This window comes from Crinia signifera, chromosome 3, assembly GCF_055691185.1.
Source record: "Crinia signifera chromosome 3, ASM5569118v1, whole genome shotgun sequence".
NCBI lineage: Eukaryota > Metazoa > Chordata > Amphibia > Anura > Myobatrachidae > Crinia > Crinia signifera.
The window spans coordinates 214,534,479-214,822,836 of NC_139219.1; the positions used below are offsets into that span (position 1 = coordinate 214,534,479).

At 43.6% G+C, this 288,358-nt stretch overlaps 1 protein-coding gene and 2 long non-coding RNA genes across 4 annotated transcripts; 2 read left to right on the forward strand and 1 right to left on the reverse strand.

Annotated features, from left to right (window-relative positions):
- The first annotated feature begins 52,965 nt into the window (after positions 1–52,965).
- Positions 52,966–115,631, forward strand: LOC146062644 (uncharacterized). 2 transcript variants are annotated; one of them, XR_014471440.1, is made up of 4 exons: positions 52,966–53,079; positions 62,109–62,230; positions 68,027–68,079; positions 115,181–115,631. It is a non-coding gene; the product is annotated as an uncharacterized LOC146062644 (long non-coding RNA). The 2 variants fall into 2 exon arrangements; XR_014471441.1 differs by lacking the exons at positions 68,027–68,079; positions 115,181–115,631 and adding an exon at positions 62,346–63,363.
- A 17,059-nt stretch (positions 115,632–132,690) lies between these two features.
- Positions 132,691–159,402, reverse strand: LOC146062645 (uncharacterized). The gene is made up of 3 exons (XR_014471442.1): positions 159,258–159,402; positions 133,802–133,858; positions 132,691–133,452 (listed from the first exon to the last, which is right to left on the reverse strand). It is a non-coding gene; the product is annotated as an uncharacterized LOC146062645 (long non-coding RNA).
- A 5,545-nt stretch (positions 159,403–164,947) lies between these two features.
- Positions 164,948–200,687, forward strand: EPHB3 (EPH receptor B3). Its single transcript, XM_083177384.1, has 16 exons — positions 164,948–165,489; positions 188,115–188,179; positions 188,587–189,259; positions 189,432–189,587; positions 190,924–191,253; positions 191,405–191,529; positions 191,798–191,960; positions 192,683–192,788; positions 193,138–193,193; positions 194,827–194,949; positions 195,143–195,390; positions 196,742–196,957; positions 198,353–198,502; positions 198,599–198,792; positions 198,975–199,130; positions 199,459–200,687. Exons 1-16 carry the CDS (start codon positions 165,393–165,395, stop codon positions 199,565–199,567), a joined length of 2,967 nt encoding a protein of 988 aa, XP_083033510.1. The 5' UTR covers positions 164,948–165,392; the 3' UTR covers positions 199,568–200,687.
- Positions 200,688–288,358: the final 87,671 nt, after the last annotated feature.

The following is a 288,358-nucleotide window of genomic DNA, read 5'->3' on the forward strand; positions in this document are numbered from 1 at the left end:
CTCCCACACTCAGTGGCTGCCCCACTGTTTGGTAGAGATGCCCGGTGCATGTGCTTTACAGATCTCCAGACCTCAGAGACTGTTGCAGGCAGGATCGGTGAGGGGAGCGGCACTGGCAGAGAGCGGTGAATTTTTAATTAATTATGGCACAGTAAGTAATGTAATGTCTCCACGCAATGTCTCCATGTAATGTAATGTCTCCATGTAATGTCTCCACGTACTCAGCGCCTGTAATTACACACCCTAGAAACTGTACCATTGAAAGTATAGAAATGGAGGTGTGGCCACGTCCCTTTCTAATTTTGTACCAATTTCTGACCCTCAGATGTTGGAAGGTATGTCATAGGTGCTAAATCTCCGATGTGGAATTCATCAACACATACAAGTTATCAACTCAGGAGCGTTGTGTTTCAAACAACAACACCACACCTGATTTCATTGCCATTATTGAGTATCAATGCAAACACATTCTAACATTATGGTGGAATCTATAACGAATTACAATCTTAGGTCTTTGGCACAGCATACTGTAAGATGACATTTTTCAGCAATTTTGGAAATAAAAAACCCCCAAGGTTTTCCCAGGCAACGCCGGGCGGGTCAGCTAGTTGTTAATATTTTTGAGAAACCGTCTAGTCTTCATAATTGTTCAGCCAGCGCTGGCACATCATCCTTTTTTTTTATATGTATAGGACTCTTACATTTGTATCATCAATGTTGCAATGCAGGAATATATCACCTGTGGTGGACTCGTTGCAGCTCTAAGTGAACCCCAGATTCTGGTGCGCTGTGACAACAATTAAAAACATAAGATACAATATAAACTTAAGCATCAATAGACAACAGAAAAAGAGAGCTAAGGATTCGGGTTGTGTAATCTTTTATAGAGGTGAGGTCTCTTGAATCATGCAAGAAAGCAAGTTCTCAAAAGTCAGAGCTGCTTAGCTAAAAGCTTGACCCCAAAATGAATTAAGAGATATTCTGATGCCACTATAGCTGAGTACACATGGGGCGGACAAGGTGGCTACTTCAATATATATACACTTGCCGATTGGCCACTCAATATGTCCTCCTGATCTGATGTCACAGCTGGGCGGGCATTTGAATTTACAGGACCAGTTGTGACATCAGTCCCTGCAGTAAGTATACGGCTGGTCAGAAGACCACATGTATACAGAGGCATATATATATTCATTTATTTATTTATGAACCGTTTCTTATATAGCCCATACATATTCCGCAGCGCTTTACAGAGTATAGTTGAACATCCACATCGGTCCCTGCCCCAGTGGAGCTTACAATCTATATTACCTACCACATGTACATGCACACCAGGGGTTAAAGTGAGGAGGAATGGGGTGGAACTGAGTTCCACTACGTCTAATGGTAGGGGGAACTGAGTTCCACCTCTACCACAGTCCTGAACAGTAATTCCAACAGAAAAGCCTGTCTCAGCGGCTTCTTCTTCTGGCACGGTGTATGTAATGTAAAGATAAACTGCCCATTATGTGTATAAGGGGCATTGCTGTGTGATTTAATATGAATCACGGGCACTACATGCGGTGTAATGTGTATACAATTGTGCTACTGTGTTTTGTCATTTTAATTGGAGTTGCTATTGTGTGACCACACCCCTTCCTTGTGGGACCATTATAGCTTTATGGGTGGTAGGGCACAAATTCCCTGGCACTGGTCTATGCTCTGCCTAATGGGGTTGGGGGTTGGTATTAGGGGAAGGGAGTTCCACCATCTCTCCAGGACCACTTTAAGCCCTGATGCACACACAAACATTCTAGGGTTAACCTAACAGTATATATTTTTTTTGGACTGTGGGAGGAAACCAGAGTACCCGGAGGAAACCCACGCAAATACGGGGAGAATATACAAACCCTGCACAGTTAGAGGCATTTTTGGGAATAGAACCCATGAGCTCAGTGCTGTGAGGCAGTAATGCTAACCATTACACCATCTGTACTGCCCCGTTTCTTATATAGATACAGATAGTGGTAGATGCTCAAATAGTTCAATAATACTATTCAGGTGCATGCAAGGGAGGGGTTAATACTTAGTAAGTAACAAGACATTGGTTCCCCAGCACACTGAATAGTATTAGTAACCAATCTTGAACACTACATGATAATAGAATTCAGAGATATTGGTTACATATACCTCCGCAGGTGTATGACATGCCCCCAAGCCGCGTCAAGGCTTCTCTGTATATTGGGGGTCCATAGCGCTATATCTAGGAGCAGGGTGTGGCACCCCAAAAACTATCATAAGCTAGGAAGCCCAGTGCGGCACGCCAATGAGATACTATAGTGTTAATAATTAGTGATAGGAAGCCAAAGCTATATATAAAGAGAGAGGGAGAAAATAAAAAATGGAATGCAATTAAAATAAGAAAAAGATAGTGTTAGTGAGGGAAAAGTGTTAATAGAATGTAAGGGCATGCCGCACTAAAGCCACCCAGCCCAACCAGTCCAGGGGCACCGCACCCCACACCACTGTTACCATAAATTGGGTCTAAAATTAACCAGCAAGGAGCCACATGATAATGGCTCCTTACTTGGTATATCTGAACTAAGAGATACCTACCTTGGAGCAATCCCAGACTACTCCATGTGGCATATCAGGACCTGCATCTCCGCCTAATACAAGCTCCTCTCTGCCTCTAACAATATACATACAGATAGTGGTAGATGCTCAAATTAGTTCAGTAACACTATTCAGGTGCATGCAAGGGAGGGGTTAATACTGAGTAAGTAACAAGACATTGGTTCCCCCAGTACACTGAATAGTATTAGTAACCGATCTTGAACACTACATGATAATAGAATTCAGAGATATTGGTTACATATACCTGCGCAGGTGTATGACATGCCCCCAAGCCGCGTCAAGGCTTCTCTGTATATTGGGGGTCCCTAGCGCTATATCTAGGTGCAGGGTGTGGCACCCCAAAAACTATCATAAGCTTTATCTATCATAAGTTTCTTATATCGGGCAGCATATTCCGTTCTATATATCTTCAGCCGTCACTCGAATGTGGATTGAAAGGTGTACTGTGTCTATGAAGACAGTCAATAGGTCGACATAGAAAAAAGGTTGACATGTTGAATAAGTCGACACAAGAAAAAAGGTTCACTTAGCAAATGTCAACACTTAAATTTGTCGACATGTGTTTTCCCCATTTTTGTGTCAATGTCCACATTGAACCGGAAATTAGTGTTAAGCATACACTCGCATGGCTCGCGGTTCAGGACAAATTGTAGTCCACATGTTGTCCTTTTGATTGTGTCGACCTTTTGACCATATCAACCTTTTACATGTTGACCTTCGGCCTGTGTCAACCTATTACTGTCTACCTAGACCCCGTAGACCAGCATTTTTCAACTACTGCGTTGTAGCACACTATTGTGCCTTGAGCTGTTCTCACCTGTGCCACCAGAGCTAGAGATGTCCACACCAGTTTACAGCCACCCCCACTAGTTCGTGTAATTCACTGGTCTCTTGTTTTCATATGAATGCCAAAGTATTTTATTTTTGTTACCTGTGGGCACCAACATGATTGTTTTTTGTTTTTTTGCATATGGTGCCAATGGGCTTGTTTTTTTTTTCTTGTAGGAGCCAATGGGTTTTTTGTTTGGTGTACTGTGTGTTAAAAAAGGTTGAAAATCACTGCAGTAGACATTTCAACCACTTTCCATCCTTCTCAGTATGCCTGTGAATAAAGTTGTTCACCCATCGGCATGATTTACCTGGATCTAATGGGGTAAATTTACTAAAGGAAATTTGTAAAAAATAGGTGTATTTGTATCCAGAAATACACTTATTTTTGACATTTACTATCCCGAAAATACGGCAATTCGTATTCATATTGATAGCACATCAATACGACTACGAATTGCCATATTTTTGGGATGGTAAATGTCAAAAATGAGTGTATTTCTGGATACAAATACACCTATTTTTATACAAATTTCCTTTAGTAAATTTACCCCAATATGTCAGAGAAGGAATCAAGGTTCGTTTGTAGGTTTTGTTTATAAAACTTGAAGGGTTATAGGGCAGGATTCATGACACATTGCATTATGTGTTTCATTCATAGGGCCTTATAAGACATATTTAATATTGTTGACATTATATTGTCATCCAATGTGTTATTTACTGACACGAAAATTACAAAATAAAATGATGAAATTTGTTTGTCTCTCTTACCAGTGACTAATCAGCAATGAACAGAAATAATTGTTAAACCGTGCAGAAATCCAATCTTTAGAAAAGTTCTGTTGGATAAACCAGGTTTAGTTATCCCAAAAATGATAAGTGAAGGAGAAATATTGCAACAATAAGCTATAAAATACCAGACAAGAAAAATGTAGCTCTCCCGAGACTTGGAGAGGTCAGCAAATTACTTTGAAATCCCCAAAGTTATACGGAGAGCTGAGTCATTAGCAGAAGCCATTGCACCATAAATCCTTATGAAAGAATATAAAACTGTCAAACTGTTGAAACTATTGCATTGAAACAAATAGCTCCATATACATCTGTTTTCTTAATTAGCATAACTGACATTTCTGCTAATTAGGGAGAAATACAAAGGGCTTGAGAAAATTCAGCATGCAAAGGAATGTGTTTTGCCTTACATTTGTGTGGAGTAAGTTACCGTGGCAATAGGGTTGGAATAAGTAAGGATTTCCTGTTTATTTATTTATTATCCTTCATTTTTATGGCGCCACAAGGGATCCGTAGCGTCCAATTACAGAGTACATAAACAAATGAGCAAAACAGTGACTTACAGTTGATTACAATAGAGGACAAATACAGGGAACATGCACATAGCTGTATCAGCAGGCGACACTGAAGTATCAGGGTAGCAGAAATGCCACTGGTTTTTGTGCCATTTAAGATAGTTAAAGTAAAGGCCCATACACACTGGGCGACTTTCAGCTGAAAGCCTCTCAAAATAGCAAGTTTGAGCGTCTTTCAGCTCAAAGCAGCCCAGTGTGTTCGGCCCGGCGATGAGTGGTGATGCGCGCTCCCGCATCATCGCCGGGAAAGCCGCTTATCTGCTGGTATTACCAGCAGATGAGCAGCTTTGAGGACGGCTTTGCATAGCACTGCACTATGCAAAGCTGTCCGCCGTCCACTGACCACACTGGGCAGGTGGAAAGCCGCTCAGTGTATATGCACTGGTATGCAGCCGTCATTGCTGTCCATACACCATGGGCATAATCACACCGGTGTGTATGGACCTTAAGAGAAGGAAAAGCACATGAGAGAAGTGGGCCCTGCTTGTAAGAGCTTACATTCTAAAGCTGTTAATATTCAGCATGAGTTATAAGGCCAGATGTACTAAGCTTGAAAAGTGATAAAATGGAGAGTGATAAACCACCAAAGAATCAGCTCCTACCTGTCATTTTTTACACAGCCTGTAGCATGATCGGTAGGAGCTGATTGGCTGGTGGTTTATCACTCTCCATTTTATCGCTTTTCAAGCTTAGTATATCTGGCCCATAATGTTATGCACATAGCGATGTGTGTAGGGCAACCTAGCTATGCTAGGTCAGGCATTGTTGCGCCACTGTCGCTCAGCACACAGCGCTGACAGCCTACACACAGAGCGAGCTGTAAGCTCTGTGTGCTGAGCAAGCTGACAGTTCCAGTGTTCTCTGGTGGCGACTAGTGAGATTGAGGGACACTGCCCACCAATCTCGGCCAGCAACCGCATCAGCCAGTGTGTACGCACCTTTAGCTTTGGGTTCTACTGTAGAAGATGCTGTTGTGGAGTATAAGTATTATTATTATTTATTAACAGTTTCTTATATAGCGCACACATATTCCGCAGCGCTTTACAGAGAATATTTAAACACTCACATCAGTCCCTGCCCCATTAGAGCTTACCATCTATATTCCCAACCACATGTACATGCACACACAGACATTCTAGTGTTAATTTTTGTTGGAAGCCAATTAACCTACCTGTATATCTTTGGATTGTGGAGGAAACCGGAGTAAACTCACGCAAACACGGGGAGAATATACAAACTCTGCACAGTTAGTGCCATGGTGGGGATCGTATCCGGACTGATCGTAGACTGACTCACGATAGACAGTCATATGGTCGTCCACTAATGGTTGACAGTCAAAAAGTCGACAGGGTCAAAAGGTAGTCAGTCAAAAGGTCAACAGGGTTTAAAGGTCGACAAACAATAGGTCGACATGGTCAAAAGATCGCCGTGGAAAAGGTCATCATAAAACAGTTAGACATGCATTTATTTACACATTTTTCAGCCGACATGTGCTGACCGCGGTATTTCATGCCCTACCATCCACTAGGGCGTGGTGTTAGAATAAAATAGTGTGCCGAGCGCAGCGAGCCATGTGAGGGGACATGGTACACTTAGACAGTGTTCATGTCGACCTATGTCAACATAGACACCCTAAAAACATTAAAAACTCATGTCGACCTTTTTCCATGTCGACCACATGACAGTCTATCATGAGTCAGTCTATGGGCCTTATTTTGGTTCATTCTTTCTGACAAAATACTTCTTAGATGGACAAAACCATGTGCACTGCAGGGGGGCAGATGTAACATGTGCAGAGAGAATTAGATTTGGGTGAGTAATTTTGTTTCTGTGCAGGGAAAATACTGGCTGCTTTATTTTTACACTGCAATATAGATCTCACTTTGAAGTAAAACCCCACCCAAATCTAATTCTATCTGCACATGTTATATCTGCCCCACCTGCAGTGCACATGGTTTTGCCCATCTAAGAAGGATTTTGTCAGAAAGAATGAACCAAAATAAGGCCCTATGTTTTATACCATAACATTGGGAATGGAACCCATGGCCTCAGCGCTGTGAGGCAGTAATGCTAACCATTGCACCGTCCGTGCTGCCCCATAAGCATGTCTGTCAGCATTTGGCACTATCGGGAAAATCCTAGATTGCCGATGTCTGATCTATTTCATGAACGCTTTCCAAGCATTTTCTGTTAAGAAATCATGGGGCAGATGTATGATCCGTCGTTATGGGGGAGAAGGGGTATCAGCGCACGTTATGTGCACTGATACCGCTTCTCCCCCATGTATGATCGTGCCGGGATGCGGTAATGGACAGGGGCGCTATGCGCCCCTGTCCATATCGGCGCTGCTATCAAAATGATAGCAGGCCGAATGTATGAACGGTCAGCATCGCTGACCGTTCCGCACGAAGCCGGGTTTGGCTTCGCTAGCATCAGGCTGGCGAAGCCCTATCTAAACAGCAGGGACAGCGCTGTCCCTGCTGTTAGGTCTGGGCTGCGCTGGGGATCTCGCGTGAACAGCGAGATCCCACGCATGCCCAGTGCGGCCGGCCGGGGGACAGGAGATAGCGCATCAGTATTAACTGATGCGCTATCTCCAGAAAGGGACATCGCTGAAGGGGGGAGTTAACGCTCCCCCGCTTCGGCAGACAAGATGTTAATACATCTTGTCGATGTCCCTTCCTGCTTCGCCTCGCTATTGAGGCCAAGCAGGAAGTATCATAGCGGCGCGATAAGCGCTGCTATGATAAATCTGCCCCCATGGTCTTTATAAGCTGATCGTTTACTACACCCACCATGTATATGTGTGTAATACAACTCAGTAGTACATGTCAAGTGCAATTGAACTGTAAGAAGATCCCTTTAGGGGGAGATCATCAGCATTTTGTATAATTATGTTTGCAGTTGTATTGCGCTAAGACTATTTTTCAAAAGGAGTTAAATGTATCCATTACATAGACAGTATGCAGTTTAACATCAATTTACTGTATTTTGATTCTTTAATAGAAGAATTAGAAACAGTTAAGTCGGACTAAATAGCTGTTACACAGGTGTCTATAATGTACACACACATATATATGACAATGAGAAAATCCTGGGTTTTCTCTGACTACTTGAACATGATTGAAGTTTGCTAAGCAGCTGGTTTCTCAGCTCTACATTGATAATCCACCTGTAAATGTTTGAAATAAATTTTATAGACGTTTCTTTTGAAGTAAACTTTCAAAAGGATTGAAAGCATCAATTACGGCAACAAAAACATTAAAGACAGATTTGCTACATGCAATATAGATAAAAAATATGCCTCAAATATGCCTTGAAATAAACAGTGATTATAGTGCAAATATATGCTCTGAAGTCTGTATTTCATTTATAGCCTGGATTTCTATATTTATGTAGTCACTATGGAGACATTACTCTTAAAGTAGAAATGAACTCCAAATTCATAAACTTCTGTCTCAACGTACATCTTTGTTCCTATTAAAAGTGGTTCCAAGGTCAAAAGTGACCAGATTATTTTAAAAATGGCCTAAAAATAGGCAAAGTTAGGGGCTTATTCAGAATAGACCACTAGATAGAGAATTTTTAAATCGAGCGATTATCGAACGTGCATGCACAAGGGAAATTAGTGACATAAAATACATACCTGTATGGATCGTAAACGTAATCCTCTTGAAGTTTGACTGAAAGGAAGCTGACATTTAGGCGTGGTAACCTGATGTTATCTGGGTGTGTCTGAAAATATCAAGGCATGCCCAGGTGGTCTTTAGGAGAGTCTGTGATGCCAGTGTAGTAGGATGGGTCATTTTTGTTTCTTGCCGATAGAATTCTAATAGGGTAGAAAAGTTGCCTCATTGGGTCAGTAAAATTGGTTCATATCTTCACTGGGAAGCAGAGGCATGAAGGTTGGAAATTTTTGTAAAAAATTGCAATGTTTTACGAGGCATTGTTTTTTTTCGCTGTTTCTTTCTTTAGTAGAATTATTTGTGCTCTGAATAAGAGGCAAAACCACTCTTATCTGATTGTACTGACATGTGTTCAGCCCTTTACCCACATTTTGATGTTAGAATGTGGCCCAGAACCCACCACGCAGAGTTTGCTCCACATTTTGTTCCATTTGTTTTTAATATATATATATTTTATTAACATAACATTTTTATTATAAATTAACCATAGCCCTACCTATTCCCATGCCATCTATCACTAACAGCCACTATTACAGAGGAAACTGTCTCTTTGGGCCTTATTCTGGTCTGTGCGTACTTTCCTGAATTCTTACGGATGGCGTTTTTTAGCTGTCTGCGCATGCGTGGGCAACGCTATGCACATGTGCCAAGCATGGTCTCCGTACTTGTTCTCACTAATACCGTACAGAAATGTGCACCGCAATCACTCGGGAAATATGGGCGTATTATGGGCGTCATTCGGAAGTACACAGGGGCGTAGTTTCAAAGTGGGCTAAACTAGGCGTAAACATGGGCGTACACGAGGGAGTGCACTAATTATGGTACACGTACATTCGGACAGCACACCGAATGCACGCGAACCAAAAGGCTAGAAATATGGAGGTTATTCATGTTACAACATTCCCTTTCACACCATCAGAAGGCGCACACTTTGCTGTGCCATGCATTTTCAACCAACATATTCTTTCAATTTGACATACATGTGTCAGACTACATGATTTCATGATCAATTGTTCTTACATATAATACTTAATTAGTGTTTAGGTGTTAAATGTATTCGAGATATTTGTGTTTACAAAGTTGTGTGGTGAGGTAATATTATTGTTACATAATTGTAGATCATTATGGATATTCGGGACTTCACTGGGCGGCCGTCTATTGTACGTATGGATTCATCTAATGAGACTCATTTTTTGGTAAGAGCATTCTTTGCATAGGTGTTCCATTTTTTTTTATCATTTCATTGTAGGTTGCTGAAGCAATGATGGACTTCATGGCTAATAGCCTAAGGGCACTTGTGGCTCAACCCGCTCGTCGCCCAAGGAGGCCAGGACGTGCAAGAATCTTTCTCACACGGGTGACACTCTTTGGGATGCCGGATGATGAGGTACTTACTAGGTACCGGTTACCCCCACATGTCATTCTAGATATACTCTCTTTAATTGAGAGTGATCTAGAACCTCTTCATGGGCTCACAACGGCAATTCCGCCTCACACTCAGCTGCTGGCAGTCTTGCATTTCTGCGCCTCCTGATCATTCCAACAAGTAGTGGCAGTACTTGCTGGAATATCCCAGCCTGCTTTCAGCAGAATCCTGAGGCGTGTGACGTCAGCCATGTTTAGGCGCAAGGGGCACTTCATGGCCATGTCTTTTGCCCAAGAGACCCTTCACAGAAGCCAGCAGGCATTCCATCAAATTGCTGGCTTCCTTAATGTGATAGGGGCTGTGGATGGCACCCATGTACCATTTGTGCCTCCATCACGAAGTGAGAAGATCTATTGGAACCGAAAATTGTTCCACTCACTCAACGTGATGGTGGTATGTGGCCCATCCATGGAAATTCTCGCCTTCAACTCGAAGTTTCCCGGAAGTGCCCATGACTCTCATGTTATCCGACAAACCGGGATTTGGCAGAGACTCCAAGAGCTTGAAGGCCGTGATGCGTGGGTTCTGGGTGACTCCGGTTACCCATGTACACCCTGGCTGCTTACGCCGTACAGCTCCCCAGCACCAGGCCCACAGGAGGCATTCAATAGGGCGCATGTTACCACCAGGCAAGTGGTGGAGCGCTCAATTGGCCTGTTAAAGGGTCGATTTAGAGTGCTCCATTGGACTGGTGGTGACTTACAGTATGCGCCTGAAATGGTGTCGAGGATTGTGGGCTTGTGTGTATTTTTTCCCAACATAGCTGTGCGGCGTGAGATACCCTTTGATGAGTGGGAGGTTCCTTCTGAGCCGCAAGATCCTCCCCTGCGCCCATTCCGCGCCCTGGAAAGCCGTCGTGGATACCAGCTGCGGGACTCTGTTGCCCAAAGATTCTTCAGGTACATTTTTGAATGTTGCACAGACCAACCCAATTTCTGATCAATTACACCCATCAAGGTGGAAAATTATGTCAATTTTGTGTCCTCCAAATTTAAAATTAGCCAGCATGGCCTCTTAATGCCAATATCAATAGCACTACGTATTCTGTTTAAGGTGTATTGGTTTAAGACCAATATTGCAGGTCACACTTATACCTTGTACATACTTGAAAATGTATTTTATGTTACCAATATTGTAGCTGAGCTTATCATCCATGTCTGGTGAGTAGATTGATTTTCATACTTTTTTCACCATGTATGTGTGGGATGTGGTGGTGATTATTTTATTTGTAGATGTAATATTTATTATCACGTATATACATATTTTGTTGGGTGTTTATTTTTAAATATATTTGAAGTAGGAGCTAGGCAGGCAGGCAGGTAACCAGCTTTGGTGTATTAGGTGTCCAATATAATGGTGTAGTCAGGAGAACTGCTAGTATGTGTATGTGTTTTTTCTCATAAATGTACGCATACACATAAATGCATACAGTAATTAATGCGAACTACAGCTATGCGATGCCAAGCTATAGCACGCGTTGCTTGGCGGTGCGATGTTTTCGCCGATTGTTGGGCGCATACACAATGTTCATGTCAATATGGATAATAAAGTTAATACCAAATAGTGAACTTAACAACCAATCACAGGACATGATTATTTTTCATGCGCCATTCCTAAAATGGCTTCATACCAGAGAGCACAAGCGTTCAGTACCGCGGAGCTGCTGTCACTTGTGGCTGTAATGGAGAGGAGGCTGGGGCGTGCAGGCCCCTTCATTACTAATAGAGACAAGCGCCGGGCGTACCTTGCTGCCCGGCGCAGGATACTCGCCCGCACCAATGTGCGGAGGACCGTCGCCCAGTTAGAGCGGCGATGGTCCGACCTGCGGAGGCGGCAGCCGGAGCTGCTACAGCAGTTGAGGCGCCGAATCGAACGCTGTAAGTTTTTTCGCAATTCATTCATCATTAACATTAAATCCTTTCTTTTTAACATTAGTAACACATTTATTAACATGAGGTACAGTGGGTGTTGATGAATGAGAAATGGCATATACTATATGTGTGATACTTCCTCTATCACATGCATTAATGTGTATATGATATGTACTTGTTATAGTAATTAGAATGACAAATGACACTCAACCATTTTGTTTGCTTAACCCACAGCGCGGGAAAGAGCCAGACAGGCCCGTGAGGAGGCCTAGGAGGAGGCCCGTGAGGAGGGCCATGAGGAGGCCCAGGAGGTGGCCCCGGAGGTGGCCCAGGAGGTGGAGGTAGAAGTGGAGGGCCAAGTGGAGGTGGAGGAGGAGGAGGCGGGACAGGTGGAGATGGAGGAGGAGGAGGATAAGGGCCGCCATGAGGCGGAATGCCTCACCTCCACTCCCCTACACACACCCCTCCCCCTAGCCACTCACCAACCTCCCCTTTCTACCTTCCTTCCCCCCCCAAAACCAAGAGCAGGAGGTGGTGCCCCTACCCGTGGCCGACTTTCCACCACCTCCCAACGTGGAGGATGTTGAGATAGTGGAGCTGCCAGGCAGAGGTAAGTAGACGTAATGCATCATTACTGACTTAGGTACAGCTTGTTATGTCGCACAGCTGATTACATTTTGCTTTAATATAGTAAAGACTAGTCCAAACAATTGGATAACAACAGACACACTTTGGGGTTATAGGGCCATGCTGCAAACGTGGAATCTGGAGGCTCATGTAGGTGATGAGTGTTTATTTATGGAGGGTCTTTGTATAGAAGCACCAATAAAACATAAATGGAGTGTGGCCAGGCCTGATTTATAATGGAGTCACAAGTGGGCAGTTCCCCTGGGCCCCCCTCTAGCCAGTGGTCCCGTGTTGTTGCCATGTATTTTTGAAAGCTATTATGTAGGATGGATTGACCTTAGAAATTGTTTGGTGTATGGAAGCGGATTAGTGCTGCACTTTCACCTATCTGGCAATGTGACAAGGAATCATGAAGTAAGGGGTAGAGGGACTAGCCTAGCCTTTTAATGTGGTATCTATCTATCTATCTATCTATCTATCTATCTATCTATCTATCTATTCTATCTATGTATCTATGTATATATCTATCTATTATATCTATCTATTCTATCTATCTATGTATCTATGTATATATCTATCTATTCTATCTATCTGTCATGCAGTTTAGCTATTAAGCAGTGACATGCAGGTATATATGTATGGCAAAATGTGGCATGTTCTAGTGGATGTAGCTTTCTAGTAGATTGGTGAGTGTTAAGGCAGGAGAAGTGTGAGTGAGGCTCAAGTGTTGTTGTGATTTTGATACATACATTGGCATTTTTATCAGTCACATATCCTGTATTGTAAGCCACTGTGTGTGTGTGTGGCACCATCATATTTTTTTCCATTAGAAACAGTATTGCCTATGTAATTGTTTGTATGTATGATTTATCATGCTGTAGGTACTTAGGATTGACTGTACAAGGTCTACCTGAATAGCATAATTAATGTTGAACCCCCTTTAACATGCCCACAGATGACCAGAGGGAAGAAGGCGAGGGTGTGAGAGGGGCCCTCTTAAGGCTACGGCAGCACCTCCTAATAATGGCAGCAGATGTGCAGGACCTCTGCGACCTCCTGCTCTGAAGTGTTTTTTTTTCTTTTTTGTTATTTGTATGTAAATAAATTTTGTCCTGAAAGTTAGAAGTGGTCTGTGTGTTATTGTATTATTTTACAGTAGAAGTATAAATATAAGTATATAGGTATAAATAGTGCTGTTTCTTTATGTAAGGTGCAAAAGGTATATAACTGTATATAGATGGGTTTATTCCATACAAGTGGTTGAAAGTGAAGGGTAATGTAAAGATGTACATAGTGTGTTGATGTGTACTGTATGTGTGTTTGCATGTGAAGAATAATTGATGATGTAATATGCATACTTAACACATGGGCGTAAAGGGGCAAGAAGGAATGTTTTGAACTTAGTATGATGTATGGGTTAATCTAAAGTGGTAGTAAAGTGTTTAATTATCAATTTGATAAATAATAGATGACCAATAAAAACAATCCCTTTTTAATGAGGTTGCCTAATTGCATAAGTGGGCCATGTAACAGATTTCGGTGTTCAGATAATATTGTTGAATTGTGCGTAAATACACTGCATCGGTGCGTACAGGCAGGTTCCCGTCCGTTCTGACGCGGTAAGACCGTGCATACGCTGTAAGACCGTGCAGACGCTGTAAAACCATGCAGAAAGGTTGGGATGTCGTCCGTAAACACGCCCTCTTCTTAAAGAGTGAGTCCGTCCGAATGCGGAGGACCGGTGGGCGTTTTTTCGTACGATGTCTGCACAGCGTGGCGTGCGGACCTCTCCGAAATAAAGCGGAAATATACGCACCAACCAGAATAAGGGCCTTTGTGACTGTCAAAATAACAATGAGCAATGGATGAAAGCTTCCCTTGCATCACAGCCTAATGGGCCCCATACATCAGCAATTAATTGTGACAATCCTGAGATCTGGAGAGGATTGCCACAATTAATTGCTGATGTGTGGACTCCCCCTTTTGGCAATCCCAATCAAAAATTAATAGGGATCACTAATAGATTGCTTAATCAGGTTTTTAAACATCCTTAATAATCTGGTATTATCTGCAGATCTTTTTTTATATGTGTGGGCATTCCCAATTCGTCGTCTTCATCTATTTACATTATGAACAGCTGAAATGACAATCGATTGGACAATTTCCAGATATGAAGATGCAATCTTTAGATGGAAAAATCTGCCGATCACTGAAATAAATCTGTAATGTGTGGGCAAGTCAAATAGATTGTAGAATCCATTTATCTGGCCAAAAAATCCCTGGATCTGAAAATCCATTAATTGTGATTGCTGATGTATGGGGCCCATTAGGCTACAGGTGACACTTTTGTAATGAGCGTGACCAAACATTATACTGCAACAGTGTTATAGGGAAAGGTGGAGAGTTCCCAGTTTCTTTATTTATTTTTACCCAACATCTTTTCTTTCAGCTCCTGGTTCAGTACATTCTTAAGAATTGGTGTAATTTTTCCCATATTAAAATGTGGGTACTGTCGATCAGTTTATTTTACATTGGTTACTGCGATGCTCTCTGTGTTATATATCATGGCGTATGTTTCTTTCTACATTATATTGCAGTCACTGTGATGCTGTGAAACCCCACACACACACACACACACTTCTGCAAAATGCCGCAATTCGTAAGTGTGTATAACACCATTTTAGCCACGTCCCCTCCCTGCAAGCACGTAAATGCCCGTGATTATCTCTCGATCATGCCCGCTTCACTAGGGTGCATAGTAAATAGTGATAGGCCTTTGAGAAAAATTGTACATTAAAATATAGCACCAGATAGTAATAATAGTAGTAATAATAGTAATAATATTTAAGATTTTTTTGGCAATAACAGCGACATCTACACTAAAATACCTTTTTTGAAACCGGAATATAAATCCTTCAAAACTTTAATGATCATGTCCCAGTGAAGAGTTCCGAGCCTGATGAGACCTGGGCACTGGCATATTAGCAACAGTCCACAGGAATACCATTTTTCTTAATTAAATGATACATGTTAAAATGACTCATACTCTTGCTTTTCCATAATGCACTGAAACACATCATGCAGCAGTTTGTTCTCCTGAATAGCCAGAGACTGTCCTGAGATGTCTTTTTCTCACTAATGAATTGCATCATAAAATGCATTTCTGCCAGTACACGGTCCTTCTCCAGCTCCTTTGAGACACAAACTACGCTAGAAAAACAGATACCTGCAAGGCAGACACTGATTTCCAAGGATTTCCTATGTGCTTCTATATGATTGTGAAATATCCTACGATTGTGAAATATCCTACAGCCTCCCTCCCTCCCTGGTCTAACGCTAACCCACCCTGCATACGTATGTGCGGAATGCCCACTGTAAGGAGTCCGGTGTCACCATCCTCATAAATGTTCTCATTCCATTAAATGCTATAATCGCATTTTGGATAAGACAGCCTGCAATGATCCTAGTGTTAGGCATAAAAACTTATCACAAGCAGAATGCAAAGCACTGAAAAAATTGGGTGCTTATGACAACCTTATCATCAGGCTGGCAGACAAGGGGGTGCCGTGGTAGTTCTTGACCTTGATTTCTACAAACAAGACATCTATAAACAACTTGCGGATACCACTGTATATCGTAAACTCAAGTCAAGTCAAGTCAAGTCAATTTTATTGTCATCAACAGCGGGAGAAGAACTCTCACTGCAGACGAAATTGTGTAGTACATAAATACCAGTACAGTAAAAGCAATATCCGTATAATACATATAAAAAGGGAAGAAAAATACTTAAGGGATACATAAAATCAAACATCACTTCAAACATTCAACATACGCACTGCTGATGGAAGGAAACTGTTGTGCAAGCGGCTAGTACGTGCCCTCATGGTTCTGAACCTTTTTAGCGAAGGTAATTGCTCGAATGAACTAAAAAACGGGTGACTGGAATCGGCTAAAATATTTTTAGAACTCAACAGTGATCCGACCGAATGTTTCAAGAGGGAATTGGCTGTCATTTTACAAACGGCAGTATCTGATAACATCATTCCCCAACATTGCATGGATGCGCTAAAGGTCACCACTCCCATCATTCCACTCCTATACACCCTCCCTAAGCTCCATAAAAATGCCACCTCTCCCCCAGGATGACCGATCATCTCGGCCCGTGGTTCCTTATACCACTCTATCTCTCAGTACCTTGATGTTTTTTTACAACCGGTTATCCAAGAACAAGCCTCTGATCTAAAGGACACGACCAACTTCATCCTTAAACTGCAATCATTGCCACCACTACCACCAGACAGCATTTTTTGCAGCCTCGACATGGTGAATCTATACACCAATATTCCCAACGGTCGGGGGTTGTCAGCAATGCGTAAACTCATCACCTGCAGCAATAAATACACTGGACCAGATGTGTACTTTTATTTAGAGTTACTTGAGTTGACACTCACGCGCAATTATTTTCTTTTCAATAGGGAGTTCTTTCTGCAGTTAAAGGGATGCACAATGGGCAGTTGCATCGCCCCTACCTATGCCAACGCATTCATGTTTGAAATAGAAAAAGATCTGCTCCTGTCAAATCCACTTATCTCAGAACATCTACCCTATATCTACGCTATATAGATGATGTCTTCCTGATCTGGACTGGCAGATTTGCTGCACTCCACCATCATTAATCTAATTACGTCCAATGTCAATATCAAACTTACATCTTGCTGCAATACGTCAACCATCAATTACCTGGATGTAGGTGTCACGATAACTAATCATGGTATTTCAACAACCCTCCATCATAAGCCCACTGACAGCAACACTTTGCTGGCAGCGGCAAGTCATCACCCTTTTCTCAATTACTGTGCGCACGACATATCTGTAGCTCAGAAGAAGAGACCCTCATCCGAATGGATCAGATGATGCGTCCTGATGACGTCATCACCCGCCGCTGGCGCTGCACCACGCTGGACCTGCTGTCTGTGTTCACGGGGGTGGGAAGTCTTTATAGGTCTTTATAGGTAAGTGTCTGCATTTTTATTTTTGTACTCTGAAGAAGGAATATTAAAATTCCCAAACTAGCTAGCACCTTCAAGTTGTCTATGGTGTCAGCTTTTGTTGGGGGGGGGGGGGGCGGCACCACTCACAGCATAAAAAGAGACTCAGAGACTGTAGTCACTTAACGTTTCAATTCATATTTCAGAATTTTCATCAGAATTATACAGAACATAACAAAGGTACATACTTTTATCCCTACACCATCACCTCAGGTGCGTGAATCTGATGGTGTGTACACACGGTACTTTTTGCCTTCCGATGTTGACGATATAGTCAACATCGGATCGGAATCGGATGCAGATCGCAAGTGTTTTAACCCTTCAGATCCCGATCCAATTCCGATGCGCGTTCACGCATCGCAAGGCAGAAAGTCTTGTCTGCCTTGACTATATAGTGCAGATCTGCACTATATAGTCAGACTTGTATGCAAACCGGATGTGCCTTCAGATACTATCCACGATCCGATCTGATCGGATCGTGGATAGTATCTGAAGGCACATCTGACCGTGTGTACACACCATAACTCCCGCAGCGTGTGTCGCTCTGTTGCCTACGTCACACTGCTGGGACTGAATGGTTGCTAAGCAACCAACATAAACTAAAAGTGCAAATAAATATATATTAAAGTGATAAAATGGCAAGGGCTGGTATCAGGTTTCTTATATCAACATATATATCTTATAAGCAGTTGAACCTGTAACAGTCATCAATTAATAGTACATTTACAAGAAGCAGTTGTTTAATTTTTCTTTCTTGAACTTTAAAAGTTCTCGTTTGTACACACTGAGCTGTTTCTCCAATTTGGCAATCCATTCAATTTGTTCATCCTTACTTAATGCTGTCAGGTGTTTTGAATCCAATAGGATGATTTTCTGTTTAGTAATTAGTGATTCCCTTTTTGCTTGTTCAATAACTAACAGCATACAGTCAAATGAACATTTATTTAGAATCCCCACCATTTTAACAGAACAGGGGGTCATATCGTCCTATTGCTGGACAATTTTTCATGCGGAAACCGTGTGGGATCATCTTTGAGCGGTAATAATCACTTTAGCATATGCTGTGTAACTGAAAATCTATTTCACGTTTTTTAAATGCAACAAATCCCTATAAATAATGTCCAAAGCCACTGATTCTGATAGTTCCTCTAGACATTCTTTTTCCAAAATGCTCTCAGCATCGGTGTCCGTATAACTGAAAATATCTCCTGCTTGAAATAACGCAGGATTAACCGGAATGTCCGCATCCATGTTGCCTGCCATGCTGATGGTAGTAAATCAAATTGCACACATTGTCCACTTCACTGTATAACGTGTCTCACCAGTGTTCAGTGATGTATTTGTGATGTGCAGGTAAACCGTCAAAAAGTGATGTATAGTTCAATGCTGGGTGCCTTGTCAGTGGCGGGTACTACAAACAGGAATCCATGGAGGACCATCACTCCCAACGCATGATGCAACCTTCACCGGTGCCCTTACAGCTTGCAAGTAAGCATTTCATAAGACGAGCGGGTATGGCACTCGGCTCCTAACTGTACAATAAACGACAGTACACTGTCAGTATATCAACGTTTCAGTGTTTTAATTGGCACTATCAACAGGGTACAAAATACATAAAACAAACCAACCTTAAATAGCATCACCCATGTGCAAGCGGCATTCAGGCGCCTCCCCCCGCTTGACGGCCAGGGATGACGTCACTGACATGTAGCTAATCGTGATTACATTGCAGCAGCACCTGTCTAGCTGATCAAATTTAACTATTAAACCTGTAGGTAAATATGACTATTTTATACAAATAGTGTGGTCTCACCAATGCCTTGTAAAGAGGTGCTATCACATTGCCATCCCTTGCATCCATTTCCCTTTTAATGAATGCCAGTATACAGTTTGCTTTTGCTGCTGCACTTGCACAGTGTGCACTATTGCCCAATTATTCATCTATGATGACCCCAAGTCCTTTTCTACAGTAGAATTCCCTATAATAACTCCATTTAGCCTATAAGTAGCATGAATTACTTTAAATTTTTAATGTTAAACTGCATTTTACACCTTTCCACCTACCGTTCCAGATTAATTAAATTACTTTGTAGTGTATCCACATTCTCTTCTGAGTTAATTTCCTTACTCAATTTAGTGTTATCCGCAAATATTGCAATTTTACTCACTATGTTACTTCCTAAATCATTAATGAATATATTAAACAAGGTGGGTCCCAATAGTGAACCTTGTGGGACTCCACTTTGGACCTTACCCCAGCTGGAATATATGCCATTTAACACCACTCTCTGTCCCAGATTGTGCAACCAGTTTCTTAACCCCAAGTTACCTAGTTTTATTAATAACCTTTTATGAGGCACCATGTCAAAAGCTTTACGAAATGAAGAAGTATTACATCAACAGATTTCCCTAAGTCCACCCCCTACTGACTTCCTCATAGAAGCTAATTGAATTAGTCTGACATGATCTACTTTTGATGTACCCATGCTGAGCCTTACTTATCACCTTCTCCTGTTCTAAGACATTTTGGATACTATATCTTATTATTCCTTCTTATATTTTCCCCACAATGGATGTAAAGCTGACCGGTCTATAATTTTCAGGGTTAGTTTTGCTACCTTTCTACCATATTGGTACTATGTTAGCTATTCACCAGTCCCTTCGTACCATCCCCAAGTTTATTGATTTATCAAATATCAGATATAACAGTAGTGCTATGGCAGAACTCAATTATTTAAGTATCCTAGGGTGTATAACATCCGGGCTAGTAGATTTGGTACTATTTAAGTTCTGTAGTCTATTTTTGACTATTTCCTCACTCAAACATACAGTTTGGGAGCAATCAAGCTGAGCATTTAGGGCCTTATTCTGGTTCACTCCTTCTGGCAAATTCCTTCTTAGATGGATAAAACCATGTGCACTGCAGGGGGCAGATGTAACATGTGCAGATAGAATTAGATTTGGGTGAGTTATTTTATTTCTATGCAGGGAAAATACTAACTGCTTTATTTTTACGCTGCAATATAGATCTCACTTTGAAGTAAAACCCCACCCAAATCTAACTCTCTCTGCACAATTAACATCTACCTCACCTGCATTGCACATGGTTTTGTCCAGATAAGAATGGATTTTCCAGAAGGATTGAACCAGAATAAGGCCCTGTATCTGTGGGAGATTCTTCCCTTGTAAATACTGAAGCAAAAACAATCATTGAATAATTCTGCTTTCTCTTTTCCTTCTATTACCAGGGTACCCTGCTTATTTTTAGTGGGCCAATATTTTCCTTCCTTAACCGTTTCCTGTTTATAAAACTGTAGAACTTTTAGATATTAGATTTGCTATCTGTAATTATTTAGCCACCTTGATTGTATTTTTACATTTCTTATTACATTCTTTATATGCTGCAGTTGATTCAGGTTTCCCATCTTGTTTAAACGCTTTGAATAGCCTCCTTTTTTTAGCCATTTCAAATTTAACTTTGCTGTTAAGCCACATAGGTTTCCTTTTGACATTTCGGGTGACATTTAATGAGATGCGAAAATGTGATTTGTGCGATTTTTAGTCAAACAACGGCCGAAATTGCACTTTTTTCCCCCTAATTCACAAATCGCAGTTTTTGCCGCGAAATCGCACATTCTAAAAGTGCGATTTTTAGTAACGCCGGAACTCGCATCCAGATTTTTTTCCATTGAAAAGTATACAAATCGCATATTTAATGAGATGCGAATTCGGGAAAATGTGTCTAAAAATCACCATACATGCAGACCACGTTCTGACAGGCGAATTGGCCAGAACCCTGCACAGATCATTGATATCTGTGCATGGTCCTGTCTTAAAAAATGTGTAAAAGTTTTTTTTATCTTTAAATGCCATGGGGTCCCCCCTCCTGAGCATAACCAGCCCTGGGCTCATTGAGCCGGACCTGGTTCCAAAAAGCATAGGGGTTACTTTCATCCTATTAAATGTCACCCTTGTTCTTTTATTTACCATAGGACTATATGTATCAGTGCCCTCCTGCAGTATTTTTTTTTAAGTTTGCCACCTTTTAGTAGTATCCATACCTCTAAATAATTCCTTCCAGTTTATATCCTTTAAGGACTCCTCAAACTTACCAAAGTTTGCTTTTGTAGGGGGCCCTGAGGAAGCAGACATCTATGTTGCAGAGCTGGGTTCTGGGTGCAGGGTATGGCTGGGAGCACACCAACACAAGTCAGTGAAGAGGAGCCAAGCGACCTGGGATGCCGTCGGAAGGAGATAGGCTGCTGCCTGTTGGATGTTGAGTGGACGGCAGACGAGAAGAGTGGGCGGGGTGGCACCGGAAGTGGAACAGGGAGGAAGCTGGTGCTGCTGTGCTGTCCTACAGGTTTACAATGACAGCCAGACGCAGCACAGCCAGCACCAACAACAGGCCTGCAGCAGGGTCAGCAGAGCAGGGAGAGAGCCTCTCCTACCTTGCTGTTGGGGGTACTTGATGATCGATGTTGAGAACCACTGAACCAGACAATATTTTCAATGATTTTTACATTTTTAAGACAGGACGGGACATTACAAATCTTTATATAATCTAGGGTGTTTCCTTTATGTCGCTGAAGATTCGCTCTTCCAAACGTCATCAGCAACATTCTCTGTCATTGGTACACACAGTAAATGCGTGTCTATGTACTTGCAGATGCCAGATCCCCGCTGGGTGCCTGTCACTAACAAGGTCATTCTAGGTACATATCGCCTAGTGAGTAACCAATGTGGCAGTCCACCCCAGAGGTGTCCCTGTGCCCTCAAAGAAGGTCAATTGCAGCTAATGCTGCTCAGAGAAAGAACTGCATTTTTACAGAAACAGCAGGGCTGTGAGGGGTTAACAGACAGCTAGTGTCCCAGCTCCCCTGCACTTGTGACAGGAAGCTGAGAGGTCAGAGGTGATCCCAGCAGCAAGGTGAGAGGGAGGAAGTGTGCAGAGAGTGAGAAGACGTGCTGGGAGCAGGCTGAGACTCAGGCAGAGAGAGGAGAAGTAGAAAGCCCAGCAGCGTGTGTGCAGTGAATGGAGAAGCTGTTCCCCTGTCCTGCACTGAAGAGGAGATCAGGTGCTGCTGATAGGTGCCAGGCAGAGTGAGACCCAAAGAGGAGTGAGAGACCCAGAGAGGAGAGTGAGACCCAGAGAGGAGTGAGAGACCCTGAAGAGTCATGACCAGCAGGAGCTGGCATCTGCAGCTGAGAGTTAAGGTACAGGAGCACCCCTACCCCCAGGCTGGCCTGCACCCCACATTGGCCCACTTTACCCAGCTATTGAAGTGGCTCTCCACTGCATAGGGGACAACTGTTATTGGGGTGCTGATCACCCTGCGACATTAGCAGCCCAGAGACACCTGCAACACCCCTCTGGCTGCATGCCAGATTTGCCACCACTGCCAAGCCTATATCTACAGCCTTCGTTGTATGTCTAGCAGGGGGTTGCCCTAGGTAACGGGAACCCGCCTGTACCCTATTGAAGGGATTGTTAATTTGCTCTGCCATGCTCGTAGTCAGTGTGCACACTAAGTTAAGTCCTAATTCAAAGTGAGGATATATGTCGACGTGGGACCATTATGTTGACACGTGACTGTGTATGTTGATTCATTTGCCAATAGATTATATTGAGGTTTCTGAGCCATTTAAATTGATTGCTAGATAGAATGATTATTGTTTGATTGTATGCTTTACTGTAGATGTTTGTTCATTGAGTATTTCTTCTTGTCATTTGTCATTGAGATATTGCAGCGGTCAATCCGTGTGTTAGTAAATAAATTACTGTCGCTGCTAATCGTGGTAGAGTTGTCTTTTGTGGGTCCCTTGGGTTGTGCCGTTCCCTGCCACAGGTTCCCCAGCAGAAGCCGCGAAGAATCCAGAAGCCGCCGCCGTCACCAGCTCCAGATTAAGGTACGCCATCTTGCACCACACCGTACAGGGGCACTGTCACACTTGGCGTCTACGAACAGGATTGCACAAGACCCCTGTGAACGGCAAGATGTGGCGATCGCAGTACATAGAACCGCTGGAGATGCGAAGAACCGCCACTCCACCAGCCCAAGCCAATCAGAACTCGATTGGGGCCATCATCGAAGCGATGACCGAAATGACCAGGATGATCCGTGAGATGCGTCAGGAATGGGCGGAGGATGAAAAGGAAAGACAGCAACGTGAAGGTGGCAGAAGGCATAGATGGCAACAGAATCGCCAATGGAGGTCGGAATGACTACACCGTGACCGAGCCGATGTATGCCCACAGACTGTGAGATGGCATGGGAGAAGAGGTCCACCGGCAGTGTTCCAGAACACGTCAAGAGCATCCGGTGTAACGCAGATGACTGATAGGCCGCGAACCGGCCCAAGAAGGATCACAGGTCGTGTCCTGTGGTTTGATGTGCCACGCGGATATGGATACATTAGACGTGCAGACAACGGGCGTAGCGTCTATGTCCATTACACCGCCATACAGAACGAAGACCCCCAGAATTGCTTTCGGAGCCTGAGCGATGGTGAAGCCGTCGAATTCGAATTAACAAGCGGGAAGAAAGGCACCAAGGCCGCAAAAGTGATGGGGCCGAATGGAACGCCGGTGCTACGCAACAGACATGCCCCAGAACAACAGTGGCAATACCCGCACCGTAAAGAGCCTCTACCATACCACCAATACACCGGAAGTACAGCTGAACTGAGAGAGGTCAAGCTAGAAAAAGAAAGAGTGAACAGCAACCCTCCTCGACCAGGACAGATGCCCCGCCCACCAGAACCTGAGATCACGAGGGCAAGTGAGAAACCGGTCATGTGGAGTGAGGTAGTCCACCAGAAGCAGCAAGCAGCGACTAGGCCTCTTGCAGAGCCAACCAGAGAGTACGTGCCTAGAATGGATGATGCCGATTATCGGGTGGCGAACCTAGGGCCAAGAATGGTAGACCAGCAGAGAAGCCCCGAGACCGTGGTTCACATGGCTGTGACACAGACAGTGGAGCCGTCAGCAGCAGAACCAGTTGTGCCACTGCCTGAATCCAAGGCCAAGGTAGAAGCACCAGAGAGAGAAGACAAGGCCAAGATCTGTTTCATCGGTGGGAAGCCGGTAACAAGTGGTGAATATACGACCATCTCAGGAGAGGAATTCGCCCTCAGAATCCAGCAGGCGATACAGAGGTCGAAGAGGCAAGATCGAGAGGTGAGACATGCCTAAAGATGCGTACATCGTGAGAGTGGGCGCCATCCATTGACAGCCTTGGAGAAGCTGGACCGCGGAGGGATGGAGGTCCTGTGGCAGAGGGATGGTTGACCTGGGGAGCCCACATTAGATATCAGGTGGCAGGAAGGTAGTGATGCTTATAGTTGTTATTGAATGTATAATTGATCACACCTGTTTTCGTTTAGCGTTTGAATGTTGTCATGGACATTGACAGGACTTTGTCAAGAACTTATTGGTCCGGGTAAGTTGCCTGCGGACAGGCAAATTTCCAGCAGGGAGGTGTGTGGCAGTCCACCCCAGAGGTGTCCCTGTGCCCTCAAAGAAGGTCAATTGCAGCTAATGCTGCTCAGAGAAAGAACTGCATTTTTACAGAAACAGCAGGGCTGTGAGGGGTTAACAGACAGCTAGTGTCCCAGCTCCCCTGCACTTGTGACAGGAAGCTGAGAGGTCAGAGGTGATCCCAGCAGCAAGGTGAGAGGGAGGAAGTGTGCAGAGAGTGAGAAGACGTGCTGGGAGCAGGCTGAGACTCAGGCAGAGAGAGGAGAAGTAGAAAGCCCAGCAGCGTGTGTGCAGTGAATGGAGAAGCTGTTCCCCTGTCCTGCACTGAAGAGGAGATCAGGTGCTGCTGATAGGTGCCAGGCAGAGTGAGACCCAAAGAGGAGTGAGAGACCCAGAGAGGAGTGAGAGACCCTGAAGAGTCATGACCAGCAGGAGCTGGCATCTGCAGCTGAGAGTTAAGGTACAGGAGCACCCCTACCCCCAGGCTGGCCTGCACCCCACATTGGCCCACTTTACCCAGCTATTGAAGTGGCTCTCCACTGCATAGGGGACAACTGTTATTGGGGTGCTGATCACCCTGCGACATTAGCAGCCCAGAGACACCTGCAACACCCCTCTGGCTGCATGCCAGATTTGCCACCACTGCCAAGCCTATATCTACAGCCTTCGTTGTATGTCTAGCAGGGGGTTGCCCTAGGTAACGGGAACCCGCCTGTACCCTATTGAAGGGATTGTTAATTTGCTCTGCCATGCTCGTAGTCAGTGTGCACACTAAGTTAAGTCCTAATTCAAAGTGAGGATATATGTCGACGTGGGACCATTATGTTGACACGTGACTGTGTATGTTGATTCATTTGCCAATAGATTATATTGAGGTTTCTGAGCCATTTAAATTGATTGCTAGATAGAATGATTATTGTTTGATTGTATGCTTTACTGTAGATGTTTGTTCATTGAGTATTTCTTCTTGTCATTTGTCATTGAGATATTGCAGCGGTCAATCCGTGTGTTAGTAAATAAATTACTGTCGCTGCTAATCGTGGTAGAGTTGTCTTTTGTGGGTCCCTTGGGTTGTGCCGTTCCCTGCCACAGGTTCCCCAGCAGAAGCCGCGAAGAATCCAGAAGCCGCCGCCGTCACCAGCTCCAGATTAAGGTACGCCATCTTGCACCACACCGTACAGGGGCACTGTCACACCAACATTCATTTTTAATCCATTGTTACAGTATGTGCTACAGTATGTGGGATTCTTCCATTCATTATTTAAGGGTATTTTCACAAAACCACACATAAGATCAGTCATTTTGCATTGATATCCAATTCAATCTCAGAAACACACACAGATCTAATCCCACATCATACACAGGGTTCATCACACATGTACAATATTGATGAAGCGTTCATACAATGTATTTCCCTCCCGTTCATCCGCATTCCCCCCCCCCCCCCCCGCACCGCCAGCAGCATAAATTATAAAACAGATTGAAGAAGACTATATACCTGAGGAGGTTATATCTGTCAGAAGCAGGGTGTTTGATGTTTCTGTACTAAAGACTGGCTGTGAAGACACTAGACAAGTGGTATGTTAAAGACATGCAGGTTTAATGTAATGTAATGGAACGCTGAATATAGAAAAACCAGCAGGAGAGTAGAAACTAAAATAACCCAAGGAAATGTCAAACTCTAAGCAGGGGTGCAGAATCTAATCAGTCAGTGGTGTTCACCAGTGTACCCCGCAAGGGGTTTTGGACTTAGGCTGGAACAATTGGGTGGTGACTATGCGGAATTATTCAGACCTGATCGGTGTTGCGTGAAATTTGCAAAGCATTGATTAGTGAAAGACCGCCAAAACATACGACATACGGATCATAACGTGTGTGCACAAGGCCAAACAGTGACAAAAAATCAGCGATTACTCTATTCCAGGCATGTCCAAAGACCGGCCCAGGGGCCAATTGCGGCCCGTGCTGTCATTTCAAGCGGCCTGCAGCCGCTTGAAATGGGTGGAGAAGTGGGTGGAGCATCAGATGCGGGACACACAGCACTAAAGGGGGGGCCCAGCGAGCGTGCCTTTACCTTACTGTCTGCAGCAGTGAGGAGTTGCCGGCCACCACATTGAGATGTGTTTGGCATATTTTATGTGAGTATGCATCCAACCCCTGCAGCTGCAATTGTATATCACCCTCCTCCGCAATCACAGTAAAAGCAGTGTGCGGGGAGGGGGGGGGGGGGGGCAGCAAGGGGGAAGCTTGCTCCCGTAACATGCAGAGTGGAGGAGGGCGGCAGTAGGAGCCCAAGCATCTCCTTTCCTTGCAGTTCCTGCTTTGCCACTCCATCCTCTGGCTCACACAAGGGGTGGGAAACATACAGAGAAGGGAGGGGGCAGACAGGGGGGCATACAGTCAGTGGGGGCAGTGATGGACATTCAGAGAAGGGGGACAGGCTGTGGGGGATTCAGTATTGAATCCCGGCGGTCGGGATCCCGGCGTACAGAATCCCGACGCCGGAATCCCGACAGCCGAAATGCCGACAAGGGGGGGACGTGGATCGCCCCCCCTTGCGGGCTCGCTGCGCTCGCAACGCAGCGGGCCCGGTGCCTCGCTACGCTCGGCACACTAATTTATTCTCCCTCCAGGGGTGTCGTGGACACCCCAGGAGGGACAATGTGTCGGCATTTCGACTGTCGGGATTCCGGCGTCGGGATTCTGTACGCCGGGATCCCGACCGCCGGGATATTAACTGCATCCCGCTGTGGGACATAGTGAATGGGAGTCATACAGTGAATGGGAGTCATACAGTGAATGGGGGCTGATTGGGGGACATACAGTGAAGGAGGGTCAGGCTTTGGGACATACAGTGAATGGAGGGTCAGGCTTTGGGACATACAGTGAGTGGAGGCAGTGATGGACATTCAGAGAAGGGGGGACAGGCTGGGAGACAGAGTGAATGGGTGCAGAGTGGGGAACATACAGTGAATGGTGGACATACAGTGAAGGAGGAGCAGGCTGGGGGACTTACAGAGAAAGATGGTCAGGCAAGAGAATATACAGTAAAGGGGGCAGAGTGGGGGACATACAGTGAATGGGGGCAGGCTGGAGGAAATACAGAGAAGAGGGGGCAGTCTAGGGAATATACAGTGAAGGGGCATGCTGGGGGACATAAAGTGAATGGGGGCAGAGTGGGGGACCATTCAGATTAATGATTCAAAGAATGTCAGGCTGAATGGTTGGCGCGCCACATTTTCACCTCACCAAAACTGACCCTCGTCGCAAAAATTTTGGACACCGCTACTCTTTTCACAATCCCCTTGCAACTTGATTAACAGGAATTTGTCATTTTGGGGTGCCCAGGTGCCCAAATCCTGTCCCTCACCAGATAACTGTGACCTATAAACACAATGCACTTAATTTTATATTTTTCTGAATTTCTCGATAAGAAGCATTTGGCCTAGGGGTGCCTTGAAAATATTTCGATGCTCTAGGGCAGTGGTTCCCAACCTGGGGTACTAGTACCCCTGGGGGTACTTTGCAGACCTGTTAGGGGTACTTGAAAATAATATTAGAAATGGTGGAAGAATAAAAAGAAGTCTCCCGATGGTGGAAGAAATCTCCCATTGCCATTAGACAAACCACGTTGCGTCACTTCCGGTTCCGTCAGCAGCATCACTAGCATCTCCTCCTGCTTTTGCCTGACCAGCAATCCACTGGGAGCTACCCACGGCTGCCCTCAGACATCAGCGATATGACCCGGGTGGAGGAAACAGTGGCTTTAACTCTACAGGCGTTAGGGGAAACCCGGACACAGCCAGTGGCCAGACACAGAGGGAACGGATTCCTGACCGCACACTGCTCCTCCGCTACTCCTTAATATAAGTGCACACATACCGCTCACTTCCACTCCAGTCAGAAGTTCTGTGTATATTTCAAATTGAGAGGAGGGGTACTCATAAATTTAAAGCCTAATCAAGGGGTACGGAAGAGAAAAAAGGTTGGGAACCACTGCTCTAGGGCGTCGTGATTCAAAAAAGTTAGGGAATCATTGCACTAAGCTTCAAAAGTGATAAAATGCAGAGTGATAAACAACGAACCAATCAGCTCCAGTCTGACATTTTTCAAACACAGTCTGTGACAAGGTAGGTAGGAGCTGATTGGCTGGCTATTTATCACTCTCTATTTTATCACTTTTGAAGGTTAGTGCATCTGGCCCTGTATTACTGCCAGGGAGAGGCCAGAGCGAAATGCAGTAAGAAGCCCATAGACTTCTATTGAGCAGCCCACCAGTTTCAAGCTGCAGAATATATTGCATTTCAGATCATGGTACATATGGGAAATGCGGTCAAATTCCAGAAACTACTTTTTTCAGGATTTGGCTGCAATTTCCCTTTAGTGCAATACCAAACCCTGCTAAATAACTTGTATTTTCATCACTAGATGCAGTATCAGGAGGCCAGTTAGCATGAATTATATTATCTCATTGTAGAGCAATGTGATTTTAATTTATTTTTCTGAAATACCCCTGCTAGGAGTTTTTTTTTTAAATTATACAGTAACTACCTATTGTAATAAATTTGTTCATTAACAGTACTGTACTTTATTCAAGCATTGTGCTATTTTAGTTAGTCAGTAGATGGCACTGTATAACCTATTTTGCATGCTAAATGCACATGAATGCGTATTTCAGGGATGAGTGCATAACATTTAAATACAGAACTTTTTACACTTAATAAAAAAAGATGCTAACATATAATTTAACTACATATAGTATCCTGACAATAGAAAAAAATTAAACCTAGTGGTTGCCCAAAAGATATTGGGCCAGATTCTCTAAGGCCCATACACACTTTCAGATTTTCAGCTGAAAATCACTCAAAACAGCCGTTTTGAGCGATTTTACGCTTAAAGTCTGCTAGTGTGTTTGGTCCACCGATGCCCGACTAGCAATGATGCGCGATCCCGCATCATCGCTAGTAAAGTAGGGTGCCTGCTGGTTTTACCAGCAGGTCTGGCGATGATGGCTCATATTTGAGCCATCATCGCCAGGTGTGTATGGCAGCCGGGCTGAAAGATCAGAGACTTTCAGCCCAGCTGACCGGCCGCTCCCGCCCGCACCCCCATGATGCATATACTCACCCTGACGCCGTGCCCACGGCACTGCCGCTCATCTGCTCTGCTGCGTTTCCCCAGCCAGGCCACACAGGCTGGTGCCTGGCGGAGCGCCCCACCCCCGTCACAATGCCCCGCCCCCAGCTGGCTTCTCTGCTCCACAGTGGGGAGCATATAAACTCCACTTGCCACCAATGCGTTTTTTAAGCCAGTAATATATAGATTGGTGGCACATGCCAGCAATCTATATATTACTGGTACCACTGGGCACCAATGTATATATATATATAAGCCAGTAATATATACATTGCTGGCACATGCCAGCAATGTATATGATACTGGCACCACTGGGCACCAATACTATTTACAATAACCGAGTAATTATACATTGCTGGCACATGCCAGAAATGTATATATCACTGGCACCAATGTGTTTTTTAAGCCAGTAATATATAGATTGCTGGCACATTGCTGGCACATGCCAGAAATGTATATATCACTGGCACCACTGTGCACCAATGTGTTTTTTAAGCCAGTAATATATAGATTGCTGGCACATGCCAGCAATCTATATATTACTGGTAACACTGGGCACCAATGTATAGTATATAAGCCAGTAATATATACATTGCTGGCACATTTCAGCAATGTATATATCACTGGCACCACTGGGCACCAATGTTATTTATAACCCAGTAATATATACATTGCTTGAACATGCCACCAATGTTTATATTACTGACACCACTGCCCACCAATGCATATTTATAAGCCAGGCCAACATTGCACAGTATATGTTACCGCCGCCACTGGCCACCAATGGCGGTAACGTGTACACATAACTCCCCCTTGGCAACGAGCACTTTACTACCCCATGGCATTAAGCAAGAAGGCTCTGGCATGAAGATGCTGGCATTGCGCAAGAAACCCCTAGCAATTAACAAGCAGTACTAATGTGGCATAATATGTAATGGCCAGTAATGGGCATTATGGTGTTTTGAATAATATTTAATGGGCATCACAGTGTGTGACAATATGTGTAATAGGCATTATGGTATGTGATTACAATAAAATAAAATGAAACCACCTATAGTTGGGCCAACTATGTGAATACAATAAGATTTCTATACGTACGTATAATTCCTGTGTTCGATACTGGTAGATTATTCAAAAGAAGGGAAGCTTATTCCTCGTACATGAAATTAAAACAAATATAGACAAAAAGACCTTATAGTGTAGTAGGTCAAGACAAATAAAAGTTCAATAAAAGTTCATCAAGGGTAGGGAGGGGTCCCCTATGAGATATGGGTCCATCTTGTTACGATTCTTATGGTACCACATTCAGTGTTCTATTATTACAACGGAAGTTTACTTAGGAAGGATGCAGGTGAAACAGATAAAGGTATCTTTACATGCAGATGAATACATTCAGATGCTCACATAAAAGCTTACTTTCACATGCAGGGGATCCTTTTTTGTTGTCCTCGGTCCGTAGTGTTAAAAAATATATAGGCTCAATGTAATAAAAAATATATATAGGCTCAAGTAATAAAAAATGAAGTTAATGATATATAAAAGTACAAAACAATACAGCACAGGTGGAAATAAGGAAATAGAAAAAACACTGGGAGTGATGGAATACACAAAAAGCCCGGGTGTTGTGCTCACCAGTAAGATCCAATGCAGTTGTGGTAGTTGCTCCAATATTTGGCAAAAAAATATACACCAACGCGTTTCAACACAGAGTGTCTTTTTCAAGGTGATATATGCACATGGCATGGTGTCTCCTTTTATAGGCCATGTAAGATAACGAGAGGAAGTGGGAGTGGTAGTGGTAGTACCCGGAAGTGGGCTAAAAAGGCTATATACGCTTTATATAAATATAATTCTGACCACGGGGAGCAGAGGGATATAGCGTATGAACTTACTGTGACAACGGTGGACCTGTAATCTAACTGCATAAGTTAGTATGCATTGGGGTGAGGAAAATGCGGCATTCTTGCATTCTATAGTATTGGAACGCATGCCGCTACTATGGAATGCAATAATGCCGCGGATCCCTCACCCCAATGCATACTAACTTATGCAATTAGATTACAGGTCCACCATTGTCACACTAAATTCACATTATATCCCTCTGCTCCCCGTGGTCAGAATTATATTTATATATATAGCGTATATAGCCTTTTTAGCCCACTTCCTCCCCTCCCTACCCTTGATGAACTTTATTGAACTTTTGGTTTTATTTTATTGTAATCTCTGTATCTTTTGGATGTGATTGGTGACATATCCTGTATCACCACCACGGTTGCTGCCTAAGGCGCAGTGTCACCTGTCAATTGTCTTGTATTATGGTATGTGACTTAGTGGGCATCACAGTGTATAGCATTTTGTGTAGTAGCTATCGCAGTGTAGGGCATAACATGTAATGGGCATTACGATGTGTGGCATAATGTGTAAATGGCATTACGGTGTGCAAAATCAAGAATAGACTTTTAGCAAATATTTTTTAAAAACATGATATGGCGGGGCAAGAGGCAGGCGGTGGGTGGGCCACTGTTAGGGAATCTCTCAAAACAAAGGTGGTAACCCTAATTTTATTATGGCAATAGAGTATACACTGTTGGCGCAGGTGAACGGAATTCTCCCTACATGCACGGTTGCAAATACAATCATAGCCGTGCACATGGGCAGGATTTCCCTGATCTCTGGGCTCTGAATATATGCAGCCCAGCGATCAGTTTTCAATCAGGCATCAAGAAAAGAAATGCGCTGCTCCCACCCTTGGAATTCAAACCCAGCCCATTATGTAAATAGCCTTTTATATGAAAGATTTTCAACAAAGTCTTTCACCTCCTGAAAATCTCTTGCACTTTGGGAAAATAGCTCAGTGTGTATGCACTACTTTGGTGATAGATATATCTATCAGACATTTTGGCAAAGTCTTTTGAAATGAAAATTTTCTAGTGTGTATGGGCCTTAAGGCCCATACACATTTGACGATTTTCGGCTGAAAATCGCCCAGTGTGTATGCACCAGAGATTGCCGACTAGCGATGATGCGCGTTCCCGCATCATCCCTAGGAAAGTGGTTCATCTGCTGGTTTTACCAGCAGATGTGGCAATGATGGATGGTTTTTCATCCATCATCGCCATGTGTGTACGCTGCGCCGGGCTGAAAGATTAACCACTTTCAGCCCGGCAGACCGCCCCGCTGCCCCCCCCCCCCCGCCCCCTCACCTGTCATACTCACCCTGCAGGATTGGTCCGCGCTGCCCCTTGCTCCCCGCCGTCCGCTGCACTTGTCCTCCTGGGTCCCAGCTCTGCTGCCCGGATACACTGACTGACACGCTGACACCCCGCCCCCCTACACCCTGCTCCCTCCGCCTCCCTCTGTCCTGCTCCACACGGAGCACCACTGTCCACCAATATTTTCCTTTTTAAGCTAGTAATATATACATTGCTGGCATATGCCAGCAATGTATATATTGATGGCACCACTGGGCACCAATGAGATCTTTAAACCAGTTATATATACATTGCTGGCATGTGCCAGCAATGTATATATTACTGGCACCACTGGGCACCAATGAGATCCTTACGCCAGTAATATATAGATTGCTGGCATGTGCCAGTAATGTATATATTACTGGCACCACTGGGCACCAATGAGATCTTTAAGCCAGTAATATATACATTGCTGGCATGTGCCAGCAATGTATATATTACTGGCACCAATGAGTTTCATAAGCCAGTAAAATATATATTTCTGGCACGTGCCAGCAATGTATATATCACTGGCACCACTGGGCATCAATGACATTCTTAAGCCAGTAATATATAGATTGCTGGCATATGGCAGCAATGTATATACTACTGGCACCACTACCCACCAATGATTATTTACTGAATTTATTAGCCAGTAATATATACCCGGCTGTCTCAGAGCAGGTCCATCCTTCTGTGACACGGCTATTTCAACTGACACTCCGGCTCGCGACTCCTGAGCCAATCGGAGCTAGCGGCCAGGCAACCAATCAGGCGGTGCCACGCCGCGAGATTCGATTAGCTTGCGAGTCACGAGCCGGCACATCATTTCAAATAACTGCGCCGAGGACAGATAGACTTGTTCTGAGACATCTGGGTTTCCCACCGCTCTGCCCCGGCTGTCTCCTTTAACATGGAGTGCAGTGCACAGAGTAACTTTCCCTGGCAAAGAGCATGAAACCCCTTGCAAAGAGCATGTAACCCCTGGCAAAGATAAAGAAAGCCCTAGCTAGCAGCGTAGGGTGGGGTTTACATTAGTTCTGAATCAGGCCCCAAGAACAGAAATGCATTAAATACGATGGCCTCTGCTCCCGCCATTGGAATTCAAACCCAGCCCATTATGTAAATCGCCTTTTAATGAAAGATTTTCAGCAAAGTCTTTCACCTCCTGAAAATCTTTTGCTCTTTGGGAAAATAGCTCAGTGTGTACGCACTGACGATCCGACGATCCAGGCCAATGAATCGGATGAAAACTGGCCAAATTGGATGAGTTTTGACATCTGATGCACGGCCACATGCGCATTGGATCCAGAAATCAACATTTTTGTGCCTAGGGGCGGGCTGAGCCCTAAATCCGCCCACGTCAGATGCCAATACACTGCTCTGAGAAGTCAGAGCAGTGTATGGGCACCTTTCGATTTGCAGTTGTGTAGAAGTGAAAGATGTGAATGGTAAAACCATCACTTAAAACGCATTTAGCGGGTTATTCTGATTCACTCGGAAAGGCACAATCACTCTCTAATGGACAAAACCATGTGCACTGCAGGTGGGGCTGATGTAAGATGGGCAGAGAGAGTTAGATTTGGGTGGGGGTGTACTTCAAACTGATATCTATAGTGCAGTGTAAAAATAAAGCAACAAGTATTTACTCTGCACAGAAACAATAAAACACCCAAATCTAAAGGCCCCCATACATTAGGCCGACTTGTCCTAAGGACAAGTCGGCCTAAAGTTTGCCCCCGACTTCCACTTAGCTCCCCCCCCCGCAGCTCCTTATATGATTTGGCACTTGATGTGCCATTTTTCACATTGGATCGATTTATCCCGTATAAATCTGGGGGGAGCTGGGGGAGCTTACAGGCGGGGTGGCGTCAGGTGGCAGTATCCGGTCCAGCTGCATGGGTAGTGGGCTAGCAGCAGGACTGGAGAGGTAGCGGCAGGACTGGAGAGGTAGCGGCAGGCGGGGAGTGGGGACCGCATAACAGAGTCCGTGTAGCGGCGGGAGAATTGGAAACATCCTATTCAAAAGACTGAGCTCTCGGCCAATCAGCGGCTGCGCAGTCTTTTGAATAGGATGTTTCCTATTCTCCCGCTCGCCGCTACCCAGACTCTGTTATGCGGTCCCCGCTCCCTGCCTGCCGCTACCTCTACAATCCTGACGCTAGCCCACTACCCCTGCAGCTGGACCGGACCCCGCTCTCTACCACCTCTCCTGCCGCTAGCTCACTACCCCTTCTGCATATCCCACGGACCGGACCCTGCTCTCCGGTCTCTGGTCCCCGCTCCCCCGGACCTGCTCCCTGACGGCTGCACATAAGATTGATCTTATGTGCAGACCGTCCGACATCACGATCTGATCCGATGCTCATGGGACCGTTCATCGGATCAGATCGGATGTCATACCCTACGCGATTTGGGCAATTTCACCCAATTTCTCTGCCCAATACTCCAGAATCGGGGGAATTGGGCCCAAATTGCGTAGTGTATGGGGGCCTTAACTCTCTCTGCACATGTTACATCAGCCCCTCCTGCAGGGCATATGGTTTTGTCCATTAGAAGGTGATTGTTCCTTTCTGAGTGAATCAGAATAACCCCCTTAGTGTGTTGTTGAAGTACTATTTAGAAATGTAATTAACTATCACTTATTTCATCTAGCTATCTATCAATCTATTTATATTCATTTATTCAACGTAAATGCAATATTGGCCCACTATGTAATCTTCTAACAATTCATTTATTCTAAAAGACGCTGGGAGAAATTTACTACGATGTTTATTCTACTTCACATGTGATGTTGCTATGGGCAACCAATCACAATATACTTCTCATTTATTTAGCACCCTCTACATAGTAGACAGGGTCTGATTAGTTGCCCATAGCAATATCACATGTGAAGTAGAATTACACGGTACTCTTTACTTAGAAGGGCGCCCATCATGGCCATCTCGGGCATTGAATGCACTAAAAAATCGGGTGAGATGCGACCGACAAGATGCCCGTGATTTCCCATAGGGAACAATGTTAAATGGCTCAATTGACCCGATTTTCCTGTTCAATGCCTCAATTGACCCGATTTTTCCTTAGAAACAATGTTAAATGGGCCAAATAGGCACCCTAAAGTGTGAAATGGCCCCCCTAATTGTTAACGCCACCCCACAATCAACGTCAACCCGAAGCGTGGCGAGCGCAGCAAGCCCGCGAGGGGCGGCGGTACGCGTCCTACGACCTTTTCATACCCCCACTATCCACGTCGGCGTGGAGTTGAGAATAGAAAGTGTGGCGAGCGCAGCGAGCCACCGAGCCCGAAGCGTGGCGAGTGCAGCGGATACCTTCACAGGTATCCGCGTCCCCTCGCGGGCTTCACAGCTGTCCGCGTCCCCTCGCGGGGCTCGCTGCGCTCGCCACGCTTCGGGCTCGGTGGCTCGCTGCGCTCGCCACACTTTCTATTCTCAACTCCACGCCGACGTGGATAGTGGGGGTATGAAAAGGTCGTAGGACGCGTACCGCCGCCCCTCGCGTACCGCTGCGCTCGCCACGCTTCGGGTTCACGTTGATCGTGGGGTGGCGTTAACAATTGTGGGGGCCATTTCACACTTCAGGGTGCCTATTTGGCCTCTGTGGGCCATTTAACATTGTTTCCTATGGAAAAATCGGGTCAATTGAGGCATTGAACAGGAAAATCGGGTCAATTGAGACATTTAACATTGTTCCCTATGGGAAATCGCGGGCATCGCGTCGGTCGCATCGCACCCGATTTTTTAGTGCATTCAATGCCCGAGATTTTTTACTAACGATGCCCACGATCAAAATCGTGGGCGCCGTTCTAAGTAAAGAGTACCGAATAACACATGTAGTATATTTCCCCCACTGTGTTTAACAAAACAAGCGAATGGGATATGGACCACTTACCTACCTTATATCATGTATATCATTATCTTATATACACATAAATATGTCTATTGAGATAGAAGATATAGCCATGATACCTGATCATTCTTTAATCATATTGACATAGCAAAGACAGGCAGCGAGGGTTTCCATCTTACATAAATGCACTTTAAACATTTATAATCTAATTGTTATGCCTGAGCTGCTTTTCATTCAGATACATGAGCCCGATTCAGTGCTGGCATTTATCTTTTCTAACACCTTTAAGCCATAAATGACCTGTAACTTAGGAAAACAACATAGTAAACTATCAAACCTATCTACATACATCTGTCAACAAACAAATCACGTAGCACATAATTTCCATGAGCGGAAAATTTGCTATCTCTACTGACATACATTTTCTTTTTGTAAAAACACAACTGAGGGAGTTTTATGAAAGTATAGATAAGAAATGCAGGATAAAAACTGGAGTTGGTTTGAGAATTCTTTAATCATGACTAAAATACACAAATATTTCCACTCTTTTCCTCAATAATGATTTCATTCCTCTTTCATAAATGTCCATCATTGAGTTATTTTATAGATTGAGTATATTACATTATACATTATATGACCATTATAGGCATATTTACTAAATGTTGATTATTTTTATTTCTTTGTTGAGTAATTTTAACTTGATGTTGTGTTTTTAGGTTAACCCCTTCCCGACGGGGCGTTTTTTGTTAACTTTTTTTTTTTTTTCCTCCTCGTGTTCAAATAAGCGTAACTTTTTTAATTTTCCGGCTATATAGACACATGAGGGCTTTTTTTTTGTGGGACAAGTTGTACTTTTTAATGGTACCATTTACTATACCGTATAATATTCTGGGGAATCAGGAAATAATTCAATGTGGGGTAAAAAGGAAAAAAAAACGCAATAACACAATTTTGCGCTGGTTACGTTTTTTTTGGAATTCATAGTTTGTTTAAAATGATGGGTTATCTTTATTCTATGGGTCGTTACGATTCCGGTGATACCAAACTTATATAGTTTTCGTTACGTTTTACCACTAAAAAAAAAATAGAAAATTTTACGGTTTTTCTAATTTGCGTCGCGTCGCCATGTTCTGCGGCTTATAACTTTTTTATTTTTCCACCTACGGACCTGGGTGAGGGCTCATTTTTTGCGGGCTGAAGTGTACTTTTTAATTAATACCATTATGGGATATGGGCGACTTTCTGATCTCTTTTAGTTACTTTTTTTTGGGTAGGCGATGCGACCAAAAAACGTAGTTTTGGCGTTGGGAATTTTTTTCCGTTTACGCCTTTAACCGTGCGGGATAACTAATGTTATATTTTAATAGATCGGACTTTTAGGAACGCGGCGATACCAAATATGTTTATTTTTTTTATTTTTTATTTATTTTTATTTGTGAAATGGGGAAAGGGGGGTGATTTGAACTTTTAATATTTTTTATTTTTTTTTTTACTTTATTTTTATTTTTTTTTTTACTTTTACTACAAGGCCCCCTAGTGTACTTGACCACTAGGGGGTGCGATCGCCTGTACTAGGTTCAGCCATAGAGCTCTATGGCTGAACATAGTGATTTTCAGCACTTCCTATTACATCCTGCCTCAGGCAGGATGTAATAGGAATGCTGACATGGCCAGCACAGGGGTCTACATTAGACCCCTGGCTGCCATGGCAAATGATCGGCACCCTCCGATCTCGCCGCGGGGGGCCCCGATCGGCGCCCCCCCCCCTCTGATCAGCTATTAAAGCACTGCGGGCGCTTTGCCCGCGGTGCTTAAAGGGTTAAACGGCCACGATCGGCGAACTCGCCGCTCGTGGCCGTGAGAGCAGGTACCTGGCTGTAATATACAGCCATTACCTGCTCTCTTTCAAGCCAGCTCACTCCGTGAGCTGGCTTGATTCCCCCGCAACCGACATATGACGTACATGTACGTCATATGTCGGGAAGGGGTTAAAGGGCATTATACACTAGGCCAGGGGTCCTCAAACTATTTTGCCCTGGGACCCCACCAGACAATACAATAGGGTACTTGTGTATTTGCAGGGCGCCCAATTTACATACGTATGGCACCATAGGAAAATCGCATTGCATGCAATTTTGCGGTGCTATGCGATGCGATTTTTAGTACACCACTGCCTGTGGATCGGATCACATCGCATGCCATTTGCGGTGCGATGCGATTTTTCATTGTATAAGCACCCATGCGATGAGATGTGATGGTACTTCATTTTAAAAGAACCCATGCACAACCCCACTATACACGTCATCCCGAAGCGTGGCGAGCGCACGCGGTTACGCGTCCTCCCGAGCGTTTAATACCCCCACTATCCACGTCGACGTAGAGATCATTTTATAAAGTGTGGCGAGCGGATGCGGAATACATGTAAAGTAAGCCGCGGGGCTCGCTGCGCTCGCCACGCTTCGGGCTGACGTGTATAGTGGGGTTGTGACAAGGATAGTGGGGGTATGAAAAGGTCGGGAGGACGCGTAACCGCGTCCCCTTGCGGGGCTCGCTACTCTCGCCACACTTTGGGATGACGTGGATAGTGGGGGTGTGCATGGGTGCTTTTAATATGAAGTACCATCACATCTCATCGCATGGGTGCTTATACAATGAAAAATCGCATCGCATGCGATGCGATCCATGGGCAGTGGTGCACTAAAAATTAACTAAGTGAAATCGCATTGCATCACACCGCAAAATTGCATGCGATGCAATGCGATTTCACTATGCAGAATAGCCCACTAAGCAAATAGCTTAGTGGGCGCCCTGCAAATACACAAGTACCAAAAATAGTTTCAGGACCCCAGCAAGTTACTGCAGAAGGTCATCACACGTGTAGTCAGCAGACAGCACATACATGGCAGCATTGTGGAGGCACAACATGATGGGAGGAGTCTAAAATAACTAAACAGACTTTATTATTATTTACAGTTTCTTATATAATATGTGCTTCTTGCACTAATAATAGGATACTGGGTACATACATCTCTTTGGTTACGGGTGTTTTTGTGAATTTATTTGAAGTGAACACAATGAGGTGTACTACTGACTGACACTAACAAAGCAATTGTCTTTTGGTATGCCTATTGCACATTAGACAATGATAGCAAACGTCTGGCTGCTATGCAGATTTGTGCCTTAGAGCAATGTTAGCAACTACCCTCCACTGAGAAGCAGGATAATATGTAACAAAACAATGCTAGAGAAGTAGGCACTAACGTAGATGAATGCATTTGTTAGTATGAAAGTACAGTCTGACTATCTATTACAACAGCCAGCAAGGAAAGACAATCCAGGTAAACCGTCAAAAAAGCACTAGCACAAACTTGTGTGCTGACAACAGCATAATCTATATACAAACAAGCTGGCTATTTGAGGTGTGTTCTGCTGTGTGCTGCTTGGAAGGGTGATAATTCAGTTATGTATTCCAACACATGTTGAAATATTATGGTGGCATGCCAAGTCACTAGTGGCAGAGTCCTGTTTAACCCTTTGAGTGCCGAGGGAATTGATCAAAATAGGTGTGAAAATTGCAACACAAACCTTTTTATTAACCCTTTGAGTGCCAACATTGCTGTGGGAGATCCTCAAAATATCCATTAAAAATGCCAGTTCCTCTCACAGCGAATTTCAGTGTGTGACGATATATCCAGACATTACTGTGAGTGACAAGATGAGCAATAATTGTAATATATTTTTAAATATTTGCAACTACAAGTACAATGAGCTGGATCTGCTGTGAGTAATATGTGCTTCTTGCTTACATATAAAAATAAAATATTGCATGCAATGGGCAGGATGTAACGCAGCCCGAGTTCGGTGGCTGTGCAGTTTGCCGGTCCAACTCCAGACATTTTAAAAAAAGCGACAATTACTTACAATAACATGGTTTTGCAAGTGATTGTCCCTTTTAGAAACATCCGTGTTCCTCTGGCAACCTGCAACATGGCCACCAAACTTGGGCGACATTACATCCTATTCAATATGTTTAAATAAATCTGCATAACCATAGTTCATATAATAACAAGTTTATTACTTAAATCTAAGCAAAAATTGTATATGTGTAAAAACTGATAAGGGTTTTGCTTAATAAAGTTTTGCTTCTCTTCTATTTTGAAACACAATGCCATCTCTGGATGATGTTATGTTTGCTAGTTCTGGGAAAAAAAAGGTGAAAAAACTGTTTTCTTCCTGCTTTCTCCCACAATGCAGTGCTTTCATGGGTCCCTCAGCCTCTTTTTGGGTATATGAGGGAAGGCGCATATGAGCTGGCCATCAAAGTATGTTAGTCTTCTGCATTTGTGAAAGATGGCATAAACAGCCAACCACTGGACAAGTTTCTTATTGCTGGTACTGTTCTTCAACACAAGATCTGTCCTGAAATGTCTTTTCATATAAATTCAAGCAGGATAATGACAGCAAAAAATGCAGATGTTATATTGCTAAGTGCACCTTTAACATCTGTGTTTACACTAGGCATTTTCCAGCAGCATCCGCAATGTAGGGCAACTATCAGAAGCAAAGGATAACTAATTGATTATTGGAACTAGATCCCCAAATTCTTCACAGACTACAGAATGGTCCATCATTTTATTTGAAAAAGTTTAGAGGCAGAAAGAAAATATTCAGCTAATTCTGGGAGAGCATATTTGAGATGTATAAATACAATACATTTTCTACATTTTACTTAATAATTGTAGGAAAAGAAATTTTTTTTCAGGTTTCATTATATTTGATATATAAATTAATATATTATTATTATTATTATTATTATTAGTAGTAGTAGTAGTAGTAGTAGTAGTAGTAATATGGCAGAGTTGAAAGAGGGTGAAACTGGTTCACTGGTCACATTAAGGCCCTACGGCAGGGCTGGGCAACACCGGCCCTCCAGATGTTAGTGAACTACACATCCCAGCATGCCTTGCATCAGTTTCAGCATGGCCACATAGCAAAACTAATGCAAAGCATACTGGGATGTGTAGTTCACTAACATCTGGAGGGCCGGTGTTGCCCAGCCCTGCCCTACGGTAATCAGGAACAAGACATCTGACTAACAGATCACTCCATTTGATTACAGTACTGTACACCCAGCCTGGAGAGTAGTAAAGCTGCTTTTCTGTGACAAATCCCTGTATTCTGCCCAGTTTCTGTAACTTTAACTTTAAATTGATCCCGTGTATTATTTTAATACTCTATTAATGCAATCATTGAAAGACTGGGTCAATTAGTGTGGAATGCTTGATTAACGACTGATAAAAAGAAAGTACATAATTACTTGCCTAATCTCCTCAATTTGTTACTACTTCTCAGTTGTTACACGCATTCTGCTCAGTACTACAGATGGATAAAAGCCCAGAATCTTTTTTGTGCCGATTTGCAGCCAAATTTGTCAATTGTGCAGATAAATCACACTCTGTGTAGGGTATATTTACTAAACAGCGGATTTATAGATTAAGTGGAGATGTTGCCAGAGCAGCCAATCTCAATCCCGCATTTTAGTAAATATAGCCAGGGAGACAGCAGTTTGCTCTTATTCACCCTCTTATAAATAGCAAATTTACCAAATTCAGGTGATTTTAAGGATTTCAAGCGCTCAGTAATTTTGCATAAATCACGAAACAATGTGTGCGTTCCCGATCGATCGGAACAACCAATCCCTTAAATCGTTCCGTGTATATCAATGATAACGATGCCGATGTGCATAACCGCCACTTGTTAAGAGAGGTCTATAATCTTTTATGCAGAAAGATCATGGACCAATCTTTTTTAATGTGTTCAAATTTTTTTATGTGTATGCACGATGAACGATTTGGTAAAGCTGATTGACTGGCTCCCACTCCCCTACATCATTGTTAAAGATCAATCGTTCAGGTGAAATTGTTTGTACAGTCATTCACTATTTGACACCAAATCATTTGTCCAGGAGTTCTGAGAAAATTGTTAATGAGCTTGGATCATTTGCCAAATCTTTCCGTGTGTATGCACCTTAAGGAAAGTAAGGAAAAGCCCTAAAACTGTGAGCATTATAGTTGCATACAAACAAATAAATTGATGGCAGTGGTGGGAATCAAACTCATGGACCTCAGTGCTGTGAGGCAGTAATGCTAACCATTACATCGACCTTCAGCATAGTTAGGGGGAAATTTACTTAGATGTGTATTCTACTTCACATGTGATGTTGCTACGGGCAACCAATCAGATCCTGTCTACTGTTAGAGGGTGCTAAATAAATAAGTAGATTCTGATAGTTTGCCCATAGCAACATCACATGTGAAGTAGAATACACATCTTAGTAAATTTCCCTGAGTGTCTTGTTATGAATTGCACTTTTGTATTGCAATTTTATGTTTCAACAATCTATAATTTATTTGTTGCAGAACATTTATTTGTTCTAGGTTAAATGTAACTTGTTTGTACGGTATTTACAGTATTGTTCTTATGAGCGTTGTGTAGGTAGCAGACTAAAGGGGCTATTCATTATTGTCTGCTTACAATGATTTCAGGGAAATATTATATTACAATTACATGTAATTGTAATAATCATTTTCCTTCACTCATGAGCCTGACCTCATACATTTTTATGAAATTCTGGGGAACCAAGACTCTGTAACCGTGTAAGAGAATCCGTGGCAATCACATAGTAATATGCTTGTGTTTACTAAGCAGCAACTTTGAAACATGGCAATGGGCAAACATTTGAAAAAAAAAACTTTTATTCAGAAACAAAAGTTCCACAAAACATCACATCTATTAAAAATTAAAATAAGGGGCATTCCTGAAATCGATGCATGCCCGAAGTGCGGTAGTTCGGGGGCAACATTCAAGCATTGTATGTGGGATTGCCCTTTCATATCCCGCTTTTGGAAACAAGTGCGGGATTCTCTATGACCTACCTATTAAACAGCCTTCCTTTGACGGCGGAGTGGGCCTTGCTGGGTGTGTTCCCTCCCAATACACCAATACTACCCGACAGTAAAAAAGTAATGCTTATAATCTCGGCAGTGGCCCGCAAATGCATCCTACATCAGTGGATTCATGCGGACCCTCCAACCGTACAACTGTTTAGGGCAAAACTTTTCCATGTCTTTCATATGGAGTGGGTGGAGACATCCTTACAAAAGGAAGAACGCACAGAGAAACTTTTCCAAATATGGGAGGGCTTTATTGACTCCTTATCAAATGATTTGAAAATAAAGATACATAAATGTTTTAGGTCCACACAATGGTACGAGACTAGGAATCTCTTACGGAATGCCCCGATTGACCTTCCAGCGACATAGCCGTCTCACGGTTCGGTGGCCCTTTTTCCGTGTTCGCCTACTCCTTTGTTATCTGTCTGTTTAGCAAAGTTGGATAAGAAATATTATTATTCAATGTACATTGATTCCATATTGTATTATTGGAACTCATACAACAGCATTTTGATGATTGTAATACTTTAATGCTCAATCCTTAATAAAAATATTTGGTAAAAAAAAAAAAAAAAAAATAAGTACTGTTGTTGTTATATTATGCCCCATGAAATCTGTGCCGCTAAATGGCAGTGGTAGATACTGATTAAGATTCTAATGATCTGCCTTATTTGTTTATAAAGTGATATTTACATTTCACTGAGAATTTCACTGGGTCCTGGCAAATTCACTATTATTTTCTCCTAAAGTGCCTCATTGTGCTGAGCACCACCCACTGTAAAACACACAGCAGGAACCTTAAATAAACAGCAGCACATGCTGCTGCAGGAGATCCTGTGTGATGCAAAACAGAAAGATAAGAGCACAAAGCAGGATATGACATTTTTATAATGCAGCATTGTGTGGTGTGGCTATGTCTATATCACTATGTGTTCCTTGCCTTTAACCCATTCTTGCTCACAGCAGTACTTGTGTGCTTCATTATTACTGAGAGATTCTTGCTCACAGCAGTACTTGTGTGCTTCGTTATTACTGAGAGATAGAAAAAACTAAAGGGTCTATAGAGTATTGGAACACAAATCTGTCGATACGTCTTCTCATTCCCCTTATTTACTAAGCCATCCATACTGGTAAGAGCCACCACAAGGTGTCACCAGTACAGCTTTTACTGGAGTTTTCTAGAGAGCGTATTAGCAATGGACAGTGTGGGGGTCAGTATGGTGATAGCTGGGAGTCAGGGCCACATAAAAATTGTGTATTGTTCAAATAAAGCATTTATATTATTATTCTAAACAAATACACAATAATATATATATAATGTTTTATATTTGTTATTTATATTTTTTTATATTAATTGAAAATCAATTTTACATAGATTTTTATATATATTTTCAATTTTATATAGATTGAAAATCAATCTGGGAGGGCAAGTTCCTCTATCACATGTGTGACCTAGAAAATTCAGGTGTAGTGTGCAGACATTCACTGAAGACAGGCTGGCAAAGTAATAAGACTCCGTTTACCACTGACAGACAGTACTGCCTAGGAGCCTAGTATCACCTTTGTAGATAACTGGGACTAAACTAGATTTTTGCACTATTTATTTATTTACATTCTTATATAGCGCAGCATATTATGTTGTGCTTTACAATTGGAAACAACAGTGATTAAACAAACTGGGTAGAAACAAACTGACATAGAGGTAGGAGGGCCCTGCTCGCAAGCTTACACTAGAAAAATCTACATAATCAATGGGGCATAATTAACCCCTTCAGTGGTGGGTTTTTTTTGGTGAGGGGGAGCGCTCCCCACTGGGTGAGTTTTTTATGGGGAGAGCTACCTTAAAAAAAAACCACCACGGCCTCCCTGGGTCCGGCCAGCGCCGCTGAACTGTCAATCAGCGGCTGCCCGGACCTGCGCACCCGCACCCGTCCCTGTCCTTCAATAGAAAACCTGGAGGCGAGGAGGGAGCAGGGGGGAGAAGGAGGCGCGGCGCAGGGGAGGGATCAGTGATTGAACTCAGCAGCGCTGCCCGGCTCTAAACAGTGGCAATCCCGAGAAATTTCCGGGTATGCCAGACTGGACACTGAGACACAGCCAGGAAAATTCTCGGGATTGCCACTGAAGGGGTTAATAGGCCCATGGGTCAGGTGTAGTTACACCACCATACAATATCATAACTTGTAGTTTACATGAAGTGAGTGCAGTATGTTACCCCAAGAGTAAGATGAATGGGTTATAATTATGGTTTTGTTGTTTAAGCATTTTAAAATATATATTTTATGTTTTGGTCGGGCTTTGTAATACAACCCATCCTGCAAACAGACTTACAGTACATGACTAATACAGTGCATCCCCAGTCTATGAGGCACAGTAAATAAAACAGTAACTGAGAACTTCTTCCTGAGTAACTGCATGAAGTAGAGATCACACAGTTCCATGTTTTGGCTTTGGTTCTAATTCATCATTGTATTTTGATTTTGGCAAAATCACCCTCAAGTGTGTTGATTTGATTACATTTTTGGTTTGCATTTAATATAAATTCATTAAAAAATCATAATGAAAGAGAAACCAAAACAGCTAAAATCGTGTAATCTTTGAAATTCAAAATTCAGATATAAATTCTGAATTCTGAATTGCAGGAAGATCGGAACCGGGACTCGGTTTTGATCAGTGTGCATACACAAATTCTGTATGACCTTCTAGAGAACCGAACCATACATTTTAAGCGTTAGCCAGTACTGGCAGAAAAGTACTAGGCAAATTTGAGAAATGATTGTTCCCCAGTAATAATTTTGCCCAGATTGGGGAATTTCTCCTACAATGATGCAGGAGGACAAACATGGCAATCTTATGATTTACTGACCAATAGCCTCCTCTCCTTTTACTTTACAAAGAGAAGCAACAGTGGCAAAAAGATGGGTAGTGTCTAGAACCCCTTCAGTTTTGACAATTTTCCCATCATGCCCTGGGTCCACGTATACCTGGAGGGGGAATATAAATCTGCGAGCGTAGCGAGCCGGCGAGGGTACAATGCAGCCAAAATAAAACAAAATAACCAACACCTACGTGAATTACAGATAAAATTAAAAACGTTGTGAGGGCATCTAACAACTTCCGCCCTCACTGAACATCACATCCCGTAATCCAAACTGGGAAGGGAATTTAGACTCTACCGTGGTAGATGTTGTAATAGCACCACAAAGGTCTAGTTACATTCATATACAGGTAAAAGACAGTTAACAATCATCTTTTTTTAATTTTTATTTTACCTAATTGTGGGGACTTATAAAAGTTAAAAACTGTTTTGTATCCAAGGGTTGGGATCGTTTGGTCTACAGTATGTTGGTCGACAAGTATTAGGTCAACACCACTAGGTCGACATGGGGAAAGGTTGACATGGGGAAAGGTTGACATGGGTCTAGGTCGACAGGACATTAGGTCGGCACAAGCATTAGGTCGACAGTCAAAAGGTCGACATGGGGTTTTTCACTGTTTTTGACTCGCATCGCTCCCTTCGCTTGTGATGCTTCGGGAACTATTTCATTCTCCCACCACGCCCTAGTGGATGGTAGGGCATGAAATAACGCCTGTCGGCACATGTCGGCTCAAAAAACAGTGAAAAACCCCATGTTGACCTTTTGACTGTCGACCTAGACACTGTCGACCTAATGCTTGTGTCGACCTAATGACCTGTCAACCTAGACCCATGTCAACCTTGACCCATGTCAACCTAGAACCATGTGGACCTATCCCCACGTCGACCTAATGGTGTCAACCTAATGCTTGTCGACCAACATACTGTAGACCAAATGACTATATCCTGTATCCAAGATTTTAGATCTAAAAATTAAAGGGGCATACACACGGGGCGATTTCAGCCCCATTTCTAAGCAATCTGACTATTTTGCTTAGAAATGGAGCAGTGATCACTCTGTGTTCATGCCCTGTAGCGCTGGTGATGCACGGTCCTATGAATTGCTATCGCCCTCAGGAAAAGCCAGTGCTTGCATTGGCTTTCCCTATATCGCGGGTTTTGCCTATTAAAAATAGGCAAAGCCCCGCTTAGCATGAACATTCAGCACAGAGCATCGCGGGACACCCATGATTCATGCTGAGCGATCATGCTGAAGAGCACTGCTTAGCTAAATAGCTGGGTCGCCCCATGTGTACAGATACAGATGGAGCACCTCCCAGCCAACGCTGGGAATCATCAGATTCCCTTAGCTGGTGACCGCCGGTGGAGTGGAGCTCCATCTGACAGGGTGGCTCAAGAGTCTCACACACTCGCGCGTCCCAGTCATTTGGATGCGGGAAACGGAATCCAGGGGGCTACGGTGAAGTGGCGGGGAGATGGTGTAGAGCTCCATCAGAATGCGGCATGTGAGCGTCTCGTGCATGCATGCCCTCTTGCGGCGGATGTTGGTTGGCAATTCGATTGCCAGGAACAGCTCTAATGAGAGCTGCACCATCTGCATATTGCTTATTTGCTTCAAAATCTCTCATGTTTCACTGTTTAAAACATAACTCCAAGCATTGCAATGCTGCACATCCCACCACTTATTGGGAAGATGCTGGCATAAATACTGAAGATATGTACCAAGAAATAAGCAAGGGACAGCCCTTCCAATGAGAGATGTCCTTTGATATAGCATACCCTCCAACATTTGAAGGGCAGAAATCGGTACACATACGGAAAGGGGGCGTGGCCATGACTAGAGGAGGTCACGCCCCCTTTTCGAATGTATGCTGCCCATTTTTTCAGATATATGTGTTTAAAATTAAAATCGTGCAATATAAAGATATCAGCATACTGAGCAGCCTCTCCTCCGCTTAGCACCTCCCCGCTGCCCCGTGTGCCGGCCATAACACAGCAGCATGATAATGGAACATGGCGCGAGCACACTTACTAGTATTCACGCCTAGTATTCTCCCCCAGCAGCCGCACAGTCCTCTCCCCGGCCCGGCTGCTGCCCTTCTCCTCCTCATCTCGTGCTGCTGCTGTCGCCAGTGACTGCGGTACCATTAGCAGCCGCCGAGCCAGATGATGCGCTCAGCGCTGACGCCTCTCCCGCTGTCCCACTCAGCCATGTGCGTCCTATGATTGGCCGGGTATGGGTCACGTGTGCGGCGGCGGACAGCTGCTGCGGCTGATTGCGGTCGGTGCAGCTGCCTGCTCCCTGCTTCGCTGTCCGGGCTTCCTCGCTCGGCCTCCTCTCCTCCTTACCCGCCGCAGCATGGGAGACAAGGTGAGCCTGTGCCCGTGATTGCCAAAAACCGGTACATTCGGTACACTTTGATTTAACCGGTACAGACTGTGAAAAAACGGTACTGTACCGGCTAAGTCGGTACAGTTGGAGGGTATGATATAGGATACTTCTGGGTTTAGGACCTGGGAGCTGTTTATCCACATGCACAGTGTGATGCAGTGGCCGCAGGGGGTGCTGGGAAGGATCGGATTGTATCCCTCTCGGGGAGTTGCATCAAGAAGCCCATGGCATTTTCCACCAACTGCAAGCTTGGCAAATATGAGAAATGTGGTAAAACCCATGAAAACTGGATTTTCAGGGGTTTTATTGCATTTTAAGCTTTAGTACATTCTGCCAATTAAGTGTAAAGCCTGGTGAGCTTTACACTTAATGCTTTAAGTCTTCTTATCTAAATATAGCCCTAAGACAGGTTACCAAGAACTGAACAACTGGATTGTCAGGTGCACTGCATACCTGCTTTACTGTTGTTACTGTATAATAATGTACAGTATCTTAGAAGGTGATTAGCAGAACTTATTTCAGTTACAATATATTATGTAGCACTTTATAGAGCCTATTCAGTATTTTACCAGTCCCTGCCAACTTGGAGCATACCACAAAAGCACACATACACAGGTTAATATTTCTCAGCAGCCATTTTGTTTTTAGAGTGTGGGAAGAATCCAGAGCACTCTAAGGAAAGTCATGCAAAACGGAAAGAAGTACAGAACATACACACACCAATCTCCTCGTTGGAATAAAAAACCATGAGCTCTGCACAGCGTGGCAGCAATGCTAACTACTGTGCCACTGCCAAGTTACAGTTTTCAGTCTTTGTTGTATTTCTTCTCACATAGCGGGGCGCTCTGCTTACAGTGAAGTGCCAGATGTTGGTAATGAATCTGTTCTCCCCCTACAGTGAGTGCCAAGGCTAGTAAATTAGATCACATTTTTTCCTTATAAAAGTTCAGGGGTGTAGTAAATAATGTCAGGAGTTCTTCTTTATCAGAGGCACTATATTTTTCCATTATTATAATTTCATACTGATCTGGATATGAAAATGGTAGTAAATCTGAATGTGACAAGATTATAGTGCTGGAACTTTTTGGGAGTGACTATTCCCAGTGGGTTGCTGGCTAAAATTAAGAAATTGTTTAAAGGTGTCGATTTTCACAGTAATCCTCCAAGGAATGTGTCTTTCATTCTACAGGATGTAATCTGTACTTCTGAAAATTGACTTTATGTGCTTAAGGCTTTATGGCTAGAAGTGCTAAGGCTGTTTCATGAATCCAAAGTTCCATGTAACTTTAGCATACTTGCTTCGCTGGCCCTGGCAGTGCAAAACCACCAGCCATCCTAAGTGACCGGACGGTTACTCAAATGACCGATGTTCATGCAAAATGATCAGATGCTGCTTCCTCAGACACAGCAGATCACAGAAGCCAGAAAGAGGCGACTATTTACATATAACACCTTCTCCGGTATTCGTATACTGTATTTGACCACAACTGCCGGTGCTACTGCGTCCATCTCTGAATTTAGCCTATAATGACAATTTGGGCTCCTGGGAGAAGAAGAACACATTTCTTCTTCTCCCAGTATCCCAGTACCTCTATTAGGTAACTATCCATAAAACACCTACTTACCATATATAACTATACAATAAATAAACAATAAATGTGTCCCCAGGGGTGTTGTATTGGAAACATATTCCTGGAGACCTGCGTATGCATAGAAGACTCAATAGTACTTCAATGCCAGAGTCTACTGCAATGCCTGGAAAAGAGGGGGTCCAATCAGAGCCTGCACACAGGTGCCCTCCTTTCTTGAAGTTAATCTGCACTGCTGATCACTACACGTGCTTCAGTCTACATGTAGATCAGAGCTGTAGGCATTTTAGTACCCTGTGACATAAAAAACCTTGGTACCATTCCTTCCTCATGGGAAAGGTGTGTGGTTGTACCCAGCTCTCCCAGAGATTATGGGATTCCCACAGGCTCTTCTCCCCACACTTATCCCTATATACAACCTGAATCCCCCTGAACCCCACATACAGCCTTCATCTCCCACCTATCTTCCACCTGTACCCACATATACAGTCTAGCATGGGAGACACAAATATTACTCCTCCTTCATCCACAGCATTATTGTCCCCTGTATCCCCGTATACAGCCTTTAACTTTCTCCTGTACACCATATATTTGGAAATAGTGAAAATTTGAAGCGCTTTGTATGGATAAGTTAAAATAATGTGCTTGCCTGCGAAAACAATGGGTTAAACAATAAAAAAGAGTTTGCTCAAAATAATGTTTACAGCCCTTTTAGGGGGGTTAAGGTTGGGTGTATGTTGGTGGCTTCGGGGATCACGCACTGGTGCACAGGCCTACACTGTCCCTACAATACCTTTGCCTTCATTTGCGGGGCTTGGTGAGGCACTGGCAGATCTTCTTTGCGTCTCCATCTCCCGAGCTCCATCTTCCGTCAGGTCACTGAAACCGGAAGTTCGGACGGTGTGTTTCCGGCTGTTTGCGGCACGCTGTCAGAGGTGTTCAACCAACGCGTTTCGAGTCTTCACTCTTTTTCAAGGATCACTGCACCTGCGCCTGCATCACACCTGCACCCCATATTGCAGCCTGCATTCCACTATGCCCACATATTCAAAGGAAAAAAGATATCAAGTACCTATTGGGGCGCTGATTGTCGAGCTGCAGTACAATGAGCCGGGGTGTCAATACCATACAACAATAAAACAAGTGATGGGGGTGACTGCCCTAGGAAATATTTGTAATAATGTTACAAGTATAAAAAACACAATTTTATGTAATAAGTATAATAAAATATAAAAACAAAGTATAAAACAATGATGCAACAAATTGTTAGGTGTAGGTGACTGCGTTACTCCACTGAATAAGACAGGTTATAGACTCAGCCTCTTATATATCATCATATATAAATATATTCACCCATGGGTCCTTGGATCTAGTTGGGAATGTGTGTCCGTTCCTAGTGGTGCCTCACTGTACAAGTGTACCTCTGAGACGAATGAATGAAGACTTTTTGATTCGGCTTTATGGAGATGGTATCCTCTTAGGCTTTTTGTGGCCGACAGTCTCCTGGATGATATAGAATGTTTGTCCCAAATTATTCTGCAATGATATTGAGGCTGGTCCGGTCACAACTGAGGGTGAGGTAGTGTCCCAGGATGGTGGATTGGAGTGGGTAGGCAGGGTGTTGCTTGTAGGGACTGCCTACCCAGCAGTTTGGAATGATATATTTGCTTCTATCCCGTTGTCACACATAATCTGGACAATCCATTGATACATCTATGATTTTAGGGGCAGTGGTGCAGTGTAAGTTGAAGATCTTGAACAATCACCTATTAAGATAATTTACATATCTTATGCTGTATAATAAATCAGGGCTAATATATTGCCATGAAATACTCCGTTTGTATGTTTTATGTGTTGTTTTGTCCTTTATAAGTAAAAGATCATTTCTAACCAAACATTAATAAAAGTTAAGTTTTAATATATGTAAGAGTTGCCACAACAACAATGGTTGTCTGTTGTCTCCATACTCCTTTAGGATTGATCCTGGAAGAGATTACAAAGGCAATTATGATGTATGATCTCTCCTCTCTGGGCTTAATGCAGATAGTTCTCAGGAGACCCTCCTTAACTTTGGATACCAGTAAAAGGGTAAGTTATAAGCAGGTGCGCTACAACTTTTTGGCTGGGGGTGAAGATATAATTTGAATTTGACATCCCTAAAGCTCTGAATGTAACTGGCAGACCACCTGCCTAATGATATGGATACAGTATCTATCTATTTCCCACGGTTAGAAATGGGGGTGGTCAGGGGGTGCCGCAAGGTAATTGGGTGGGAGCAGAGAAGGAAGAGTCGGGTAACATATAACAAGGGATGTGAGAAGGGCACAGGGATAGTCCCAGAAGAGGGGGCAGCTGGGTACAGGGAGGAGGAGTAGGGAACTGGAGGCATGTGGAGATGGCCTGTGGGGAGGGAGAAGGTTTGGCAGAAAGGGCATTATGTCCATTTTGACACTGATCATATTAACTGTAGATGGCGGATGCACTGTGCCCCATGACCCAGTACTTTGACTGTTGTGCCCCATGACCCAGTACTTTGACTGGCACCTCTCAAACATTTTTGAGAGGTGCGAGCCTCCCCCTTGCTCCCCCCTATTCCATGCTTATGGTTATAATTATACCAGCATTGCCTTACTTGATGGCAACCCTTACAATACTCAATATACAAAGCTGTAAGGTGCCACATTGGAATTTTGTAAAATAAATGGGAGCGTTTTAAGATACAGTACTGAATGTTGCGCTTAAGGAGGAGACCTCAATCTTTATAACAACATCCGATTGCTAAAGCTAATGTAAATAAAGCATTTAAAACCATAAAAGTTGATGTACTTGCTACTGATTTGTAGGGATGTGCACCGGCCACATTTCGCGTTTTGGGTTTTGAGTTATGATTGCCTTCAGGTTTTGGGTTCTAATGGGTTTTGCCAAAACACCCCCTAAACCTTTTGTTTTTTGTTTTTTGGGTTCTTCTTTTTTTTTTAAGCATAAAAAGCTATTATTGACCTCAATAACATTAATTTCCACTAATTTCCAGTCTATTCTGAACACCTCACACCACACAATATTGTTTTTAGGGCAAAAGGTTGCACCAAAGTAGCTGGATGACTAAGCGACACAAGTGGGCGGCAGAAACACTAGACTGATACGGCACACTTAATAGCACCCCTGGACCAATACAGCACACTTGGCAGCACCCCATGAATTATTGTGGCAGACTTGGCTCACCCCAGGATTTATACGGCAGACTTGGCTTACCCCAGGAATTATACGGCACAGATGGTGGCACCCCTGACCTGATACAGCACACTTGGAGGCACACATGGAACTATACGGTACAGATGGCAGAACCCCCGGACTGATACAGCACACATGGAATTATAGGGCACACATGGTGACACTCCTGCAGTAAAAAGAAAAAAAACTTTTTTATTCTTGAACTAAAAATGGCAGCACCCCTGGATTGATACGGCAGATTTAGCAGCACCCCATGAATTATACAGCACACTTGGCTCACCCCTGAAATTATACGGCACACTTAGCATCACCCCTGGACTGGTACGGCACACTTGGCAGCACCACATGAATTATACGGCAGACTTGGCTCACCCCTGTAATTATACGGCACAGATGGCGGCACCTCTAGATTGATACGGGACACATGGGGGAACTCATGGAATTATACGGCACACATGCAAGCACCCCTTTAAATATAGCATCACCCCTGGACTGATACGGCACACTTAGCATCACCCCATGAATTATACAGCTGACTGGGCAGCAACCCATGAATTATATGACATACTTGGCTCACCCCAGGAATTATGCGTCACACATGCGGGCACCCCTGACCTGATACAGCACACATGGAATTATATGGCACAGATGACTGCACCCCTGGACTGATACGGCACAATTTGCGGGAGACATGGAATTATACCGCAGCCATGGTGACACTCTTGCATTAAAAAAAAGAGCAGCACACCTGGAATTATACGGCAGAGTTAGCAACACCCCTTGAATTATACGGCACTCTTGGCTCACCCCTGGACTGATACAGCACATTTAACAGCCCTTGCAGTAAAAATAAAAAAAAACACTTTTTATTAAAAAAAAAAAGGGCAGCTCCCCTGGTCTGATACAGGACACATGGGGGCACCCCTGGACTGATGCGGGACACATGGGGGCACCCATATAATTATATGCCACACATGGGGACACCCCTGCACTGATACGGGACATATGCGGACACCACTGGACTGATATGGGACACATGTGGGCACCCCTGGTCTGATATGGGACACATAGGGGCACCCCTGGAATTATACAGCACACATGCAGGCACCCCTGGACTGATACGGGACACATGGGGTCACCCATAGAATTATACAGCACACATGGGGCACCTATGGAATTATACGGCACACATGCGGGAACCCCTGGACTTATATGGGACACATGCGGGCACCCCTGGACTGATATGGGACACTGGGCAGCACAGCTGGACTGATACCGGGCAGCCCTGCAGTAAAAATAAAAAACTTTTTTTCAGAGAGCCCCTTATCCCCCACAGCAGTCCCATATAGCAGCCCCCCTAGTGGTGCCACAGAATAGTACCTTTAGTAGTTTCCCCTTATCTTATTCCACAGTAGTTCTCCCTTAGTAGTTATTTCCTGGCTGCTCAGTAGTTACCCCTTAGTAGTTGTACCTGGCCGCTCAGTAGTTGCCCCTTAATAGTTGGACCCTGGCCGCTCAATAGTTCCCCCTTTAGATCGTCCCCGCTCCAGCAGCCCCTTTAGTTCCCCCTTTATTGTGTCACCACCCCCCCCACCTCCCACCCCCCACCTTGCAGCCCCCATGTGTTCTCCCCCTCTGCAGACAGCGCGGGCACATCCATGCTGTCTGACATTCACTTGCCGAATGAAGATGGCGCCGGAGCCGGGACTTATATAGCGATCCAGTCTCGCGAGAATCCGACTCGGGATGATGACATTTTAGCCTCGTTTTGGACTCGGAAAGATGTCGGGAACCGGCGAACTCCTCGGATCCGGCCTCGGATAAGGTAAGTTCGGGGGGGGGGGGGGAGGGGGGTCGGATCTCTAGGATTCAAACCCGCTCATCTCTACTGATTTGTAATGTCATCATGGTAATGTGATGGGGCCTATGGGTCAGATTCAGATCCCATGAATTCGGTATGAATTCAGCCCCTTCCCCGATGTTTGGGGTCTGGGCATGCTTAAGCCCCGTGAGCAAATAGTTTCACACTTGCCGAACCTCTCGCTCCAGAAAGGGAGGGAAGTGGGCTGGGAGGGAGAGTCCCCATAATATGTGTTGATGCCAACTTTGGGAGGGGGGGGCTGATTTCACATGACGCCAGCGCCCACCATGAATTCAGAGATCAGTGGCGATCTGAAAAGTAAGTATCAACTTACTTTTCAGATCAAAGGCTTCAGAAATCATTTGATGGTGAGAGACCATAGAATGATTTCTCCTCTGTTCGGCTGCATGGAAGGGGATGTGTAAGTGTGCACATCCCCTCACATGCAAATGTGGGCCCATCCAAGTGGCAAGCCCAGCACCAAGGTAAGTTGCTAGGCTGCCCCCAGCCCCCGTCCACGAGGTGAATGGGTGTCACACACAGTCATCCATTCACCTCCTCCCTGCCTCTGCTGCTGTCTGCAGAGTACAGCAGACAGCAGTGGAGGCTGTGTGTGCCCCCCTCTCCATGTTGACTGCAGAACTTCCCCCATTGCCCTTAAGGGGAGCCGGGTCGGATGACCCTGCGTTCCCATTTACACTGCCCTCTACTTATGTCCTGCCTGTGTTCTAACCTGGTCAGGACCTGGGTTGAAGTCCCATGTAATGGGACAAGGGTTAACCCCTTTTACACCGCCGTTGCCCTGGGTCCACGGAGGAAAAACCCGGGTTTTTGCGGCGGTGTAACTTTATATATAAAATGGAGTTGGATTTTATCAACATATCGGGGACACTTCAGACAGACAGATGAAAATCCAAATAATTTTTAACATTCATTTATGAAAGGTAACAAAAATGATTTCTCATTGCAAACAGATTATTGAATAAAATACAAGTATGATTCAATAATACTGATGTATAAAGTATAATACTGATGTATACAAATGATTCATTTAATTTAATAATACTGTATATCAGTATTAGAAATTAAATGAAGTACTGCAGACCATCAAATCTAATGCCACTAAATCATGAATATATGAAGTGATACATACAGTTATAGTGAATTGGTAACATAAAACAGAACAAGCATACGGCCGTCAGAAGTATTTAGACTAAAGTGTTTAAGACTTTTGACATGCAACAGGATAGTTATAAAAAAATATATAATATAAACGTTCCAATACCAGTCAACTGTCACTCAATTGATTTAATATACAAAATGTTTCTGATATAAATCAGAAAGCATAGGGTGAGTGTCAAAATAAATTAAATACATTGTATAAGTCAGCTTGTATTTGATAGAAGGGGTCCCAAAGGCGATTGTACTTGCAAATTTCAGAAAATTATTCTGCTAATTTATTTGTAGAGGGTAAATGTTTACATACATTGTACATATATTCTCCTTTGCAAGGACATATTCTACATAGTGAAATTGGATTTACAATTTTAAAAGCGTTTAATATAGACAGTAACAGATAGATCCAAGACAGATTGGACATAGACCTTACAGCAAGGATGGGGAACCTTTGGTCCTCCAGCTGTTGTGGAACTACACATCCCAGCATGCCTTGTTACAGTTTTGCTATGTGGCCATGCTACAACTGTTGCAGGGAATGCTGGGATGTGTATTTCAACAATAGCTGGGGGGGCCGAAAGTTCCCCATTCCTGCCTTACATGGAAGCTTCCCGGGAGGCTGACGCACCTATGGGGCCACCGCTACTGTCTCTCACACAAGCAATCTTTGCCTGTACCCAACACTGCAAATACTCATATAAGTCTGGCGCCAATCTAAACCATTTGTGACCTCTGTTAAAGAGGAACGAGTGGATGCTACCTGGGGATGTAACAAATTCTGGGGTGTTTCTGGGCTGCACTGGGAAGGGTTGTGGATATTTGTGATATTCAGGGGATTATGTTAATGAGTTATTTGTCTGCTTGATGGAGGTTTTAGGGACTGTGTTCAGTCTCAGTGGGGGGTGGTGGGTGGGATATTATTTGAAATGTGGAGGTTTGTGGTTTGTCACATCATCTGAAAGGTCTGGGGGCTGCTAGACTGCAAAGTGTATTGAAACCAACAGTTCCACACAGGTGTAGTGATGGAATAATCCCACCTAATTTGGTGTTGGTTCCGCCTACATTTCATTTGGTGCTGCCCATGTGAGGCCACTTCTAGAAATGTTTCTATTGCCACTACTGGTTCCCAATCTGCCCATGAGATAAATAGACAGAAAATATAATTATTTGTGTGAAATATTGTAGAACCTTTGCTTTAACGCACTTTTTTCACATGTAAAATACTACACTTTTGCAGTGAGATGTAATACATCGGACTGCCGGAAGAACTGGCACTCATGCCTTTAAGAAAATGTCAGATTTAACCGCAACCTGTACCTTCAGGGCTCGGACCGTTTTACTTCCCGTCGTAAGGGGCTTTCAAGATCTCTTTACCACTCTTGAGAGGATTTTTTGTAGTTTATAGAAACCACAGATATTTCTGAGAGATTTTTTTTATTATTGTTTGCAAACCACTATAATCAAATATCCTGAACATCTATTAAAATATTGCCATTTCCAAATATTAAATCTGACCTTGATTATTGGAACTGTCGCTTTAACTCCTGGCTGGGTCTGCTCATAGCAGTCAAGACAAATATGCTACTACGTGTGCTCTGTTTTCTATACATGCTCCCTATATGGATTCCTCCATCTGTGGTAACATTTTTACACCGCTACACTATATAATTTATTTGGCAGATGAATATCCTGGAATCCAACTGCGCACATTACTAAGATCAACTCAGGGTGGAGGCCTGGATATCCCCACCTCTAAAATATAGCATCTAGCTGCTAGGCTAGCTCAGTGTATACTCAGGAGCTGGCAAGCTTCTATATGCTTTATAATACATCAATCTCAAATTAACATAATAGAATATTTATTAATACAATCTATAAAAAAAAAGCGTCTATTCCTGCACACATTCAATTAATATCAGCAAATACTGCACGTGTAAACATGAATAAATAATTGTCAATATGATTATATCAAGGCAGGACGTGCAAAGTACCTATAATTTGGCACACAAGTGTATATGTGAGTAGTATTCGATTGCAATAGCATACCAATGTGACTAGTACCCCTTTCACACTTGCAAAAATATCCCAGGTTTTTTCACATGAACGCGCATCAACCCGAGATTTAGCTCAGTGTGAAAGGGTCTTGAAAGAAGATCCCGGGATGAGCATCCCGGGATTTCTACCCAGGTCCTGATATCATCCAATATCGATCCGGGATGCGGTCAGTGTGAATGGTCCGTACCCTGGATTGGGTACACGGGACTTTAAAAAAGTTGTTGAATGGAGCTTTCTTGGGCTCACAAATGCTGATGTCATCTTTCAGAGCCCTGGAGTCCATTTCTAATGACATGCATATGTATTTGCAGGGATTTCCCGGGATCAGTGTGAATGGGGCTGTCCCGGGTCGATCCCAGGTCTGAGTGCAGTGTGAAAGGGTACATTCCCAGGTAGAGTCCTGGGAAGCATCCAGGAGCACATTTCCAGGTATGACCTGGCTCTGCGAGTGTGAAAGGGGTATAGGGTGGCCAATCCTGGGATCGGGATCAGCGGGATCCCGGGATTTGGCCCCAAAACGCCGGGATTTCAATCCCGGGATTGGACTATCCAATACCGGGATTTTGGGATTAGAATGCGCATGCGCAGTCTAATGCTGGGCAGCGTCTGAGAACTCAGACGCTGCCTGGCTTCTCCCATACCCGGCAGTGCAGCACTGCGTAGCGTGATGAGGTCAGAGGTCACGCAGCGCAGGGCACAGCCGCACATCCCTCCCACCCGCCCACTCAGCAACCTGGCTCCTGGCTGCACCAGGTTCCCGGCAGCCCACTCAGCAACCTGGCTCCGCAAATGTAAGTAAATATGCGGATGGCCAGGGTGTTATTTATTATTAGAGAAGCCAATCCCGGGATTGAGCATTTTTCAATCCCGGGATTGAAAAAATGCCCCAGGAATGGCATTCCTAAATGTGACGTGGATAGTTGAAAGTGCTCTTAATTCCACTGTGTCCTTACTCAAAGGAAATGGTTTAGGAGGATATGGAGGGATTTAGGCCCTCATTCTGTTGCAAATGGACGGGGCCGAATTAGGCCCCATTCCAATGTTTGGGAATCTGCGCATGTACATAGTATATTATGTGCATGTGCAGGTCCCCTTTGTGAATGGCTTTAGCTACTTGCATAGTCGCCAAGCTGTTACCAAGGATTTTGGATGCCCGGGGGCGGATGGTGGGGACTGAAGCCGACAATGGCAACGCCCAGTGGCATCTCTGTTGCTGATCCTCACATTTTTTTTCCAAGTCAACCAGAATCGCTGCCTGAATCTTGAGTCTCAGGCAGGTCACATACATCTTCCCTTGGTCGAGATGGTACTCATTGAGAAATCTAGTCTGCAAACACCAGGCAGTCCCTAGAGAGTATTGCTGATGTGCGTCTCTTTCCAATTATTAGCGGCAACCACAGCTGGTGTTATTGGTGGTATTGCCGCACAATCCCTCCTGTCGGGCCATATAATTTTCGCCCCCTCCCCCGTTAGCGAGACCGCAGTTTAAATGATCAATATGCAAACAGATCTCTGGAATCGCTGACTATAAATTTTCAGGGATCGGCGCATGAGTCTGAATTTGTCCCTGAGTCTGAGTTCAGTATATCAATGCAGAAGACTGATGACTGAGTATGAATTCTGTCTATCAATGCAGAAGACTGATGTCAGAGTATGAATGCTGTATTGCAATGCAGGATACTGAGTCTGAGTGCTGTATAACAATGCAGGACACTGATGCCCAAGTCTGAAGTCTGTAAGCAATGAGGAGACAAGTAACTGGATCAGGTGTTGAAGAAAAACATAATCTAGAGCCAGGAGACTGATCTCTAAAGAGAAAAGTATTTCTGGCAATAAGAACAGTGCAAGTTCAGTATTAAATAGGGCACTCTAGGACCTATAAACTGAGCGAATAGGTGAACAAGATTACAGGAATCTCAGTGCAGTCAGGTGAGAACAACCAAGATGGTGGCATCCATGTTCTGCAAGTGCAGGGAATGTACAGGAGCTAATGTTGGTAGGCAAGTACAATTCTCAGGAATGCCACCTGCAGCTAGGAGGAATAGTGTGAGAACATAGTCGACAGCCATGCTCTTCGATCCCGATCCAATGGGATTCACTCAAACATCAAGCCAAGGCGTTTGTGGATGTGCCCAATCCAGAAAGGGGGCTTGGCCATAGGTGATGGGGCATGTTCTTGGGTGGGTGGGCATGACCTTGTATCAAGAACCTGTTTTGGGATTTTTGGCAGCTGGGCAGCCCCTTGTTCACCTTCTAGATGCCTTTGCGGAACAGAGCAAAGCAGTGGGTGATCAAAAGCTATCCTTGGCCCACAGGGCACCACGACCCACTGGAGTAACAGTAAGACAGTGTCCAAATAATGGGCAATTGGAAAGTATGATTTAAGTATCCACCTCTGTACTTGCAGCGAATTGTATCCTCATTGGGCCGTCCCTCTACACTAAATAGGCCACACAAAAAAAAATCATAGTACCCCCTATTAGAGAACTAAGAAATCATAGTGATACGAGTATTCATAATGCTCACATTTGACAAATCGCAATGTTTCCTTTTCAGAGTTTTATAATAACAATAGTTAATCATGTGATGTGTGGGCAAACAAACCAATGAATGTAAATTTACCCCCAGGACTATTAGTGAATACCTCTATCTACGTATTTATTAGGTTTTCTCTACAAAGTTAAAATGGGCCTCAAAACAGATAAGATTAACCAAACAACATATTGTGTGTACACGATACACTTTTCAGCCCTGTCACTATTCACTCTTAAGTACTACTCTTGTGTTTTCTTAGTGATTGCACATCCTGACAGAATGACATGACATGGATAGAGAGGAATCCTTGAGCCTGTTACAGCACAATGCATTGAGGGAGTGGAGATGAAGCAAATTCTTACTTAATCCTCCTGGTCACAGGTAACATATTAGCAGCTGTAGAGCAGATGAAGTATATTCTGCTGGTCAGAAACACGGCTATGTGTAGAATGGTTTGGTATACGCATTAGTGTCTTACATATATTTTTATTTTCAGATGGTTGCTGATGAAGATTGGACAGGTGCTCATCATTATGCCCCTTTTACAGGTGGCCTAATTGCAGGTCTATGAAGGAGAAAATGATGCAACTCTTATTGGCAGACAGCTATTCACCAACATGCCGATTTGTTTACCTATGAAACCAGCCCTACTTGTGTTCATTGTTTAATAGCCACCATCATTAATGTACGCTTGCATGAGGCCCATCTCTGGTACAAGAATCCAACTGAAAACAGATTTATATTGCATATCTGTGTGAGGACATATCTGCATAGTCCAAATTTCCATCCACATGCCCTTATCAGAGCTGGATTATATCCTAGTAGGGCCCTAGCATACCTCCCAGCATGACCCATTCCAGGAGGGATAAAATACTCTGTTCCTGGACTTCCCTTTTACTGTATGATTGCCATCACCTGTGGCGTAACACCTTTCTTATCAATTAACTAGTTCAACACAGGAAACGGCATCATTAAACAAGATGAAAGTCAAATAATAGAACAAGTTGTCTCTCTTTGAATTGGTCATGGTGGGAGGTTACCCTTAATCATACATTCATAGGTGGGTTAGGGTCAGGCTGGGGGGATGGTGGGAGTAGAGTGAGAGTTAGGCTGCTGGTGCAATGGAGGGTTAGGTTGAGAGGTAGTGGGAGGGGTGCCGGAGGACTTCCCGACAATCAAGATTCCGATGGTCGGAATCCTAACTGTCAGGAGACCGACAGTTGGGGTTCAAGACCCCCCATAGAGGGAGAATAGAATAGGTGGCGAGCTCAGTGAGCCCGCAAGGGGCTTGAATGTGCTCACCCTCCTGTCGGGATTCTGATGTCAGAGAAATGACCGTGAGAATCCCGACTGTCAGTGATTTATACCATATCCAGTGGGTGAGGGTTAGGTTACTAACAGAAAACCTGTCGGGATTCTCTGTATCGGGATTCCGGGGTCGGTGTTTTGACAGCCAGAATCCCTACCACTGGGAATTCATTTGTATCCCATTCCAGGCACCCTATTAGCCAGAAGCAAGGCCCATGGACAGCCACGGTGCCCCTTCCCAAGAGTACTCGGGATCTGTAGCATGCGCAGTACAAAACACGTGAGATCTGCCTATGAAACGGACTTACATTCAGTTATGCATCAGTCCCAGAGCCATTTATTTTCATTGCATTGTACTATAACAGAGCTGCTCTTTGTATAGAGCTACATGTAATGTAGACAGGGGAGCAGACATGTTTATACACCAGCATTATGTATACAGGCAATGCAGTCACAAAATGGTGCTGGCAAGTTAAAGCAAAGCATTCAGCATTCTAGTAGTCAGTAAATAAAAAGTAAACTGAAAGCGGTCAAGCCCTGTATCAGGAATGTAAAGACAACCTATACAGAAATCCCATATCAGGTGCAGAGTGAAGCAAACAGTAGACCATGTGCGTTCAGTAGCTAGTATATTATTGAGCAAGGTAAGAAGTTTCTAGAGGCCCCAGAGATACCAGATCTATTAACCTATAGTCTGAATGTGATGGTGTTATGCTCCTAGGAACACAGATATAATTATACATGTTCTCTTCCATATAACAGAAACTTGTATTTCAGCATAATCTGTTTTGTAGAGAAAGAAGTGTTTGAACAAGGGGACATGACCTAGGTTTGGATGGGAGGGGGAGGTAACGTCAGAATATTACATTATACAAGGTCTTTTGGATGAATGGAATAGCCTCCCAGCAAAGTTAGTCTACTCAGACGTTTTTATGTAGACGAAGCTTGTGTTTGCCATTGCTCAGTAATACCTTCTGTTGAGCTGTGCTGTCAGAACCATCAGAGCAATGAAAACAGGACTCTGAGGAGTAAGAGGAGATTATCCGGCTGCCTAGAAAATGTGGGTGGAGCTGGGGAGATGCCAGAACTGGAGAAGGAAAATGAGAAGGAGGAAAGTAGTTAGAACTTGAAAGTCATGTTTATCGCTTTGATATTCTCACCCCGGGGCAAAAGGTATTTAGAAATAGGGGAGAATTGGATTTAAAGACAAATATATCTAGTTGACAGAAAGCTGACAATGTGTAATGCACTGCGGCCTTTGTAGTTAATCTGAAGAGGTAACTGCAACACAATAATCACACACGTTTCTAGAATAGACTGCAGACAGAGTTCCCTTATGATAATAAAAGTATTGATATATGACAAATATACTCTGGATTACATACAATTATATTTTGACAAATATACTCTGGATTACATACAATTATATTTGAAAATTAAAATACTTATATCTTATATATATTAAAAAAAACTGTTTTCATTGGAAATAAGAATGTTCATATTCCGACTGTCATCCTGCACTGGATGATTCAGGAGAACTAAGGATCATTCATAAGGAAAGATGATACTTTTTATGATAATACACACACACACAGGTACAGTGTAGGGATGGCCATCGACTATCGATATTCCCAAAACATTGATGAGTGAGACCTAATGCTCGATGTTTGCACATCGATAGTGGAGGGTCGAATAGTTTTATGCCATCGATGGGTGACTTACGATGGTAAAGTTCGGTGGCAGTGTGCGCAGTGTTGCATCCAGCGGCGTCGCTGTGGGCGGGATGCCCCCCCCGGGAGGTGCGCGCATGAACAGAAGAAACTCAAACTGGATAGATGACTAGTTAAAGTTTCTTCTGTGCATGCGCGCATATCCCGTCCGGGCAGGCCGCCCGCAGCGATGTTGCGGCCCATCCCGTTGCTCTTTGCATGCGCGGCGAAGTTATATCAGAAACCATCAATGGTAAGTGGTAGAATGTTTTATAGCCATCGATGGTTCCTGCTTTAAAAATGCATCAATGGCAACCATCGTTGGGGGATGTGCCAATGGCCATCCCTAGTACTATGCCATTTTCTTATGGCCCGTACTTTTTTTTAGGTCTCCAACAGCCCATTGTAAGGAAAGGGGATGTGGCCATGCTTCAGGGCCGGAATAAGGGGGGGGGGGGGCAAAGGGGGTCAGTACCCCTGGGCCACCCTCTATATATCTTTTTTTTTTTAAAGCTAAAAGATTTTGTGCATGGGAGTTGGGTAGGGCTGCAGCTTCACATATCTGGCATTGTGACAATGATTAATGGTGCTGAGCATCGGAACCCAAGGCACACTGATTGCACAAGTGTGCAGTGCATTACTAGAAGTTGACTAAGTCCCAAGAGATTTTGCACAAGAGGTCAGAGGCTGAGCGGCTTGTGCTGAGCTCTGCTTGGTGAAGCTCATCATATGCTTCTCATGCCCATGGAGGACAGCAGCAGCAGCTGCCTCGTCATGGGAGGGATTTAATCAGAGGCAGCGCTGAGCATGTCAGGGCTCCTACAGAGTAAGGTAGAGAGGGACAAACACAGGCTTTTCATGTGGTATTTTTTATACTGTATATATTTATTTATTAACAGTTTCTTATATAGCGCACACATATTCCGCAGCGCTTTACAGAGAATATTTGAACATGCCCCAGTGGAGCTTACAATCTATATTCCCTACCACATGTACACACATACACAGACAGTCTAGGGTTAATTTGTTGGGAGCCAATTAGCGTACCAGTATATTTTTGGATTGTGGAGGAAACCAGAGTACCTGGAGGAAAACCACTCAAGTACGGGGAGAATATACAAACTCCGCAAAGTTAGGGCCATGGTGGGAATCAAACCGATGACCTCAGCTCTGTGAGGCAGTAATGCTAACCATTACACCGTCCGTACTGCCCCAAACATATATATTTATGTTTATATTTATTCCGCCCCTGTAGTTACCCATTGACCAAGTTTATATTGCTTTTACTCTGTGTTTTGACAGTGTAATATTCTCCCGTACAGTTTGCGGCCAGTAATGACAAGTGGGAGGGGTCCCCTGTCTAAAGTGACCCGGGCCCCTCTAAGGCTTAATCCAGCCCTGCTATGCTCCCTTTACCCATGGCCACACCCCCTTTCCAAATTTGTACCGGTTTTTGCTCTTCGGAGGTTGGAGGGTATGCACATGCAGATGCTAAAACTGGGCCTATGAGTGAGTTTACGCCTAGTTTTTGGAAATATAAATCAAATGTATTTCTAACTGCATCAAGCTCTTAATGCACTAAATGGCCAATGCCTCTCCAGAATAACACACACTCGCCTAGAACAAGTGTTATTTTATCTAGGTGTGGCATAATCAGGTGGGGACTCCATCAATTATAATAAGATAATTGGATGAACTGGGCGCTGTATACTGCAGAAGTATATAGGGTATCAAGCTGATACTGAAAATACATGAAATAACATGAATACAGTGCATTGCGGGGGAGGCTAGGGCTCATACTCAAAAACATTCTTGGTGAGTACCATGTAAAAGCCAATATTGTAAGAATCCCAAGTAAAATTAAAGCTGACTAGATAAATGTCCTAATGCACTGAGAGCCAATTCAAACTGTCAAAACAATGCAAGTTAAAAGAGTAATTAGGTATAGCCAAGCCCCTGGCGTGTAACAGCTCCTTCACGTGAGTGCTTAGCACCTGCGTGAGATCTGCTGCATTTTGTGCTTCATATAACACACACACAGCAGAAGATGGAAATCTTTCACCTCTATGCGGTTATAGACACCTAGAAGGCTGGCCACATGAATGTACCGATTTTTACACCAATATGCAAAACATTTTTCTTGCAGACTGAGATTATTATGGGGAATTTCCCTGCATTCCCAGAGGGCACACAGAATGTTCCTCACTACAGGAACGTGTGCTCTGAGACAGCTTCATGCTATTGGGAATTCAACGCATTTTGTACTTTCCAGTTGCACTTTACCATGTAATAACCACAGTGCTAAAATCCCATTACGCTCATTATTAATAGACAGAAAGCTAAACCAAGCTGAATTTGTGAATAAATGAATGGAGATGAAGGCACTAGATAGGCGTTTAAGGAGGTTGATTATAAAATGAAATTAAGTGAGGGTACGCACTGAGACAATATCAGCCAAAATCAGAATGACACATCGGGTATATGATTCAGTGTGTATGTGCGATATAGGTGGACCCACAGTCACATGTGTTATCATCTGGTTGGCTATAGTGCATGTAGGGATGGCCATTGGTGTAGTCGCCATTCATGGTGGCCATCGATAGTAACAAACTATGTGATAAATGACAATCGATAGTTTTACCTATCGATGGTCATCCATTTTCTTTGACTGAATGATCCGTGGGCCAATCAGAATGTTAGGGGCAGGGCTTCAGGGTTGTCAGGGGTGGAGATATGCTCTGTGCGCTGGTACCTTGAAAAAAATAAAAACATCGGTTTTGCTGTTCCATCGATGGAGGAAAACCATCTGGTTCTCCCCCATCGATGGCAAATGTATTCGACATCCATCATAAACCATTGCTGATTTCAAATCAGCAATAGTCACTGGCCTTCCCTAACTGCATGGCCAACCAAGATATATCACATGCAACCTGGTGTATTCTAATGAAGGACGGAACAATGCTCTTTATGTTATTCCAGTCATTACACTGTTCTGATGTTTACCCTGGATCCGATATGTCTGAGTACACACTGCACAGTGTGTACCAAGCTTTAGGCTGTTCTGGGTATAGAAACACATGGAAGCCTAGACAGATAGAAAACGAGAATTGTGAAAAAAAAATGAAATGATTCTGTTTCCTATTATTTATTTTGTTCACAGCTTATTTAGAGCGTCTGCTGTTTGAAAAATGGAATTGAACAGAATAATAGAGTGTAAGTGGAAAAGAAGATTGAACAATGTTAGAAGGAATAATAAAGTAGGACATATGCACAGGATTTGAAGCTAGAGGTTTACCAGCGCTATTTACAATTTTATGATTGTCTTGGCTGGCATTTCCTAGCACACATTCCTAAGAAAGTATGTTTTATTTTAGTAAAATGCCACAATTCTAAGGACATATTGGATTCCAATGCTGGAATACCCATTGTGTACTTAATAGATAATCTGATCTAGGGTATGCTTATTATAGTAATTAGTAAGTAGGCTTTGTGCTATAGACAAATTTATAATAATCTCATACATATAACACAACTAGATGTATAAGTCTTGCAAAATGCTATCTGTCCTAAACTTGTATGTACAAAAAATTGCCCAAGAAAGATAAAGAGTGAGCTTAGGAATGTAAGGCACACCACAAAATAAATAATACACATTTAAATCATAATATTAGAAACATGTGGACACAAGTATATTGCCAGACAAAAAAAAATCAAATACAAATAATGGCTAAACAAAGAAATGTGAATCTACCAAGACACATAAAAACATTAAGGAGGACGAACCAAATACTGTCCTGGCCTGCTAGTGAGACATGGTGCTTCCATGGAGACTACAACTTTATAAGTGGAAGAAGGGGAAAGAGATGTTCCCCAGAAGATGAAGCTTCGATCAGCCAGCAGCGTTATTGGCTGGGAGAGTTTAATTTCCTCTCTTGCACTTAGCTCTGGAATCTATGTAATTCTATTGGCTAATAATGTTGTTAAATGGTCAGAACTCTGGGTGAAATTTTATAGGATGAGAGATTCAGAAAGAGAGATTTGGTAAGAAATCTTCAGGGTTTTTTTTAAAGTGGCAATCATTTACACTGTCAGACCAGTTTTATTTTGCAGTGTAAATGATTGCCGCTTTAAATAAAACCTGGAGATTTCTTACCAAATCTCTCATCCTATTAAATTTCATCATCTATTTCTCTATCATTTCAAATTCAGTCATGCATTTTCCAGCTGATGTATTAAACATAACATCATCAGGTGCAAAATAATTGACAGGCAGATTTCTATGAATGATCAGATTTTATTTTGGCCATTTGTGACCATTATTAAAAGAGCACAAAAACATCACAGAGAAGGCTGCACCTTTTATTCTAAAGATGGTACCAGTTATATAAACTGTGTTGGCAGGTGAAAAAAGGACTCCTATGAGATTATTATAACATAGGGTATAATGTGCTAGTTCCCTCCAGATTATATTTTGTTATCAGGGATTTAAGAGCAGCATAGATAGCTGCCTAATCTGCAGTAACACTACCTGTAATCACCTAAACCATAGTAGATGATTGCACATATAGGTTTGTAGCACAAGAGGGATGTATGTTAGGCAAAACTTTGCTGTGAAAAGCTACACTTTCCAGTACACCCTTCCCTAGTACCTAACTTGGTCATACTACAGCTACACTACGGTCATTTGGGTAATCTCAATGTAGCCAGCCATAATTGATAACTGCATTCTGTAAAAAAGATTTTGGGGTCAGTTTACTAAGCCTTGGATGGAGATAAAGTGGATGGAGATAAAATACCAGCCAATCAGCTATTTACATTTTTCAGATATAGCCTATGATATGGCATTTAGGCAGGGCTGCCATGAAGGGGCAGGTGGTGGGTGGGGTACTAATTACCCTGGCCCGGGCTTGCTGGAGGAACTCGGCGGGGGCCCTGTTCTGACCCCCTCCGTCCCTCCCGGGTGGCAGCAGCAGCACACACGTACATCATATGGTGTGCTGACAGCAGGCTCAGCATGAGCGTCTCACGGACTGCATGAAAGCTCATGCTGAGCCTACTGTCAGCACAGCACATGCTGTAGGTGTGTGCTGCTGCTGCTGAAGGGATGGGGGGATATTAACACTCCCCTTGACTTTAGAGGGTTTTTTCACACTCCCCGCAATAGTTTTGTGGGCACGGCCTAATCGTGGGAGGTAGCCACACCTCCTGTGATTAGGCAGCGCCCCAATTTTACCAGGGCCAGGCATACCTCTCGGCGGCCCTGGTTGGCTGGTACTTTATCTCCATTGATCTCCAAGGCTTAGGAAGTAGACCCCTTAGTTTGAGTGGAAAAAAAAATAAGTAGTTGTAATGGCGCTACAGTGCTCCTACAGCTCATCCTACTTTCATTTAGGATGGGTGTTTTTAGTGTCTCTTTCCTGGAAATTGTACCTACTGTAGCAGGTATATGATACATGGAATGTAAATTATTTATGATTGTAAAGCAACCCAGTCCATTTTGGGCTGCCCACACCATTGCATGACTTCATTATTGTATGTCTGCAAATTGTCCGCTCATGAAGACACTGCCTTAAAAACTAGAAGAAGAAAAAACATCTTATGTGTGAAAGGGTCCAACCTGGGTCTGTGGAGTATTGTGAAAGGGGCACTTCAACAATTTGTTTTGCAGAAGAGAAAACACCGGTTTTATAGACTTTTAATACCCCTTTCATTCAGCCACACTACCCGGAATTTTAAAACCGGTACAATCCTGGGTTTTTTAAAATCCCGGGTCCATGGTTCATTGCAGGTGCACAGGACCCAGGATTTTGGTTGGCTAAAATCCCGGGTAGAGCCATTCAGACATATCCCAGGATTATGTGCGTAGACGTGAAAAATCCTAGGATTTTTGCGTATGTCTGAAAGGGGTATACTATAACTAAACATGTACCATGATTCTTCACAATAGTTTGTAGGGTAATATAAAATTCAAATGTGCAGGACGGCACAGACATCTGCACCCAAGCGATGCTTTCCAAGCTTTCCGATTAGTTCCTGCAACATGAACTTCCCAAACATTATTTGCCAATTGTTTGAGAGCAACAAACTAGCAAAGAATAGAGCAGCAACCAATGTATCTCATATCTGGGTGAATTATTTTAGTCATCACTCTGAATGGCTTTATATTTGTGGCCACATGTGATAAAACAGTTTCTTATTATTTTGGCTAGGTTTCCTACAAGTCCATCTGGCAGGAAGCATAGGGATTCTTTTGTGCAGCTTCAAGAGACACTTTTTAGGTTGTGGATACCATATTTCTGAGAACATTCCAGGAACCTATCTTATCTGAATTTAGCTCAGGCCATACAGACCAATCCCATACTTTTAAATCTTAAAAAAGAGAAACCATTATGGCAAACTATTCCATCTCATTGTATTTTTTTAATGAGGGGAAATTAAGTAATGTAAGTTTCAAATATTGGGTGAAAATACTGTAAAAGCTCAGGAAACCCTGTCCTGGGAAGTGATAAAATGGGCAGTCTTAACACTGCAGCCAGTGAGCTTCTAATTGTCATTTTTCATTATTCAAACCCTGTCTGTAACGTGTCTGGTACTTTATCACCAGCCACTTTATCACTTCAGCAGACTTAATAAATCTGCCTCATTGTGTTTAAGTACCAAAATACAATATGATTATAATTAATTGGAGCCTCTCTGGGGCTTACCTCAAGGAGGAGTGACATTCAATTGAATAGCTGAAGGCTCAGCTCTAACTAATTGAATCTGCCCCTAGTTGCAAACAACTATTCCACTTGGTATGCCATTTGTGGGCTGCAGGATCTTTCCTTGTGTGGCTCTAATAAGAGATACAGGGCTGGATGCTTGTTTGTACACACATACCTACAGGGCCGGTGCCAGGTACGGCAGCGCCCCAGGCAGGGGGGGTGCCCCGCCGCCCGCCCGCTGCTCACCTGCTCCGGGGGGCGCCATCCGCTATACACTGCCGCTGACTAGCTGGGGGGTTGTGCTGCGGCTGCCCACCGAAGATTACCTCAGACTCATGGGGGGAGGGGGCTGCGGCCACTTCTAGCTGCCCGAGAATTGCCCGGGCGCTGACTAGAATTGCCCGGGCTGACGAGAAATGCCCGGGTGCTGACTAATGCTGACCAGCGTGGGGGGTGCACCAAGTTTAGTGGAGGGAGTCTGATGACCAGCGGGGGGGGGGGGGGGGAGTGCGATGACCAGCGGGGGGGATCCGATGACCAGCCAGGGGGGTCGAGGGAGTCTGATGACCAGCCGGGGATGGAGGGGGGTGAGTCCGATGACCAGCTGCGGGGGAGATGTCCGATGACCAGCCGGGGATGGAGGTGGGGGGGGGGGGGGAGTCCGCTCACCTGAATAAGTTGGCAGGTGCGTTCAGATTCCTACCTCCTGCTCTCCTTGGCGCCGGCGGGACCTTTACTGCTGCTGCTCCTCCAGCAGCTCAGTACCGCCCTCCAGTGGCCGGCGCCCTAGGCATATGCCTAGAGCTGCCTAGTGGTGGCGCCGGCCCTGCATACCTACACAGCTGCCATTTTTCAACTTACAGACGTGCTAATCATTACAAGTGAAGCTGCCACTTAGAGAAGAATAGAGACACCCTACGGAGCCATTGCAAAGTCCTCAGCAACTACATGCAGCACCAACGTAATAATAAGGAACATCGACTCAAGACTGGATGCCATATTTCTATATGAACATAATCGCAGCTGAAGACAGATGCATGCCCTGAAAACGTCTAGGACATGTCTGCATTGTTGCCGCCACTCCCTGTTACCTCCCACAAATGGTGCCTTCCTATTCATTTCTCTGTGTTAAATGCTTCACTGCGATCATCACTGAAAAGGTACCTTGCAGTGCAATTATAGCATATGCACAGTCTGCCGATAATTGCTCAGTTCCTTGAACATCGATATAGAACAGGGTTGCCTACCCTCCCAGAATGGCCGGCTCCTGAAAATCGTGTCCCTCTCCCAGCCCCTCGGAAAAGTGGGCAACCCTCCCGGGTAAATAACCCTGATTGGGGGGTGGACTAAAGATGCAAATTGCATCATTTAGCCCCACCACCTCCTCAAAGACCTGCAAATTGCTGTACTTGAGGGTGTCTACATCACGCCCCCTCCGAAGTGCTGCTGACAGTCTTCTTGACAGGCTTCTCCTGGTAGGGCCCCCTGATATAGGATACAAACATGAATTAGGCCCACAGTGTCATCTGATTTTGCTGACTTGCTGATGTTTTTGCTCAAGGGCTAGAGCTTTCCTGCACATGCCTTTACCGCCCTTACAAAACACACATCACAACCCTTTTATTTGTTTTGCCAATGCAAACGTCGTATAGTAACTGAACAAAAACTGCAGAGTTTTCTTTTCATGTTGTAATCAGCAAAGTTTACTCACACATGTCTTTAAATTCCCTAAATAAAAACAATAGCTGTCTGGATTGCCAATAAAGAGAGGATTCCCACACTGCATTGGTCTACACTACAAATGTGCTGCTGCCCAGTGATGTCAGTGACTCACACACATGGAGTAAAAACAAACAAACAAACAAACAAAAAAAACACAGTGTAATCAACTAGTCGTATCTAATTTATGTTAAAAAGAATATGCTAATAGCACAAAAGCACATACCTCCCCACATGACCCTCTCCAGGAGGGACACAATGCTCTGTTCCTGGACTTCTCTCCTAATTTATGATTACCATCACCTGTAGTAAAACACCTTTCTCACCAATTAACCTATTGAAAACAGGTGAGGACAATCATAAATCAAGAGGGAAGTCCAGAAACAGAGCATTGTGTCCTACCTCGAATGGGTCATGTGGGGAGAATTATGCAAAACATACCATATGACCAGTGTCAGACTGGTGCATGAAAGGCCCATAGGGGGAATGCAGTGATAGGGGGCCAGGATGAGGAGTGTGTCCAGTTACTACAGACGTTTGGTTTACCATTACAGAGTGCATGATTTGGGTCCCTTTATAAATATATTAGTAAATATTGATAGTACATGTATGACAGTATACCAGATTAATAAGAGCATTATACCATACCTCCCAACATGACCCATGCCAGGAGGGACAGATTGCTCTGTTTCTGGACTTCCCTGGTAATGTATGATTGCCATCACCTGTTTCAAACAGGATGATTTGTAAGAAAGGTGCTTCAACACAGGTGATGGCAATTATAAATTAAGGGAGAAGTCCAGAAACAGAGCATTGTGTCCCTCCTGGAGAGGGTCATGTTGGGAGGTATGTTATACTGTAGTTTTTTTTGTTTATCATTTTTACCAGTTATTTATATAGCGCACACATATTCCGCAGTACTGTACAGAGAGTAGTTGAACATTCACATCAGTCCCTGCCCCAGTGGAGCTTACAATCTATATTCCCTACCACATGCACACGCAGACAAAAACATTCTTGGGTTCATTTTGTAGGGAGCCAATTGAGCTACCTGTATATGTTTGGATTGTGGGAGGAAACCGGAGTACCCAGAGGAAACCCATGCAAGCATATAGAGAATGTACAAACTCCGCACAGTTAGAGCCATGTTGGGAACCGAACCCGTGACTGCTGTGAGGCAGTTATGCTAACCATTACACCGTCCTGTATACCATAGTCCAGGGTAGTGTATTGTAAAACTTGTGTAATGTATAATTCAAGTGCACAGTCTAGAACCTGATCCATAGTTGAGGGGGGTTGCAGGCACTGGGGCCCACTTGGGGTTTTCCCTGTGCCCCAGTGGGCCAGTCTAACCTTGTGCATGACTGATAATAACCCATCACAGGTGGGTTACATACACAGTACTTACAGTACAGATCCAACCTTGATTTGTTATAAATTATTTAGCACAGCCAGCTCACTTCAAAATTACATAAAACATACCTCCCAATTGTCACGATTTTTGAGGACTGTCCCTTTTTTGGGACTGTCCCGCAACCCGCATGGAGCCGACAGTGTCCAATGGTGTGTCTGTGTGTGTGGGGACTGATGGAGTCCCCCCTGCCCATTGCTGCTCTACTGAGCATATGCACATCATCTATTCAGGGAGACAGAGGGACTGGGGGCATGTCCAGCAATTTACAGAGTGCTGGCCATGCCTCTATTGCATCAAAAATGGGGGGCATGGCTTCGCAAGAGTGCTGCACTTGTAGGCCACACCCCCTATCCACAAGACTACACCCCCAGATGTCCCTTCTTGCTCCTCTCCAAAGTTGGGATGTATGCATAATAAATGTTATCAAATATACCAATAAATATTTGACAAAACCATAGGCAAACAAGTAATTTTGCATTAAGCTGCTTTTATAAATGTGGCAACCAGTATTATCCACCAGCATGAAAAAGCTTGCAAGAACCTTGTACTTCTAGCTCAGGTGTAGAAACAACACTGACAGAACAGATGCAAAACATCTTTAGGGACCACTGTATGATGTAGTGGTGGCAGCACTATATTTGCATGATGCTAGTACTTTCACGCTGGATGGCAACAGGCTGGAGTGACCTTTTAAAACATTCTTTCAGCATGGAACATTTGTGTTTGGAGTCATCATTTTAATTGTATAGGGAGCATGCACATATAGAGGCCTCGTTAAACTGATACGCTTCCTGAACTTCACTTGAACTCCACTGCAATAAAAACATTCAGTGAAATATTAGAGATCCAGCTGCAGAACTGGGCAGCAGGTGTGACCACTCCGCTTTTAGAATTACAGTACCGTCTCCTGACCATTTTATAATTATTGCAAAATCACTTCTAGAAATCAGATTTGAGCACTGGGTCAGAGGGGGGATTCTACATATGCCAGGTGTATAAACATGACCACGAAGACAGAGGCAAATCAAATACTGCTGTAGCCCCCGTCACAATGGGCTCTTGAAAGTGCAGGAAATAATAAGGGGATAGGTGTACGGTAACATAATAAAACACAAAGAGCAAATACGGAGTGTCAGCATACAGAAGACTGATGTGCAAGAAGGTCCTGAGATACTCTGCACCTGTCCTCAAAGGCCGGCCACATAGAAAGTGTTAGAGCTTGTTCACAAACCATAGTATATCATTCGGTTTCCACTAGGAAAAAAAAAAGATAAAACTTGTGGAAGGCAATGGCTCCATTACCATTCGTGCAGCCATCTGCAGTGATTGTGCTGTGCAGTTCATTTTTCTGAATTTAGTAGGATACATTTTTCCCACCACTGTGAACAATCTGTGAATAGGTTCCCATGTGTGCTATTTTAATGCATTTATTCCTGTTATTTTCTATTTTTGCTTAATTTATCAGGGCTAAATTCATTTTCAACTAAATCACAACATGTCTCCAGAACAAAAAGTGCATCAATTTTATATCACTGTGAACATTTATGTTGACATGTAGTTAAATGGTTAAACGCTAAAAGCTATCTCTTGATTGAGTGTTATTGAGCATGACTCATCAGCCACAATAACATTATGGGTGAAATTTAATAGGATGAGAGATTCAGAAAGTGAGAGATTTGGTAAGAAATCAACTTTTTTTTTTTAAAGCGGCAATCATTTATACTTCAAAACTGAAGATTTCTTACCAAATCTCTCACTTTCTGAATCTCTCATCCTATTAAATGCCACCCTACATGTCTGAGTTACTAGGCCAGGCTAATTAGACTATGGGTGCATGTTCTTTACTTGGTTCTATAAAAAATGCCTGCATGTGCCCAAGCCTGTCACTGTGTTATTGGAGCTCACAGTGAGGTTCGCCTTGCTTAGCCCAGGAGAAATTGCTACCTTTGCATATCGATTTTTGTATCCTGTTATCTTCAGTAAAGCCTGCTCTGGTTTGGAGTTAACATGTGGACTAAACATTCTCTCTTCTATCCAGTATGCACCTACCAACTTGGCATCTGACAATATTAAGTTTAGGTACTAAAAGACTGCAGTGAAGTCATGTGTTGTAATGCACCTATTCAATTGTAGGTGTAGGTGTTTGCTTGTTATAAATAACCCAGATATACAGTATATTGTATACCGTACAACAACACATCTAAAATGTCTGATTTGTATCCGTTTAGGATCATACAAACGCCTTGTTTACTAATGCCCATGACTGACATTAGCCTTCATTGTTATATCATCAACATGAAAGTTAGTCATGTACAGATGTTGCAAGCTTTAGGTAGACATTTAAAGCATCACGTCATTCATTTCAATAACATGATATGTTAAATATCAATTGCTACAGCTGTATTTTTGCATCTCCATGAATATATAATTACCACGCAAACAATGGTAATGTGCACGAGAATTTGGCATATAGCTTAAACATTTATAGACAAAAGTATAGCACAAACCAAAATTTGTTTTATGATTTGCATATATTTCAGACATGTAATGAAAATTACCCGAGGCATACAATAAATCCACACACACTGAAAAAAAGAGAAGGGCCATTTATCAAAAAGTCCATTTATATAAAAAAACAGGTCACATTAAGCCTGGAAATTGAAAAGAGGTTAGGGCCAGTGGACATAGTGACAAACACTGAGGAAGAAATGATCAGCTATTCACTGAGTCCACTTTTAGGCACCTAGTAGTGAACTTCTGTTCAGCATGTCCATGTTCTTGACCAATGCGACATGGTTGTTGAAATTAACATTCTAAAGTGAGCTTTTTGGGTAATCCATGCAGTGGAGTAACTAGAATTTTTGCCCCCCCCCCCCCCCCCGCTGAAATCGGCAGCGCCACCCCCCTCCCCTAGCCCTCCCACCCACCTTCCCAGCCCCCTTACCCCTCCGCATGCCACCGCCTCTGAATTCAGGGTCCCGCAGCGCAGATCTTCTCCCGGCTCCGTCTCCTCCTGCAGTTCTATAATGGCCATCACAAAATGGTTGCCCCCTAACAGCAGACAGTTTTTAAGGATGCTAGAGAAGGCCTGCTGTAGAAGGTCTGCTGTATGGGGGCAGCCATTTTCTGATAGTTATTTATCATTAGAACTGCAGGAGGAGATGGAGCCAGGACAAGATCTGCTCTGCGGCCGGGACCCTGAATGCGGCGGCATGCGGAGGGGTAAGAGGGGTGTGTAAGTTTACTTGGGTGGGTGGGAGGGCTAGGGGGAGTGGGGGGCGATGCTGCCTATATGCCCCACTCCCGGCCACAGACGCATACTACGGTAGTAGTAAGTTGTAACTATAGCCCCACAGTTCGGCGCCCACAGTCCCTTGGCGCCTCCCCGCCACAGCGGGGGCTGCAGGGCTATAGTTAAGCCACTGAATCCATGTAAGGTCTAATAACCCGATCAATAATCATCCTCCCAGGAAGGGTCAGAGTGGTCCTCTGGCACTTTTGGCAAAGGTCAGAATGGCTGATGACCTAATGGGCCAATTCGGGGACACAGAAACCAGACCTTGCTGAGTAGTGTAGCATTCTGGTGCTCTGCTCGGCTGCCCACTGCATGAAGCTGTCTAAGCAGCTCAGTGTTCTACATACAGACATATGGGGAGTGCTGCTAACACTTCTCTATCACTTATCGATAAAAATCGGCCGATATATTGGACGAACGGTCAAAAAATCGTTCTAGTGTGTGGGGGCCTTTAGAGCCAGAACCACACCCAAAGTACGGCACTCAAAACTACAATTCCTGGGCCATTCATGAGGATTTGTCAGTCCCTGATTACAGGGATAATAAAACAAAACTGATCCCTATCACATAAAGAACAAAGATAATCACAGATTTACATACTACTATCATATAGCATTTTTTATAATGAATACACAATGCAAGGATTGGCATTTTGAAATGTACACTATGGCTTGTATTCAATTACCCCCGATCATTAATCAAGGGTAATTGTGTCGCTGGTGGGCAATTCAGTTAACCCCAATAAGCTTCTGGCAGGTTAAGCAAAATCCTCGGATAAAGACACTATTTCTGATGAAAACAGTGCTGTTTCTAGCGAAAATACACAGGTTTCACGTCCGCTTTTCGCACCCCATGTTTCTTTGGGACTAAGTGAACATATCAAATTTGGATGCCTGAAAAAAAATTAATTTGCACAAAAACAGTGGGTGAGTAAAACCAGTGCGCTTTCCTTAGCAACAGTCCCATCTTGTACATATATGAGGCTGTTTTGCGGATTTTGGGCCCAGATGTATTAAGCTTCAAAGAGTGATAAAGTGGAGAGCGATAAACAGCCAGCCAATCAGCTCCTAACTGCCATGTTACAGGTTGGGTTTGAAAAATGACAGGTAGGAGCTGATTGGCTGTTTGAAGCTGAATACATCTGGCCCTCTGTCTGCCATGAAAGTGTAATCTAGTCATACTTGCCTGCACTCCTCAAATGGCTCCCAAAAATGGGGTGGCCCTCCTGGCGATCCAGAAAGGTGGGAAAGCCTCCCACATGCCCCTGGACTCAGGGCCAGATTAAAAATGGGGCGGATGGAGCTGCAGCTCCAGCAGGGCCAGTGCAAGGCACCGGAGCGCCCCAGGCAAGTCGGGGTGGGGGCGCCCCGGTGCCAGGGGGGGTGTACCTGTCCTGCGGATGTGTATATAAAGCTTGCGGCAACGGGGGGTCCCTGCAGTCAATAAGAAATAACGAGCGCTATCCGCCTGGCTACGCGGAAGCGCTTTTGTTGTGAAAACACTGGCCGCACGGCGCACACTGATTGGCTGAATCTCAGCCAATCAGCGTGCGGCCAGTGTTTCCACAACAGAAGCGCTTCCGCGTAGCCAGGCGGATAGCGCTCGTTATTTCTTATTGACTGCAGGGACCCCCCGCTGCGGCGGGGGGGGGGGGGCGAAATGCCGCCCTCCAGTGGCCGGCGCCCTAGGCAAATGCCTAGATTTGCCTAGTGGTGGCGCCGGCCCTGAGCTCCAGGCCTCCACATAAAAATAGGCCCACCATCATGACAGCAGAATGATCACCAGCTGGCACATGCTTGGCCATAAATCATAAAATTGCATTCCTACTGTATTTTACACATTTATGCAATTGTTGTACTTTTATATATTTGGTGAGATATTTTGGTGGATAGTGTTTGGGTTCTACATGCCTGCATGGCATTGACCTCCCCTCCTCATAATAGGCCCTTCAAAAATTTCCAGCTTCAGGCCCATTATTAGGTGGAATATCATTCAACCTATTCAATGAGGGCTCCGTTCTTCTGACTGGCGGAATATATTCCACAAGTCAGAAAGTCCCGGCATCTGCGAAAATGAGCGCTGGTACATCAATCCAGTGGCCATTTCAGACAAAACAGATTCACCTCCTGTTGCAGGTGAATGCCGATCCCGGCCACGATTGAATATTGTTGATACCCCCTTAATCTTCCCTGCCTGGAACCCCTCCCCGCACCCCCACCCCTCCGCCAGTCAAATACCATAAATCTATGGACCTATGGGAGGGGCAGAACTAAAATGACATGTAAGCCATGCCCCTCCTCATAAATCCCAGATTCAGGGGCTTAATGATGATATCAGTGTCTGTCCCTTTCCCCCTGAATTGCTGACGAGCGTCTCCCAGAGAAGAGGGAAAAAAGTAGGCAAATTTAGTGCATTCATCAGCCAACCCACTTTGCCCCCCTCCAATCGCATATTCTCTCCAGAGGGGTGGGCTCCGCCTCCTCCTCCCTGCACCCGGAAGGGGATGTACAGGGTTAGGGAGAAAGAGGTCACAGTGCTGTGCTGCTTGGAAACAGGTGAGGGGGGGTTCCATGCGGGGCGGCGGCGGCCCGTGTGAGGCGGTGGTGAGTCGCAAAGAGAAACACATTTGCTTCTATGGGGTCTCGCCATTTTTTCTTGGCGATACCCCCCCACAGCGAAAACCCGGAGTGCCAGTTTTCCTGCATACCAAAATGTGGTAAAAATCTTGATAACAGGGTTTTTACTGTATTTATCCTTTAGCGCATCGGAGGGGAATGCACTAAAGGAAAAATGCAGTAACCCCCCCTCATTCTGCAGCATCCTCACACTAAATAATTGCACTAATTTAGGATAGTGAATACACATATTTACAAATGCCATATTGATGATAAATATAAAAAGAATACATGTTCACACCTCCAAAAGTAGGGTGGCAAGAAAAACAACAGATTTTATATTACGAAAGAGTGACTTCAGTGCACAGATATGTTGTATATACCACATACAGATTCTGTCCATATGCACAGTAATCAGATCAAAACTAATCTACTCTTGTTTTCCGAATACAATCTGCCTGGTCCTTTATTGTATTTTAGGAGTGGTGACTGCTATTCATTGCATGAGAGCGCACTTAAGCCCATGTGACTTTGTAAACATATAATCCATCGCACGCACATTGTGTCTACAATGTCGGCAACAATAGTGATATTACTGTGAAGGGCATTTGGTGCTTTTCAAGGCTGTGAAAGGGTTTGTTCCTGGCAATAAAGCATTTGAGTTGTCCCCCACTTTTAATATGGAGAGTATGTTCACATTTTAAAAGTGTTTAACAGCAGTTTTATCTCACCGATGAGTGTTCCTGTTTAATATATTTGTATTGTGGATGTATTATATTTTATATTATGTTAAATGTAATTGAATTATCTGTTGATTCCTCTGTTGATTCTGCCCTGCAGGCACATGTGCAAAATGACGAAAATGTAGATTAAAATTATTCGTCGCCGAAGGTTTTTTCTGTGACTAAAATGTGACGATAAAGAAAATAAGAATTTTTTAATAACGAAAATATTGACTAAATATTCCTCCATGTTGTCATGACTCTTTAATTAATAATACTGGCCCTAGATTCACTTACTTGCACTGCGGCTGCGCAACAACTCTTTGTCATGAGAATCACTCAGTCAGTTTATGTAGCTAGCAAATTAGTTACTTCTAGCTAAAAATCTATATATTACAATATGCTTTACAGCTTAATTTTATTTTGCAGTAGACTAGTACTGTGCTAATTACTTCTATCACGCAGGTTGTATTTTTCTTTAATTATTTAAATAAAAAAATTTAATTAAAAAAATAATTAACAATAAATGACTTACTGTGAAGGAAATAGCATTTATGTTGCAAATGTTTAATACCTAGATTACTAAAAACACAGTGAAAGGTATACAAAGTATTCAAGGGAATGTTAGAGAAATGATATTCAGCAAAATCCATTACAGTATCAATAAACTGCAAAGCTATGACTAAATTAATGACTAAAATTAGACGAAAATGTTCGTCATGATCCACTAACTAAAACTTAAAAAATTTGCCTAAATTGTGGCATTTAATTTTGTCAAATGGTAGCAAAGTGATTAAAACAAAACAAAAAAATAGAATAGTGTGGCGAGCATAGCGAGGCACCGTGCCCGGAACATGGTGAGCACAGAGAGCCATGCGAGGGGACGTGGTACACTTTGACGGTGATCATGTGAACATTAAGGACAAAAAAAAAACGTTAAAACCTCATGTCAATCTTTTGCCTGTCGTCCTTTCCAATGTCGAGCTAATGATTGTGCCGACCTTATGACCCCTCGACTTAAAGCCATGTCAACCTTTTTCATGTATTGACCTAAGGCCTTTTGACCTAACGCATGTTGAACTTCGTTTGGTCGACCTAATGATCCTGAACAGTGTAGTTGGTTTAAAAAGTATCCATACAATTAACATATAAAACACTTACACCAATAAGACATAATAAAATATATAACTGGGATTGTGTCTATGTACATATGTGAGTGTGTGTATATATATATATATATATATATATATATATATATATATACAGTACATGTAGCCGGCACTCCACGTTTAACCAATACTGACCCCCGGGCCCGCACAGACCTGTTACGGTCACACAATCTGGACAATCAGCAGCACTCAAAGGGATATTAGAATACGCTTCACAACATTCCAAGTTTTCAGGCTTTCAACGTTTCAATGCTTTATAGCATTCTCATCAGCATATGAAGCGTATTCTATTATCCCTTTGAGTTCCGCTGATTGTCAAGAATATATATATATATATATATATATATATATATATTCTACAAAAACAAGCATGAGCACTCCATAGTGCAATATATTTTTTGAACAGAAGTTTATTAAAACAAATGTGATCTGGGTCAGATCACATACCACATTGGGCGGTTCAAACTACTGCAGTTGTATAGCATAAACACAGTACCATATGTAGGAGCCAGTTACACTCTCATGTCTCCCTGGTCTCCACTGGTGGATCTCGTCAAAGCACAGTCAGGCCACTAGGCCACGCCCCTACATGTTTCTTCACACCGGATTTCAACAGAGGGCTGGCCTAGCATTAGTTAGTTAACTCTATAAAGCTCTCATTAATTGTTATCCGCTTTACTCAATATCTTTATATTAGTGTTCAGCTATCCTGTCACAGTGTATACATATTATACAATAATATCCAACACCTTTTTGTATGGCTATAAGGTAATAAAATATTACACATACATCAGATATGAAAAAAAAAAAACACATAAAAAACATGCATAAAACAATTTAGCTACAAAGCATGAAAAACATATAAAACATAAAATTCCATCGGTGAAGGTGTAACTCACTCACTGAAACACATATTAAACACGAGTGAGGTGCGGTGAGGTCAGTGGCTGTGGAGGTGCAAACTAGTACACACGCAAATAAATTATTTGGAAATTATTCAGAAAATGAGAGATTTGGTGATTTTTTTTAAAGCGGCAATCATTTACACTTCAAAATCAGACTGGTTTTGCCGTGTAAATAATTGCCGCTCTAAAAAAATGGAGATTTCTCACCAAATCTCTCACTTTCTGAATCTCTCATCCTATTAAATCTCACCCATTCTGTTTTTGACTTGCTATATGCAATACTCGGGAGCATTGCAAGTGAAACACGCAATGTGAACTACATACGATGCGTTTTGAACTAAAAATTTAAAACGAATCCGACCATCGCACCGTGTGTGGGCACCATAACCTTCTGCTATAAGCAAGCTATTTACAAATAAACCTCAGATCTTTACGTTGACCCTCCAGCACATTAAATCATTTGCCTTCACCTTTCTCCAGTGCTGCTTTACCACAGCCCCTCCATTCCCCAGCCAGCAGCATCTCTCCCCATGCCAACACACCCACACAACAGTGTAATCTGATCAGTGCCCAAATATACCCGTAACTGTATATATTTATCTCCGAGCTGTATTTCTACAGAAAAGTGTATTTCTAGAGCAACGTTATTTAATGTAACAATAACCTTTTTCTAACAAAAGTTACAGAAAACATTGACATAAAACCACTTCTACGCTGTCCTTGGCGGGTATTAATGCTGATATGATAAAACAAAAACAGCATTGACTTGTGTTCCAAAGACAAAAGTAATATTGTTATAAGCATAGCAGCTAATTCCCCTTCGGGACCCAGCGTTGTATAGCGTCATGAACACTAACTCCAAAAAACATCTCAGTGTAGCTGCATATTGTCTTATTTAAACAGGAGCTGGATCTTCTAGTAAGGATAAAAGGAAAGAATACGCAGTTCCAATTAGTAACATGTGATTAGGGCGTTGCAATGTGGTATATTGTTTTAGGATAGAGCAGATTTTGGCAAGTGTAACTAATATTGCTATGAAATACGCAGCTGAAATGGCATAAGAGCACTGTTAGTTCTTGTATTATTTGGTTGTGACTATAGCAATTGAGTGGAAAAGTGAACAGGCTTGGAGGGGTGGGACCCCTTCCAAAAAAGTGATGTGGTGGCCAGTAATTTGTACTTCTGCCCATTTCTGTAGTAAGAATAAAAGTCTGTTTTCTTGTACAAAGGAACAAAATGAGACTGTATATGTTTTTTTTAGGTGTAAACTGTTGATATGTGTGTACTATTGTAATAGGGTGATACATGGTAACTAGACTGCAGTGAAATCTGCACATGGAGGGGTTAATTTATTAAGATGGGAGTTTTGTTGAATATGGGATGTTGCTATTTGCAACCAGTCAGCATTTACTTCTTATTTCTATATAATCTGATTGGTTGCCCACAGCAACATCCTTTCTTCAATAGAACCCCCATCTTAGTAAATAAACCCCAAAGTTGGGCTTGTATGTTTATTGCGCTCCTCACAATAACAGTGACAGTGGAGTAAGCAGGATCCATTGGCATATTGACAGTATAATGGGTGCAAGGTGCACCCACAAGACAAATCCGGCTCCCATTTCCTGAATAATTACCCCTCCGGAAACCCATTACAGTGGCAGCAGCATAGCACAAATCACTGGCACATGGAGTGGAGGACATATTTTAAGTGTTTTATGCATGCACAGGAAAAAACTCACAAGGAAAAAAGTATCTAGGTCAACCATAATAAAGTTCATAGTCAATAGGTCAACCACTATTGGCTGACATGCATTAGGTTGACATGGTGAAAAGGTTGACATTAGCAAATGGTCTACATTGTCAAAAGATCAGTAGGACAATGGCCAACACAGCATGGTGAGTTTGAGTTTTTCACATTTTTTTATGAAGTTTTTTATACTTTACCATCCATGTGCATTAGGATTGGAAACAGTAATGCTGCCCGTAGTACGGTGAGCGAAGCAACCCATGCAAGGGGACATGATACACCAACTGGTGGTTCATGTACTTTAAGATTAAAATTGATACTACAAAAACACTACACTACAAAAAAACTAAAAAACGTAACTTTTTCATGTGTCCACCATTTTAATATCGACCTTTTGCTTGTCTCCTTATCTCCATGTCAACCTTGTGCACGTCGAACTTTTGGAGTTGACCTAGACCTAGACATTTTACTGTCGGCCTAATGAACCAAACCCCTGGAAAATGGCTCAAAGTCCTTGGATCTGTGCATGGGCACTAGACTCAGCAATAGGTACAGCACTAGCAACTCTAAAGGTGCCCATACACTAGTATGATTTATATTCAGATCTGGCTGGTTGGAACAAAAACATAGTTATGGATGAGTGACAGTTTGTCAGTTTTCCAGCATTTCCAAGCAAATGGTCAACTGTCATTTGCTCTCATCCATAACTATGTTTTTGTTCCAACCAGCCAGATCTGAAGATAAATCTGCGTGTGTATGGCCACCTTTAGTGTACCTACCTATGATAGAGTCCCTGTGCTGCTGAGAGGAGGGGGCCAGGATGGGAACTGCACCTAGGCCCCCTTAATCTGGCAGTGCGAGACAAAGGTCCAACTTGGCCTAGAGTTTAAATTTGTGGTGGGTCTAATGTGTTCAGCAGGGGGTGTACCTGGCTCAATGTGGACATTGCTAGTAATGAGGTATTGAGGTGCAATCTGCCCAGGGGTATATTAACAGTGTAATGTCTATGAACAAAGGGAAACACCCCTTGTATTGTGACCATAATATGAGAAAAAGAAAAGAAATGGCACTGGCTGTAGGATAGCTCTCAACAATAGGAAGAACAGAGTAGGGGCCTGTGTGAGCACACACCGAATAATAATTCATGCTGGGGGAACTCCAGGAGCTGCTGAGCAGCCTCAGCCCATACTGACAATGTACTAATCATTGTTATGGGGGAGAAGCGGTATCAGCGCCGTTCTGTGCTGATATTGCTTCTTCCCTGTGTACTGTATAAAAGAGTAGAAGTGTGCAAGGTGACAGGGGCATGATAGCATGCTGATAAACAGGGGCATTTTATAAACGTCACTTGCGCTGACTGTATCAAAGACACAATTATTAAAAGATTATGGGGGCAAGATGTATTAAGCTTGAAAAGTGATAAAATGGAGAGTGATAAACCACCAGCCAATCAGCTCCTAACTGCCATGTCACAGGCTGGGTTTGAAAAAGAACAGGTAGGAGCTGGTTGGTTGGTGGTTTATCACTCTACATTTGATCACTTTTTAAGGCTTAGTACATCTCGCCCTGTAAGTGCTAGCAAATGTAAATTAGTAGTAGCAGATAAAATAAGCATAAAGTAAATGTAGGAAAACAGACACAGACAAAATAGTGACGAGAGCCATGACAGAGCACAGTGACTAAACATTAATCTATATATAAAAGGCTAACTAATCCTCACCTCTGAGGTGAAGTAACCCCAGTGACTAATAGAGGTCCCTTGATAGACCAAATTACTCAGAAACAGAAAGTGAAAGCAAAACGGTCTGTTTCAAATTTTATGGATATGAAGAGAGGGGATTCAGTATTGAATCCCAGCGGTCGGGATCCCGGCGTTCAGAATCCCGACGCCGGAATCCCGACAGCCGAAATGCCGACAAGGGGGGGACGTGGATCGCCCCCCCCTTGCGGGCTCGCTGCGCTCGCCACGCAGCGGGCCAGGTGCCTCGCTACGCTCGGCACTCTAATTTATTCTCCCTCCTGGGGTGTCGTGGACACCCCAGGAGGGAGAATGTGTCGGCATTTCGGCGGTCGGGATTCCGGCGTCGGGATTCTGAACGCCGGGATCCCGACCGCCGGGATTTTAACTGCATCCCAAGAGAGGGAGTTGTAGAGACAGAGATTGGAGGTAGGAGCAGATAGGGACTAAGCTGATGTTTTGACAGGGTGTTAACTTGTAAATAATTAACTCACAGCGTGACTGAGTATGGTCACACTAGTTCTTAATTGAACATTTTTAGTGAAGAAGTTAATGTTGACTAGAAGCAATGAAAGTCTCTATAGGCCCATACACACTGGGGGACTTTGAGCTGAAAGTCGCTCAAAACAGGAGGTTTGAGCAGCTTTCAGCTCAAAGCCACCCAGTGTGTATGGCCTGCCGATGAGCGCTGCTGCGCTCTCCCGCAACATCGCCGGGAAAGCCGTTCATCTGCTGGTTATACCAGCAGATGAGCGGCTTTCAGCACGGCTTTGCATAGAGCTCCGCTATGCAATGCCGTCCTCCCCCCTCTGTCGGCGCTGGGCAGGGGAAAGCCGCTCAGTGCATACACACTTTCCCCTCAGCGATGAGCGCGATTATCGCTGTCCATACACACTGGGCATATTCGCCCAGTGTGTATGGACCTTAACCCCTTCCCGACATTTGACGTACATGTACGTCATGGTCGGGAAGTACTTCCCGACATTTGACGTACATGTACGTCATGACTTCTAACTGTCACTGCGTCTAGAGACGCAGTGACAGTTAGGTGATGTCTGCTGTCCCTGACAGCAGACATCCCCCCTCGTCGCCCAGGGGGGGCAGGGGTGCCCCCCCCGGTCGGCGATCGCTGTGATTGGCTGTTCAAATCTGAACAGCCATTCACAGCGTTTCCTGTGTTACCGGCGGCTAAGCCGCTCGGTAACACAGGGATCGGTGGTGATCGGTGCTGTCAAGTACAGCACCGATCACCACCGATGTGCAGCCCCCCCCTCACAGCCGCCGGGCACTCACCCGGCAGCAGCGGCAGCTCCCCCGGCTCCCCCGGCAGTGTCAAGAGCGCACGCAGCGCTGCCCTCCTCCCCCCTCCCCCCCGCAGCAGCAGCAGCAGCATCAAGCTGCAAAAAAAGTGATTTATCAGTAAAAATAAAAATATATGTACCGAATATATATATATATATATATATATATATATATATACACACACACACACATATATATATATATATATATGTGTGTGTGTGTATATATATGTATATATATATATATATATACACACATATATATATATATATATATATATGTGTGTGTGTGTGTGTGTGTGTGTGTGTATATACCCCACCGATCGCCAGCCCCCCCCCCCCTCCCACCCGGCAGCCCCCCTCCCTCCCACCCACCCGGCTGCCGCAGCGCCAGCACCCCTCCCACCCCCCCGCCAGCCACAGCGCCAGCCCCCCTCCCAAAGCTGGTGACTAAAATGGGGTCACTTGTGGGGGGGTTCCACTGTATTGGTGCTTCGGGGGTCTTGCTAATGCGACATAGCACCCACCATTCATTCCACCACCAAAAATCACTCCTTCCCTTCTGAGTCCTGCCATGCACCCAACTGGTATTTTTTGGTCACACGTGAGGCATTGCCGTACTCGGGAGAAATTGGGGCACAGATTTTGGGGTGCTTTGTCTCCTTCATTCCTTGTGAAAATTAAAAATTTTGAGCCAGAACTGCATTTTTCTGTAAAAAATTACAATTTTTTACAGAAAAATGCAGTTCTGGCTCAAAATTTTTAATTTTCACAAGGTATGAAGGAGAAAAAGCACCCCAAAATCTGTGCCCCAATTTCTCCCGAGTACGGCAATGCCTCACGTGTGACCAAAAAATACCAGTTGGGTGCATGGCAGGACTCAGAAGGGAAGGAGTGATTTTTGGATTTTGCAGCACAGATTTTGGTGGAATGAATGGTGGGTGCTATGTTGCACCAATACAGTGGAACCTCCCCACAAGTCACCCCATTTTGCAAACTACACCCCTCAGGGAATTCATCAAGGGGTATAGTGTACATTTCAAACCCACAGGGGTTTCACCAATTTTGATACAACTGAGCTGTGAAAATGAAAAATTATTTTTTTTTATTTTCACTGCCCAGTTGTACCACAATTGGTGAAACCCCTGGGGGTTTGAAATGTACACTATACCCCTAGATGAATTCCCTGAAGGGTGTAGTTTGCAAAATGGGGTCACTTGTGGGGGGGTTCCACTGTATTGGTGCAACATAGCACCCACCATTCATTCCACCAAAATCTGTGCTGCAAAATCCAAAAATCACTCCTTCCCTTCTGAGTCCTGCCATGCACCCAACTGGTATTTTTTGGTCACATGTGAGGCATTGCCGTACTCGGGAGAAATTGGGGCACAGATTTTGGGGTGCTTTGTATCCTTCATTCCTTGTGAAAATGAAAAATTTTGAGCCAGAACTGCATTTTTCTGTAAAAAATTACATTTTTTACACAAAAATGCAGATCTGGCTCAAAATTTTTCATTTTCACAAGGAATGAAGGATACAAAGCACCCCAAAATCTGTGCCCCAATTTCTCCCGAGTACGGCAATGCCTCACATGTGACCAAAAAATACCAGTTGGGTGCATGGCAGGACTCAGAAGGGAAGGAGTGATTTTTGGATTTTGCAGCACAGATTTTGGTGGAATGAATGGTGGGTGCTATGTTGCACCAATACAGTGGAACCCCCCCACAAGTCACCCCATTTTGCAAACTACACCCTTCAGGGAATTCATCAAGGGGTATAGTGTACATTTCAAACCCCCAGGGGTTTCACCAATTTTGATACAACTGAGCTGTGAAAATGAAAAAATTTTTTTTTTTATTTTCACTGCCCAGTTGTACCACAATTGGTGAAACCCCTGGGGGTTTGAAATGTACACTATACCCCTAGATGAATTCCCTGAAGGGTATAGTTTGCAAAATGGGGTCACTTGTGGGGGGGTTCCTAACTTTTAGCATCTTATGGTGCCTAGAAACCTACATGGTGCCTAAAAAATAATCTCATAAAAAGGAGGCTCCAAAATCAAGTAGGTGCTCCTTCTATTATGAAGCCTGTGGTTTGGTCACCGTGCACACTAGGGCCACATATAGGATATTTATGAAAACAAAAGAATTGGGGGAATCAATTTTTAGTCACATTTCTCTAGTAAAATCTACTGTATTCGTTAGAAAAATGTATTAAAATTGAAACTCTGCAAAAAAAATGAAATTTTGAAATTTCACCTACACTTTGTTTTAATTCCTGTGAAACACCTAAAGGGTTAACAAACTTCCAAAATGCTGTTTTGAATACTGTGAGGGGTGCAGTTTTTGAAATGGCATCATTTATGGGGGTGTCTCACATACAAGTCCCTCAAAGTCACATCAGAACTGAACTGGTCCCTAAAAAAATCAGTGTTTGAAATTTTCTTGAAAATTTGAGAATTTGCTATTCATATTTTACGCCTCCTAGTGTCCAAAAAAATGAAAAGGAAGTTGAAATAATGATGGCAACATAAAGTAGACATATGGTCTATGTTAGTTATTAACTATTTTGAGTGGTATGATTATTTGTCTCACAAGCAGAAAATTTAACATTTTGCAAATCGCTAAATTTTCCATTTTTTCACGACATTTAGGTATTTTTCACAAAAAAACACAGACTGTATCGACCCAAATTTACCACTAATTTGAAGTACAATGTGTCACGAAAAAACAATCTCAAAATCACTGGGATAAGTAAAAGCAAAAACAAGTTATCCCCACATGTCAGATTTGAAAAAAATGGCTCTGTCAGGAACGCAAAAACTAGCTCTGTCAGGAAGGGGTTAAGAGCTGGTGGGACTGGCCAGTCTGGACATTGCATAACAACAGTAGAGCTTTCATGTTGCAGGCCAGAGGAAGTGTCTGCATAGACACAAGGCTCCCGAGGAGCACAGGATCGGAGAGTTAAGGTGCCCATACACGCTGCGAGAATTGCATGCGTTATGGGCTAGATCGCATTGCACGGCATGCATTTTGCATGCAATGTGTGTGCGTAGCAATCCGAAAGCAGCACAAAAAAGTATGTGCAGCACATACTTTTTATACTGTGCACGCGGGAGCGCGCATCCCATCGCATCGGAACGCACATTGCTATGGCAGTGTGTGTGGGCACCATTACAAAGCGGTATACTGTCCGGCTAGATATGTGTAAATCACAATGTAACAATATGCATTTTGCTTGAACCTCAGGTGGGCGATTAGAGTTTCAGTCAGTACAACGGCCACTGGCTAGCATGCTGTGTATCACGGGACTAGGGACTGCGTTTACTGGCGTTGAAATGCCTTCCCTGGAGAGTGCAGGGACAGCGGTGGATTGATGTAACTCTTTCTCATAAGTAGAAGAGCTAGGTCTTATGGCTTGGTCCAGATGAGGGTTAGATTCTCTGAGCTGAGTATGAACTGATAAACCCTTTGAGCTCCAACGTTGCTGTGAGAGATGTGCAAAATATCCACTAAAAATGCCAGGGTTGAGCCGGCTTGGGGACATGACACTGGGTGACTCTGTGACTCTTAACAGCACAACAATCCTGTGGGCCTATTTTCAGGGGGCCTGGAGCTGCAGCTCCATCTTCTACACTGTTAATCCAACCCTGCCTTGTGGGAGCATACAGCGGACCATAAAATCATGCATTATTATTTATTATTATTTGCCTTATATGACCCCACAAGGGTACAAAAGCACCTAACAATGTACATTAACAAATGACCAAAGCAAGAAAAGTGACTTAAAATACAAGACAATGCAGGTCAAGCACTTGGTATATAAACATTGCTTCTGTATCAGGGAGGCAGAAACCAAAGATTAGGTATTATTGCTGGCAGTATGGAGTAGACCATTGTATTAGTAAGAAAAGGAAAAGCACATGAGGGGAGAGGACCCTGCTCGTAAGAGCCCACATTCCAAAGGGAATACAGTAAAGACAGACGAGGGTGACACAGAAGGGGTGTATTGTGGGTAGATGATCAGATCAGTCTTAGACGTGTCAAGATTAAGAAAGCATTGAGACATCCAGGAAGAAATTGCAGAGACAGTCAGAGATATATGTGAGGAGAGTGGAGCACAGGGGAAGAAAATGTCCACTCACCTCCTGCTGCCGAGTCACTCCACGGGGGACGACGGGCATGGGCGATGCGGCGGGCGAGGACAACACCTGGTCCAACTTCCGTCCTCCAGTGGCCGGCGCCCTAGGCAAATGCCTAAAGCTGCCTAGTGGTGGCACCGCCCATGGTCAAGCAGGGAATGTGAGGAAAGAAAGGTGGAAAGGCAATGGTAGACAATAGGCCCAGGAGTTTGAAGTTAAGAGGAAGGAAAGAGATTGGTAGCTAGCTGCAATAAGTGGTAGGATAAAGTGTAGAATGGGGGAGACTAATAGGGGTGACACTGCTGAGCGATCTGAGCAATAGAGATGTGTCAGCGCTGTGTGCTGAGCGATCTGTCAGGGCCAATGTTCTCTGGTGATAACACTGGCCCTGACCGGCGATCTCACTAGATTTATCCTGGTGTTTTCCACCAATGTCACTCTGTAGTTCATGAGCACTTATGCAGATATCGGGTAAATTTGGAATGCGAGGGATAAGGTGTTGATCTGCGAGGGTGAATAGAGTCAAAAACAGTAGTAAAAGAGGCATTGCATAAGGAAGTGGCTTGTTCAAAGCAGGCGAAAAAAGAATATGAGAGGGAAGTGAGTCAAGCAGGGAGGATAAAGAAATGTTTTTGACAGCCTCAATGTTATGCTTAGTGATAATAGCCTAAGGAGGCAGAGGTGGAGAAAAAGAAACGGAAAAGTTAAATAGAGAGCAGGTAATCTTCAGAGATGGAGGGGGAATGGGGAGATAGATTAATCAAAAACATCACAACAATAAACAAAGACCAGATCAAGTGAGTGCCCACTCACATGGAACAGTGAGCAGATCCATTGGGAGAGACCAAACGTTGAGCTGAGGGTAAGGAGTTTAGACAGCTACTCAAAGGTGAACCATTTGGAAGGCATATAATTTAGACCTGCATTCCGCAGCATGGCCCTCACTTACGATGTCCTCCTTCGTCCTGCATTTATAGACAACAGAAGATGTTGCTGAATATACATCAACAGCAACATAGAGCATAACACTGGACTATGGGCCTTATTCTGGTTACATCGCTCCCCGCATGTTTGCATGGGGGAGCGATGTTTAGCGATGGTGAAACGCATTTATGCAGATGCTTGGTGCAAGCGGGCAAGGCGAACTTGCTTGTTGGCTGTCCCGCTCGCACCTAGCAGTGAAAGCAGTGAAAACACTGGTCGTTCCCATGTAGATGCACCCATGACACGGGTGCTGGGAGCGGGCAGCTGACGTCAGCGGTTGTCAGCTGCCCGCCCACTTCCCGCACAGGGTGCTCGCAGATGTAAGACACCAGACAGATGTCTGCAATCCCTCACACCCAAGGCTGTGAATGGATGTTTGTGGTAAACATCCAAGGGGAACTCGGCGAGCGAGGGGTGTGGCTGTTTGTGCGTCCACGTTTCATTCACACGCAAAGTTGTGAAATTCTCAGCTTTGCATGTGGACCAGAATAAGGTCCCATTTGAGCATTTTGGTTTTTCTGATGCGCTGGAATCTGCAAAATCTGTAAAGTGATATACAGTGTAAATAGGATGATGTCTCCAGAGCTCAGTACTACACAGCATGCACAGTAGCACTGCTACAGTATGTTCAAACACAGTGAGCAGGTGTGAACCGAGCATGTGCCGAAGCCTTGGTGGCCATATAGCAGTGAAACTGATATGGAGACAGCACCGGAGTCACTCCATTTCCAACATAAATAAGGCAAATGAATAAGTTATGGTGTGGCTTATTAATGCAGGGTAAATCTGGCTATAAATGTGTTGTATGTTGTTTACGTGTGAATTGTAAAGTTCATCCAAATTAGCCACCCCCATATCTGATTCTGCACTAACTGGGCACTGATCAAGGTCCATTATGGTTCAATAATAGATTGTAATTATGATTGAATGATGACAATACATCCATACTTTTAGCAATCGGCATTTTCATTCATTTACCACTAGTCATGCTGACAGTATGACAGCATTAGCTCAGGTATCACAGCTATGTTAGGATGACAGGATGTGGGACCATTTGTAGACAACAAGTAGATAGACAGCCATTAGGTCGACACCATTAGTTCGACAACTCAATAGGTCGACATGCTTTTAGGTCGACATACCATTAGGTCGACATAGCATTAGGTCGACATGTCATTAGGTCGACATGTCATTAGGTCGACACTGCCATTAGGTCGGCAGTGTCTAGGTCGACAGTCAAAAGGTCGACATGGTTTTTTCACTGTTTTTTGGCCGAAATGTCGACACAGTCGACATGGACACAGTTTGAAGTGAACCGCAGCCCCTCGCATCGCTCGCTTCGCTCGCCATGCTTCGGGCACTATTTTATTCTCCCACCACGCCCTAGTGGATAGTAGGGCATGAAATACCACCTGTCGGCACATGTCGGCTCAAAAAACAGTGGAAAAAACCATGTCGACCTTTTGACTGTCGACCTAATGGCAGTGTCGACCTAATGACATGTCGACCTAATGACATGTCGACCTAATGGTATGTCGACCTAATGACATGTCGACCTAATGGTATGTCAACCTAAAAGCATGTCGACCTATTGAGTTGTCGAACTAATGGTGTCGACCTAATGGCTGTCTATCTACTTGTTGTCTACAAATAGTCCGGATACCGGATGACACACATTACTTCTGTAGTTTGGACTAATTCCCAACATAAGGCCTAATTCAGCATGGATCTGTATCTAGAAAATTTGCAATCCAGTCATTCACCGAACGACTGCATGTGCGCAGCTCTCGCATTGTGAATAAATATCTACGCATGGCAGTTTGATTGACAGAAAGCCAGCATTCAGGGGTGGAAACATGACATATTCTTGGTTTGTCTGTGAAAAAGCAGGCGTTTTTTAAGGTGGGTCTCTGACGTCAGCAATAACCACTTCCAGGCGTGTTCTTTAGCAGATTTGTGGAAGCCATAGACTGGCGCAGATGGAAAATACTCTTCAATGTTTTGTTTTTTGGAAATGGATTTGCGAATGTACCCCTGTTTGCAATTGTGCTATGGGTGTTTATTATTGGTTTCTGAGTGGCAACTTTTTGATTGCAGGCAATTGTTTTTTTCTCTAATTACCACTCAATCCAATTAGTGCCATAGTTATTTATTTATGTATTATTTATTAACAGTTACCAGAGAATATTTGAACATTCACATCAGTCCCTGCACACACATTTATTCTAGGGTTAATTTTGTTGGCAGCCAATTAACCTACCAGTATATTTTTGGAGTGTAGGAGGAAACTGGAGTACCTGGAGGAAACCCACGCAAGCACGGCGAGAATATACAAACTCTGCACAGTTAGGGCCATGGTTGGAATCGAACCCATGACCACAGTGCTGTGAGGCTGTAATGATAACCATTAAACCAGGTGTGGTGAACCTTATTTGTGCCAAGGGCCGTTTGTATGGGGGAAAAAATCCTTCAGGGGCTATATGTAAAAAATTCTCTTACAAATTGTCCTGCTCCAGCCGTCCCATGCTCCGGTAGCTGCCGCTGAATAGGACTGTTGATTGAGAGGAATCTCTCGAGAACCAATGACCTCTTGTGAGAATTCCCCTCTACTTGACTCCCTGCAAAGCCGCCAGGCGGGTGGGCGGGCCACTCAGACCGGCTATGGGGGCCGCATAGGGCCCCTGGGCCTGAGGGTCCCCACCCCTGCATTAAACCATCCGTGCTGCCCCTTGCTACCAACAGCTTCACTTACAGCAAGCTCAATTTCCCATAAATCAATATGTGCTCACTTATATTCAGCTGCCCCAGGTCTTGTGTGCTTTAGGGCCAGATGTATCAAGCTTCAAAGAATGATAAAGTAGAGAGTGATAAACAGCTAGCCAATCAGCTCCTATAAATTCTTTGAATTTTTAGTGTGTGTGACAGAGATCAATTTGCAGTACCAGTGAGTGTGTGAGAGTTAATGCACTAGGGGGCATTTAGGGATAGAGTTGGGCGGGGTTAGAGTTAGGCTGCAGGGAGAGTTAGGGTTGGACACTTAATAGGGGGGTTAGAGTCAGGTGGTGGAGTAGGAGGGTTAGGCACTGCGTTTGCCCCTGAAGAGAGAGCACAATCTGGGCCCCTTGATAAATATATATATATTAAATACTCATTGTGCATGCACAATAATGTGGCAGAGTAATTACAGCAATTCACTGTAAAAATACACCATAGTCCTGTGCGGTATAAGGTAACATATGTATATAATTGAAGTGCAGTCTGGAACCTAAGCAGGAGGTGGGAACCTAAGGCAGTGGGGCCCTCAGGGGTTTCCCCTGTGCCCCCGTGTGCTAGTCCAGCACTGAGTTTACCAGGTGAGAAAATGGCAAGAATAGTCATAATCAAATGCAGGAGGCTAACAGAATTGACAGCGGAAATCAAGGAGAACCGAGGTCAGTTCTGGTTTTAGGCAATAATAGACAAAATGAGCAGGGTCATGTAATAGGCAGACTTAAAATTGATATAGAGCTCAATGCCTAGGGGTATCAAAGCAGATTTACAGTAAATGATCTGAAAACTGCAGTTTTTTGGAGGATTTCCACATCAGATATGGTTCCTCTGTATGTTTGAACTTGAGATGACTAATTTTATTCAGCAAAGCAGCATCCATAAGTTTCTATGGAAAATTAAATCTGGCCAAATGTATCCATATCCAAAAAGCTTAGGAGAGGGATCCTTCTCCTACACAGCCACATGTGCACACATGAGCAATACTCATGTTAGTTCCAAAAACAAGAAGCACATACTTCCCCAATACAACTTAGCATGGCAGGAGGTGTCCTCATAAATCATATTAATGCATAAGAAGTGGACAGCTTGGCACATGTGCTCCGGCAAAATTTTGGGAGCCCATCACGAGGAGGGATCGGCAAGCATGGCAGCTTTGCCCTGTGCTGGGTGCCTCCCGCAGAGTAGTGATGGGAGCTGTGGTTTAGCACATAGTTGCCTACCTTTGATTGTGCCTCTCTCCGGGTACCTCAAGAAACCTTTTCTAGGCTGTAGAGAGGTGGTATAGTCCGATCCTCAGGAATGTCTCTCAGGAAAATGTCCTGGCCTGTTGAGTTGTCAGAGGAATGGTGATTCTGGATCGTTTGCAGTCCGTTATGCCAGCTAAGTAATGGGCTGGTCCGGTTCCATGTGGGTGGATGCAAAAGGGAGATAGCCTGACACGTTTCACTGCTTAGCTGCAGCTTATAACAGCTGTGCACACATGGGAGCAATTTCAGCACATATCGCTGGCAATATAGTAGCTGAGCGACCATATTGCCAGTGAATTCATGTGCTGTGGGAGATAAATTGCTGGAAGCATACTCCCGTGATCAGCCCTTCATGGTCGCTGGTCACAGGAGCATGCTCCTCTGATTATGGATAAAAATCGCTGGTGCATAATGCACTGTGCACCAATGACCAGCAATTTCTAGTCAAAATGAAGTAGAGACAGAATAAGACAGAATAGCTTGCAATTTTTAGCCAAAATCGCTTGTCGCTGATGAAAATGGTACACTGAGCAATATATTGCTGAGAGATATTGCCAGTACACTAACCAATATATTGCTGAGCGATTTTAAGCCAAAATCGCTCAGCGATTAAATCGCACCATGTGTACACAGCTTAGAACCTGACTCTTTTCAGCCAGGCTAATATGCTAAAAACCTGCATCTAATCTGCCAAGCTAACATGCAAACAACCTGCATCTAATCAGCCAGTCTAACATGCTAACAACTTACATCTAATCAGCCAGGCTTACATGCTAACAACCCTCCTTAGGCTCTAATCAGCCAAGCTAACATGCTAAAAACCTGCATCTAATCAGACAGGCTAACATCCTGCATCTAATCAGCCAGGCTAACATCCTGCATCTAATAAGCCAGGCTAACATGCTAACAACCTGCCTCAGGCTCTAATCAGCCAGGCTAACATGATAACAATCTGCCTCTAAGCAGTCTAGCTGAATAGATGCAGGTTGTTAGCATGTTAGCCTGGCTGAATAGAGGCAGGTTGTTAGCATGTAAGCCTGGCTGAATAGAGGCAGGTTGTTAGCATGTTAACCTGGCTGATTAGAGGCAGGTTGTTAGCATGTTTTCCTGGCTGATTAGAGGCAGGTTGATAGCATGTTAGCCTGGCTGAATATAGGCAGGTTGTTAGCATGTTAGCCTGGCTGAATATAGGCAGGTTGTTAGCATGTTTTCCTGGCTGATTAGAGGCAGGTTGTTAGCATGTTAGCCTGGCTGAATATAGGCAGGTTGTTAGCATGTTTGCCTGGCTGATTAGAGGCAGGTTGTTAGCATGTTAGCCTGGCTGATTAGAGGCAGGTTGTTAGCATGTTTTCCTGGCTGATTAGAGGCAGGTTGATAGCATGTTAGCCTGGCTGGATATAGGCAGGTTGTTAGCATGTTAGCCTGGCTGAATATAGGCAGGTTATTAGCATGTTTGCCTGGCTGATTAGATGCAGGTTGTTAGCATGTTTGCCTGGCTGATTAGATGCAGGTTGTTGCTAACATGCTAAAAACCTGCACTTATCAACATAGGCGTGCGCAGGGGGGGGGGTGTTCCAGGTGTGCCCAGACACCCCCTAATGCCCAACACACACACCACCTCGCTGCCGCCACCGCGTCCAGCCTCCAACCCACATCGGGCCGCACAACATTCTGTCCGCTGTGGCCCCTCCAAAATGGCCGCTGCCTTGGAGGAAACAGACACTATTTCTAGTGTGTGTGGGTGGAATGAATCATTTTGAAGCCCGTATACATAAATAAGTCACATATTTATATTGCATTGATGCCCCGTAGGCGGTGATAGACATGCCGTTTCAATGGAGTACTCCTGAAAAAATGGGCTGCACCCGCCTATACTAAGTAGCCAGACTAGCATGCTAGCAACCTCCCTTTAATCAGCCAGACTGATCGGTAGATAAAGGAAACAAAACTTTTTTTAAGTATATAAGTGAAAGGAGAAAATCAAATGGAGGAATAATAAGACTGCGGACAGACACTGAGAATTTGGTGGAGGTAGACAAGGCAATTGCAGATCATCTAAATAATTACTTTTGCTCTGTATTCACTATAGAAGGAGAAGGGAAGGGACCACAGTTAAGTTGCAAGGACATTCATAAAAATAAGGTAGATGGAGGTACATTTACTAGGGAGAAAGTCCTAACAGAACTTTCAAGACTGAAAGTGGATAAATCAATGGGGCCAGACGGAGTGCATCCAAGGATACTAAAAGAACTAAAAGATGTGTTGGTAGTGCAATTAACAGATTTATTTAACCAGTCACTAGATACAGGTGCAGTTCCAGAGGACTGGAGAAAAGCAAATGTAGTTCCACTGCACAAAAGCGGAAGCAAAGAAGAAGCAAGTAACTACAGACCAGTGAGCCTTACATCAGTAGTAGGGAAAATAATGGAAACACTATTAAAAGAAAGAATAGTGGAATATCTTAAATTAAACAACTTACAGGATCCAAAACAGCATGGTTTTACTGCAGGGAGATCATGCCAAACAAGTCTCATTGACTTTTTTGACTCCGTGACCAAAATACTAGATGAAGGGGGGCTGTAGATATGGCATATCTAGACTTTAGTAAGGCATTTGACACTATCCCACATCGCAGGCTGCTAAATAAACTTAAAAGTGTGGGATTGGATTATAAAACAATTAAATGGATAAGAACCTGGTTGCAGGATAGGAAACAGACAGTTGTAGTAAATGGAGTGCATTCTATGGAGGGACATGTTACCAGTGGAGTACCCCAGGGATCTGTACTTGGACCAGTGCTCTTTAATATCTTTGTTAGTGAAATGGTATTGAAGGGAAAGTATGCCTTTTTGCAGATGATACAAAGATATGCAACAGAGTAGACACACCAGGAGGGGTAAATCAAATGACTGATGATCTAAGTAAACTTGAGAATTGGTCAAGAGAATGGCAACTACAGTTTAATGCTAAAAAATGCAAAATTATGCACTTGGGACTCAAAAACCCAAAGGCTCAATATAGTATCAAGGGTACTATAATGGAAACTACTGAGGAGGAAAGAGATCTAGGAGTCACTATTTCAAGTGACTTAAAGGCAGGGAGGCAATGTAACAAAGCAATGAGGTAGGTTCAGGGGAAATGTTAGAAAGAATTACTTCACAGAAAGGGTAGTGGATAAGTGGAATAGCCTCCCATCAGAGGTGGTAGAGGCTAAGACAGTAGAACAATTTAAACATGCTTGGGATAGGCATATGAATATCCTTACAAAGAAATAAGGATTAAAAAGGGTTGAGTTTACCTGAAGGGTAAAAAAAAGGGGCAGACTAGATGGGCCAAATGGTTCTTATCTGCCATCAAATTCTATGTTTCAGACTGATACCCTTTTCACATTGCAATATGCAGGTTACATCAGGACTTTGAAACAGTTCAATCCCAGTGCGACCCAGAATTTTGGTCTGTTCACATCCCCTCAACAAACTGGCAATATTGACGGTTCGCTGACATCATCCGGGGGCACGGCAGAGCAGGTGACCTTCATCGGGGATGGGGGAAGAGGCAGCGCTTAGAGCTGATGCTGCTCCAAGCACTGCCTCCTCCATTGGTGTGAACGGGAAATGGGTCTCTCCGGTATTGAACCGGTAAGAACCCTTCTTTTTTACCGGTTCATATTGCCGTGTTGCTACCGGTTTGCAGGACCCGGTAACCCCTTTCACATTGCACCAATTACCAGGTCGAACTCGCAAGAAACCGGCATTAACCCGGTAATTGGGTGCGATGTGAAAAGGGTATAACATGTTAACAACCTGCCTTTAATCACCCAGGTTAACACACTAGGAACAGGGCAAGCATGCTCCCTGCAGTGATTGCCACATCCCTGATCCACTTACAGTAAGCTGTTTTCCCCAGTGAGGAGCAATGGCTCTCAGCAAATAGTGTTTGAGGACAGCAAGGTACTTAGCATTCTAATAGCATAGCACCGCACTATCTGCAGGTCCATTTCCTGGATGAACCTGTTTTCTTTGTGCTTCACTCTTTGAACAAATCAACATAGATAATGAAGCTCTGCGAGAAGAAATGAGAGCAAATAACCAGAGCACACATGGCTATAATTTCATTTGTGACAGCCCTGTATGTTATTTAGGTAATCAACTGGAGTTTATCAAATCCCAGGTGTTTCTCACTTGTGCAAACATATAACATAACAGTGTAATTTCTACAATAAGGCTGACATAAGATCAGAGGGAATGCACCAGACCATACATTATTAGCGAGGTTTATTCCATGTGTCCAGAATATTAAATGCTAAGAACGTGTTTGATTGGAAAAGACTAGAGACAGCGAGTGGCATGTGGTAGGGCATGAACAGGGCGCAGTAGATCCTCATAGATATCGCCCTACCAAACATACATTTGAAACAGAGAAACGCACAAGCGTTTATAATAGGTAACATTTTTGAAGCCGAATTTACGAAACAAAAAGTTGCACAGAATAATTTTATCTACAAAGTGGTTTTTATTTTTTAATACATTGGGTCACATCCCCATTCTACTATTGGATGTTGGCTAGAACAGATGCTTTGCATTTTGCAGGCTGCAGCTACTGCATTTAAAGACTCTTGGTAACTATGGCTAGTTGGTTCCAATGTCACTATTAGGTCACTTTCATTCAGAGATAATTAAGATGCACATAGCAGCAAGTGTTAGGGTCCATACACACTGGGCGACTATTCCCAGCGTGTATGGACAGCAATGATCACATTCATTGCTGGGGGGAAAACCGCTCAGTGCATACACACTGAGCGGCTTTCCCCCTGCCCGGCGCCGACGGAGAGGGGAGGATGGCTTTGCATAGCGCAGTGCTATGCAAAGTCTTCCTCAAAGGCACTCATCTGCTGGTATAACCGCCGGGGCATACACTCTGGGCGGCTTTGAGCTGAAAGCTGCTCAAACCTGCTGTTTTGAGCGATTTTCAGATTAAAGTTGCCCAGTGTATATGGGCCTTAAGCCTCATGCTTGTAATGCGGCAGAGGAGAAGTTGACTCGATTTCTGGGATCCAACGTGCATATGTCATGTGTATGTCATGTGTATGGAACATAATAGGGAGATCTGTAGTGAAGGTAGTTAGTATAAGGGAGATAGTAAACTCCAGCAAAAGTATTTGAGCAAAATAAATACACAGGTTTCACACAACAAGCCTGAAGTTGCTTACCATAGAACTCCAGAATGGAAAAGATGCACATAGCAAAATCCACAATGTTTGTATTTTATAGTATGCCAGCATCTTCAGACTAATCTGTAGGAGCCTTTTGCAATAAACACATCATATCGGGACTCGGGATACATATGGTCGATATACTGAACGCCGACTTCCTGACTGCTGTCATGTCCACTGATTGCTGTTAATTATAGATTGTTGCAGCCATAAATTAACACTGAGATACTGTTTGAGACCATCGCTGATAACAGCTGCTAGACATCACAGCGCGCAGAACCTGAAAGCAGCTCCACATTCAAATCCTTAGGAGATGTTGGGATCTGTTAAATAAAACTATTGACATAGTCATGGTTCTTTGAGCTCCTTAGCACTGCTGTCTGGCAGAAGAATTGTAGCTTCAGGCAAAAACTATTCAGCCATCCAGATTTGCTGTTTGCATGCACTTCTATAGATACAAACTCCAATGCTCCAAGGTTTGGATCCATCTATATTGCGGCCGATAACATGTGAGTGTCCAGTGATGTGACACTTCAGTTTCGGCCTAGTCAGTTCAGATCTTCATAATACAAAAGGGACTTCAGAACTATTGTTTTTGCATTTTTAGCCCAATGGTGAGTATACTATTAAAGCCTGTTTGTTTTTGGAGAATAATACCTGCTTGTAGCAGATAACACATGGGATCCTGGAGAAGTTCCCGAACCCATGTGTTATCGTGGCTCTGAAAGGCTGCTTATTTGGGTTTATGGCTCAGATGCTTGAGGCTGGCATTGGGTGAAGACCACGTCGGTATCAAGGCTAATAGGATAGTCCCAGGGAAATGCATTAGTAGCGGTAACTTACCACTGCTAATAGGTTATCCCTAATAGTTCTTAGTAGCATATAGGCATATAGGCATGCCAGTCATCTTCCCCTTCATGTATGATACAATCTAAAAAGTCCTGGTTTAAAATGGGAATTTAGCTATAATTGTGTGTTAGGTGAACAGTGTAGATATGAATAAGGTTTAAATTAAATACAGTTCTGATGCACACTACAAATATAATATACTCTGCCATCTAACATAGAGCAATATAGAGGTTGTTGGTATATTTGTTGGTCAAGAAATACTAGGCCACCAGCCAGTGTCTAGGTGGCCTCCTCCTCTGTATAGCGCTGCTTAAGGTGTTCAGTCCAAGGTCCCCTACCCCCATATATTTAATATTGTGTACATAGTACAATTAAAGGTTTGGACTCCTTCAGCTTGGATTAGAACCCAGCCCATCTGCCTTGAATGATTTCAAAAGATGAGGTCACCTAGATTTTGCTTGGTGCTAAATTCACTGACTCACCTAATGTCTCTAACCCCTTTTCTAGATTGTAAGCTCCGAAGGGCAGGGTCATATACTCTCTATTTTCTTTGCATGTCTTGTCATGTCTTAAACTGAATTATTGTTTGTCATGTGATTTGGCCAGAATGTATCCATTTATTTTATTCTGCATAACTGTAATATTCATGCTTGTCATGTATTTCCTATCCCAAAACACTTCTGTGTGTCTCATGCTATCTGGTCACTAAAGGACAGACTTATCTGACCTCAACTGCTATGTGTCTATGAAATTGTGTCCATTCTTGTTTACTCTGCTTATAAATATTCTTCACACATGTAGTCAGTATGTTGCTCTTGTCTGTGTGCCTTACTGGTCATTTATTTCATTAATCATGCACTCTTATATTCTGCTCAAACTATTTCCATGAATGTTATATACTGTATTTGTAATTACAGCACGACAACATCTGCGGCACCTTTTAAATAAACTTAGATGTTAATTATTGATTAATGTTTTGCAACTTAACCATATATTATGATCTGAGAGTGTTTGGGTGAGCACTTCGTTTTTAACATTATTACTTTTTTTTTCTCTTTTTTTATGAAATGAGCATATCCAGGCCACTATGAATGATATGTGTTATCTTCCATTTAACTTTGTTACATTCACATTGTTCATTTATTTTGTATCAAGAACATTAGTGTACAGTAGGATGTATAACAGACAGAGGATGCATTTGTTTTATTGCATTTATCTTCCTAATCGGAGATATAATTATTTCCATTTAGACATATCTATTTATGCAGAATTAAGTTACTTAGAAGTAGGTTTGTCATGATTTCCTTCTTAAGTGTTTATAGTCAAGAGTTAAGCTGGCATACACAAGGGCGACTCTCCTCGAAGAAGTTGCCTGCAGTCCCACCTTGAGCCTCACAGAACCTTCCTGGACGACAGGTTCGCCTGCGATATATCATATGCGCTCCCAGCCAAGCCTGCCCAGCTCGGAAGCAATTAAACAGATTGCTTTTGCAGCTGGTGCGGCTTGCAGACTCCAGTGTGATGTGCGCGGTACCGTGAATTGCATTGGACCTATTTTTAATCACATGCAATTTGGAAACTTTTCGTGCAATTGATCACTGCATGAAATAGCGCAAACTGCATGTAAATCACCCTAGTGTATCTGTAGGTATCTTTAAACATTTTATATTGGGTTATATAAACTTTATGAAAATTGTAATTAAGAGAGGAATGGTTAAGTGTCTGATAACTATAGTACAATGCCAACTGCACTTTGGACTCAGAAAGCCAAAGCTGATAAGGGACGAAATATGGAAAATACTGGGGAGGAAAAGTGTCTCCCCCTTTGCGTAGATTGTAAGCTCCTTAGAGCAGGGACCTCTTCCATCCTGTTCTCACAACCCTCTTTGCTCACTTCAATTACAGGTATCTCCTACTCAGCAATTATCTATATCCGCAGTAGTACTACCAGGAGTAGAACACAGATAACTCCATTGCTTCCTTACATCTCGGCTATATTGTGTACCAATAATCATGGTGCTAACTGTGCCCTGCTTTAGTTTTTCAGTTACTTTAATGTCAACTTCTGTGTACCCTGTATTGTTCTGATATGTGCCATATGTACAGCGCTGGGAACCACTTGTAGTGACTTAAAAATAAAATATAATAATAGTCTAGGAGTCACATTTGCAGAGAGCTTATACCCATTTTCCTCCAAAATCCCAGGACTTACTTTTGATTTGGAACATGGTACCGATCTAGGTCAGAGATGACATCATCTCCAAGCATGGAAAAAATATGGCTGTCCCAATGCAGTAAATGGGACCCAAATTCTTCCTGAGCTTTACCCAAGTCCTTCCCGGGACCAAACCTGGTAACTACTCGGCAAGGACTGCTAGGTCAGTGGACCCAGGTTTTAGGGGGGACCCTATCCACTGAGCCACAACCTGGATTTTCACAGCAATATCCCAGGTTTTAGCGGCAGTGGTATTATATGTAGGCAGAACAGCAAAGCAATTGGTTATGCCAGTCAGATGCTATGTTACACGGAAAGAGATATTAATAGCAGATACAGGTTGAGATACCAGCATATACAGTAGGTCATCAATAAGACCACACATTGATACTGCCTTCAGTTCTGGAGACCATATTTCAGGTGAACATAATTTTTTTTTTTAAACATACAAAAATAAAGCTGCAAAATAACATAATGAAACCTGAGAGTTTAGGACTAGAAGGCAGACTAAATGGGTCATGTTGTTCTTATCTACCATCATAATATTATTTTCTATATATTATTATATAATTGTATATGTGCCAATCACATTTGCAGCATTGCACAGAGAATATGTATTTATTCACATCAGCCCCAAACACACACATATATAAATATGCACTAGGGGGTATATTTATGAAGCAACAGCTTTTGCAAACCACTGCTTTTCGTCAGGTTTGACCTCAAAATATAAATTGACACTTTGTGACTATGCCACCCACTTTGTTTCAAGTATTTTTATATTTGTACCTGGAAGTATTGGTTGATGACGTCCAATTTAGGACGTCACTGATGCTGACAACAATATTATTCATCTATAAAGATAATATACCATTAGTTGTCTGGCTTTAAGATATTAAAGGAGTATACACACAGGGAGATTTGCTGAGCGATCTGTCAGAGCCAGTGTTCTCCGTTGAGAATACTGGCCCTGACCAGCGATTAATTAAGGCCTACACACGTAGCGATTTAGGGACATTTTGTAAGTGATCTCACTAGATCGCTTAGAAAATGCCCCTACATCGCTCCGTGTGTAAGGAAGGTAGTGATGCGTGACTCTGCGTGGCGATATCGCCCGGTGATTAATCTCTTAATCTCCGGTCAGGGCCAGTGTTCTAACCGGAGAAAACTGTCCCTGACAGATGTGTCAGCGCTGTGTGCTGTGTGATCTTGCTGAGCATTCTGAGTGATCTAGCTCAGCCGCATCTCCCCATATGTAGGCCCGTTAAGAGATTAATAATCAGAATGCTGGATATTAATCACCAAGCGATAGCGTGGGCCGGCATTGCAATCGCTATGACACATACTATAGCATGCTGTGTGGATAGTTTGCTAGGTCTGCCAGTACACAGCATGGCGATACGTCTATAATTAAAACAACTGCAACTTCTAAATTTGGCATTTGCAAGTTTCAGAATAATGCGTAATACTTTAGCTGTGAGAAACTCTGCATAGAACTGTCAAATGTTCACATTTAGTTTTATATAGTTTCATTATCGGGGTATTTTAGCAAAACTTTTTATACAATGTCGCAGTAAATCCATCAGGGCACTAAGCTTTTATTTGTATTTTAAGCAATGCTTATTTCTTCTGTGATATTTTTGTCTAGCAGGATAGCAGTATCCAAATCTATCTTTAGAAGATTACAACTGTCAAGATATGTCTGTGTTTGCTGCAAGTGATTAGAGTAAATTGAATTGGAAGAGGCTAGATTGTAAAGTGACTTGTAGTAGTTTTACAAGTGAATTGATTTGACCTGGACCATGATGTATGTTACCCTTTTTATCACAGATTTTAAGTATAGCATGCAAGCCTCTGGGTTCTTTCTGCTTGTTAGAGTCTGATTTGTTCTATTTATAGTAGAACGTTTGATTGAACCAGCATAAAGTTTTCCTCCTGTTTTCGCAGGTAATATGACATTCAATTACCATCTAGCTTTGATGAGTTGATTAAAAGTTTCTTGTGAGAGTGTTTATGTTTGTTTTATGGTCTTTATCTGTCTTATTTATCTGTATTAGTCCATTGATCTTATTGAGTTGTCTTTTTTTATTATAGGAAGCGTAGCTAATGATCCAGCTTGTTATTGTTGCCTTGTGTGCTTCCCATACAGTAGCCATAGAGACATCTGAAACCAGTCTGTTAGGGTATCTAATATAGGGTTGATTATTAGGTATTTACTCTCCAGGAAGGGTGACCTTCAGAGTAGTTTGGAAGGTAATTGGTGGGTAGCATGACCAGGTAATAGCATCTTTATTGGAGTAATTGAGTTGTTTGTCTGACAGTCTACTGTATGTCAATCCTACTGCAGTGTGATGAAGATTAAAGTAATATGAGATCTCTGGTTGTCAGATGTTTGTTTTTACATATGTCAACTAAGCCTCATCTTGTCATCGAGAATTGTGTGTGCAGACATTAAGACCAATAAACCCACAGAACTTATAAGTCAATTTTAGTAACACTGGGAGGATGTGACAGAGTACAAAGACGTTCACATGAGAAAAATCAAACCTCTTGTGCTATTTATCAAAAGTCATTTTTGACTGAAACCCTTAATAATCTAAACAAGTTTTCTGACATGATGGTACTAGAGTTCAAGATGGGAAAGAGTCATATTTGTCTCAATAAGTGGATGATGAAGCTGATTAACTGGGAAAGTCTGGTGGGGAGAAGGGTCATTTGAAATTGAGTTCTCTCAAAAATAACTGAAGCCATGGTGTGGGTTGCAGGGAGAATGAGAAGTTCTCTGGGGGAGGACTTAGTTGCAGGTTGTAATAACAATATAATTGTGGGGTCATGAAAAAACCCTAAGGGCCAAATGTAATAGGGTGTGAGAATCAGAAAGTGAAAGATTTTACGAGAGTTTTTCCATTTTCATTTAAAGCAGCAATCAAGTACAAGGCAAAATCTACCTTGTTTTTCAGTTTAAACAATTGCCGCTTTAAAAAAGTTGGAAAACTCTACAAAAATCTCTCATTTTCTGATTCTCACACCATATTACATTTTCCCCAAGAGTATATGCTCTAATGAACTTGACATCACAAAGTAATACTTATCTCGGATGGGGCTCTGTATCCAACCACAACCAGATTTATAGCTTTACAAAAAGATACATATTTCCCACAGGCATCTATGAAGGAAATAATACTCTCCCTCCCTCTCTCCCTCATTAGACCACTGGCGCATGTGAGGTGAGTGTGAGAGGCTGAGCGGTAGGGCCATCTTAACAGAATTGTAAGTCCCTGTGCAAAGCAATGCATTGAGGCCTCTACCCATCAATTGACATAAATAACTAATAACTTACACCTCCTGTGGTCTCCCACCATCTCCCCCACATGCTTCTTGGCTACTGCTCTCACCCCAACTGTATGCATGCCTCCTGAACCCCTCACTGTACGTATGGAAGGATATAATGTATTGTCCTACATCATGTTGTGCAGTGTGTACAGCCCCCATATATCCAGGGCCGGCGCCACCACTAGGCAGCTTTAGGCATTTGCCTAGGGCGCCGGCCACTGGATGGAGGTGAGCGGAGGTGCAGACTCAGACCGGAGCTGGCAGGAGCAGGCAGGGGGGTCTGTGCTGCACGGGGGGTACCTGCAGCGCTGTCTGCAAGCCACGGTCAGAGGGGTCCCTGCGGTGCTGTGTATTAAGCTGGCAGGGGCCCTGCAGTGACTTGGCCAAGGAGTGCCAGTCCGATACTATTATCTGTAGTACAGGGGCGCCGCAGGGAACAGTTTTGGCACCATTTCTCTTTACTCTCTATACTGCAGATTTCACATACAATTCATCAACCTGTCATCTACAGAAGTTCTCTGATGACTCTGCTATTGTGGGCCTTATCGTAGATGGGGACGATAGGGAGTACAGAGAACTTGAGCATTCAGGGAATGGATATTGAGATCGTAAGAACTTACAAGTATCTGGGTTTTCACCTTAACAATAAACTGGACTGGTCTGATAATTCTGCTGCTCTGTATAGGAAGGGGCAGAGTAGACTTTATCTGCTGAGGAGACTGAGATCCTTTGGAGTGCAGGGAGCGCTCCTGAAGACCTTCTTCAACTGTGTAGTGGCATCGGCCATATTCTATGGAGTGGTCTGCTGGGGCAGCAGTGTTTCAACAGCCGACAGTAAGAGACTAAACAGACTGGTAAGGAAGGCCAGTTCTGTCCTAGGAATGCCTTTGGATTCTGTAGAGGTTGTGGGTGAGAGGAGAATGATCAACAAGATGACATCATTATTGGATAATGCTTCACACCCACTCAAAAACGTTTTGACAGATCTGTGTAGCACTTTCAGTGATAGGTTGCTTCACCCTAGATGCTCAACGGAGAGATATCGCAGATCGTTCCTTCCGGCTGCAATTAGAATGTACAACTGTCATGGTCTGAAGAAGACCTGCATGTTCCTAGATTCTTGAGTTATATTGTTTGGATCTTATCTTATTATGTGTGTTCTTATTATTATACTACTACTCTTATCTGTACTTGAACCTTGCTGTAACACTGAAATTTCTCCATTGTGAGACGAATAAAGGGATTCTATTCTATTCTGAAATAACTAGCGCTATCCGCCGGGCGGTGGTGCGGGAAGCGCTGCTGGGTTTGAAGACACTGGCTGCACGCTGATTGGGTGACATTCAGCCAATCAGCGTGCGGCCAGTGTTTTCAAAATCAGAAGCGTTTCCCGTGCCGCCGCCCGGGGGATACCGCTAGTTATTTCCAAGTCACTGCAGGGAACCCATCAGCTTATTACACAGTGCCGCAGGGACCCCTCTTACTGGCTTGCAGACAGCGCCGCAGGTACCCCTCAGACCCCAGCACACCCATCCCTGTGTAGCGGGTGGGCGCCAGGGCACCCCACCCTCGCCTGGGATGCTTTGGGTATTGGGTGAGGTAAGATATATGACGTGTACCAGGCTAAGTGGGTTGAGTGGGGGGGGGGGGGGGTGCCTCACAGCACACAATGCACTCAGGGGCAGATTTATTAAACCTGGTGAAGAGATAAAGTGAAGATATAGTGAATAATGCACCAGCCAAGCAACTCCTAACTGTCATTTTTCAAACATAGCTGATTGGCTGGTGCGTTATCACCTTCTACTTTATCTCTACTTTATCTCTTCACAAGGCTTAATACATCTCCCCCATAGTGTGGGAAGGGAATGGGAAGCCAGGATTATGTTTAGGCACTTAGGGATTCTCCATATCGGTATGCCTCGGTCTGTCTTTCCTAAATGGGCATTAACGGTGCTGTGGAAGTGGGTAAAGTTGCTAAAGTTGCTTATCAAACAGCATTGATTTATTCACGGCAGAGGTAGGTTTCAAAGGGAGCACTGCCCGATGCTGTATGGGACTCCCCCATGTATCATACTCGCCAGTGTGACTGTTTCTATGGCAACACCGCCCGCCGCCCCTGGGTTTGGTGGGCTCTGTCTCCTACCATGTATTTTAGGGAGAGAGGAGCCCATTTGTTAAGGATCACATATACAATGCGATCTGGGTGGGGTCTTACCCCCCAGGAATGCATCGCAATATGCGATCATAACATCCGGATGCATCTTCCTGCAGAGACAAGTTAGTGCTGACCCCGGCTGACTGTACTGACCAGACAGCCCGGCTGGCAGTGCGGTGTGTAGCCCATAGGTTACAATGGGCTACCACCATTCTAAAATGGCGGTAGCTGCAGGCCCAGATATCCAGAATGCTTTGGATATTGGTACATTGGGCATCATCGCATCCCCCATTAAAACTTATGGGACAGGAGGGATAGCAGCAGGTATCAGTACATACATGCCAGCCCATAGAAGGAATCATGGTCCAGGCGCCTGTATAATACAAATGACAGGCACTGGGACCGATATAGGTACTGCGCATGTGTAATCGCCAATTTTGTACGGCAGCCCGCAGAAAGGCGTCCTGGAGGGAGGGAACACCACCCAATGGGATTGCCTTGGTGACTGGCAGGTCAGACTTCCAATAGAAAGTCACTGCCAGTCACAGTGAAGCCAGTTCAGTCTCACAAACTGCATCTGGCTTCACTACAGTGGCGGATTTTCCCTGGGGGGGGCTGCAGCCCTGCTACTTCTTGTCATGCATGCTAGCCCTCATCCCGCGACCATTTCTGATCAACCCCGCTGACTTGCTGGCTGCTGCTGGCGCTTGCCTATGTCTAGGGCCGGTTTTGGGTCATTAGGACAACACATGCATAAGGTCTTTTGACTGTCGACCTAGCCATTGTCGATCTAATGCTCTTGTCGACCTTTCAACCAGGTCGATCTTAGGCACGTTGACCTATTTAATGTGTTGACCTAAGCCATGTCAACCTTCAGTGGTCAACCCAATGCATGTCAATCTAATATTGGTTGACCCAATGACCCATACCCATTCTTGCCTGAAGAACATAAGTTCTATGAAAATGTAATAATGGTGACATACAATAATATCTGTCTGCAGAACAGAAGTTCTAGAATGTTATTCCCGGTGTCTAGATGGCCCATAGAGAGCCCATACACATGCAGTGATTTTGCTGTGAAATTGCTAAGCGGTTTTGCTAAGTGATTTTACGTAAGCAAAAAAAAAAAGACAGGGTAGTGGTTCAGGATGATGTAGATCGCTATCGCTCATTCTGTGCATACAGAGCCATTTGCAGTCACTTGCTAAGCAAGTCAAAGATTTTGACTGCATGCACTGACTTAACTAGAGGGCGATACCGGGACTGCGCATCGCCATTGCTTGGAGGCATACACAGGAAGCGGTCTGTTCTTACGTTCTAAGTCTAGTTAGATTGCTTAGAAATTAGCACAAAATTGCTCTGTGTGTATGCCCCTTAAGAGTCAGAGGCATAACAGTTGCGCTGCAGCCCAAACAGGGCCTTGGGGGGCCAGCACTGTAGGGGCGCAGGGTCTCTGCAGATTCCAATGGGTCTGGTTGTCTATATGGAATCTGCTGAAAATGTCCCTCCTCATCTGAGGAAGCCGCTGACCGATCCAACAGGTGGAGAAAAGCGTATTGAAGCCCCATACAGCCTGGACACCACCATATACCATACCAGCATACAGTCTCCCACTCTGTGTCATTGGGAAAGGTAATATGGAACACACAGCACCTGGAGCACACCCCTACCATAAGGGAGGACTGCACCCTGATTAGAAGGGATATATTCAGCGCTCAGAAAAAAAAACCCGTGTCCTAACCAAATATGTCCAGAGGAGACCCACTCATCACCAAGCGGGACTGGTAAATATAATTATCATCACTGCCTCAATACAAAATCAAGTCCTATAGACATTGAATACAAGCCATTTAAGCCTCACAAAGGATATCAGCAATTATTGCTTCTCTATACTTATGTGTTTTATGTTGTATGTCTTGGATGTCATTATTTGATTGAAGTGCACTTCTGGAATTATGTAATTTTTGCCTTTTTATTAAAACAAAAAATTATTATTTTAAATTGTTTGTCATTTCCTATTATTTGAGTACAGCTGCACCTTCTAAGGTGCCAATTTGCTATTTTCACCACCCCATACTCTTGTCCAAAAATGTCTGCCACCTTGGAGGAGAGAATTTTTTATAATTTCCTTTATTTTATGCAGAAACTATACATCATGAGATTTCTTTCCAACATGGAGGGGCAAATAGTTGTGGTGTTCTTGTTATTGGTGGATATCTCAGTTTTAATATCTGCTATTCATGTGTAGTTCTGCTTCATGAAACTATCATGGGGGCATGGATGCCATATGGATACTGTTTCTCCTTTACTGTCGTAGTAATCCAACAGCCCTATTTTTCTTTGAATCATGCTTGCTGCTCTATTCTGGAGAAGGCACAGTGCAAAATCACATAAAATGCATCAGCGTCTATGTGTAAGGCCTTCTTAACAGCATTGTAGACCCTAGGCTAGGGGTTTCCAGTCTTTTTGAATCACCTCACCCTAGAGCAGGGGTCCTCAAACTATTTTGCTTTGGGACCCCATCAGAAAATAAGAATAATGACTGGAAGTTACTGCAGAAGGTCATCTTGTCACATGTGTGGTCAGCAGACAGCACATACATGGCAGCATGTTGGAGGCACAAAATGAAGGAATGAGTCTAAGATAGCAGACAATTCAACAGATTTTTCAGACTCCTTGAATCACTGACTGATGTTAGCAAAGTCATCAGCCTGATGGTCAGTAACATGGAGTTGCGACCCCATGCTGAGAAGGTCGGGACCCACTTTGGGGTCAGGAACTACAGTTTGAGAACCGCTGCCCTAGAGTATCAACATTTTTTCAAGTCACCCCTAGGCCAAAATAAAAAATATATAAAATTAAGTAGATTGTGTTTATATGTCATGTGCCATGTAATGTGGTAAGGGGCTTCTGTTTGTACACATATTTTATGATTGACAGCCACCAGTACTGGTTTTATCCATAAACAATTGACCATAAATAATTTGAATTGGTCCTGGACCACCAAACTGTGGCACCCCTGCAAGGGTCCTGAGGCACCCCAGGGAGCCACGCCACACAGTTTGGGAACCACTGCCCTAGGCAAATCAATTAACTGGGGTCCCTAACCACCTATTCAAGGGAATACATAATAATTGTACCCCTCCTGCAGTCCTGTTCCATCTCTTCACATGCTTCCATACAGCAAATGGCTGTCAGCACTCTGATTGGTAAATATCTCCAGCCATCTACCAATCAGCATGCTGACAGAACTACCTGTCTGGCCGCAGGCTGTGAGGAAAAAAGAGATTGCTGCCTTACTATGTAATTCACAATCAGAGTGGCCGAGAAACATTCTCTACCTACCTCCTAAGAAGCTTCAGAGGCACAAGCCCAGGGAGGGCAAGTGACCCCTGACCCAGCCGGCTCCTGCTTAAGTTGCCTGATTGAAAGTTCCTAAAAATGTGGTTCCCACGGGCATCTGCACCAGTGCGCATATATGTTATATTACCACAGAAGTGATTATCCGGTGAAGCAACACAGAATACATCTGGAAGACATGCCTGCAGCATTCATGGAGGGGGGAAAAAAGCTTAAATTTACATTTTACTTTATTTTTTGTTTCTGTCAGTTACAGTCCTACATTACGTTACACTTCACCATTTGTCAGAGAAATCCCTTGTTCAAAAATCTTGTCCTTTATGGTTTATTTCAAATCTCACGAACCATTAGAAATCCAAGTATGGCTGATTTACTCACCTACCTCAAAGGGGACTCTAATGACAAATGAACATTAAAAGCATCACTGATCCTGGTATGAACAGTTTCACATATAAATGATTCATTTCTTCCACTTTATGAACCTAAATCAGATGTCCTCTTCTCAAGATAAACAATGCTAAATAAATACAGCAAATGTGAGCTCTCTCTAAAATTTGTGTTTGGTTATCAAACACTTGTGACATTTTTACTTCAGTTCTAATAAAATATAATACGTGGCTGCCCGAGCTCAGGGGCCTCACAGCCTCTTAGTGAGGAATGTTCCTTTCAAGCCCATGTCAAGAGTCACTTACATTCTTACTCTCTCTCCATTTTTCCTAGATTTTTAGTCATCAAAGGCTATTTATTCAACGTGCATAGGAAGAAGTGGCAGTTGGGACCATGGAGAGCTATAAATGCCGATCGTGGGAATAGTCTGGATAGGAAAAGAGTCCCGGAGAGAGAAAATGTATATACGTGCCTGCCTTGTCTATATAAATCCCAAATACTGTACATACTGCAATAATCCCCACCTTATAGAAGACATGTCCTGCTCATTGAAAAAAACTATCTGCATTATGTTGATAAGAAGAGATTCATTATACAGTAGTGTTGTTTGATCTTGGCCCCCATTGTTCTGTCATGTCTGGGCTTTTGTGTAAACCTGTGTCTAGGGCAACATATTTATATGGATTTTATTTTGTGGCTCCTTAAAGTGATTGCAGAAATATTCTTATGTTAGGTACCATTCTCAAGGACGCACAGCAGCAAACATGTTCCCCTTCCTAAATGACTTGAAATTCCTGATATTTAAGCTGGATACACACTACATGATTTGTCATGCAATTATGGCACCTTACCATTATTTAATGACGTGTTTGATTGCATCTTTCCATCTGAAATGCAGCACATCAGCTGGCCAATGGAGGGGCATGGCCAGACTCCTATTAATAAAAAATACTTATTTTGTGTGGGCATGAAGTGGCTGGATGTGCCATGCAAGGGGATGTCGGTGTCTAATCTGGTAGATGGCAGGGTGCAGGTGTGATCACACACCTGTGCAGGGATGTGCAGGGAGAGAGAGGACATGCTGGAGCTGCCTCTTTCTGCAGTACGGCACTGAGCAGCATGGGCTGGGGAGAGAGGCTTCTGTAGCGGCATATAGTTATCTGTCTCCCTACCTGGCTCCCTGGAAGCAGCAAACCAGGCCCCAATCAAGCCCTCCATCACATCCAGCCCAGGTACAGAAAACCCATGTCCCCCCCCCGAGTGCCACTGCTGATGGCATGATTCATAATTGTCGCCCCATCCCCTACTATGCAAAGACAGTTTCTCTGTTTACTTATGTATTTATTTTCTTAACAGTTTCTTATATAGCGCAGCATATTCCTTTGCTCTTTACAAAGGAGACATTTATACAACAAACTGGGTAATTACAGACAGTCAAAGGTATGAGGCCCTGCTCGCAAGCTTACAATCTACAGGGAAATAGGCATTGATACATAAGAATATATATTCTTTATTGCATAAAGTCCACCAGAATGCAAAGGTTCCTGGTGTGCTGTAAGATACGGTGACGCAGCAGTTTGGCCATGGGTCAGGAGGATGGAAAATGTGAAGAAAAGAGTGGATATGTGTGGACTGTATAGTGGGGATGTGATTAGGTAGGAGTGGTACATGAAGGTTAAGTGGCTGGTTCTGGAATTTGATAAGCTTGCCCGAAGAGGTGAGTTTTCAGGGAGTGCTTATAGGTTTGGAGACTGGAGGAGAGTCTTGTGCTGGGGGGGGGGGGCATTTCACAGAGTGGGTACAGTCCGAAGAAAGTCCTGCAATCGGGAATGGGAGCGAGGAATGAGTGTGGATGTGAGACGCAAATCTTGTGAGGAGCGTAGAGGTCGGGTTGGAAGATATCTTGAGATAAGAGAAGAGATGTATGTTGGCGTAGTTTGGTTTATGGCTTTGTATGTAAGTTCTCTAAACTGTATAACTGAACAGCCCACCTTTCCGTCTATGCACTGACCAGGCTGCCTCCTTTTAGCGGAGGGGACAGCAAAGTAGGTCAGTATGCTCCTGCGCTCTCCTTGGCCACCAGAATCTTTTACGGCCGCAGTCCATCTCTGGACTAATGGGATCACATAGGCTTTATTGCTAGCCTGTGTGAATAGGAGTGTACTCCAGAACCAATGACATATTTATAATGGGTGAGGTCCACACTGCACATGCTGCATCATTTCTTCAATACTTTCTCTTCCAGTCTCGCACCAATGATAGCAGCACTGTAGCGATCACAGAGAAAATGACACAGCTGCAATTTTCCCAGAGATCTGCGGATGCCAATTAGAGTCTGAGTCCTCTAATGCTCAGACTCTACAGCGCTGCAGGCAGAGAGTGGGGGGCTTTAACCACTTCGGTGGTATGCACTGCAGGAGCACGCTCTCCCAGAACATTTCCAGGCATGCCACTGATAAGTATGTGTGCACCAGTGGTGCCTCCAGCTGTGCACCACTGGCAAACCATGATCTGCACACCCCCTCCCCCGCATCCCTCCCGGATCACTGGGGCTCCACTGCCACTGCCCCCCACCACCATTCACACCTGCCCTGCTTGGGGAAGTGCGGGCCACTCTGGAGCATTTGGGAGTTCAGGCAAACAAATACATCAATGCCCGAGTGCATCCGAGCTCCCCCCGAACCTCACAGAGTGGCTGCAGACAGCCGAAGCCAGGAGCAGCCCCAGGGAAGAAGGGGCTGCTGTAGAAGAAGACAAACTGGCAGCCCATTCAGTGGTGAGTATTTCTGGGGCAGAACAACTCTACCCTGGTAGGTTTGTACTGCCCCAGGAAAACCCATAACTCACGTGCTTCCTTCTCTCTTAAAATGGCCATGTCCAGAACACTTACTTATCTTTTTTGATGCCACTTATACATTTCTCAGCTAATCTCCTATTAGTTTAAAGAGGTTGTTTACCCTCATTAAAGCCCCATACACACTTAATGATATAGTGAAAGATATCGCTCAGACGGGCCCTTCTGAATGATATATTTTACTATCTCGTCTAGTGTGTACACTCCATATTGTTAACGACACCCTCCCTTATCTGTACAGACAAGTGAGAACCTGTGGCTGCAGCATAGCCCCTGGTCCCACCCCGTCGTCTCTCACACCAGTCACCACAGCAAGTGTGTATGCTATATACTGTGTGCGTGTATATATATATATATATATATATATATATATATGCGGGGATCAGCTAGAATGTATGGGACATAATACAAACAAAAGATTCCCATCTATCCAGAAAACAAAATATGTAAAGGAAGAGAATAAGGCATAAAAGATATAGATATAACACACAATGGGGCAGATGTATTAAGCCTGGTGTGGAGATAAAGTGGAGATAAAGTAGAAGATGATAACATACCCTCCAACATTTGAATATAAGAAATCGGTACACATTCAGAAAGAGGGCGTGGCCATTAACAAAGGGGAATGGTCATGTGAAAAAGGGTGCAGCCAAGTCCCCTTTCTGAATGTGTACTGTGCACCAACTACTACACCCCATGGCTATATGTACCCATGTTACCTATGCTGATGGTGTCCCCGGTCCCGTTGCTTGTGCTGCCGCTCGCGCACTTCATCTGTCGCATGAGGCGGGCACGATTTAAATTCCTTTCCAGACCGATGTGCTGCTTGTGATTGGCCGCAGTGTCTGTGTTATGATTGGCTGCAGTGCCTGCACTGTGATTAGCCGCAGAGCGTATAGGCGGCTACCACTGGCTGCAGCACTGTCAGTGTTATACAAACTTATTTATACAGATGGGCATCTCCCCGGTCAGCCAAGCCGGCCCAGCATCGGTTGTCATATTCTGCAGTTCCCCATCTGCTGTTCCATAACAGCACCGCTATAGTGGATCCCCAGCTGCTACCAGGCTCCAAGTGGCCAGCAGTGCATGCTGGGACTTGTAGTTCGCAACAGGAGATTCACGTTTCACGCAGATGCGACTACTGGTATAAGTTACGTTCAGGAAAAGGAGACGAAGAGCAGAAGTAGTGTTATAGTGGGAGCAGTCATCCACCCCCCAAGACACCCCACTTGGTCTTACCAGTTCGTCTGTATCCACTCCTGTGCTGCCCGCGCCTTCAGTGACACCAGCGTAGGGTTGCCTAAAACCGGTACATTCGGTACACTATGATTTAGCCGGTACAGACCGTTTAAAGACAGTACTGTACCGGCTAAATCGGTACAGTTGGAGGGAATGTGATAATACCTCAGCCAATCAGCTATGTTTGAAAAATGAAAGTTAAGAGATGATTGGCTGGTGTGTTATCACCTTCTTCTTTGTTTCCACTTTATTTCTTTACCAGGCTTAACACATCTGCCCCAATATTATTTATTTCTTTATTACCAGTTATTTATGTAGTGCATATATATAAATGTATACATGGCTTGTTTAGTTATCTGGTTAATGTACATGTGACAGATTTTCTTGAATTCCATTTTGCATTGACAGACGTTTCATATAAAACCTGCTGGTGTTTTCAAAACATCAAATACATACTTGCCTAGTGTATTATAAGCAGAAAAGATGCAGGAGGTTAATTACACATACATAGCTACCCTAAAGCTATAGCGGTAGTAGGTCTCTTTTGTCTAAAATTTCTTCTCATATGGATATGAGTTTGAGGAAGGAATGAGAAAGAAAATGATGCATATTTTGCCTTCATACACACTACTACTACTATAGCAAACTGCTAGCATGATATATAGGTACTTTTATATGTGCTCAGAAAATGTTAATTGACTGTGATTGGTCCAGTTTAAGAATGTCATCCCCAGGATTTCCTTTATACTGAAATTTTCTGAAAGTTTTTTTATGCCCTGCAGGCTCCAATTTCAAATGTTTCCTATAATGAAACTGCCACTTTCAAAGTGAAAAATACACAGCAGGTCCCAATTTGTGAGATTGTGCGCAATACCCTGAAGTCACAACATGAAGTAGAAGTTTTCCAGGCCGCCTCATCCAATAGTTAAGCAGGGAACTGACAAACTTCTTTCCATGACCCATTATGTAAACTTGTGCACAGTGTCGGACTGGGGCATGAAGGGCCCACCAGGGAAATGCATTCACTGGGGCCCACCAAGGGGCGTGGTCTTTTTGAAGGGGTGTGGTCACCTGACCAGAGAGGAGTGGCTATACACTATGCGATTTTGGGCCAATTTAATCCGATTTCGGCACTTTGGGCCGATAATCGGGCGAAATTGGCCCAAAATAGCAGGTGTATGACATCTGATCCGTAAACCCCCCACCCTGATAATAATGCACATAGGTCCCACAGATAATACAGCAAATAGCCCCCCCCCCCCAGATAATACAGCACATAGGTCCTCCACACACAGATAATAGTACAGCACATAGGTCCCCCCACATATAATTCAGCACATGGGTTCTCCCCACACAGATAATAGTAGAGCACATAGCCCCCCCTCCCACACACACACACACACACGTATAATACAGCACATTGGTCCTCCCCACACAGGAAATAGTACAGCACATAGGCCCCCCACTCAGATAATAGTACAGAAAATAGGTCCCCCCACTCAGATAATAGTACAGAAAATAGGTCCTCCCACTCAGATGATAGTACAGCACATGGGTTCTCCCCACACAGATAATAATACAGCACATAGACCCTACCATATAATACAGCACATAGTAGGTCCCCCCACTCAGATAATAGTACAGCAAATAGGTCCCCCCACTCAAATAATAGTACAGCACATATGTCCCCCCACTCAGATAATAGTACAGCACATAGGTCCCCCACATATAAAACAGCACATTCACTGTCTGACCTGTTGCTCCTCAGTACTCTGGTAGCAGCGCTGAAACCTGGCTTTCAGTGTTTGCCTTATGGTGTGGCGCTGGCTGGCTTTGGCTGCTGTGCTGAGGCTGGACTGTGTGGCGCCAACGGTCCCTCATCCCTGCTGTGGATCACTATGCACTGGCATGTGAGCGGGTCCGCGGGCTGCGTGGCCCCATGTGACGCACACCGTACCTGCAATGCTGTGCGGCAAGTGCGAAGGGGGGTACAGGTCATTAGGCACCCCCGGCACTCCCCCTTGCGCACGCCTATGGCAGAATGCCACTGTCTAGTGACTACCGTTGACATGTCAGGGGGAAGGCCCCACCCCCTTTAAAAGTGGGCTGAGTTTAAAATCAATGGGGCCCACCGGGGAATCCCCTGGTCCCCCGCCAGGCCAGCCTGAGCCTGCTTGTGCAGCTTGCTGGCTGAGAATTATGGGAGATGTAGTGTACAAAAGGTTATTTGTCAAACATGACTATTTACAGTAATTTAGAGAATTCAGCATCATTCCCTAAGCAACGGTCTTTTGCTGCTAAGCAAGCGGGCTAACACCTGCCCAGCGAATATACGCGGCAGCATGCAAATGCATGTGTACACTCACACATGCATTTGCAAACGAGAGTACAGGGGAGATATCATTTGACGGACGCACTTACCATTTTGTGGGTACCCCCAGACAACGTTGGGCGTCCCATGCGCATCCCCCCTGTCCACTCCCTGCCAGCCCCAGTGTCTGGGAACGCCTCGGTGACAGTCGCCAAAGTAATTCGCACAGTAGCCCCGCACATGCGTATATTTGCCCATATGCATGCGCAGAGCCGAACCATTGGTCCCCGGAGCAAATACACTGGAGACCGATTACTACTTACTCAGATCCCAAATTACCTGGAAATAAAACACAACAATGATTATTTTGCATTTATCGGATTCTGGGTAGGGTACACATTTTTGTAACCTAATTTTGGACCTGATTCAGGTTTTTGAATTTAGCGATGCTTACATGTGATAATCTAGCAGGAGGCATCTGATAGAAATGATTTAGCTTTTATTACTGATTTATTAAAGAAAGCGAAATATAAAAACACACGGTACTCTTTACTTAGAAGGGCGCCCATCTCGGGCATCTCGGGGATTGAATGCACTAAAAAATCGGGTGCGATCAACCGACGAGATGCCCGAGATTTCTCATAGGGAACAATGTTAAATGTCTCAATTGACCCGATTTTCCTGTTCAATGCCTCAATTGACCCAATTTTTCCATAGGAAACAATGTTAAATGGGCCACAGAGGCCAAATAGGCACCCTGAAGTGAATAATGGCCACCCGAATTGTTAACGCCACCCCACGATCAACGTCAACCCGAAGCGTGGCGAGCGCAGCGAGCCCGCGAGGGGCGGCGGTACGCGTCCTACGACCTTTTCATACCCCCACTATCCACGTCGGCGTGGAGTTGAGAATAGAAAGTGTGGCGAGCGCAGCGAGCCACCGAGCCCGAAGCGTGGCGAGCGCAGCGAGCCCCGCGAGGGGACGCGGATACCTTCACAGGTATCCGTGTCCCCTCGCGGGCTTCACAGCTGTCCGCGTACCCTCGCGGGGCTCGCTGCGCTCGCCACGCTTCGGGCTCGGTGGCTCGCTGCGCTCGCCACACTTTCTATTCTCAACTCCACGCCGACGTGGATAGTGGGGGTATGAAAAGGTCGTAGGACGCGTACCGACGCCCCTCGCGGGCTCGCTGCGCTCGCCACGCATCGGGTTGACGTTGATCGTGGGGTGGCGTTAACAATTCGGGTGGCCATTATACACTTCAGGGTGCCTATTTGGCCTCTGTGGCCCATTTAACATTGTTTCCTATGGAAAAATCGGGTCAATTGAGGCATTGAACAGGAAAATTGGGTCAATTGAGACATTTAACATTGTTCCCTATGGGAAATCTCGGGCATCTCGTCGGTTGATCGCACCCGATTTTTTTAGTGCATTCAATCCCCGAGATGCCCGAGATTTTTTACTAACGATGCCCACGATCAAAATCGTGGGCGCCCTTCTAAGTAAAGAGTACCAAACACACATACAACAAATACACACTGTGTTAAAAAACGGTGGCTCTCTGATCCTATAAATGGTACTAATTGACCATAAATACAGATACAGAAATATGGGGCCGCAAAATCTTTATAAAGTAGTGAAATATATCAGTGTAATGTCACTGTATGTTCGGCCACGTTCCCTAAATAGAGGCGCACTGTGTAGTTATTCTCAATCAATTAGGATATGTTAATTGACAGATAGTACTGGAAGTCTCAATAAATGATGATTAAAGTCTGCCTGCACTGCTGTGTGTCACAAACTGTAATCCAAACAAATGTCGACAATGAAGTCGTCACTTTAAGGAATGTCGACTCTCAAACAAATATAGAGGCTGGTGACTGTAACAGTGCGCTAAAAATATACGCACCTGTCACCAAATAAGCCTAGTTTGGGGTGACAAACCAAGGTGTGGACTGTCAATAATAATTCGCAGTTTGCTCGGAACACCTTAAGTGATAGACGATAATTTGCAACAGTCTAACAGTTCTTATTTGATCTCTCAATTACCCAAAGAAACGGGAATGGTATGGAGATAAGTAATGTAGTGGTATAGTGACCACTCATGGGAATGAACCGAATTCATGGGATGAAATTCGGTTCATTCCCATGAGTGGTCACTATACCACTACATTACTTATCTCCATACCATTCCCGTTTCTTTGGGTAATTGAGAGATCAAATAAGAACTGTTAGACTGTTGCAAATTATCGTCTATCACTTAAGGTGTTCCGAGCAAACTGCGAATTATTATTGACAGTCCACACCTTGGTTTGTCACCCCAAACTAGGCTTATTTGGTGACAGGTGCGTATATTTTTAGCGCACTGTTACAGTCACCAGCCTCTATATTTGTTTGAGAGTCGACATTCCTTAAAGTGACGACTTCATTGTCGACATTTGTTTGGATTACAGTTTGTGACACACAGCAGTGCAGGCAGACTTTAATCATCATTTATTGAGACTTCCAGTACTATCTGTCAATTAACATATCCTAATTGATTGAGAATAACTACACAGTGCGCCTCTATTTAGGGAACGTGGCCGAACATACAGTGACATTACACTGATATATTTCACTACTTTATAAAGATTTTGCGGCCCCATATTTCTGTATCTGTATTTATGGTCAATTAGTACCATTTATAGGATCAGAGAGCCACCGTTTTTTAACACAGTGTGTATTTGTTGTATGTGTGTTTTTATATTTCGCTTTCTTTAATAAATCAGTAATAAAAGTTACTTTTTATTCGTGTAAGTTTAAGTAGGTGCATCACACACGGACATACTCTTTCTCTTTATTGTATATGCTCCAATCCCTATGTCCAGTGGTAGCACACCCCCGATACTAAATTGATATTCCATCAGTCATTGTACCAATTGGGGGTCCACCCTTTTCTCCTCCTATAGATGAGGATCCTGTGCGGATAGTTAATCTTTGTGTGTTAGAAATGATTTAGAAATGACAGTATATCAGATGCCTCCCGCATACATGTGTGATCTACTGCTGCATGCGTGTGTCATCCGCTCCACGCCCCAAAACGGGCTGCGGAGGACCTGCGGCCCGCCGCTGTGTAGTGGGGGAGGGTGGCTGCAGTGAATGGGGGTGCTGGCAGGATGCTGCCCAGGCCCTACCCTCTAGCAAAAGGGTAGGGCAGTACCCATAGCAAAACGCTTTGCTTTTCAGCAAAGAATTCACATTTCTGTGATATGATCTCAAATTTTAGCAAACGGAAATGGCATGCAGGGCTGCCTTGACCTGTGCTGTGCCGCCTGCTACAGAATGCAGTTGTAGTTTGTAGCGATTTCTGCATGAATTTGGCCCATTGTCCGTTATCCACAGTAATAGTACCCCTTACACATAACGCCCACAGTAGTGGTGCTGCACAGTAATAGTACCACTTACACATAAAGCCCACAGTAGTGGTGCTGCACAGTAATAGTACCCCTTACACATAACGCCCACAGTAGTGGTGCTGCACAGTAATAGTACCACTTACACATAACGCCCACAGTAGTGGTGCTGCACAGTAGTAGTGCCCATTTCACATAATGCCAACAGTAGTGTTCATTATACACATAATGCCCACAGCAGTGGCACCTATTACACAATTATGCCAACACTAGTAGCATCAATTATACATAATGCCCACAGTAGTGGTGCCAGACATAATGCCCATTATACACGAAACAAACACAGTATTAGTGCGACAGGCCCAGTGGAAGCCGGCAGCAGTACCCAGTCCCTGAGTCGACAATATCTAGGTCGTCACTAAGTCAACTACTTATGGTCGACAGTGACTAGGTCGACACTTATAAATGGTCGACATACCCTAAGTTGATTTTGACAGAAAGTTGATACAAGAAAATGTCAACATTGACATGATCGACACTAGAAAACTTAGACATTGTTGACTCACTATACCATAACTGCCGGCAGCAACAGCGGAGTATGCAGAGTGGGAAGAGCCCGGCACCTCCCTGCTTTGCATACTCTGCTGATTGGCTAGCACAGGCAGATTCCTACGGCTTTGTGAACTAACTGAAGGCCCATTCCCCTAGGCCCTATGATTTATGCAGAATCAGTCTACTGTAACTGGGTGACAATTGCGCAATACAAGATTCCTACCACAATGGCAGGTATTCAATGCTGTGGGCGAGTGGTGACAGCGAGCAGAGCTTCCTGCTTGCTGTCACCACTCACCCTGACAGTATTCAACGCAGCCCCCTCATACGCCAATTCCCCCTCGCTCCGTTTTTTGAGCGAGGGGGAATTGGCATATGCGGCTCCTGAACCAGCGAGACTTGCGGCTAAATACAGCGAGTTTCCTGCATTAGCCGCGGGTCTCGCTGTTTTGGGGAGATCCTCGGCGAGGATTTCCCCAGAACATTGAATAGAGCGAGCGGTCGGCGCGGGGGTTAAACAGCGAGGATCGCTGGTTTTCTGCAATCCTCGCTGTTTAACCCCCTCGCTGGCCGCTCGCCGCGGCATTGAATACACCTGCGAAAATGAGTCTTCACCTAAATCGGCCTGGCTTTTAATCCTTTATTCTAAAAGGCACTTTAGCAAAAAATGTCTATCGGCAGCTAACGCCATTCTGCTTGATACCATTTCTTGAGGTTATTCACAAGATGTAACTGTATGAGAATGAGAGCGTCGCCTACTGTTGCCCTTTTGTGGATTCTCACTGACCTCTCATGCAAGTATGGTAGTCTGTGGAATATCACAGGGGTTATTACCTGTCAGAAATCTCCATCTTACACAGAAGTGGCCAGGCCGGGTAGATATTTAATTCCCAGCATACCAGAAAGAGGATAGGTGTTTGTCATGTGAATGCCTGAAATTCCAGCCAGCCCATAACATAGAGGAGATGAACTCTTTTAGTACCATCTAGGATATGACTGAATTTTCATAGACAAAAATATAGACATCATGCGCCTTCCTGGAAAACATCACAGCCGATATTAGCTGCACGAGGTGTAGATGTAACAGATATGAAGCAGGTGTACACACGGTGCCATGAGCTAGACAATCTCTACTACATAGTCAAAATTGTCTAGCTACTGTCGTTAAACATAATCGCACCGTTTGTACACTGCTTTTTTACTGCAGGCGGTGGTGTTGCGCTGCCCCGCAGAGTCGCTTTTGCCTGGTGAAATACACAGTGAATGCAAGGCAATTTGGACTAAGCCGCTGCCTGTGAGTATTTGGCCAATAGCTAAATCAGGTCTGATCGCACGGCCATGAATTCCCACGGCCATCGATCAGTTTAGCCTCCGCCCCGCTTCAGTGAAAACCCACCTTGCAAATGAATGTGCTCGCTGTGCAAAATGGATGTGCACGGCTGCACATTCATTCGCACCCAAGCGAAAGTATCCAAAACCCATCGCATCAGGCTCCCCATTGAATGATCCTTACTGGCCACAAATCGTAGCAGCTGCCTCATAGCCCAGGACATACCCAGCAGCTGTGATGGATACAGGCATATCCGACCTGCTAGTGACACCACACTCCCTCCCCTAACAGGCGCTGGCACTCCTGCGTTTTCCCTGGCACTTTTTTCAGCACGACCAGCAGGTTTTTTTTGCCACTACCATATAACGGTCGGTTTTCACCCCCACTCCCCGTCAATCACCTTGTTAACGGGCAGTGAACAGACATAGGTCCTTATTCTGGTTGACTCGCAAACCTGCAAATTTCGCCGCTATGCCAGTTATTGAAACGGCGCATGCCGCCCGCCCCCCTCTAACACCCCACGTTACCTAGCATATTTGCAAATGGATGTTTAGCATAAACATCCATTTGCAGCTTGCGTGTTGGGAGCAAATCGTTCGATGGTCGAATAATTTCGAATATGGTAGAATATGCGCATGCGCAGTTGCTGGCCTTCATTCCCCTGAGCGAACACGCAGGAGAGTGAGGCGATTACAATAAGTTGCAGAAGTTCATTGCAGCACGGCCTTGCGCATGCGTACTGCGAAACGTGCAGTGTGGACGTTCCTGCGTTAGATTGTTAGCACAAAGCCACAAATTATAAATTTATGTAGAAACTGCATTTTATGAGGAAAAAAGCTAGATAAATAGTATCCTAAGCATTGCAGCAACCTAAGAAATGTCACGCTTATTTTTTAATTGTATTTATTTTATAGAGAAGAATGGAGCTTGGTGCTAGAAATAGAATGTGGAATCATTGTTTTGCTGAATTACCATATTTTTGCAAAAAACACAAATAAAACTAATTTGATTTATTTCGTATTGGCAAAGGCTATTTCTAAATAAATTATATATAATTGAATTTCACTTCAAATTTTAGTTTGAAATGCTTGTTAAAACCTAATCTGTAAGTAACAGATAATTATTTTATTGGGTCCACATAGGAAACACAGTATTTTGCTTTTTAGTGCAATCTGTTTCATGTAATCAAAATATATTCTGTCAACTGTTCATTTTTTTATTTAAATGTAACGTCGGTTCTTCTTAAAAGGATTATAACCTGCACAGGGTTGTTGAAAGTGTTTCTATGTAAACATGGTTTCTAGACAGGTATGGATCATTTGGTCTACAAGCATTAGGTCAACCAATGAAGGTCAACATTGCTGAAGGTCGAATGCATGAAGGTCGACATGACTGAAGGTTGACATGCATGAAGGTCCACATGACTGGAGAACGACATGGGTTAGGTCGACAGGGCCATTAGTTCAACACAAGCATTAGGTTGACATTGGGATGGTTGACAGTCAAAAGGTCGACATGGGTTTTTTCACTTTTTTGTCCCACATGTTGACACAGTCGATATGAACACTAAAAAATGTAGCGCGTTGCTAGCCATGCTTCAGGCACTATTCTATTCTCCCACCACGCCCTAGTAGATGGCAGGGCATGAAATATCTCCAGTCGGCACATGTCAGCTCAAACAAAAAGTGAAAAACCCCATGTCGGCCTTTTGACTGTTGACCTTCCCCATGTCAACCTAATGCTTGAGTCGACCTTATGATGCTGTCGACCTAACCCATGTCAAACTTCATACATGTTGACCTTCAGTCATGTCGACTTTCAGTGGTCGACCTAATGCTTGTAGACCTAGTACCGTATCCCCTCTAGACATTATTTTTTGTATTCTTTCTAATCGCCTCCACTCCTATACAAAGCTCCCTTCTCTGACAATCTGGTTACACTGCACAGGTTGCAAACGGCAATTCCTCCCACCCAAACTTATCACATGAAAGCTAATTACTGTAATAAAAAGAAATCATCAGAGCAAATTCTGGATACAGTACACTGGGCAGCATAGTATTCTATTGTCAGGGAAACACAGATTTGCTGTGCGCCTTATCAGACTGACAATAGTTGACTCTGGTGTCCAGCAAAAATGACACATCCCTGTGGTTAAGTCCATAGAAGTAGATTCCTTTATTGTGACATAAGCTTTCAAACAGAATTCATATCTTTAAGGGTTTTATGATTCATTACATACAGACAACCGTCATGATGAGGATTCTGTTACAACATTTCTAGACAAGAGGAAGTTCCCTAAACTTTGCCTCAGGATCTAGACTATTTAAACTCAGAAATTACAGGAACTGAAGGTTCAGAAGTGTTTTATTTGTAATCAGGTTTGCCAATACTTCCAACAGAAAATAACACATTGTTTTTATAATTATCTTTTTTTTTTATTGATGCTTTTTAAAGGACTCTGTTTTTAGTTTTATAAAAGTGATCCAAAAACATTATGAAAAACAAAGACAATTGAAACTGGTTAATACGAAACAAAAACAAAAAAACAACAGAAACAGTAGAAGCCATTCAGACATTTTCAAGGGTATAGGGGGCAAGCTTGTGTTGAGTCACTTCAGCGTGACCAGTTTTATGGTTTATTGACATTTTGGAAAGCAAACAATATTAAACTATATAAAAGAATGGGAATAACTGACAAGACAAGGCTTACCTAACACATCATGTTTATGGCACTGAGACAATCTTCATGTTTTAATGGATTCATAAACTAGGTTTAGTCCATTACAATAAAGCTTGAAGTAACAGCTCTTTCTAGGGGTTATACTTTTATGTTACCGATTTTCCTTATCTAAAGTTCATTTATGTTCATTTCAGTTATGTTCATTTCTAGAATTGTACTTTGACTTCTTATTAGTAAATGCTGTTAGATTATGTTACTATGGTTGGTGCATATAATATGATACATGATCATTGCTTTTAGTTTCTATGAAACTGCTTCAGGTCCTCTGGATAGGTAATTGTCTCCCTGGTCTAAATAGTAGTTGGAATGGAATGATTGAGGATATAAGACCCATGCAGCAGAGTTAAAATATGCCACTGGGGACAGTAGGCGTGCAACCTCCTCTGTCCTGGCCCGCTCCTTCTGCCGGCATTGCTAGAGAGCCTAGACCAGCGGTGGGCAACATACTGCAAATGGGTATTTTTGTGCCTCAAATACTGAATGATAAATGGGCCCCTAACTCTGACACTAAAGAGCAGCAGCCAACAACATCACCTATGTCAGTGGCAAAGGATAACTCATTGCTGAACAGGGCAGCTATGGGCCCCGGAGCAATGCACCTTCTGCACCAATAGTATTTCAGCCTTTGTGTATGCATGGTATGCATTCGTGGGCAGCATAGATGGTGTAGTGGTTAGTATTACTGCCTCACAGCGCTGAGGTCATGGGTTCAACTCCCACCATGGCCTTAACTGTGCAGAGTTTGTATAGTCTCCCCGTGCTTGCGTGTGTTTCCTCCGAGTACTCTGATTTTCTCCCACAATCCAAAAATATACTGGAAGGCAGGGCTTAAAGTGGTCATGCAGAGGTGGGGGAACTAATTTATCTATGCCACCTAATTACCCCATCTCCCCTCCCCCAATTAGGCAGAGACAGAGCCAGTGGTAGGGTTTTTGGCATCCCTCTGCAAACTAGAATGCTTTTCTGTGAGAATTACTGCGCAGCGCCAATGTGGAGGTTAAAATGTTTCACCTCACCATTAGAGGTGGTGGAACTGACAGGCAGATTTATTAAGCTCGGTGAAGTGATAATGTGGCTGGTACTTTATCACCGGCCAATCAGATCCTAGCTGATTGGCCGGTGATAAAAACCAGACACTTTATCACTTCACCGAGCTTAATAAATCTGCCCCTGAGTTCCACCCAGTTCCCCCTCACTTTAACCCCTGCTGGTAGGTTAATTGGCTCCCAACATATTACCCCTAGAATGAATGTGTGTGCACTTTACAGAGAATAGTTGAACATTTACATCAGTCCCTGCCCATTAGAGCTTCCAATCTATATCCCCTACCACGTAAATGCCTCACCTGCAGTGCACATGGTTTTGTCCATCTAAGAAATATTTTGTCCGAAAGAGTGAACTAGAATAGGGGCCTCAGTTCCTGCTGGAGCCTGCTGAAAAATAGCCCTGCATACAGGTATACGCTAGAAGTACCCTGGGGGATATAGATGCAGGGGACACATACCCGCTGAGCTGCACAGTTACATATGGCTGAGTGCACAGTTCCTAGGCAGCCGTTTGCGGCACCATCTTGAACAGGCCATCTCCTGTAGGGAGAGAATGGGTTGTGGTGGGGGGGAAGTCAGTCAGTGAGGCTGGGGGAGAGTCAGTGGGGAGGGAGGAGTGGAAGGGGGTGCGGTTCACCCCGGAGATAGTGCTGCCTGCTGGGGGGAGTCCTACAGGCCTCTGGGTGTCCTGCCAAGGCTCTGTGACCAATGCACCAAATGTCCCCCTCCTGTCCCAGCCAGCGGGAGGGGTCGCCGAGTGTGCTGGGTGATGGTTCTGCCTGCCTGTGCTTGCCTATGCCGGAGATCACCGCGTCCCCCGGCTTGGCGCTCGTCTCTGCAGCCTCCCTTCTTCCTTTGGCTGGGTGTCGCCGCGTCCCCGGCACCCGGTTAGGCACTTGTCTCTGAAACCTCCCTCATTTCTTTGGCCAGGTGTCGCCATTTCCCCGGCGCTCGACACAGCATCCTCCTCCTTCAACTTCCCTCATATAATAACATCATTGCTTACCACACCCAAATAAACTGCATTTCCGTCTTGTAGCTTTAATGTCTTAAAGATGACAGTCAATAAAACAGATGTTAAGATGTGCATATCTTGAGCCAAACCTAAATGTAACACCCAGTATCTGGAACAGCAAGATAAATAAAATATGTATATAATGATAGTAATGTCTGTTAAGTAAAAAGCAGAAACCATAATTAAAACCAATATAAAGACAATAATGTGGGGTGTGCGACCAATACCACCGCTCTGAGTGCAATGACCAAGGAGGTGGTACATTTGCTTGTGAGCTACTTTGAGACACACTAATTCCCAGGAAGTGCCCAGGGCACACCCAGAGCACTGATCTTTCTGGTCCCAGGAGTTATGTTTTACATTCTGTGCATTGAGTGTTGTGCTACAGTAGTATCCAGATGTCTAGGTTCTAAAATCAATAGCTCAATACCATATGGTCGACATACATATATATATATGTAATTGTCAAAAGGTTGACATAAGCAATAGGTTGGCATTGCCATGGTTGACACATGAAAAGGTCGACATGAGTTTTTAACAATGTTTATAATTTTTTGAACTTTTTCATACTTTACCATCAATGTGGACACCGATTGGGAACAGTACTCTAATTGTGGGTCCACGTGCTCAGGTGTCAACAATTGGCACCAAAACAAAAAGGCAAGAACTCATGTGTCGACCTTATTCCATGTTGACCTTGTGCATGTTGACCTTTCGGGGTTGACCTAGACATTGTAAGCTATACCACACCCATGCTATGAATCAACACTTGCCAATGTCGGTGGTGGTGAGTGACGGCGGGAGAGGTCTTCCCTCAGCTGTACTATGCCACCATTTTCACTTTCAGTAGTCACATGGACTCTGATACTAAGTTGAAATAAAGGGGGTGATTCTGGTCTACTTGCAATAATGCGAGTTTGACCCCGTCCCGATGTTTTGGAGACTGCACATGTGCATGGTCTATTATGCGCATGTGCAGCTCCCCTTTGTGAACAGCTTTGCTGACTTATATAGTCGCCAACCCGTTCACAGGGACGGGAATCGCCCATAGGAATGCCTAGCATTTTATGGCCATCCCCATGAAAACGCTGGACATTCCCATTGGTACGCGGGTAGGCCGATGCCTGTCGGGGGCAGGCGGTTGATGTCACAGGATGTCAGCCACCTGCCCCACCTTTGTCCTGAATAATAGTTTCCACTGACTTCTATTTGCGAAGGCAGGACAAATCATTCGATGGTCAGCGACTACCGCAATATATCCCTGAGCATAAGAGCTTCACAGGCACGAAAGCAGACAATTATCACAGATGTAATGAAGCCTAAACATATGCACCAGCTCTGTGGGTGTTATGGACACTTGTCTGCTACATACCGATATGGAATGCTAAAAGCCTTTTGGGTTTTAACCTGCTGGATAGTGCTTTTATCACACAGGATAGGGTGGAAAGAGGGGGCAGCACTAAGGGGCAAGTAGTGTGGTTTGTAAGGTATATGCAAACATGGGGCAAATATACAGAATGTAAGGAGGGAGTGTAGAGAGAGGAGCAGAATTAATAAAGAAATGCCATTACCGAGTCCATCAGCTCCAAACATGAAGGCAGTGTCCAAATATGTCTTATTGCTTGCAAAGGACATGGGATCTTCTAAAACCCTAGTCAGGTACCTCCATGATGTAGTCATGCCAGTACCTCTAGGGGTTGACAGGCTGAGCCAGGTGGACCCCGTGCAGCGATTATCCCTGTCGAGTGCCATCCTGGCCAATCCCCGGTTACAGCCCTGAGCATTTTGTTTCATTTAAGGGTACAAGTTTTGTTATCTTGACTTGAACTTGACGGTTGCGCAATGTGCTAGACTGTCATCAGATGTTGGTTACTCATACCTGATGAAAGGCTAACCTATTACACAACACAGAATCATCGTGAGCACTTGTTCTCTTTCCTTTGGTCCTTTGCATCTGCGGAGAAGACTATTGATGATTTACAATCATACAAAAAGCATGTTCTGATTCATTTCATGGTGATTCATCAGAGTGCATGGTGGACTCTTTCACAAGGTGACGATACAGTCACCAATCATGCCTGGAATCTTTCAACTACAGTATCTGTACACCTGGATTAAAGGCTCAACACCTGAATGCAATATAAAAGAGATAACAATAATGTTCACAAATATACAAACATTTTGAGTGCTTATCACAACATAAACAGTAGTAACTGAAATATAATCTTATATCAGTCAGCCTGTCAGTAACCCTATTAAATACTCAGCATCTTAAAGCAACTACTGACAAAATATCTAATAAAATTCAAAAATAGCAAACATAAATACAGTGGTAAGTAGTGAATGTATTGGGTTCTGTTTATTTTGCCAATACACATCACATTGTCATAAGAATGTCAACATGCTCATAATGTCAACATTGATGAAAGGTCAACACGGTTAGAACAAAAAGCCCCTGGTTGTCCAGAAGTGACTTACCTGGTTTGGTGTGGTCTGGCGACTTCTCCAGTAGTGTCATTGGGGTCCAGCGGTCAGCTGTTGGTGACATACAGTTAATCCAGCGGCAGTTCCGGCAGTATTGCTAACACCTAACACTAACCATCCCCATAGTGGTGCGGCTTGCTTATTCCACTACCATTACCCATTTTGGTACGCCACCTACCCCATCTCCTGCAATATCTTTTGGGACTGTGAGAAATGTCATGAAGGGGGAACACCAGTGCTCTTTCTTGTACAGGGCATTAAAATGTCTAGTTTCGGCACTGTATTTAACCCAAGATATTATTAAGTTCTGTCATGGTATAGTAAATGTACATGTACATTTTTTATATTTAAAGCTTATATTGTAAGTTTACCTGCCCTTCACTTAACCTAGAATGGATTTCAGGTATGGCTCGTCACAATAACAATTAAAGATAATCTCACTAAACAAATAATGCACACAAAAAAAATATTTTTTTCAATCTGTTTTTTAGCATTTACAGACTTTGTTGGAAAATATATGAGCACCTCCAGGCTAAACAGGACGCCCTTTACTAAAGCTATTGTCTGTGCATTTTATTTGTGGAGCAAATTATTACTTATCAGGGGAAAAATGTGGCCATAATTCTGAAGTGCAGGCTGATGGCGCTCTAGAACATTCCTTTCCTTCCCATACACCTCCAGCTGTGCTGAAGCACACTGCAACCAAACACACCATAAATTCAACAGCACTAAAATTACAAAAACATGTAACTCAGAATACCAGGAAACAGGCACAATAACTCTATCACAATACGCAGGCACCATGTGCTATTAAATGTGCTCTCTACTCTGAGGATACTAAACTGAGCAGCCTTGGGAATACCATTACTTAAGAGATTCATTTCTTGCAGTCTAAAATTATTATTGTTTATTTACATGGCGTCATTATATCATGGAGTGGTTTACACAGATTATCATTTGCATGGGTCTCCGCCTCATTACAGTTTATTGTGTGGATCAGTGGTTCCCAAACTGTTTAGAATCAAGGCGCCCTAGAGTACCAGATTTTTTTTCACAGTACTGCTAGGCCAAAAGTTTCATATTAAGAATTTTGCAAAAAATTATAATATTCAATTACGTAAATGTGTTTATATGTTAGATTCAATTATGTGGTATGGGACAAGGTTTGCTTCTGTTTGTCCACATACTTTAGGATGAGAAGCCAACAGCACTGGTTTTGCTTAATGTATTAACCATAAAAAATAGAGTTGGTCCTGGACCACCAATCCAAGTACCAGTGCAAATTGTATTTATTTACAGTTTCTAATATATCGCAGCAGATTCCGTTGCACTTTACAATTGTAGACAGTGATAAAACAAACTGGGTAACAACAGACAGATTTGGAAGTAAGAGGGCCCTGCTGCAAGCTTACAATCTATAGGGACATAGGAAGGAAACACAAGGACAGGCACCAGTAATAGCATAGCAGTCCCACCAAGTTACAAGTCCAGAAGGGAAACTATATAATACATAAGTGCCTCAGAGGGGCCCTTATTCTAATCGGATTGGTACGGCCCGCGTGCGGCCGTACCGCCGATGTTTTTACTCTGCACATGCGCAGAGGTCAATCTGCGCATGTGCAGCCCCCTTCGCCGCAGACGTATTTCGTCCGCCGCAAAGGGGGCGTATAGGGGCGTGAGGGGCTTCATCCCCTCATTTCCCTATGTGTACGCCCCGCGTTTCATGGGCGTTCCCATGCAAACGCGGGGCGTATGCATGGAAATGAGGGCATGACGCAGCTCATGGGGGCGGAAAGCTGACGTCGCCGGATGTCAGCTTTCAGCCCCCATACAAGCTACCACACGGACGATTGTCCGTGTGGTCTCAGCTTGCGGGAGCTGCCGCGGCGTGCGGACCTGCCTTCGATGGTCGACGACCATCGAATGCAGGGGGCAGCTCCCACCATGGTGGAGGCGTACGCCTCCACCATTTTTATGCGGATCGCCAGCCGTCCGTGTACGGACGGCCGTGGCGATCCGTAGGGTGGGCGGGGATTGGTTTGTGCGGCCGGAGCCCCGTGTGCGGCTCTGGCCGCACCAACCAGAATAAGGGCCAGGGTTATGCGTGTGGAACTTAAATATGATAGGCTTGCCTGAAGAGGTGAGTTTTCAGGGAACGCTTGAAATTTTGGAGGCTAGTAGAGAGTTATTGTGCATGGAAGGGCATTCCATAGGGTAGGAGCAGCCCGATGAAAGTCCTGTAATAGTGAATGGGAGCTAGTGATACGTGCATAAGAAAGGCGCATATGCCCCAAGTCACCAGAGGGTTCCATGCCACACAGTTTGGGAACCACTGCTGTAGTCTGTCTAACATACACATTCATACTCTGTAAAGTGCTATAGAATATGGGCGGTATTCAATGAGCCTGATTCGCCATGTTTTTATGGCGAATTTGTGCTGTTTGGCGAATTTTTGACAAAAACGGTGAATCACCCTATTCAATGACCACATGGCGAATACAGTTCAAGGTTTTTTTCGCCATGATTCACCGAGTAGCAATCGCTATCTTTTTATGGTGAAGTGGAATGTGAACTTCTAAAATAAAGTGTTTTGTTTGTTACATTTGGTGTCTAAAAATCAGGAATTTTATTCTGAGGAGGGGCATGCTACTTTTATTCATGTGCTGTAAGCACATGAATATATATTTAATTTAAAAAAAAATATATATATTTTTTTTTTTTACACTGCAGCCAGCAGGGGGCGCCGGAGCCGAGCCGCTCATTACATATTCATATATTCACTGCACCCGATGTTACATCGGGTATAGTGAATATAGGCGGCCCCCTGCTGGCACCCCCGGGGGGGCAGCCTGTGCTGCCTGGCACCCGGGGAGCCCACCTGCCCCCCACAAACGTTCAGGGGCAGGCAGAGAGACTTCCATCTCTCTGCCTGGCACCCTCCTCAGGCTCCCTGCGGCAATCGCCGCAGGAGCTCATATTCGCCTGTCAGGGGCAGCGAGCCCCTGACACGTTGAATACCGGAGCCCGCTGGCTCCGGAACGTGGCGAATGTGCAGCGAATCCTAAAAAGGATTCGCTGCACCTCGCAGGGTATTCACATTGAATACCGCCCTATGTGTGTGTGCTATGTAAATAACTGGTAGTAGTAATAACAATAATTCATATTCAACACCACAAAGATAGTGTCCTGGTCAAACGTCATGACCCTAATGCAGGGAAAAAACAATGCTAGGGCCTATGCTACCCTTATAACCACCTTTTCTCCTCATTCAAAGTTGTATAGAAGTGTGCTTGAAAATAAAGAATAGAACAGTTATATATTTAAGTAGGGTCAAACTGGTTCCAAATTATATGTAAAAACAGTATTATATATTTTTAAAAGTACAATTTTGTATATATGTTCTGTCTATATGTATGTCCTTTACTATATGGCTATGTATTTACAGTGACGTTATCATGCTTCTCTACCATGAACTATTATTTATTACCAGTTATTTATATAGCGTACACATACTCCGCAGCACTTTACAGAGAATATTGGAAATTCACATCAGTCCCTGCCCCAGTGGAGCTTACAATTCCCTACCATATATAAATGCACACACAGACATTCTAGGCATAATTTTGTTGCTAGCCAATTAGCCTACCATTATATTTTTGGATTGTGGGAGGAAACCGGAGCACCCGGAGAAAACCCACGCAAGCACGGCGAGAATATACAAACTCCGCACAGTTAGGGCCACGGTGGGAATCAAACCCATGACCTCAGTGCTGTGAGGCAGTAATGCTAATCATTACACCATCCGTACTGCTGTCACTATATGTTCTGAACACATGAAATAATGGACATTTTTTGACAATGGTCTATTTTTGTGTGCCCTCTGAAGGCTGCATAGACTGCTACAGATATATTTACACCCCTGAATCTGTTGTATTCTGTATTCTGAATATCTCCAAACCAGTAGAACCCTCAGCAACAGAAGTACTAATAGAACATATGCTATAATATGATATCTGAAAGTAAAAACTATTTCTAAGTAGGATATACCATCACTTTCTTTTTTTTTAATATGTAGTACACACAATACAGTACTAAGCACATTAAGAAGGAAAGGGATGGACTAACATTCATACTTGGAGACATTTCATAAAGTTTTGTGGAACAAAAAAAAGATGAAACAACTAGAGCACCAACTAGATTCCAACATTATTTAATATGATACATAGTATGGTCCCATAGTTTTGGACACAAATAAATGGTGCAGCATGGTTGCATGGAACATGCACCGTCAAACAACCAAACAAAATGTTAGCCAATGAATGTACACTAATGTAAGCATTCAATTACACAAGCTAAAAACCTGTAACCAAAAGTCATAAAAGAACTATCCACAATGGGGGTGATTCTAATTAATTTGGTCCCTGGCGAATCCGCAATGGGGACCGATGTTTATGTTCTGCTCATGCGCATAATAGCATATGTGCAGGGCTTCTGTGCAGGCGCCTTCGGCGACTTGCATAGCCGCCGTGGCACTCACACTTGGGGTCGAGATAGAGGCGGGCAGGGGCCGTGCACAAAAATAGTGGGTGCGCCCAGGAAAATTCTGGGCGTCTCCATGAGGATGTAGGCGGCCATCTTCCTTCCAGGGGCGGGCTGCTGAATCACCCCCAATATGTGCTTCATACTCCCAATATAAGAGTGTGGAATTTGCCAAATTGTACTGTTACATGATGATCATATCAGGAGTGTTAAGCCCCGTCCCTGATCCACCTATCCCCACCCCGACACAGCTGGGCACACACATATTGATAAGACCTCTTTCGGCCTTGCTTCTTCTGGGAACTAGGACACACTTGCTGAATGAGTACTTCTGGGAAGAAGGAATTGTACCAGCACAATAGGACGTCTCCTTGATGGCAGGAGTTATGTTTATTTCTGCATATGAACAAGCAATATCTTTCAAACAAAGCATCTGAAATAATGAAGAAAACCTGCATTCTTTACCCAGCATGAAGCGATCTACAATTGTTAAGAATAATGTGCTTTAAAGTTGAGAATTATCCATCCACTTTGCATATTGAAGCATCTTGCAGCCCTCCATAGATATCCATCAAAGCTCAAATTGAAACAAAGCATATTCTGCACATACACACGCTGGCAAACACACAGACAAAGATCTTTCATAATAAGTTTGATAGTGCTAAATATTATGCGCTGTGTACAGCAGAGCTTATGGAAATTGTTTGCTGAGTCTGCTAATGTTTTCCATATGACAGAGAAAGCAAATGAAGCTGATCCCAGCAGAACATACACAAATGTGCTAGCTGTGTGCCCATGGCAGAGGGAGAAATACAGCTCTCAGATCTGCACATTCCCTCCACCTAATACCTAAGGAATGTTATCATGCATAAATCTGCCTCACATCACAGCCTTCTCTGCACTGAACAATGCTTTGTTATAGTTCTAGCAAGCTATTGTAATAAAACATGGAAAACGAAAAATGATGTCCGTGTGTTAATGATTTGGCGTATTGTTTCAGTATCGGGACAAGATGGCAAGGCTGTCTTATGATTGGAAGCTTTCCTGGAGGCTCACATTTTCCAATTTAATGGTCTCGAGATACAGCTGGGTAAAGAGGGAGAGTCAGGCGAACAAGAGGCACTTCATTCCGTCAACATCCGTTCTGCATGCTAAACTCTATCAGTCTGCATGTGTGTTGTTATTACATAACAGTGGTGCTTTTCAGGACAGATCTGCAAATATCTGCGCTGCAATGGCGCATAATGGGTTTATTTCATAAGATGGTACAAAAAGCCATGAAGGACTGAAGTCTATGGCAACCAATCAGATGACAGTTATTTGCAGTCTAGTTTAACTAAAGAATTCTGATATTGGACTGGGTGCTATTTAATAAATATGTTCAACTTGCAGAGCTTTATTAAAGAAGCCCTTATCCTATACAATAAAACGCTAATGCTGCTCCTTGCCTGTATGGGGGAATGCAAGCAATGCAAGTGTTTATTATTTATTTATTTATTATTAAGTGTTGCTCTGATCGGCCATGCACAGCCACTGTTATACTGTTCAATAATTTTGACGGAATTTCCCTTGAACTCTCCTGGGAACCTGATCTGACCCTGGGCTAATTTTTCACTCTATTCCATGGGTCCTCAAACTGTCGCCCTCCAGATGTTGTGAAACTACAAATCCCAGCATGCCTTGCCACAGTTTTGCTATAAGGGAGTGTTAAAACTGTGGCAAGGCATGCTGGGATTTGTAGTTTCACAACATCTGGAGGGCCGCCGTTTGAGGACCCATGCTCTATTCGCTTCAGATACATCTGATCAATTCTATGTGAAACCCCTGACAGCTTCAGATCAGATGGATCTTTGGTGCAGCACCAAGGGTTTTTTTGGCAGATGGATCTGAGACTCAGCCGCACATCTGATCTGAGAAAGCTCAGATTTGGCCTTTTTTCTTCAGATTGGTCTGTCAGGTCCATCTGAAACTGAAGAAAACAGGCCCAATCTGACTGAAGTGCCAAGAGAAAGGGGGAGGGGAGGATTGAAAGAAGGAGGGGTATTCAACAGAAGCGTTAGGTGTTTTAAACTTTTAAACTTAAATACCCTTTTCACATTATCTTTGTAAAAATGATATTAACAAATGTATAGGCTGTTTTCATAAAATGATGACTTAGTACCTTATCTATCTCCATGCTTTGAAAATCCCCCCTAAATATAAAAAAACTGACATATTGCATCATCATTCATAGCTGGTGGTGCTATGCAGGTATACATACTGTGAGCAAGTCTTGCACAGAACTGTCTCAGCACATCTTGGTGTGTTACACTCCCATCATGTGATATTTACTCTACTGAATTCAAGTTAATGTTTTGCATGACATATGTAAGATCAGTAAATAATAACTTTTCATGTTTAAAGCTAACTGCTAAAACTTCCGCTAGAAGGCAGGATCATTTTTTTTTGCAGTTAGAATACAACATGAGGGACAAATTCCAGTGGTAAACACTCAGGGGATAATCCTAGAAAATCTGTGATTGCACTTAGAAAGTAGCGATAGGTGGAAATGATGCATTGTATCACAACAACCTAAATCACCTTGGACTTTCCTACTAGACAGCAATGTCACATTTAATATCTTTTTCAGAATAAATTCACAACATATTGCGGTTATATAATGTAATTACTGAGAAAAAGTGCTTAGTGACACATTGCTGGGACATTGCATCTCAAACTTGAAGAGACACTTGGCATCCGGTCACCCTCCTGTCCGGCCTGCAGCAATTCCAGTGTCAGCCCCAATGATGTGGTCAGGGATGTACAAAGTAAGAGTACTCAGCCGCCAGCCTGACACTAAGCAAGCCTAACAATGTATCAGGACTCTTCCTAAATTCTCCCACATCCACTCACATTACAGAAATCTTTTTACTTCCGCCACAATTGGGTAAATTTGCTGAAGTTTTTTTTTAATAAAAAGGGATGCAGTGGCCCATAACAATCAGATTATCTTTAGCATTTTTTTGTTGTATCCTAGAAAATACATACAGATAGTGGTAGATGCTCAAATTAGTTCAGTAATACCACTCAGGTGCATGAGGGAGGGGTTAATACTGAGTAAGTAAGACAAGATATTGACACCCTGCACCTAGATATAGCGCTAGGGACCCCCAATATACAGAGAAGCCTTGACGTGGCTTGGGGGCATAGCATACACCTACGCAGGTATATGTAACCAATATCTCTGGATTCTATTATCATGTAGTGTTCAAGATTGATTACTAATACCATTCAGTGTGCTGGGGGAATCAATGTCGTATCCTAGAAAATGAAAGACTGAATATGATTGGTTGCTATTAGCAACACCACCACTCTTTATTTTTAGAAGCTTTAGCAAGGCTGCTCAACTGTGTTTCCATTTCTCTAGCTGCCCTTGATAATTCCCAGTTTATATAAGGATGCAAGTGGTAAACAGTGACGCCCGGTCAGTTTGAGGTGTCTGATACAAATGCTTTCTATTATTGTGTAACGTTTCTGTATAATAACAAATGAAGTTTATATATGCTACACACTGCTATACCTGTCCTGACCACCCCGATGATAGCCTGGTATTATGTGCATATTCCTCCATCTAGCAGTCTTCACACCTTCTCAGCAGGTTGTAAAACAGGTCTCGAGAAGCCATCATCCTCATGAAGTATAAATAGTTGATTTGGCCCCGTGCCCCTTATTGTAACACATTACACACCGCCTGCTTTTTCATGAACAAAGCCATTTAACTAGAAATCTCATTTTATTCCCAGTCTACTGCAACCTCACATCCTATTGTGAAAACACCATCATCTGCCTAGGTGGAAAGACACAAAAAACTGCCTTAAATAATAATGCCTCAATTATTAAAGGACACATTCTTACTGGCAATCCCCAACGAATGCCAAGTGTTTTGTCATTGTTGGGGAACCTACCACATCCCCTTTCCCCTGTCTGCTCATCTCATCACATGCATCTTTCATGCTCCAGCCTGGGGCTCTTTTCCTTAATTAAATTTTACTGCTCCTCCCATGTAAATATGCCACACACCAGGTGCCAAGGATGTTGACACAAGCTTCTTTCTCCTGGGTATAACTTCCTTGCACTCACTCACGCTCTAGGTACCTATTCCCGCAACTCATGCCAACCGATGCTAAATCTGAAAAATGGGATAAAGAAAAAGCCTCATCCACAAGTGACTTTCTCCATTGCCTACTTTAATACTATTACTAATACTAATAATACTGCATTATTCAAGCATATATTAAATGGAGATAGATGGATATATTGCAGCCCACAACTCCTAATATATTGCATTATTTTTAACAGGTTCTCCGTGTATTAATATTACATTTATAAACCACTATCAGAACTGGATTCATAGTCCAGAATATAGTGTTCTCCTGAAACTGCCACAAGAACGGAAAAAAAAACATTGTGCCATTTAGCTGTGAAGGAATAGGGGTCTTGGGCCCATGGGAGGAGATTTGCAAGGTCTAAATACTAGACTGAACAGAAACTGTACTGCATTGACTCATGTCACTTGTATTTTTTATGATTGATATTGATTGCACAAGCTGTTTACTGCTATCCTATTTTATACTGGTTCTCTCTGACACTGATTCTTTGTTCCTTCCTGTGTACGCTACCTTAACGACCTCCCACCCACTCACTCAGAGAACCTAATAAAACCATTCTGCATCAAAGTCAACTAGCTAACTCCTCTGTCTTTTTGACTTTTATTTCTATTTTGACAAACAACTGAGTAGTTAGTAAATCAGCTAATAGCACATGTGTGTACAACAGTCTCCTTCATTTATAGAGAGTTTTATTTATACTATGTATAGGGGGGGTATTACTATTTATCAAAACGTGGAGTGATAAAGTGGAGATAGATTAAGTAACCGCCAAACAGCTTCAAAATGTCATATTACAGGCTGTGTATAACAAAATGACAGTAACTAATTGGTTGGTGCTTTATCTCTCTCCAATTTACTCATCTCCCCCATAGTTTAGACTTCTAGAGCACATAACTGTAATCAGAATACCACTCACGGCCATTCAATCAGGATCCCCTGAGGCATCCCGTCCTCTCTGGAAACTCTCCAAGGACTCATAGAATAGATTTTTTTAGTAGGTTGTATCTCAGTATAAGGGTGGAGGTTAAGAAAGCAAGATCCCCTTATAAGTATATAAAGATTATCCATCTTCTGCGTTATTCCCTCCATCCACACACCCACAGTAGTTCTGTATCTTACTTACAGGTGTTTTATGAGATGTGGGATTGTAGGTGTCCACACTCCCCCGTATCAATAAATACAGGAATCTCTCAAGTGGAATAATAAAAAAAAAAAGCTCAGCTGCTAAAGTAGCATGTGCAGGCACTGTGGAGGCCTCCTACCCTTCCATTTGATCAATGTACTATGGTGGATTATTTTACTGAGAAAAGGCAAAGGTTAACCCCTCGTGTCAGGCCCATCCTGTGTTTTCTCCTGATTTGGATGCCATCATGACAGGAAGCTTAGCGAAGGACTCTGGGAAGTTGGAGATCTGAAGCATGGTGCATGCTTATAATGTACATTTATACATTTACTTTCTACTAAAACAATGCGCTAATGGGAATGGCAACCCAAAGCGCAATCCCTGACATATCAACAGCGCTACCTATGAGAAGTCTGCTGGGTAATAAGTGGTTACTCTGCCCTATTGAACCCTTTAAGAAATATACACATTTCTGGAACATTCATTTCACAAATCAGTTTTGCATGTAACATCTCTCCCTGCTTTCTGCTAATCTAAATTGCTCTCATGAAACAGGAATTCCTTATCTCTAAGTGAGTTCCAAAAAACGCTCTGGAAACCATTGCTCATAAAAATTCTGCTGGAAACCTAAGTAACCAGTATAACACGAACTCTTTAATTACTGGGGTTACAGACTTTTAGTGCAAATTTTCCTCTTTCCTCGACCTCCATATATGTCACGTTTAAAGTTATGTTTATTGTATAGCAAGAGCTTGGTAAACATATTAACCGTGACATGCATCTGTGATGAAAGTGAAGCCTCTCCTGCAGTCTCTGTTTGTGTCTCGTATAACTCAGCCTGCGTATGCGGCCTTACTACTTATGCTAATGGAAATTTGTGCTGATAAGAGATCACAAAGACTATTTCTCACTTTACGAATGTAGTAAAACCAGTCTAAAAGCATTTAATGTAAGCTCCTAAATTATTAGAGTAAATGATCTTAAATGCAGAAGAATAAAATCAACAAACTTTATTGGCAAATGTCAAGATGTAACAGTTAAATTGTCTGATTTCGAGATGTTGCTATTCCAGTGTTATTAGGCTGTCTCATATGCAGGGTCCTCTCTAGCAGTATGTAAAATATATGTCAGATGGCATCCGCAGGTTACAAATTGTAACCTCTCTGCACTATGAGGCATGTGTAGAGCTTTGTAAATAAAACAAGTTGTTCGCTAAATCTAAAATAAATATAATTTTGTATAAATAACACACATCCAGTTGTTCCCAACTATTAACAGCGTGCATAAGAACAGAATACATATTGAGGTATATACAATGCTGCCGGCGAGACCCTGATGGCGAGCTATACGGCGAGCAGTGCTGATAGCTCACCTTCAGAGTATTCACTCGCCGTTTCCACCTCATCTGTTCCCAGAGGCAAGGTGGAAATGGCGAGTGTGGCATCAAAATGACAGGGCTCACCACAAATTGCAGCAGGCTCGTGCATTTGCAGTGAACCTCACCTTTCTCCCAATCCCAAACATTGAATATGGCGAGGGGGGGTGGAGGGCAAGGATGGCTTTTCCTTGCCAAAAAAAGCCATCCTCACCATACTAACCCCCCTCACCGCCACTCACCGCCCGCATGGAATATGCCCCATAGTATATGACAACATTTGCTGCTTGTTTAACAGTATAAAACACCCACAATAGTGTCTCGTAGTGCCCTTTTACATGTAACAGAAACATAGAAACATAGAATTTGACGGCAGATAAGAACCATTTGGCCCATCTAGTCTGCCCCTTTTTTTACCCTTCAGGTAAACTCAACCCTTTTTAATCCTTATTTCTTTGTAAGGATATTCATATGCCTATCCCAAGCATGTTTAAATTGTTCTACTGTCTTAGCCTCTACCACCTCTGATGGGAGGCTATTCCACTTATCCACTACCCTTTCTGTGAAGTAATTCTTTCTAACATTTCCCCTGAACCTACCTCCCTCCAGTTTCAGTGCATGTCCTCGTGTTTTATTACTTGTTTTCCTTTGAAGAAAATTTCCCACCTGTACTATGTTAAAACCCTTGATATATTTGAAGATTTCTATCATGTCCCCCCTTTCCCTTCTCTGCTCCAAACTATACATGTTAAGATCTTTTAGTCTATCCAGGTAAGTTTTGTGATGTAGGCCATGAACCATTTTAGTTGCCCTTCTTTGTACACTCTCCAATGTATTTATATCCTTCTGAACTGGACACAGTATTCCAGATGAGGTCGTACCAATGACCTATAAATTGGCATTATTACGTCTTTTTTTCTGCTACTGATTCCTCTCCCTATGCAACCAAGCATCTGACTAGCCTTCCTCATTGCTTTGTTACATTGCCTCCCTGCCTTTAAGTCACTTGAAATAGTGACTCCTAGATCTCTTTCCTCCTCAGTAGTTTCCATTATAGTACCCTTGACACTATATTGAGCCTTTGGGTTTTTGAGTCCCAAGTGCATAATTTTGCATTTTTTAGCATTAAACTGTAATTGCCATTCTCTTGACCAATTCTCAAGTTTACTTAGATCATCAGTCATTTGATTTACCCCTCCTGGTGTGTCTACTCTGTTGCATATCTTTGTATCATCTGCAAAAAGGCATACTTTCCCTTTAATACCATTTGCAATGTCACTAACAAAGATATTAAAGAGCACTGGTCCAAGTACAGATCCCTGGGGTACTCCACTGGTAACATGTCCCTTCATAGAATGCACTCCATTTACGACAACTGTCTGTTTCCTATCCTGCAACCAGGTTCTTATCCATTTAATTGTTTTATAATCCAATCCCACACTTTCAAGTTTATTTAGCAGCCTGCGATGTGGGACAGTGTCAAATGCCTTACTAAAGTCTAGATATGCCACATCTACAGCCCCCCCCTTCATCTAGTATTTTGGTCACGGAGTCAAAAAAGTCAATAAAACTTGTTTGGCATGATCTCCCTGCAGTAAAACCATGCTGTTTTGGATCCCGTAAGTTGTTTAATTTAAGATATTCCACTATTTTTTCTTTTAATAGTGTTTCCATTATTTTCCCTACTACTGACGTAAGGCTCACTGGTCTGTAGTTACTTGCTTCTTCTTTGCTTCCACTTTTGTGCAGTGGAACTACATTTGCTTTTCTCCAGTCCTCTGGAACTGCACCTGTATCTAGTGACTGGTTGAATAAATCTGTTAATGGCGCTACCAACACATCTTTTAGTTCTTTTAGTATCCTAGGATGCACTCCGTCTGGCCCCATTGATTTATCCACTTTCAGTCTTGAAAGTTCTGTTAGGACTTTCTCCCTAGTAAATAAACCTCCATCTACCTTATGTAATGTCCTAACACATTTTCTTATGTATCATATCATAAAAATGTATAAAATATATATAAAATAAAATAATAATAATACACTTGTAGCTTATAGTTGAATAGATTTTATGGTACTTGTGTAGTTTCACGGCGCCAGTATGGCGCCATGCGTCTGAGTCCCCTTGCGGGGCTCGCTTCGCACGCTATTTAAAATCAACTCCATGCCAACATGGATAGTGGGGGTATGAACTATCCATGTTGGCATGGAGTTAAGTTACCTTTTTTGACATATTTCGTGGCGAGCATACACCCGGAAGTAGCCATGCTGGCGCCGTGAAACTACACAAGTACCGATTTTATTTTTATTTTCAAAGCCGTGATCAACACCCAACGCGTTTCGTCTCGGGTAGAGACTTCATCAGGGGTATATTTTTAAGATCTTGGAATTAATAATGCCTATATAGGCCAAGGCTTGAAACAAGACTACATCAACGGTATGATTATCTCCTACTTGGATGATTACTTGGATGATTTCATTCTTTGAAATATGGTGAGTATCTTAAAAAAACTTTTATTTTATTTTTCATAAATTAACATAGGGCAATACCTGAACTCCAATGTTGACCTATTAAGGTCTCCTATCAAATATATATAAACAAATGTGTACACATTATTTTTATTGCAACTTGCATGAAACAAGAGTTAAGGGGTGTACACATGGAGTGAATTTTGCTAGTGAGCGACTTTAACTAAGCAATTTTGACTAAGCGATTTGACTAAATGCACCAGCAATTTTAACTAAGCAATTTTGTCTATGGGTGATTTTGACTATACTAGAATTAACATACTTGCTTGATATTCATTGCAGATCGCCTAGATCCCTGAATAGCAGGGAATTCCAGCAATTTTGACTAGACAGTCAGCAATCTAGTCAAAATATTCTTGCCTGGCAACTCTTTTTTACTGTGATACTATAGGACAATTAGTCTAACCTTGACAGCGATCTTTACTAACCTTCTAAGCAATTTTGACTATGTAGTCAAAATCGCTTAGAAGGATCATTCCGTGTGTACACCCCTTTAGGCACTGACTGTACAAGGGTGGAACTACAGCTGATGCAGCCATCTGTCCCCATTCTGACTCATGGTGTTACTAGTGGGTAGACAATGTAACCTTTCCACAGATTTGTGCAGTTATTCTCACTCTCTACTTATGAGCAGTGACCTCGTTGAATAAGCAAGAAAGGCCACAGATCACCAGATCTATGTCAAATGAGACGGTGTGATATGTGTATGACAAATGTTTAATCACAGCAAATCCACCTTTTCTGTGTAAAATGATGAAATTCCTTCTTTTATTTTACTTCACACTCAGCATTAATCACCCAATACTGCTACCATCATGGTTCCATTCTAATGCTAACCCTCTGAGAAAGGTCTTCGGTTCTCCCAGACATATGCAATGAAAACTAAAATTTACCAAAATGATCATAAATAAAACAATCTCCCTGTATTTGTTATGTAACAAATATATGGGGCCAAGTGTAATAGCGTCCAAGTTTGGCGACCGTGGGGGAGTTCAGCCGCATCCTGTGCGGTTGCCAAACAAGACCGCTTTTACATCCCAACCAAGAAGTGAAAATAATGGTTCGGTGAAGAAGTTACCCATAGCAACCAATAAGCTGTTCATTTATTAAGTACATTTTATAAAATTCTATGCAGATGTTGATTGTGTGCAATCGGCAACTTCCTCACAGGTCCATTTCGCCAATTTTTTAATTGCTTGATACATCAACCGCATAGGTTTTTTTTAAGATGAGCGTTCTATTGAAGATGGAATGTTACCAATAGCAACCAATCAGAATCTACTTATTTTTTAATTAGCACATCCTAGAAGACAATATGATTGGTTGGCCATAGCAACATCACATCTTCAATAGAACTCCCATCTTAGTAAATAAACCAAATAGTAACCAAGATACCCAGCATGTTGATCCATTAAGAACACAAAACTTTATTTAAAAAGGTTTCACATGACAAAAAAGTCACAATTCTTATAAATATTAAAAAGACAATCAGTACTATAAAATTATGCAAACCAGTTTCTTAAAAACATAATAGGTGCTGCCTTGCTGAGACTTGTAGAGCCACAGAATAAAGTCAAACGCAGCCACTGCAAGATGGAAAACAGCGGCCGTTCGTCTGCCTTCGGAGCTAGGCTGAGCAGACAGGGGGCTACCATAGAAGTGTGTGAATGCATTGTATATCCGTCATATATTTGCATTTCTGCGAAGCAGGAGAAAGCAGTCAGCATGCAACTGAACCTGAATCAGGCCCTAAGAACACTGGATATCACAATAATTAGAATAAACTCTGCAATTTAACCAGAGCATTATTGAGGTTCTAAGTGATGATAATAAAAGCTTACACTGGGTAATGTAGATAATACTCGCAACTGATAATAGATAATGAGCTAGATGAAATGGAATGGCAAGGTTCTTGCAAGATCATCTCTAATCCTGACCCTAACACCCCTAACCCCCAGACCTAACTCAACCTTACCCCAAACTGCACCCCATCTGTGGCCAGACACTGGATCCAGATGGCTAAACTCAAATATTAGTGTATAGAGTTTCAAGTGATATTGCAAACCTACATGCCGATAGAGGAAATGTATACATAATAATAGCTGAAATAATTAGAAGTGACAGCTAAGGATGTAAGGTGATTGTGCAAATAAACCTGACCCTAAGGATCCCTGCATTACATGAGGGTTATTCCAGAAAATCGTATAGTCAGACAATAGACAATACATGACAATGGAGGCAAGACAGAATGACCCTCGCCCCATATGTATCTCCTTGGAGAGGTTGCGGTAAGTGATACAGAGTTGTAGCACAGGGTGACAAGGGGAAGTAATTGTGGTACTGGAGTACACACAGGACAGATGGTGGTGTGGATGGGGGTACTATGTGGTACTGGAGTACGCACAGGACAGATGGTGGTGTGGATGGGGGTACTATGTGGTACTGGAGGGAGGCTTCCAGACAAAGGACATATGTGGTGGGTATCGGAGTAGTGTACAGTACTGGACAGCGTTAGCAGGGCACAGGACAGATCAAAACATATGCATGCACACACTAGGGTTATTTTTTTTTTTGCTGAGAGCCAATTATACCCCTTTGAGACATATGCAAAACTCCTGTGATTTTTCACGTGCACGCATAATCCTGGGACTAGCGCATGTCTGAATGGCTCTACCCGGGTTTTTAGTTTACTAAAATCCTTGGTCCTGCACACCTGCAATGGACCATGGATTTTTAAAAGCCTGGGATTGTACCGGGTTTAAAATCCTGTGTAGTATGTCTGAAAGGGGTATTAACCTACTGTACATTTTTGGATCATGGGGGGAAACTGGAGTACCAGTAGGAAGCCCATTTAAGCAAGAGAAGAATAAATAAGCTCCAGATACATAGGCCAAGGTAGGAATCAGGGCCATGACCTCAGTGTTGTGAGGCTGCAATGCTATGTCCAAAGTCCTGTGTAAAGGGACACGGGTTAACCCCTTTTACACCGCCGCTGACCCGGGTCCACAAGGGAAAAACACGGGTCTTTGCGGCGATGTAAAAGGGGTATTGGTACTTGTTTCCTAGCATGGTGCCAGCGATATTCAGTGGTACGGCATCGCATTGCATATGCCGGCATGCGATGCGATTTTAAATTGTATAAGCACCCTATATGATTTTTAATTGTATAAGCACCCTAATGGGTGCTTACAATGTTAAATGCACCCCCACGCCACCCCCACTATCAACGGCAACCCGAAGCGTGGCGAGCGCAGCGAGCCCGCGAGGGGCAGCAGTACGCGTCCTTTTCATACCCCCACTATCCACGTCGGCGAGCCACCGAGCCCGAAGCATGGCGAGCGCAGCAAGCCCCGCGAGGGGACGCGTATTACTTTATAGAATTCTGTGGCCCCTCGCGGGGCTTGCTGCTCTCACCACGCTTCGGGCTCGGTGGCTCGCTGCGCTCGCCACACTATATAGAATCAACTCCACGCCAACATAGATAGTGGGGGTATGAAAAGGTCGTAGGACGTGTACTGCCTCCACTCGCCACGCTTCGGGTTGGCGTTGATAGTACGGGTGCTTTTACATTGTAACCACCCATTACGGTGCTTATACAATTATTTATCTTATAGGGGGCACATTTAACATTGAAAACACCCATTTGGGTGCTTATACAATTGTAAATCGTATACCATGTATATGGCATACAATGGCATACAATTCGATGGTATACAATTTAAAATTGTATAACATCGGCTGCCATCGCGTAACATCGCATCGCATACCATCGTATGCCTTATGGTATGCGATGCGATGGGTGCCGTGCTAGGAAACAAGTACCAGGGTATTATCCTTTTTTTCACCATAAACCCAGGTCTGACCCAAGTTTTGGAACATGGGTCCAACCTGGGTTAAACACCATTTACACTGCACATTGAACCCTGGTTATTTGCACATTGGCTTCATTTACACTGAACCTGGGTCTGCCTTGCAAAACCTGTGAATGGTTTAGGCTCACAAAGATGAGGTCTTGGTAGTGAATGCTCACTGCCCTGCATATGACATCATGTCAGGGACACCCAGAAGTCCGCGGCTCTTTAATGACTTGGGTTGGATAACCTTGGTTGCGTTATTTACACTGCCCCGTTTACTGGGTACAACCGTGGTAGATAGCCTGGTCTGATACCTAGGTAACTTAATCCAGATAATTTTTCAAGGACCCTTTTACACTAAGTAAAACTCTGCAACCATTTTTTCCATTGGATACCGGGGGTATCAGGAGTGTGCATACCCATGGTAATTCAAAATTGGGCATGATGTAAACAAGGTTTTTAAACTCAATAACTCAATTGAACTCCCCTCAGAATTTAAATCAGAACTCTATTTAGATTTATGATGAGCGATATAATGTCAACGCCAGTTTTGATCATATATAGATTGTAAGCTTACGAGTAGGGCCTTCCCACCATTTGACTGTCTATAACTACTCAATTTGTTTTATCCCTATTTCCATTTGTAAAGCGCAACAGAACTTGCTGTGCTATATAAAAAACTGTTAATAAATAATAAGTAAAATATACCATCGATCTGTACAGACTATGAACAAGTTAACTTGCTATAATTATTAGCAGGCTAATAAACGTGTAACCCCAGATGGTTGTCTTATGTTATCAATTAATTTGCCTAGCAATGTTTGCATATGTGCTCAGCTACACAAAGACTGACAACAGAACAAACACAGACTCCTACTTTGCTTTATGGAGCTGTAAGGTTGACTAGATTGCTGACAGATATATTCACTAAATAAATTATTATATCATACCCTCATTCCATGTGTTCAACACATGTTTAAGAAAAATACATTGAAAAAACAATAATCACCTAAACCAATTATTTTCTTTTATTCCTAATGCTCATTAAGTAGTCAATTTCAGGTGCATACTTATAGAGGCTTGTGTTACCAGTAATGAGGCCACCATCACTGCAATATATTCAATCACTAAGGGAGTCCCAGGCCTAATTTTCCTTTTAATATATAGACAGGGCAGGTTCTAGACCAAGTGGCACTTTACCCACCACCCCATATAAAAAAGAACACATCTCAGTTTAAGCATAATGATTTGTATTGGACCTCTGACCCTTGACTTTTTTTTACCTATAATGTGTATGTTTTCATCTTACTTCTATAATAGTGTATACCTTATAGTACATCATTTACCCCTCTGTACCCTACACTACACCACTGACCCTGCTATGCCCTACACTATATCCCTGACCCCTCTATACTCTACACTACATCCCTGACCCATCTATACAGCCTACACTACATCACTGACCCCTCTACAGCCTATACTACATCACTGATCCCTCTATACCCCAAACTATATCCCTGACCCCTCTATACTCTACACTACATCCCTGACCCATCTATACCATACACTACATCACTGACCCCTCTACAGCTTACACTACATCACTGACCCCTCTACAGCCTATACTACATCATTGATCCCTCTATACCCCATACTACTTCACTGACCCCTCTATACTCTACACTACATCACTGATCCCTCTATACCCCACGCTACATCACTGACCCCTCTACAGTCTGCACTAAATTACTGACCCCTATATACCCTTCACTACATCACTGATCCCTCTATACCCCACGCTACATCACTGACCCCTCTACAGTCTGCACTAAATTACTGACCCCTATATACCCTACACTACATCAATGACCCTTCCATACCCTTTAATACATCACTGACATCTCTATATCCTACAATACATCACTGACATCTCTATACCATACTCTTTATCACTGACTGCTCTACACCCCACACTACTTCACTGACGCCTCTATACCCTACAGTACAACACTGACCCCTTTATAGTCTACATTACATCACTGACCCCTCAATGCTCTACACTACATCCCGGACCCCTCTATAGCCTACACTACATCACTAACCACTCCATACCATACACTACATCACTGACCCCTCTATGCCCTACACTACATCACTGACCCCTCTGTACCCTACACTACATCACTGACCCCTCTGACCTCCCTACACTACATCACTGATCCCTCTATACCCTACACTATATCACTGACCCCTCTGTACCCTACACTACATCCCTGACCCCTCTGAACCCCCTACACTACATCCCTGACCCCTCTATACCGTACACTACATAACTTCCTACTCTACACCCTACACTATATTACTGACTCCTCTATACCACTACATCATTGACCCACCCTACAACCTACATTTCTGTGGAACTGTAGGTGCCCTGCCACCATTTTGATTTTAGGGCATGCTAAAACTAAGGGGGTTATTCAGACCGGATCGCACAGCTGCTATTTTGCAGAGCCCTGCGAACAGGTAATTGCAGCAAGTGAAGATGTTTGTCGTGGCAGCCAATCAGATTCTACTTATCATTTATCTAGCACCCTCTAGAGGACAATAGCATACAATGCTTTGAACAACATCTCCACTTCTGAAAACCCACACTTTAGTAAATATGCCCCTAATCATTTATACAGCAGCAAAATATATTTTCCTTCCTTTACTTATGATATGGAAATGGCTATGGGTCATTAAGTCGACCCATATTATATCGACATGCATTGGGTCAAATACTGAAAGTCGACATGGCTTAGGTTGACACATGATATAGGTCGACATGGCTAAGGTCAACAGGGTTGGAAGGTCGGCCCAAGCATTAGGTCATCAATGGGAAGGTCAATAGTCAATAGTTCAACATGAGTTTTTAACTTTATTTGTCCCAAATGTCGACATAGTCGACATGGACACCGTCAAAGTGTATAATAGTCGCTGCGTTCGTCACAGTGCACTATTTTATTCTCCTACCACACCATATATAAATAGGATCGACCTAATGACCTTATATTGTGGAAACAATGTGAGTGTGGGCAAGCAATATACTAGAAATAAAGTACTCCTAATTGTACTGTAATATAAGGCTATCTGACGCAAGCGGTTAGGGTGAGGGCATGTATTGTATACATACCACAGAGTGTTGAGGTCATTTCTAATACAGGTTTTATTTTACCGTAAAGAGATACATCATTTCTTATAATACTTCATTTCATTTTGAAACAATGCAAGCTCCTTGTGTGAGGTGATACTCATCCACAGGTGTGTTTACCTTCTATGACTAAATATGGAACAGATTTCTAATGAGTCATGTGACACAAGTGGCACTATTTACTCTCCAAAAATAAGTTCTATATTACAGGAGTGATCTTGCTATATCTAAATATGTACTGCAGGGCTAGGTGGGGAACGTGCATAGCATACTACATGTGGTATGTCTGACATGCTAATGTGTTTTTTGGGTAGGGGTCCATGCGGCTTACCACCCAGCATTTCCACATCGTGCAATGGGACGCATGTGCGCAGCTCTGCTGCGTGCTCCCAGAAAGGGTACGAGGCCATCTGCAAAGGGGTGTGGATTCACGACAATTTTGTTACTGTTGGGGGCAGGGTCAGCGATTTGTGATCTGCTGGCCAAGACCCCTGGCCCACTGGACTGCTTATAGGTGCAGTCTCTGCATGTCTTAGCTGTTTCTACTTTCCATGATAGCGTATGGTACATTAAAGTTGAAATGTCTTGTAGTTTGTGGTACATTTTAGACTGATAGCACTAAAACAAGCATCCCAGTGCCACAGACAGGCTTGCACCTTGCAGGATATAGCCATCGATGACTGATATTGCAGTTACAAACCATCAATGCTTTTTTTCTCATGGAAATACAAATTCCTTTTGAAGGTGGCACTGCGATGCTTGCTGGCACTGACTAGTGATAAGTGTGATGCAATGGTTAGTGTCCCCTCCTTTTCGCTGCTAGAGCATTTATCCTGCCCATTGGGGGTTACTGCATAGCATTCAGCCTGTTAGAGATTTGTATGCAAATGTCCATCCCGTGTCCTGCTTGCTCATTCTTGGTTTTCCTAAACTCCTACTAATCTAACAGCAAGTCACTTCTGTGCATGAACCGTCGATGGTTCTCAATACTCTGTGGGTGAAATGTAATAGGATGAGAGATTCAGAAAGTGAGAGATTTGGTAAGAAAGCTCCAGTTTTTTTAAAGCAGCAATCATTTACACTGCAAAGGCAAACTGGTTTTGCAGTGTAAATGATTGCCGCTTTAAAAAAAACTGGAGCTTTCTTACCAAATCTCTCACTTTCTGAATCTCTCATCCTATTACATTTCACCCAATAGTTCCAAAACAATAGCAACATACCTTTGATAGGATGTATGTGATGATGGAAACTTAGGAACCATTTTATGTCGCTCTTTCGGATGGCTAGTCTCAATTTTGAAAGCAGAGCAGGGTTGCAGAAAACAGCAGGGTTTGCTGCCATCGAAGATGGTTTAAGCATACTTCCAAAGTTTAAAAATGTCTGCGGCAGGACCCACGTGCGCGCATGAAATTTAGGGGTGTGGCCTACAAATTGCCTCAATCACATGAGGCCACGCCCCGTTTTGCTGCTGTGGGGGCATGGACAGCGGCTCTGTGAGCTTCTGCCCATGCCCCCAGCCCCTCTGCTTGCGGAATGCACTATTCACCGCTGCTCTGCGGGAAACAGAGGGGACTCCCATTTAACCCCCACCACTACGGGATACTGCTGGCCCCGCTTGGGCTGCGCAAAGTCCCCAAAAAATGGAACATTCCCGCAGAAAGCAGGACAGCTGGGAGGTATGTTTTAAGTAAGAGAAGTAAAAGAACATCAGGGAGGATAGCCCTGAGGGCAGACCAGGCAAGGCCCCATCAAACTCAAGATGAGGCAACAGCATTGTTGCCTACCCTCCTGCATTCTGCAGGAGATTCCCTGAAATAACAGCAATGTCCCTCTGCCTGATTAATCTACCAATCTCCCTCATTTCACATAGCCCACATTACACTGTTACATTTTTTGGGAAAAGAAGGAATGAGAGATAGATACAGTACATTTACATTGAATCATCAGCACCATTTGCCAGCACTTTACCAAGTATATTATCTCTTATGGTGCGTACACACAGGGGCGATTATTGCAAATATCGCTGGCAATATGGTCGCTGAGCGACCATATTGCCAGCGATGCGAGTGTGCACTGGCGATTAATCGCCCAGTGCACGCTCCCATTTTCAGCCCCTGAATGGTCGCTGGTCGGAGGAGCATGCTCCTCCGACTAGTGACTTCCACTGCCTCTTCTCCTGGCAGTGTGACATTTTCATCTGCGACCATCTCTGGTCGCAGATGAAAACGGGACACTGAGCAATATGATTGCTGAGCAATATATTGCTTGCAATATATTGCCAGCGATCATATTGCCCTGTGTGTACGCACCTTTACTAACTGCTGTGGAATCTCCTGGAAGATTAGGCAACATCTCCCTATTTTTCTGCTGCTAATCAATATTGCCTAGCACAGATTGCTTAGCATAGATTGACTATGCAGGCAAGGCAACTTTGACTAGATCATAGACTATCATTACTTAGACAAAATCTCTTAGTCAAAATCTCCAGTGCATCTAGCCAAAATCTCTCTCAAAATTGTTTATTCAAAATTGTCCATTAGCCAAAATCTCCCTGTGTGTACACCCTTTTAGTCATTTTAAAAGATTCCTCTAAGACGTAGCAGTATCCAGCCACGCTTCTAGGTGCCACGTTTACAATCTCTTTTCACAATCTCTCCATATATGGAACTAGACATGCCCTTTGGGTGGAGCATGACAGGCCCTCTCAATGGGGCGCTTTGCAAAATTATTTTACCAACTGTAATCTCCCTGAAACTAGTTTTCAAAAGTAGGCAAGTATGGGCAACAGTAAAAGAGGTAGAAGGGTATGTGGGCAAACTGTTTAGGCTATTAGTTAGCCTGTGTGCTCTGTGTTTTAAAAGCAACCTTGTGTTCTATGTGCAAATTACGTATTTTAAATGGCACCATAGCTTGTTTTCTCTTAGCAGAGCATGTGTTTTAAATGCTGGCAATCTGACATTAAGGTATTGGCAGCTTTTAATCTTGTTCGGCAGAATCCTGTTGTGTATTTGAAGTTCAAAATGTGTTAAAGATGCAGCCAGACGTGTGCATTTGCAAAACGTGCCAGGAAGTGAATAATGGTTAGCGCATGGAGAGAAAGAAAAATAGAAAGGTGACAGTTTTCTCATTAACTATTACAATAATACTAATGATAAGCTAGATGTAAATATGTCTGCAACGTTTGTGAATGATTAACTGGACAACACTTTTAATGTTGGCGTTAAGCTTGTACCTTAACCTGACTGGATTCTTAGGTAAAAGGACTTTTAATGAATCTACAATGTATGGACAAAAGTGATTGGACACAGAGATCTTTGAGATATTATTGACATCAAGTAATTAGTAGGGCTGCAATAATTACTGTAGACACCCTTCTTGGCAAACTGTCCACAAGTTCACCTGATCCAAAGGCAAAAAACAGTAAAATGTAGGGGGCGTGGTCACACCCCGTGGGGAAAAAAAACTAAATTTGTGCAGGGTGAGCGTGCAGGATCCTCATCGCACACAAAGAGGGGAATTCACCAATTGGAATGCCCAGTGTTTAATGGGCCTTCCCATGCAAATCACCCGATAACACGGGTGCAGGGGGCGGGCAGCTGACATCACCTGAGGTCACCTGAGGTCAGCTGCCCGTCCTGTTCCTGTCAAGGGTGAATGCATATCTAAGGTTCCTGAGAGTCACTTAGATATGCGTGTACCTTCCACATCATTCGATGGTCGGCAACCATCGAATGATGTCGGTGTCACCCCATAGGCTGCAAATGGATGTTTTGCTAAAACATCCATTTGCAGCCATGCGGGAAACCTGGCGTGCGAGGGGGTGGGTGGTCGGACCTGTGGCGGCGGGCGGCGTATAGTCCACATGCAATGCTGCAAAATTTGCAGAGTTGCGTGTGGACCAGAATACTCCCCATTGTGCATTTATCTTGTTGTCAAAGCAGTCACCCGTATCTGCAAATCCAGCACAAGTAAATGGAGTTTGTGTCCAGTCCTATAGTGCCCTGGTCTCAAAGTTCCCAATGATAGGCAGTTTATTAATGTTTGTCCCCAGGTACCTCTTTTGGTGGCTATGGAGATACAGAAGCTCTTCTCTTCAGGGTGGTTAGCTTCGGTAGCACAGCTATAAGTCCTCCTATATAGTGGCATCCAGATGTATAATGGCGTTGGGATGGCTTCTGGGTAAGGTTGTTTAACTAATGGTGTGCTTGCAGTTCTAGGGCTGGTGCGGTCATCAGGCGTATAGTTTCCAGTTAGTGCAGATGTATAGGATGTAGACAGTAGGGCAGCACCTTCATTTACAAGCTGCCTATCATTGGGAACTTTGAGACCAAGGCACTAGATCAGGGCTGGGCAAATGCGGCCCTCCAGATGTTAATGAACTATACATCCCAGGATGCATTGCATTCATTTTGCTATGTGGCCATGCTGAAACTGATGCAAGGCATGCTGGGATGTGTAGTTCATTAACATCTGGAGGGCCGCAATTGCCCAGCCCTGCACTATAGGAACTGACACAGACTCCATTTACTTATGCTGGATTTGCAGAAATAGGTGACAATGCTTTGACTTCAAGGGCTTTGCACAATATGTTGTTACAATCAATCATTTTAGTTTTTTATGTGTTAAGTAAATTTGGCTTAGACAATATTGCATAATTTGCCATTTTTTAAGCACAGTTACAAACTCTTTTTCTACCTTGTATATGCCTAAAAGGGACTGACACCCCCAATTTCTGTAGCTGCAGCTTGGCAACACGACCACCTTTAGAGCACCTCCACAATAACCAGGTGAGGCAGCCATTTTGGGCACACTATGCAGTATTACCCTGGATGGAACAGGACACACCTAGAAGAGATGACACAAAATGGGATGATTGCAGTAACCTAAGGCTAGGAGTACTGTAGGGTCCCAGCATAAACATCATATCCATGTAAATTTGCATCCCATCCACAAGCATTTCAGGTGAGGCTAATAACTAATACATGCGTAGTGTATGATATACCCTGTATCTATAGAGTTAAGTGAAGCACATCCTGCACCACATGAGGGTATAGTATACAGGCATGGCATATGGTGAAGCGAAAGTACACATTGGAGTACACAATGGAGTCCATGAGGCAGCACATAGGCAAGGCCGTAGGTGGCAGTATCAGCTTTAAAACTCCAGCAAAATGTGTCCCCTCAGCAACTCCAGCAGCTAGGGTTGCCACCTCTCCAGGATTTCCTGGATTCTCCGTGAATTAGTGACAACCCTCCAGGACGTTTTTGCAGTCTCCCGGATTCTGGGAATCTCCCGGAATCCAGGTGACTTTGAAAGCCTCCGCAGCCTCCCAACTGAGTGTGCACACTGTAGAGAGGGTGGTTTCAGTGGAGCGTGAGCTCTGGGCGCCAGAAAGGTCACAGGGCATGCACAGTGCGTCTCCAGCACTGCGAGTTGCTGCCCGCCCCACAGCTCCCTTTGAGAAATATTTAAACTGGGCCGCGGGAGAGAAGAGGACAGAGGAGCACTGTGCAGCCAACAGCTTAGGATGCTGCTGCAGTGCTTCCTCCCAAACTGAGCCTCAGAGGAGACATAAGCCGGCTGCTACTGTGTATCAGTCCCAGGGCAGAGTCGTCTGTGCTGTCAGGTGAGGAAATGGTGAGGCCAGTGTGGAGGGGAGGGATTTGTGTGTGTGGACGGTCAGTGATTGGGGCAGATATGCATGTGAGGGGGTGCGGGAGGTTGCTGTGAAGTTGTTTTCACTGGTGTCAAGGTGAGGGGAGGATGTATGAGGTATCTCTGTGTAGGAGTTGTCAGTAGGGGAAATGTGTTATTAAATGTAACAATAGGGACTTCAATACATGTCTGTATTAGAGGCCATGCCCATTTTTCTGAAGAGGTCATGCCCATTTTACAAAGCCACGCCCACTTTTCCGGGAAACAAGCTATGGATGTTACGAGCAGATTGCAAGATGGAGGCCACGGGCAGGTCTTAAGCAGCCCATACACGCTGCTCTGTGGGCGTGCTGTACTAGCACGGATCACATTGCATTGCATTGCATGTGCATCCATTGTGCATGCAATGCGATGCAATTTGATGAAACCTAAGTACAAAAAGTATGTGCAAGCACATACTTTTTGTACATATGCTGCCCATACACGCTGCTTTGTGAGCGTGCGTTCCGTGCTGTACTAGCACGGATCAAATTGCATTGCATTGTATGTGCACACGTTGTGCATGCAATGCGATGCGATTTGATGAGAACTAGGTACAAAAAGTATGTGCAAGCACATACGTTTTGTACTGTGCGATGAGGTGCGCGGGAGCGCGCACCTCAAAGCACACATCGGGTCAGCCCTTATAGCAGCGTGTATGGGCTGCTTTAGGTTTCATCAAATTGCATCGCATTGCATGCACAACGAATGCACATGCAATGCAATGCAATGTGATCCGTGCTAGTACAGCACGGAAAGCACGCCCACAAAGCAGCGTGTATGGGCTGCTAGTGCTTTTCTACCTCTGCTATGGAGGCTGAGAGCCACATCCAGCATCTCCTGCAGTACACCTAGAAAGCAGCAGCAGGCAAAGGAGTACAAGGTAGACAGGGAATAAGAACCCTGAAACGGTGACTACCCAGCCAGAAGATGGATCTCAGTACTTGCGGCTCCCTGCGAAGTGTTCTTGTTCAAACTGACACATTAGTGGCCATTTAGAACTTGAGTGCAATGGCATGCATGGGACGAGCCCTGTTTTGCAGATCCTGGTTAGCACTCTAGCGCTATACTTTTAAATGTATAAATTATAACTAAAGGGCCGACCCAGACCTGTTTGTACAGGTCCGAATTCAGCCCCGTCCCAATGGTGGTGATATGCGATTATGTATTGTCACCAATGTGCATGTGTAGGCCCTGGCTCTTCAATGAGGTGCTCGCAGCCTGAGTGACAGTCTACCCAGCGTTTCATGCGCGTTCCCACAAAAATGGTGGGTGTGCCCGTAGAAAAGCTGGGCGAACCCCAGCAAATGCAGGCTCAGGGTGGGTGGATGATGTCACATGACATCAGCGCTCACCTCCAATTTGGCGGAAAGCGTCCAGATGAAAAGTAAATCCAGGCTTACTTTTCATTACGAACAGATGGTGAGTAGCCATGGGATGATTTTTTTCTCTGTGCAGGAGCATGTGAGTGGAGGTGTAATAGAGGGTACACACCGTGAGATATGCACTATTTTTCTATTAGATTTTGCTTATAGAAGCAAAATCGAATAGAAAATTGAATGGTTTTTCTATATTCGATACAGATTTGATCCCAATGTAAATAAAATATAAAATTAGTCTTGGCAGGCAAGACCACATAGTGCAGAACCGTACTATATAGTCAAATCAAATGCATTTTGCGTACCATTCGAATCAATCCCAATATGATCCCAATCGAAGCAAGATCGAATCGCAAGCAAAATCTCATTGTGTGCACACACTATAAGTGTACGCATCGGCTCGCAGTGTAGCGTGGGGATTCGGTCGGCGAGGGGGGTTTGCGTTCGGCAGAGCGGCGTTTACCTGCTTGCTAGGCAGCGACTTTACGCATCCCAGTGAACAGGTCTCTGAATCGGGCCCTAAGTTAAGTGGTCCAAAAAAGGTGCTGCTGTTGTGTGTTGTGTGAAATGCCATAATTTACAGATTTCCTTCACCATGAATTTGCAGCGACCAGCGTTCAATTAAGCCCCCACCCAGCTGGAGTGAAATCCCACCTTGCGAATCAATGTGAATGGGTGCGTACAGCAGTGCGAATATGCCCAAAACCAAAACTAACAGGCTCACCGTCATATCATTCTTACACTGGCCACAACTGATCACAGGCGTGTGTAGCCCTGAACTTACTCAGCAGTGCCATGGATAGAGGCATATGTGGGCTGGAGCGGATGTCACGCACACTCCCCTAAAACGCTTTCCACCCCTGGATGCCTGCTTTTTGTCAGTCACCTTGCGAACGATGTGCGTATAGATAAAGTTGCAGTACTTCATTGCTGGATGGCCTTATGCATGCAAACTACAGGCCGTGCGCATGCCTAGTGTATCGTTAATCAACCTACTGTGCGAATTCGCAGCTGTGCGATCAGGTCTGAATCAGCCTCTTGTCCCATAACTTATTGGGTGAGACCTCTTCTATCCAGGTTCTATCACAGCGTTCTCAGTGTTTCTATAAATGGGTGTCTGCCTTTGCAGATCTTGTACACACGCATCGATTTTACTGATTTCACCAATTCCACTTCCTTTCGATTTGGCCTTTGATTTCCATTAGATTTCACATTCGATCTGCACTTTAGCATTAGATATCGATTTTGATGTGCATTCAAGATGTACACATTTGATTTACTGGATTGAATTCGATATTTCCTTGCCTGCACAGTCTATTTTTCTTTCCGATATAGAGAAAATGGGAGCCTGCATCGAATCGAATGCAGATCGAAAGCATCTTATAAACCATTCGATTTTGCTTTGATTTTGCTTCTATAAGCAAAATAGAATGGAAAACCTGTGAAAATGGAAGCGTGTGTACACCCCTGTATGCTTTGGCTATGTGGGTTCGGCTTTGTGTTTTTGTTTTGTTATAAAGAATTTATCTACATTTGTTATATGTATTTATCTACAAATGATACTTACACATTCTTGCAGATGGCTGCCGTCAAGTCTACAATGCATGATAAACATCAGAACCATTTTATATGGGAAGGTTCCTATATATCTGTATCTTTGATTATTTATGTTGTACTATGATGTGGGAGATTGTGAGCTTAGAAAGTGCAGTACTGGTTCTATTATGTTGTGTATTTATTTATTATACAGATGAAGCCCCTCTCATGCTTGCGGGGGCTGGCGACAAAATCGACAGCCCCGACCAGCCATCGGAAGGAGGTGCACATGCATGAGACGCTCACTCGCCCCTTTCCGATGGAGCTCCCCATCGGCCCCCGCAGCCTCGACGCCGGTCGCTGCCGCCCCCGCCAGTCGTCGGAAGGAGGCGCACATGCACGAGATGCTCGCTCGCCCCGTTCCGATGGAGCTCCCCATCGGTCCCCGCAGCCTCCACAACGGTCGCCGCCACCCCCGCCTATCTCCTTGAAGCAGAGACGGGCAGGGTCCCACCGCCCAGCCACCGACTGGGACGCGCATGCGTGTGAGACGCTTGCGCGTCCCGGTCTAATGGAGTCCCTCTCTGCCAGCGCTCGCCAGTGGGGACATTCTGGTGAGCGCTGGCAGTGAATGAGTGGGGCTCCAACTGTGTTTAACCTTTTCCTGACCACTTATCTTATTTAAATGTTTGAAAGAGCCTATACTATAGTATTCCATACAGTATCCAATGTATAAATTGACCAATTTTCTGGGCTGTTACTGCTCCCCCAAACCCATTTGTTGTGGGCCGGATTCAGTCCCCTGGCTGATGGTAGGGTTTTGCGCGAATATACTCCAGTGCAACTCGCTGAAGCATCCTATAGTGAGAGGAGAGAAGGGGGCAGGCAGGGGGAGGAAGCAGGCCCTGTGTGTAGTCTTCCAGACAACCAGACAATATGTTGCACCCAGGGCGGGCTCTACCATTAGGCAGCTTTAGGCAGCTGCCTAGGGCATTGGGATCTGGGGGGGCGCCACAGAGTCTGCCTATCACAAAAGTACAGATGTCTACAAGGACGACATCTTTGTTGTACTTAATGCAAGTGGTGACAGAGGAATGTCTAGGATGCCACCTCAACAACCTTCACTTAAGGGGTTGGAAAGTGGGTATTGGTGGCAGTGTGGGGTTGCCAGGGGGTAGTAGACTAAAGTTTTGCCTAGGGTGCCAAGAGACCTTACACCAGCCCTGGTTGCACCACGCATATGCGTACCGTGTCTGTTTAGTTTGTCTTTGTGGTTTACTGCAGTTTTTACATTTGTTTTCAAGCTTAAACATAACACAACGGCACACAGCAACGTGCAGCGACTAACCAGAGCCCTGATGGCAGCGCAGCAGGTCCAGAGGAAACACACTACAGGAGCCGTAGGGAAGTAGATACAGCAGCAAAATATGTAGATGGCAAGTAATGCTGCCTCGCACACTTCGCAGCATCCCTTCCTATTTCTTTCTCTCTCACTTTATTTTGTTTGCTGACGGCCTGCCGCTATCATCGCCACAAGAGGTCGCTAGCCGCATCGAATATGGTGTCTTGATTGACATCTACTATACTATTACTATGGCAACAGAGAGAGCAACCAATAGAAACAAGGGGCGGGGTTACAGTGCACCACAGTCCGCCCAACTCAATTCATCTTTTTTGCCAGGCCACGCCCCCCTGCTCTGCCCCCACGTGTCCCGCGCACGGCTGGGAGAAGCAGCCTCCGCCTGTAGCGCGCTGGCAGCAATAGGAGAGAGCGGCTGCTGCTGCCGAGCGGGCATGTGGGCGGGGCCTACGCCGTGATTGACGCGCCCCTTCCCCCAGACTGAGCTGCGGCTGCAGTGCGGGATTCGCCAGTGTGCGGTCGGGAGTGACCCGAGTACACCCGCGGGGGGGCCCGAGAGACTGGAAACACCCGCGGGGGGGAACAAAGTGACACGAGTGTACCCCAGGGGAGCTATAGCCTGCCCGATACACCCGCTGGGAGGAGGAGGAACAAAGAATCTCGCTTACACCCGCTGTGGACAGTCGGGCGGAGACATCGGACTGAGCTAAACCCGCTTGGGGCAACACGACTCGGATATACCCACCCGTTGGAGCCCTGGCTGGAGGGTAACAGTGATCCAGATACACGGGGGCAACTGCAGGCGGACACGCGAGAGCGGGTGCTCCGTGTAACCCGGGCGAGCCGCTGCTCCTGCTGGAATGCTGCCGGGTGTTGTGCCAGCGGCTCCCCCAGAGATGCTGCTGCCGGTGCTGGCGATGCTGCTGCTGCTGCAGGCGGGTGTCCGAGGACTGGAAGGTGAGCTGGGGGGATGTGTACAGCGGGCGCTGGGTGCCGGGGGCTGCTCGCTACGTGCTCCGCGTCCCTAATGGGGGCACACGGCGCCGGCACCCTCTGCTGCCCGGGGAAGGGGGGTGTTGCTCGGTGCTGGCTGTGTGCTGCATTACTGGGTACAGGGGGGAAGGGAGGGGGGCTGCTGCTGCTTTACCGACACCTGTGGCTGCCGCTCCCGGGTCACTCCCTGATCCCGCTCTGCCTACTGCCGGCGTTGCAGCTCTAATACCCGGCTGCAGGGGAACTGCAAGTCCCAGCAGCCGGGGAGCCACAGGTTGTTCTATCATCGTTACGGTGGTCTCTCTCCTCCATGGTCCATGCTAGTGCTATGCAGGCCTCACCCGCTTTCTGATACCGGGGAGAGCGGCCAGTGCCAGCCGTGCAGGGGTGTAGCGCCGCATACACCTGGGTTATGGTGTGCAGGGAACATGTATGTGCGGTGCAGGACTGATCAGAGCTTTGTGTTACATGCTCTAGCGCCTAACATAGGATGCTGTGCTGGCCATGTCTGTGGAGTACAGGTGATGAGGGGATAAGCCAGGTGCAGAGTCTTTGCCAGACACACAGGCCATTACTCCCAATAACATAGACTAATATGGTAGTAAGTTAGTGTGAGTGCTCACTCATCTGCCACGGTTATATAGTTCTTTCTCTTGGATGTGTTTGAACAACGGGCTCATTGTACTTGAGATTTCTCTACAGAATTATGCATTGCCAGGTACTTGTTGAATGAGTCCTTTTAAATGATTGATAAGTGTTATCTGTAGCATTGTAAAGTCTGATTCCTCCAGGCTATTTTACCTCTTGTGTGTTTTGCTAACAAGGATTTATTGCTTTTCTGGCAAAAGCCTTTTCCTATCTCCAATCTTTGTGGGCTTTATCCTTTTGGGTATCTGATGAGAACAGGGTGTGGTTAAGGTTAAGATAACAATTGGTTACTCTTTCCAATTTGGGCTGCTCTAGGAAAGTTACCTTAAATCTGGTTTCCTAAGTAGATGAGCTGACCATTTGCTATATTTGCAGAAGGTGCTCGAATAGTGTAGTTTGTATTCTTACTTCACATTCTATTGACTAAACAAATAAGCATCTCTCTGTTCCTTTATCTTTTCAGTGTTTTTACCTGTAACTAATCATTTATGTGCTAAGTGTCTTTAATTTATGCAAGTACACTAATACCTTATCTTATTTCCTTAGTTGTGTGTTTTTTGTGTTTAAAAACGCAGGTCAATATGCCTTGGACACTACGTTTAAATGAGCAAGACGTCGCCATTACTTGTGTTTTTCATAAATGTTAACTAGGTGGAAAGAATAACATTCCTAAACGTGGTGGTCATTGGAAAGACTGGTTCAGACCCATTTTTGTACTTAAAAACACAGTTGATGACCCCTTACCTGAATTTTGAGAGTCCATTTCTTAGCGCCCCTCCTCCATAATTCAGGAAGGGGTTAGCAATAGCTGGTGGTGGTTAAAGTTTCATATTTCCACTATAAATGCGGAATTGGTTTTAATAAGTTGTGGTGTCTGGTGCACTGAATGTATGGAGACTGTGTATTGGCTAAAGTTGTACTTTTGACTTGTATCTGTAAAATGCATAATTAGAACAATACTTAATGCTTTTGAGTATTTCTGTCTTGTGTGTTTTTAGTTTGTTTTTATAGGGTATACTCGTGTTTTTCATTCTATTTCTTTTCTTAGTTATCTATGTTTTACACATCCTCTCTGGCTGCATTGTGACTCATTAATCTGTCACATGCTGATTTGCCCAGGTAAAGTGAGTAATTGTGACTTAACCAACCAAGAGGAAAGTGAATTCTCAGTCTCTTGCAAATCTGTTTGCATTAACTAGAAGTGATGACTTGTTGGTGAAAAATATTGCAGGAAACCAGTTATATTTTTCTAAGTAAAAGCACACTGAATAAATATGATTATATATTCATGTTGAATAACTGGTTTCTGTGCTTATCATTCTATTACAATCTGCATTGATTTTTCTATAAAATGTTTAATTACAACTTTTCATTTCTTGTAGACCCACTTAATATGTTAGTAACCTGACAGACCGCTTTATGCCAACTGTATGTAAGCTGAAGACCCATTTGGACAGCTTTAAACGACTTAATTTCCTTTAATTATCTAATTAACGTCTTCACAACTTTAAGTGTACCTGTTGCTTGCACACAATGTAGGTATGTTTGTGGAGTTAGGCTACATTCAAATAAAAGATCAACTATCATTTTATGTGGAAACTAGTAACATTGAGGCAGGATACACTGTGCCTCACACCTCAGTGAGTTCACTAGTTCCCAGTGACTTTTTATTGTAGTTTTGAAAGTCCACATTGTACACTACATGCCCTATAATATAGGGCCTGCACTATATTATGCTATAACAGGCAGTATGACTGGTATATGCCTTAAAGTGTAAATTGTGTTTTGGGGGAGTTGCGATGCTGTGTACGGCATTGTGATGTTTTATGTCTGGATTTTTTTTTTATTATGTAAATATACATCTTTCAATAAAAAAAAATCCAAGCTGATCGACTGAGCATATGTTATTGTAGTAGTCACCAAATGTCTGCCTTCAGTGTGTTTTGGTGATTGGCACATTATAGCAGCAAAAGCCAAGAAAAAGTAAGAATTAGTTCGGGTTTATGCAATTGCTTTAAGCAAACAGTGCACACATCCTGCAGAATATGAGATGTCCGTATTGGATATTTACCTTCATTTGAGCAAAGATGTAATGGTTGCTACTGACTACATATCACTTGTGTATTTTGCTGAAATACAAAAGGATTGTTCTCTGCGATGTCTGCTGTTTGGGTAATACGTGCTGGAACTGTATAATGATACCGTCAGACACCTGGGTGAAAAACCCTCATAACAGGGAATGGATAATATCTCATCTTTCAATGTGCACATAAATATACTAGGTTTAGGAATGTCTTTGTACATATTCTGGTTATGTTGATATAGATTAACCCTGACAGGTCCTGTGTGGTGGCTCTGGTTACATATTGGTTTGTGGACAAGTGAGAAAGTTGAAGGGATAGCAGTGGCGTTGTGTTGTGGATTTTTACACCACCCAGATTCCTTTGTTTTATTATGTCCCTGTGGACCATTTATTGTGTGCGTGTGACACTTTTGGTTCTTTCTCACACATATGGTGGTGATGTTCACTGTTGGTTTGTAGTGTCGGGGTGTTGACTCATTTTGGTAGTGTTTCTGAGCTACATGTGCCTTGGGATGTTTTCGCATTCCTGTGGTGTTGGTTTGTAGTTTCTGTTGGAGGAGGGTACATGTGCTTTGCCCATTCTTTTGATGATTTGGCAGACATTGGCTGTTTGTTGTTGGTTTAGTCTACAGTATCTGAGATATGTATTCCTGTTGTGTTCATCTGACAAGCTTCTATCGTTCTGTGTTGGCTGCATATGTACTTTTGTCACATTCTGGACGTTGTTTTATTTATTTTTTCATTGTTTTTGTAACTTTTTATAGTGCCAACAGGTAAAATGGAGAATGTTCACATTACATAGAGGCAATCTTTTAGCTCTTATTCTTGAGGGGTGACCCTGTGTTGTATCCTAAGAAAATGTAGCTTTAGAGTGACTGATGTGATTCCATCCAGGAACCTCTCTATGTGTCTACAGTACAAAATATACATTATTGGCTCAATTGAGTAAGGGCCTGATGTAAATGATTTAACCCTTTTAATGCCAACATCTGTTAGAGATGTGCAAACTATCTGTTAAATGCTAGCGTTGCTTACATTTGTTATATAAATTCAAATATAAAATGTTGTGTAAAAAGATTATATTTCCTCTTTACAGTAAACATTACAGGTCATTATGATAAATAAAAATCTTTGCTTGGCAATTTTCACACCACTTTTGTTAAATTCACTTGGCACTAAAATGGTTAATATTCCATACAAAGCCCTTAATATATAGATACTACATAAATTACAGGTGAACTGTTATGTGGTTTGAGGGGCTACCGGATTGTCTTACTTTTTATCTACCTCTCTGTTTGGAACATTTCATTATAAATGTCTGTTCCTTGTCTGCACTATGCAAATCTGAGATGCAAAATAAGCTCACAGAAACAATGTGATTTGCGTTACAGAGCGGATTCCTGATTTGTCCCCGCAGTATGGATTTTTCATAAGTCTTCATTAACTCTTCTGTTTCCTGTGTAGACAAGATCAATGCTGATGATCTATCATGAAACCTGAAACCCATTGTACATGTCTAGACTCAATGTGCATTTCAGTTTGGGGTATCTAGTACCGGCTCGCTAAATGTGTATTTGCTGCATTAAGGTGGCCATGAAGTTTAGTGCACTTAACACACCTATTTCCTCCCTTCTGGTTTGGGCAGTTTAAAGGTTTACCTCACAGGAATTTGTGAATAATCTGTTTTCGTAAATCTGGAGTTAAACTACTATAGTCATAGAAGTGCGGTGTCTTATTTATATGTTTGAATTTTTGTGAGGTTTTTTCTAGTACTTGTGCCGTTTGCTCAGACCTATTTATGTATACCAAGTGAGTCTGTGTGCATGTGTCTGATCAGTTGCCCCCAGCCTTTATCTTCTGCCTGTCCCATTGTCTTCAGATACCATATCGCCAGTAGAGCATCATCGTTTGGGTGAGTGCATATAAACCTGGGGTGTGCGTACCAACACGATGACCTAATTTTACTTCTCATATTACACAATAATTGGATTTATATAGCACTCTTTTTTTTTTAGGACTTTAAAAACAAAGCAAGTAATAAAGAATATTTAATGTCTGTAAAGCTCCTTAAGTAATTCAGCAATAGACACGCCACGCAAAAATAAAGAGCAAAAACAAATTAAAAGTGATCTAAAGCACACAATAAGCATGGTGCAGATAATTCAGAAATCACCTCCATGGTTTGTATATACCCCCTCACAAGTACCATCCCATCCGCAAGGGTATAAGGTGAGGCAGCCATGTTGGGCAGGCTACAGAGACTACACTTTGGGAGATGAGCCATAAAATAAATATACAAGGAAAACTGATGTGTGGTTGTATGATATCCCCTGTATGGAAAGATCTATACACACTGCTTAGGTTACATTTTGAGAAGTTATAGAACAGTAAGGTACAGATGAAGTGGAGATTGTGAATTGGCATTATGGGGAGACATTGGTGGGTAACATAGATGCAACAAAATCTTACAAAGAAATCCAAGTTACAGATTAATATGTAGCAAACTGCATATTTGAGCAAAGCAGAATTGTAAATAGCGTACCAGGCAGCATACCATATATACTCGAGTATAAGCCTACTTTTTCAGAACATTTTTTATGCTAAAAATGCCCCCCTCGGCTTATACTCGAATGAGGGTTCCACTTGAGTCAATAAGTTTACCCAGTTTTTTTGTTGTAAAATTAGGTGCCTCGGCTTATATTCGGGTCGACTTCTACTCGAGTATATACGGTAAATGTGAGTACAGTAATAAGGCATTAAACAGATGAAATGGATACTGTTGCAGAGTCCAACAACATGAGAAGAGGTGGACTCTGCTAGAAAGGGTGACATCCATTCCTAGCAGCAGGATATCAGAGGGCAAACAGCATTGTCAGAGTCCTTCCTGTAGGCCAGTGGTTACCAAACTGTGTGCCGTGGCGCCTTGGGACATTTGCAGGGGTGCCTTGGAATGACGATCCAGGAACAATTCAAATTGTTTGTGGCTAATGTAATACACAAAACTAGTGCTTGTTGCTTCCCATCATCCAACATTTAGACAAACAGAAGCAAACTCTGTCCTTCACCATATAACTGACCCTATGGAAGACCTATAAAAACAAATTACTTTTTTTTTTTTTCTCCAAAACTATTGTCTTAGGGGTGCCGTGAAAGAAATTCTAAGGCAGGGCTGGGCAACCCCGGCCCTCCAGATGTTGATGAACTACACATCCCAGCATGCCTTGCATCAGTTTCAGCATGGCCACATAGCAAAAATAATGCAAAGCATCCTGGGATGTGTAGTTCAATAACATCTGGAGGGCCGGTGCTGCCCAGCCCTGCTCTAAGGCATGGGTCTTCAAACTGCGGCCCTCCAGATGTTGTGAAACTACAAATCCCAGCATGCCTTGCCATAGTTTTGCTATAAGGGAGTGTTAAAACTGTGGCGAGGCATGCTGGGATTTGTAGTTTCACAACATCTGGAGGGCTGCAGTTTGAAGACCCATGCTCTAAGGTGCCGTAATTCAAAAAAGTTTGGGAACCACTGCTGTAGGCTGTGGCACATAAAGGCATCGATGAACTGATGAAGCTGAGATTTGCAGGTGTAGGTGGGAAGCGGATGGAGTCATTCCCTATGCAGGTTCAGACATGGGCAGAATTATTACATACACTTTCACAGATGTAAATACAAATGTTTCCTGTTGCCTTCCATAGCTGAAACTAAGCGCAACAAATATTCCATGTTCCCTTGTTCTCCCCCTTCCATTTTTCACATGCTGCCAAGGTCTAGGTGTTGTTCAAGTGATTGGGAAGGGCTGTGCCAGAAGTAGCTTGAGAGGTTACACATCTTAAGTGTCCGTAAGGAATCGGAAAGCTAAGCATGAGATGTATCAGTCTATGGAGAGAGATAAAGTACTTGTGTGTTCCCGATGTTATGCTGGGCAGACAGGGAGAAGGGCCTGTGGGCAGAACTGCATTGTGTAAAGGTGAAGGGGGTTCAACCCTGCTGAACTCACTATTGGGGGCAGTCCAGCCTGATCTGAATCACTACTGGGGTGTGCTCCAGCCATTAGTATCACTGATGGGAGCGTGCCCTGCAGGTACGCAGGTGCTGGGCTTCTTCCAAGGTCTCCCATTAATGTAGATGCCATGCATGTGCGCACGGCATCTATTCACACGGCATCAGCAAGGGAGAGTGCGGTGACGCTAAAGGGGCATAGCTAATTTTTGCTTTTTAAAAATCAGACAAGGTCCTGCTAAAACAGCATAGCGGGAACACTACACCCAGCCGTGGAACACCATGCAGGGCAAGATGCTTGGCATAAATGAGTCTCCAGGTCATGTGCAACACTGCTATTGTCTGCATATTGTTATGCAAAGAACGCACCTGCGACTAGGATGCACAAGATTTTTATATGACACTTGTACATTGTGGCCACCAGAATAATCATCAGAGCTCAAAGCACCCCAACCCCACAGGGAGGTATGCCTACCTTGGCCATTCCTATGTGGCGTATTGGCTGCTGCATGGCCCCGCCCCTAGCTGATTATGATAGGTGAAGCTGAACTGCAGTTCTTGTGAGGTTTACCCATAAAAACTATCAAAATAATAGGAAGGTATTAATAAGTGTGTGTCACTGTGCGCCATTACACTGCCCCCCGCCACACTGACATGCCGCTGAGATCGTTCGGTGTGTGCCATCATGTGTAATGGGCGTGGCATAGAGTATTACCATGTTAAATGTGCGTAATCTTAGTGCAGTGTGCAATTTTTTTTTTGTTATTGTTGTCTCTAATGTAAATTTCTAATATGAAATGTGCTCTCCCGATTAAAAATAGTGCCCTGCCCGGGGGTCAGCACCCTGCCCTAATAAAAATCCTAGAGTGAACACTATGATGTAAATAAACGATCATACTTTTGATTGCATCCTAGGTGATGGTTATAACAGTTTACAGCAGTGGTTCCCAACCTGTGGTACGCGTACCCCTGGGGGTACACGGCGGCCCCGGCCTGTAATGGCGGCCACGGCAGTCAGACAGGTTGCTGGAGGGGAGGAGAGTGCATTGCGCATCTCTCCTACCCCTCAGTCTGCTTCCCTGTGACTGGCCGCCCGTCTGCCAATCAATCAGAGCTTGCGGGCCGGCAGCCAATCAAGAGCCGGCCCGCGAACTTTGATTGGCGGGCAGCCCAGTCACAGTGAAGGGAAGGAGAGATACGCAGTGTGCTGTACTCTCCTTCCCTGAGAGAAGCAGCGGCGGCAGCAGCTACACGGCAGGGGGACACTGGACTGTCCTCTCCCCAGAAGCAGCGTCAATGGTGAGTGTGCTGCTGCTGGGAAATACTATGGGGGCATTGCTGGCACTGTGGGGGCATATTTATTGCTGGCACTGTGGGGCATACTTGTTACTGGCACTGTGGGTCATTGCTGGCACTGAGGGGCATACTTGTTGCTGGCACTGAGGGGCATACTTGTTGCTGGCACTGAGGGGCATACTTGTTGCTGGCACTGAGGGGCATACTTGTTGCTGGCACTGAGGGGCATACTTGTTGCTGGCACTGAGGGGCATACTTGTTGCTGGCACTGAGGGGCATACTTGTTGCTGGCACTGAGGCATACTTGTTGCCTGCACTGTTGGGCATACTTGTTGCTGGCACTGTGGGGCATTGCTGGCACTGTGGGGCATACTTGTTGGCACTGTGGGGCATTGGCACTGTGGGGCATACTTGTTGCTGGCACTGTGGGACATTGCTGCCACTGTTGGGCATACTTGTTGCTGCCACTGTGGGGCATACTTGTTGCTGCCACTGTGGGGCATACTTGTTGCTGCCACTGTGGGGCATACTTGTTGCTGCCACTGTGGGGCATACTTGTTGCTGCCACTGTGGGGCATTGCTGGCACTGTGGGGCATACTTGTTGCTGCCACTGTGGGGCATTGCTGGCACTGTGGGGCATACTTGTTGCTGCCACTGTGGGGCATTGCTGGCACTGTGGGGCATACTTGTTGCTGCCACTGTGGGGGCATTGTTGGCGCATACCCAGTACCATGGGGTCATACCTGGCACCGTGGTGGCATTCCCGTTTCTGGCACTGTGCGGGCATACCTGGCACCATTGGAGCATATGTGTATCTGGCACTTTGGGGGGCATATGTGTATCTGGCACTATTGGAAGGCTAACGTGATCCGTTGGAATGTCTGTTGCTTCAGTAATTGAGATTTGACAAGGTTCTGTTATTTTATATGCTGTCCTCAGAATGGGCTGAGCTTATATTGTGGTCAAGTGGTTGCACTTTTTTTTCTCTCGTCATTGCCAGTATGACTTGCCCCTGTTAAACCACACCCCTTAGGCCACGCCCCCTAAAAATTTCACGAGGGAGTACTCATAAATGAAAAGCCTAATCAAGGGGTACGTGAGACAAAAAAGGTTGGGAGCCACTGGTTTACAGTAAACCTGAATATTTTTTTATGAAGGTCCACCCCCTATCCGAAGTGCTGATGTACTCTACAATAGACTGGGGATTTGTTAGTTAAGAGAAAGCACTTCAATGCCATGCCACTTCCACTGTAACCAATGTTTCAGTCTTCCCACTGCCTTACAGCGAATGAATGATTGTCAGGCAGGTATGAGGAGATCTGAAACCAGCTGTCGATTTCTTGTCTGTGGTCAAAGTCTTCTTGAGGACTTTCAGATCTAAGTGGCGCTAGCAAGTTCCAGTTGTCAAGCCAGCTGTTTTTAGATTTCCCACTGTATTGGACATGTATTTACTGACTTGAGCCATGTAGAGGATGACTTGAAGTTTCGTTTACCGTGTACAGTTTTAGTAAGGTACAGTGATTCTTGTAGAATGGAGAAGTACTTCAGAAAATGTGTGAAACAGAGCCTGCAAAGTGTGTGCAAATACAACACTATAGATCTACACGCGCAAGTCTGGCCAAATACGGTACAAGTGTAGGATTGTATACATACACACCTTTTTTATTATTATTATTAACTGCTCCTGGTTACATAAAAACATAGAATTTAACGGCAGATAAGAACCTTAGTTCCTTATTTGTTTCTAAGAGAAAAATTCGCCGTGTATTGCGAGAGATTTTTTCACTCGCCCTGTTCCGGAGGGCTCGCTGCCACTCCTGCTCCCACTATTCAATGTGGTTAAGACTCGCCGCCACTCGCGGCGAGTCTTAACCCCTGCAGCGGACAAGCGTCCGCGGCAGGGAGATTAAAGTCTCCCTGGCTGTCCCAGAACATATGTGGAGGGGAGGAGGGCTCCCCGGGACCCAGGCAGCACAAGCTGCCCCCCCCCCCCTATAGCCAGCGGGGGACCCAGTATTCACTGCACCCGATCGTGCATATGTAATGATCGGGTGCAGTGAATATATGAATATCTAATGAGCGGCTCGAGAGCTACGGCCCCCTGCTGGCTGCTCTGTGTAAAAAAATTTTTACAAAAAAAATATATTTTTAAAATTAAATATATATATTCATGTGCTATAAGCACATGAATAAAAAATAGCATGCCCCTTCACAGAAAAAGATTCCTGATTTTTTTGACACCAAAATTAAAAAAAAAAACCTTTTAGTTTAAAAGTTCACATTCCAGTTCTCCATGAAAAGATGGAGAATTGCTACACGGCGAAAATCACTTAGAAAGACGGCGAAAATATCACATTGAATAGGGTGGTTCACTTTTGGAGAGCAAAATGCTCCTTCCAACGCGAAAAAAGCACAAACTCGCCATAAAACACGGCAAATTTTTCTCATTGAATATGGCCCTAAGCATATACTTATAACTATTCCATGCATGTTTAAATTGCTCAACTGTCTTAAGGTGCCCACACATAGCATCGCATCGTATGCCTTGTGCATATGATGTGCATACGATGCGATGCTATGCTAGAAAAAGCTAGTACAAAAAGTATGTGCAGCACATACTTTTTATACTGTGCGATGGGGTGCCGCGGGAGCGCGCACCCCATTGTATAGCATCACACCGCCGGAATCGGTGCGTATGTGGGCACCTTTAGCCTCTACCACCTCTGATGGGAGGCTATTCCAATTGTCCAATACACTTTTTGTGAAGTAATGTTTCCTCAGATTTTCCTTGAACCTCCCTCCCTGGTTCAGTGCATGTTCTTGTGTTGTAATACTACTTTTCATTTGAAGAATGTTCCCTCCTGGACCTTGTTTATAACCCTTGATACATTTGAAAGTATCATGTCCCCCCTTTCCCTTCTCTGCTCCAAACTAGACCTACTGAGATTTTTCAGTCTACATCAAGTTTTCTGATGTAGGCCATGTACTATTTTAGTTGTCCTTCTTTGTACCATCTCTAATGTATTTATATCCTGGATATATGGCCTCCAGAAGCGGACACATTTCTATAATAGACAGACGTGCTTCAGGGATTTTCTATCTGAATATGGTAATCTTGAAAACCTCTCTACAAATGTTTGTGCAGTTTTCACTATTATGTAGTATGGCATTATATAGTACCCATTACCCAACTGGTTTGGAAGCCGAGCAATAACCATTTTAGTTAATCAAGTTTATCAGCGATGTGTGCACGCGTCTATAAAGTGGGGAGGAACGCAGCGCTCTATCATGTACCTGTGTGATTCCACAGCTGATAGATAGATAGATCTATTTATTGGACTTTCATCTAAGTTGAACTCTAAATGAGACCCCTACTGCTTGATGATGCTCATAGATAAACTTTTTATTTTTTTAATATGTCCACAATGATTTTGGATTTACTCGTCACATTACTACTAGATGACATCAGATCTTTGCTCTGTCATTCTTTTTCCTGGCACTTATCCCAGAATAATGTAACAACAATATGATACAACAAATATCAAAGTTCAACTTGGCACAGTTCCCAGATTGTTACTATAGCAACTCAGTGCAGATTTTATAATGACCAATGTAATGTAACGGCGAAAAGTCAGGGTATTTTAGGAGAGAGAAATTGCTGGGGGCTGAATATAAAATACATAAAGTTGTATGCACTTAACACGTTATACCCTGATCTGTGTTGGAGAGTCTATGTAAATCTGAAATGTTCTAGTTAGTACGCCATTTCCCAGGGTTTGTCTTGGTAAATCTTTTTTGCAGTGAAACATTCGCACGCATCGGGTTTAGTGTAGTAGGGTTACAATGTGAGCTTGTGAACAATATTATTCTTATATCTGATCAGGTTGGTATGTTATACATTTTAAAATTCATTGATGTAGTATAATAAAATGTCCTATTTGTCAAGGGACGAATGCTAACCCGTACTTGTGCCTGCTTTTCGTGTCACTAAGTTTAACCCTCTGGATTATTTTAGACATCGCAAAAAGTCATACTTAAACAAAACGAAAAGGCTAAAAATGCTTGTACATGTGCTCACACCTCCCCCTCAACAGGGGCCCTTTTCTGAGCTGAGCTGTCCTGTAGGGAGGGGGGGTTTCCCCTGGGACTGTCTGATGGAGGGGGTTGTGTTAGGATTAGCTTTCCCTGTTTTACACAGCAATCTGCACCAAATCCAGGCCTTTCTTTTTCTTCTATTTTTTTTCTTCTCTATTTTAATGAGAAAAATGTGTCCAACTTGAATCGTGGCCAGAACTAGAAATTACAGTGAAACCTTATGTTGTTGAACGAAATAGTTCTGGGGGCAGAATGTGCATGTACCTGTGTGATCTGTATAGAAGTCTGCCTGTACAGTACCCCCAGTGTCCCTCATGCCTCAGTGACTGTGGAAAGGACAGATGTCTCTCATAAGGCTGTAGTGTGACTGCATTCTAATACTGAATGTGTTCTGTCAGCAGCACAGTACAGGTCTAATGAATATCCATCAGATCAGCACAGGGAGTACACATGTCTGGTTCTGACCAATCAGCACATCGTGGATATAAACTGAAGGTAGTTGCAGGTACACTGATATGTGCACGATACAGTCTGCTTTACTTAATGCTTGTGCAAAGACCTGGAAACAAACACTGCTTCTTATAAATGACTTCACATGTCATGGTTATTAGGTACCTGACTTGGGGGAAAGGGGTACAACTTAATTGGGTTGGGACAATGTGCTGGAACCTGTTTTGGAGGTTGTTTGTTTTTAATATCTTTGGAATGTAAGCTGTCACGAGTAGGGCCCAATCTCCTCATGTGCTTTCTTAAGGTGCCCATACACGGTCCGTTAAACGGATCCGTTTGGGTCTTAATTAGCATGCATCGTATCGGATCGCATGCCTAGTGCATGCAATGCGATCCGATACGATGTTTAGCTAGTACAAAAAGTATGTGCAGCACATACTTTTTGTACCGTACTATGTGATGCGCGGGAGCGCGCATCGCATAGTACAAAACGGACGGTCCGGGAACGGACCGTCTATGGGTACCTTGAGAGAATATATACCGGTAATATATATTTCTGCCACCCTAATAATTGCTTCAGTGTTCTGTCCCCTGATGGTATTTACCATGTACTACTTGTTTAAAATTGCATTGTACTGTAGAGGTGCCCATACACGTTGTGATGTGTGCTGTGCAATTTGTACTTCATTTGTGCCGTGCGATTTTTGGCACTTGTAGGGGGATGCGATGAGATCTGCTGTACTGTACTGTGTGGGTGCGATGCGATTTTAGCCTCCTTTTTTTTTTTTTTTTTGTTTATAGTTATCTAATGGACATCACATCACATGCACTACAAAAGTGATGCGATGTAGCACAAAAAGTACTGCCTGGAGATACTTTTTGTGCTATACAATATTGTACCCGCGGGGATGCGCATCCCATGTTAAAATCACAACGTGTATGGGCACCTTAATTCGTTATTTTATTGTTTGTTTGTGGCACCATATAAATAAACTATAATCTTATCAGCATAAGTTATGCTTTGGGTTCAAATCCTTCTCTCTTTCTTTTTATTTATTTATTTTTATTTATTTAAATATCTTCGATTTCATTCTCAAAATAAAATGTACACATCTAGGAGCTGGGGGAACTATAGCATTAGCAACAAATTCTAACATGACCCCAAAAGTAAGACATGAGAACTTTCTCCGCTCCTCCCTTCCCCCACCGCCTTCTGTTCTGTACAAAACTCTTTGTAAATCCTATCATTGTACTTTGGCAGTGCATGTGTAATGTAATGCTAATAAATAATCCTTGCACAAAACTGTTCTGATACAACAGTTCTTTCCAGTGGAAGTCTAAAAAAGAGACCGGTTGTGGTCCTCTAACACTCTCAAATCACCTCCCACTTAAATGAGAACTTTTGAATATTTTATTGTTTTTGTGTCGCGTATACTGCGCTGGTTTGGTAATCCCTGTTCTACGCTCATACAATAATCATTTTTACCTACCATCACATGAGTGAACTGCAATATATCTTATGCAATTGTTAACTCCTAGCTTGGGATTGGTCCAGGCAATTATTTGTCATTTTAGAAAGCACAAAAAAATTGCGCAGGGCTGTACAGCAAACTTATTCATCAACACTGAACCCTGCCCCAGTGGGGCTTACAGTGTCATTTCCTTACCACACGCAAACATTCACAGCAAGGTCAATTTCATAAGAAGTCTCTTAACCTGTCAATATGTTTTGGGACTGTGGAAGGAAACTGGTTTACCCAGAGGAAACCTATACAAACATGGGCTGAACATACCATCTGCATGTAAATATGTTAATGGTCACCAAAGGCGTTTTTTTCTGATTGATGTAGCAATTTTCTATCATTAGTATAGTATACATTTCCTCCAGCACACTCTGTAGGCATGTTGGTACCAATAAGCCATGACGTTCCATGTTGTAGTAGACATGGCCAGTCATAATCGTAAGCCCCAAACACATTTTTGTTATGTTGATAACATCATGTAGTTATCACTAAGAAGGGCCCGTCTGAGCAATGTCTTTGACAATATTGCCCATCGTTAATGACCCCCGGTCGGCTGAGCATGCAATTAAATTTTTGCTATACAGGTTGAGTATCCCGTATCCGAATATCCGTTATCCGAATTATTCCGAAAACCATACATTCCAGAAACTCACTGGGGACATTTGTAACAGCACTACTGGTGACATTATTTGTAACTGGCACTATATATGTGCAAGAAAATGATTGCTTGGCCTTCAAATTCAATATCTGAGATAGTACACAAATTTTGTTTCATGTTTTGAAACCTTGTTTTTTGAACAAATAAAATATATTTGTGTGTATTTTATATGGTAATAAAATATATATGTGTGTATTTTATGTGTTTATACAGCATAAATGCAAGATACTTCAAAATACATCATTTAAATATTAAAATATTCCGAAATACGGAATAATCCGCTATCCAAAATTCTCCTGGTCCCGAGCATTTTGGATACGGGATACTCAACCTGTATAGCCAACTGATCTACATGTACAAGAGGTCCCCCGTAACGTCACTGAACAATATTGTTTATAATTTACAGCAGTGATTGCTAACCTTGACACTCCAGCTGTTGTTGAACTACATATCCCAGCATGCCCTGCTATAGTTTTACTATTTGGCCATGCTAAAACTAATGCAGGGCATGCTAGGATGTGTAGTTCAACAACAGCTGGAGTGTCAAGGTTAGCCGTCACTGGTTTACAGTGTGTTTGCTCAATTCATTCACCCGTGGCTGATATCATTAAAAATATCGGCGGTGGGTCAGCTAGGGTGTACGGGGCTTAAACATGCAATCTCCACAAAATGCTGCTTACAGACAAGGGATGTGTTTCAGAGGATAGAGGTGTTTTTTGATGGGTTGTCTCGGAAAGTGCTGGGGTGTTAGGAATACAATTACATTGAAAGTGGACAAATCCTACATTAGCCCCTGATTGTATGAATCCATAAAATTAATAAAAACACATTAAGCATATTATTCTTTAACCACTTCCTGAACCCCTAGGGGGAAATGAGTATGAAGGCTTTCCTATTAATGCTTAGGTTCCTGAGTGACTGCACTCTTGTCATTGCAAAGATAGGATTTCCTGATTGGGGTTGCCATAGACACCTGGTGATTTTAATTTAGACTTCTCCAAAATAACCTCTCATCCTAGAAACTGTCCTATAAAATGAGGGAAGCTAGATGTTCTTGTCCTTTCCCAGCTCCTTAAAATGCTTGTGTCGCACAGAAAGCATGCGTTTCCAAAGCATTCAATGGTGCGGTCTGTGCACACTTAATATACTTTTAAATGGAAAACTGTTTCTCAATCATGGGTTACATTCAAACAAGGGTACTATCTTTGTGACGTTTCCATGTTTACTTGGGTTGACTCCTTTACTCCAGAAACACATTAAAGAATATTATTAATAATATGTTGCAGAGTATAGGCTGTATCATAGAGACAGGTTACGTACAGTGTTCCCTCTAAGCTGTTCGCGTGTGCGCGCGCACACAACTCGCCAAGCCCGCGCACAGACATTACAACTGAGCGCACAAAGGTTAAAATCTTGTTTAGTGTGCCACGAGGTTGAAAATAACTGCTATAGCCTATATGTGTGGTGTGTGAAGTCTGTAAACATTCAAATTGCTTTATTAACTCAACAGAACTCAAAACCTAGCCTTTATACATTGTGACGCACAAACATTTTAATTTCCTTCCAAAGTTGCACAGCCAATATCTTTTGCCGCACACAGCTTTCGTAAAATTAGAGGGAACATTGGTTACGTATATGATCAACTCTGTAAAGTACTTTGTAAAAAGTTGAAGCTGTATAAATAATAGTAATAGCAATCATTTCCTATTCCTTTATCAAGGAGAAATGGCCATTTCAAGTTACAGATGAATTCTGATGTTGCACTGGTTGCCTAAAAGTGTTTTGTGTTTTTTTTTTCTATGGTTTCCCTATATGAGGCCAGCAAAATAATATTTATTCCAATATGCTAACGCAATTTATGCATTAACAAAATTTGTGTCAGTGAAATCAAAGCCTACAATTTGTTCTGAATGAGAGTTGATAAAATATCAGTAATCTGCCCAATGACATTTTATTTAATGATACAAGCATTAATTTAGTTATTTGTCCAATGAGACGCAAGGCATTTGGATGTCCTATGTTTGAACCTACAAACTAGGGGAGAATTGGCATTATTGTGGTCTGCTTTCCAGTTTGTCTTGTGACCAACGTTACCTCAGGGCTACACAGAACATAACATGACATCTTGTAAAACTATTGCAAAATGTAGTGATGTACAATAAATGTATACTGCAATCTGTACATTGAAGATGTGGATACGAGCAATATTACAATTTATATAAATTATATTTAAATAATCGTGTGTATATGTGTTAAACAACATTTATTCTGATTATTTTTCTCATACACACGCACTAGGGGACAACCCTCCATTCAAATCTAGATATTGTGTACAGATGTCTGGCAGATTGTACCTAGGCACGTGATAAATATGAAGTCCAGATTTCACTGTACAGAGAGCTCAGCCTTCACTTAGATACAATTTCCCCCCTCCCCTCTGTATTACAGTGATTGTCAGTGGGGGGGGGGGGGGGGGGTTAGTTACTACATCTACCTATCTCTGTTTCCTCATTAAGGTGACAACAGTAGAGCAGGAACTGCAGCTTATCATGGAGGGATTTTTTTATATGCTACTGCAATAAATGATGCTCATGTTGTCTCTGCCAGGAGGTAGGATATACCAATGCATAATATGTCTAGGTTTACAGACACTAGACCTTAATGGGAGCAAGATGTATGTATGTGGAGGTATACTAGCATCTGACAGCGTTGCTGCTACTGATATACTCATCAGGAACTCATTTAAGTTTAGCTTACTGATCAATTTACTTGTTGACTCCACTTGTGTCTTTTCATATCTACAAATTGCTTGATAATGTCTCCCAAGCCTCCTGTACTTTGCCGGGAAACAAAATGCTGCTTTATTCGTTTTGAAAAAGGTTTGAAAGGTAATACTTAAGTTAGAGATAAGATATATTTACTTGCCGGTTTGTTTATGCAGGGCTCCTAAACAAAGCCACTTCCCCCAGCTGTAGTCACAGCTATTGGGGGGTACCCTTTTCCATTTATGGTTGGCATAAGAAAGCTCAGCCCTGCTATTATTCTCAGAACAATAGGTCCACTAGAATAGTGGTATCTTCTACACCGTAGGGACAATAAGATGTCCCTGCTGTTTTTGTACATGTAGACTAGATCTCTGATTTTTATAATTTGGCAAAGAGACTGGAACTGCTCCTCAGTGCTGGGGCCTTGGGCGCGGTTCCAATCTGGGTTTTATGTGTCGATTCCGTGTGAATGGGTTTCGGTGGAAATACACCCTATAGTATGTGTGTTTGTGTTGGAAGAGAATTAGACTGTGAGCTTCACTGTGGCAGCGACTTATGTAAATGACTATTACAGTGCCAACATATTCTCAGCGGAAAATACAATGTCATAGCTGGAGCTGTACATAGCTGTCTTTGTGATGATCAAGCTTGCCGCAACCTGCACACGTAACTGACTCTAACTGGAGTACTCCCATAACAACATGTCACTTAGACACCTTTGGTGTGGGGCACAGTGTCTGCTCCCATAAAGTGTACTAACTGCGCAGGCCTATATCTATACAATTTTATTATTTGATTTAAGATTAAAAAAAAAAGTTTTCACAAACAGTCTACATTTAATAGACAACAAATGTAGATGTCCTATCCTGATACACCAGGTTCTCTCTGGACAGATGAGGAATTCTATTATTCTCTTCTAACATCAGGGTGCCACAAGCTGGGCCAGCTGCGTGGAACTGACTTTCTGATTTCAAGATACCACCCAGTGAACTAAATGCAGATGTAATGTTGCATATAATGAGCTGTGTCTTAAGACTTGCTAGGGAGCCAACATTTGATCCACAATAGCTGTACCTTTAGCTTTCTGAATGGGAAATGCTTCTCTGCACCTTATTAGTATCTAGGAAAATCATCAGAATCTGAAGCGGGCTGGAATATCATTATCTCATGCCATATCCTAGTGTTTCATCATATAAGGCTATCAATGAAACACTAATATGTGGAAGTATAATTCATGTCAAGCAAGTCATTTCACACAAACTTTGTAACAGCTGCCAAGACTGCATTAAACAGCTCCAAAGTCACCTCACCACTTTACAGAGTCCGGCTTATGCGGATTTTAACATTCTGCACCTTTGACTGTAATTAGCTTTTGCATTAGCGTTGACTCTTCAAAACTGAAGTAAAAGGACACATCCAGTAACCCGGCAATGTCTGATGGAAAGGAAATCGGCTTTTCCTCCCTGGTGACTCAATCAAAATCAAGCAGAGAAAGTTAACCTTTAGCCCATACCAAAAAAAAAAAAAAAAAACCTCCCTTTTTAAAAAGAAAAATTATGTTTTTAAAACATAAAGTGGATATAATTTAGTTTCCTCACGACAAAGCAATAAAGCCATGTTATGCGAGTAGAAGTAAAGCATGTGTACATAGCCAAAGAATGCTACAAATTTTTCCGGTTTTAAAAATTAATATTAAAAGTAATAATTAATAAAAAAGTAAGTAATCACCCCCAACAGACACGCGCGTACACACCTTCCAGTTGTGCATCAGCATTCTTCTCCTCTGCACAGGCTACGAGTATAATAATGTAATGGTTTTTATCTGAGTACAGTATGTGTTGGTTAGCAAGACCTGGTCTGTGTCCAGTATATTTTTCTGTTTTGCACATTGATAACCTCTGTTGAACTTGGTTTCCATGTAAGCCACCGCCTCTGGGTCTCGTACAGAAAACACATGCTCATTCATTTTCCTTTTTGTCTTTTGTTTTTTTAATGAAAATTAGAATTCAGCATTCCCAGATATGGGAATAATACCATGATAGACTTGCATTTATTTTCATGTCTGCATGGGTTTCAACTGATTTACCATGCAGATTTACAATGTATGGAAGCAGCTGACAGCCACACAAGTGCAAATGAGCCATTAATCCCACTATAGAAAATCCAGCTTTGTCATAATTGTTACTTGTTTTTGGTTCACTGTTTGCCAGAATTACACGAATAGAAAGCTTCCAAAATATTTATAATCTATGGACACCTCCTAAAGATAATGTATATTGCTTTGTTCATGCCCAGTGTAATAGTAACAGTGTAAAAATTGGCACCCCGTAGGGTGGTTTTGTTTGTTGTGGCTTCATTTTTATTTGTTTGCGCTGAAACACTTGGCTTGCAATTCAGTGGCGTTGCAGTGGTCAGTACTTGGTGGGGAGCTGAGAATAGACCCCTATGCTAGGCATAATGGTCCAGAAATCTGACGTCTACCGCTCACAAATGTGTTGAGTTTGCTTATAGCCGGTGAATGTAGTAGAATTATTATACAGTAATCCCTATGCATTCAATAACATTGCAGGATGGAACTACTTTGTATTTATGCTCTTATTCTCACTTGGAATTCTTTATAGGAATTATAAAGGATATGGGGGATTTATTGTCATATAATGATCATCTGTATAAAAGTTTGGTGAGGAAGGCGATTTAAAATACAACCTATGTTTTAATAGTTGTCTGGTAACCTGAACCCAACAGTGTCTGCAATGTTGAAGGTGAAGAATTGTCATGCTTTTTTGTTCTAGTTCCAATGTGGAACAATTCCTCTTTTTTTTTTTTTTTAATTCTCTGTTTGTTTTATCTCACAACCAACTAAAAACAAGGCGGCCTATTCATGAAACGGTAAAAAGAGTGGTGAGCCAGTATAGAAATTGCTGATGACTGACAATCAGCTTCTAGTTATTTCATAGGATGCACTACATAAATGTTACCTCAAAGCTTATTGGTTGCCATAGGCAACTTCACCAATGGCTCACTTCTTCACACTTCTCTTGTCACTGCTTCATGAATAGACCCCTTCATCCTTGTCTCTTGTGTGACGGTATGAAACGGAGTCATCCTGTCATTTTATTTGGGGCTGCTTTTGAATTGGCAACACAAAAACATGATAGAAGGAAAAATTGAGGAAGGGAGGCGGATTTTATAGCAAAAGGCAGAAGATGCATAAACCTACAGCTTACATCAAACACAAGGAGCCGAGATAAGACCTTTGTGGGTGCATTTAAGATTTTCTTTCAGGCTTTAAACCCCCAGTTTAGACCTATTGAAGTACTGTACCTTCAGTTGTGGTCTCTTGTTCCTTTCTGCTTTGTCATAGATGCACAAAACTATTTAACCGATAGTATAAAATGACATTCAGGCTATGTGTATATTAATTATAAATGCTTCCTGTGTTATATATTGGTGATATCTCATTATGGCATACAAATGTTCCAATGTACGTAAATATCCGATATCCAAAGTATAGTATGTCTTGTCCCAAGCAGTTTTGATATGGTAGAGTCAACCTGTACTTCTTAATGTTGAACATGGAATTTAACAACAAAGCATGCACGGTGCACTCACAAACTGAGATGTATTTAAAAAAAAATTATATAAAAAATGTAATTTAAAAATTATTAAAAAGAAGACTATCGTTTTTTTTTTTTTGTTGTTTTTTTTTGTCCAGACGGCGGCACTCACCAGAAATAAAATCTTGCAGACTATTCATCAATGTTTCAAATCTTTTTAATAACGGTTCTTCATCAGGATATATATGTATGTATGTATGTATGTATGTATGTATGTATGTCCTGATGAAGAACCGTTATTAAAAGGTTCGAAATGGTGATGAAAAGTCTGCAAGATTTTATTTCTGGTGAGTGCCGCCATCTGGACGCATCTATCAACCCTTGGCGGGTATTGGATGGCACCCCCTGTATGCTGATGAGTTGGGGGGGATTTGCTGCTCATTGTGGGATGGATATATATATATATATATATATATATATATATATATATATATATATATCTATATCAAAATAGTCCAATTAGCGCGCAAGTCCTATTTTCTTTGTATCGGGAATGGATCAATTCCTTCCAAATAGAAATTCACAGCACTTCAGGTCTAAGACCGGCAGCTTCCTCCAATTACCCTTGCGGGCACCTGGATTCTCAGGCAGTGGATTTTCTAGGAGAGGAAAGAGGAGCGCTCCAAATAGTGCTTTATCTTTTTATTTTCAACACAATAAAATATCCGACAGGTACACTTTAAAATGGCATAACGTACCGCAAGAGACGGTTAGGCACAACCGCGGGTGATAAACAACATGAGTAAGAGCTGCCCCAAGCAGCAGATTAGCAGGATGCGAGTGCTCTCACCACTCTCTCCAACACGGAGTTCAGACCGACGCCAGGCCACGCCCCTACGCGTTTCTTCACGAAACGCGTAGGGGCGTGGCCTGGCGTCGGTCTGAACTCCGTGTTGGAGAGAGTGGTGAGAGCACTCGCATCCTGCTAATCTGCTGCTTGGGGCAGCTCTTACTCATGTTGTTTATCACCCGCGGTTGTGCCTAACCGTCTCTTGCGGTACGTTATGCCATTTTAAAGTGTACCTGTCGGATATTTTATTGTGTTGAAAATAAAAAGATAAAGCACTATTTGGAGCGCTCCTCTTTCCTCTCCTAGAATATATCTATCTATCTATCTATATCTATAGTTCATTCTAGCACCCGCTAAATTTGAAAAGCCATGCAGTTCCTCTTCCCTGCCTGGGGTGTTGCTGACTGCTGTAGAGGTTCTAGCACAGTGTGGTCTGTATATCAGCACTGATATGCAAACCAGACAGCGACACCCTAGGCAGGGAAGAGGAACTGCATGGGTTTTCAAATATAGCGGGTGCTAGAATGAACACTAATATATATTATACACACACTGCTTGTAGGTCTTTTCTTTAAGAAAATGTCAGCCTTCTTCATGTGAAATTTTGTTTTCATCAATTCCAGAACAGTTTGGCATTTTCTAATTGCATCTATTTTATTTGTGCAGAAACTCTCTTGGATACTCGATGGACAACATCCGAGCTAGCGTGGGTTTCACATCCTGAATCTGGGGTAAGAAACTTACCTTGTTCTCTTATCTGCCATATTCCTTTCTAAGCTACATCTTGATAGCCTTATTTCTCTTTCCTTTTTATTGCCTTTTTAGAAATGTTGTTATTTTTAGAAGATGCACTTTACCCAGTGTGGGAGATACTTGCCTCCAGCTAATGCTGTATTACAAGGCTGGAAGAAAAGACAGCCCCGCTTGTCAAATTGGCTGCATCAGCAACATTCACAGTTTATATTCAAACTTTTAATTTGTATGGGATAAATGTATATTATAGTGTTTGGGGGGTATTTCCTGAAGCTCAAGGTCCCAAGTACTGAAATTCTGTGTTGGGGGAGGAAGATTATTGTTTTACAGATTATTGCCAGTGAAGTTCCTCTAGGAAGTAAATCCCTTTTCTTTTTTCTTGTAGTGGGAAGAAGTTAGTGGATATGACGATGCATTAAACCCAATACGGACTTATCAAGTGTGTAATGTTCAGTTGCTGAATCAGAATAATTGGTTACGGACGCAGTTCATCCCCCGACAGAACGTACAACGCGTCTATGTGGAGTTGAAGTTCACAGTGCGTGACTGCAACAGTCTTCCAAACATTCCAGGATCTTGCAAAGAGACCTTTAATTTATTTTACTACGAGTCGGATACAGACTCTGCATCTGCTAACAGTCCCTTTTGGATGGAGAATCCATACATTAAGGTGGACACTATTGCACCGGATGAGACTTTCAAAAGCCGTGACTCTGCCCGTGCTAACACCAAATTGCGGAGCTTTGGGCCCTTGTCTCGTGCTGGCTTTTACTTGGCATTTCAGGACCTGGGTGCCTGTGTTTCTTTAATCTCATTGCGTGTATTCTACAAAAAGTGTCCGCGCACTTTAGCAGGATTTGCAAGTTTCCCAGAAACGCTAACCGGCGCAGAACCCACCTCATTGGTTATTGCTCCCGGTGTCTGTGTGCCTAATGCCTTGGAAGTGTCTGTCCCTCTCAGACTATACTGCAATGGAGATGGGGACTGGATGGTACCTGTGGGATCCTGCACCTGTAAACCTGGTTATGAAGCAGCTGCAAAGGACACACAGTGCCAAGGTAATTCAGAGCGTGGATTTGTCCAGCTGTCTACTGCGTGAGACACACTTGTTTTCAATGTCGCTGCTTTGTACAAAGCAATCGTGCTTCTTCCAGTTGAAACGTATTGCATATGGTTATTTCTCCCCCCTACATTTCATTATGCTTTAACATGTTTGTTTCTCTTTGCCAGCTTGTTCCAGTAACACATACAAGCTAAATCAAGGGGCAGAGCCCTGCGCTCCTTGTCCTGTAAACAGCAAAGCCAATTCTTCTGCAGCTACCGTGTGCTCGTGCCATAATGGCTTCTACAGAGCAGACAATGAGACCCCTGACACGCCCTGCACAAGTAAGAAGGCTGAGTGTGGAGAGAAACTGGAAATGTGAATTTGGCCTACAGATAGAATTGAATTTATTGATGACAATACACTGACTTTTTACTGTATAACCCTGGATACCCAGTTACAACCGCCAATTCATCCTACTCTAATGTAGAGCCATATAGCACAGGCCTGGTCAGTTTTTAGGTCTCTTGTAGAAACCTAGTCGTAGCGTGCCCTGGCACAGTTTTGCTGTTAAGAACTGCTAGTTTCACAACAGCTATAGAGCCACAGGTTGGCCAGGCATGATATTGGGGAATATGTAAAGGCGTCGCCGGAGGTGGGGAATGCTGACAGAACTGTTGTGTGTTTTTTTTTTTTTTTTTTTAAGCGGTAATTATTTACAAACATGGTTTTGCCTTGTAAATGATTGCTGCTTTAAAAAAATAAAATAAAATAAATCTAAGTTTGCAAGGTGTCCTGTACCCCCGCGAGCTCTGGTGCCTTTTTTACAGGCAAACAAAATGAAAGTACTATGGCGTCTTTTCATGAAAAATTTAAGAGTGGAGAAGTTTCTCATGGCAACCAATAGGCTGCTATGTATAATTTTATAGAATGCACTTGATAAAAGTTACTTCAAATCTGGTTGCCAGGGGCAACTTCTCCATTGGCTCACTTCTCCACTCTTTTCATTGCTTCTTGAATAAACCCCTTTGTATACAAAAATATTTTGCACATTGGGCGAAATTCAGCAAGCTAAAAATGCAGTAAAAACCCAGTTTTCAGGGTTTTTACAGCATTTTCATATGCAGCAAAGCCCCATTGCTGGGGCTTCGCTGCGGGGGGTTACGCCAGTTCCTATTTGGCATAACCCCATGGAAGCCTATGGGCTTCTGTTCACGTCCCCCGCCGCACCCCCCTCACCTGTGTCCGGGCAGCCTCCTGCTGTGCTGCCCGGACCAGTGATTGCCTCCTGCCTGCACCACTTCTGAGTGCTGGGAGGAGGAACCGAAGCCCTTACAGCTGTGTAAGGGTTCCGGCAGGGAGGGGGGACCCGGTGCACATCGCCGGGCATCGCTTTTGCGTTAATAATCGCATATGTTACTGCATATGCGATTATTAACTATGCGAATGCCGGCGATGTGCACTGGGGATTATTGGTGAATCTCGCCCATTGTTTGTTGTGTGTTTGTGAATGTTTAATATGAGCACTTTGCACTGTTGTGTGCTGCCAGCTTTTTATACATAAAGCTGAACATTTGCATGTTATAAGGGGAAGTGGGAAATGTGTTTGTAAAGGTGGAAGAGAATCATGTGAGGAGATTCTGATGTACTTTCTACTTATAATCTCTTCTTGCTTTCCAGCTGTGCCTTCAGGACCACGACATGTGATTTCCAATGTGAATGAGACCTCTGTTATCCTAGAGTGGGGAGAACCTACCTTATTAGGTGGTCGAAATGACACTTCATACAATGTGATCTGTAAAAAGTGCACGGAGCGGACGTGCTCACGCTGTGACGATAACGTTCAGTTTTGGCCTCGTCAACTTGGGGTCAAGCAAAGACGTGTTTCAGTCAGTCATCTCCAGGCTCATACGAAATACAGCTTTGAAGTCCAAGCTATTAATGGGGTGTCTATCAAGAGCCCACACACCCCAAATTATTATTCTGTAAATATAACAACTAACCAAGCAGGTGAGGTGAGAGAGGATTGAAACATTGAGGTAAAAATAAGAACGTGGCAGGGCTGAGGCAACACTAATGAAAAGAGGGAATTGCAATCTAAGTTTATATTGTCGATTTGAATATGTATATTACAGATTGTGACTATATATTTTCTCTTTAGCGCCTTCACCTGTTCCTATTGTGCAGTCTCATGGAAGCTCTGCGAGCTCTCTCACTTTATCCTGGGCTCCCCCTGAGAGGCCCAATGGCATCATTTTGGATTATGAGATAAAGTATTATGCAAAGGTGAGCATCCCAAACATCCATTCATTTCAATCTCATTTGTCAGTTTTTAAGCTCATCCCAAATTGTATCCTACTTCTTGCAAGTTTTGAATTTAAATATCTGCATCTCTCTATGGGCCAGATGTACTTAGCCTTGACAAGTGATGAGCTGGTTGGCTGGTGGTTTATCACTCCATTGTATCACTTTTCAAGCTTTGTACATCTGGCCCTATATATTTGTATGTGGTAGTTACCTGCTGACTTCTGTGCCTTGCATTTGTCACTCCCAGGCTCACAGCGGTGCAGGGAACACCGTGACCAGTCAGCGCACCAGCGTGCGCATGGAGGGCTTATTTCCAGAAACCGTTTATGTGGTTCAAGTTCGTGCTCGTACAGTGGCTGGATATGGAGCTTACAGCGAGCCACGAGAGTTCCCGACCATAGCTGAGGATGGTGCGTAAATTCCTTTACCCCCATAAATCACTAATGTTTCATTCTCCTTTCTCTGAACCATATGTGTATGTATGTTTTTTAATTCTTTATTTGATTTAATTTTTAATCTGATCCATTGCGTTCAGACAGGTCCTCTTAAACATTCATATTGTAATGTTACCTCGCCACAAACCACAATGATCCACCCATGTCTTTGGCAACTCCCTGGTACATTATTCTGTATATTAACTAAGCCCATATTCTGCAATGCTATCATCCCTCTCACAGTTTCTACACCCAAAATTACATTTTTTTGGTTCAGTTGCACAATTAAAATCCCTAACCTTGCGGTATGTCCAGCATTTTTTTGAAAGCTTTAGTCCGCCACCCCTCATGGTCTTTCCATGTCTTTTGTGTCTGATTCATTTGGCCTCCCTGACTGTACTCTGTTTTTACTCTTCAAGTGATTTTCCTGGTCTCAAATAGGACTCCCAACGTGTACATCAGATCTGCTGTTCTTATTACATCTGACTTTTTCCTTCCACCTGCTGATTGCAGTTTCCCCCTTTTGCCTCTCAATTTCTTTATTCACCCTTTGACTCGCAGTCCTTGCTCCCTATGTCCTCTCTGCCTACAGATACCTACCTTCTATCCCTGAAATTTGTCACTTCCTTATTTTTCCTGTGCCCCCTGATCCCTCATTTCCCTTCCCCTTATTTTCCTTACCTGTTTCCCCCTTACAGGAGATCGGAGCAGTCTTCAGGAGCAGGTCCCGATGGTGGTTGGCTCTGTGACAGCTGGGCTGATTTTTATAATTGCAGTGGTCGTTATTGTAATTGTTTGTTTCAGGTGAGTTGGATGCCGGGTTAGACATGTGATAAAGGTTTTGGGTGTGGCAGTTGGGTTTTGGCTGTCTGCATGGTTTGATCTGAGAGTGGCATACCTCCCAAACATGACCCTCTCCAGGAGGGACACAGTGCTCAGCTCCTGGACTTCCCTGGTATTTTATGATTACCATCACCTGTGGTGAAACGCCTTTCTTATTAGTAAACCTGTTGAAAACAGGTGATGGCAATCATACATGAAGAGGGAAGTCCAGAAGCAGAGCATTGTGTCCCTCCTGGAGAGGGTCATGTGTGGAGGTATGGAGTGGCTAGTGTTCAGAAATGTGACTGAAATGTGTTGATCCCTTATTTAGCAGAAAACAGAGAAACGATCCGGAATCTGAATACACAGAGAAACTGCAGCAATACAGTGAGTACAGTTTAATGAGCAATAATACACAGTATATATTGATGTTTCTGAAATGACCTTTTTCTTTTTATTACCCATGGGTAGCATTGTTTGAAGTGGCTTTTGCCCAGTACTTTTAGAACATGTGATGACCTACCTTCTGATAGTTACAGCTGACTTGCTTGTTCTGGATGGCTGCACATTGCGTATTCCCACTTTGCATTGCTTAGCAATTTGTAATTAGCATCCTGTGGAGTTCAGTAGTAATTGGCAGTTGTTAAAACTATGTTGCTAGTTGTATCTCTCCGCGCTTGTAAATTATTGCATCTGCTGCCTGTTTTTTTTACATTACACTTGCATTGCTCTTGTTAGACATGGAGCTGTTATTTAATGTCTGCTTTATAAGGCATGCACCGATTTTTCATGAAGCTGAAGCTATTCCCTGCTATCGAGATTCCAAAGTGACAAATCTACCACCAGCAATGTTCTCATGTAAGATCTGAAGATCCTGCAAGGACTACATACAGCTGTGAATGTTGCAGACATTTATACCTGTATTTTTTAGGCCTAGTTTTCTATTTGCTATAGAATATATCAGGCAACCTGTGGCACTCAGCTACTATGGAACTGCACATGCTTTTGCTGTTATGGCATGCTAGAACTGTGGCGACATATTGGGATGTGTAGTTCCATAACTGCAATGTCACAGGTTACCTAACTTGGCCTACATTCTGTGGGGTGTTTTTTTTTTTTTTTTAATGGTTAGGGATTGTAGACCTTGTTTAGAAGTTGTGATTGAGGTAGGTCCAGCGGTGTACTTTGTAGAGGACATGTTACAGTGTCTATAGACCTCTCTGAACCTGATTCAGAGATGTGCAATAATGACACCGCAGCTGTGAATTTGAATGCAGCGGCTGATTGAAAATATAAAAATGCTGCAGCCACGAGAATTGGTATTGAGTCGCCAACTGCTGCTTGCATACAAAGGTGCAAATCATCATTGCTGGCTACAATTGGTGTCTCTGTGATCACTTTGCAAATAAATGCGACTGCCTTTGCAAGACCATTCCACTGCGTTCAACTTTGGCATTGCGTCCATCTTTGAATCGGGCCCTGTGTTTTGTGTAGCCCGTCATTAGCCTTCGTATGTTACTTTCCCACAGGACGCTTGATTGCTAGTATATGCTGTGTGAATATGTTCTTTGTGCGTTTTATCATGTTAAACATAAACACATTTGTAACCATATAAGGGACAAATCTCTTATTCGTCACACATTTTACCGATTTCCTTCCAAAGTCTTACTTTGGACAAAGGGAACAAGTCCGCCTGTCTACGGCCAACACCTCTATCTGATTTACTTGATAGATGGTCCTCAGTGGCAAATCTGGGGCAACACTACAATAGCAGATTCATGTTTTATTCAATGCAAGCTATCTTCTTGTGATGGTCTTCTACATCAGTATACATTTTCCTATATATCACTTTATTATTGATCTGAGTTGGATATTAGCGGTACTAAGTTTTGGTGTTTTTCTTTATATAGATTATTAATGAGACTTTCTTGAGTGTGTGTCTTTTGTGGATGATTTTGTAGTTCTGCTTATTAAGAGAGTGCAGAGTGACAAAGGTACTTGATACTTCTTGTTCTCACAGTGGTTCCTGGCATGAAGCTTTACATTGATCCGTTTACTTATGAGGATCCTAATGAAGCTGTACGAGACTTTGCTAAAGAAATTGACATTTCGTGTGTGAAGATTGAAGAAGTGATTGGTGCAGGTTTGTCTCCTAAAAACATTCACTGCATATCCGTTCTAGTCAGATGCTTCTAGTTTTTCACTTAATGATGCAGGGAAGGATTTAGAAGTGCATAGTGCAGACATAAGGTTATCGTGAATATATTAAGTGAAATATGATCTGTAACACTGCAGAAAAGAATGGGCAGATTGATTTCTTATCTACTTATTTCTAGGTGAGTTTGGGGAGGTTTGTCGCGGAAGATTGAAGCAGGCTGGACGACGGGAACAGCTGGTGGCAATCAAGACTCTGAAGGCAGGATATACAGAACAGCAAAGACGTGACTTTCTGGGTGAAGCGAGCATTATGGGACAGTTCGATCATCCAAACATCATACGACTAGAAGGTGTTGTGACCAGGAGTCGGCCAGTGATGATCCTAACAGAGTTTATGGAGAATGGAGCACTTGATTCTTTCCTAAGGGTGAATAAATAGTAATGCATGATGAACAGCAACTTAAAAACTACAGTATAGTGAGGTGGCAAACTATTAACATGGGTGGAAGGTTTAGTATGCATGGGACTAGAACATATATACGCCATGAGCAATAGAACATTAAGGTTAAAATGCTAACCGTTTCCCATAGCAACCAATCCGATTCTATTTATTTATCGATCACCTTCTATAAGGTAATAGCTAGAATCTGACTGGATGCTATGGGTAACTTCTCCGCTTCTAAAAATCCCCCCCTGCTTTTTCTGATTGCTATGCACATATGCTGCATAAAGAAAAGTGGCATTATAGTTTTTTTTTTAACTTTGAACATCACATGTGTGGTAGAACAAACCCTCCACTTTGAAACCTGATCAGTCACAACTAGTGCAAAAGTAAAGTGGCGACAAATATATTTTGGGAATGATTCAGAGAAATGCATGTTCGCGCTTAGTGCTACAGTTATCCAAAGATGAATGATGACTGCGGAGGAGGGTTTGTATTTAATAGGACAATGTCTTAGTTGACAACTTGTTGATTATATGGGTAAGGGCCCTCATGTCCCAAAAAAAAAAAAGTGTATGTATGTGTATACAACAGACCACTTTGGTAAAGCAACGTTTCAATGCTTTATTGCATTTTTATCAAGCGCAATAAAGCATTGAAATGTTGCTTTACCAAAGTGGTCTGTTACTTCTTCCAAGTCCAGAGTGCCACCGTCAGAGAGAGTGTGAAGTGCCCCGGTGTACCAGTCGGAGCATACGGGAGGCACCTGGCAAGCAAAAGCCTTTATTTCAAGACGAGTGCCGACACACAGTGTGTGTGTGTGTGTGTGTGTGTGTGTGTGTGTGTGTGTGTGTGTGTGTGTGTATACACACACACACACACTGTTGTAGACTCTGGAAAGTTGTCTGTCTAAACCGCCTTAAAGTATAACAAAAGCACAGAAGGCTGTCTGCAGTTCATAAGTCGTTTTTGTTTTTTTACCATTTTGTTCAAACAATTTAAAATCTTCACATGGTTTTCCACGAAAAATCACATTTGCGCATTGTGCACAATGTGGGGCCTCCTCAGCACATGAGGGGTAGTAACATATATGATCAAAACGAATGTACTCCAATTTGCTAATACTGAATTTGCATCTAGGTAGTTTTTGTAATGTTAAATGTTGGAAAAATAGAAATAAAAGGAATTTGATCCATTAAAATGTATTTGAGAATAATGGGACCTGAACGGTATAGCTGAAGTATCTGGAAGGGTAAAATTCATGTTGGCCAAATGTTATAGTTTTCCTGTAAATGATGCATTGTACTCTAATGGCTGCTATTTTCTTTCTGGTTAGATGAATGATGGACAGTTCACAGTGATCCAACTAGTGGGAATACTACGTGGCATTGCGTCAGGAATGAAGTATTTGGCAGAGATGAACTATGTTCATCGAGATCTCGCTGCCCGTAACATTCTGGTGAACAGCAACCTTGTCTGTAAGGTGTCTGACTTTGGTCTATCCAGGTTCCTGGAGAACAGCCGATCTGATCCCACTTATACCAGCTCTTTGGTAAGAATTGATGTGGACGTGTATTCCATTGTGAAAAGGACTTGAAGGGGCTGGAAAGTGCAGTGTGGAAATACTCTGCAGAGCTGTCTTTAGCTAAGCCACGGGAGACTATTAATTATTGCTTTCTCTAAATGTACATATGCAGCCATATTTCTGTCTTACCATTTCCCATAAGCCTTTGCACATTTTATTTACCTCCCTTATTGAATGCCAACTTGCATTATGATCTTATTTTGCTTCTGAGCGACTGTGTGTCTAGACTGTGTCCAGCACCCTAATAAAATCTAAATACACGGCCAAATTCCATTCTTTGTCACTATAGCTACCTAATCAAAATATGATCGATGTCAGAATGCTGAGACAACTACACCACCACTATTTTATATAAATGTGATTAAACCTTTCCATTGGCTTCCCCACCAGCACTTTGCTTTAAGGTCTGTTGCTTTACTGTTTAATATCCTTTTTTCTTTTTGTTTACATTTTTAGGTTATTACTGGTGTATTGGTGGCACTTTTCTGAGAATTGTTACACTCCGGGTGTTGTGTAGCGTGGGATACAGCCAGGAGACCAAAACTTGCTATGGGGCAGATCCTTCAAGATTCAAAGTGATAAAATGGATAGTGATATACAGCCAGCCAATCAGCTCCTACCTGTCCTTTCTTAAACCTGTGACATGGCAGTTAGGTGCTGATTGGCTGGCTGTTTATCACTCTCCATTTTATCACTTTTTGAAGCTTAATACATCTGGCCCTATGCCACCAAGGAGTGTAGAAACTGAATTTGACAGTATATAAGAACTACACGGCCCGTCTATTCTGCCTTAACCTACCATATTTTTGTATTGCTGGAGTACCTGAAGGAAACCCACAAAATTATGGGGAGAATATACAAACTCCACACAGTTAGGGCCGTGGTGGATATCTTACACATGACTTCAGTGCTGTGAGGCAGTAATGCTTACCATTACACCATCTGTGCAACCTGTATGTTGACCTCACAATGTAAGGTCAACATACTTACTGGTAACAAAGTGCCGTCCTCCTGTACCTAACTCCTATTAGGTATGTAGGAAGAATTCTAGGTATGGTTTAAGAGGCTCAGGATGTGTTGACACACAGACTTTTGCTGGTCGTACACAGAAAAGGGCCTGTATATTACTGATGAATGCACCTTTATTTATTATGATGACTGGGGATTCCTTTACTGGCTTGTTATTTGCAGGAACTGGGTGATAGGCAAGAAATGACTACACATACTAGTGTAGACCAGTGAAAATTCAGCATAATACACTGGGGCAGTTCTGCTGTAGAATTGCCTATTTCACTGGTACAGCATATTTCATACTGTAACGGTATCACAACTACTGTTAAAGTTGTGTATCTTTCTAAACAGGGAGGGAAAATTCCAATTCGCTGGACTGCTCCAGAAGCAATTTCTTATCGAAAGTTCACATCTGCAAGTGATGTTTGGAGTTATGGAATTGTCATGTGGGAAGTGATGTCATATGGTGAGCGACCGTACTGGGACATGTCAAATCAAGATGTAAGTGGAGCCCTGGTAAAAGCTGTGTTGTGGCTTTAAGTGGTTACAAAACTGCAGATAATGTAATGGTGAATGTAACCGGTTTCCTCTTTATAGGTAATTAATGCTGTGGAGCAGGATTATCGTCTGCCACCTCCTATGGATTGCCCATCTGCTCTCCACCAGCTCATGCTCGACTGTTGGCTCCGTGATCGTAATTTAAGGCCTAAATTTTCACAGATTGTCAGTTCTTTGGACAAGTTAATACGCAATGCAGCAAGTCTGAAAGTTACCAGTCCAGCACAAGCAGGGTTAGTCTGCATACATAATTTCTACACTATAGATGTTATACCTATACTATACCTTTCTCTTTGGTTGAAAATTCACTTTCTCCCGGTCATCCTTCACTGTAACACTTTTTTTGTTACCTTGATCCTGTTTTCTTACCTGTCTCTTATTGGAGTTGGTTCTTACTTTGCACTATTTCTGCCAGTGTTTCCCAACAGCTTTTAGACCGTACCGTCCCAGATTACACAACGTTTCCTACTGTCGGTGACTGGTTGGAAGCCATCAAGATGGGCCAGTATCAGGAGAAATTTCTGAGTGCTGGATTTACCGCTTTCCATTTGGTGGCACAAATGACTGCTGAGTAAGTAGATCAGATGGAGATGGCCATCTAGATCAGTGGTTCTCAACCTTGGCCCTCAAGTAACCCCCAACAGTGCATGTTTTCCAGGTCTATTTTTTTTTTTTTTAAATGTGCCAGTAAATAATGAGTACACCTATGCACCTGCCAGGTGACCTGGAAAACGTGCACTGTTGGGGGTACTTGAGGACCGAGGTTGAGAACCACTGATCTAGATAATACAGATGCTCTGCTAGGAAATGGCTGCTTTCATTGTTTGAGCTAAGAATGTTATGTGGCTTGACTGTTTGTCATATAAATCTATATGGTTTTTTTTTTGTTCTTCCTTTAGGGATTTGCTCCGTATCGGGGTGACACTAGCTGGTCATCAAAAGAAGCTTCTCCATAGTGTACAAGACATGAGGCTGCAAATGAGCCAAACTCTTCCAGTCCAGGTGTGAGATCACTGCACCATGGGACAAAGCTCTTCATATTGAAGAAATAATATGGACTTCAAAGGGCTCTACGGGAGCTCAAGGGAGCACAAGACAACCTGGATAGTGAGGTTTTGAGTGGAGTCACGGCCCCTTTGCACAAAAGAACTCTCAGCCCTCTGCTTGCCGATTACTTGCACTTCATTGTGATCTGCTGCTGAAGGCAGGATAGATTGTATATTACAGCCCTACTTCTGTTTTTTGATTGGGCCATCAATACCAATGGGTTTATGTGAATGATGTGTGCAAGAGATTGGGAAGAGTGTGTGTGTGTGTGTGTGTGTGTGTGTGTGTGTGTGTAAATATGAACAGTGTAAGCGTAAGTAGAGGGTCCCACGAGAGTATAAGAAAGGCAATATATTTAAAGTGTCTTCCACTTACTTCAAAACCTCTATGACCATAATAAGGGTGCAGGGTTGCAGAGTTAGCTATTTTGTTTTTATTCTGTATGTACTTACAGCAGGCGTCCATAATCCCCAAATTCTTCCAACTTCTTTTATTTATTTAATTTTTTTTTAAATGTTTTCTACCTGCATGCAGAATATAGAGTGCCTGCATCCTCCAGGCGTGAGATTGTATAGAGACCTTTCTGTGTGAGTTCTGTGATTTGGACCTTTTGGCCTATCATTATTAATCTGATGTTAACTAATACAATACACTCCTTGGCACCAAGTTTTATAGGGGTCGTTTTGTCTTCAGAAACGGTTGTGCCTCATAGATAAGGAATTAGTGCTGTACAACTCAGCCATTTAATTTTTTCATCCTCTTTTCTCTCTGCTGCCCCCCCCCCCCTTCACTTCCTGATTCATCCTCCTTTGTTGACATCTCCCAACTCAGAACTTGTCACTTCCTCATACCTCCAGTCACAAGCTTGTTTTTTTTAAACACCTGCCTTTTATCTGTGTAACTTTTTTTTGTGCCCCACCCTCCTGCAGCCATGTTACGCTCTTTATTTTGTAAGTGAACTCACACTTTCAGTGATATGGGGATGTATTCAAAGTGGAAAACGTCATCATAACTTTGCATTTTATAATTTTTTTTTTTTTTAAGAAATACTTTTTCAATTAAATTATTTAAGGAAAAATTGCATCATATGTTTCTTTTCTTACGTGTCTGAAGTGAAAATGTTGTGGAAAGGACTGTGTAAGAAATCCTGCCTATTTCCAATGCCTTATGTAGCAACCAAACGCTTACAACTGTAATTTATACGTGACCTTTTTCACTTTCATTAAGTCAGTAGGAAATTATGATGTCACAGAGGCCCTTTCTGGCCCATACACGTATCACTAATTCTAACTTAACCGGCTTCCTAAAATGTCTGCATTTACAGGGTATCGGGGATTTGGTAGGGTTACCACCCGTCCGTTAATTAAGACCGGCATCCGGAGGGGTGGCCTCCTGGGCAGCCTATTCCCGGACATTGTATAGTCCAGGACCGCGACCCCTCTGGATGCTGGTCTTCATTACCGGACTTCCCCGAGTAATCCTGGATAGGTGTTGGTAAACCCTAGTGATGGGTTCTTCTAAAAGGAATACAGTTTTCTCCGACACTACTTTTTGTATTTTAACCAGAAGCCTACAACAGCTCTGACAGGTTTCACTGCTACATGTGTGAGGTCAAAGAAAGGTTGAGTATAATACATACATTAATTCAAATCTGGACAAGTTTCAATGAATCAGACTAGTGATTTCAGTATTTTGCATGTTGGGAACATGCACTTCTTAAGAGCACTGTAAGATTCAATTACTCCTGTCAGAAGAAGATTTGAGCACTGTATTGTTGACAAGCTTGTCTCGGGAAGGAGGTATTTTTTTTTTTTTTTTTTTTGGTTGCACAGCCAATAAGGTAAAGCTGTCAACTGACTGTGAAAGACTAACACTGGGAGACTGGCCAAAACACTTCATGATGTTATATGTCGGATAGGGGAGTGGGAATATAAACAGAACGGTAGATCACTAAATTCCGCACCAGATTTGGGGAAAGTTTATGGGCTGCTTATATGTGGAATATTTTTAAGTGTTTCTTAATTCTGGTGTAACGATTTGAATGACTAAAACATTCTTTCAATTTTATCTTGGTTCATTTACAAAGGAAATTTTTTAAGTATTAAGTGAGTAAAAAAGATCTTATTCAGTTTAAATAAAATGCACTAATTGTACAGTTAAATTCCTATTGGTAGGATATGTGAAGGCTTCTTATGGGGCAAAACACCTTACTTGTCTTATACAAAATCAAGTTACAAAATTATAATCTGCCATAGATAAAACCTATGCATTATTGCACACATATATAGGATTTCCAGTTAAAACACAGTTCTTTTTTTAAAGGTGTTCAAAATAAAGCAGTAGGTTTTTTTATTTTTTTAATGAAGCTTAAAAAAAAAAAAAAAAGCCTGCTAAACAAAGCTTTTACATATACGGACTTGCAGTAATCGATCATGTCCCAAATTGGCTTGTAACTTATACTGTAGGTGCATACAATCAAATGTTTTGCAAATAGTTCACCTAGTAATCCATTGTATTTCTTATTAATTATATTAAAAATATTTTATTCAGAAATATAGATTGGTGTGGATACAGTAATGAGTAGGATGGAATGGTCAACCAATACATTTATTGGGCATTTGTACAGAAAATGGCTGTAAAGATTGTTTGTGGAAGAGCTTTAACCCCTGTGTGGGGTCTATAATAAAGAGAGAGAGAGAGGCCACACATACAGAGGTGTTCAGAAGCAAAACAATTTGGGTAGGTGTTGGATAAGTGGGCACATAATCAGTGTATACTTTTGAATTGATTAGTGGGCTTCATTATTCTAAAGGTAAGCTGTTTGTTAATTTGCCATACTGTATGTTGTTGGTTTAGTGGCATTTTTAAGGATCGATTGGTTTTTCTTTTAATTAAATGTATTGAATCTTTTTGCTTTTTAAGCTTGACGTTTGGAAGGTACACAACGTGAGCAAATTGAACTCCTCAACACATTATCCCTGACTTGTGTTAACTATTCTGGTACAGTAGTCTGCCCTATGTCCTCCTCCCTCATGCAGCTCCTTGGAAGGCTGTCTCCCATTGAAGTCAAACCTTTGGAGATTGACCTGCCTAGACAGGAGTGCCTGTAGATTAGCTTGATTGGACGAGGTCATTGAATTTGTCCTGGCGTTATATATGTTGAATTATGGACGGTACAAAATTTTGTCACTGTTTTTGTTCTACACAATATTCACAATTAAAATGGTTTATTACCATTTAACACCACATGGCCTTCCTACTAGCTGTGCAGCATTTTTTGTGTTAGTTAAAGCATTTTAAATGACTATTTTGGATTGTTTGAACACTCAGCAGATTTCTTGGGACACAACACTAACCAAAGTCATGACATTTGTATTCCATTCAGGGACTCCAACAATGTCCCAGTGTCCGGTTTTGTTACAGTAGACACATTTAATCACTGAGCCAAATCCTCTTTTTGAATTTCCTCCTGGTTCCAGCAAAGCTGTTATGGCAAATTCTAGTAGTGTGCTTGGGGAAAGTGGTTTGCTTGACTTCAGCCCAACAGGACACTTGTTTTCTGCTCAGATGTCAGTCTTTTATAATGTGCTGTGATGTAGAACATTTTCTTCATTTAATGTCTTAGTGTCTTGTTTTTCTGTTCCAGTGTTTAGTGGGTCATGAAACTCGTTACTCAGCAAGAATAAGTCTACACAAGTTAGACATGTGATGAGTTCATCCTAGTTCTATTGCAAACTATTGTCCCGGCCAGACTACTGCGTGGAGTGTATAGAGCTGTTATTTACAGCTGCAATATTACACATCAGTTGGCTCAGTTTGACTGGACTCGTCTAGAAAGACCACCCTGTTTTTTTAAAGAGGTTAGATGAGGCATGTCCAGACTTTGGCCCTCCGGCTGTTGTGAAATTACACATCCCAGCATGCCTTGCCATAGTTTTAGCATACCCTTATAGCAAAACTGGCAAGGCATGATGGGACCTGTAGTTTCACTAAATTAAACTGTTTTACTTATCCATTAACTGTTAGATTGGAACATATTGATGGAATTTATGTTTGGCATATTCTTTGTTCATTTTTCCTGGCAGTTTTTAGGGCCTGATTCAGAGCTGTTCGCTAGGCTGCATGTAAACGCCGCCCGGACAAATGACACCTCCCGCGGCGCGCAAATCCGCTCCTGCTGGGACTGGCCAGCCGAGTGTTCGAACCCAGTGTTTGCGCATATTCGCGCATGCACAAACCCAAGCATCGGGGAGGGGGCCCAAATTCGTCCCCTGACTATCAGGTCTGGATCAGCCACTTAGTTTGGTGAAAAGGAAAAACCTGACTTGTCTATTATGGACTTTGCATTGTTGCATTTGTGTTGATGGAAATGTGACATGGATTACTATGAGATGAGCACATTTAGTTGACAATTTGGCAGCCTATAGTAATGCAATATGTACTGTATAGTTTGGTATATTAAACGAAATATTACACATCTGGATTCACTGATATGTAAACTGTCAGGCAATGCACATAATGTCCACACAAAAAGGAGGATGATAAACTTGGAGCAGCTACAATGTGATAAACTATTGATGAGGAACCTTCGACCCTCCAGCTGTTGTTGAACTACACATACCAGCATGTCCTGCAACAGTTTTAGTATGACTAAATAGCAAAATTGTATCATAGCATGCTGGGATGTGCATTTCAACAACAGCTGCGGGGCTGAAGGTTTCCCATCCCTGTGATAAACTAAGGATGTGTCCTCTAACACATGTTTTCATATATCCTTAGAAAAAACTTGTGTGGTTTGACTAAGAACAAAATTATAACTATTGGTTGTCTTGATTTAATGTTGGTTCTGTTGATGATGAGTCTTTGTAGAAACGTAGCACAGACACACAATCCCACTTACATCTGAAACACCATAGTGTTCGGTGCTGGAAGAAAAGTTAACAACCTTCTGCGGTATACTTGTACACACCTAGGGCGGGATGTATTAAGCAAAAAATGCGGTAAAAAAGCGATACTGCCTGGCAGGGTATCGCCACCTTTGGGTGGCGATACCCTATAGAAGCCTATGGGCTTCTTTTTGCTGCCCGCTGCAACCCCGCCGCCTCTCCCTCCGGCTTACCTTCCTGCAGGTCCTCCTGGACCCCGGAAGGTAAACCCCTCCTCCCCCTAGCAACGCAGCCAAACCTCCTTCCGGCTGCATGGGGGAGGAGGAGGCGCCGGGGACAGCCACACTGAGGGGTTCCGGTTGCAGGGCAGCAGTAGGCGGCTGGAGGTGACTGTGACCCTCCCCTGTGACACCATAGTCCAGCAGCATATGTTAGTACGGGCGGGATGTATCAATGCATATCGCCGCCAGCGCATATGTACTAATATATGCGGCTGGAAACGCGTTGCGGTGATGGAGGCCCCCCGTGATACCTGTACTGTGGTGTGTGGGGGTCTCTGTCACCTCCCAGCCACCTACTGCTCCCCTGCAGCTGGAACAGCTCAGCGTGGACGGACGGCCGGCTGCGTTGCTAGGGGGAGGAGGGGTTAACTTCCCGGATCCAGGAGGACCTGCAGGAAGGTAAGCCGGAGGGGGGTCGGCGAGAAAAAACCCATAGGCTTCTATAGGGTATCGCCACCCAAAGGTTTAATACATCCTGCCCTAGATATGCACTGGCATCGCGGCAGGGGCGGTGAAATCTGTTGATGCATCCCGCACTTAATGCCAATTTTACTCTTTAGTAAAGACTATTATCAATTCATATCCCAGAAACCACATGTGAGGAATAGTCCTACCACTTATTAGTGTACAAAATGCTGTTGTGCAATTTGCTGAACTAAACTAGAACGAGCACCCGTTTTTCAGATGCTGTCATTCATCACCAGCATTTTAGTACTAAATCAGGAAAACCTGAAGGAATCTCTGCCTTGCTGTACATGTACATTCCAGATGTACCCTCCACCAGGGAATTCCTGCATTTCACTTGTATAAGACTTTGCTTGTGTTTTTTGGCCTTTGCGCAAGTCTTTTTATTTCACTGTGATAATACTAATCTAGATATAGATCAAAATATTGCAGGAATATTGCAAACTTTTCAGCATGAAATAATGAATCGCAGATTTCATTCCCTTCTCTCAAAATCATCAGGTGGTTTTCAACACCTCTTGCTGGCTGCTAGAATTGTTTTCCACTGCAATCAACCACAAAGCCTATGACACAGGCGCTTGGTGTGTTTGATATATGGGTGCTGAAAGCCTTGGTTCACAAGGCTAAGGACTGGGACATAACAGTCAATCATCTGTCTTCACCACAAAATTTGGATGGGATACTGTAAAACTGATATCCCAAATGGGTGCTGCATTGTGCATTTGCATCAGTGCCCCATGTTTCCCACATGAACAGAACAGGGGCCTTTGCACTGGCATTGCCGGGCGCCATATCAGTTCTTCATATTATGTTATTCTACAAACCATCTTGACTGTACCGGCATTTTGAAATTTACAGGCCTAGCTTTTTGAGAACGCTTCCTTCTCTTTATGTACTTTCCACACTTATTTCCCTCCAGTATTCAACTGTGGAGACCACTGCTGCTACCTATAATCAGTGAAGGAGGGTTCAACCTGTCCCATCTTTTATTTTGGAATTAAATAGGGCTGGCTAAATTAAGTCCTATTCACTTGGAACTGAAGTCAACCTGTATGTAAACTAGTAACATGGCTCTGACCTGTGGCTAAGGCCAAGGTATTATTGGGAGAAAGTCCCTATTTTTCCTAAGTTGGAGCTTGTACAATAAAGGCAACAGTTCCAATGCTTTTAACAATTCGTCACCTGCCTATTCTAAGTATACACGGGGGGGCTTGACCCCAATAACTGGTGCTGAAAATCATGTCATCTGCTGTAACTTAATGTTGAGAGGTCTGGTGGTTGGAAGCATGGGCGCTTATGGTTTAAAGTGAATGTTGTGTTATTGAATGCAGACATGCTGTACTGGGAAATCCATTCAACGTCAAGGGAAGGCAATTGTTAAATGCAACAGAACCAGGGAAAGCCTTACTGACTGATCCATGCAAAATGGAATTAATAGTCTTTGCTTTTAGTGCTGACAAGATGTGACCTCTATTAGAGTTGTGTAATCGGAGGGGAATAAAATCATATAGTTGCTCTTGGACCCAAAACCTAGCTGGAAATTCCATGTGTCCTATGTGGGAAACTAGGTGATTACATTTTAGGATATTGTTCTGTGGCTGTGCGAATTGCATAAAAGGAAGAAACGTTCTGAGTATTAGAATTCCTCAAGAAAGATTTAACAATGGGGAAGTGTTATATAAAACTACATACATTCTGTTTTTTCTTATATAATATAATTATTTATTAAGTGTCGTATATAGCACACATACTCCACAGCGCTTTACAGAGAATATTTGAACATTCACATCAGTCTCTGCCTCAGTGGAGCTTACAATCTATATTCCCTACCACAAGCACACACAGACATTCTAGAGTTAATTTGTTGGGAGCCAATTAGCCTACCAGTATATTTTTGGATGGTGGGAGGAAACCCACGCAAGTACAGGGAGAATATACAAACTCTGCACAGTTAGAGCCATGATGGGAATCTAACCCATGACCTCAGCGCTGAGTCAGTAATGCTAACCATTACACCATCCGTACTGCTTGTTTATAGGGAAAAGGGGTATGGGGGGGGGGGGGGGGGTCAAGTGCACTGGCGTAGGAAATCTAGAAGTAGGTGATTAATCAATTAGGAATCTACTGATGCTAGTTATACAAAGATAGAAATATCAGATACCGTATAAGCCGAGTTTTTCAGCAACTTTTTTTTGCTGAAAAAGACCCACTCTGCTTATACACGAGTGAGGAGTACACAGCTGCCGGAAGTGTAGTGACACAGTGCGCCGGCCTGTCAGTGCACCTCCTCTCTGCGCTGCTGCTGTCCTGATTGCCATAAAGCACACAGCTCCTGCGCTGTAGCCTGTGTCCCGCTGCTGGCCGCACATGTCTGCTGCCGCTGGCTGTATCTGATGCAGCGTTACTGACCCCACTGACTTCTGACAGTAATGCTCCTCTGGGGACACTGACATGTACAGTATGTGCCAGGTGCTCTGGGTCTGGGAGGGGAGCGGGTTTGGTTAGGTGCACGCCCCTGGTCCATGTACCTTATATAGTGTATGTCAGTGCACCCCACCCCTATTCTCTGATCAATGTATGTGTGTGTGTGTCTGTGTACCCCGGCTCTCTGTTGTGTCTGTGTGTGTGTGTGTATCAGTGTGCCCCTGGCCTCGGTACAACATGTGTGTGTATCAGTGTGCCCAATGTATGACAGTTTTCTCATGTATGGGATTCAAATTTAGCATGTGGGTCATTTTCCTTATACAGTATGGCCTCTATGGGTGGTCTGATACTTACCGGTAGCTGCTGCATTTCCCACCCTAGGCTTATATTCGAGTCAATAAATTTTGACCGTTTTTTGTTGTAAAATTAGGTGCCTTGGCTTAAATTGGGGTCGACTTATACTCGAGTATATATACGGTAATTGATAAAAGTGGAGGTGCTCCCAAGAGAGTAAACTAACAATGGAAGAAAGAAAGAAAAAAACTATTTTTGTTGGGGCACTCTTGTTAGACAATATAATTGTTATGATGGCGTTCAGTCAATTAGAGGGTTGTATAAGTCCTAGAAATCTGAGTGGTGATATCGTGTTTATTGGAGTGTAGTAGGGGTAGTTCCCCAGTGGATTTTTTTTTTTTTCTTTATAAAATATCTATACATTACACACACATATACATAGGGACACACAAAACATATTTACACTTCTTAAAAGAGCACCTTTCAGGGTATGACTTTATGCCCCCCTTGCTTGGGTAGGATTAATTGTATGAGCTTATGGTACTTATGTAGTATCTGGGCGCCCGATTTTTTGATTGTATGCCTTAACTTAAGGCATACAATCAGTGCGATGCGATATCGCATGCGATGCGATGCGATGACCCGATTTTCCCATAGGATTCAATGTTAAAATGGACTGAGTCCATTTTAACATGGAATTCAATGGGAAAAAGGGGTCCTTTTCATACCCCTACTATCCAAGTGGGCATGGAGTTGGATATAAACCTGTGGCGAGCGTAGCGAGCCACCGAGCCCTAAGCGTGGCGAGCGAACGGTATTCTGTGTCCCCTCGCGGGGCTCGGTGGCTCGCTACGCTCGCCACAGGTTTATATCCAACTCCATGCCCACTTGGATAGTGGGGCAAGGAACAGGACCCCTTTTTCCCATTGAATTCTATGTTAAAATGGACTCAGACCATTTTAACATTGAATCCTATAGAAAAATCGGGTCCATCGCATCGCATCCGATTTGGTTGCATGCGATGCGATGTGCCCGATCCGGCCCGATTTCTAAATCGGGCGCCCAGATACTACATAAGTACCGAGCTTATTCGTCAGAATAGAGTTCAGTAGAAAAATCTACTGCAAATATTTGACACTTGCCCTGTTAAGCAGCATCAGGGTGCCCTCCTCACCCAGGATACCGTAGACACCAGCCTATAACTATATCCCCAAATGGTCTTTCTCTTTAATCAGAAGTGCTTGCCCACAATACCGATCAGCCCATACCCATATGATGGCAGCTGGCAGTGAATGGCTTAGGTCAGTAAATAAAAAGGAGACTTTATTATGACCACCTAAAACCTACACTGCTTTATCCAGGTATATATAGTGGAGCTAAAGCGATCTGGGTGGAGTGACGCACCTGGGAGACTTTAATTCTATACTTTGAAACCTTACCTTTGGGGAGACGGTTGTCTGATACTTTGACGCATAAAAGCTGTTTTTTTTCTGTTTATATCTTTCATATCCATTGATTTTTGAATACTGCGGACTTGGAAACACTAAATTGTTATTTAACTCTACATTTACAATTATTCGATTAGTACTCTCGCAGGCTACCTATACCAATTAACATAATTGTGTGCTTATTAATTGTTGACACCTTTATTTCTGATAGGAATTATTGGATACAGAATTTTCACACTGAGCTAGATTGTTTTAAAAGGTTGTTTAATTGGTGAACTTACCTTTTAGTCAGCTCACTGGAGAACACAACTACAATTAACAAGTGCTAATTAGTACGAATCAACCATTGTAAACAATCTAAGTGGCATCAGAGCAATGACAGATACCAGATGATAAAAAAAGGTATCCCTAATAGATCATTTGAATACATAGTATCATTTACCAAATTTGCTCTAAGTGTCACAAATATGTGCAGTAGATTTTTCGGTACTTATGTAATATCTGGGCTCCCGTTTTTCTTATGAGACCGCGTCCCCTCGCAGGGCTCGCCGCGCTTCAGGCACGGTGGCTCGCTGCGCTCGCCACACTATATAAAATCAACTCCATGCGTAGTTGGATAGTAGGGGTATGAAAAAATGGGGTGCATTTAACATGGGAGCCCAGATAATACATAAGTACCGATTTTTCTACTGAACTCTATTCTGACGAATAAGCTGATACAATTTTATCCTACCCAAGCAAGGGGGAATATAGAGTTATTTTATAAAGAATTAATAAAATTTCCAACATCCAATATATACATTATGTACTGTAATGTGCCCTTTTTAAAGAGAATAGAAACAGAATTTACCAGCAGATAAGAACCATTTGGCCCATATAGTCCGCCCATATACACTTTGGGGATTGTGGGGGTATTTTTGGATTGTGGGAGAAAACTGGGGTATATGGAGGAAACCCACGCAAGCAATAGGAGACCATAGAAACTCCACACAAAGACATTGTGGGCATCGAATCCATGGTCACAATACTATGAGACAGACTGTAATGCTAACAATACACCATCTGTATTGCCCAACATAACAAACTTATTTTAGGTTTTTTGGTACTCTTTACCTAGAACGGCGCCCGCGATCAGAATCGCGGGCGTCGGGGGTAAAAAATCGCGGTAATCGCGGCCATCGCGGGTAAATCGCGGGTACATCAAAATCGGGTACCCGCGATTACCGCGATTTTCCCATAGGGAACAATGTTAAAAAGCCTGATTGACCGCGATTTTACTGTAAAATGCCTCAATGCCCGCGATTTTCCCATAGGAATCAATGTTAAATGGGCTACAGAGCCCAAATAGCCCCAATTAACCCTTAAATGTCCCCCCAATTTTTGTACGCCACCCCACGATCCACGCCAACCCGAAGCGTGGCGAGCGCAGCGAGCCCGCGAGGGGCGGCGGTACGCGTCCTCCGACCTTTTCATGCCCTACTATCCACGTCGGCGTGGAGTTGAGAATAGAATAGTGTGGCGAGCGCAGCGAGCGGACGCGGATACCTTCACAGGTAAACGCGTCCCTTCGCGGGCTTCACAGGTGTCCGCGTCGCCGCGGACACCTGTGAAGCCCGCGAGGGGACGCGTTTACCTGTGAAGGTATCAGCGTCCGCTCGCTGCGCTCGCCACACTATTCTATTCTCAACTCCACGCCGACGTGGATAGTAGGGCATGAAAAGGTCGGAGGACGCGTACCGCCGCCCCTCGCGGGCTCGCTGCGCTCGCCACGCTTCGGGTTGGCGTGGATCGTGGGGTGGCGTACAAAAATTGGGGGGACATTTAAGGGTTAATTGGGGCTATTTGGGCTCTGTAGCCCATTTAACATTGATTCCTATGGGAAAATCGCGGGCATTGAGGCATTGAATGCAAAATCGCGGTCAATTAGGCTTTTTAACATTGTTCCCTATGGGAAAATCGCGGTGATCGCGGGCATCGCGTCGCGGCCGTTTATGTGATGCCCGCGATGTCGCGATCACCGCGATGGGCGCCGTTCTAGGTAAAGAGTACCGGTTTTTTTTAAAAGCATTAAAAAAAAAATGAAAGTTGTGCGAGTTTATAATTAGATTAGGTTTATTCAGTTCTATTCCATTCTAATTATACTTTTACAAAGATTGGTATTTTTATAGTCGAGGCGATGTAATACTTTAGTTTGAAAACCATGTAAATCTGACATCTTAACCAAGAACTTGTGCTGAAGCTCAATAAAGTAAAACTTTCTATTGATGTGTTTTTCTATTAAAAAGCCATCTGATGCTATTCATTACAAGAATGTTCTGTTCTCATTAACATTACATAACACTCTGCTGCAGCCTCTGCCATCCTTGCTCCTCACACAGCTAGCCATATAAAGCTAAAAGTATTACATTACAATTTGACGTTTATTCTATTATAATTGGATTTAGATGAGATTTGTATTATGGGTTTTTCTGAGTTCTTGAAGTTGGAAAAGTCTACTCCTACAATATACTTAAAATTTTTAGGCATGTATTATATCACGAAAGGTGATTAATGACTGGTTGGTAGACATGTTTAGATATGATCTACGAACTAGAGCCTAAGTTCACAGAACTTAGAACTAAATCACAGTTCACAAAGAAACATTATAGGACGCAGCTTTTGTCAGTAACTTGGAGCTATAGTAAATCAATAATGTGTTCGCACATCATTTTCTGCCTTCTGTTACCTGGACCAAATAGAATTCTGGGAGCAGCATAATGTCTTCTGCATATTACCCAGAAGTCTGTACAAGCTTGGTCCCACAGATGTGTGCTAACACTCGGGTGTTCCTAACCGAAAGCCTAGCAACTATAAAGGGGATACACATTTCCGAATAACCATTAATGTGTGACCTATTTGTATGTGAATCTGCTAAATCACATTCATTTATTCTAGAGAACCGATCTGTGGTACCTATATATTTATGCTGACTACTAAAATTGTAGAACAGATTTATAGCATGATGAAATTAACCCTATACATCATTTTTGCAGGCAGTAATTTCAGGTTTTTTTACCCCTGTATGTGTTCTACGGTTAAGAATCCATTTTTAAAGTTTATTTTTTGTTCGGTTTGGTTTTTCTTATCCAACTTTTCTATATATCCAAGGCCTATTCTGTCAATTGTATTTGCCTTTTGTTATGGTTAACACTGTTTTAGGTGAGTTGATAAAAAATATTTTTTAAATAGTTGTGTTCTAATTTGCGCTGTTCTATTCTTCTAGATCTGTTTAACCCTTTGCGTGCCAATGTCACTATGGGCGATCCTCAAATTAAAAATGGCAGCATCGCTCACGGCAACGGTTCTTGTAGTATAAATAAATGCAAATACAGTCCATTAATTGATGATTAGTTTAATATTGCATCCAAATAAACGAACGCTTGCATTTTTAGCAGATATTTTGAGCATCTCTCACAGCAACATTAGCACTGAAAGGATTATTGTTCTCAACACAGATTATGATATATTCTGTTTTGTTAATGCATTCTGCTTTTTGTCCATAGTGGGTATGTTGGGGGGAAGTTTGGCATCATTTTGCATATTTGGAGTACTTTTTATCCACTCATGTCTGAAATTCTAGGTTGCAGTCCATAATAAATCTGCAGATTACATCATTATCCCCCCTCCCAAACTGGCATGAATAGGATGACAAAGTACAACAAAAACAGGATCTGTGGGGTTAATCTGTCAATAATTCACTGCTTCAATTATCACTTAGAAACAGAAGGAAGTGTCTGGTGAGGACAATTCCCCTCAGTCCTCTGCCCTTGTTCCATTCGATCTGAAACTGTAGACTGTTTAAATGCCTTACTCCATTAGTCATTTTACTTGCAGCCTGGAGAGTCCAGATCAGTGAACTGCTGTCACTGCACACATGGGCATCTCTGCCTATTAATCCTCTCATGAAATTTGGGGAGAAGGAAGTAGCTAATAAGAAATAATGTAACCCCAAGCCAAGGGCAAGCTGCCCACTCTCCAAGTTCCCCTCATACACACAGGTGCGTACATCTCTGAACATTCAAATCAGCACTGCCAAGAGAAATTAACATTATTTTAACCTGTGCATTTGGGGGAATGTATTATTGAATAGATGTCATGGCCCTGTCAAAAATGAAACTTCGGAGATTTCCCTTATTCAAAAGACTGATTTTTAATAGACTGAAGTATTGTAATGTACGTGGGAAGCGGTTATGGCTGCTGGGATATATCTGCTGATAACTGGACAACCTATTGCATACAGGTATATGGAATTTAAGAACAATGGGGGTTATTCTAGTTCACTCTTTCTGACAAAATCCTTCTTAGATGGACAAAACCATGTGCACTGCAGGTGGGGCAGATGTAACTTGTGCAGAGAGAATTAGATTTGGGTGGGGTTTTACTTCAAAGTGAGATCTATATTGCAGTGTAAACATAAAGCAGCCAGTATTTACCCTGCACAGAAACAAAATAACTCACCCAAATCTAATTCTCTCTGCACATTTTTCATCTGCCCCCCTGCAGTGCATATGGTTTTGTCCATCTAAGAAGGGTTTTGTCAGAAAGAGTGAAGTAGAATAAGGCCCATTATTCGGTTGTTGAGTGAGCATGCAAACGTTATGTATAGGGCTCACAATTCATCAAGCAGCCCATACACGGTCCGTTGAACGGATCCGTTTGGGACTTAATTAGCACACATCGGATCGGATCCCTAGTGCATGCAGTGCACATGCACTGCGATCCGATCCGATGTGTACCTAGTACAAAAAGTATGTGCAGCACAAACTTTTTGTACCGTACTATGTGATGCGCGGGAGCGCGCATCGCATAGTACAGAACAGAGCCGCACACAACGGACCGTGTATGGGCTCCTTTAGGTTATTGCTGTGGCAAAGGACAATGATAATCCATTGTCCTTTGTCGGTAATTGTCTGCATGTCTCACTAATTACGCCCATTGTTTTTATTTTGGGACGTGTAGCAAATTGTTTCATTTAGTTTCCTTAATGTGCATACACTGTTGACAGGACTGCTGAACACTGCAGTTCAGCTATACTCTCCGTCAATAACCAGCTAGTAATGTATTCTCCATCTCCTTCCCAAATCAGGACTTGAAAGAACATACACGTCCTGCATCAGGAATACAGAATTTTGTTTACATTTTAAGAGCTCATATTTATTATCAAGGGAAAAGTATCTGTACTCTTTGGCTGTGCTCTCGGTTGTGAGGAGACGGCGTAGTATCTACTGAAGTTAAATAATTATGGTAAAATCCTGTATACCAAAGTGAAGTCTGCAGGTGCAGGCAGCATAAACCTGCTAATGTAAACACTTATGTTTACCTAGTTAATCAGAATAAGTCCTATTTATCAGTAGTTTCCCACAGGATTACCTGCTCTGCTGACTACCTAGAACAAACCTCTATTCACACCTAATGTCCTTTAGGGAGAGATATGGTATTTGGAGGCATTCCTTCCCTACAATAATTAACTGAAATGTTATTTTAACTTTTCATTTTCTATGTAGAAAGTGCTGAACTTCTGCCCTCATCTGACAACAGGATCCCGAATACAGTGCAGCAAGTGTCTTTATATACTCCTGTTACCATGGCAGATGGAAGGAGTATTGACATAAGCATTTCATCCGAAAGTGTACGCCAGCATTTATTTTAATGTATGAGGATGGTTCAGTAAGTGAGGTAACAAGACCTCTTGTGTTTAATGCTTTGAAATTAATCTTCGTTTCCCACCAGACCAGAGCAGATTGACCACTGCTTCCGTGCACGGCCATTAGATTGCATCATATCAGTCATACTGTCCCAACATCAGGTGTAAGGCCGTGGGGCTGGCAAAACATGGTCAGACACTGAAGTGTATAGTGTTATCTGAGTTCTGGGTCTAAAGGGCACATTAGCAGCCAACTTGACAGGTGTATGGAGGTATCATTCTGTGACAGAAACAGGTGTGCTGCACTTGCAACTGATGTTGGGACACTGACTGATATGAGGGGAAGCTGTGTCCTTTATCCTGGAAATTAAGGTGCAATAGAGAACATTAGACATGTGAGAGTTCTTGTTACCTTTCTTCTTAAACCACCCTCGTACAGAGTAGCAAAATGTTCTAGAAGTACAGCTTTCTGAATTTTAAGTTTTCCAGACCATGGGGTAGATGTATGAAGCAGTAAAGGGGAAAAGTGAGCTAGAGGAGAAATGGCTCATGGCAGCCAATCAGCTGCTCAGTATAATTTTATATTGAGAAAATTATAGATGTTATTTAAGTGCTGATTGGTTGTCATGGGCCATTTCTCCTCTAGCTTACTTTTCCTCCCTTATCACTGCTTCATTCATGTACCCCCATATTACCTACTGGAATCTAATTTGTAACTTTTGCCAAAAAGCGGGCAATGAAGATATTAAAGGACCTCAAAGGTTTCTTACGACAAGCTGTCAACATGCTGACACTTGAACTCCTGAACATCTGACTGACTAGTTGCACTGTAAAGGCCCCCATACACTATGCGATTTGGTCCCGATTTCACCCGATTCAGATGGATCGGGCAGTGAAATCGGGCCAAATCGCATGTCCAGACACATGCTCCGACCCAATGCGCGGTCCCGTGCACATCAGATCGGAGTCGGGAGGTCGGACCAGCTGCACATAAGATTTGCTAAATCTTATGTGCAGCCAGGGCAGGGGACGCTGGAGCAGGGAGCTGTGCTCCGGGAAGGTGGAGGGAGCAGGGTGGCTGGGACGCTGCGGGGCGGATGGAGGGGGATGCTGCTAGTAGGGCAAAGGCAGCGGAGTGCGGATGCTGCAGGGGAAAGAGGGAAAATCAGGGCTGACTTGTCCTTAGGACAAGTCGCCCTAGTGTATGGGGGCCTTAACACTCTGCATATAATCTACACGGTGTCACTTTTATGGTATATCAATCTGCATGATTGTATGTGTTCCCCCACCTGTTACTTGTGCCTACCTAGTTGTTGCACAGCAAACCAAAAACAAATTCCTAGTATACGCACATATACTTGGCCAATAAAGCGGATTCTTATCAGGGTTTTTTCCTGGTACTCAGCAGGGTGCAGTGCTGCCATCTTTACTTTCATGTAATTTATAACATTTCCTTGAAACCGATAGAAATTAGTAATTTCAGAAGTTAGCATTTTCCAGGTTATAGAATACCATCAACTTGTAAATTTAGCGAAATGCTTAGGAAAACAAAAAGCTCTCTTCCCTTCCTTCTTAGGATCCTTAGTAAGCCTGGCGTCAGTCTTAAGGTCTATACACACTGGGCTAATTTGCCCATCGTGTATGGACAATGATGATGACTGTCATCGCTGGGGGGGAAAGCCACTCAGTGCATACACACTGAGCAGCATTCCTCCCAGCCTGGCGCTGTCAGCAGAGGGGGGGAGAGGGGGGGAGGGGGGGAGAGGGGGGGAGGGGGGGAGGGGGGGGGGCAGGCAGATGTCTTTGCATAGCTCAGTGCAATATAATATTTAAAAATGCTAATAGCAGCAGAAATGTGCAGTAGGTGTGTCTTCGTTCACACAGCTATTTTACTAAGCCTGCTATGCCAAGGGGTGCCGGATGATGCTCCGACAGTGGGGATCCTGGATGCCGGTGTAAAGACGGGGGGAATACCGACACACATGCTATTCTTCCTTGTGGGGGTCCACGACCCCCATAGAGGGAGAAAAGAACCTGTAGCGAGCCACTGGGCCCCGCAGCGTGGCGAGTGCAGAGAGCATGCAAAGAGCTTCTTGGCGCTCGCCCCCTTGTCGGAGTACCGGCAGTTGGGATCCCAACTGTCGGAGGCGCATACCACACACATGCCGGTACATTAGTATTAGTGCAAAGGGCCAAACTATAGATGGTGCACCTAGGTCTGAGTAGATTGTGTTGTACAGATTCAAGGGAAAAAAAAGAAAAAAGTACTCTCCTTTGTTTGGCACGCTTGTCATAAAAGAAAAAACTTTTGTAATGGTTATCAATTTTAAAACGTAACTTTTAATCAATAAATCCTAAAAAGGCTTTATAATGGACAAAAGACATAAACAGACTACATAAAACATAAATCAGTGGTTAGGACCAGAGGTGAGATAAGGTAATGAGGGCTATGCATGAGGTAAAGTATATTAGACGTGTTGATGGGTAGGTGACCCGGGAGATAGGGGGTAAGCTAATGTGTAAAGTATACTGATAAGACAGGAATTATCTAATTTTTAGTATTTGGAAAGGTTATGGAATGTTTGAGCATCAATATGATGTTACAAAAAAGAATTGTAGCTGGTGTATTCATTGAGGCCATTTGGGACCACTGTATTAAGTTCAAAAATCCACTTGCTCTCTTTTTTGAGGAGTTCTTGCGTGAGGTTACCTCCTCTTATGCCCAGTCGGATTTGTTCAAGGCCAAATGCTTTGAGGTCTTTCGGATTTCTGTCATGGGTAGTGAGGAAATGGCGGGCCACTGAAGTGAGTTTTTTGAACTTTGTGAGGTCAGTTTTGGCATTTCTTATATTGCCAATGTGTTCTAGTAATCTACTCTTCAGGACCCTGGTGGTCATGCCCACAGGAAGAGACAGCAGATGTTATTTCTTTATAGCCTTCAAATAAACTCCCTACATACGGACTGACAACGCAACCCACTCACTGTGTCGACACAGGACTAGGACTAGTCGGTTGATACAGCAGCAGTACTTGTGTTTATTTCCGTGGAGTTGCTATTTCTACTTACCTTTAATAACAATAATTTTTACTATCACTCATTTATGTGGCTACCACTGCATTTCCTGTTTGTCTGCAAGTATTTGGAGTTTTGTATCTATCACAAAAATTTACGGCGATTGAGAAAATTGTTCTCCAATTGTGAATTGAACACACACTATACAATTTATTGGATGTAACATAACAATCCAATCCATTATCGCTATCCGTGTCTCACATTGAATTTCAGTGTACTAAATTGACCCACATTTGTGGACATATACACTATTAAATTGACCCACATTTGTGGACATATACACTAGTTATACCAGTGATATATTGCTGGAGGGACTCAACTGAGTCCATCAAGTGGTCCTAACCACTGATTTATGTTTTATGTAGTCTGTTTATGTCTTTTGTCCATTATAAAGCCTTTTTAGGATTTATTGATTAAAATTTACGTTTTAAAATTGATAACCATTACAAAAGTTTTTTCGGTACTTATGTAATATCTGGACTCCCGTTTTTCTTATGATACATAAATACCGTTTTTTCTTTTATGACAAGCATGCCCCCTAACAAAGGAGAGTACTTTTTTTTCCCCTTGAATCTGTACGTTCTCTACTCTCAGGGGTGCACCTCCACAAGAGTGACACAGTTCAGAATATATCAATCTTAATATTCTTTTGTAGATTGTGGATCCTGCAGTATATCAGACACGTTTATTGAAGCTACTGAATTGTGTATAAAAACAAGGTGTAACTTGTGCACGGGTTCTTCACGCATCCCCATACCCCATCCCTATAGATTGTGTTGTAGCAATCTATTCAAACGGAAGCGGTACATCTGTCAGAATGAACTTAGGTCTACAGTCATTAGGTCGACCCCACTAGGTCGACTGGCAGGAAGGTCGACATGGGCCAAGGTCGACATGACTTAAGGTCGAATTTGCATAAAGGTCGACATGAGGAAGGTCGACTGGTCATAAGGTTGACATGGGTTTTTCACTGTTTTTTTTATCCGAATGTCGACACAGTCGACATGGACACAGTTGGCAATGAGAATCGGACCCTCGCATCGCTCGCTTCGCTCGCCATGCTTCGGGCACGGTGCCTCGCTGCGCTCGGCACACTATTTTATTCTCCCACCACGCCCTAGTGGATGGTAGGGCATGAAATACCGCCTGTCGGCACATGTCGGCTCAAAAAACAGTGAAAAACCCATGTCGACCTTATGACCAGTCGACCTTCCTCATGTCGACCTTTATGCAAATTCGACCTTAAGTCATGTCGACCTTGGCCCAGGTCGACCTTCCTGCCAGTTGACCTAGTGGGGTCGACCTAATGACTGTAGACCTAAGTTCATTCTAATAGATGACCGCTTCCCATTCAAACATATGTGTGGATAATTATACAGCATAGTATCTACAGTTTTGCCCTGAGCAGATAAGCTGGACCTCTGCAACATGTGCCTATGGCAGTGGTTCCCAAACTGGGTGCCTAGGCACCCTCGGGTGCCTTGGGTCCCTTGTTGGTTCAGGAGCAATGCAAATTATTTATGGTCATTGTAATAGGCAAAACCAGTGCTGGTAGCTGCCAATCATAAACTATGTGAACAAACCTAAATGAATCCTGTCCCTCCCCACATAATTAAACCTAAGGATGATATATAAGGACAATTTTATTTCATTAAATTTTTTCTAAATATCTCCATAAGAAACATTTTTTTTGTAATCCTAGGGGTGCTTTGAAATTTTTCTTTTGATAATCTGGGGTACCGTGATTCAAAATGAGTTTGGGAACCACTAGCCCATGGGTGTACCTCGTACTGTACCTCAGTAATGTCTCTATTCTCATATTAGTCGGTTGCATTCTTAGCTCAGAATACCAAATGGCTGTATATTCTAAGTAGGTGACAAGTACACTATTATTTTACCTGTTTATTATTTATTTACAGTTTCTTATATAGCGCAGCAGATTCCGTTGCGCTTTACAATAGTAGACAGTGATAAGACAAACTGGGCAACAGACAGACTTGGGGGTTAGAGGGCCCTGCTGCAAGCTTACAATCTATAGGGATATAGGGGGAAACACAAGGACAGGCACCAGTAATAGCATAGCAGTTACAAGTCCAGAAGGGAAGCTATATAATACATAAGTGCCTTGGAGGGTTATGCGTGTAGAACTTAAATATGATAGGCTTGCTTGAAGAGGTGAGTTTTCAGGGAATGCTTGAAAGTTTGGAGACTGGTGTAGAGTCTTAATGTGCGTGGAAGGGCATTCCATAGGACGGGAGCAGCCCGATGAAAGTCCTGTAATAATGAATGTGGGCTAGTGATCCGTGCAGAAGAGAGACGCAGATCTTGTGTAGAGCGTAGTGGTCGAGATGGGAGATATTTTGTGATAAGTGCAGAGATATATGCTGGTGCAGTATGGTTAATAGCTTTATATGCAAGTAGAAGTGTTTTATATTGAATACGGTAATATACAGGCAACCAATGGAGGGACTGGCAGAGCGGATCAGCAGACGATGAGCGTCTTGCAAGGAAGATCAGCCTAGCAGCAGCATTTAAAATTGATTGCAGTGGTGAGAGTCTGTTCTTGGGAAGACCAGTGAGGAGACTATTGCAATAATCAATGCGGGATATAATGAGTGCATGGATAAGAGATTTGGTAGTGTCTTGTGTGAGAGAGGGTCGTATTTTGGATATGTTTTTTAGATGCATGTAACATGATTTGGAGACAGATTGAATGTGGGGAAAGGACAGTTCAGAGTCGAGGATGACCCCTAAGCAACAAGCTTGTGGGGTAGGGTAGATTATCAAGTTGTCAACAGCGATGGAGATGTCAGTATGGTAACTGTTCTTAGTTGGCGGGAATATAAGTAATTCCGTTTTGGAAATATTGAGTTTGAGTTGGTGACAAGACATCCAAGATGAGATGGCAGAGAGACAATCAGAGACTCGACCCAAAACCACTGGTGACAACTCTGGGGTTGATAGATAGATTTGAGTATCATCAGCATACAAGTGATACTGAAATCCGAAAGAGATGATTAGTTTGCCAAGAGAGGAGGTATAGATTGAGAAAATCAGAGGACCTAAGACTGAACCTTGCGGAACTCCAACTGACAGAGGTAATGAAGAGGAAGTAGAGTAAAGGGAAGCGAACACTGAAAGAGCGATCAGATAGGTAAGATGTGAACCAGGAAATGGCTGTATCATTAAGACCTAGGGAGTGTAGTGTTTGTAAGAGAAGAGAGTGATCGACGGTGTCAAATGCAGCAGAAAGATCAAGAAGAATAAGTAGTGAGTAATGGCCTTTAGACTTAGCCGTTACCAGATCATTCACCACTTTAGTCAGTGCTGTCTCAGTGGAGTGTTGAGAGCGAAAGCCTGACTGAAGTGGGTCTAATAGGGTGTTAGAGTTTAGAAAGTTTGTGAGGCGAGAGTAGACAAGTCTCTCCATGGAGAGGCATGGGAGCTGAGATATAGGATGATAGTTAGAGAGAGAGTTAGGGTCAGAATTCTGTTTTTTTAGAATAGGAGTTATCACTGCATGTTTGAGCAGAGAAGGAAAAGTACCAGTAGTAAGAGAGAGATTGCAGATTTTAGTTAAGGTTGGAATAATCACAGGAGATAGATTTTTTAATGACTTGCGCAGGTATAGGATCGAGAGGAGAGGTAGTAGAGTAAGAGGTTAAGAAGAGTGCGGATACTTCCTTTTCATTTGTGGGCTCAAATGAAGAGAAAGTGCCAGAGGGTTCTGGTGAGAAAGAAAGAGGGATAGAGGTTGTGGAAGAGCATACCATTTCATCTTGGATGTTATCAATTTTGTCCTTAAAGTAAGAGGCAAGTAAATTGTTGTTTGTCTTTCAGAGCACACAGATCTGCATGTTTAGGATTTACAATATTAAATTGTACCCTTGCAGTGTTTGAATGTTTCCGGGGTCCCTTGTAAAACTGGTCGCATGCATCTTACTTCCTTTACTCTTGTATTCTCTCCCGTAAGTGTTTTTTTTGTTTTGTTTTTTTAATTGCATAATTGTATCTAGCATTATTCACCCCCATTTACACAATGGGTAGGTATCCAGTAATGCCTTCCCTGGAATGTTATCCCTCTTGTTCATCAGCAACAACACACTGTTTTCTTTCCAGACCACTTGTCACTAATTAAGATATTACATGGCACCAGTCTTTGTAAGTGTCCCAAAGCTACTGGTAACCTGTCATTTCTTGAATGTACAGGATACAGTAGCCAGTGTCCATTTTATCTGCAGCCAACTGTGCGCACGCCTTTCTAATTCCCAACAGGGACATAAATGTTTTAACCACTCATCCAGCTGAACATACAAAGATGATACTAAGGGGCAGAGTCCAAAGCAGTCCGTCACACTCAGAGATCCCACATTCTACCGATTTGCAGCCAATTTTAGTACAGTTAATTAAAGAGGCTAAATCCTCCAAACTGTAACGTATCAACATTTGACACAGTATGAAAAGAATTTCTAAAATCTGGGGAATCTCTTATATTTAGATACCGGGAAAATCTGTAATTTGTATTGCATATTTTTATTTCTCACCAGGAGCCAATCCTGCTTCTGTACACATTTGAATATTCTATTATTTTAACTGACAGTCTTTTTTTTGCTTTTTCTGTTTATCTTTATCCAAAATTGTGCTGCATTTAACTCATTGGACCCATGTTGGTAAATGTGTGTGGCTAACAGTCGGGTTTGGGTCAAAAGGTTGACAATGAAAAGGTAGACTGTGTCTAGGTCAACCCTAAATGGCCAACCCCAATGTCAAAAATGTGAAAAAAGTTGACTAAAGTTTTGGGGGATTTTTTTGAATGTTGTCAAATTGTAGGTTGGCATACAATACCCCAATATGTGTACTCTGTCCCCTAGCGTTCCCAACCACAGTCCACGTGGATGGAAAAGTATGGAAGAAAAAACCTCATGTCGACCACTGTCTCATTGACCATTTGAACTGGTCAACCTTTTTGACCATGTCAGCTTATGCGTGTCATCCAGATACAAATGACTTGGTGTAAAATACATAGTTAGGATTCTACATTTACTAATGGCTTATTGTACAATTAACTTTTTGTATATTGGAGATGTAGAATTTGGTTAGAATTTTTTTGTGAAAGTGGAACCACAGAAACTAAAGGTGTGAATACTGTTTTTATTCACAATTCAAGGTTTATCTGATGTGTTGAGCTACTGAATAATGGATCTTTTCAACAACCACAGTAAGTGATTGATTGATTGATTGATTAATTGATTGAGTAGATAATTCCAAGTTTGGCATTTGCATTTGGAAGCTGTTGCTGTAAACCCACAACATGCGTTCAAAGGAGCTGCCAAAGCTAGTGAAACAGTCTAGCAAGAACTTTGGGAAGTTGCCAAATGATCAGCTTCAATGTCTATCGAAGACCACATTGATGGATGATCGATTCCATAAGGAAAAAAACATTCAAAACATCCAGCAAGTGAGGAACACTGTACAGGAGGGAGGCATATCCATATTAAATTCTACCATGAAGAGAAGACTTTGAGGGTTCTCCACAGTTAATGTGTTATAATAATTGGTGATTCACGCACAGGTGTCAACATTGACACCAAAAGAACTTGCAACATGCTTGTCATCCCTTTTCATGTTGAACGTTTGCTTGTGTAGACCTCTTGTCAATGTCGACCTATTGACTGTTGACCTGTTATTTTATTAAGTTTCATATATAGCGCACACATATTACTCAGCGCTTTACAGAGAATATTTGAACAATCACATCAGTCCCTGCCCCAGTGGAGCTTACAATCTATATTCCCTACCACATGTACACGCACACACAGACATTCTAGGGTTAATTTTGTTAGGAGCCAAATAACCTACCAGTATATTTTTGGCTTGTGGGAGGAAACCGGAGTACCGGAGTTTCCCACTCGCCAAGTCGTTCACTACAGGAGAGGTGGGCGGGGCGGCAGCAATAGGGAACGGCCAGTGTTTTATGGGTGTCCCCATAAAAATGCTGGACGTTCCTCTGCACACACAGGCGTGTCAAGGCCTGCTCGGAGCAGGAAGGGTCAGTGCCTTCCCCATTTTCGGTGATATGCGGCCTGAAAGTTTACACTGAATTTTATTACCGAAGGGGAGAGGAATCATTCGATGGTGTGTGACCATCAAATGATTTCACTCCTGATTGGCCACGTGCGAAGGGGTTTGTTAGAAAATTCATCCCCTTGCATGCTAGTGATGGAATTGGGGGGTGGGGGGTTACCTGTTCACTAAGCTGCAAACAGGTCTGAATCAGGCCCAGTGTTGGCTCTAGAACTGTTAATGCACATTAGACACCAGTGCAGTCTATAGCATTATAAAGAAAAAAATCAACAGGGTCAGAAGGTCGACATGCATTAGGTCGACAGTCAAAAGGTCGACATGAGTTTAAAAAATAAATTTGTCCAGAAAGTCGGCGTAAGCCAGATCCATGTACCGCATCCCCATCTCGCTGCACTCGCCATGCACTATTATATTCTCCCTCCACGCCCTAGTGGATGATAGGGTATGAAATACTGCCTGGCAGCATAAGATGGCTCAAAAAAAGTTTTAAAAAAACTAATGTCGGCCTTTTGACTGTCGGCCTTCCCACCCTTGTGTACCTTAGCCATGTTGACCTATTTTATGTGTCAACCTAAGCCCTGGTGTAACGTTAAGCGGTTGACTTAATGTATATCGACCTTTATAGTGTTGACCTAGCGACTATACAAAATCAGAATCTCACAATGATTGTCAAGTCTTCTGGACTTGCTGAAGACCAATTTGCCAAAGCCAGACCATTTCCTAAATCATCATAAAGTTGATCTTCAAGGTGTTTGCTTTCATTTTCCAGGTTCAGGTATTAGAAGTTACTCAGGTTTTGTATAGTATTGCAAAATTTCCGATTCCCCAGTCTCACTTTTGACTAGCAACATCTCCAAAGAATGTTTAAAAAAGTGAGGTTAGTGGCAAATTTTAGAAAATGGAGTTAAGAGGTGTCCCTATTTGGATGACATTCTGGTGATTAGAATTCGGCATATGTTGCAAATAGAAATGCTATCCTCTCTGCAGAAGCATGGTGAGACTTTGATCAGGACAAACTTAGTTCTTCCTTTTATAGCAAATAAGTCCTAAGTGTACAGATATTTTACATACAAAAATCTCACAATTAAACACTTGGCACATGAACTACAAATTAGCCGAGAATAACAATAAAGGAAAGTATTTCACATGCTAGGAATGTTCTCCTCTACTGTTGGGGGGGTCATGGGCATGGTGGCACAAAGGATTTCGGCAGATGATTAGTGAAGGGGGTATGCCACTTTTATTGTTACTAAACATGCCTGATATTTAACTTCCCAGTCAAGTTTAGCTCAAGGGAAAAATAAAAAGGTGTTGGGTATAATCTTCAAAATCTAATGCTATTGATAGATTTTAGTGCTACAAGCTGGGGAGCACATCCTACAACAAAAATAGCTAAGGGTACTGAAAATGAGAACAATATGGTAAGTCTTGCAATGGTTTCCTCAACATTTACTGGATAATCATCAATCAATAGAACAGTGGTGGCTTTCATATATCACCACGGAGGCATGAGAAGCAAAACTATTGTGAAAGTGGCAGTACTCATATCTTGTGCCAAAAGGACCCTAAAGTGACTTTCAGCATTCCATAGTGCAAGCAAGAAGAATGCAGTGATCAGAGCTGAAGACAAGCTCCAGGTAAATGGTCTCTACAACACATGGACATTATAGTAACACACCAGGATGCCACAATATCCAGATCATTTTTTCAAGTTCAAGGGACAGAAGGATATCATACTCCTTCATGCTAGACTGTGCCTTCACTCTATTACCTCTCATCACTTGCAGGCTGAACCAGACCATCAAAAAGAGTCTTCAGTGTTATACTGTGAGATGATAAAAAACTATAGGATCTACCTAGTTCTCCAGATTTATTGCTTCAAGTTCAAGTCTTCTACTTAAATGCAGAGCAATTTTAATGTCATGATAAACTACTCCTTAATTTTCAATTGGATGGACCTTTGGGTATATTCAATGAGTGTTGAAACTGCCGTCTCGCCGAAAAGACGGCAATTTTCAACATGAATAGATCGGAAGGGGTTCCGATCTTTTCCATACTATCTAAGTTTTTCGGCAGGTCAAAATGTTTCGACCTGCCGTAAAGCAGGTGGATTGACAGGATCGCCTGCTAATCCACCTGCTTTTGACGGAAACACAGCCAAAACCGAAAGGTTTTGACTGTGTTTCTGTCATTCTCAATCCAACATAAAAAGATGCCAGATTGAGGCAGGGAGGATGGTGCCAGGTGAGCAGCAGCAGCTTACACAGCACCGTCCTCATGTTCGCCACCCTCCTGCTGATGCCTGTACCCACCCACCAACTCCCGTACCCACCGCCGCTGGGCCAGGTGAGAGCATCTCACCCGGCCTCGTACCGGCTCCCACTGCCTTCCGCTGCCGCGCTCATCTGGCCCCCACGCCGGCCAGGTGAGCATCAATGAGCTGGCAAATCCGACGTCGGATTTGGCTGCTGCATTGAATATGGAACCTGGATCCATTCCGGCAAAATAATTTTGGAATGGATCCGTCATCAATTGAATATATACCTATGTGTTCTTTGCCTGAAGCACAAAGTTTAAGTTACTGCATTGATGGGTTTTATTGTCATTTAAATAGAAGTCGCAAGAATTTATTTATTTTACCTAGATTATCCTTTGTGGGCCATTTGGTTTCTTAGGCTCTGTAGTGTTCATGGTGGCAACTACTTTTGACAGAATGTTTGGAAAGGCACAGGCACTACAGTGCAAGGAACCATATTTAAATATATATTGTGATAAAGCTGTTCTACAACCCAAATCCACTTTCTTGTGTAAAGTTATCTGTTACACATCAACTAGATGATCTTGTTGCCATTGTAATACCCACAATCATGGATTAAAATAATCCCCTCTGGCAAAAAGGGTTCAGGTGATAGTTTTGGAAGGCAGAAGACTGGGCATCTATTCTATACATAACTTCTCTATCTATTATCAACTGGCTTTATTATGCTTTACTCTATCTGTGTTAGATTTATTTGCAGCCCTACCTTTTTTATTGCTTGGGTACATTCCATAGTAATGGCTGCAATGAATTATTAAACAGGAAAACCGTGAATTATAATTGAAGATAATTATTTTTCCTTGATATAATCCATAGCAACCCAGAATTTCCCACCCATGTTGTTTTTGAAGATAACTAGTTTCAGAGACAGTTTAGAATATTCAAAGGCACAGGGAACATGGATTAGCTGCATTACAGTATATACTATCTAGATGAGTACTGCCCATCTTTGGTCCTTAAGGCACATAAACCGTAAAGGCTTCAGTGATGGGGCAGTACAGATGCTGTAATGGTTGGCATTACTGCCTCACACCACAGAGGTTATGGGTTCAATTCCCACCATGGCCCTAACTGTGCGGAGTTTGTATATTCTCCTCGTACTTTCTCCAGGTTTCCTCCCACATTCCAAAAATATACTGGTAGGTTATTTGGCTCCTAACAAAAAATTAACCCTAGAATGGATGAGTTTGCATGTACATGTGGTTGGGAATATAAATAAAATGCTGCAGAATATGTATGCGATATATAAGACACTAAACTAAATAAATAAATAATATCCTTTAGAACAGAAGGTCAAATCAAAATAATTGTGGTACTGATATAGGGGGAGATTCTCTAAGCTAAAAATGCGGTAAAAACCCCGTTATCTGGGTTTTTACCGCATTTTGGGATGCTGTAAGCATCCCCCGCCGGGTTACCTCGGTGGGGGGCATCGCCAGAAAAATCTGGCGATGCCCCATAGAAGCCAATGGGCTTCTACCGCAACCCTCCGCCGACCCCCCCCCCCCCCCCGCCACCCAGCACGGACCCCCGCCGCCCCGCATTGCCCCCTCACCTGTGTCCAGGCAGCACAGAGCTGTGCTGCCCAGACCTGTGACCTCCTCCCTGCACTGATCCTCTTCCGGGTGCAGGGAGGAGGAGAGCCCGGCGCAGCAGCAGCGCCGGGTGTGGGAGGGAGGGGGGAGCCACCGGGACCTGCTGGGACCCGGTGACTCTCACCGCAAAGGACAGCTCTTAACGCAAGAGCTGTCCTTTGCTATAATTATCGCATATGTTACAACATATGCGATAATTATAAATGTGATGGGCGGAGATTCTCCCCCTAAGTCACTTCTGCTTATTTATGAATATCCCTAAAACCTGGACTGTAAGTGGGCCTTGAAGACTGTGGTTGGGCCTTGTGTTTATATATATATATATATATATATATATATATATATATATCCTGCATTTTCATAACTTTGAAAGGAAGCTACCATATGTAATGGCTGCCATGGAGAATGTCAAGGAAAATATATTATTGGTAATAATAATAATAGCTAATTACTAATAACATTTAATGGGGGAGAGGGGTTACTGGTTGCTTGCTGGACCACATTTTTGTTTTACGACAATTTCGTCGAATCGTGTCATCAAAATCTGACTATATACCATTGGCTTGTGTTATTTTGCTGAAAACAAGGTTGAGACTTGTTAAATATACAATGTGAGCACACAGAAAACAAATGTGTCACACAGGAAACAAAATGTATACAAATGTGTCACACAGGAAACAAAATCAGAAGTCGAGCAAAATTAAATTGATCCCATTGAAGCGAAAACTTTAAGATGCAGATGTATCAAGCTTCAAAGAGATAAACAACCAGCCGATCCACTCCTACCTGTAATTTTTTTAACCCCAGCCTGTAACATGATATATACGAGCTGGTTGTTTATCACTCTCCATTTTATCACATTTTGAAGCTTGATCCAACTGGCCATTAAATTATTAGTTTCAAATGGGTCGATTTTAATTTTCAACGATGTTATTCCCACAGAATTGAATGCTAATGAAAGAGGTCTCGGTGCTATTCAAATGAACTCACTGAAATGCACAACTAGAGGATTTAGCTCACACCCCTCTTGAGGTATGAACAAAAATCCAACTCAACTACTGCCGCAATGCTACTTTCTGCCTTTCTGCGGCACAAACCATATCATGGCAGGCACTTCAATTGGAGAATGCTTGTTCTCGCTCCTAGACACCTGATTTAAAGTGTGAGAATTGTCATCTCCCAACAATCCTTCCCAGAATTAACATCGATTTGATATTATATCAACCCTAATGTAATGCGACTGTTTATAGCATGTAAAGACTGGTGTCTAAATATTAATTATGGTTGGGTAAACTTTTTAATAACAGTTTGCCGATATACTCCTTTTCCCAAGGTGTCTTGCTAAATTAACATTACAGTTGCCTTCTGGGCATTATAGCACTTTGTGACTGTGACACATCGTTGCCTTACTCATGAAAATCACATTTGAATTTAGGCCAAGTAGTATTAACAGTTGGAGATGCAGGTTTGTTTGATTTTTATTGTATAAAATCACTCTGCAAAGAATATCGCAATATTGGCCCTTATTCAGATCTGATTGCAGTACAAATTTGTTCTCAAAATGGAAATGGGCAAAACTAGAGATGTGTCGTTCGCGAACGATCCGGTTCTTTTGAACGGATCCATCAAAAGAACGAGCGAGCCGCCGATCCCAAAATGGCGATCCGGATCGGTTCCGCTTAGCATTACATACAATACAATGCACATTGCATTGCTTGAGCTCAGCACTGCCCCCTTTGGCAGCTGAGATATTTTCTTCTAATTGGCTGCTTGTGCTGCTGCTGCTGCTGCTGCTGCTGCTGTGTCACGTGCAGATCTAGATTCTTCTGAATCTGGAAGCCCTGAGGGAGGTCTGGTGACTACACATCAACAGCAGACAGAGCAGAGGCATTGGCACTGGCAGGCATTTCAAGATTGCTTCACCTGAGTTCACCAGTAGTATCACAGAAAGGTGTGTAGTAGAAGTATGAACACACAGACACACAGACATAAATTAGGCAGTGCACATGTGTTTTTTTTTTTTTTACTAGATCTCTGTTTGCTGGGCTGTGTAGTACATTTAACTTTAATTTGGAGGGGGAGGGGGCCTTCTTTTAACTTTCATTTGGGGGGGGGGGAGGGGGGGCTCGGCAATGAGCAAATTTAGTCTCCCTTGGCAACGAGCAAATTAATACCCCTTTTACACCGCTGCAAAACCCCGGGTCTTCAGCGGCTCAGACCCCTGTCAGCGGCAGTGTAAATGGGACACGCCGTGTCCCTTTATACGGGACTTCTACCCAGGTCCTGGGAACTGGATTGTTCGTCAGACAAGCGTTGGTCAGACAGTCACTAGGTCGACATGCAGAAAGGTCGACATGGGAAAAGGTTGACATGGGAAAAGGTAGACATGGACGTTAGGATGACATGAGGAAGGTCATAAGGTCGACATGGGGTTTTCGCTGTTTTTTGACCCGAATGTCAACACAGTTGACATGGACACAGTTGGAAGTGAGAATCGGACCCTCGCATCGCTCGCAATGCTTTGGGCACAGTGTCTCACTTCGCTCGCCACACTATTATAATCTCACTCCATGCCCTAGTGGAAGGTAGGGCATGAAATACCGCCTGTCGGCACATGTCGGCTCAAAAAACAGTGAAAATCCCCATGTCGACCTTATGACCTGTCGACCTTCCTCATGTTGACCTATAACCATGTCGATCTTGTTCCACGTCGACCTTTCAGCATGTCGATCTAGTGTTGTTGACCTAATGTCGACCTAGATCAGTCGACCAAACGACTATCTATGTTAAGTGCACCACCTAGGTCAGGGTTAGAGAACCTTTGGCCCCAGCTGTTGTTGGACTACACATCCCAGCATTCCCTGCAACAGTGTTATCATGGCCAAATAGCAAATTGTAGCAGGGCATGCTGGGATGTGTAGTCCAACAACAGCTGGAGGGCCAAAGGTTCCCCATCTCTGACCTACGACTTTGCTCTGTTTCTGGACTTCCCTCTTAACGAATGATTGCTATTACCTGTTCTAAACAGGTAAATGGGCAAGAAAGGTGTTTCCACACAGGTAATAACAATCAAACATTAAGAGGGAAGTCCAGAAACAGCATTGTGTCCCTCCTGGAAAGGGTCATGTTGGGAGGTATGGTACACTAACTCAAACCATAAATAACTGTCTTTTTTGCACAAACTGATCCGTAGAGCCGCCCAAAGGATCTAGATCTTTTCAGTGATCGACCCGGGTCGAGCCGGGTCCGCGAAAAGATCCGTTTTGCCCATCTCTAGGCAAAACCATGTGCACTGCAGGTGGGGCAGATGTAACATGTATAGAGAGAGTTAGATTTATGTGAGTTATTTTGTTTCTGTGCAACGTAAATACTGGCTACATTATTTTTACACTGCAATTTAGATTTCAGTTTCAACACACCCCACCCAAATGTAACTCTCTCTGCACAGGTTACATCTGCCCCACCAGCAGTGCCCATGGCTTGCCCATTTTGAGAACAAATTTGTACTGTGATCAGATCTGGTAAGGGCTATTGTGTAGAATTTAGCCAGTAAAATGTAAGGTAGAAGCTGAATAGCTGGTACTTTATCTCTCACAATTTAATCTCTCTCTCTCTCTCTCTCTCTCTCTCAGCTTTGCTGAATACCCCCTAAGTAACGTTCTAAAGTCCTGTCAATCTGGTCGACTTCCAACTAATTCCCGAAAAATGAAGTGCTGCCAATCATTTACTTGCAGCAAAGATTTCTTTGGACAACATTCTCATTTCCAGTTCCTTAACTGTATTCTGCATGTGCCTGTAAAAACATGAACAGATGGTGGTGCTCACTTTGTGCAGCGTGTTTTTCATGTCACGACACACGCACAATTACACAGAGGACAAGGAACATTGGAATTTGCAGCATTATACAAAGCAGACAATGTGGAATTGTACTTAATATAAAATGCAGAAGAGGCTGAAGCCGACTTGCTGGTCCTGTCTGTGCTCAGGAATGCTGCTGCACATTTCTCCATTAGGTCTAGATGAAGCTGAACAGTTCGTCACTGGCTAGGGATTTATGTCTGGGTGGAGAAGCCGCAACACAATGCTCATTACGTCCCTACAACCAGCTTTTCTGCTTTTTATTTTCAGGTTCCTCCTCCTCCCTTTTTATCTCTACTTAAACCGTCTAAAGAAAGTTCTAGAACGTGTCCTTTGTTGTAGTAGATGAGCCTATTGCGTGTTAGTCATCCTCTGCCTGCCCATAATAACTAGTCAATTACAACCAAAAGTATCTGTGTATTTACTTTAACCAGCCCACATGCGTCAAAAAAAAGTAGAGTCAGTTTACAGTCAATTACACAGAGATCATAATAATATTAAACAGATTACAATTCAGAAATATTACATAGTATGTTTATGCCTAAACGTGCCAGAAATGGCGGTAAGAGTTTGGCTCGGCAAGGCCCAGCTAAGCACACAGTCGCACAGTGCTCTCGGACTTTCTGTGTTTTGTCTGCTTTATATTCAGTGGTATATAGTGCAGTAAATTCTGGGTCTGTGTTTGTTGTTACTAAGTTATCTCACGGTCCTGATCTACCACATAACTGGAAATATGTGTTTAGAAATAAAAAGGATCTTATCAACAAAAGATGTAAAAAGTTTAAACCAGAATTGCCAGCACAGCCGTACAAAGCTACATAGTGTGTGTAAAATTATTTTTATAAATGGCTGAAATGGAAACCTAGGGCGGGATGTATTAATATACATCGCTGCCCTTCGCATGGCAGCTGCCGCATATGTACTAACATATGCGGCTAGCATCGGGTTGCGGTGACGGAGACCCCCGCGATACCTGTGATGTGGTCTGCGGGGGTCTCCGTCACCCCCCGGCGGCTGCCATCGTCCCCCTGCGTCTCCTCTTCCCCCCTGATGCCGGATGTCCTCCCGGCTGTGACACCAGGGGGAGGAGGAGATCAAAGGAGGATGGGAGGGGGGGCGCGGGTGGACGGCGGGCGGTGAAAGAAGCCCTTAGGCTTCTATAGGGTATCGCCACCCAGAGAGTGGGCGATACCCTGCCTAGCGAAAACGGGGCGGACGGGTATTGATACATAGGAAAATGCGGTAAAACGGGTGTTTTACCGCATTTTCCCTTTAGTACATCCCACCCCTAGAGTCCAATATTGAGGCACTTAAGATGCGCATACCGTGAGCGATGTGCTCTGTACTTTTTGTACTAGATCGCATCGCATCTAGTACAAAAAGTATTCGATGTGCTAAAGCAGCATGCTTATTGTACTAGATGCGATGCGATCTAGTGCAAAAAGTACTAGCTGCGCGTACTTTATGTGCTATGCGCATCGCATGGGAATAACGCTCTGCGTATGGGCACCTTTAAGATACAGTTTAGTTCCCTTGTAAAATAGCATTGCTAGCTTCTGCTGTAGCACCAGGAGTTTGATGGGGTCATTGTACCAGTACAAATTAGTCGTATTCATTCCTTGGTGATTTTGTTTTCTTTATTACTATTCAGACTAGACGTGGCCGCTGTGGAGGTGCTGCAATAAAGAAAGGCTAGAATCCTAAAACAATAAAGCTGTTCAAATGTTGGGTCATATAGTACAGGCCACAAAAGCTTGGTATAGTCCCGGTCTCAGCTGAATAGACTTGTCTGCTGAACAGTATTTGTCACAGGAACATGTGGATATAACACATATATTTGACTTCTGTTTGCAGAGAAAACTGGTGAAGAACGGAATAAGCTGCATATGCTGAGTTTCAGCTGACAAGTGAATATAATCATGATACAACTTTACAGTGGATGTCTTGGGTGTAGCGTTTTATCAAATTTGAAACAAATCCAATTTACAATAAAATGAAACAGTGAACCTTCCTAAAGTGTGCATTACTCAGACCTGTTATTCTGAATATTTATGACATGAATCACCCAGAATATTCTCTATTTTGTACAAAGTTTTTTATATTGCCTGTTATCACTAGCGGTGAATGTGAATCCCATCCTGCTCTAACCCTGCAGATTGAGGGAAAAAAGACCGCTCTAGCCAAATGTCTCCTGCTGTGAGAACAGAAAGGAGGGGAATCGCTTAAACACTATTTCTTCAAAAAATCCTATTCTACTTACTTTTTTGTTTGCTGAAGGAATCAGTAGGTAACCTATTGATTATGTCACCCCACCAGAGGGTAGCAGCAGAGAGAAGGAAGCAAGGCTGTACTTCCATAGGTGTAGGGAGTGTAGTTGCTATGGGGCATGGAGTTGAGAGGGGCCCATCTTCCCTGTCAAAGTGTGTTTTTTCCCCTTTTGGTGTTATACTTTTGCCTTGGGTCTACAATATATGTAGTTCTGTCCCTTGGAGAGCTCATTGTAATGTAGCATAAAAAGAATTGGGGCAGTATAATGTGGTACAATATTAATTGGAAGTAGAAGCAGTATAGTATGGTATAATATAAACTGGTATAAACAGTAATGGCCACCTCCCTTGCCTAAATTTATTATTTTCATTGATTGGTTATAATAACTCATTTGAGTTTGTCAATTTAATCGAATAATTACCCCTTCAGTGGTGTTTTTTTTTGGGGGGGGGGAGGAGTGCTCCCCACTGGGCAAGTTTTTTATGGGGAGCGCTCCCTTAAAAAAAAACACCACTACCTCCCTGGGTCCAGGCAGCGCCGCTGCACTGTCAATCTGCGGCTGCCCGGACCTGTGCCACCCGCGCCGCATACCTGTCCCCGGCAGCTGGCTTGTCATAAGCCGGTGCCGGGGACTTCCATAAGAAACCCGGAGGGGAGGGGGGAGGAGAATTTTCCGGGCTTGCCACTGAATGGGGTTAAAGAACCACTAACTATGACATACCATATAGAACAGCTTACAGAGAAAATTTGCCACAGACTACTATGGTTCACAAAATAAACTAGGGCACTATTATGGGGCATAAAATAAACAAGTGCTGCAGAGAGGTGTCTTTCTAGAAGCAGAACTATAGAAGGGGAGAAGGGGGAAATGGGTATGTCAATCGCACAGGAGGTAAGTTTTCGTCATAAGTATCGGCCCCTCATGTATGTAATGGGAGTACAACTCAATAAAGTCTGGAGGGTGTGCTACCACTGGACAGCTGATTAGAGCAGAAGTTCATGGGGACAGAAACGGGATGTCACTGTGTGGTGCACCCAAAGAATACGTATTAAAATGTAACCTTTATTTAATTAGATAGATAAAATGTAGCGAAAATATAACAGACACAAGACATTAAACACATAACATGTAGTAAAAATGGATATCTTTATCCATGCGACGTGGGACCCCCGTTCCCTTACTAGTAATGTATTCACTTTCAATTAGTGTTCTGAGAAACTGTCTTTTAAATAAGCTTTATTAGGTACGGTATATTAGGGAATAAGTCTCCGTATAGTTAACTGTGTATGTGACACAGAGTACAGATAGTAGCGGCTAGAGCGCAATCATATATGCGGCATAGGAGCACAATGCTCGATCACGATTGTGCCTTGTGGCTGGTTAATGCCTCAGAAGTTACGGGGTCGCAGTGCTACGCGTCACGCACTGCGCTTCCCTCGCTGACTCTGGTGCTATTTAAGACACACGGACCCATAAAAAATAAAAAATAATAATATATATATATATTTTTTTTTTTTTTTTTATTAATTAAGCTAGACTATTAACTATATGGAGACTTATTCCCTAATATACCGTACCTAATAAAGCTTATTTAAAAGACAGTTTCTCAGAACTCTAATTGAAAGTGAATACATTACTAGTAAGGGAACAGGGGTCCCACGTCGCATGGATAAAGATATCCATTTTTACTACATGTTATGTGTTTAATGTCTTGTGTCTGTTATATTTTTGCTACATTTTATCTATCTAATTAAATAAAGGTTACATTTTAATACGTATTCTTTGGGTGCACCACACAGTGACATCCCGTTTCTGTCCCCATGAACGTCTTTCTAGAAGCATTAGGACATGGGCTCCTACAAAATGGGGCCTACAAAATGCTGGCTATGCCCCTGGAAGAATATACAGGTCGAGTATCCCGTACAAGACAATGATTGCTTGGCATTCAAATTCAGTGCCGAGATAGTACACACATTTTGTTTCACGTTTTGAAACCTTGTTTTTTAAACAAATAAAATAGATTTGTGTGTATTTTATGTGGTAATAAAATATATTTGTGTGTATATTATGTGTTTATACAGCATAAATGCAAGATACTTCAAAATACATCATTGAAATATTTAAATATTCCGAAATACGGAATAATCCGTTATCCAAAATTCTCCTGGTCCCGAGCATTTTGGATAAGGGATACTCAACCTGTACCATTAATGTCATTATGACATGTTCAGTTTATGTATATGTAATGTAAATCGGACGATGGTAATTTCAGTAGAGCCCCTTTATATTGCTGAAAGCATTACTAAAGGCAGAAAGATCTACAAACAAACAACTGAAGACAGCTGCTGCAAAGGCCTGACAAAGCATAACAAAGAAGGAAACCCAGCATTTGGTGATGTCATGTGTTCCAGACTTTAGGCAGTCATTGCCTACCATTTATTTGTTATCTACCATGTTATTTGTGAAAATACATTTTTAGCCCCTGAAAACTGGACTGTGTATAAAAATGCACAGACTTATAGCTAGCAAGAGAGACTATGGACCTTATTCAGACCTGTTCGCAAGGGCTTATGCGGTTGCACGGGCACAATGGTTTCTGACTGCGTGACCCTTTTGCACATGCACTAGGTGTGTGCGCCCATGGCGAACCATCCTTGCTGGCGGGGGGAGGGGCTGGACCATTAGCATATGCATTTATGGGCATTCTTATTGAGAACGCTGAGCGTTCTCATGCTAATGCTGCTGTGACGGACATGCGGGGTGGGTAGCTGACATCACCGGATGTCAGCTGCCTGCCCACTTCCTCCTGAACGTGCACACATATGTAAGGTTCCTCAGAGCAACCTTACATATGCGTGCACCTTCCACATCTTTTGATGGTCAGTGAAACATCCATTCGCATGCAGTGCGAACGTACGCGCCCTGGTGGGCGCATACCACAATTCGCAATGCGGGATCTGGTTGACTCGCAAAGATGCCAATTCGCATCCAAGCAAATCAACCAGAATACCCCCCTATGTGCTTCACTACAATAGGAATTGGAATGGTAGTAGCTGGACTCTACGGCTACCCAAAATCCCTATTTGCAAGCATATACAAAAATAGACTAAACATTGAATGTGAATCACTGATTGGAATAATATGTAAATGTCAGTAGGATATACTAAAACTTTTACGTTTAGTATACCGATGCCAGCATCCCGATTGCCATCAGTAGACTGCCACCGGAACATCGAAAATATCAGGATCCTAATGTTGGTGATCAGTGAGAATGTTGGGCATGTTAAAGTAAGGGCAGGGAAGGTGGACATTAGATTTAGGCACTAGTGGGGCACTTACAAGGGGGGTTAGACTGTGGGGCATGGGCAGAGCAGGCCTTAGGCAAACTAGGCAATTGCCTAGGGCATTTGGAATGCATAGGGGCATCAGCAGCTTTGGCTGATTAAAATGATATGCAGCATGCCTGTATTCTGTGTGTGAGTGAGGCTGTATCAGCATATGGAATAGTGTATTCATGGAAATTACTGTAACATAGTATTCCGTATGCAGGTACGGCTGGTCATAACAATGCAAATAAGACGAATTTTCAGCAAAAAAGGCACCCAACGTTAGCAGAACTGGCCAGGAGCTGCATGGCCTATTGAGGCAAGATGTATGAGGAAACATCTGTATCCCAGCCATAGGCGTGCGCAGCCCATTTTCTTAGGGGGTGCACCATTGGAGGGGCGTGTCCATCACCGCCTACTGGGCGTGTTTATCAAAGCCTATTGGGCATCAATGCAAACTAAACACACACACACCAGAAATAGGGACAGTGCATGCCGAAGGCGCGCTGTAAAAATTTACACCGTAATGCCCATTACACATAATGCCACCCAACATAATGCCCATTACACATAATGCCCATCACACATGCCACACACAGTAATGCCCTTTACACATGATGCCACCCATATTTATACCCATAACTAATTATACCACACAACGTAATGCCTACTACACATTATACTACACACTGTAATGCCTATTACATATTATGCCACGTGCAGTAAGTGAAGTTTAGCTACATGCTCGTTGCCAGGGATTTCATGCTTCTTGCCAGTGGTTTTAATCTCATTCCCATGGGGGATTACATGCTCGTTGCTAGAGGGAGCTACATGCTCATTGCTAGTAGGAATTACATGCTAATTTCTGGGGAGTTACATCCTCATTGCCAAAGGGGTATTACATGCTAGTTGCCAGGGGGGAGTTATATGCTTGTTGTCAGGGGGAGGGGGGTCGCATGCTTGTTGCCAAGGGAATTTATATGCTCATTGCCAAGGGGACTTGCATGCTTGTTGCCAGGGTGTGGAGGTCAATGACCAACCCTTACCCTGCATACCTAAAATATGAATCAATGCCGCAAGTGTACAGTATTAATACTCCTCTCTACTGTAGTATTTGGATTTCCTGCATCAGCTCATCTCCCTATCACCTCTCCCACAGCCTGCTCTGTATAGCCCTCCTGTCAGCTGCTCCATCTCCCGGGGGGCTACTGAGTGAGCAGCTCCAGTACAGCCACCACCATTTACTCCAGCACTTACAGCAGGCAGACACAGCAGGAACCCTTCTCCCACTACATATATAGATCGATAGATATATATATATATATATACACAACAAAGATATTGCGAGCGGCACCCAGTCTCTGAGTGCCGCTCGCAATATCTTTGTTGTATGCTAGTGGACCCAAGCAGCCACACCTGAAGGCACCAGAGCAAGTGAGTCCAGGGGGACAGCAGAGTGCCGGAGCCAGCACAGAATATATATATATATATAGATAGATAGATAGATAGATAGATAGATAGATAGATAGATAGATAGATATCACCTCCAGAGAACTGGCACTCTTGCCTTTTTGTTTTTAAGCTCATACGCCCGGTGCCTTCAATGCTGATGTAGATATCAATGTAGAAGAGAAAGCGGCACTCTTTAGCACTTTATATAGAAGAAAGACACTTAATCCAGTGTGAATTCATATATATATATATATATATATAGATATCTATATAGCTATAGATATATATATATATCTATATATCTATATATATATATATATATAGAGAGAGATATCTATCTATATATATATATATATATATATATATATATATATATATATATATATATATATATATATATACTGTATAGCCAACAGTGCAATCAAAGATGTAAATGTACTCACAGAAGAGGCAGCTTTTTTACAGGGTCAGCTCGAGCACAGTTCCCCTGCCTGAGCTCCTGCATGTCCGCACCACCTTACTTACCCGCCCACACCGAGTGCAGCATCATTCCGGTCCCAGGCTGCTGCAGACACAGACAGACTCGCGAGATGATGTAACCATCATCTCACGAGAGTGTCTACAGAGCTCCGCAGCGGTGGACGACTGGTGCCGCTGCCATTGCACTTATAGCGACAGCTGACTCCCGCTCTCCTCACCTACTCTCTTCTTCATACCCAGTGCCTGGCCGCCCACGCTCCCACGTATATACAGCTGACCGCCGCACAGATAAAAATAAAAAAAACTGTGTGTGTGTAGATCCTTGCGCATCTGACAGGCTGCAGCTGCCGGCCATTAGGAGGTGCCTGTGCACAACTGGCACCCCCCGTGCGCACGCCTATGATCCCAGCAGAGGCAGAGGTCACAGTGTTAGCGGCTGTGCGAGTGCTGTCTGCGGGTGGGTTGGTTGTGCAATAGTGTGCGACATATGTGTAACAGGCATTATGTGTGTCATGTGTATAACGGCATTAATAATGTGCAACATATGTGTAAGGGGCATTATGTGTGTCATTATGTGTATGAAGGACATTAATAAAGGTTGGCATAATGTGTAAGGGGCAGTATGGTTATAAGGACATTAATAATGTGTGTCATGTGTAAGGGGCATTACTGTGTGGTATTATCAGGGGTGCAGAGAGAAAGGGGTGGGGGGTACAAATTACCAAGGCCAAATTCTGATTGAAGTGCCCAGTGGGGGCCCCGGGCCCCCTCCCCTTAAGTGACAGCAGCAGCTGCAGCTTTTCTTCTCTGCCCAGCACACTTTGCTTTGTGCTGGGTTGCAGTGTGGCCATGGAGGTGCTTAAAATACAATATTTTCTCAGGATTTTTTTCTAAGGGTATAATGTGAATAATGTGAGGAGTAATGTATATAAGGTAAAGTGGTACTACTGTGTGATGTAACGTGGATAAGGGACACCATTGCATGATATAATGTGAATAAAGTTGCACTACTGTGTGGCATAATTTGAATTGGGGGTACTATTGTGTGGCCATGCCCCTTCCCAGCAAGAACACACCCCTGTTTGGGCTGCGCACCGAATGTGTGCGCTGTTTCTATTTAAAATATTGCGGGTAGGGGCACCAAAATGATGACTGCTATGATGAGGGTTGATGGTGCTGGTAAAGGGGAGCAGGGTCAGAGGTGGAATTAGTGGCGGTGCTAGGGGGCACCAGCTATGTCATGACTACTGCTACACTCCCAACCAAAGAGATGTAGCTTGAATGTAAAATGCTGTTCTCATTTATGCAAAGTTCAGTGAGGGCACGCTCTGAGGTGTATCTATTACATCTTGTATAGGGCAAGTTCATGCTGCTAAGGATGACTAGTGGCAGACCTAGGCTGTACCATCCTGAGTTACAATGCTCCATACAGATGAATACATAGTTGCCTACCCTCCTGCATTCTGCAGGAGACTCCTAAAATAACATCAATCTCCCTCTCTCCCTCATTATTCTAGAAATCTCCCTCATGTCACCTAGCCCACATTACACTGTAACATTTTTTTGGGAAAAAGTAATGAGAGATAGATACATTTACATTGAATCATTAGTATCATTTGCCAGCACTTTGCCAAGTACAGTAGCTCTTACTAACTGCTTTGGGGCTCATCTACATTTGGATATGTAATTTCAAAATATTCCACTCAGCTATAGAAGTACACACCCACATCTAGATGCCTCTTTGGCAATCTCTTTTCACAATCTCTCCATATTTGGAACTAGACACGCCCTGTGGGCGGGGCATGACATGCCCCTCAATGGGGCCCTGTGTAAAATTCCATTACCAACTATAATCTCCGTGAACCTAGTTTTTAAAAGTAGGCAAGTATGGGTCAATATATATATATATATATATATAGAGTCTTATACCACTAGCAGTCAGCCAATGATAGGACCAGCACATCCACTTGTGGTCCTATCATTGGCTGACTGCTAGTGGTATAAGACTCTATTGATTATTGACCTGGCACTCTGACATTTCTATCTGAAGAGTGTGCGTTTCTCTTACAAAATATATATATATATATATATATATATATATATATATATATATATATATGTATATATATATATATATATACACATACACATACACATTATTTTTCTTACAAGCTCTATTTACATCTAACTCTGCATCAGTCCCAAAGCAAGAAAGCTCTCATAACACTTATCTGAGTGAGACTTTATAGATACAACCAAGTCCTGAAAATTCGATACAACATGTAGGTTCATAGTACTGTGGCAGTTGTTCAATATAAAAAAAAGCCAGAGCTCCCTGTTATACATACAGCAGTCTGAGTCTATCTTGAGAGGCAGTTGCATAGCATTTGGCTGATATTTTCTTAAACCGCATGTCATCACACACCCGCTTCCTAGGTTTATTATCTCTAGTGCTTTCCAAGGTCATTGGTGACAGAAAATCCCCACCCAGGAATGTCAGTCTGGCCTCTGACAGATTGCTACTGTCACTGGCTGGCTGCTGAGACAGGGACATGGAAAGAAAACAGAACAAGCTGACCATTTACATGTGTGACAGTGCAGACCCCAGAGGTCTAGAGTAAACTGTCTCATTTTCACATGGCCTTCAATGAGTGAGATTTTTCACATTGTGGTGTCACTGCTTCTAGGACAGGAAAACACTAACTAGCGGGAAATCAAGAGCTGGCTGCCAAGGACCAGCAGTCAACATTGATGGGTTTATTGCTAACACTAATCAAGCACAGTCCCCTCATTATATCTCTCTATCATCCTGTTTTTCTCTAATATTTCTATGTATATTTCTGCAGAGTCCTCTTTATCTGTCACTAGACAAAATGCTGAACAAATAACACTATGGGATCTTATGACCTAGTCTGTGGCATGCACTAAATTGTTGAATAAAATGGACGGTGTAATGGTTAGAATAACTGCCTCACAGCACTGAGGTCATGGGTTTGATTCTCACCATGGGCGGGATGTTATAACATCCGCGGCCCCCCTTCGCCGGACATCGCATTATTAGTAACGGCATATGCTATAACATATGCCGTTATTCATGCAAGGGACAGCTCTTGCGGTAAGAGCTGTCCCTTGCGATGCGGTGCCGGCGCTGGACTTCCGGGTCTGTGACCCGGGAGTCCATCTGCGCATGCGCAGACCCCGGCGCCGGCCGCAGGGCACGCTGGGAGGGATCCGTGACGGATCCCTCAAACAGCGCTGCGGTAAGAAGCCCATAGGCTTCTGCAGGGATTCGCCAGCTTTAGCTGGCGATTCCCTCCGCAGCGCTGACACTGCGGAGGCGCCATATAGCATATAGAAATGCGGTAGAAACCCCGAAAACGGGGTTTTTACCGCATTTCTGCTATATAGCATCCCGCCCCATGACTCTAACTGTGCGGAGTTTGTATATTCTCCCCATACTTGCGTGGGTTTCTCTCCTGGTACTCTGGTTTCCTCCCACAATCCAAAAATATACTGGTAGGTTAATTGGCTCCCAAAAAATTAACCCTAGAATGTCTGTGTGTGCTTGTACATGTGGTAGGGAATATAGATTGTAAGCTCCACTGGGGCAGGGACTGATGTGAATGTTCAACTATACTCTGTAAAGCGCTGCGGAATATGTATGCGCTGCATAAGAAACTGTTAATAAATGCTTATTATGTGAAATTGTGTGAGACCCATTGGATGCCACCATCACCCCCCCCCCCCCCCCCCCCCCAATGGTCTTTGTTTAGACACGGCTCTATTTTTTTTAACCATTCTCCTTCTTTTCCCCTCTTTGTCCTCCCCCTTTCCCTCTCCTTCACCGTACCCCTTACTTACTTCAAAGTCAAACTCCAATTCAAATTCCAGCAGGTCACGGCTAACCAGATTTCTCTTCCCCAATGGTTGTTTCTCTCTATAAATGTAAATGGCCTAAACTCCCCTAACAAAATACGCCAAGCTTTAGAATCATTCCACATTGAACGAGCCAAAGTAAGTGTCCTCCAGGACACACACTTTCTGCCTTCGGCCCCTCCTAAATTTTACAATTCTCGTTATCCCTTAGGTTACCTCTCAAACAGGCCAGCGAAAACAAATGGTGTAGCAATCCTTTTTCAGAACTCTGTACATTTCGAAGAATTTTCCCAACTCTAAGATAAAGAGGGGAGATACTTGATCCTAGTGGGGAAATTAGATGACTTAGAGGTCACCCTCGTCTCACTTTACGCTCCCAATACTAAACAAATTACATTCCTACGCAAACTCTTTGAGACAATCCAATCGGTTCAGAAGGGTTGTGTGATTATTATGGGTGACTTCAACCTGGTTCTAAATGAGAAACTTGATAAATCCCCTACCACGTCCAGGTAGCTTTCAAATTGCCGTCCATCACTTATTCTCAGTCGCTTACTTACTGTATATGACCTTTACGATCTATGGCGCACGCAATCACCTTCAGTTAAAGACTATACCTTTTTCTCGCAAGCTCATAATTCATAATTAATTCATAATTTGCGTATTGATCTAAAAGTGGTGGATAAATGGTCACTGCAACACACTGCTAAATCAAGTATCCTACCAATTATGTGGTCTGATCATGCAGCAGTGACTTGGACGTGGAGCTCTAATCAAGCCCAATTCTTCCCTAAACCATGGAGACTTCCAGATTACATTTGAGACTCCCGGAAGCCTCAGCACTTATCACAAACACCCTTTCTACATACCTAGAACTTAACTCAGCATCTGACACTTCAATCCCTACCCACTGGTGTGCCTTAAAAGCAGTCCTTAGGGGGGGGTGATCATCCAAACTGCCAGATTGAACTAGCAATGATTGAAAAGGCAGGAGGAATTGGAGCTGAACCTACTCCAGGCTGAGTCTCTTAACAGATCCCGACCATCTCGCATCTTGAGGTAAGAAATTGTATCAATTAGAAACCAACTTCAAAAACTTTAAACCGTATGCAGTAGGCATACTCTAAACTCCAACAGAAATTTGAATTCCTTGGTAATAAATCAGGCAAAATATTAGCCCATAAACTCCGTCTTCGCCAAACTAGGAACAGAATTAAATTCATTCAGACACAAGGAGGGCAGAAACTTTTAAATCCCTCTGACATAGCGGATGCATTTGCTAAATTTTACAACAATCTCTACAACCTCAATTCAGACATTAATACTCTGCAACCCTCCCCTACTTTAATAGCTTCATTTCTATACACCCTAAACTTCCCAAAAGTGCCCTCAGAAGATTTAGCCTCACTTAACGCAAAATGGTCAGTAGAAGAAATGTACAAGTAATTAAATCCCTTCCCCGAGCGAAAGCCCCAGGCCCGGATGGGTTTTCCAATACATTCTATAAAAAAAACTTGAACGATCTTGCCGCTTCCCTTTCATCCGTGTTTAACTGTGCCACTGAAGTAGGTGTTCTTCCGGATGAAATGTTACAAGCCTGCATTATTACGATCCATAAACAGGAAAAAGACCCTTCGCTCTGTCAAAATTACAGACCAATAGCCCTGCTTAACACTGACCTGAAGATTTTCTCAAAATTAATCGCAAACCGATTAGCTCCCCAAATTCCCAATCTGATCCATCCGGATCAAGTAGGTTTCGTTAGAGGTCGTCAAGCAACAGTTAATACTAGAAGAGTATTTGTATGAATACAGCTCTTGCAAAGGAGATGAAGCAATCTTTCTATCTTTAGATGCCGAGAAGGCCTTTGATAGGCTGCATTGGGGCTTTCTCACTGAAACCTTGATAAGGTTCGGCCTAAGTGGTTCAATCCTTTCCTCCATACTGGCCCTTTATAGCTTTCCCAATGCGGTAGTGTTTAGTAACGGTTTTACTTCACTCCCCTTTAGGATCTCAAACGGAACGAGACAGGGCTGTCCCCTGTCTCCCATCATATATGTGTTAGCTATAGAACCCCTCACGATGAGGATACATCAATCCTTAGCCTTCCCAGGTGTAAGTGTGGGCTCGTCATAAGACAGGCATGTTTGCCGACGATATCCTTCTCTTGGAACCAAAACACGATTGCCTCATTACCTGCCCTACGTGACATTATTGACCGCTTTAGCACAGCGTCATTCTATAAACTCAATACGACCAAAACTGAAACCTTGCCATTTAGAAGATCTCTGAATTTAAAACGCAATACAAATATAATTGGAAGAAGGAAATACATTGTATACCTTGGAATAAATATCCCCAACTCCTTAGCAACGGTCACAGACATAAATTTCACTCCTCTGATTTCCCAGATTGATACATTGTTAAAAGCTTGGTTCAGCCTGCAAATATCTTGGCTTGGGAGGATTGCAGCTTTTAAAATGTCAATATTACCATGGCTTATGTACCTATTTCATGCGATTCCCTACCAAGTCCCACAGAAAACCATCAATTGTATTCATTCTATAATCTTGAAATATATTTGGAAGAACAACCCCCCTGCATAGCATATAAGAGATTAACTAGACTGTGGAAACACGGAGGGCTAGAAGTCCCGGTCTTAAAGAAATACCAACTAGCTTGTTTAGTGGCCCAAATTAATGTCTGGTGTTTATCTGAAGGCAAAAAACAATGGGTGGATCTGGAAAGTCAGTTTTTCACCTGTACATCTCTAATAGACCTCCTCTGGACCCCCTCTCAACAGAGACCCCCCTCATACACTAATGTACATGCTATCTCAGATTCCCTCTCCACATGGGACACACTAGTGATATCCTCAAAACTTGTCTCCCTCCCTTCCCACAAGCTCTCTCTGCATGCCCTATCGAAACGATTGCCAAATATAAACCTTACTAATTGGATATCCTGTGGTATTTTTTCTATTGACGCATTAGTTGATGAGTTTGCATAACCCCCTTAAGTTATCTTCAACTTAAATTTAACCTCCCAGATAGGGAACTATTTTCCTATGGTCGGATTGTTCATTGGCTGAAGCGTGTAGTAAGATCATTGGCTGAAGAGTGTAGTAAGATCATCTGGCCCGATACTGCTGCCCCCCCCCCCCCCCCCCAAAGTACTATCAATACTAGCTATGGGTAACTCTAAGGGATCAATAAGATTTTGGTACTCTGAATCGCAAGCTGATGTTTCGGAGGATAAATCCCCCATACACATAAAATGGGAAAGGGATATGACGTGCTCCATCTCCTGCCACCAATGGGGAAAAAAATCTACTTTGCATCACATGAGATATCTAAATGTAGCAACCACTTAGAAATGCACTTCAAACTCTTACATAACCTATACTTTACCCCCGCTAAATTGCATAGAATCTGGCCTTCAATCTCTGACCTTTGTTGGAGAAATTGCAATGAGACTGGAGACGCCTACCACATCTTCTGGGCCTGTTTGAAAATAAGACAACTATGGAAGTCTTCAATCTTACTTCCAGAGTCCTTGGAGTCCTAATTCATAAATCCCCATCTTTGGCGTTGCTCCACGTCTACCCACCAGACATACCACAGCCCAAACGTTGCTCCACGTCTACCCACCCGAGCTGCAATAGCCCCAGACTGGAAAAACCCCTCTCCTCCCCCATTTTGCAAAATTATCAGGAAAATCCACCACTCATTCCAAATGGAAATGATGGGTCTACCCTCTGCCCCCAAACCCTCTTCCCCAGAGAGGACATGGTCATATTGGCGGGAGTATATAACTTCAACAGAAGGGGCATCCCTATTATTTGACATGGCTTAATTTATTGAAGAAAATACCTGGTTTATTCCTTCTATTATAACCGAATCTTAATGTTGACTCTGTTCACACCTTTGTTTTATGTGTTATTACTAGGCCTTACAACCTTTATGCTGTTTATATTTAAGCTGAAGTATGTTGGATTTTACCCCCCCCCCCCCCCCACCTGTTAATAAATAAAAATTATACAGATATTGTATATGTGTTAAGGTTAATAGTGTAAAACAAAAAACGTGATTTTAAAGTCTACTTCTAGGCACACTCAAACTAAAATATAAGCAGTAATCATGGGATATTTTTGTTCCTATGTAAACCAATCTTCCAGTCATAAAAGGCTTATTCACATGTGTAGCGGTTTGTGAAACACTAGCTGAGTTTATTGATAGGTTGGAACTACCTTTTTACATGGCTTAAGGTGTAACAGGTCTCTTACCTACCACAGAGTATTTATCACTCTAGTCAATGGCGTCGCTGTAGAAAAAACACCTATGGCGGAGAATTAATTGTGTACAAGTTGTGGCATTCTAGGTGCCAAGATTGTTACAAGCATCTTTTTACTCATCACTCTATGGAATACAAAACAACATGTGTAAGTGTTTAAAAGCATTTTTGCAAGTACTAAGAAGCATTACAAACTGGATTCTTGACGTGGGAATAAGAGGAATGCCAAATGCTTCAAAAACCACAAAAACACATCTATATGAACAAGTTCTGCCTATATAAAAATACACTGAAGCCAGCTATGGCTGCTAACAGAGAACAGTAGTTTGAACTCAACTGCAGCGCAAATGTAAATGCATTTTCTAACATGTCAACTTCTTTCATGGAATGGTGTGGATAAATTTATGAGTATGGCAATTAATTTTTGTATTTAATCAGTGGTGTTATTGGTTTACTTGCTCTTTCATATCCTAAAGAAAACTGACACTTCCACCGTTACTATACCGCAAATCGATGTGTTTAAATGTTATAATGGAGATGAGGGGGATTGGCTGTCAGCCATGTGACATCACTACGGTTTTCCCCAGATCAACAGGCTGCTATAGTAATTACTAAAAGTTTACTTTTTTAGAAAAATAAAAACGTTTATGAGGTCTTTGATTAGTAAAGGTTTTTGCTAATGTAATATTAATAACTATAAATAAATAATATAGGATAAATCACTGCACAGTTTCTGTCCCTAAAACTCCCTACGACCTTGATTGCAAGTACATATTTTTGGTGTGCTGTACTCAGGAAAACTGCGATTTACATTCCAGGGAATTTTGTGGGATTGCTCTGAATATTGAAATGTAACCATGGGAAACATTATGGAAAAGTATATTGTTAGTGATTTTTTGGTCTGGTACTGTAATGTTTAAAAAAAAAAATCCCTTTATGTGCTTGAATTAAATGTATAATATTTGTCTTCTAGAATGTGGAAAATAATTAAAAGGAGATTTTGGTTCAAACCAATACTGTGAAAAACCATAGAAATGAGCCTGGTCATAGAGGTGTAAGCCACATCTTGAAGTGGTTAAAGAACAACTAACTTTAACATAGAAGTTCATGTTTATAAAAGTTTTACTAGCAACATTTTAACGCAACTACAAGGGAAGACTATTAGAAGAATACCGGGCACTGAAGCACTTTCTTTCCACCACCACTATTTTACCTTGTGCGGGAAGGGGTTGAGATGAATGACAGGGAGAAGAGGCTGAGTCCTCACGTTGCTTGTGGTGCTGATGGCTGCGGATTTTCAGGTCAGTGTCAGACACATAGGGCCTGATTTTGCTTGGGGAGCAATGTTTTGTTTATGTACATGTGCATACGCTGGGTGGTAGAGGGTACGGCGAACTAGCAGTGCGGACGGGCAGCATGGGGTGGCCGCGATGGGCTGAGCCCATGGAAATCCCATGAAAACGCTGGGCTTTTCCATGGAAATCAGGCAGAGATGCGGCTGCTGGGGGGCCAGAGAATGTCTTAGTTTTGCATGTACCTTCCAAATTATTAGATGGTCAGCGACCATCGCACGATTTGGCCCCGGCACCCAAGGCTGTAAATGAATGTTTATGTAAAACATCCATTTGCAGCCGTGCAGGGAACATGGCGAGCAAGGGGTAGGGGGGGCGGGGGGCTGTGCGAGTGGTGGCCGTGTGAACCAAAATAACCTTCTTAGGGGGAAATTTACTAAGATGATTTAGTAGAAAGAAATCGTATTTTCCTACAGAAAAGTCCAGAAGGGGGGGGGGGGACCCCTTTATTGGAGGGATCCCCACTACCCCAGGCTGACTGGTCAGTAGGGATGAATGTTTTGGCCGCGGGACCTTATATGATAAGTGTCCCCCGGCTGTGACATTACCCTGCTGGCTGGTTTGGCCTGGGGCTGGTTCTTAAAATACGGGGGACCCCTACTCATTTTGTCCCCCGTATTTTGGGAACCAGTCCCGGACCTGGAGCCTGGGGCTGGTTGTTAAAAATCGGGGAGCCCCTATTTGTCGGGTTCCCTGATTTTTAATTGCCGGCTCCGGCTCTTTCAGCCTATTGCTGGTTACGGCTGTGGGGGAGACTTTGCATACGAGGTATGCAGTCGTATTCATTCGTAGCAAGAATACGAATACAATTATTTATATTCGTATTCTTAGTAAATTTCCCCCTTAGTCTTCATGTTGAGTCTTCTGAATCTTCATGTTGCATGTGGTGCTTATGGTTAGGCGCAGAGCAGCTCTCCCAGCCAGAAGCAGCGGACTACAGCATTTCAGGGCAAGGACGGAAAGAGGCAGACACAGAAATAATAAAAGTTATTTTAAATAAACACCCCTTTATCTCCAATAGCTATCCAATTATAAAAGGGCATGTCTCATATAAATCACCAGTGTGGCACAGACCCACTATAGCCCAAATAGCTTGCACGTTGTGGCTAGTCCCAAGATTTTTGGCGATGAGTCTCTGATGCAGCATGCACAGAAAGTAAGCATGGATCGCTCTGTGTGTATTCCCCCCCAGTGACGGCGATGCGCGGTCCTACGTGTCGCCATCTCCGGACCAGATTTATACTGCATGATGTATAAATCTAGCCATCGTCCGTGTACTCTCACCAGAGAACAATGGCGGTGCCAGATCACTCAGCACACATGGCTGGTGCATAGCTGTGTACTCAGCAATCTGTGCTGAGCAGAATCACTCAGCACAGAGGCTCCATCGCCCTGTGTGTATGGTCTGGCCTTGAAAAAGCAAAACATATGTGATAAACTCAAAAAATGTCGACCTTTTGACTGTCGGCCCTCACATTGTCGACCTAATGCTTGTGTTGAGCTTCCAACCCTGTCAACCTAAGCCAGTGGTTCCCAACCCTGGTCCTCAAGTACCCCCAACAGTGCACGTTTTGCAGGTCTCCACACAGAATCACAAGTGCTATAATTAGCTCCACCTGTGGATCTTTTCAAATGTGCCTGATTAATGAGTGCACCTGCGGGGTGACCTGGAAAACGTGCACTGTTGGGGGTACTTGAGGACCAGGGTTGGGAACCACTGACCTAAGCCATGTTGACTGGGTCGACCTAATGACCCATACCCGCTGGCCGCAGAGATGTATTAAAGTGAACATACTGTAGGTGAAATGTGAATCCATAGCTGCGATTTAGTATTGTAAGGATTACAAGGCAATTCTGGCATTGCTCAGAGGCTCCTAAACAAGTGGTTCCCAAACTATGCGCCACAAGGCTCTTGCAGGGGTGCCTCGGGTTGGTGGCCCAGAACCAAATCATATTATTCATTGTCAAATTAAAGGCAAAACCAGTACTTGTGACTGTCAATAATAAAGCATGTAGACAATCAGAAGCACAACTGTACACCACCAGGTAAGCACCTTTTACTTACCCTAAGACCCACTTATTAATGATGGCATTGACAATGCGATCTGGGCTGAATATTACCATCCAGAACCGCATGATTGAAATATGCGATCCTATGACGGGGATGTATTACCCTGCACACACAGGGACAGGGCTCAGAAAGGAGCCTGTCCCTGTGATGCGCTCAGTTGGATGCTGGGGGGTCTGCGCATGTGTGGTCAGTGCTGGCCGCAGTGTAGTCTGTAGCCTATAGGCTACAATGTGCTACCGTCATCTCAGAATGGCAGTAGCCCAGGGACCCAAAATTATGCTGCCTGGTGTTGATACATCAGGCAGCTTGGCATCCCCATAGTAACCTATGGGGATGCGGCTGGCGGCGGAGGGATCAGAGATTTCTGCTGAGGTCCCTCCTGATACATTCAGGTGATAGTTAATATTTACAACTAACCACCGAAAATGGGTGTTTTGGGGGATTTCGCTGCAAATATTAAATGATAAATGGGCCCCAATGTGTTTTTCTTCTTGTACTTCAATCCCACCGTGTACTATTCCTGTGATGTGAACTCCACATTAATATTTTTTAAGTATCATTGAACTTCATCAGACTCTGTCAGTCTACTGCAGCTGTACTTATCAGTGGCTTCTTCCAGGTGATCAACAATTTGGTCTAGAAGTGACTGTGTTGGATTGAGTGTTAGAAAAACTACAGTTAGGAGCTGATTGGGAGGACTGATATGAATAGCTGAAATAGGGCCAGATTCTCTAATCTTCAAAAGTGATCAAATGGAGAGTAATATACAGCCAGCCAATCAGCTCCTACCTGCCATGTCACAGACTGTGTTTGAAAAATGTCAGGTAGGAGCTGATTGGCTGGCTGTTTATCACTCTCCATTTTATCACTTTTGAAGCTTAGAGTATCTTGCCCATAATCGGTAAACGGTTGTTAGGTCGACAATGGTATACTACGCCGACAAAGGTTCCTCATAGATGACTGTCCCTGATTTATTCAGGTGTATTCAATCAATTTTTGGATGTATGTGTTTCCCAACTGGTTTCAAAGATGTCTACCTGAATTGGAGATTCAATGGAAGATCAGTGACTTTCTGGTCCGTGCTTCCTGAAAACGTACATCCACCAAGCCCTGAAAAGCAATACATCCGTTATCGCATAGACAACTCACCTCCATTGGCCACCATGGGAGCAGATTTATCTCGTTTGCACTGTTGGCTTGAATGGTGATGATAGGGGCAGAGACCCCTTGTTTTGTGAGGGGACACACTGTAGCTATATTCAGAAGGTGTTCTGTTTGCAGTCGTTGTACCTGTATAAGAAGTATGCACTGCTTTGCCAGTATACCATGCTAATAAGTACCCCTATATGGCAAAGAAAAGGTTTCTCTGCAGAATTATTATTGGTATCCAATATTGCTGCAACATCTGCTCGACTGATTTCTCTGCTGAGCCAGCAGAATCTTTGCAATTATTCTCTGGTATCAACCATTTCCTGCGAAAAGAGACTTGGGTTGGCTTCAATGAGACTGCAAACAGAACACCTTCTGAATATAACTACAGTGTGACCCCTCATGGTCTCTGCCCCTATCGTCACCATTCAAGCCAACAGTGCAAACAAGATAAATCTGCACCCATGGTGGCCAATGGAGATGAGTTGTCTATGCCATAACGATGTTTTGCTTTTCAGGGCTTGGTGGATGTACGTTTTCAGGAAGCACAGACCAGAAACTCGCTGATCCTCCATTGACTCTCCAATTCAGGGAGACATTTTCATCCCCAGTTAAGAAACACATACATCCAGAAATTGATCGAATACACCTGAATAAATCACGGACAGTCATCTATGAGGAATATTTGTCGGCGCAGTATCCCGGTATTTCTCTTTTGTAGTGTTGTTCGTTCGCGTTAAGTCAACACTCATTGGGTCGACCACTGAAGGCCGACTGTCCTTAGGTCGACACATGAAAAAGGTCGACATGCCTAAGGAAGAGAGGGTAAAAATGTTGACAGTGATACGTTTAAAATGTTTTATTAAGACAATATATATAAAAATTATAAAAAAGGGGGGTTACTTTTACATAGAAATAACAGTATGATGTATAAAAAAAATAAGTATTTAGAGGGAGAGAAAAAAGGGGGAAAAAATTTCTAAAAAATATTTGCTTAAAAAAATGAGCATAAAAACGTTAGCTACAGGTGTATGTAAATTGAGGTAGCTTAACTTATTAGGAGGTAGGTAGGCAGCACCCAACACGTTTCGACTTGTAGACTTCTTCAAGGGGACAGAAGTCTACAGGATGAAACGCGTTGGTTGCTGCCTACCTACCTCCTAATAAGTTAAGCTACCTCAATTTACATACACCTGTAGCTAACGTTTTTGTGCTAATTTTTTATGCAAATATTTTTTAGAATTTTTTTCTCCTCTTTTCTCTCCCTCTAAAAATGAAATTTTTTATACATCAGACTGTTATTTCTATGTAAAAGTGACCCCCTTTTTTATAATTTTTATATATATTGTCTTAATAAAACATTTTAAACGTATCACTGTCCATATATATATATATATATATATATATATATATATATATATATATATATATATATATATATATATATATATATATATAGCAACTTAGTCGCCGAACCCTATTTACTATCTGCACATACTTTTAGCCTTATACCAAGGTTTATTTTTAGGTATGGAGTTGACATCTTTTTATTTTTTAAGGTTATTGCATTTTAGGATAGTTTTTTACAGATTTTTATAGATTTTTTATTGATACAACTAAAAACATTGTACTCAAGTGGCGCCCCAGCACTCACTTGTTCTTAAATATCAATGCATATACAGCCAGCTAAACTGCAAGAAGCCCAAGATATCCTAATTTACTCTGTATGTTCCTCCTTAATGTCTATGACGGTTTATAGCAGCTCCCGCCCAACGCAATGTCTCTAGAACTGTATCAAATGTCTACTATGGATTTGCTGTGTTAATTCAGACCTTTATTTGCTAGATCAGATATTTCCACTCCCTTCTCCACTGTCTCCAATTCCTTCAGTGTAATCGTCCCTCCCTGCCGTGTGCCTATCCCTCTGTCTCTCAGCCTCTTCCTTTGTCTGTGTGAGACTGGGAGCAGAACAGAACCCCCCTCCTCTCTGCTCCACAGCCCAGGCACTCTCTAGCAGCAGCAGTCTCGCAGCTCAGCAGCCCTGAGGCTGAGACATGATGGAAAGCAGAAGTGACTCTCTGAATCCACTAACAAGTAGTAAATGGACAGAGAACATGAGAAAGCAGCAAAGCACCGTCTGCTACTCATGTCCTGCATCCCTCTAACTCTAAGTGGACACTTGGATACAGACTGAGGGAGGGGGAAGGGTGGGAGAGAGAGGGTGATAATGGATAGAGAGCAAAAGGGGATCATGAAAGGGAGCTGAAATTTTTACAGAACACAGATGATGGGGAGGAGTCATTTGGGAATGGAAGGATTGGGGGGGTTAGATGACCGTAGCTTTACAGATTGGATGATAAAACAAAGTAATGAAGATGGGTGGGTGTATTCTGCGCTGCATAGGAAGAAAAGTTGGAGATGGTGAGGAGCTGCAAGCAAAGTAACTGAATGGAGGGAAAGGAGTATTACAGTGGGAGTGAAGCAGCAATGGGAGGGGGGCGGTACAGCCAGCAGTGTAATGTATAGTTAAAAAATAGTGATAGAAAAAAAAACCAAAGAATGTAAAAGCAGCGCCATGGTGGACAGACGGGGAGAGGGGCTGCATAGGAGGAGTTGGGGTTAGCTCTGGTAATTCAAGAGTAGACATAATGCAGTGACATATAGTGAAGATAAGAAGATATCCATAAGGCGTCTATACATTTATTTGGCTTGAACCTTAACATTCACTTTAAGCTAGCTTAACTAAAGAATAAACTCACGCTGACACAATAAAGACACGGACACCAAAGCAATTAGATTTAAAGGTCATAGGATATTTATTAAGTGGTATGACCCTTCTTCGTAAAGGGCTGGCAATAAGGCGTCACGGCTGCCCAGCTCTAGTCACATCAAAAATGGCGGCGACTTAAACGCCCCAACTGACTGATATTAACATGGGGACGACTGAGACGGCCCTATCCGACTAAGGCACAACCTAACGCTGGGAAGTCTCACCACCCCTTCTCTGGCTGGTGTGGACACTCCGCTGACGAAGTGCCCACAGCGCCCCCCCGCAAAGGCAGGACACCCCGCCGTCTTTCCCGGGGGTAGTGCCTCCCAGCGCCCTCTCATGCCACAAGTGACCGCTGGACCGTGACGCCCTACCGCCCCAGTTCTGCTAATGGTAAATGTACCAATGAATTGACTATAAAATTGAAATGCCAAAGGCAAGGGAGGGTGGGTGGGGCTGAAGAAACTTTTGCAAGAGGAAGTATTTCCTGTAAGGACCTGCCTATATACCCCTCTCCTAAGCTCACGCCCCTAAGCTCTCCCATAGTCTGACCACAAAACTGAAACTAACTTTAGCCCACTAGCAGTCATTAACTCTTTCCTGCCAACCCAAAAAATGTAAGCCTCTTAAGTACGCTCTGGCTTAGGCAGCCCTCGCTTTATCTAAGGCGTCTATACATTTATTTGGCTTGAACCTTAACATTCACTTTAAGCTAGCTTAACTAAAGAATAAACTCACGCTGACACAATAAAGACACGGACACCAAAGCAATTAGATTTAAAGGTCATAGGATATTTATTAAGTGGTATGACCCTTCTTCGTAAAGGGCTGGCAATAAGGCGTCACGGCTGCCCAGCTCTAGTCACATCAAAAATGGCGGCGACTTAAACGCCCCAACTGACTGATATTAACATGGGGACGACTGAGACGGCCCTATCCGACTAAGGCACAACCTAACGCTGGGAAGTCTCACCACCCCTTCTCTGGCTGGTGTGGACACTCCGCTGACGAAGTGCCCACAGCGCCCCCCCGCAAAGGCAGGACACCCCGCCGTCTTTCCCGGGGGTAGTGCCTCCCAGCGCCCTCTCATGCCACAAGTGACCGCTGGACCGTGACGCCCTACCGCCACCGCCAGGCTCTTAAGAGATTAACTAGATGAGCTCTAAGAGCCGCCGCATGCCACCCACGAAGACCTACCTAAGTGTCCGCTATCCTAAACTAAATCTGAACTATACCTCAACAAAACCCCCTAACCTAATTGAAGGGGAGGCTGAAAGAAAAAGTTCCTGAAAGAAAATGTTCCTAACCGTTAGAAATTATACATTGCATTGATTAGTACGGCAAGGTAAGTTAGTACAATGGACCCAAGTGAAGTCGAAAACTTGATAAAAACCTCTCGTGTGTCCCGGAAGGGGGAGGTGGGCCGAATTGAAATTAATAAGGACCCACGGAGGTAAAAAATGCAAGAAAGTCCTTCACACCCCTGATTCCGGAACACTAGCTGTTCCAAAACCAGCGAGTAAACAGCGTTTTTGGGTCAGCGCCACAGGCGCACTACATCCAAATCTTATCTACCTTATATAAATCCTAATTGCAGCGGACTTCCATCGTCCCCATTGCCTGAACGGAAGAGTCAGGAAGCCTGCTGGCCGCTGCGCAGGTAGCTGCCCGCACAGGCAATTTCAGCACTAAATATTGCAGCCGCCGCAAGGCCCGCCTGCGGCGGCGACGCCAAAAGTGGATCAGCACCAAAAAACCCAGGATAATATCCAGGGCCTTTTCGAAAAGCTGGTACTGTCTGAATACCTAGGGGAGGAATTCCGCTTCCCGCCGGCCGATGCGTGAGGGAAGCCTGTACAGAAACCAGTTTATCTCTTGACATCACGTGGTGGGGGGGCGTCAGGACTGCATCCAACCCGGCTGACGGCAGGGATCCAGAAGACTCCACTGGATCCAGGGGAACACCTCGGAGAAAACAAAAGAAAAATGTTAACCCTGACCATCCGCTAAAGTAACGAACAAGGCCCGCACAAACCGGGGTTGCGCGCGGTTAATGGGGGGGGGTGTTGCCAGGGTAATGTATGCGTGGCGCAGCTGGCCAACAACACCATACACTTACAACAAGGGGAGGAACCCACTGGCCCTGAGGCCCAAGCAAGAACCATATCGAAAATGCAAGCAACGGCCCCGCTACCTGGCCTGCTAAGCTAATGCACTCTCCATCTGAGCTACTTCCAGGACAGCGGTATAGGCCGGCCGAAAGGGCTGTCCCCAATATATTGGATGTTGCCAAGGCCTGGTGGGGCCTAAACATGGATGGTCATTGAAGTTTGGAAAACATGGATGGTTTATGGCCGATGTCAACTAGTGTTGACACCGATGTGTAAGAGCCAGATGGCTTCCCCCCCATCGATGTCAAGCATAAAATAATAGTTTTTGTACCTCCCTTTGCCTTGGCTGCTGAGCGAAGCTCCGTCCCAGCACCCGAGAAGCCCCGCTCTGTATTCTGTCCACGTAGGCAATGGACGACCATCGATATGTAACCCATCGACTGTCATCCCTTGCATGGTTATGCACCATCGGTGGTCGGTTGACAGTCGCCCATGGTGGCAAGGGCAACGGTGGCCAACCCTGCCCTTTTTATAGCGTGGTACACAGATGGGAATTGAATGACCAGGTGGGATGGGGACAATCGTAGTGGGGAGTGGGTAAGCGCGGGAAATGGGACGGGCGAAAGAGGTGTCCTGGCCACAGTATGCTGCTGGGAGGGGTAAGGCTGCTAGGTGGACACGCTGGGGTGGGACCAGTACCCTTGACCGTATCCCTGGGCCAGGGAAGGCCCGAGGATGTGTCAAATTTGGCGGGCACTGAGACTGGGTGGACGCCGGCCGGAACAATCCAGGGGTATCCCGCCCGAGACCGCTGGGAACTGGTGTGGAGCGGGGGCAGGCACCACGGTCGACCGGCAGGGGGCCAGGGTGCGGGGTCACAAAGTCCGGCCCCCCTGAACTCCTTGGGCGGTGGTGGCAACAGTCACTTGCGCCCATAACCCTGCCGTACAGGGGGAGGGCAGGTGACGTAAGTGGTCCCCTTGTGGGAAGAACGGGTAGGGGTACCCGACCCCAGGAGGGGCCTGTACAGCAGGAAGTCCCACATGGGGGGGAGGGGGTGCTGGGTGGCTGGCCTGGAAACCGGTTCCAGTCCCAGTAGAGGGTGGAATAAGGACCCTTATTTGATGGGCGGGGTGATAGGGGTGAGGGCGGGGCCTGTTGCGGGGGGCCCGTGGGTGACCATGCACCCAGCGCTGGGGGGGCGCCATCTTGCATGGCGGCCCTGGACCCGGCGCCCTCCTGCCCTGGAACAGGGTGGGAGAAGGGCAGACTGCGGGGGGTATGGGGTTACGGGGGGGGGGGGGAGAGATCGTCCCGGATACGCTGGATCGGGCTTAACGTGTGGGCGGAAGTGCCGCCCGATGCGTCATGGCCCGCGCTGCCCGCTGTACAGGAGCGCCGGACCCATGCGGCAGCCGCATGCCAGACGGGGAACCTGTGGGGGAACCTGTAAGGACGGCGACGGGCGGTAAGGTAGAGAGCCCGGGGGAGAAAAGGGAGGGGGAGCCGGCGCCGACGCAGAGGTGGGCGGGCCGGATAATGGCGCGTACCCTGGTGGTACCGTGCAGGGAGAGAAACCTGCAATGGGGGAGTGGGACAGGGTACTGTGGGTCCCGGGGCGGGTGGAGGTAGGGATTTGGGGGGGAGGATAATGCTGTGAGGGGTGGGGGGGCCCTGGAAGGAGGTGCACTGTCTAACTAGAGGGGAAGGTTGTCATAAAGCCAACAGTGGGGAGGGGGAGACAGGACATGTTGGCTAACTGTACCAACTGGCCAAGGGGATAGCATATAAAATGCACAGGCAGGCACTTAGCTTTGAGGAGAAGCTGCTGGGCTGTGTCTGCATGCTGCTGGGCTGAGACTGCAGGCTGCTGGGCTGTGTCTGCATGCTGCTGGGCTGAGACTGCAGGCTGCTGGGCTGTGTCTGCAGGCTGCTGGGCTGAGACTGCAGGCTGCTGGGCTGTGTCTGCATGCTGCTGGGCTGTGACTGCATGCTGCTGGGCTGTGACTGCATGTTGCTGGCTGAAGAAACTTTTGCAAGAGGAAGTATTTCCTGTAAGGACCTGCCTATATACCCCTCTCCTAAGCTCACGCCCCTAAGCTCTCCCATAGTCTGACCACAAAACTGAAACTAACTTTAGCCCACTAGCAGTCATTAACTCTTTCCTGCCAACCCAAAAAATGTAAGCCTCTTAAGTACGCTCTGGCTTAGGCAGCCCTCGCTTTATCTAATAATGGCTGTTATTGTGCTTAACAGCAAGCAAGTAACCGAATCCATCACCATGGTGCAGCTGTATCCATCATATTATAAAGTTTCATTTCATCCATAGCTGGAACAATAGAATCAGAGCCGATGTGGCAGAGTTCTTTACTGGGTGCCAAGCTGCCTGGTGATTAATGACTTGTTGATGTCACAGGTTTAATCCTAAACTTCCTGCAGATTCCCCTGATTAACACCCAGCCTGTAACACAGCAATTACCAACGGCAGATTATAGAGGCATGTTAGTGGCCAGCGTGACACTCACACTGTGCACACAGTAACGCACACTGACACCACATGAAATCATGATGGGTGATCCCAGGGGAAGGCATGGGCTTTGGTTATCATAAAAGAGCTTGTAATGTTTTAAGAGAAAAGGGATAGAATTGGTGAGATTTCTGTGCTGTAGTTAGAGCACCAGACATAATAATATACAATCATTCAGATTGGGAAACGTTCAATTTTGGAGTTTGCTGAATACTAAGCGGCCCCATCAGGCCCCTAATAATGAATGGGCCTGTTACTAAAAGCTTGAAGTAAAGAGCTACCTCATGTGTAACAGGCCCATTAGTGATAATGAATAGGCCCTTAACTGCTTGCCTGGCATCATTGCAAACTACAGTGCATTATCTTTTCTGGTTGCAAATGATGCGACCAGTCAGATACACAGCGTGGGTGGTGGCTGCAGGAAGAGAATCTTCTCACTGCTGCTGCTCTCAGAAGGACATTTTGATCTCTCTGCTTCCCCGCACCCTTTACCAGTGTCAGCACCTCATGACATGCTATGAGGAAATTGTAAATGAGCCCCCCTCAGCCCCTCAGTATGTTCCCAGCGGTTGCTCACTTGAGCTCCCGCTGGGTAAATCAAAGCTGTAATATTCCGATGGTACTGAATCAATGTTATGATGTTTGGCGGGGGTGATCAATTTTTGTACAAATGTTTTAAAAAATGATTATTATCGGTATATATCTGCCCATGCCCATGCCAGTGTAGATTTTCCAGCCACATGATCAAAATCTAAGCAATCACTTTTAGATTTTGGTTAGTCAAAACAATAATTGTGGCCCACACATGGAGTGCTGCCAGGGCAGTGTGGTTGAAAGCAGATCTAGTAGTTCGCAGCAGCGTTACTGTACATTTGTACGGCCATGCCATGTAGGATGGGTGAAAACGTTTTATTTATTACAGACTCTTCACACAGCTCACCGGCACACTCACACACTGCGTAATAGTATATACAGGTTGAGTATCCCTTATCTAAAATATTCAGGACCAGAAGCATTTTGGATGATGGATTATTCCACATTTCGGAATATTTTTCGATTTCAATGAGGATGAGACCCATGTGTGAACACAAAATGCATTTATTTTGTATAAACATATGAAATACATACACATACGTATATTTTATTTCTGCATGAAACAAGGCTTCAAAATATGAAAAAAGTTTGTGTACTATCCAGGCTTGCCTACCCTCCTGGAATTGCCGGGAGGCTCCTGAAAATCGGGTCCCACTCCCGGGCCCCCGGGAAGGTGGGCAATCCTCCCGCATTGGGCAGGCAGTGCCCGCACACCCCTTCCCTGCTGCACAAAATAGCCGGTTTTCTTGGACCCACAAATTACGTTATTTGACTGTCATGGGGGCGTGGCTTTATGATGCTTGCCCATCCCGCCCCCCTGACATGCTGCTGTCTGCAAGTATGTTACTATAAACAATCATTTTCCTGCACATATTTCGTGCCAGTTACATATTATGTCCTCAGTAGTGCCAGTTACATATCATGACCCCAGTAGTGCCAATTACAGATGTCCCCAGTAGTGCCAGTTACATATCATGCCCTCAGTATTGCCAATTACATATTATGGCCCCAGTAGTGCTAATTTCATATCATGCCCCCAGTAGTGCCAGTTACATATCATGTCCTCATTAGTGCCAGGTAATTATGTCCTCACTCAGTAGTGCTAATTACATATCATGTTCCCAGCAGTGTAAATTACAGATGTCCCCAGTAGTGCCAGTTACATATCTTGTCCCCAGTAGCGCCAGTTACATATCATGTCCCTAGTAGTGCCAGTTACAGATGTCCCCAGTAGCGCCAGTTACATATCGTGTCCCCAGTAGCACCAGTTACATATCATATCTCCAGTAGTACCAGTGACAGATGCCCCCAGTAGTGCCAGTTACATGTCATGTCCCTAGTAGCGCCAGTTACATATTGTGTTCCCAGTAGTACCAGTTACATATCATGTCTCCAGTAGTACCAGTGACAGATGTCCCCAGTAGTGCCAGTTACATATCATGTCTCCAGTAGTACCAGTGACAGATGTCCCCAGTAGTGCCAGTTACATATCATGTCCCCAGTAGTACCAGTTACATATCATGTCCTCAGTAGTGCCAGTTACAGATGTCCCCAATAGTGCCAGTTACATGTCATGTCTCCAGTAGCTCCAGTTACATATCGTGTCCCCAGTAGTACCAGTTACATATCATGTCTCCAGTAGTGCCAGTTACAGATGTCCCCAATAGTGCCAGTTACATGTCATGTCTCCAGTAGCTCCAGTTACATATCGTGTCCCCAGTAGTACCAGTTACATATCATGTCTCCAGTAGTACCAGTTACATACCATGTCCTCAGTAGTGCCAGTTACAGATGTCCCCAATAGTGCCAGTTACATGTCATGTCTCCAGTAGTACCAGTTACATATCATGTCCTCAGTAGTGCCAGTTACAGATGTCCCCAATAGTGCCAGTTACATGTCATGTCTCCAGTAGCTCCAGTTACATATCGTGTCCCCAGTAGTACCAGTTACATATCATGTCTCCAGTAGTACCAGTTACATATCATGTCCTCAGTAGTGCCAGTTACAGATGTCCCCAATAGTGCCAGTTACATGTCATGTCTCCAGTAGTACCAGTTACATATCATGTCCTCAGTAGTGCCAGTTACAGATGTCCCCAATAGTGCCAGTTACATGTCTCCAGTAGCTCCAGTTACATATTGTGTCCCCAGTAGTACCAGTTACATATCATGTCTCCAGTAGTACCAGTGACAGATGTCCCTAGTAGTGCCAATTACAGATGTCCCTAGTAGTGCTTTTAGAAAAAAAATACATTCTGGATAATTTGGATAACAGATATCCAGGTAAGGGATACTCAACCTGTACTGTAATTTGAGTGAACCCCTTTTACATTAATATCTTTAGGTAATATTATATGAAAAGGGAATTCTAGTTTACAAAGATTTTTAGATACAACACAATTCTGTTGTAAAATGAAAATTCTCATAATCTATACAAAGATTTATAAAAACAAATATCTGTTTGATTTGGGGGCTTGATGTGAAAAAAATAATGCTTAATAGGAGCGATGCTGGGGGCGTGTCTGAGTCATCATGTCACCCCTGTGAGGATTACTGACATTGTGAGGCACGGGGATGGGCCACGATGATGTCATTCAGAGTGAATTGTGTCATCAGACCCCCCAGGACCGCATTCTTTTGGACAGCTATGGGGAGGAGGAGTTGGCAGCAAGGATTCACAGTATTAATGTTGTTTTAATTTCTCATGGATAAACAGAGATAGACATCTGCAATTTCACTATACAAACACATACAGAAAGACTTTTCATGAAGCACTGACAGCCTCTTTTTGCTGCAGTACTGCATGATCAGTGCTTCTCCATATTTAGGCAGGGAAAAACCGCAGACAAATTGCAGATTCCTGATAAAGGTCCCACTATGTGCGTCTACTATGGGGACTGCGATGTGGAATCAGTTTATTCATACCTACCAACTGTCCCAATTTTCATTGGGACCCTTCTGTTTTTTTGGGATGGTTCAAAAGTACAAAAGTGATCTTTGAGTGTTTTTATTTACAAAAGCAAGGCCTTATTTATACTTGTGCATTTGCAGAACCGTGATTAATAAAGACGAAATGGCCAGAGAAGTTTGCGGTCAGTGTCACACAGAAGATATGATGATCCCATCACCTCTGTATTATTTGTAAATGGCTGCAGTAGTTAACTCACATTTCTATAGTCTCACAGAATGTCTGGGAGGCTCCTGACAAATGATCCCCCCCCCCCCCCCAATCATCTGATTTGTCTTCGACCCTGATAATACTATAGGGAAGAAGTACTGAATTCTGTATTATTGTATTATTGCAAGGAGTGCCACTATATACAGTATATATATACAGTCTAGTGTCTGATGATTGTGTGTCTCCGAAACACTGACATTTGTTGGCAGCGAATTAAACTACATCTCTTTCTCTCTCACACATGCACAAACACAGAGGCAATCACAAGGTAGCAGACTAGCTTTTGAAGCATTTGCTTCAACTGGCTTACTAGTATATATACAGTAAATATACACACACACACACAACTAACATAATTAGCTAAACAGCTTTTTTAGGCTCTGGTCTACAGGGACCAGAGCCTGCATTGAATTGGCAGGGCTCCGGCTCTACTGTGTGGTAACAGTCGGCGGATCAGGATCAGACTCATGAGATTCAGCCATATGCAGAATCGGTGGGTACCCTGTTGCTTGCTGCATCACAGGCTGAGTAGTATAAGGCGGGGCCTGTCCTGTCCCCTATTGCAGGTGTTAGCAGGGCTCCTGGCATAGAGATGTGCCGCAAAGCTTCATAGGAATCCCAGCGGTCACACTGGATCCTGCTGCGAACCACACAGGTGCTGCTGTGCACAGGGCCGTCTTAACAGCAGTGTGGGCCCCTGGGCAAAGCAATGCACTGGGGCCCTTACCCATTCTCCCCTCCTAGGGGTTGGGGGTGCTATCAGCAGCAGCTTTGATGTCCCACGGGTGGCAGGGGGTGCTCTATCTTCCATTCAACATGTAGGACCTGGAGCAGTAACTTCTGCTAATTACTCCTTTACTGCACAGGTGGTGGGAGGGAGAACACTAACGTGTGGAAGGGGGCACTGAGCTGAATGAAGGGTCCCTTGTAAATGATGTCCAGGGAGGTAGGGGGTGTTTTATATGCAGGGGAGGGTTGGATAATGGAGTGGGCTTAATATTCATCATTTTCCGGAGGAAGGGCAGCTTGTTTGACTGCAGATATCACCATTATCTGGAAATAGATTTCTTAGCCTTCAATAGTATAAAAACCTAGAGTCCCAACTTTAAGGAGGTGCTGGGGACTTGGGTATCAGAGATCAGGAGCCAGAGCAATCCATTGACAAAAATATAAAACTGTACACCAGATGTATGGAGCTGGAGCAGGGACCAGTTGCTGGAAGGCTGATATCTCTGGTTCTGGGCATGATAGAGACAAGCCGCTAGTGTTGACAGAAAGGGGAGAGTCCCAGTTTTTGGAATATACTCTCAGAAAAACTCTAAGTCAGAGAGAACCTGAGAAATATGACTGGGAATTGCAATTAACAGGTTGGGTGTGGACTGTTGCTTTGAAGTTGGATATCTCCAGTTCCCCAGGGCCGATTTTCAAAATTCTGGTATCCCTGGAAAAAGGGGATCCTCAGCTATCAGGGCCCTTATACACATGGGGCCCCTGGGCAAGTGCCCATTAAGTCCATACGAAAAGACGGCCCTGGCTGTGCAGGTGGCAGGCGACTCCATTGCCTCTGGAAGGTACTTCCATGCCACCTTGCCCTTCTCTGCTCCAAACTATACATATTAAGATATTTTGGTATTTTCTAGTAAGTCTGTACCATCTGTAATATATTTATATCCTTCTGGAGATGTGGCTTCCAGAAATGGACACAGTGCTCTAGATGAGGTTTCACCAATGACGTACATTATTACTTCTTTCTTCTGCAAAAGGTGACACCTTTATACCTTTCCTATTCAGAAGTTTCCAATATAGGGGGGATTCAGGACTTAATGCTGCCTGCCACCCGGCCGAACGCCTGACCCCCCCCCCCCCCTCACCCTGAAGAATCCCCCACTAACATGCAAGGGGATGTATTCGAACACATCCCCTCACATGCATCCAAAGGGAAGAGAAATCTTTCAATGGTCGCCGACCATCGAATGATTTCTCTCCCCTTATAAAAATAAAAGTCAGTCTAAACTGAAGAGGGGGTGGGTGCTGAGGTCATCAGCCACCTGCCACCGCCAGCCATCAGCCACCTGCCCCCACCAGGCATCGGTCCACCTGCACTCCCAGGGGAATGCCCAGCATTTTCATGGGGAGGCCCATAAAACACTGGACATTCCCCTGCAGCCGCTCCCTGCCTGCCCTCCTTTCTCCTCACAGCGAATGGCCCGGGAAGTGTGTAACGCTCAAAAGCCATTCTGTACCAGGGTCTGCACATGTGCAGAAATGCCCATGCACAAACCCGACCATCGGGGCTGGGGAAGAATTTGGATCGCTACAAGCGATTCTGAATCGGCCCCATAGTGTCCTCAATTCTATATATATAGCCTTTGGGTTATTTAGATTCAAGTACTGTACATGATTTTGCATTTTTTGCATTGATCTGTAGCTTCCACATTCTTGATCATTCCTCTAGTCAAGCGAGATATCTGGTGTGTCTATCCTATTGCATTCCTTTTTGCTCGTCGGGAGGCTTGCCACCTAGCAACAGCTGGTGGGTTAGGTGGTCAAGCCTCCCGACAGTGCAGGGAAGGTAAAGTGAACATTTTACTCACCTTTCCCACAACTTTAGGGAGTGGGCACGTGCATGCGTCATGCGCACCCGCCTGTCACAAGCGCGCCTGCTCACATGAGCGCCGGATCCCACCCCCTAGCTTAGGGGTTTTTTTTTTCAGCGATGTAGGATGGAAATTGTCAAAACTGCATAGAAAAAAGCATATAATTCTGAGTACAATTCCTCCTCAGAAGAATTAATTATTAAGAGGAAAAAACTTTGGTCCCTGTCTGCTCAGAAGAGAGCAGGGACAGCTTACAGTCTGCGAGAGAGCCACCTTGTGGCCAACCACATTCTCCTCTAGCCTTTCCTCACAATAAGGTAAGGAAAATACCTCAAAAGAGAAACATTCGGACAAAGGCCCTTATTAAGATCTGATTACAGTACAAATTTGTTTGGAAAATTGGCAAAACCATGTGCACTGCAGGTGGGGCAGATGTAACATGTGCAGAGAGAATTAAATTTGGGTGGGGTGTGTTGAAACTGAAATCTAAATTGCAGTGTAAAAATAATGCAGCCAGTATTAACCCTACACAGAATCAAAGTAACTCACACAAATCTAATTCTCTCTGCACATGTTACATCTGCCCCACCTGCAGTGCACATGGTTTTGCCCATTTTCCAAACAAATTTGTACTGCAATCAGATCTGTATAAAGGCCAATGTTTCTCACAGAGAGAGCTGCAAAAGAGAACACATCCCACACGGGTATTGCCTGTAGTCGGAATATCCCAGCGGTGCCATAAGGCTCCCATAAGGGGTCCACCATGCAGCGTTCACTGCCTCACTCAGTGAGCCAGTCCCCGTCCCATAGATTGGGATTTGGAGGAGGTCACTAGGACATCTGCATCCTCTGAAAGGCGAGTACAGTGACCTGCAGATGGCAAGGGTGCAATTGGCATGCAGAACACCACCAAAATAAATTATATTTGGGAACTTAACAAATGCTCAGAGGTTTACAATTTTACCCAAATGGCATTCAAAACTGCAAAGATAAAAGAGGATTAGATGGTACTAACAGTGCCGGTGCAAGGGTGGGGGGGTAATGCGGCTGCTGCCGCTACTCTCCGTCAGGGGGGGTTTGGTGGAGGGAGATTCATCCGCACCTGCCTCCAAGGAGTAGGGAGGGGGCGGTTAGAGATGCGGCGATGGCCGCAGCTCCAGGGGGGACAGTGCAGGCTCCAGGGGTAGTCTCACTCACCTGCTCCCAGGACGGTGCTTTCCTCCTGCTCGGCACTGGCGGGAGTCAGGACCCTTCTTGCCACTGCTGCTCCTCCAGGTAGCTCATTACCGCCCTCCAGTGGCCGCTGCCCTAGGCAAATGCCTAGAGCTGCCTAGTGCTGGCGCCAGCCCTGGGTACTAAGAAACCATACCAGTATACTCGATATCCCTACTCTCTTTGCCCGGACAGTGACCCGGCACTTGGGGCCCGATTCAGGTTGGCTCGGTAAGCTGAGAACATTGCAGCTTATCGAGGGCCTGAGGTGCCGCCTGTCTGCCGATTCCCCTTGTTAACATGCGAGAGGATGTGTAATGAGAACACATCCCCTCCAATGCCTCCGCTGCAGGAGAAATCATTCAGTGAACACCGACCATTGAATGATTTCCCCTACCTTTGAAAATAGAGGTCAGTGGAAACTTACTTTTATTTTTGGGCATCTGGACAAAGAGGGGATTGGTGGCTGAGATCCTGTGACATCAGCCTCCCACCCCCAGCAGGCATCGGCCCACCAGTGTACCCATGATAATGCCCAGCATTTTCATGGGGATGCCCATAAAACACTGGGAGTTCTCATGGGTGAGCCCTATTACTGCCGCCGTCTGCCCCTGGCCCACCACAATGCCAGTTTACAGCTCGGCGACTATGCAAGTCTCCAAAGCCATTTGCAAAAGGGGGACTGAACATGCGCATAATAGTCCATGTGCAATCCCCAAAACATCAGGATGGGGCCGAACTCACAGAACTGTTAGTCAATTCCCCAATTAGTTATCTAAGGGGGAAAATCACCCCCTTAGTTCACTAATTGGGGAAAGAACCCAAAGTGACTCTACAGATAAGCTTCTCAGGAAGATACATCTTAAAGCTTCAGATGCAGCAGACTCCCCTCCTTTTTGTTCTAGACAAAGTTGAGAAAGAATTGCAGTGCGCCGGTTCCTTAGATTCCTAAATCATATCTAAGAATGCTCTCCTAAAGCCTACAAGGTTGACTAACCTTGCTCCTAAGCCTGTAGATGTACCTAACCTAGTAGATGCAGATCTGTTCATTCCTGAGTTCATCAACAAGGTAAAGATATACTTTAAAGCTTGTAGGACTTTTTTTTCGAATTTTAAGGGGCCTCAATCCTCCAGAAGACCCTTTCCCCAAGAGGGTCGAGTTGCGACAGCCAGTGGTTTGACCTGAGTCCACAGCGGCACCACCAGACAATCAAGAGGAGGCTCCTACAGGACAAGGCTCACAAGAGGCAGAGTGTCCTTTAACAGGAACCCCTCAAGAAGAGACAGGATATGGCAAGTCACTTACATATAACCCAGGGGCAAATGCAGGATTTTCAGAAGGGGGTTTCCAGAGAGGGGCGGAGCAAAGCACGGAGATGGACACTTAGGTGACCCAGTATATGCCGGGTCAATTAAAGTATTATAGATATCCCAAATGTATATAAATATTAATAATAATAATATACACACTCACATATATATATATATATATATATATATATATATATATATATATACATACATACATAACAGCAGTGAAGACCCCTGGGCATAGCAATGTATTGGGGCCCCTACCTATCCTCCAGCGTTAGGGGTGGGGGGTGCTATGAGTGGAAGCTTTGATGTCCTGCGGGTGGTAGGGGGTATTATATCAACCGCTCAGCATGTAGGGCCTGGATCAGCAATTTTTACTAATTACCCCTTTACTGCACATATGGTGGGAGATGGGGTGGGAGAAGGGGGCATTGGGCTGAATGAAGGGGCCCTGATACATAACTTCCAGGGTGGTAGAGGATGTTTAATACACAGAGGAGGGGTATACAGTGGAGTGGGCTTATTATTCATAATTTTCTGGTGGGAGGACAGCTTGCTTGACTGCAGATATCTCCAGTTCCCGTAACCAGATTTTTTAGCTTTTAATGGATTTAAAAACTAGAGAATCCCACCTACCAAATAATATTGGGGACTAGGGGATCAGAGTTCAGGAGGCAGAGCAATCTGCCAACGAGTATATAAAACTACATACCAGGTGTGTGGAGCTGGAGCAGTAACCAGCTGCTGGAAGGCTGATATCTCTGGTTCTGGGCACAGTAGAGACAAACTACTAGTGGCCATCAAAGTAGGAGAGTCCCAGCTTTTGGAATATACCCTGAGAAAAACTCTAAGTCAGAACCTGAAATATCTGACTGGGAACAGCAATTAACAGGCTTGGATGGGGACCACTGATTTGAAGTCAGATATCTCCGGTTCCCCAGGACCGATTTTTAAAATTTTTAAAATTCTTGTACCCATGGAAAGAGGGGACCCTCAGCTTTCAGTTTAGGGCCCACAGATTCCTGGGGGGGGTTTCTGGGTACTCAGAAACCCCCCCCCCCCCCTGCGTGCGCTACTGTAACCCCCACCTTTGGTTTTGTCCCTAGCACTATCTCAGGGCAAAATAGAATTAGCCTACAAAACCAAGAAAGGGTGGACCAGTCATATTTTGCCAGTACGGAAACCAGATGGCTTTTACAGACCTGTTTTTGAATGTCATGGCCCTAAACCTATTCATAAAAAGTCATACATTAAGGATGAAAGGCCTACTGGAGGTTCCATTCCTACTTTTGCAAAACGATTAAAGCATCAAAATAGACCTCAGAGAGGCCTTTCATTCAATATGAGTCACATAAGGTTTCTAAGATTCTTCTGGAAAGACACCCTTTACCAATGGACGGTGATGGTCTTTCAAACACACCGTACACATTTACTCGTCTGATAAAGTGGTGGTGACTCACCTCATATAGCTAGACAATCTACCAGTAGTTCACCTAGATAGAGAGACTCTCCCCTTGCAATGGAATCTCATTACACATCTTCCCCTCGACCTAAGTTTCACCATTAACTACCCCAAATCTTTACTAGTTCTGTGCCAGTCAATAATATTTCTAGGTTTTATAATAAGGATTTCATTTTCAATAGCAGTCCCACCAGAAAATTGGATGGAAGCACAAACATTAGTTTCTCATCCTTTCTGCCGCCAGCTATCGTTGAGAGACTTAGCCAAGCTCATAGGGAAAAATTAGAGCTCTAGGTCTGGGATTTCTTCATGTCCCTCTTTTATGCAGATACTCCCAGTTCCTCCTAAGAAACCTCCTCAGAAGGGGTGTCCTTTGGTCGGGGGGGATTCCAGCTAACTCGTTTGCATAGAAATGGAGAACTGGATATCCCTTTCTTTGCCTCTGCCCAGACCTCTAATAGACCCTACACCAAAAATAGTACTTTCCTCAGATGCTTCCCAGACAGGTTGGGGAGTATGTACACACAGCAATAAGGGGTACACGGACCATCCAGGAATCTAGGTGCCACATAAACCTATTAGAGTTGAGGGTGGCCAAACTAACCCTACCCTCTCTCACTCTCCCTCACATTCGGGGTCTATCAATAGATTTGCCTACATAACAGGACCACTGTTTCTGACCTGAACAGAATGGTTGACTTCAAATCTCCCCTTCTCTGTCTAAAAGCGATAGAGATTTGGAATTGGGCTGTCCAGAGGAACAGTCTCCTCTCAGCCGTTTCTATACCAAGGGAGTTAAACGAGCTGGTAGACTCATTTTCCCGAAAACACCTCTAAACAGAGTAAGCCTCAGACAGGTCTTCCAGAACATTGCAAGAACATTTGGCATTCCAGGTCAAGACCTCTTTGCAACCCCATCCAGTGCTCAGGTTCCAGCCTATGTTTCCAGAGTTTGGACAAAGGGAGACTTACACATGGACACCATGTCATTCCCATGGACAGATCTTCCCCTCCCTTATGCCTTCCCCCTCCAGCTCTACTAGTACTGAAAGTATTCCACAAGTTGGACAAAGTAGCTCACCTAATCTTAGTTTACCCAGATTGGCCCTTCAGGATTTGGTTCCCAATAATCAATCAATTGCGCAAGGGGCCCAAGATTCCTCTGGGCCTATCGAGAGACTGTTTCCAGAGGATCCCAAACCTCCTTCAGGAACTCCCACAATCCATGTGGATGGTGATATTGCTTGGCTGTTAGCCAATGCTAATCTATTATACGCATCAGTTGCACTCATCAATACCTGAGACCCAAACCTAGAACCAGACTATCATTAATGAGTAAAGTACTTGGATAGCAACTTAGTAACATGCTTCATCTTCCAATAGTCTCAATTTAGCATTAGATTTCTTAGCAGCCAAGTTCGAGGCTGGGTTGGCATCTATCACCATACGTTCTTATGGCTCCACTTTAGCCTTATTGATACTAGGCCTCGCTGAGAATAAACTCTACCTATGCCTGCTTAAAGGGGTCTTTCTTTCTAGACCATGTTGTCCACGCTACTCTAGCACATGGAATACTGAGCCATTTTAAAATGTTCCATAGATTCTACATTGGATAGCTGGGTACTTGTGTAGTTTCATGGCGCCAGCATGACGCCGTGCTACTTCCGGGTGTACGCTCGCCACGAAATATGTCCAAAAAAGTAACTTAACTCCATGCCAACATGGATAGTTCATACCTCCACTATCCATGTCGGCATGGAGTTGATTTTAAATAGCGTGGCGAGCGTAGCGAGCCACCGAGCCCGCAGCGTGGGCGAGCGAAGCTGGCACCGTGAAACTACACAAGTACCGATATTTGTTTACTATCTAAAAACCTAGCATCTCTTTTAGCTTTAGTCTTGCAGCAAGAGGTGCTGAGCTCAGCCTCATATCAGACCCTTGGTTGACCCAAATCCCACTAGGGTTTCATATCATTCTCAAAGGTCACATAAAAACCAGTTCCCTGAACAACCCACTGGTTGAATTCACACTATTTACAGATCAGTCAGATGTTGAACTTTGCTTAGTAAAATGCTTATCATACTACTTTTAAATCACTTTGTCCCTCCTGGGGTGAGAATTACCAACTTTTTATTACCCGCATTAAGCCCTTCCACCGCGGTAGACCTTCTACTGTCTGAGGATGAATAGTTGCTGGCATGAAACTCACAAGAAGAGATACCTCTGTCTTCAAGAGGATCAGAGGATCAAATTTCTTAGAGCAGCCACCAGGTATGTAGTAGTCTACCCACCAGCTGTTGCTAGGTGGCAAACCTCCCAACCAACATACAGTAAGCTATGACCTGCAAACTTTCTTTGTTCTAGGGAATAGGATTGCACCTAGCAACAGCTCAACCCAGTCCACCCTATACCTTGCTAGGTCTGTTGGTTTCTCTAATTATACTGCTATAATCCTGTAATCGGTTCTATGTCCTTTCAGGCGCATCAAAAGGCCAGAAGAAACAACAATCACAGCCACCTAAGGAGACCAAGTAACTTCATCCGGTTTATATGCTCCATCGTCCAGGTTGACCAGTTGGTCCTAGTTCTCAGACTCAGGGGCGTAGCTAAGGGTTCATGGGCCCTGGTGCGAAAGGTCAGCTTGGGGCCCCCCTACATACAACAAAATCTACACGTCCCAGCATGCCCTGCCACAGATTTTAGATAATGGATTTCTAAAACTGTGACAGGGCATGCTGGGACCTGTAGTTCCACTGTAACAGTGGAACTACACATCCCAGCAGTTTTAGCAATTTTCCCCATAATCTCCAAAGCTGGCTGACAGACTGGACTCACTGTAGTCCGTCCGATACAGGGCGCCGGGCGGTCCTGCTCCTGAGTCCTGACCCCAACCCCACCTCCCAATGATGTAATCCGCCCGGCATTATGCTGTGGAGACTCTAGTGTGAATGAGTTTACAAGCCGAGTCACACCCAGGTTGGACCCGAGTACAAAAGCATGGGTTCGACCCGGCTTGTAGATGGAAAAGGGGTATTAATGAAACAGAGAAAGAAAGGTGGTCGATTGCGCTAATATTCCTAAAAAGACATTTAAAACATAAATTCAACAAAATGGTCATGTGTGAATAATAGATACAGTTTTAATTAGAATATATATATATAAAAGAATTGATAAGGGATTTAAAAAAAATGGACAAAAACATCGATAGTCACCCAATTGATAGGAATACGTGTGCCAGTCCTTTAGGGAGTTATCCCAAATTTTGTGGAGGATCCTGGATATGATGTTTGTAATCCAATGGTCTTTCTAGACAAAGATAAGGAACACTCCAGTGCTGTTGCCACTTGTTTCCACAGAGGTTTTTACCGGGTTTCTTTAAGGAGGTGACGTGCCTCCAAGATGGTCGGCCCCGGTACTATGCTCCTCTGTCTGGGCTCTAAACGTAAATACACGTTATATTATTTGTTGTTCTTCCCTCTCGCCAGCCAGTCAGCAGTAGCTGCCGCACCATAGTACACAGCGGGTATAGGTATAGTATAGTGGAGGGGTGTGTGATATAGGGGGGTATAGTGGAGGGGATGTGATATAGGGGGGGGTGATATAGGGGGGTATAGTGGAGGGGATGTGATATAGGGGGTATAGTGGAGGAGATGTGATAATGGGGGGGGGGGGTATAGCGGAGGGGATGTGACATAGGGGGGTATAGCAGAGGGGATGTGACATAGGGGGGTATAGCAGAGGGGATGTGACATAGGGGGGTATAGTATAGTGGAGAGGTGTGTGTGATATAGGGGGGTATAGTGTAGGGGGATGTGATAATGGGGGGGGGGTATAGCGGAGGGGATGTGACATAGTGGGGTGGAGGTGGGGGGTGATATAAGGAATAACCGACCCCCAGGGCAGGAATAGGGAACCAGCTCCCAGGTGATCCCAGTCCAGGCCCCGCCCTCTCCCAGTCTGACACTTCCGGATACGGAGCCGGCGTCTCCCGCTGCTTCCCCGGGTCTCATCTGACACAATGATCCGCTCAGGTGCTGCGGAGGACCGGGAGCTGGAGATGATCGCTGGTCTGAAGGATCAAGGTGCGACCCCGGTGCCGAGAGAGTCCCCTCCCCAGGCGCGGAAGCGGTGGGAGAGGGAGGGGGAGGTTGGAGCCCGCGTGCGTGCGTCGCGCTGACGTCACGCGGCAAGGGGTCCCCTTCCTATTGGCTGCCTGCGGCTGGGGACGGGACACGGTGGCCGTATCTGAGCTGTGATTGGCTGCAGCGGCGACAATCACAGCTCATATACGGCCACCGTGTCCCGTCCACGTTCTGTTCCCTTCCCTCTTTCAGGACAGTGGCGGGGGTTGGGCCCCCTGGCTCAGGGGCCCGGTCGCATCTGCGACCGCTGCGACCCCTGTAGCTACGCCACTGCTCAGACTTCATCCATTATAAACAGACTCTCAGTTCCAATCAGTTCTGACCAGTTCTTGTTTCACTAAGTTTAAACTTTCAGTAAATATCTTCATGTTGCAGCTAACCGTTCTCTGTTGTTATTCCTTGCAAGAATGACAAGGGTGTTTCTGCATATTGTTCTACTTTGGGTCTGCCATCAGCAAGCTTCTATAAAAATTGAGGAAGGGGGCAGGATCCGACATTCATGTGAGTGTGTGCGCGCTCATGACTTTCACAAGCAGGTATTTAGAAATGTAATTTTTATTTACTACAACAGGTCATGTTTTCAAGCTCTTCCTTTGTGAAGATAGGATCATTACAGAGTTAAAGAAAAAGTAACTTTAATTATGCAGGAATATTCCTGACAAATTCTGTCTCAGTGTACATGTTGTTATACTGTAAGCATGGTAATAAATCTATACTCTACTGAGATGTATAGGAGACTACTGAGTCACTGACACGTCCCTAGTTAAAGTGAACAAGATAATGCATAATCATGGCCCCACTCCCTGTATAGCGCGATGACAAGAACTGTATGGAACATATACAGTACGTGCCTCCTGGATCTACACTGCCAGAGGTGAGCTCCAAATTGTTGGCAAGTATTGTGACTGACATGTGTGAATAATCATGGCCATTTATGATTGTGGAAAAGCACAACGTAGTTGCTGTTTGTTATGTCACAAACCTAATTATGCATTGAATAAACATGTTTTTGTGTATGACAAATAGATGGATTTGCAGACCAGGATGGTGGAGTCTAAATGGGTGCACAATTTGGCATCTGGTGAGAGCACAAGAGGGACCAGGGGCTTTCCTTGCTGAGTGAGGCTAGATGCATAAATATGCAAGTTGTGCATCCACATGCAAATATGGGATTTGGTTTCACAGGAAAGGATTATTAAATAGAGATGGTGGTGAAAGGACAGTTTCCTCCATACAAAAGGATTTAACCTTTATGGGTGCTCAGGAGATTCTGGTAATCAGGAGCTATCTACTACATTCAATAGGATGCCATTACACTTTAGTGGTGCACTTTTATCAAATAAAGGAAAAATATTAAAAGTATAGTTAAAGATAAAGACAGTGGGCCTATTTCTGATGTGGTTGAAGGTGCAAGAATCGATGTTTGGTATTTTCACATGTGCAGTATAGATCATGCCATGCGTAGCACAGATCAGCAACTGACCGGCAGTGTTTGACAGTTGGCTGTTGTTTGGGGGCAGGGAGGGGGTGGCGATGGACTCCATTTGTGGGGGAGAGACAAAACCAGGGCCTCAGTCAGAAAACAGAGATTTCTTGGCCTCTTTGTTGGGTATGCAGTGGCAGTATGCCTCCTGATACATTACCATATTACTATGTTAGCAGCAGTGATAGTAATGCCAACCACATCTGAATCAGGCCAAGTTATTGTGGTGACAACAGAAATCCAGGTCTACTGTAGGTTAACTAACTCAACTAGTAGGGGCAGATTGACCCACTTCAATACTGGCCAGGTCTACTGCTGGGCCAGTCTCATAGTATCCATGGTCGGCCAGTCCCATAGCTCGGCTTCCATAGAATCCTTAGCCGTGACGGACCACCACCAAGCCTCTTGGATTTGAGGTCCACTGCGGAACGCAAACCGGAAGCCAACATCTGTTCTGGGTAGCGTGCAATTCCCGGGTTGGTTTTCCATCCCAGGCCACTCTATCTAGTGGTCATATATTTGGAAATGAAATAAAGTAGGCGCACACACCAGTGTGAAATTAAATGTATTCCTGCCCTAATAGGATATAGCATCTACTTCTCATATATCATGCTTAGGAGTAAGAGAACCAAATGTAATAATCTGTCAGGTGTGAACAGTTGCAGGCTCTAGGTGCTTGAGTTAAAGCAACATTCTATTTTTTATATTTGTTTAAAACTAGGAGAGTGTTGCCTTAAAACCAATAGCTGCTTTAAATCAAACATTGATAAATGATGCCAGTGTACAAATGAGGCAGATTATTACAATTGGGCATGAAACTGAAAAATCTAAGCAAACCAGTCTGTTGCTGTATTTGGTACAGTGGTGCCGTATACTGGAGTGTGAGCTGTAACTGAGCACAATTATCAATAAAGACAATCAGGGGCCAAATGTAATATGGTGAGAGAATTTTGGGAGAGTTTCCCATTTATTTAAATCAGCATTCATTTACACTGAAAAAATCAGGTTAAATTTGCCATGTAATTGATTACCACTTTAACAAAAATCTCTCCCAAAATCTCTCACTTTTTGATTTTCACACCCTATTACATTTGGCCCAAAGAGTCCAAAATGTAATGCAATGTATTTAGAGAGTAATTGGGTGTAAAAGTGACTTTCATTTAGCAAATCCATTCATTATAAATTTGTATACAGACAAATTAAATGCTGTGTTTTAAACAATGGTAAGGTTCCTCCTATGTGACATTACCGAAAGTCAGAGTATAAAACAAAAGCGCCAAACGCAGCTTTAACATGTAGGGACACTCACTTAATACTAAAAGTTTTATGGTGCAAACTTCTGCATAAAGTTTAATCTGCACAATTGCAAACATATTACGCTGTGCTTGAACACATATATAGTAAATGTTTGGGTCATGTTTGTCAAATTTCCACTTACTAGCCATATTAGCCCAGCCACACACCAACATCAGTCATAGGCCGTCCATTTGTACAAAAACCAGGTGCTCATACAGGAAATAGGCAGATGGTGCAAGATATTTCTGTTCTCCAAATTTCCTCCCCCACCTCCTGTATTATTCATGCTATACATTCCTTATGTGTGGAATTGGTTTGGTCATTAGGGAGCTGGGTCTGCTCTAAAAATAAATATTTCGAAAGTCGCATACATTGTAATAACACTTGCTCATAAAACACACATTCAATAAAACACAATTCTGTTTCATATATAACACATAGCATATATACATATATAAACTTTCAGTGCTGGATTAAGAGCCTAAGGGATTTGAAACTGAAAATCTGATGGGGCTATTATACTGACCTCCAACAAAAAAAGCCCAACAGTTTTATTTACTAAATGAAAATTCCATAACATATGGTAAAACTCATATTTCTTAGTCATTTTCTTGCTCTGCAAACGTTCAGTTAACTCTATTGCAAAGCTCAGTATCCAAATGCAACTAGACCATAATTCATTAATAAAAACATTCGGGCCTAGAAATAGAGTTCTATTAATCTCTATATTTATAAAATGTTTATGGCACAAAAATATACTTTGTCTACCTACATCTGTTGGAGATTTGTCCCAATCACTCTACAAACTTTTATTAAAAATATATTTATTAAACTAGAAAGCCGCTCGAAGCAAATGCTTCGAAAGCTAGTCTGCTACCTTGAGATTGCCTCTGTGAAAGAGATAAAGGGTGAAATTTAATAGGATGAGAGATTCAGACAGTGAGAGATTTGGTTAGAAATCTGCAGGTTTTTTTTAAAGCAGCAATCATTTACACTGCAAAATCAGTTTGATTTTGCTGTGTAAATGATTGCCGCTTAAAAAACCAGGAGATTTCTTCCCAAATCTCTCACTTTCTGAATCTCTCATCCTATTAAATTTCACCCATAGTTTCACTCGCTGCCAACAGATGGCTGTGTTTCGGAGACACACAAAAAGACACTAGGCATACAGATAGAGCCATCCACATCTAGGGCCTTATTCTACTTCACTCTTTCTGACAAAATCCTTCTTAGATGGACAAAACCATGTGCACTGCAGGTGGGGCAGAAGTAACATGTGCAGAGAGAATTAGATTTGGGTGAGTTATTTTGTTTCTGTGCAGGGTAAATACTGTCTGCTTTATTTTTACACTGCAATATAGATCTCACTTTGAAGTCAAACCCCACCCAAATCTAATTCTCTCTGCACATGTAACATCTGCCCCACCTGCAGTGCACATGGTTTTGTCCATCTAAGAAGGATTTTGTCAGAAAGAGTGAACCAAAATAAGGCCCCTAGCCCTTTAATAGGATTAAGTGAGCCAGAGCTGTCAGACTTAATCCTCTGCTAATCCTCTACTGTATTGTTCTATGTATTGTATTGCAGCTGAGACAATAGATGATAATAAACCTTGGTGAGCCCTTGCTCACCATGGCTCTCCAGAGAAGGCTAGGTGAAGAAGGCCCCATCTGTATAAATAGAGGATTATCACACAATTTATTTGGTTGGATAACTGTTTATGAAATAATGTAACAATGTATCTATTTTTTTTATTGCTATAGATTAAGTACAACAAGCTCTGAGTTAGAGAATAGTGGTGCATACGCAGTGAAGCACTGAATGGAGCAAACTTAGCACTGGCCCTAAGTAGATCACATGTTGTAACACCTAACGACCAATGAGGAATCAGTGTCCATTATTAGTCTTGCAGTTTGAGCTTATTAAAAGCATATATATCTGATTTGTTGTTCTGGGTAACAACACATAATTTACTCCTTACACTATTAGTAAACTAGCACCAAGTAATTAAAGTTTAATCATTTTATTTTGTTGTTTTTATGTTTTATTTTTCATGAAGTGTTTTTACAGTGTACAATGTAGCATTTCTCGGTACTTGTTTCCTAGCACGGCCACAATCGGGAGTAATCGTGTACATTAACTTAAGGTACACGATTAACGCGATGGACCCGATTTCCTTTGAAATCAGGTCCATTTTGCCGGCAAAGGCAAAATCGGGTCCATCGCGTCGGTCGCGTGCATTAACATGGCACGCGACGCGACCAATGCGATGAACCCGATTTTGCCATAGGGTTCAATGTTAAAATATTTTTAACATTGTAATCGCGTTCATCGCGTCGGCCTTGTGCCATTATAATGGCACAAGATGCGATGGACGCGATGAAGCACATTTTACATAGATAACAATGGGAAATGGGCCAATATGGCCCATTTCTCATTGTATATGCCCCGTCATGCCTATAAATTAACGCCCCCCCCATTGTGAGCGGCACCCCACGATTGACACCAACCCGAAGCGTAGCGAGCCCGCGAGGGGTGGCGGTACGCGTCCTCCGACCTTTTCATACCCCTTTCATACCCCTACTATCCACGTCGGCGTGGAGTTGAGAATATAAAGTGTGGCGAGCACAGCGAACCACCGAGCCCGAAGCGTGGCGAGCGGACGCGTATACCTGTAAAGTAATGCGCGGCCCCTCGCGGGGCTCGCTGCGCTCGGGTATGAAAAGGTCGGAGGACGCGTAAGGCCCCCTGAAGCAGGGCTCGCTACGCTCGCCACGCTTCGGGTTGGCGTCAATCGTTCACAATGGGGCCATTTGGGGTCTGGGGAGAATTTTACATTGAATCCAATGTAAAATAGGGTCCCAGGGACCCTATTCACATTTGATTCAATGTAAAAATCGGGTCCATCGCGTCGGTTGCATCGCATGCGATTTGGTCGCATGCGATGCGACCAACGCGATTTTTCTGACCCGATCAGAATCGGTGTGGCCGTTCTAGGAAACAAGTACCCATTTCTCTTTGTACCACTATGTAAGTGAAAAGTGTCAGCAAGTGCTAACTGTTAAAGGGAGATTAACTTCAACATTTTTGTCTGTTGTCATATCACACTCTAATCTGTTATAGTTTTGGTGGGACAGCCCCAAAATCATGGTTGATGAAAGTTTACAGTTTTGGTGAAACATGAAAGGTCTGGTTTATTGGGGTGGAAATTGCATGCATCAGACCTGTGTCCCAATTTCGAGTGTCTAATGTTGAGAAGTATGTCTTTCCCTGTTCCTTGGTGACACTAAAGGTATAAGCTTACACCCATCGTTTACACGCAGTTCTTGGAGAAGCAGGATGCAAATGATGCAATTCTATTAAGTCACCCATATGTTTTATTACTCAGAAAACGACGCAATTGAAATAAAGACTCGGACACAAATAACTGGACTCGTAGACAATAAATAATGACTCAGACAACTGTATAAATTGGAAAATTAAGCTCACAGCCAGAATTTATTAAATCGAATGGCTGGATTGAATTAATTAATCAAAAGTGGCCAAGCAGCATGGCCCCTCGGCAATAGCTTCTGCAATAACTAAATAAATGGGCGTGGCCTCGACCAAGCCCTGCGTGACCATTACTGAGTAGCTCCATTTCCCCTAAATTGGCCTAGCCTTTGCCCATCCCTCAGATGTTGACCTGGTCCCCCCCTAAGGTAGTGACCGACTCGCCACTGTCACAGGGAAATGCTAGTTAATTTCTGTCACGCTAATCTCTTTTAAACCGAGGAGCCATGCTCTCCGCCTTCCACACTTTACCTGCAAGGCCCTAAGCCTTTGCACTTCTCCTTTTCACCTTGCTCTCCCTCCTTGCAAGGCCCTAAGCCTTTGCAAATCTCTCTTGACCCTCTTGCTCCTTACTTGCCAGGCCCTCAGCCTTTACAAGCCTCAACATGAACTTACACCACCAAAAATTTTTTTCTTACTTCGGGTGGGTGGGTGTGAATCCGAAAATTCAGCAAGAGGAATAATTTACCTCAGCCAGCTCTTAAATAAACTCCTAAGCCCCTCCCCCTGCTCTGCTATTACTGGCTGGCTGCTCTACCTCACATCCAATAGCTTTCCCTGACTGAAACACCAATAAACTATCAGCTAACTAATTCTTCATACAAAAACAGGGTGCTTATCTAATCTCAAGCTCAGGTAAGCTTTCGATTCTATTAAGTCACCCATATGTTTTATTACTCAGAAAACGACGCAATTGAAATAAAGACTCGGACACAAATAACTGGACTCGTAGACAATAAATAATGACTCAGACAACTGTATAAATTGGAAAATTAAGCTCACAGCCAGAATTTATTAAATCGAATGGCTGGATTGAATTAATTAATCAAAAGTGGCCAAGCAGCATGGCCCCTCGGCAATAGCTTCTGCAATAACTAAATAAATGGGCGTGGCCTCAGACCACGCCCTGCGTGACCATTACTGAGTAGCTCCATTTCCCCTAAATTGGCCTAGCCTTTGCCCATCCCTCAGATGTTGACCTGGTCCCCCCCTAAGGTAGTGACCGACTCGCCACTGTCACAGGGAAATGCTAGTCAATTTCTGTCACGCTAATCTCTTTTAAACCGAGGAGCCATGCTCTCCGCCAAAACAAGGCCGACCAAAGAAGGCCGAAGTCCGCCACTTTAAACTAATCACCCTCCCCTATCCAGCACCCCCAAGCAAGGCTGTGACAAACAGCTTCATCCCTTCCCTATTCAAATGTACTCCATCTGCTCTATAGAGCTCCACGGCCTCATATTTAATTTCCGGGTGCTTGATCACAACACCCCCAATGCTCCACATAAACTTGGACACGGCTGCATTAATCTTCCTCCTTACCCTGTCCAAAGCATCTCCTCCTTGTGTCCCTCTCCCTATCCTCCTCGAAATTATCTCCGACCAGCACAATCTCACCTCGGGCCATCTTTCTCTCATGCCCTGAAGGTCCTCTTTTATTGCTATAATCAATTCAACGCCCTTGCATGACCCTAAGTCATTGCCTCCGGCGTGAATAACTAGCACATTTGGAGCACCCCATTTTTTCTCTGAGGCCAACAATAAATCCCAAATCCCGAACCAGGAAAGACCCCTAATACCAATCCATCTCACCTTACTATTCCCTGAACTAGTCTCATGCTTTCCTGCCCAATACACGTATGAATGTCCCACAATCCACACCCTACCCACCACATCAGCCGAACCTATAACAAAATTATATAAAATAGCATTAGAACTTATTCTTAATTAACTTATGCTAAAGCAACTAGCCAAGGTAAGGAAAACTCAGTTTTTTAGGCGACCCAGATGGATGTGAACAACACAAAACCTCAGATTTTAAGAGGAAAAAAGTGAAACGCCATCCAATCCCCCTTGATAAAAGGCAGGCGGCTTATGGCCCTGGGTTACCTAAAGAACAAACTCGCCAGGAGCGCACTCTTTATAACCTATCTTCCCTAATGTAAGACCTAAAAGCAGCTGATTTCCAACGCCCTAAGCGCTTTATCGCCTCTTCTGAAACGCCTGCTGCTGCCGCGCAAGTAGCTGCACCTATTCTAAAAGAATGCGACCCATACTCCTCCTCCGGTAAACCTAAAGCCACTAAACACTTATTAAGCACACTACAGAATTGAAATTTGGTCAGCGGCGTCCCGTCCCTATGTACTAACCACTGAGCTCCCCCAATCGGCCTAACCGACTCAAACTTCCTCGCCATTTCTACTGGGCATATCTCCTTCTTCTCTTCTGCCTTTATAGAAATCCACCGCCCTCTTCCCAGCTGGTCTGTTTTTGACCTCTGAATCTTAACTAAAATAAGGTCTTCTTTTATTAAAACATTCTCCTTCAAGATTCCTGATGTCAAACACGCCTTACTCCTAGCAACTAACTCCCCTACCCTGAATGCCCCGAAAAAGGCTAAAACAAAAGCTAAACTGAACAAGGCTGCCTCGAAACCATCTAACGCTATTCCCGATACTGCTTTAACTAGGTCCTGAAGCAGACCCGGATCTATTGGCCTTCTCAAATCCCCTTCCCCCCTTTTGCTCCTTCGCCCAACCCTTCAATGCCCTGGACAACAGGAAAGATTTAGTTGGGTCCTTTAGGCCCTTTAGTTTTGAAAAATAAGCAATCCCCGCTAAAATACCTGACATTGCAGCTCTAGACCTTCCTTCTTCATGACATGACCAAACAAAATCCAACATGGCCTCCTCTTGACACTTACCCTCACCTAACCTTGCAGAAAAAACCGACCATTCGTTCCAAGCCGCTGAATACGTTCTCAGCGTACCTGGTGCCAATGCCTTCAGAGCTAAACCTTCAATGCCGGCTCTATGATCTGCCATAAATGAACAGGACAAATCACTCCCTCTGCATCTGCTGCTGGTGCCAACCTCCTAAATCTATCCCATTGAAATCTAGATAAAGCATCTGCAATCTCGTTTCTCACCCCTGAAACATGCCTAGCCGTAAAGGAAATGTTTTCCTGCAAACAACGCAAAATGAGATGTCTAAGCAAGCGCATTACCTCCGGGCAAACTGACCTCTGGTTATTGATCGAGTGAACGACCCCTAAGTTGTCACACCAAAAGAAAATGCTATTATTTGAGATCTGCCCCGCCCACAATTCTACAGCTACAATAATTGGGAACAATTCCAAAAGTAATAAATTGCCTGTAAACCCCTTCAACCTCCACGAATCCGGCCACGATTCTGCACACCAATGCCCCTTAAAATATGATCCGAATCCCTTTGCTCCTGATGCATCTGTAAACAACTGCAATTCCTCATTCTTCACCGGCCTCTGCCAAATCCTGACCCCATTAAAATCCTGCACAAAGCAACGCCACACCCTCAAATCCTCTTTCAATTCCCCTGAAATTCTGACTAGATGATGGGGCTTTTTAGCCCCTACTGTGGCCCTTTCCAGTCTTCTACAAAAAACCCGCCCCATAGGAATAACCCTACAGGCAAAATTCATCAAACCTAACAATGACTGCAACTGCCTCAACAAGACCCTCTTAACCCCTAAAAATGACTCTAACTGCTCTTTCAACCTATCCACTTTGTCCCTTGGAAGCCTGCACATCCCCTTTCGCGTATCTATTTCAATACCTAAATAAGATATCTTTTCAGTTGGGCCTTCTGTTTTTTCCTCCGCTATGGGCACACCTAAAACCTTAAATAAGGCCTTCGTTGAAAAAAGCAACTCTGCACACATCTCTGTACCCGCAGGACCTATTAGCAAAAAGTCATCAAGATAATGAGTCACTCCCTGCTGCTTACACCCCGCCTTAATGCACCACTGCAAGAAAGTGCTGAAACACTCAAAGAAAGAACAAGAAACCGAACAACCCATTGGTAAACATCTATCAATATAATATCTGCCCCATAACTTAAAACCCATATACCTAAAAGAATCCGGGTGTAATGGCAAGATCCTGAACGCGGATTCTATATCCACTTTAGCCATAAGGGCTCCCTGCCCATAACTCCGCACTAGGACCAACGCTTGATCAAATAATTCATAGCTCACGCTACAAACCCTTTGATCTAACGCTTCATTCACTGATCCCCCTTCCGGGTAAGATAGGTGTTGTATTAACCTATACTTACCCGGCTCCCTCTTAGGAACCACCCCTAGCGGAGAGATGCATAGGCCCTCTATTGGTGGCTCCTCGAAAGGCCCTACCATCCTGCCCAACTTCACTTCGCTCTCCACCTTTTTCTCGACCACCTCTGGAAAATCTCTAGCCGACTTTAAATTCCTAGCTGCTGATGCCATCACCCTATCCACTATTGGTAAACGAAAACCCAATGAAAAACCATCTAATAAAAAGGCTGCCTCCTCCCTAAGAGGATAGAGCCTCAACCACTTCTCTAACTCCTTAACCCTAATTGAAGATTCCGCTTTGCCTAACGTTGGGTCTAGCCTCCCCTCTTCCAGCTGCCTGCCCTCCCCTTGAACAGTCTTTTGCTGGATGACCCCCTCCGCAGAGCAAGCATACATGCCTGTATCTGCAAGCTGCTCCTCTGGCGCACTGTGTATTGTTAAATGCGTAGCACTTTCCTTTCCCGGGTACATTGTACCCGGGTCTACTAAGAAAAGGCTGCTTTCTTACTGCACCCGACTCGAACAAGCCCCTCGTCTGCTGGGTAACTTCCAGCCACACCTCCACATCTTTGTAACCAAAACTATAAACCTTCAACCCATCCTGCTTTTTCCTAAACAGCTCATCATACTGCCTCCATGCATTCAGCTTACCTGACACATACATGCTATGGATTAAATGGAAGTATTTAAACATGTTTAAATGCTCCGCAGGTCTAGACTCCGTGTAACATGCAGCAAATATGTAAGCCCCCGCCAACCAGTTAGCGTATGACCTCCTGGCATCCTCGGCAGCCGGGCCCTTAGCCTTTGCCGCATCCAAAGCCTTCTTCGCCTCATGTGTTATGGAAAACATATCCACAAATCTCCCCCTCCTAATCTTGTCCCTAATTTTTTATCTCAAACCCCTCAAAATAGCCGTATAAGAGCAGTGAACCGCATCACCTGAAGCATCTGGGCCTACCCTGGCTGCACTACTGGCTACACTCCTAGAACCTCCTGTCTCCTTCTTCTTCCCTCTAATCTTCTGCGCAAAATACTTCATAAGCTTACGCGGCCTACCATCCGAGCTGGATGAATCAGTAGAGCTGTCAGAATGAGAACCTGCCACGTAAAGCTGCGCCGCTTGCGCCTTCTCACCTGCTCCCGCTGACGAAGGCCCCGCCTGCTCTTCTGCAGCGACTGATGGTCCCGCGTCGCACGGTGCGCCCACCGCGACTTGACTCGCTGACTCCAAAGCCTCTGAAACACTACCCGGTCCTGCCGAAACAACCTGCAAAGGAATGCTGACAGAGGCAGTGTTAACCACATTCTCCCTTACTACACTTGACGCCGGCACCTCTCCGCTCCCTGGCGCTCCCCCATTCTGCTCATTGCCCTGCACCACTTGCTGCGCCGCCGCTGCCGGACTAGGAGGCCTAGCCCCTATAGAATGGGTCGGGGGAGGGGGTGGAAATTGATAAACGCCCTGCTGACCCCCAATGGGCACACCTTGCTGCCCGCTACCCCCATAAAAACCCACCGGTACCTGAGCATAGCCCGAATTTACCCATAGCTGCTGCCCTTGCATACTGGGGCCCACGCCCCTCCATGTCTGACCCGGGGGCTGGTACACTATCTGCTGCGGATTGCACCACTGAGGGCCACCCAACAACTGACCCTGCATGCCTTGCTGGACCGTAGCCGTATTAAAATACGGGGACCAGCTCCCGAACTGAACAGCCTGTACTGACGGTTGATTAATTGGAACCCCACTAAACCCCTGGGGCCCTGTGGGAGGAGCGACTGGCATCGGTCCCTGCCCTAATACCGGGGTAGCCGGTGGCTGTGCAAATACAGCTAATGGGGAGGACCTGACCCTCACCATGGGAGAAAAAGTTCCCCTCCCCGAATGAGGAGACTGCCAGTCGCATACTCTAACCTCTGCCTGGCTGCGCGCAGGGGACAGGTTCACTACTTGAACCTGCTGCTGCATATCTCCAGCCCCTGAGGCTGTGAGAACGCCCCTTGCTGCATTGTAGTCCACAGTGGACAAAATGTCCGCCGGGGATAAGGGGGCAGGGCTAACCGCCACCTCTGTACCCCCACTCACAGATATATCTCCCCTTAATTGTGGGCTACCTTCCCTGCTGGGCGCCCTGCTGCCCTGCGCCCCCTAGCCAGCCAGGCCTGTAAGCCAGACGGCGAGGGAGCCGTGCCCAGCGACGCAACAGGTGCGGCCGCCATTACCGCGTCATGCCCGCCGGCCGAGTGAGCAGCCGCCCGCCCAGCCGATGCACTGCGCCCACGCGCCCTCCCTCTAACCCCCGCTGAAGTACTTGCGGGAGCTGGGGCTGGGCGCGAACCCCCCGCCGCTGCCGCCGCCATGCGCGCTCCCCTAGCCACCTGCGATGACGCGGCTGCCAGTAACGGCCTTGCCGCCTCAGCCAGACGCCGGGGAGGGGGAGCACTGCGACGAGGACGCGACATCACCCTACCTACAGAAAAATATATACCTACACTACCCAACGCCAACCTGCGCAGCTATAAGGCCGCAAGGCGCCAACAGGCCGCACTGTGACAGCGCACCCTGACAGAAAAAGTTGTCAGAAATAATTAGGAAAAGCTTGAAAAAGAAGTTGTAAGATTAGGAACAGACCAGGAAAGGAATAAAAGGTTGAATAATAGAGAAAATAAAAAATAAAGAAGCACTTAGCCTTATCAGACTCCAGGGAACAGCAGTCTCCAGGAATCCGAAAATTCAGCAAGAGGAATAATTTACCACAGCCAGCTCTTAAATAAACTCCTAAGCCCCTCCCCCTGCTCTGCTATTACTGGCTGGCTGCTCTACCTCACATCCAATAGCTTTCCCTGACTGAAACACCAATAAACTATCAGCTAACTAATTCTTCATACAAAAACAGGGTGCTTATCTAATCTCAAGCTCAGGTAAGCTTTCGATTCTATAATATGTAAACAGCCTATATGCAGGAGCGGCTTACAAAACTATTCAGTCCCCTAAAAAATCAATAGATTTGCCTCTAATATCATAAACTCCACACAGACATAGGCATTCATCCACACTCACACCACTTATCTAAGAAATAAAGACGCGTACAACTGAATGGGCTTAAAGGGGACGGCTTATTTATTTTGAGCAGGGGCGGCCTATTTGAATCTAACTAAAATTTATGTCCCTGCTCTAACTAAGGTGGCGGGCAAAGAACGGCATGCAAGATAAATAACATTGCTGGAAAATAACAAAGTAATAAAAATAACAAACTCCGGATCTAAGGGCCACCTGCCCTTAATTGCCAAGGGCCGGCCACCTGCCAGCGTCCAAGACAACGGCTCAATTATGAAGCGGACTTTTCAAAAGGGGCCAATTGCCCTTAAGGTCAGGGGGTTGACCTTCTGCTTCTGCCCCTGACCTCGCAAATATCACTAAGGCAGAGCTCACCACTCTGCCCGAGTCATCAAAAAATTGGGCCACCTGCCCTCAACTACAAATGTCCGCAAGAATTTTCGCTATCCGAAGTAGATGATCGTTAAGGTCCAGATGCGGGCCCACCTGGATCGGTGATACCCACATCTCGACATCAACCACCAGCAAAGTGTAAATACAGCTCTAATTTAACTACCGTTCTTTCCGCCAAGACAAAAATAAGCCGACAACAACTAAACGACTAAATGCAAACGACTTCTCAAAAACTAATTCTAACTAATAAATGGGGCGGGCGGGAGGGCAACGTTTCCTGAAGCAAGAGACAGAAT

Bases quoted from the DNA above. Each gene is read 5' to 3' on its own strand.
- EPHB3 (XM_083177384.1), top strand. From the start codon at position 165,393: ATGCTGCCGGGTGTTGTGCCAGCGGCTCCCCCAGAGATGCTGCTGCCG. The intron at 189,260-189,431 runs GTAATTCAGAGC...TCTCTTTGCCAG, and splicing joins AAAGGACACACAGTGCCAAG to CTTGTTCCAGTAACACATAC. The intron at 196,958-198,352 runs GTAAGAATTGAT...CTTTCTAAACAG, and splicing joins CCACTTATACCAGCTCTTTG to GGAGGGAAAATTCCAATTCG.